The sequence below is a fragment of the Eubalaena glacialis genome, chromosome 15 (assembly GCF_028564815.1).
Source record: "Eubalaena glacialis isolate mEubGla1 chromosome 15, mEubGla1.1.hap2.+ XY, whole genome shotgun sequence".
NCBI classification, from domain to species: domain Eukaryota; kingdom Metazoa; phylum Chordata; class Mammalia; order Artiodactyla; family Balaenidae; genus Eubalaena; species Eubalaena glacialis.
Window position 1 is genome coordinate 64,381,542 of NC_083730.1, and position 243,793 is coordinate 64,625,334.

At 46.0% G+C, this 243,793-nt stretch overlaps 3 protein-coding genes across 11 annotated transcripts; 2 read left to right on the forward strand and 1 right to left on the reverse strand.

The window, feature by feature from the left end:
- Window positions 1-131,046: 131,046 nt before the first annotated feature.
- On the forward strand, window positions 131,047-221,966 carry GNAL (G protein subunit alpha L). Of its 2 annotated transcripts, XM_061170357.1 has the most exons (13): window positions 131,439-131,498; window positions 149,625-149,863; window positions 150,095-150,167; window positions 150,837-150,891; window positions 151,157-151,276; window positions 189,392-189,489; window positions 215,950-216,004; window positions 216,777-216,850; window positions 217,282-217,340; window positions 217,604-217,724; window positions 218,473-218,603; window positions 219,837-219,904; window positions 220,379-221,966. In XM_061170357.1, the coding sequence occupies exons 2-13, from the start codon at window positions 149,722-149,724 to the stop codon at window positions 220,523-220,525; spliced, it is 1,143 nt and encodes a 380-aa protein (XP_061026340.1). In that variant the 5' UTR covers window positions 131,439-131,498; window positions 149,625-149,721; the 3' UTR covers window positions 220,526-221,966. The 2 variants fall into 2 exon arrangements, with proteins under 2 accessions (XP_061026339.1, XP_061026340.1); XM_061170356.1 differs by lacking the exon at window positions 149,625-149,863 and having other exon boundaries at window positions 131,047-131,498.
- On the forward strand, window positions 206,765-208,407 carry CHMP1B (charged multivesicular body protein 1B). The gene has a single exon (XM_061169409.1). It carries the CDS (start codon window positions 206,899-206,901, stop codon window positions 207,496-207,498), a length of 600 nt encoding a protein of 199 aa, XP_061025392.1. The 5' UTR covers window positions 206,765-206,898; the 3' UTR covers window positions 207,499-208,407.
- On the reverse strand, window positions 220,972-240,122 carry MPPE1 (metallophosphoesterase 1). 8 transcript variants are annotated; one of them, XM_061170364.1, is made up of 11 exons: window positions 240,064-240,122; window positions 239,141-239,203; window positions 231,112-231,512; window positions 228,452-228,560; window positions 226,683-226,786; window positions 226,020-226,094; window positions 225,234-225,417; window positions 225,053-225,121; window positions 224,852-224,974; window positions 224,109-224,249; window positions 220,972-221,077 (listed from the first exon to the last, which is right to left on the reverse strand). In XM_061170364.1, exons 3-11 carry the CDS (start codon window positions 231,405-231,407, stop codon window positions 221,066-221,068), a joined length of 1,113 nt encoding a protein of 370 aa, XP_061026347.1. In that variant the 5' UTR covers window positions 231,408-231,512; window positions 239,141-239,203; window positions 240,064-240,122; the 3' UTR covers window positions 220,972-221,065. The 8 variants fall into 8 exon arrangements, with proteins under 8 accessions (XP_061026347.1, XP_061026346.1, XP_061026345.1 ...); XM_061170363.1 differs by lacking the exon at window positions 220,972-221,077 and adding an exon at window positions 222,289-223,194 and having other exon boundaries at window positions 225,053-225,118; window positions 225,234-225,342; XM_061170362.1 differs by lacking the exon at window positions 220,972-221,077 and adding an exon at window positions 222,289-223,194 and having other exon boundaries at window positions 225,234-225,342.
- Window positions 240,123-243,793: the final 3,671 nt, after the last annotated feature.

A 243,793-nucleotide genomic window follows, 5' to 3' on the forward strand; every position in this document is an offset into this window, starting at 1 on the left:
TATAAAAATCAATAAGCATACTAAACGCCTTAAAAAATACATGGATAAAGGCAATGGAGAACCACAGGTGAGTTTTTAACATTCAGGAAAATGTTCAATCATACCAGTTACATTTTTAAAAGTAAACTGAATGGGGAACTATACTCAATATCCTGTGATAAAAGGATATCCTGTGATATCCTGTGGAAAAGAATATTAAAAAAAGACTATATATATTTATAACTGAATCACTTGGCTTGTACAACAGAAATTAACACAACATTGTAAATCAACTATGCTTCAACTTAAAAAAAAAGTGAACTGAATGACACAATGTAACCTATAATGTGGTTAAGTGCCAGGTTGGAGGCAAGTTAAACCCCCTCCGACACAAGATCCATCATCATCTTGGCCCCCCTCCAATATTCCAATAGCAAAATACTTCAACATGATTTCACGACGTTTTACTAACTTGCCCAAGGATGCCTCTCTCTGTTTGTCTTCTAAAATTTAGATAAATATTACATCACCCTTTTTGCATGAAGGATTTTTTTCAACTAATCTTGTCCACTTGAATCAGATAAACAGCCTTCACTTCATCTACAGAGCACTTCACAATTTATGAAGCCTTTCACATGAAGCATTCCTCCCAACCCAATAAAATGGATATTATATTACCAACTTTATGGACTCTGAGAGAATAATTTATTTGCTCAGTTAGTAAATAAACAAGGGCTCAAATTCTGGTGAAATTTCTCTTGCTTATGCCAGCTCCCCCCGTTGTTGTAACTCGTTGTCACCCAATGCTTCCTCTGCTCTTTGACGATGCCAGATGAATTTTTTCTCCACATGGGATGTGCATAAAGTAAAACTGTACATAGTATCTTTAAAAACAAAACAGAAAGGCAACAAATATTGTGATCTGAAATCCATATCATTTTGGAAAGAAAAATCTAAAATTCTAGGTGTAATCAATTTTCAGTCTCATAGTTTTGAATTTATACATTGTTGACTATGTTTTATCATTTTTCTTTTACTAATTAAAATTTTTCTACTCAATAATCAATACTATGAAGAGAGAACTCTTTGAAAAGTGGATAAATTAATTAAGCATAAAAATGAAACCCAAAATCTTTCAAATGGAAATTCACCCATATTCACAACCAGGAATAAGGTGAATAAGAGATAAATAACTCCAAAGGATTCATTCCCAGCATATAATGAAATTTGTGTTAAAATAAAGTCTTCGTTCATAATAATTAACTTTTTAAATTAAACTGTTTATTTTGAGGTAATTCTAGATTCACAGGCAGCCCTAAGAAACAATAGAGAGCTGTCCCATGTATCCTTCACCCAATTTCCCTCAATGAAAATTTCTTTCAAAACTATAGTATCACAACCAAGATGCTGGCAATGATGCAGTCAAGATACAGAATACTTCCATTACCGAAATGATCTCTCTTGCTGCCCTTTATAGCCATGCCTACTTCCCTCTGGGCCTCCCTCCCACCCCACCTTTAATTCTTGGCAGTCTAAATCTGTCCTCCATTTTTATAATTTTACCATTTCAATAATGCTATATAAGTGGAATCAGATAATATGTAATCTTTTCGAATTGACTTTATCCACTCAGCATAATTCTCTGGAGTTTCATCCAAGGCACTGTGTGCATAAACAAGTTATTAATTTTTATTGCTGAGTAGTATTCCACGGTATGGATGGAGCACTGGTGGTTTAACCATTCACTGGACTTTTTACAGTTTAACATTATTATGAATAAAGCTGCTATGAACATTCCAGTACAAGTTTTTTTGTGAACATAAGCTTTCATTTCTCTGGCATAAATGATCGGGAATGCAACTGCTGGGTTACATGTTAGTTGCATGGTTAGTTGTTTTTTGTTTTTTAATGCCAAACTATTTTCCAGTGTAGCTGTACGATTTTATATTACCACCAGTTTCTCCACATCCTCCAGCATACGGTACTGTCACTGTTTTTATTTTAGTCGTTTTGGTAAGTGTGTAGTGATATCTCATTTTGATACTAACTTGCATTTCCCCAATGGCTAAAAATGTTGACCGTCTTTTCATGTGTTTATTTTCCATCTGTATATTCTCTTTGGTAAGATTCTGCTCATGTCTTTGCATATTTTCTAGTTGCATTATTTCTTTATGAGACTTCTGATGCATTCTAGATACTGGTACTTTGACAGATGTTGTTTTCAAATATTTTCTCCCAGTCTGTGGCTTGTATTTTCAGCCTCTTAACAGGAATCTTTGCAGAGTAACAGTTTTAAATTTTGATGAAATCTAGTTTATGACTTTTTTCTTTTATGGATTGTACTTTTAGAGTTAAGTCTAAGAATTCTTTGCCTGGCCTTCTATTTTTTTCTAGACGTTTTATAGTTTAATTTTTTACATTTAAGCCCATGATCAATTTTGAGCTAATTTTTATATAGAGTGTTAGGAGTAAGTTGAGGTTCATTTTTTGGCTTATGGATGTCCAATTACTCCAGCACCACTTGTTCAAAACGCTTTCATTCCTCCATTGAATTGTTTTTGAATGTTTGTCAAAACTAAGTGGGCATATTTATGCAGGTCAATTTTTCAGTTCTCAATTCTGTTCCATTTCAATACATACATGTCAGTTATTCCACCTATACCACACTGTCTTGATTACTGAAGCTATATAATAAGTCTTGAAATAAGGCAGACTGAATTTTCCAGTTTTATTATTCTTTTAAGAAATTATTTTACTTATTCTGGTTCCTTTGTATTTCTATACAAATTTTAGAATAATCTCATCTATATCTATTTTAAAAGTCTTGCTGTAATTTTAATAGGAATTGCATTAAACCTGTATATCATTTTGGGAAGAACTGACATTTTCACAATGTTAGGTCTTCCAATCCATGGACCCAGTATGCCTCTCCATTTCTTTATATCTCTTTTTACATTTCTTTTATCAGTGATTTGTGATTTTCAGCATACAACTCCTGCACATGTTTGTTAAATTTACACCTAAGTATTTCCATTTTTTGAAAAGTTGTAAATGGTACTGTATTTTTAATTTCAGTGTCTTCATGTTCAATACTAGTATATATAAATGTAATTGACTTTTGTATATTTACCTTGCATCCTGAAACCTTGCTCAGCTCATTTATTAGTTCTAGGAGCTTGGGGTACATTTGTTGAGATTTTCTACATAAAACAATCATATCATCTGCAGAAGGAGACAGTTTTATTTCTTCCTTTCCAATCTGTGTGCCTTTTATTTCCTTTTCTGGTCTTATTGCACTGGCTAGAACTTCCAGTACTGTACTGAATAACAATGGTGGGAGTGGACATCCTTGTCTCATTCCTGATCTCAGAGGAAAGTGTTCAGTTTTTTAGTATTAAGTATAATGTTATCTGTAGGTATTTTGTAGATGATTTTTAATCAAGTTGAGGGAGTTCCTATATTTCTATTTTTCTGAAAGTTTTTATCATGAACAGGTATTTTAAGTTTGTCAAATACTTTTTCTGTATCAATTGGTATGATCATATGATTTTTCTTCTTTAGCCTATTAATACAGTGTTTTACATTGACTAATTTTTATATAGAGAGCCAGCCTTGCAAACCTGGAAAAAACTTGCCCATGGTGTATAATTCTCTTCCTATATTGCTGAAGTCTATTTTTCAATAGATTGTTAATATTGGTGTGTAGATTTCTTTTTTTTTTTTTTTTTTCCTACTGTCTTTGTCTGATTTTATTTCCAGTATGGTACTAGCTTCCTAAAATGGATAGGGAAGTGTTTCTTCCTTTTCTATTTTCTGGAATATTTATAGAAGTTGTGTTGATTCTTCTTTCAATATTTAGTAGAATTATCCAATGAATCCCTCTGAACCTGGAGATTACTTTTGGGGGGAGTTTACTATAAATTAAATTTCCTTAATATTTATTGGTCTATACAAATTATCACTTTTATATTGTGTGAGTACTGTGGTAGTTCAAAATTGGTTTTAAAAGTGGCCCATTTAATTTATCAAAGGTGTGTGTAGAGTTTTTTGTAGTACTTATCCTTATTATCCTTTTGATATCTGAAGGATCTGCAGTGATATTTCCCTTTTCATTGCTGATATTGGAAAATTGTGCCTTCTCTCTTTTTTCCTTTGGCAGTCTTGCTAGAGGTTTGTCTGTTTTATTGATCTTTTAAAAGAACCACTTCTTTGTTTCATTGATTTCCTCTATTGTTTTCCTAATTCCAATTTTATTTATTTCTGCTCTTATGTTTAACATTTTCTTCCTTCTGTTTGCCTTGGGTTTCTGTTGCTTCTTTTTGTCCAGGTTCTTGAGTCAGGAGCTTAAATTAATTTGAGATTTTTGCTCTTTTCAAATGTAAGCATTTAGTGCTATAAATTTCCCTCTCAGCACTGCTTTAGCTGTTCCCCACAAAATTTGATGTGTTGTATTTTCATTTTCATGCAAGCAATGTATTTTTTATTTCACATGATACTTTCTCTTTGATATATGGATTATCTGCAAGTACATTGTTTAGTTTCTAAGTGGAGATTTTTCTGTTAGCTTTCTCAGTGATTTCTAGGATGATTCCACTGTGATCAGAAAACACACTCTGTGTGATTTCAGCTCTTTTAAAGTTGTTGAGGTTTGTTTAATGGCACAGGATATGATCTCTATTGGTGTATATTCCATGAATGTTTGTAAAGAATATGTATTCTTCTGTTTGGGGGGTATAGTGTTCTATAAATGTCAATCAGATCCTGCTGGTTGATGGCACCTTTGAGCTATTCTATAGCCTTGCTGGTTTTCTGTCTAGTTATTTTTTCAGTTGTTGGGAAAGGGGTGCTGAAGTCTCCAGCTGAGAATGTGGATTTTCCTATTTCTCCTTTCAGGTTAATCAGTTTTTATTGTACATGTTTTGAAACTCTGTTGCTCTGTGAAACACATTTAGGATTGTTACATCTTCATATTCATTCTGTTATTGAGTCCATCAACTGAGTTTTTAAATTTTGGTTATTATAGGTTTTTTTAGTTCTAAAATTTCCATTTAGTTCTTCTTTATATCATCTACTTCTCTGCTGAGACTTCCCTTTTTTATTTGTTTCAAGCACGTTTGTAATTGCTCATTGAAACATGTTTACGATAGCTGCTTTAAAATCTTTGTCAGATAACCCTAACATTTCTGTCATCTCTGTATTATCATCTATTGATTATATTTTTTCATTCAAGATGAGATTTTCCTGGTTCTTGGTATGATGAGTGAGTTTTTTTAAAACCTGGATATTTTGGGTGTTATTTTATGAAACTCTGAATCTTATTTAAACCTAGCTGGCTTCCTCTGACACCACTTCAACAGAAGGAAGAGGGGTGTCCTGTTTCATTACAGATGAAGGTAGACGTCCATGTTTCCACTCGGACTCTGTGGAAACCCTGGGGACAGGGGATCCTCAACCCACCTGCTTCATCACTCATGGACAGTGTCCACTGGGCTTCCTCTGACATCACCTCATCTATGCTAGGGAGGGAGGAAGTACAGTCTTCCCACGTGGCCTCCACGGGCACTGCAGAGCCCAGCGGGGCTCCTGGACACCACCCCTGTACAGGGACTGAACTCCTCACTGCAGCCTGACGAGGGCTGGAGTCTAGGCTCCCCTTTCACCCTGTGTTGGCAGGGGTGGCGGATGGAGAAGGGAACAGTTTTTTCTGTGGTGTTTGGCTGCAGTAGAGCAGTTACTATCCAAAAGTTTACTATCCTATGAGGCTGCTCCCTTCCTAAGCTTTGACCAGAGACAACAGACTTCTGTTGGGCTTTTGTTGTCTGTGCCAGTGGGGTCTCCAGGTTGCCGGTTTTTTCAGCTCCAAGTCTGGAATATATGAGGCAAAAGGAAAACCCAAGGAACCCACCACCATCTTCCTGATTAGGTCCCCACATCCCTAGCCCCATCCCTAGTCCGCTGTCTTCTTCACTTTTCAGAGGCTTCTTACATTTGTTTTATATGTTATGTTCAGGGGTTTTAGTTGTACTTATTGAGAGGAATAGGGAAAACTGCATCTACCCCATCTTCCCAGAAGTAGAATTCCCAACAATTAACTATTTAGAAAATTTACATGCCATTTATTTTTCTGAAATATTTAAGAACCTTTTAGATTTGCCAGTTCCTCTAATTGAAGCAAACGTTTCAGTGGGCAATCAGTAAAAAAGAAAATGAAGCATCCATCTAGCATCAGTCCATTGGGAGGAAAGAACAGACCGAAAGAAGGTAAACAACAACAAAAACATCTCTGAAGGAGCAAATCAAGATGGAGTTGACAGATAAAGAGGAATGTATCTACTCCTTCCATCTCAAAGTCAATCTGGATGAAAAACAAGCCTCCAAGACAGAGGATGGATTTAAAAAACAAACTACATCAAATAAACAGGGAAGGTTTCAGATACAGAATGCAAATTATTACTAATAAAAATTAATACATGGCAACTGTATTTTTAGCAACTGTATATGGACTCCATTAAGCCTTGAATTGTTGGAAGGAAGGCAGGGAAGGAAGGAATGTTTTTGCTCTTTGACGTTTGCAGTATGGAACCCAGTCATAGAAGGGGTTGTGCCTCAGCCAGTTACATGCCAAAAGTGACCTACCCATAAATAGGATGGTTTTTTCACCTCTGTCACACACTTTCCTACTGCTGAGGTCTTGAAGTACGGCTGCTTCTGGCATCCTTATCACTCTTTTTCTCTACTCACTGCAAGTAATGCTTAGGTTCAACAATGAGGGGCTTTTCTCCCTAAACTTCCCCACCCCAGGAACCTAGAAAGCAGGTAATCTCTGAGAGCAAAACTTTGCAACAAACATTTAATGGATCAGAGCAGAGTTATGTCAATTCACCATCAAGAGACAGAATGGCTCTCAGGACAGTAGTCCCTGACTAGGCCAGAAAGATGCTAGCCAATCTCAAGAAATATTGGCCAAGAAAAAGGGGATGATGATCGGTGATGCAGGCAGAGGAAAAGGCAGGCGAGGGGAAATCCTGACGCTGCATCTCCTGCCATGGGCAAGGGAGTAGATGCCCCAGGCCAGGTAGCAGGACCTGTTCGTGGGGCAGAATAGCCTGTTGACAGAAGTGAGAGCATGGGACTAACACCAGATACCTCCCCTTGCTAAGAGCCCAAGCTCCACAAGCAGCCTCTCATCATCTTTCGGCCCCCGAAAGATTATCTCCAAAGAGAACATAAGCTGGATGGTACACCTAATACCTACACTGCTTCGAGTTCTTAGTGTAAAGGAATAAATGGGTATTTTGGTTTTTAACCATCAGTCCCTGCGAGTCCTCCAGCCCAATTACTTCTGAGAATGCGAACACTCACATTCTGGGCCCAGGAAGCCCAGGACCAGGGGAGGCTCTCCCGCCTCCTGCCCCCTGGGGAGACCTGCCTGGTGGAAGGCCAGCCTCCCTCCCTCCCACCAGGATGCCTGCTGGTCTCATTGCTTGTTCCCTTCAAGCTGCAGCATACAAGCTCCACCTCCCTTTGGGTCAAATCCCCAGATGCTTTAACCTTACATCAGGGTCCAACCCCTGATGCACCATCCCTTTAAAATCCCACATCTGGATCACCAATGAGACTTTTGCTCAGCATCTAAGACTGGGTCTCAGTTCCCAACCTGCCCCATCCAAGTCAGCAACTTTGGTTCCAGGCCCTGGCCCTGCATCTGCCTCAACCCACTATGGTTACCTGGACCATCACCACAGTTACCTTGACCAACACCATGGTTACCTGGACCAGGTTTGGCCACATGTCAAGACACAGCACTGGCCAGGAAGCAGCAAGCACCATTATAATAGGTTGAATACTTTTAACTGCATTGACAGACTCTCCGAACATTACAAATCATTATTAATGCAGACTTTGGGTCTGAGGCCTATGAGAAAAACTTGAAAGTATTCAATACTGTCTCAATAGTTAAGTGCATAATGGAACTGCATAGGCAAGGGATATTTCTTTTATCAATGTAATTGCAAACACGATCTATGAATCATGTGACACAAGTCATAAATCATAGCCCGCCTGTGAGTCTTATCAAGGCATCAAAACACAACTCAAGATAAGACAGTTTTTCTCCTAAACCTAAATCAACAGATGCCGTTTCACCCATGAATTCAGCCTCCAAACAGGTAACTGTGGCCTGGGTGCACAGACCCAGGTGGCCTTGTGTAGCAGGAAGGTAGCTTTTGGTGGTCAGCAATGGAAACACAGCAAAAGATGACCGCGTCATCTTGCCTATTCTTTTTAGAAGGCAAGATTCTTGCCTTCTAAAAAAAAGTATCTGGAGAAGCTCTGTTGTCCACATCACCCCCAATACAAATGCACTGGAAACATCAGATGACAGAGGGGGCGTCCTGGGTAGGAAGCCTTCCTCCAGAATTCAGCATCACCCCTCTTCCTTCTTCCTTGTGAGGGAAGGGCCATCCCCTCGGGCCCTCAGCAACTGGCTGAGCACCCTCAGCCCTATCCGAACCCATCCAGATCCGGGGCCCAAGTGCTCAGCAAAGGCAAGGGTACAGGAGCCCCAACTTCTTCAGAGCTAGGACCACACAACGCTGGGCTGCATGAAGGGCTGAGGGCTTCCCTTCATCCTGCCTGTTTCCAAATAAGTTCTAAGGTAACTGTGGCGACAGCACATGTACACAGGTTATTAGACTAAGTGAAGAATGTTCTCCAGCTCTAAAATGTTATTACTTTTTCACGTTCATAGATACAGTAAACCAGAAGATATTTCCACTTTGATGGACAAAAACATTTTCCCTGTCTTTGGCCATAGTAGAAAAATTGAACAACTCTCCATGCTTTTGTTACTTTTCTGATAAACTCAAATGTAGTTTACTTAGACCAACATTTCCCCTTCTGTGTTTCAGATACTGTGAGGTACTGGAAAAAAGGTCTTGTAGTCCAAAAAGTTTGGAAACACTACCTATGATGTCTAATGCCTGGAGACTCACAGGAAATGTTTGTGTATTTAGAATCTTAAAGGTCCTGGCAATCTTGCAATTAAGGACCAACTGAATATTATTTAACCCAGATTGTATGATTGATGTGTGTGTACATAAATATGTATATACACATATATGAAATACCTCTTTCCAAGAGCTTCATTGAGGTATGATTTGCATACAATAAATAATGTTCTCATTTCGTACCATAGTTAATTTTGACCAGTGTATATACCCATGTAACCATCACTACAATAAAAATATAGAATATTTCCATCACTCCAAATACTTCCCTGATAACTCTTTCTATAAATCCATAACCCAAGTCTAATGATGAGAAAAACATCACACAAACCCAAATTGAGGGACACTGAACAAAATAGCAGAAGTCCTCACAACTGTCAAGACATGAAAAGCAAGGAAGGAACTGTCCAATATCCCAGGAAAATAAGGAAGAATCACAACTAAATGTGAGGTCGTCGGGTCCTGACTGGGTCCTGGAACAGTGAAAGGGCTTCACAGAAACTGGTGAGATCTGAGTAACAGCTGGAGTTTAGGTGATAGTAGGGTCTGGACGTTGATTTCTCAGTTTTGATGAGTAGACCACAGTACTGGAAAACAATAATGTAGGGGGAAATGAGACAGGGTGAGGGGTGTACAGGAACTGTCTGTATTATCCCATTTATTATCCCAAGGTTTCAATGGGCCTGGTGTCCCAGCAAGAAGAAGCTGATCCCCCTCAGGTTTCAGAGGCTGCATCAAGGAGCCAGTCAGGCTGTATTCCTTTCTGGACCTGGAGTCTTCTTCCAAGTTCACATGAATGTTGGAAGAACTCGATTCCTTGTGGTTGTAGGACTGAAGTTTTCTGCTGGTTTTCAGCTACTAGAGGCTGCCCATAGCCCCTTGTCACGGGGCCCTGGGGAAATTTAAGTTGTATTTTCCATTCATACGTGTGTTATTCTAAAATAACCTTTTATTTAACTATATTCTTATGCTAATTTCTATTTCTAAGATACATCTTGGATGTATAGTTCAGTGCTTTCCCAAATCTGCAATGGCCAAAGCCTTTACTTTAAGAAATGATCTAATATTGCTTGTGTATCTGAAATCAGACAGATGACTAGCAAGATAAAGAAATGTTACTCTAAAAGCATAAATCTTCTCTGCATCAAATTATTTGCAAGTGCTCCCTCAGGAAAGAAGAGAAACTGCTGACATCCTGGAGAGGAACAGGCTGAGTGCACATTACGGAGGACTGGCTGGCTTCTTCCCTTTGTGTGGACTCTCTTCACAAAACGTAAGGTAAGGAGAGCAAGTCAATTCTTTTCATCTCTTCCCGAAACGTATCAAGAAATAATAGAACCCCTAGCAAACCCCATGCATGCGCAAGCTCATGCATAACCCCATGCCTCATCTAAGCCATCCAAATCCAAAGGAATATTTAAAATAAGGCCCTTTTTAAGGCGTTACCGTTCTGGACATAACGGTAATGTTCAACATAATTCACGCTCCTCTGAAATACATCCCAAAGAAAGCAAACGTTCAGTGCCCTTTGTAGAAACGTGACCCTTCTGGGTCTTCCCAGAAGGAAACTTAATCAGTACCTATCACAAAGTGCAAATTGCCTTTTTGCCACAAATTGGTTTTGTAAGTATGTGTGGTTGGTTTCTCAGGTCCTGGCCACCCTTTAGATGAATGGACAAACCGATGGCCAGAGCCAGGACCAGTGAGCCATAAGGCCTCAACACCCCAATGGGCAATAAGACCCTCCTAAGACGGTTTCCATTGTGATGATAAATACTAGAATGAAGTGATCTAACTGATTATATCCTTTCCTTTCAATGTTAATTCTTAATCTGTGGTCTCCCCAGGGAAATGTAAACTAACTGCCAACATCCCTCAGACAGGATCCAGACACACCTGGGAGCTTGAGGCATTCCTGGTGCTGCGTCAGCACCAGGAGAGTTAGTGATGGGGACCCCCATACACGCGGTGCTACTGCGTTGTGTGTATAACTAATTCACCCCTTCAGCAACCCTAGAAGCAGATGTTCTGAAGGTGTGGTCCACAGGTCCCTGGGGGTTCCCCAGGGCCCTTTCCTATTTTTATTATCTTATTTGAATATTTTGCAGCATTTTATATTTTAATAATTTTACTTGTCTAATCTTTATGATAAGTTTTGTAATATCATCCAGACATTATTTGCCTTCCTCACTGTGTTGCCGTGTGCCGTGACGGCACAACAGCAACAGGGGTGAAATTCCTGGCATCAAACTGTGTGAGCGGCCACTATGTTCACCAAACACTCAACATTTTCTTACAAAGCCAGCATCACTTAAGAATATTTTTGATAAAGGAGTAAAAATTTTTTTAATTTTATTAAATCTCGACACTTGAGTCCACACCTTTTTACTGTTCTATGAGACAAGTGGGAAGTTCTCATCAATCACTTCTGCTCTACATGGAAGAGGACTGTAATCTCAAGGAAAAGGACTTGCCCAACTGCCTAAGTCATGAGCTGACCCATCGGCTGTTTTCTTGGGATGCCATTGTTGATGGTACTTGAAAGAAGGACTGACAGATCAACTGTGACTATTCAAATGGACAGCTGGCAGACATCATCTTGAAAATGAACCAAGTAAGCATGTAACTTCAAGGAAACAATTGAGTATTCATTACCAATGGGGAAAAAAAATAGAGCTTTCAAGAAAAAAATTAAAAAATTGGAAAACTGTGTCTATCATAGTGAACTTGACACCCTCCCAAAATATAGACTTTTTAGATGAAATCAGTAGTCATATTAACAAATGTGGGGCTTTTATGTTATCATGTAATAAAATGCGTCAGCATTTGGAAGATCTATGTACCTCAGTGAACACACTCATAACATTACAAAATCATCCAGGGTTAAAGATCCATTCAGAGCACAAGAGAGACCAATGGATTTTAATGTGATCAAGAATGAAAAGTTTACTGATAAGCTTTCAGGTTATACATTGCAACTAGCCTTTGAGAAACTACCACTTGTTGAGTTTTGGTGTAGTATCAAAGAAGAATACCCACAGCTACCTGAAAAGAATGTTAAAATACATCTTTGTACAGCAACAGATGTTAACTAGACATCGTGGTGATCATTTTGAAAGGTACAGAAATATTGAATCACTATGTGGTGCACCAGGAACTAATACAGTGTGGAAGGTCAATTCTACTTCAAAAACAAACAAACTCACAGAAAAAGAGATCATATTTGTGGTTACCAGAGGCAGGGACTGGGGGGAGGGAAAATTGGATGAAGGTAGCCAAAAGGTACAGATTTCCAGTTATAAGATAACAAGTACTAGGGATGTCATGTACAGCATGATTAATAGAATTAGCACTGCTGTATGATGTATAGGAAAGTTGTTAAGAAAGTAATCCTAAGAGTTCTCAAAGCAAGGAAAAAATTTTTCTTTTATTTTGTATCTCTATTAGATAATGGATGTTCAGTAACCTTATTTAGCTACTCAAGAGGCAGCCAGTCTTCTAAACATACAGACGAAAACAGCCAAATGAGTCTAGTTCCTTGGGAAATTAGCAACTTCTATGTGGCTCCTCTCCTCCAAAATAGGAAGCAAACGTCCTTTCCAGTTGAAGACGAATATCTGTTATCTGCCTTCTCTTGTTTCTAACCAAATGCCTAAAAGAGTTATATAAATTTGTGTTTCAGGGATGGAAAAAAGGGTAAAGTGCTTCCAGGAAGTTTCCCTATACCTATTTTTTTTAAGATTTCTAATTGGGTGGCTTCAATGGGTTAGCATATTTGAGTCTGCTCACATCATGGGATGGAATTACTACAAGGCCCACAGTCCCACAGCATCCCCACTGCCCAAAACAATAACCCTGGACCAGGAGAGGGAGAGGGAGAATGTCCAGGTTCTTTAGAAAAACAACACGGCTGCTTCGTGGTCGGCCTCGGCCTCCAGAAGATTCTTGCCTTCTAAAAAAAAGTATCTGGAGAAGCTCTGTTGTCCACGTCATCCCCAATACAAATGCACTGGAAACCATCCACGGCTGTGGAGGATTTTTTTCTAAAGTGGACCTTATGAGTAGACAGTAATATGAAGACTTCCGAGAACAGGTTCAGAAGGTAATCAAAATAAAAGACAAGCTCAGAGCTTTACTGGCTTTCCTTCTTATTACTTAAGTTGAGAATTGCCTCAGACTTGTGGAAGTCTTCCGCGAATGTGGTGCTTTACCTCTTGATTTGCTTTTCTTTCCAGGTTTAAATTTGTGATACACCTTTGTCAGGATTTAGGCAATTTGATGATGAGAGATGAAAGGCAATAACCAAAAAAGTTCAATTTTAAATTAAAATGTATTGTTTTTTAATTTACCTCTCACTTCTCTGTTATTTGTTTTATTATTTGGCACTTTGTAACTTCATAAACACTGGAGATAGTACTTCCAATTTCTCTTATGATGCATTTTTGGACTACATTTTGGGCAGTAATTTTTTTAAACCCTCAGCATCTTTGTCGGTGAACTAACACAGGTGACACTACTTTAAGTTGACCTTGAAGAACACATTTGATATGTCCATCCTATAGATTGGCCGGTTGGATGTCATCTCTTTGAGCCTTGCCCAGAGATCTACGGAAGAACTACAATTGCAACTCTTAGTAACATGTTCAAGAGGGAAGTCTTGATACTTGCATGTGCCCCTCACCAATCATAAACTATCACCAAAATCACAGAGTCACAGGACCATGGAGCAAGCCCATGGAGAAATCAGGGCCCAATTTTCTTCAGCTAAAAAGAAAGTTGACCTGCATCATGTACAGTTGTTCTAAAGAGAGCATAATAACATTTCTCCCTAAAACACATAGGAAATTGTTTTAAAATCAATGAAATAGAGTGTTTCCCACTTAGGTTTTTGCAGTATAATTGCTTAAATTGGATTTCCCAGTATGCTGTCGCCTAGAAATGATGTGAGGTCATAATAGCTTCCAGCCGTCCAACCTTCGGTCTTAGTGCAGCCTTAAAAGAAGTAGCCTTCCCAAAGCCACCAACAGGGATGATTACAACGATGTCCAGGCCCCCTCAGCTGGCTGGAAAGGCGGGTTTGGAGCTGGAGCAGGGAGAGGTGGGAAGGAAACTGTCCAGAGAACTAAAGGGGCAATTTTGTCTGATTTCTGCTCAGCGAGTTCACAGAAAGAAGCGTGTGTTTCTCCTCTCCTTTCCTGGTCCAGAATCATTCACTTTTTTTGTGCTACATCAGCAACTAAACACACGGCCTTTGGTGCCCCATCTGTGATCCATTATTTTAGGAGCTGATGCATAATCCATCCGGGCAGGCACCTTTCTGCCCACTTCCTACCACACATGCAAGCAGCACTGGACGAGGAATTCCAGTAAGAGACAGAAGAAAAAGTGATTCCTCTTCAACAGTGAGAAAGGACTTTGCGTATTGATTGGTCTGAGGGTGACCCTGGGCTGCAGAAAAGAGCATCACGTGAAGGGCACCAATTCGAGTCAACGTGTGTGTAGGCAGACGGACTGGGGCTGATTCGGCCTTTGTGAAAATGATTTCCCCTCCACGAACCTCAGTTTCCTCATTGGTAAAATAGATATTTCATACTCTCCTGGTCAGGATGGTGTAAGGATTCCAGAAAATCTACGTGAAGATCTGGCCCCGCACGGGATCCACAGGGACTCAGTAAATGCACAGCAACAGCAGCAGGGGCCGTAGGAAGAGCAACTCTCCTTGGACAGTCTTATACCACAAAAACAGGGATTCAGGACTCACTTTTGAAGTATACAAACAACGACTTCTCTAAGACAGAATTTCCCTAAAAGTGTTCTGAGTCTATCAGTTCCCCCAGAGAGTAATGGTTTCTTAGGAAAAAAAAAACGTGGTGGGGGAGTCCATCTGGTCACATAAGTTTTGGATGTTGTAGGTTAACAAAGAAAAATATTTCCTTACTAACAATTTCTTTGGGATTTAATATGCTAATGCACATGAATCTCCCCATGATATGAGGCGCACCCCAAAAGCTTATTCAATGGCAGAATTATTTTTAAGGGAGCATCATACATGACTGGTGATTTATGGAAAATTCTTGAAAATTGCTGCTCTAAAGATACAAGTAATGACAAAAAATCAATTTGACAATGTATATGAAAAATAATACAATAAGTGTTAGCATGAAACAACAGCAATAGCATTCTTCTTTGATAATTTTTTAATATCAGCAACTCTGCAAATCTCTTTCTGGCTTTTTATTTGTATAATCTAAGTGAATACCTAAAAAGTCAAACAACCACAGTCCTGAGAGAGCCATGGGTGTGTCAATCTGTGTCTCAGAAACCGTGGCTGAGGCAGCTCTGGAGCTCGGTGATGCCATGTCAGCACTTAAGCAATCCAGCCACGAAAGCAGGGATCTGACTCCCGGAGAGGCTATTGGGGTGGCCAAGTCAGTTCTGGGTCTGGGCAGAAATGAACAGAATTCTCCCCAGTTCTGTACAGAATTTTGGCACCTAAACCCAAACCCAATATTTTGTGTATTGGAAGCCTTACAAAGTCTTATGAAAGCATATTAGTTTCTGCTTCTAACTCCTATTTCCCTGGAGGAAAAAAAAGTCAAAGGGACCGAATGGGGAATGAACGCCAGGCCTCCCTGATTTCAGAAACTATCCCATCTCACAGTCCAGACAAAACCCCAGACAACCCCGTCGTGCAAGTGAGAACCCAGGTGCGTCACTGGTTCACAATCACACAAACTGCCAAACCCTGAATCCTACTTCCTCTTGCTGAATTTGAACAGGTAGTACCTGAGAATGTGAATGGGAAAGTGGGCGTGGTGCGTGCAGAGGTGGGGCGGGGGGGGGGGGGGCGGGGAAGGGGGTGGTGGTGAAAGTAGCTCCCTAACTACGATTGAAGGGATACTGATGCGGACATAGATCCAGCGAGATCTCTGCCTTAAAGTTTATGAATAGCAATCAGCTTCAGCATTCTTTAAAGTTTTTAAGCACTGAGCACAGAAGCGCCACTATTCCTTGGACACATTAAACCATCTGCATGTCCCACGTTGAGTGAATTCTCACTGAGGGTCCACACGCTGGGTGCTGCTCTGGATGCTGGCATTACAGCAATAAAGGAAACAAGCAGAAATCTTGCCCCACAGGGTCTGTATTCTATCGTGATTATGAACAACGAAAACGTCTCTGATATTAGTGTTGTCTTTACAGCCCACTTGGAACTAGGCTGGAATAAGAATTTGGAATTTGTTTGATTGCATCCAGAAGGTGATAAGAATTGCCCAGAGAGAGTCTTTATGACTGTTGGGAAAGCGTGGTGTCTGAAGATCCTAGACACTGAACCCCTGGTGTGTGTGTGTGTGTGTGTGTGTGTGTGTGTGTGTGTTGTGTGGTGTGTGCAACCATGCACTCGTCATATTTGAATGGACATTGAAAGCTCTCACACAAAGAAAATGGGGGCAGGTTTGCCAACCTCAAGATTCACCCTAGGTCAGGCTCAAATAAAGAGGGTATGAGAAACAAAAATAAATTGATGCCCACTAAGTGCTTTGCTAAGGCAGCATTGCCATCTCTATCCTAAGTCTGATGAGTTTCATTAACTATTTACATAGGCTTTGCTAATTGCACAGGGCCCTTGGGGAATTCTAAGAGGGTACACACTTTTAGTGGGTGAAGAGAAATTCTGAGCCTGACAATCCAATTTTATTTTTAAAATAAATTGGGGGAGGTAAAACGGTGCAATAAGTATATCAGGCCCCTTCAGAGTGTCTGCCTGGTTCACAGGACAGCCTTTGAGCTCTTGGTCAGGCCCATGACCCTGGCCCAGCCTGAACCAGGGACAACACCAGATCCAAGTTTGGAAAGTCAGATTGTCCTTCCTGGCAGTTTGCTCTTGGAGCTCTGCAGTCTGCTTTAGTCTGTGCTAGTCTCTTTATAAAGAGCATCTTGTTAATTATCAAGAAAATTATGAGGGACCATTGTCCCCACCTTAACGATATGATATCAAGGACCATGGGAGAGCATATCCTTCTTCTCCCCGTCCCACCTGTAGACTGAAAAGCAGAGTCACGACGCAAAAACAGAAGCATGAAATGGATATAAAGAAAGAAACCGCTCGGGTACCTGATGGTTTTGTAGGTACTGAGTTTAGTACCAGTGAGGCTGAAGACTGGGTTTTCCAAAGATGACCAAAACAGTGTCTCCCCTTCCACGTGCTCTGCTGAAGCCCTGACATTCACCTCTCCATCGAGACCTGGACACCAATTCCTCCTTCTTGGGTCATGTGGGGCTTGTGACTCACTTGGAACCAACAGAATGCAGCAGAAGTCGTGGCCTGGGATTCTGAGGCAGCACAGCTTCTGCCTTCTGAGCTGGGACACTCTGCTTGGGAGTCCTGAGCCAGTGCATATGGAGTCACACTGCCCAGAGGCCACCATGAGAGGCTCCAGCCACAGCCCCACTCGAGGCTCTGATGACAACCAGCCTCGGCCATGAGACGCGGGAGTGACAACACCGCCAGGACTCCAGGCTCCAGAGGCCAACGGTTCCCAGCCCATGAATCTTCCAGCTGACGCCTCAGGCATTGTGGAGCAGAGACAAGCCACCCCTGCTGTGTCCTGTGTGGATTCCTCACCCAAGGAACCCATGAGCATATAAAATGGTTGTGGTTTGCCAGCAATAGGATGTGGAACAGAGACCTGACTTTACTCCTACCTTGGAGTTCCAGGAGAGTCTACTGTATCCTGTTTTAGCCTTTCCTAGGTTTCAAGGATTTCCATCACTTGCTGACAAACCATTGAAATTTATAAGAAAACAGGTATTGGGAATGGAGTTGCAGAGGAAATGAACTGGCTGAATCACAGTGGATTGGGCACAGTCGGAGGTCTGTTGCCTTGGCATGGAGCTGGTGATATGGGTTCAATGTTGTCATATGCCTTGTTTCTTAGGATCCAGATTCCCTACTTCATCAGACAGTGAGGCTTTAGAGGAATTCATTTATTTTTATTTTTATTTTTTTAATTTTATTTATTTATTTTTGGCTGTGTTGGGTCTTCGTTGTTGTGCATGGGCTTTCTCTACTTGAGGCAAGCAGGGGCTGCTCTTCATTGCAGGTGCGCGGGCCTCTCATTGCAGTGGCTTCTCTTGTTGGGCTCTAGGCGAGCTGCCTTCAGCAGTTGTGACACGCAGGCTCAGTAGTTGTGGCTCACGGGTTCTACAGCGCAGGCTCAGTAGTTGTGGCGCACAGGCTTAGTTGCTCTGCGGCACGTGGGATTTCCCGGACCAGGGCTTGAACCCGTGTCCCCTGCATTGGCAGGCAGATTCTTAACCACTGCGCCACCAGGAAAGCCCAGGAATTCATCTTTTAATGCTAGAATAGCAGGTTGTAGTCACAATTTCTTATGGCCTTCAGTAGAGGCAAGAGGAAGTGTAAACTCCAGTCTAGAGCTGCTCCATGGAAACCAAAGGCAGAAAGAAAAGAGGGTGCCAAGGAGACTGCAGGAATCCAGATCACTCTTAGGTTGGCCAGATTCCTGTGTGTGTGTGTGTGTGTGTGTGTGATGATGATGCAGTGATTGAGAAACGGAAGGTTACTAGCAATTGGAATGGAGATACAGCAGAGGAGCCAGAAATGTTCCAAACCCTTCACCATGCACCTCCCCCATCACCACACACCTCCCCCTTCACCGTGCACCTTGCCCATCACAAGCAACAGGGACGATGCCTCCCTTTGTGATACTCATTTGGCTGTCATGAAACATTTTGGCAACACTCCAAGGCAGATTTGAGAATCAATGCTCCTGTAAGCCATGCCAAAACGTCGATCCATCCCACCCCACTCGTGCTCTAATGTCATTAAGAAAAAGCCTGAAAAGAGGCAGAGCCCCAGAACTTCCATTAAAAGTCAGAGGCCCCACAGGAATGACATCGCCCTGGGAGTGTAACTGGCCAGGAGATTCACAAAGCATGTCTCAGCAATAGTCCTGACATGAGTCTTTAGCAAACAGAGTTCTCACAAATGAAACCGGCAGACCAACTGACTAAGGTTTTACAGGAATGGTACAGCAAGAAAAGTTCTTCGAACTCACACCCACCTGAATCTTCACGCACAAGTGAAGATGCCATAACGGTTCAAATGGACTAAGTCCTCCTCCCCCACCCCTACAGAGAAGTCCTTCCCGATGTTCTGGGAGGATCAGAGCAAGTAAAATTCTCCCCGAGGACAGAATCCGTGGCAGTCGTTTGGCTGACCAAGAAATTTACCTTCTTGCCAAATAAATTACTCAACAAATTAATGTTTCCTAGAGCTTTGGTCCCTTCATTTACTAATCATCCCTACACAAGCCTCTAGTCTCATGCCCAACAAATGACATTGTCTTGGTGGCTGGCACACCTCTCTCGTTTCTGGAAACGTGGAACGTTGATCAAGACAAATAGAGGAAGGGCCATCGCCCGGAGGCAAGGGGCTCTGAGAACATCACCTTCAGATGAGTGGTGGGCTTGAGTTTGGTTGGTTTCCTCCTGGGGCGGGGAGTGGGTAAGTGTGTTTGCCGTTGTCCAAGTGTTGTGATGGGGGGATTCTTTTCAACGTGTGGGATGAAGGGTTTGGGGGTCGGGGGGGATTCAAGAAACAGGTTACACAGTGTCTAGGGCCAAGTTCTCTAGAAGCAGAACTTGAGATGGGATGTCTGTGCCTTCATTACAGAAGTGCTCTCATAGGAAACCTGTGAGGACAGGACACGTGGGAAGCTGTTTAAGGAGGGGAAGCAAGGGGAGGAAGGACGTGGCTTCGGGCTGCATCCAGACCCCTTGGGGCCTCAGGAGAAGGACTTGCCCCACGGAGCCTCTTCAGTCTGGAGGCCTTCGTGCCCATGTGGCAGAGTCACTTATAGGACAGAACAAGTTACCCCCCAGGTCCAGGGGAGGCTCTCTAACTGCCCAGGGCAACCTCCAGGCAGGGGCACTGGGGAGGGGCGAGGCGCACAGGGAGCCAGTAGAAGGGACCCTCCTTCACACAGACACGCATCCTTAGTCCTATTCAGATTTGTGCCACAAAACTCAGCAAACAATGAAGAGAGTCGCTGGCGTGTTCACCACCAGAGAGAAATGGTACGGAGGTCATCGGGAATATTTGGTTTTCCCCTCTCATTCAAATTGTTCTATGGTTTTTATGATCTCTTTTGAGCTTCTAGAAGAGCCATTCCCAAACTATACCGACATTGCAGGCTTCCACGCCTGTCTTCCCGGCCAACACGCCAGGCATGCACCGGGCACTGGGGAAGCCCACGGGGACCAAGGACCCTTCCCAGGAGGACCTCGTGGGCCGTGACCCCCGTCTGCACCCATTCCCTGAACCATATCCAATCCTGCTCATGGTTCTTCCAAACCCCCTGCTCCCTGCACCCATCTTCCTAGGTGAAGCCCGGGGGCATCTCGGGGACACTGGTTCCAGCCTGCAGCCACCTTACAGGACTTGCCCAAGGATGGCACCAGACTCAGATGACACAGACATGACAGTGTTGTGAAAGAAGTAAGGACCAAAGGGGCAACTTAGGGAGAAAGAGGATGTGTTTGGTGTTGACCATGGAAATATCAGGCCAATCAGTGTTTTTCCTCTTGGACCCTCTTGTATTTTTCTTCCTGACTTTTCTGGAAGTGAATGTCTGATACCTAATTTTGGCCAAAGGCAGGATCAGAGCGGAGCTGAGGTTACTGAGCATCATGTGCGACTGTAGAGTGACTGTACCTAGAAAAGAAACACTGTACGAGGGGCCCTGGAGAAAGAGAAGGGACACTTCTGGGTGCCTCCTGTGGACTAAGTACCAGCAGGGCACTGTGAAGTGATTCCTGTGGCCCGACTTTGACAGTGACACTTTGAGGTTACCTATTATTGTAGCCATTTCGTGCAGAGAAATCTAACGCTCAGAAAAGTGAAGTGACTCACTCAGGGTAACGTAACCTCAGGAACTCAAACTCGATTCTGCCCAATTCCAAATCACCCACTGCCCTGTGCCCTCGGCTGCACCCACGTCAGGACTGCAGGCGGGGCCGAGCCCAGCGAGAGGCCACTTTGGAGCAGCGAGCAGCCCGACCCCACTTTCGTTAACAAAAGCAGATATGAGATTAAGCTACATATCGAGCTTAATTTGGTATCTTAATGAGATATTTCATTTATTTATAATGAATTTCTTGACAATGCATGTTCAACCCTTTAAAATTATGTGAAGGATTACGAGCTTTGTAGGAAATAGTAATTTATCATACACCTGGAAAGGATTAAGTAAGCTTATTTAATCCGTGACCATACATGACTTTTTCCAGTAGTGCAGTAAGATAAGGACGAGATGGGAATCAGAAGACTTGGTTTCCACTCCTGCCCACATCCCTAACCAGCTCTGCGCCCTCTTCCAGCTCACTTTTTTCCCTGGCCTGTTTCCTTATTTGTAGGCTAAAGGAAGTGTCTAGGATGTACTTCCAAATCTAACACTCTATAATTGCAAGATCGCATCCCAGGCCTTTGATGTAATTGTTTCAAGCTCTCAGTAGTATTAAAGAATTATAGCAGAGAATGGGAAATTTCTAGAAACACTTCTTCTACAGAGGCACTGTGGAAACACTTCCTCAATAACATTTTAAAACAATCTGCAACGTACAGCATAGGAAAACACTGCTCTGTGCTATCCGTGTCCACAGCAACAAACAGCAAGTCTGGCACATAGTAGGAGCTCAATAAATTCTTGATAAATGAGTAAATGATCATTACGTTAATGGACATTTCCATTCCTGGTCATCATCCCACAAGAACTCTGCTTATCCAAAGGGAATACAATCAATTTTATCCAATGAATAAACCCAGGTATCAGATATTTTACTGTCACCTATCTACCAAGCTACTTGACAAAGACGGTATCTTTTCGGAAAATACTTCAACAGAGAAACAATATCTCAATACCTGGCTGTGATCTAAATATTTTAACTAAGCCAACATATAGTTTAAATCGTCGAGTTGCTGGTTAGTAATCTTTCTAAATGCTTCTGGGACTAATTGGGAGATTAGGTTTGACATAAATACACTACCATATGTGAAATAGATAGCTAGTGGGAACCTGCAGAATAGCACAGGGAGCTCAGCTCGGTGCTCTGTGACGACCTAGGTGGGTGGGATGGGGGGGAGGGAGGTCCATGAGGGAGGGGATACAGTTATACCTATAGCTGATTCACTTCATTGTACAGCAGAAACTAACACAACATTGTAAAGCAATTTTACTCCAATTAAAAAAAAAAAATTGGAGGGCTGCGACTCTAGGGGCTGTATGCTGAAATCCAGTTCTTATTCTTAGATTTAGTTCACAAGGGTTTTAAGGGATTTTGATGTTTGACATCTCAGTGGGTTCAGCATAGATGCCACCAGGCAAGGCTCGTCCCTCCTGAATCCAGGGTGGACACCTGTCGACGCGTCACCTCCAGGGTTACCTGCTCGCACTGGCCCTGGGAACAGGTGTGCAGCGTTGTCAACGCGGGCTTTGCCGTCACACAACCTTGGTTTTGAGTCCCAGCTCTGCTACTGCTTAGAGATGCTTCTCATTTGTAAACTGAGTCATATGCATAAAATGCTCAGCACAGTATCTCACATATATTAAGCACTTACATGTCAGCACATCTTTTTATGATCATGGCAAAGCAGGTCATTTCAAATCTCTGGAATTACTTTTTAATCTACAAAATACGTTAAGATGATGATTGAGGTCTTTGGTCTTGAAATTTATAATTCTGTATTCTCCATTTTCCAAGCTGATATAACATCGAGTGGATTTTTTAGTCTAAGACGTAATCATTTCCCTGCACTTTCAAATGTCCAGCTGGAAAGATCATGCAGAGGTTTCACCCAAGTAAGCTGGATACTCCAAGTGCTGTGAGTCAGAAAATACTATGGAGATGCATATCATGAGGTCAAGTACCGACTAAAGAGGCTGTGACACATCGGTAGAGAAGCCAAAAGGGATGGGTTTCAAATGTGAGTTCTACTTCTACTGATCCTTGGAAATGCAGCTAAGAAACATGACATGAAAAAGCAACTTGTGAGCCACTGGACAGAGGGTCGCGGGGTCAGGTTTAGTTACGCATCTCCCCACACCATCACCTTTGCCCTCTGTGCTAACGGGGGGACCCGACCGGCCCCTCCAGGCGCTTCCAAGCTCGTGACGGCCATAAACGGCGCCATCCACAACCACACGCCTGGAACAGCCAGGCAACTAGGAGGTCAGACCTCAGGGTCCAAGGCCTGCATTACCCCACTCCCAGTCAAGCCACCCAGACCAGCTGAAGCACTGGTTAATGGCAGGGAAACCTTGAATGAGCAGTAAAGAGGGGAGATGATGATATTAACTAGGACATTAACTCCACCGCGGCAGCTTGGCGTACAGACCCCCCTGCAACCTCCTGATAGATAGCTACCGACCATCTCCACTTTCTGGGAAAAAGTGAGGTCATCTTTTTCCTTGGCTATTTGGTTTGTAAAGAGCAGAGACGTGCCAGGAGGTTAGATCAATTCTCCAAATGTGGGGACAAACGGCAGCACATTTTTTTATTGGATCAGCTTTCTGGACGACAGTCTTATGGTACTAAAGTCAATATGTTACAGATTGAAATACGAAAAGCGGGTCCATTTTGAGATAACAAGGAACCTGAAGGACCCCCACTTGCCACCCACAGCATGTCCTAGGTCTCCAGACTCCTGGGGGTACCTTGACTGGAAATTTTGAGGAGCACGCCTTAGGGGCTTGGTGAGAAGTTTACGGTAACAATGAAAGGGACTCAGAACACATCTCAGAAGCTACGCAGCCAGACTGGTGGGGACATGGCCCCCGCCCCTCATGGTCTGAATGCTGCCTCAGGAAGTTGTCCCGAGCACCTTTCGGAGTGGACGACTCGCCCCCCTCACGGACCCCATCATTCCCATCTCGGCTCTTTTCTCCATCCAAGTCTTTCTCTTCTGCCTCTTGTTAACTTTACTTTTGTTTTTACTAGTCTTTCTCTCTGTTTCACATTGAAAAACACACAAGATTGTGTCAGCTAGTAGCTACCCAACTCAAGCATCAGTAACAGGCCATCCTTGTGCTGAAACACCTCGTAAGCGCTTGGTGGCTGCTGGTGGCGCCCGACCTGGCCCATCAGCTCTGGGGGCCATCCTGGCTTTCGGTGGCCCGCACCTTTGTCTTGAGAGAAGATGCTCAGCTTTGTCAGATCCTCAAAGGCGCCAGGACATGCAGGAAGGGGACCAGCATCACTCAGAAATGCATTAGACATATTCCCGTGGATTGGCTTTTAACTGCTCCCGTAGTATCCGAAGATTTCAATATGATTTCTGAAAAAAACTCAACTACCCTATTCAAGCTAAATTTAATGTTTCATCCATTACCTCCACAGTCAGCTTAAATCATCATGTTTTTAATTATTCCACTGGCACCACAGAATACTAAGTGACTAAAATTACCTTTCTAATTATTGCTCCCAGTGAAGCGTAAGTCTCAAGATTCCTATTCTTCCAGAATTCTGCGAGTTTCCAGTACTCAAGAGTGTCTGATATATAAGATAGATAACCAACAAGGACCTACTGCATAACACAGGGAACTCTACTCAATATTCTGGGATAGCCTGTATGAGAAAAGACTCTAAAAATGAATGAGTATATGTATATGTATAACTGAATCACTTTCCTGTATATGTGAAACTAATACAACACGGTAAATCAACTATACTTGAATAAAATTAAAATTTAAAAAAAGATATAAATAAACATATTATCTTAAAAAAAAAAAAAAAGAGTATCTTTCCCGTTGCTGCAAAGTTCCCTCCAATACATTTTTTTTCCTAATTGAGTCCAAAATGCAACAATGGTAAGACTAAGTGGTTTTGATAGACCCACCAAAAGTCATAAACAAACATTTAATGACCTCCCACTGAAGACAACTCCATCAATGCAATGTTTCCAAACATCTTTGAAATACCCAGTGATCCCTCCAGCAGAATCTCTTATGAGACATAAAAACTACTGGCACAGAGGATAAATGAGTTTTACTTCTATCATGAACATTATCTAATGCTCTTTAGAGGTTTTATGAAACCAGGGAATCGATCATCCAATCCCTACTGTGTTTATTCCTGAAAACTTGGGCCTTGGTGTTACAGAGAGACCATAATTACACAGAGAAGGCCCCACGAGAGTAAATATGATCTCACCCACCACAGAGGGATGGAGACAGCTCATTCCCACAGAGAAATAAAAGGCAAGGGGAAGACAAAATTGTATGATTTTAGAAAAGTGTACAAAGAATTTGCTCATCCAGTGATGAGGATATTAGAGCAAATTCCTGATTTGCTTAACTGAGCAGACAAAATTAGATGTTCTCTGTGATGAAGCTAATTATTACAACTTCAAAGCTACAAATGGCCTTGGGGTGGAGTGGGAGTGTTACCAAACCAAACTTGGGTCTGCTTGCCAATCATTAAAGCCAGTCTACTGACACCAGGTTGTGGTGAAGGAAAGGGCAGTGTTTATTACAGGCACCAAGCTAGTGCCTGTAAGGAGTCCAGATAGCTAGTGCTCAAAAGATCTGAACTCCCCAAAGGCTTTCAGGGAAAGGTTTTTAAAGACAGGGTGAGGAAGGGGGGTTGTGGGGTGTGTGATCAGCTCATGGACAGTCTTCTGATTGGTTGGTGGTGAGGTAATTGGGAGTCAGCATCACCAGCCTTCTGGTTCCAACTGGTCTGGGGGGTCTACATGCTGTGGGCAGCATGCAGATAGCTTCTTCCACCTGGTGGGGTTTAGTATCTGCAAAACAGCTCAAAGGACATGGCTCAGAATATTATATATAGCCATTGAGGAGGAACTAAAGGTCCTTGACTTTGCTTAATGGCTAAAATGTTATTATTTTGTCTTCCTTTCTTTCTGCATTTTCTCACTCCTCTGATTAAATTTTTTCTTCAGAACTTGGGGAAGGCCTAGGAGGCTAAAGTTTTCTACAGACACGAGGCAGGCGGAGGACACTGGGGAGGGGGCGATCTGTCCCGGGAAGGCCCTGCAAGGTCCCACTCGGATACAGGGGGACCTAGAGCAGCCTCATTTTCAAGTGAAAAAACTGAAACCCAAAGAAGTTGCGTCAATTCCCCCCACTTGGTGTAGAGCCGGTAGGGGAACGGAGCTCTTGATCATGCCCTTCAGTCCCCAGGTACTTAAGGGCTCCAGGAACTACTTCCTCACCTGCAGCCTCAGACACACAAGAGCTGCGACCCAGCCGGACGAGTGGACCCACTGCCTACAGTTCAGCTAAAGCCGGATCCACCGAGGATAAAGGGTCTGGTCTTCCCATTACATTTGTCTCTGCACTTGGACGTCTACCTTTCTCCCTACACCGCTGTTTGTCCAGAAAGGTACAAAACTTTCTTTCCAAAATCATCCTCTTTGTGAACTCAGCCAGGCCAGAGGTCAGTTTTTACTTGTGGTCTAAACTTACAGTTTGGCACTCTAAAGACAATGTTATATTTTGCATTGGGTAAAAAGCTTCCCTGCACTTGGATTTCCCTTTAGTTTCCGAAGTTCATCCTCCTGAGGTTACCAGGAATCTCCGTGCTGCTAAGTCCAGTGGAATCTGATCCATCCTCTCCCATTTGACCATCTGGAGTATTTGGCGCTGCTGAGTACGATCCCCTCCTTCTTGAAACAACACCTTCTGTTGGTTTCCAGGAAAACTCTATTCTCTTGGTTTCCCTCCTACATTTTCCTCTTCATCTTCACTGCTGGCTCATCCTCCTCCACCCTGTCATTAAACGCTGCAGTTTCTCCAAGTTCACTTGCAGTTCACTCATCTCACACTCTCTTCATGCCCATGGCCACACAGTGACTCCCAAATCCCTAAATCCAAGCTCCACTGCTTTTCTGAGATGCTTATCTAGACAGTCAATTGCCTTCAGAGTCTCCATTAGGATATCAGAAATATACACTCCAAATTCAACACTATACACATCAAAATTCATAATATTTCCCCCAAAACCTCATTCTCTTCCAGTGGTGCCTAAATGAGTGACTAAAACCACCATCCAACCGTTTGGAGAATCGAAACCTGGGAGTCAGTCTACCATCTGCCTTCCTCTCTCTCACTCCCCATGACGATCCATCTCCAAGTCAAGGAGGACTTTCCTTCCCGGGTCTCCGTCCATCTCCATCCTCACCCCCCTCACCCTGGAGACCCTGCCACTGCCTGCCTCTGCCCCCACCTCCCAACCGGATCCCGCAGACGTAGCTTGTCCCCTGCCTCTGCTCTCTACCTGGTGGATGTAAAGTTCTTGACTGAATGCAAATCTGATCATGTCACCCTCTGCCTAAAACCCATTGGGAGCTCACCTCGGCCCCTTCCAAAGCCCACAGGCTCTTCATGATCTGCCCCTACCTCGGCCATCAGTGTCATCCGCTGAGGCCTCAGGATCATGTGTTACCAGTTCTCCCCACCACCACCACTAGCACGGGCCCCAGGGCACCACCATCCACCTGGAAGGCATCCCTCATCCTCCGACAAGTTAAATCCTATTTCTCTGCCAGGTCTCGGCCAAAACATGACTCTCAAGAAAATCCTTCCTGAAGCCCTGTCCAGGTCAGGGCCACTCACTGTGGCTTCACAGCCCCTCCTGCCCTCCCTCTGCAGCCCCTGCCACCGTTGTCCTTTTCCACTTGTGTCTGTGGTTATTTGGTTGTAGGTCCCTAGACTCTGAGCTCCTGGGGAGTGAGAACCATACCTGGTTGTACTGTGTCCTGTACCGAATCCACAGTGCCCCAGCCCAGGGCCTGGCACTTAGTAGGTGCTTCATAAACATTTGTTGAATGAGTATCAGTGAGTGTTTTCCCCCTTTTCCTGCAGACTTCCGTGACGTGAACTGGATCACTCAGGAGTGGAGAGTTGGTCCTTGAGTTACCAGCCCAGCAGATTCTGCCCCCTTCAAGCAGCCCAGCATCACCAACTATTTCCAGCTCCTCCAGCAGAGACAACTTGCCCTCCACACACAAGAGGAGCCCCAGATTCCGCCTACTGACTGGTCAAGCTAGAAACATTTTTCTGGGGAAGTGATTGAAACCCCTGACACAAGTCAGTTTGTGGGTCTCATCAACTCACCTAATCGTGAGGCTTCAGGAGAATAGATCAGTGATATAGGTCACGGCTGTGCCCCGGGGCTCCCCATCTGCAAGCTCACATGAGTCACCCTGCAGTGCTGGAAAGAACAGTCTTGACACGGATTCAAATCCTTTAGCCAAGTAAGTAATAAAATGATAAAAGTTCACATTGTCATATTCAGCCTCAGCAACAGGCTATAAATTTGTAAGTGTATTTTGGAATTAAGTTCCTGCTCTTAAATTTAAAAAGATACTTAGTCACCTTAAAATTTTTTTTAGTTTTAAAAACAAATTATTCTCTTTATCCTCTGCAAAGGGAAAAGTTAGGACACCTGACTCCTGGAGAGTTATCTTTGCCGGGACAGCAAAGAAGGATCTGTGAGCAACACGTACATTCAGGGGGCGGGGGGAAGGGGGGGGGGGTGGCGTCACACTAGTGTTGCAGCAAAAATAGAAATGAGACTTTTCTGATAAACAAGGAAAATAAGGAAACAATGAACAGGTTGGGGAAACAGCATAAACAGGCCTGAAAGAGCTAAGCCATCTTGGTTATTCTTTAGCTGTTACTACTAACAAACACTTGTAGCTGGACTTGTCCTTCACAAAGCTGATTACTCTCTGACTCCATATGAATTACCCTTTGCACCTGGCATTTCTTCTCCCCCTGCACTCCCTTGTAGCACTCTTCATTTCAGAAGGAAGGTCATGGCCAATAACTTCAGGGACACCAGACCCGGTTGCTGAGCCAACTGACACAAGCTTTGGCCATGAATTTGCAGAAGAAAAGAAATGCAAGACCTTAATTACTTTGAGCCTTATCACCTACCCCAGACCATGAGCCCCGGGCTATATCACCTTTCCCTATTCCCCAGGGAAGGGGAGCACAGTTCTTGAGGCGCTAGCCTGCTGTGTTTTCTCCTTTGCCGGGCAAAGATTAAAGCCATTTTTCTCTTTCCTCCAAAACTCTGTCTCTGTATTTCTTTTCAGCATCGGTGCACAGAGAGCCAAGATTTTTGGCGTCACTAGTCAGAGTGCCTCACTCAGACAAAGAGATGGTTCCATTACTGTTGGTTATACAGACACTTGTGCTTCAACTGGGTGACCTCTAAATACTTGACCTCAGGAAGAGAACATTCCATCTCTATCAGGATAAAAACTTTAAAAAGAGGGAAAAAATTTTTAAGAAAAAAGAAAATTTCAGATTGGAAGGCATCCAGATCTTTCAGCCACAGTGAAATCACTCCATGGGCGCCGTCTCAGAAAGCAGGCCTACTGTATTTGCTTTCCTCTGTTTGACTTACTCCCTGACATATGCCCTCAATGTTCATCTGTGCTGCTACAAATGGCAGCAGTGCCTTATTTTTCATGGCTGAATAATATTCCATTGTGTGGATAGACCCCCATGTCCTTTATACATTCCTCTATCCATGGACACTTATGTAGTTTCCATGTCTTGGCTGTTGTGAATAACGCTGCAGTGAACAGGAAGTCTTGCCATTTGCAAGAACGTGGGTGAAACTTGAGGGCATCATGCTAAGTGAAATAGGTCAGACAGAGAAAAACAAATACTCTATGAATCTTAAAAAGTCAAATCCATAGAAACAGAGAGTAGAGTGGTGGCTGCCGGGGCTGGGGGTGGGGAAAATGGGGAGATGCTGGTCAAAGGGTACAAACTTTCAGTTATAAGATGAATAAGTTCTGGGGTCTAATATACAGCGTGGTGACTTTAGCTAAAAATTCTGTATTGTATACTTGAAATTTGCCAAGAGAGTAGATCTTAAATGTTCTCACTGCAAAAAAAAGAACATGGTAACTATGTGAGGTGATGGGTGGGTTGACTAACTTCATCGTGGTAATCATTCCACAAAATACATGTGTGTCAAATCAGCACATTGGACACCTCAAATGTATACAATTTTATTTGTCAATTATACCCCAATAAAGCTAGGAAAAAGAAAGCATCCTATACAAAAATATAAAATAATATTATCACAATCATTATCACAATCATTCCAATATTTGAAGTTTGTCTGTAAATGCAAACAACAAATTTGGAATATTGCAGGAACACAGACGTTCTTCATAGCCTAGGAAAGTGCAGAAGCTAAGCTTCTCTTCGTTATCAGGATTGAACGGCATAGATCTCACACTTTAGATGTGCTTATCCCCCTTTTACAGATGAGGAAATTGACACTCAGGGAGTTAGTTAAGTGGCTCTAAAGGTACAAAGGACATAAAAGGCTGAGTGATGCTGAGGAGCACGGATTCTAAAGTCAGCACAGGGCACCCCTGCTCCATCCCTCACTGCGGGGGGGGGGGGGCCGGGGGCGGGGCATGTCCAGGGGCTCTAAGCCTCGGCTTCTAGGCTACAAGATGAGATAATCATACAGAGCTTGCTGAGCTGTGTCACCTCCCACGTGACATAAAGCACTTTGCACAGGATCTAGTGCATGGTAAGTTTTTGAAAGATTTAACCATGTTTAAAAATCACCTGGACAACCTGCTAAAAATTAAGTTTTCCAGGCCCTTCGTCCTGAAATCCTGATTCACTAGGTCTGGGCGAGAACCCAGGAATCAATGTTTTGACACGCACTGCAGGTGGTTTGGAGAATCGCTGTTAGTGCAGCCGATGTACCTAATTCCGAAGTCCACTTGGCCTCCCCAGGAAGCAACATCTTCAGGGCATCCCTGTTTGTGATTGGTTTTCCCTGATGTTCCAAAGGTGCCGAGTGTTCCAGCCTAGCACCTTCCTGAGTGTTACTTTCATCCACATCAACTTAAAAGAACTTCACATTTGTGTCCTACCAGCTCTCCTGAGTCACAATATTTTTCACGACGCTGATCTTAACTTTCAGTGTCCCACGGACATGACTGGGCCACCGTGACCTTCATTCACCCTTCAAGAATTTGACCCTGACCTCTCTAGACTACACTCTGTCTCCCGCGTTCCTAGAGAGGGTCAGAGCACCTCAGGTAGCAGCTGTGTTTCCAATCTGTTTTTTTTCTTTCCACCCCAAACCAGAAGACCTTAAGCCCCACACATCAAACAGCCAGTTTGTGAAATCTGCTGACGTTATTACGAGATAACTGAGCCACCTTCAGAAATATGAAGACCTGAAACCAAAGACTCTATTTTATATAATATATACCCAGAGCCTTCTGGAAAAACAAACTGTACAACCTTATTTTCACCCTCTTGTGTTTGGAAAATGGGCCTCGGGAACTGAAGCAAACACTCGGCATTCCAATCCAGCACCATCTACCACAATCTGGGCAGTGAAATCTCTCTCAGTTGGGTTCGAGCTGTCCTCCAGGAATGATAAACTCAGCGTAATATGGACGTTCGTTCTGAGAAGCAAACAAAAGCCACCAGGCAAACCAATAGGTTTTTTCCTAGGGTTTGTTTATGCAGCTTTTCTTTAATGGCCAAGTGATCTGACAATAGAACAATAGAGCTGTTCATATTGTAAATCAGACATTCACTTTGAATGAGGCTCTTTGAAGCCTTCAGTGGGTCAATTTGTAAACAGAGAAACACCAGGAAGCTGTCGGAATAGGAAACATCTCTCTACTGTGCAGCAGACCTGAGAACTGGAAAACCAAAATTCATCACCCCTTCGATTTGTAGTAAATTCAGTTCTGTTTACATGTTGTAAGACAACACTCTTTTCTATCAATAAAACACACCCGGAATTGTCACAATCTCCTTCTCAGAGAAGGCAGAACGTGACTGAGTACTCAGGTTATCAAACTAGCACCAAACCCTGCCGCCTCCCGTCAGACAGGCAGGGAGAGACACAGCCCTGCCCCTGCGCCTGGTCCCCCAGCCAAGGCCAATAATCCCTTTTGTAGAAACGGCAGACCTTGTTTCTCTTGCCTTGGATCAACCAGTGGTCCAGGTGTAGGTGTCCCTTGGGGCTGGGACTCATTCATCTGTGTCCCCAGGGCCTGGCACAGAGCAGGACACACAGTTTTCGTTCAGTCGAAACAATAAAAGCACACAGGAAATGAGACTGAATTCTTTTACCCAACAAAGCTACTTCATATCTTCCTGGGACTAACATCCTTTAAATGGCAGAGCTCCTAAAAAATAAGATTTTTATTTTCTACAGAAAGTGCTTTTTAAATCTAACTTTAGATGTGTTTTTAAATATTGTTGCTAGAAATGGACACTTAAGTCTCAATATTTCCATCAGTAGTGGAATGGTTATATACAGCAATAAATTCATAGTATAGCATTATATGCAAAAGTTGAAGAGAATGTTAATCTCTATGTCCTAACATGGAAAGATCTTTAAATATAATGTTTTTTCTGAAGACAGAAAAATACAGAAATATAAGTGGGGTGTTATCTCATTTTTTTAGGTAAATGATTCATGTATTCAGTAGGTGAAAGTAAATTTGCGGGGGACTTGTATAATAGACATTAAAACAGCTCCTCCTCTCCCATCACACACGTGCATAAATCTGATCACATTAGTAAAAATGAAGAGGGAAGGAGAGGCGTCCTGGTCTTATCCAAAAGGGATGCTTGGAAGAGGGGCTGAGTCCAGCCCGGTCCACAGGGAAGGTCAGAATCTGTCTTACAGTGAAAAAAGGAAAAAGGGAGAAAAAGAAACTTCAAAGAGGGATGATTTGCAGTTATCCTGGAGGATGGGAAGGGAGGCAGGGGCGAGCCCTGAGCAGTGAGGATGTGGGAAGGAGGAAACAGGTCCTGGAAGCAGGTCCCTCTTGGAGGAGAGTCGGACGGTCTCCCGAGACAAGGACCCACCGCCCTCCGTTGACCTCCCCGCCGCCCTTCCTCCCAGGGTCCCTTGAACAGCTCAGCAAAGTCACTGGCGCGCAGTGACTCCACAGGTGCAGCGAGGGACGGGCCAGGCTGAAGGACCCACGGGGAGGGAGGTGGGTGGAGCTTCCAGTGGGCATGGCTCCCTGGAGGCACCTGGTGCAGGTGCAGCGGGAGAGGCAACGTGGGGACCGGATGACAGTGTGAAGGCCAGGACCCGAGCGTCCTTTATCATAAGCCAAGGGCAATTCACAAGCAAAGTGATTTCATGAGGCTAAGCCATTTTTAGTCGATTCCATCACTTGGCTAATCTAATTGCAACTTGCTTCTGAAGATGCTGGCCGGCTGGCCGGCAGACCCTGTCCAGAGGCAGCCTCGCTCTCACAGGCTGTGTCATTGCTGCAATGCCTTCCATCCCACCAGGTGACCCTGCCAGCCGCCGTGAACGTGGCCCATAGCCGGGCTTTCAAAGGAACGATGGCTGTAGGGACACTCCCGACCACAGGCTCTTCCAGGGCCACGACCAGTCATCCAGCTACCCACAGACAGCCTGAACTCAAATCGTCTTTCTGCAGAGGTGCCTTTAAAAAGTTTTACTGGCACTATTGCTTTTTTACTTCTGGTAATTGCTTTAGAAGAACAAAGCTCTTTGTTTAAGGGGGGCCCAGGGATCTCGTAATTGCCAGGAGGCACACGAGAGGTTCCTAGACTTTCTAAACAGTTTCTCTTTTAACATTAAATATTAAATTCCTAATGTTTGGCCAAAATGTAGATGCTCCCTTGGGAGGGGGAGGGGATGCTCTCAGGAAGATCGCAGAGGCTGGTAAGTGATACCTCCTGGTCACTCGCCTCAGAAACACAAAGCACAATCACACCCTGGGTGGGCGCGGGCTGACCTGTGCCCCGAACCCAGCAAGGCTGTGCTGGAAACCCAACAGGCTCCCACCTTCCAGCGGCATCTGGGGCTTCAGGCTCCCTGAGCCTGTTCCCACGCTGCAGCAATGACTCACCTATCCAGCCAGCGATTCCATGTGTGGAATCAATTCTTGCAGGAGTATTTCCAGGATCTGCAGGGGCTCCAGGCCACACCATGCAGGGGCCACCTCCTTAGCTCTTTTTTCTCCTTCAATAGTTGATATCTCTTTTTCCCAGAATTTTCCATCTGTAAGTAACAGTAATTTCAGGGACACTCAGTACCATAACTGGAACCTCAGGAATGCAGAGAAGACTCTAAAATGAAGCCCCTTAGCCCAAGGGGGCAGACACCCCTCCCACCACCTCCTCCAGGATTTGGGGAGCCATGATCCAGGCGCGCAAAAGAGGAGACGGGGCAAACTTCCACGTGCCCTTTCCAGACACAAGGCCAATTTTCAAAATAACGTCTTACTTGGACAGAAAGTCTATGCTGTGATAAAAGGTCATCTGCTCACAATTTTACGATAGAGACCTCAAATCTACAAACAGTAGGAATCTCTGCTCTGGGCTAACTGGTCACTCACTGCACGGGAGACAATGCACACAGTCCAGGAAGCTGGGCTTCTGGGACATTCAGGATAACAGAGAGGAAAATAACAGAAACCAAAAACCAGTAAAACCGAACTTCTCCACCTGGCTCTCACGCTGCGCTAACCAGTTCTGCACTAACTATTTCTGCACTAGTTAAGTAATTCTATCTTATATTTGCAGAATGGTCTACAAGGAGTATTTAATATTCACATATGAATTAGGCATTATTAGCACCATTAAAAGCCAAGCACACTGGGAGGAGACTGCACCAGGCCCCTCTAGTTCTCAGAACTACACAGGACCCCTTCTCCAAAGAACCTAAAGCGACAAAAACAGAAGTCCCCAAGGTGGCAGCAGTGACTGGACAGACACCTGCGTTTTCCATCTGCAAAAACAACCCTGACGTGTAACTCATGTGGCCGCATTTACAAGGGAGGGAACAATGCTCCGTTATCGTCTGGGGACAGGACGAAGGACTCTGTCACCTAGCTTCTTTCAACTGCTTACTCACGCCAGAAACAATTTGAAGAAAACCTTCCTCCACAGTCCGACGTAGAACTGGGGTCTACCAAAGTCATACTTTCCCAGAGACCCCTGCACACAAGCCCCTCTTGACCTGCTGGGCCTGAGGGTTGGAGGGGCATCTCTACCAAGGAAAGGGACAAAGAGAGGGATGTCGGGGTCCCCTCTCCAAGACAAAGGAGGCACATCACACTGAGATCCAGGCTGGCTGTGTCGACCTCCAGGTTTCCCGGACGATCACAAGCATCTGCGAGTTTAGGTTTCACGGGATGGAGAAGGCACCAGCTTAGAGGAAGCAGTGCCGAGACCCCATCCTGGGGTGCGACAGTGGGAGGACAGGACCAGGCCACCCCGGATTCCCAGGGGAAATTAAAGTCACTTGTAAGCATTTGCCTTTGCTGGGGCAGAAAAGGAGTGACAGGAAACCAACTCTGACATTTTATCTCCTTTTAAGAAAACACATTACATCTGGTATAAGTTAAGGCGTGTCATTTTTCAATCCAAGACATTTTTATAATAGAACTTGGACTCTACTAATAACCAGCTACAAGCTGCTACTCCTTGTGGTGACGGGCAGCTCACATCAGGACACACAGACACGCTGGCTGCAGGCGCCCAGACCGGCATCTGCACCAAGAAGCACTTGCCACCCTGTCGGTCTCTCATTGAGGTTAGAAGAGGTTCAAGACCACTTCAAAGTCCAGCTTTAGCCAGAACGGTGCTCAGCAGCTCCACGCTGGGGGCGGTCCATCCACAAAACAGGAGGAGGTTGGGACAAAGGAGATTTGGCCATCCCCCCTTCAGCGCCTTGTTTTAAAGATGACAAAACTCAGGCCCTGAAGGAGCCCAACTTAATCCAAAGGGGCTGCAACTGTACCCAGGGGGCTGCGTGATTAAGTGGGGCTCCCACCAGGGCCATCCCCTCCCCTCCTCCCTTCCCTTCCCCCCTCCTCCCTCCATCCCTCCCCTCCCCCACGCCAAAGACCCCCCTCCCCCCCCAGTTTACAAGGGGTGAATCCAGTTCCAAGAGGAAAGTGAGGACCCCAGGAACGGGAGGACCTCAGCAGTGTGGTTTTGCCGTGGTTTAGATATGTGTTTGCGGGAACAGAAGCGGTATGACTGGTGTGGCCCTGTGGCTTCGATGAAACAAAAATTATTAATAGGAAACCATTTATTTCCACTTCACCTCCTGATGTCATAAATGAGCTTTTGGCAGCTGGTTCTACTTTGCTTTGCTAATGCTAATTTTAAAATGAGTCTGCATGTCGCTGTGTGAGGCCGCGCCCCAGGCCCCATCGCTGACACCGTCCCCGCCCGGTGCCACGCGGCCCTACTTGTCCTTTCTCCAGGCTCCTCCATCTGGGGTTCTCTTTTAAAACACTCCTGTGAGGCTAAAGGCCTTAAGTAACTCGCACCAAGGTTATAGTTATTTTTTCAGACACTTTCCTCCTGACTTGAGGAGCCTGGTTGACGTGAGAATAGCAGGAGCTGGATAGGATGGATTTGTCAGAAAAGGGAAAGGCGGGCTGAGAAACCCCTTTACAGCTGGCCCTGGAGCTGGCCCTGGACCCCACCAGCAGGTTGAAATGGCCCCACTCATGCTGGATGAAGGCAAAAAGGACAATTGGGCCTACATGTTCACCGTGGAGAAGCCTCAGAAAGGAACCACCGCACACACACAGCAGAGGATTGGGAAAATGACACACTCTGGTGGAAGTTGTTAACGTCGCCACTCTCACACTCAGGGAAAGCTGAAGGGGGACATGGGCGAGAAACATGCTCAGTTCATGAAAAACACGATGTTTTCATTCCATGTCATCCCCAGCAAGACTGAGGATGAATTTGATAACTCACGTAAAGTGGCCAAATTTGTCGAGGAACAAAGCTACCAAAATTCTCTGAAGAAAAAAATAGATAACATGGAAAGCCCTCTATCTACTTGACAAAATTAATTGGCGTTCAAAACCTCCCCACAAAGACTGCTAAACATTTAAAGAAGAAGTAATTCCAATGAACACAAACCTTTCCAGAAAACTGCAAAGTCAGGGATACTTGTCAACTCATTCACTGAGGCCAGCATGACTCCAGTATCAAACCCAGACAACGATTTTATGATAAAACTACAGACCATATGCCTCATGGATAAAGATACAAAAATTAGAAACAAAATTTCAGCAAATCAAGTCCAATGATACATGAGAAGGATAATATATCATAACGAAGTGGGCTTTACCCCAGGAACGCCAGGTTGCTTTAACATTAAAAATATATATATATATATAATTCATCATATTAACAGACTAAAATAGAAAAACCATACGATTATGTCACTAGGTGCAGAAAAACATTTGAAAAAAATCCAAAATCTTATTAATTAAAAGTCTTGTCAAATAAGAAGTAGAAGGGAACTTTCTTAACCTGATGAAGAGTGTTTATAAAAAACCTGCAGCTTAGGGCAATGAAAACACTGTGATACACTAATGGCGGATACATGTCATTAGACATCTGTCCAAACCCATAGAATGTACACCACCGAGAGTGAACTATAATGTAAACTATGGACTTTGGGTGATGGTCATGTGTCAATGTAGGTTCATCAATTGTAACCAGCGCACCAGCGCACCATCTGGTGGGAGGCAGATGTGGACAGTGGGGGAGGCTGGGGGGGGGCGGGGCCGGGGGCGTATGGGAAATCTCTGTACCTTCCTCTTACTTTTGCCGTGAACCTAAAATGGCTCTTAAAAAATTAAGTCTTTTTAAAAAACCTACAGCTAACACAATGTTTAAACGTGATATTTAATGGTAGAAAACTGTACGCTTTCCCATTAAGATCAGGAAAAGGCAAGAATGTCCGTTGTTGTCACCGAGTCCAAGCTCGCTCTGCTCGCCGCACAACAGGCCAGTAAATTGGGAGACGAGGTGTTGAGGCAAGGAATACGGCTTTATTCGGACAGCCGGCAGACCGAGAAGATGACAGACTAGTGTGTCCAAAAAACCATCTTATCGGGGTTTGGATGCCAGTTTCTTTCATAGAACAGAGAGGGGGAGGAGATGAGGAAGTAAAGTAAAAAGGCCATTAAGTTTCACAAATATCCCCTGGAATGGCCAGCCTTGGGGAGGGGATGTGTTAATTTCTTCTTTCTTGCAGCCATCCACAGGTGGACAGGGTCAGGATGTACAAAGGCACTTTGGTTTAACATTCAGGCAGCAGGGGCAGGGTTCCCGGAGGCAGGCCGTTATGTATCGGACAGTATCCTTTTAGTGAACAAAAGCAGCAGGAAGCAAAGGTTAAAGTAAAAGAAACAGATCCAAGATGGACTCAGGATTGGCTCTTGCCAATGTAACTTACAATGTTTCCAATGTAAGTGGTGTTACATTGTCACCACTTCTATTCAACTTTGTACTGGAATTTCTAACCTGTGAAATAAGGCAAGGCAAAGAAGTAAAATTCATGTAGACTGAAAAGAAAAAGGAAAACATTCTTTTATTCACAGACAGTATGATTGTCTACATAGAAATCCTATGGAATCTCAAAACCTATAAGAACTTCAGGAGAGTTTAGCAGTGCTGCTGTAGACGAGCCACACATCCATCAAATGGTCAACAGGTAAACAATGAACTAGTTCTCAGCAATGAAAGGAGTGAACCATCTACACACAACAAGATAGATGACTCTCAAAATAATTAAGCTGAGTAAAAGAAGCCAACACCCCAAAAACAATACATGCCATATGATTCCATTTACATCAATATCTAGAAAATCCCAACTCATACACAATATATATATTAATCCCAACTAATGTCAATATAATATAGTGACAAGACGCATGGTAATGATTGCGGGGGGGCGGGGGGCGAGTGGGGCAGGAGGGAGGGATCACAGCAGGGTGTGCTGAAACTTGAGAGTGGATTTGTTCATTATCCTGGTTGTGGTAATGGCTTCCTGGGTGTAGACTATATATGTCAAAACTTAAAGTGCCCAAGTATGTGTGGTTAGTGTATGTCAATCACACCTCAATAAAGCTATTTTTCTTATAAAAGTCCACCTTATCAGCGAGGGCTTCTCTGCCTCTGACCCTCTCACTTAAAATTGCATTATGGCCCCCGGCACTCCACCCTGCTGTCCTCCTCAATCTCCTCCTAAATCCTTCTCCATAGATTTCTCACTTCCCAATCTAGCATAATTTATTTTTTTACATCGTATTTACTGTCTCTTCCCAGCCATCCCACTACACCGTGAGCTTCCTGAAGGCTCACCGTGACCTCTGTTTTCTTACTGACGAGTCCATAGCAACCGGAAGAGAACCTGAATGAGGAATGAATGAATGAATGAATGAAGGCTTCTTTGTCTCTCTGCCACCCATGTCTCTCTCCCACATCCTCTGTTAACACAGAATGAGTCCTCGTGCCTAAACTCTGAGCTGACAGGAAAAATACAGAAATAGGTATTCTATCCGTGTTTCTCTATTAATTATGCTAATCATTCAGCCTTTTCGGGGTTTCAACGTTCTCACTTACAAAAAGAGAAATTTTACCAGGCAATCTCCATGATCTAAATGTTGGTTATTTGTAATGTGCTTCTCTGAAAACTAACCTACAGATCCAACAAAATTGGAAAGATTTAGCAAATTATAGTATATTCATGTGCTATAGTTCTATGTAATAACTTTTTTAAATGAAGTAGATTTATATGAACTGATTTGAAAAAAATATCCATGTCAAATACTGTTAAGCAAAAAGAGATGCTGTCGAACGATGTGTACGGTGCGATCCAGTATAGTAAAAATACCACAAAACCATGTATGTCACATGCATGTGGTCAGAGGGGCACAAAAGACAGTGCAGTGTGATGGCCAAGCTGTCAGCCATGGTTACTCCAGGGGGCAGCCAGAGGGCAGAGGAGAGTGTCACTTAATTCATACACTTCAAAACCAGAAGAGTGAAGTACTGTAAAAAGCTACTTTTTGGGCTTCCCTGGTGGCGCAGTGGTTGAGAATCTGCCTGCTAATGCAGGGGACGCGGGTTCAAGCCCTGGTCTGGGAGGATCCCACATGCCGTGGAGCAACTAGGCCTGTGAGCCACAACTACTGAGCCTGCGCGTCTGGAGCCTGTGCTCCGCAACAAGAGAGGCCGCGACAGTGAGAGGCCCATGCACCGTGATGAAGAGTGGCCCCCGCTTGCCGCAACTAGAGAAAGCCCTAGCACAGAAACGAAGACCCAACATAGCAATCAATCAATCAATCAATCAATCTTTAAAAAAAAAAAAAGCTACTTTTTGCATTTTTGTTTTTTCTAAAATTTTCTATTTCCATAAAACTATTTTTTCTTTAACATTTTTAATGAAACCCTGGCTCCTGACCTCCCATCTCTACTTGTATTAGGAAGGCCTGCCTGACTCAGGCTGCAGAATAAAGGCTCTCAGCACTGTTTCTCTGGGCCTGCGTATCCCATTGAAACCACTAGAGGAGTGGACTGGGCCACGAATGACCAAGAGCCTGAGGCCATCACAACACGTCCCCAGCCAGGCGCCGGAAGCCCAGACAGTCCAAATGCACATGTGGCAAGTCCATGACAAATAGCTTTTCTTTATCGATTTTCCTTACAGAGAAAGGAACCAGGCTTGTAAAACCCAGGACACACCTTACAAGGGCTGGCCTAGAAACACTCTCTCCTAACACACTGTCAAGGGCAGAGCACCCTCCCAAACCTCATTCCGTTCCAGACAGCAGGGTGGGCTGACTTCATTCCACAGAAGGAAGAACAGGCTCTGGAAACAACCAAGTCCAAGTGTTCCTCGCCGTTGCATTTGATTTCACTTAGATAATTCCTGGAGTGGTGCATCCTCCCTTTCTCACTGACCATTTTGTCTAAAGTAAATGAGCAGGTAATATATCACACTCCTGACTCCAGGCAGGTTCCCCAGGAAAAGTGCAGTGCAACGAAGCCCCCTTTCATCACTGTACGGTTGCTCTAGCCTGAGGCACATGGCTAATCACACCAGCTTCTAAATTCTGAAGTCACCTACCACCTCCCTGTTGATAGATGTTGGGCTTTCACCTGTCCCCATGGCTACAGCCACCACTGGATGAGAACAGGGTGTGCGGTATGAGGGCACCAGTCCCAAAGGTTTGCTTCATGTTCCACATCTGTGCCAAGCTCCTTGCTGAACTGCATTTACCATGTTCCCTAAAGTGTGCTCACTCCGGAGGAGAAATAAGTTCCCTCATCCCACAGAATGGGAGGGGAGGGAGGGGACTTCCCTGGTGGCACAGTGGTTAAGAATCCGGTTGCCAACACAGGGGACACGGGTTCGAGCCCTGGTCCGGGAAGATCCCACATGCCGCAGAGCAACTAAGCCCGTGCGCCACAACTACTGAGCCTGTGCTCTAGAGCCCGTGAGCCACAACTACTGAGCCCATGTGCCACAACTACTGAAGTCCGCATGCCTAGAGCCCGTGCTCCACAACAAGAGAAGCCACCACAGTGAGAAGCCCACGCACCACAATGAAGAGTAGCCCCTGCTCGCCGCAACTAGAGGAAGCCTGTGCACAGCAACGAAGACCCAACGCAGCCAAAAATAAATAAGTAAATTTATTAAAAAAAAAAAGAATAAGAAGACGGGGTGGGATCACTGGAAAGAGAAGGAGGGAAGTGCAGGTCTGTGATCTAGAAGGCAAGGTTTCCCATTTTTTTATGATCAGCTGGTGGCTATCAGTGTTCATCTGAGATCTGCCTGGGCCTGGACGGCAACCATGTTATTATAGCAAGATAATCCAACTTTGGGGTGTTATATTTTCAACAGCAGCATTAACTCCAGCTGAATCCATCCTCTGAAAGCAATGAGAGCCAGGCCATTTAGAATATTAGACCTTTGTTATAAGCATATAGCGTGTTAAGAAGTCCAATTTCATCAAAGGACAAAAGCCAATGGCTTCATTGATGGAATCCATGTCCTCTTCGGTCACACAGCCTCCCAAAACTTGATCCCCCTTAGGTAGATTTGAGGCACCTTAAATATCAGTCTGCAATTTGGACACAAATTACCTGCAATCTCCATTTCTAAACAAGAGAATAAATTAGTTTTAGTATTCTTCCCCCAACCCTCTCTAGACACTATTTCCCTTAATATCTCAAGACTGGCTCCTTTGTTTTTTGTTTTGTTTTTTTTTTAGCATTTATCTCCTCCAATTGCTTTATTTACGGATGAAGCAAATTGAAGAACAGAGAGGTTTAATGATTGTCCCAGGTCATGGCAGAGTCTGATTTAAATTCAGGTCATTGGACTTCAAGTTCAGTGTCCCTGCCACCATGTCACAATAAGGCACATTGTAACAGGAACATCAAATAGATTCCATCTTTCATGCCAACTCTAATGAATTCGTAGTGGCTGCCTGGATGAATATGTTGAGAAGGAGATTTCAGATTAGAGCTTCAATAGAATAATCTCACTAAAGTCCTATTCTGGGTTTTATAACTTCCTTGGCCAGGAGACGGCTTATCTTCTAACAGGAATGCTGGGGAACCAGAGGTGCTTCAGCAGAATATTTCAAAGGCATCTTGGACTAGACCTTTGCCAGGTGGCTGTCTTTTCCTCAGCTTGGATGAAGGGAGATGAATGAGGGAAAAAAACTCAGTGGATGACTCTTTCTTGGATGCATTACCTGGTTTCAGGACTTAATGAAGTTCAGGTTCTTGAAGTCTCATCGCAGAAAGAATTCAATGAGAGACAAAGTGATAGGTAAGAAGTGGATTTACTTAGAGAGAAACACACGCCGCAGACAGCGTGTGGGCCATCTCAGAAGGTGAGAAAGGCCAAGACTTCCCATCTCAGAAGGTGAGAAAAAGATTCATTGGACCTTTTAAAGGAAAACTAGAATGACCTTTCAAGCTGTAATAAAACAACTCGTATTATGATGTTTATTATTTGTGTCTATGAGTTTATGCTTACATGTGAATTTTATAGTACATAAGAAGCCATATTATAAAAAGTAAAAGATGAGTGAAACCATAGGGACCCTGAAACATCTGATATTCTACATCTAGGAAAAGTTTGTTTCCCACTTCTAGAAGAGGGTGAGCACACCCTTACTGAACTCCGACCATGGACTTAGGGGGTGCAGATTAGTTGACATTGTCCTTTTGTCCTTTGAAACTGTCCGTGATGTTTGTTGCACTGTGCTTTGTTTCTCTAATCCACTTTGTGAGCTCACTGATGAGTATATAATAGGTGTGTTTATTACCTCTGCCTTTCCAGACACATTTCTCATTTTCTTTCATCTTTTCCCCATATCTCATCTGCCAGGCACTTTCTACCTGCGCTGATCACCTAATTTACATCCTTAATCTTTCCTTAGTCTTAACACTTGAATTTATACCTCAGTGGAGCCTTGTCTGCCAAAAAATATCATATCATTTTTTTCAGGTTTTTTTTTTTTTTGCCTTTAAAAGTTGGAAAATAAAGTGGCATGGAAAAACAACTCTTTTTTTAAAATTAATTAATTTATTTTGGCTGCGTTGGGTCTTTGTTGCTGTGCGCAGGCTTTCTCTAGTTGCGGCGAGAGGGGCCTACTCTTCGTTGTGGTGCACGGGCTCTAGGCGTGCAGGCTTCAGTAGTTGTGGCACACGGGCTTAGATGCTCCGTGGCATGTGGGATCTTCCCGGACCAGGGCTCGAACTCATGTCCCCTGCATTGGCAGGCGGATTCTTAACCACTGCGCCACCAGGGAACTCCCAAACAACTCTTTCTTAATATGAGAATGATTACAAATCCTCCAGCACCACTGAGGAGGTAAAGGAGACTGGAAAGGGCTTACCTTAAGTGCAGATGACACATTAATTTATTTTAAATGTGCCGGCTCTTTATCACTTGGGTAAGCTATAGCCTCCCAGCAATTGTTTCCCAGGGACTAAAAGACTCTCTATAGATACATGACATCAAGAAAATTGTCCCAAGAGACAGAACTTTCAGAGGACAACTGAAGGGGTCCCGAGGGATGTTTGGGGGTGATCTGCAGCAAGTTCCCGCACCACATGGCCCTGGTTATGGAGGAGCCACCTCCGTCTCACCCATGGATTCGCTCAGTGGGCTGCAGGTACGCAGCGCCTGTTCTCTTAAGACAAGGCTGCCGAGGCCTCCTCTTCCCCTAAAATCCTGTTAGTTGAATTACTTTAGATTTGCTCATGGTGTATCTTTCAACACATTTGGAAATGCCTATGTCTGATGCAGGGTTTGCTGATGCAAACGTTGGAGTTTCATAAGCAACCTGGGAAAATCACAACACAGAGAGTAACATAAAACCACAGCTTCCAGCTCCACCTTAACTTCAAATAAATAAACTTAGAGATCAGCGCAACTTAGGCCTGGCCTCTGCTGTTGGGGTCACCATCAGGGTTACTCACTGGAGTCTGAGCAACCTCCAAAGCAGGCCAGAGCCCCTACCCTAAGAGCGCTCACAGTGGAAAAGGGAAACAGGTGGGCACGGCCGTCGCTCTGAGGGAGAATCAGATGAGGTCAGTTCTCGGGTCTGTGCTGGGCGGTGAGGACCAGCAAGGGTGGGAGACGCTGCCAGAGGGGCTTTGGGCTCCGTCAGAGGGAAACAGAGGCCCATGTAAGCCCTAACTAGACGGGGCGCCTCAGCCCCGCAGGTCCCCCGAGAGCACGGCCTCTGGAGACTTTAGTAAGGGACGGGTGCGCGGGGCCCTGCAGGATGCGCTGGACTAAAGCATCGAGCGAGCGGGGAGGGAACACGTGACGTCAGAGCAGGGATGGACGCCGCCCCCGAGGACGAGCGACTAGCAGCCCGACCGTACGCCTAGGCGAGGAAGCGGAGGGCCGTGGGGACCAGGGGCCCCCGGGATGGGGTAGCTGGCTCTGAACGGTACGCAGCGAACGTCGGCTGTGGTTGCCCCAGAGGAGGGGGGCGGGGATGCTGGGAGCCTGGGGTGGGAGCAGATTTATGTTTTACCATCTGCATTTTTAAACTATTTGAACAGACGGTGGGGTAGGTAGGGAGAGAACCGGGGTCTAGACGTGAGGCCACAGGCTGCTGTCTCCTCCTCAACTTCATCGGAAATGGACTAAAGAAGTGGGACCAAAGGGGCAAAAGAAAGCAAAATTTGGGTGAAGCGAGTGGGGCGGGGGTGTTGGAAAGAAATAAGTCTATTATTTTAATATAAAAGAAATGACAGGGGACTTCCCTGGTGGCGCAGTGGTTAAGAATCCACCTGCCAATGCAGGGGACACGGGTTCGAGCCCTGGTCCGGGAAGATCTCACATGCCGCAGAGCAACTAAGCCCGTGCGCCACAACTACTGAGCCTGTGCTCTAGAGCCCGTGAGCCACAACTACTGAAGCCCGCGCACCTAGAGCCCATGCTCTGCAACAAGAGAAGCCACCACAATGAGAAGCCCACACACTGCAACGAAGAGTAGCCCCCGCTCGCCGCAACTAGAGAAAGTCCGCGCGCAGCAACAAAGACCCAACGCAGCCAAAAATAAATAAATAAATAAATAAATTTATAAATTTGTAAAAAAAAAAGACAGGTATATTACAGGTTGCTCATGAAAACTGTAATTTATCAAAAACAAACATTCTTCAAAAAAAAGAGAAACAATAATATCGAAATAATTTTCAAAATTTGTGCTGCTCTTCTAGGCCACATAATTCAGCATTCAAAAGGAGAGCGAAGATTATTGAAATCACATCTCCAAGGCAGATTCAACTTCTTGGAAGCAAACGTGTGCTCATACCAGGGATGGCCGGGATTCTCAGCAGGTGACTGTGGTCGTCAGACAACAGACGCCCTGGGACGTCCCGGGCTGACCCTGGGGCAGCACAGGAAGACCCCCAACCCACTTCTGAGCCCGGGACTCCCCGGCGCAGTGCCTCTGGTTACCTTCCAAGCGGGACGCCAGCTGGGAGGGAAAGTGGCCTGTTGGGCCACTTGATAAAGTGTGAGTTGGAGAATTTTCCACAGAGCATATTTTGCAGGGCCGTTAGGGAGGGAGGAAAAAACCCAGTGTCTCTCCTGCAGATATTCTGGGGGCAAAGGCCTGTTGTGTGAAGACGCACACGGCCCACAGGCCCCCGCTGTGGACAAGACGCGGGTCTACAGACGCGCAGGACCAAGAGACCAGGAGGCTCCGGCTTGTCCCAGATGCAGGCTTTCCTCACCCGCCGTGGGAGGCCTTCAGAGGCAACAACAGCCCGAGGGAGGATTCAGGAGAGTGAAGAAGAGTCTGCTCTCTCTTCCTCCCAGTCTCATTGTCAGATGGGGCTTCACTCACTGGCCGTTTCTCTGGGGCCATCTCTCAGGGATGCTTCAGCCCACTGTGTCCACCACCTATTTTTACAAATAGTTTTATTGGGAACATGAGCCCTCTCCTTCCCTTACCTACTGTCCAGGGTGGCTTTCACGTACAGGGACCGAGTTGGGTGGTGGCAGAAAACACACAGCCTGCCAAACTGAAGATGCTGACTCTCTGGCCAGCCGCTGGCTGAGAGGCTGGCACCAGGCCGCCTGGTCGGCTTCTACTTGATTAAAACCGCCCACCTGTCCCAGGCTTTACCTCTCCCTCTGCTTTTGGTGCTGCAGACGTGGGGGGTCCCTGCAAGGATGGCAGCCCGGGTGCCCTTCCCGCAGGAGACAGACAGAAAAGAAACGCGTCCTCTTTCATCTCATCTGACCGCCGTTGGCCTTGGCGGGGTCAGATTCATCCGTGGGCACCGGGGGTGTACCTGGGTGGGCGCTGAGGAGCCAGTCACTTTAAACAAGAAGTTTGGAGGAGAGCATCTCCTGGGCCATGAGCTGCCCGTTGGTCCTGGCATGGGCTCAGCGTGACCACTTCACTCACAGGAAGGGACACGGAGGCCTGGAGGAGGTTCCTTGGGGGCTGCTCCACCCTCTGCCTGTTTGTGCCACGACACCTCCCCATTTTCGGTGTTAAAGGGGGCGCCTGCATATATTCTAACTTTGGATGAAGGGTACGCTGAGATTTGGCAACTTAAGTTTTTTTTCTGGAGCAAGATTTAAATCCCCTGATTAATCATCCGTCAAATCATCCATGCCTAGCAGAGAGGTGGGTTCAACTCACATGCTCCTGAAAGGAGTTCGGCTGGTCCAAAAGCTCTGGAGTGAATTTTCAGATCAGTACCGTGGGCCTGGCAGTGTCCTTCTGTGCTAAAAACAGAGACTTGATTTCCTACCAAAATTAAAACTTTCATGGGAACAAAGGGTAACATAAGATTTACAAAGCTTTTAGTTTTCTTGTTAATGAAAGAGTGTATTTAATGTTAAAATTATCACGATTAATAGTGTTTTTCTTGAACTGGTGAAGCTGACCCACTGGACAGGAATGCAGAGTTTATAGCGTTGGATGTTAGAAACACTTTTCAATCATTATTGGCCCTAAAACCAAAGCTATAAACACCCTATGTCAGAAAATATATTCTGCTTTCTGTCTTACGTTTAATTCCAATGGAGATGGAATGTTGGATAAGAACGTCTTGGTTATTGATGAGCAGGAAATTTTAACTTTCCAGAAAGAGAAATTTCTTTCTGTTCATAAACTTTTATATAAATGATTTACTCAAGACATACATAACACAGAATGCTGAAAGATAGAGAAAAGCATTAAAATATTAAAGCATTTAATTCTGATTTAGTAAATTCTTCAGCAATTCTTATGGGCCAGATTCCTTCACAAACATCCTGACTTAAATCATCACAGAACCCTTGTGAAATGGGCAGATGAGTCCATTTTACAGATGGGAAAACAGAATCTCATTAAATTTGTCCAAGGTCATATACTACTAAGTAGACTTCCCATTAAATCACACTGATTCAAAACAGATTTTATAAAATCCAAACATGAGGAAAATCCAGAAATGTAATGTCCAAAAGCCAAAAGAATATTTAGGTGCCATTTGTTTTTATTCTCTTAATTAATCTTTCCGAATTCATATTGTAAGGATTGCAAAGCGTTAATGCAAAGCATCAAAGAAAAAGGGACTCTGCCACTGTTAACTGTTACTGTCACTACCTGAGAGCACAGTATGGGAAGGAACGCAGAAAGCCTTTTAACTGTGTCTGAACTATTTCAGGGTCTGTTTTGCAGGGTCAGGCAAAGAGGCTGGAGGAGATTCTGGCCCCACTGCTGGCTGGTGAGCGCCCTCTAGTGGCATTTTGTGAAAGTTCATTGGGGCCTTAACATTCTGGGGGGATTCCACCCCCATTAGGAATAGGAAAGCTATGGCTCATTCTCGCCCAGAACTGCACTGTTGAAAAACGCACACACAATACCACCGAAAATTCATCAATGAAGAGCTCTAGGAAAGGACAAATCAACAGGCAAGTACGTAAGCAAAGCACCACGTGGATACTCCCCTTCCCTGCCCCACTACCCCCGGTGCAGGGCAGTAATCTGGCCAGCAACCAGATTTGGAGACTATGAGGCTGTCACTGGTTGCGGAAATAATAAAACCAAATTTGAAACGGGCTAAAATCGCCTCAAATCTCAGTAGCAACAGAGCATGTCTTCAGCAACAAAAAAATGCCTTTCATTTAAACAAATACCTTATTTCCTTTCTGCCAGTTCTGAACTACTACTTTACCATTAAATAGTCCCTAAATTTCTTTTTCTTTTCACAAAGGTAAATTCAATTTTTTAACATGAAAATTATTTTAGACCTCCCATTTAGATTCCTATATTCACAGTTTGTTGTAATTTATTTATTTAAAGTTTAAACCTATGTTTAAATTCCTGTGTATTTTTTTATTAAACAAATAGTTTTTTAAAAACACCGGGCAGTGAAGTATTTTTTTCTCTTGAAAAAAAAAAAAAAAAAGATCGTTTTTAACCATTCTAAAATTCTAAAATGTCTTTTTAAAGCTACAGACAACATGTACCCTAAAATTCCACGAGAAAAGGGAGATAAAATAGGAGAATTTTTAGCAAACTATACAATTTTCAGGAAATAGAAACATGGTATATCAGGTAGAGGAGAAGCTAGCTTCATTTTCTAACATTTATCTACATACCTTTCCCATCAGAACTTGAGGTCGAAAACCATGTCCCACATCTCTGTTGCTTCTACAGTGACTGTGTGATGCCATTTGAAGCCCTCAGCAAAAAGATGCATAATTGGGAAAATCCTAATTTTAGTCGTTCTCTGCTGCTCTCTTACTGCTGTGAGCAATCCTTTCCTTTTCCTGTGGTCTGTAGTCTATATACGAGGTTTCCCACCTTTTTATACCATTTAACGTTAGTTCTTATACAATACTTTTTTAGCTACAAATACTGCAACACAGTATTTTTATATATGTACATTCCAATTAGTATGCCTATATTTATAGCTTATCAGAGATTATTTTCTTTTTTGGTTTTGGATCTTTTAAAGCAATTTTCTTTAAGAAAAAAAAATTAAAAGTCATCGCTTGAGGTGAGGTCAGGATGCACCCATGTCACGCCTGCTCCTTTTTGAACCAGCATTTCGAGGCTGCCAGCGTTTCCAGTAGTCATTACACACGTGACTCAGCAATTCCTGACTGAGAATCTTTTCTCTGTTTTTCTTAATTAAGTAAATGAGAGACTCATAAGCAAGCAGCTTGGCATCCTTCTATTTTCTGTCCCCAACAGAAAAATAATTAGAACCATTTTCCTTCATTTTCCTGAGCTACCTTTCAAAATGTGTAAACTAACGTGGGCATCCGTCTAGGTATCTGTGTGTGTGTGTGTGTGTGTGTGCGTGTGTAATTGCACGTGTCTGTTTGTAGTTTTCATCAAGAGGCCTTCTGAGGAAGAAACCAATGACACTTAAATCAATGCTTTTCCTTCACCCTGATTCCACACGCCACCACGACCGGGTGTAAACGTCTCTATGTGTGTGGACTGCAGGGCAGGCAACGAAGACAAAGAACATCAGAAATGCACTCACGTTAGTATTTTATTCTGACTCTCTCCTTCCATCCCAAAAGGCACAGAGCATCCCCCTCACCCCCACCTGCACCCCAAGAACCATGAGGGGAGAGTTCCCACCTCTGGGTCCCCTTCCACCTCTAGACAAGCAGCCATAAGTGGTGTCCAGTCACTTGGGAATTTCTTACCCTAAGAAACTCAGGAGATGGATTGTCCATGACACTCCTGACCAGGCGCCTGGGGTCTGAGCCCCAAAGACTCAAATGGGGGGTTCCCCGAGGTCCAGCCCCAGCCCCCCCTTCCCTCACATCGCATCCATACCCCCCTGGGGACCATTGCTCCCAAATCCCCATCTCCAGGCCAGGCCTTTACACGGAGTCCCCAACTCAAGGCCCAGCAGGTGGGGGTCTCAGAAGCACCTCCAACTCCACGTGGCCAAAGGGAACCAGGTCTTTGTGGGATCACGTGTCTCCTGCACCCAGGAAGAGCACAGCCATCCTTCCAGAGGGACAACCTAGAAACTGGGGTGTAATCATTAGAAACGCCCTCTTCCCCGCCTGACACAGTCAACTCATCACCAGATGCTGTCAATTTAAATCCCTAAACATCTCCAGACGCCCCTCATTTTCTCCACCTGCACAGCCCCCTCCCCAGTCCAAGCTACAACTGTCACCCACGTGGGCAACCCCCTACGTCCGCCCAGATCCACCCTTGCCCTCCAAACCCTGGTGCTGCTGACCCACGTGTTCTCCTGCTGGACCCCCTCATGTGACCTGCATGCCTAGTGTGGCCGCGTGTGACTCTCCCTTCCTGTTTCTGATGCACTGCCTGTCCGTGCCCCTCGATCCTGCCTTCTTCCCACTCGATTTCTCTTGTTAGCTGCTGCTCAACCGTCAGATCTCAGCTCCAGAATCATCCCCTATAAATGTCCTTCCCTCCACCCTCCTGGACCCTCCCAGCGACTTCTCTGCCTGGAGCTCGTCACAGTTGGTAAGTGCACACTGATGGGGGGGGGGATCCTAGGAGGAGAGGTTGAGCTTGTTTTGCTCAGCATTGTACGCCTACCATCCAACACAGGGTCTAGAATGTAACTGTTGCAGGATTAATATTGGTTGAAAATTATTTTTTATGAGTGAAGTGTAGAGTTCGTAAAAAAAAAAAAAAAAAAACCCGCTTTGCTAACAAGTGCAGAGTAAGGAGACAGCGTTATTGACTTTTCTGTTGTAAAAGCACCATACCACCCAACACACAGACCAGAGAGAAAACTTTGTTTTTCGAATTTTCAGGAGAAAAGTATTGATTCTTCAGTAAATGCCAAGCCTTAGGTGCATTATGCTAAGTGCTAAACATGCAGTATTTCATTGAATAAATTCAGACACACTAACATTTGGGGGCATCGATCAGGAGGCCCAGCAGGGATGCTGTGCTCTCTGACCTGTATCATCACAGGTGGTTACGACAACGCTTTGGGACAGGAATGTTCTCGGTCTGATGAGTAGTGGAAAGGAAGCTTGGGAAGTTCAAGAGCGGCTATGCTCACCAGCAAGGGAGGCGGCCCAGCCTGCGTGTAACCCTGATGATCAGACCATCTGACTTGACCTTCCAGCCTCACTCCAATGCGACAGTGGCCCAAATTGTGGCAAATTATATAGAAATGTGTATCTCATACTGCTACCCAGACTCCCCAGCAGACTGATCCCCGGCAGATGATCTAAAATATTTTACTCCCTAATTAGTGTTTTCAACAAGTATCTACATGAGAAGAGGACAAGAGTCCTCATGGGCCCCAGCTAAACAATTTAAGCAGACCCATTTCCTCCCCGCCGAACTCCCACAGTCCCACCCAGGGCCGCATAGGACCGGCCGCCATTGCCTTTGCAGGTTGCCGCTACCCTCGGCCATCCACCAGGAGTTATAAATTAAACCTGCACTTATATGTTTCTAGCAATTTGCTTCCCAGGCTCAAACACTGAGTTTTTAAAACTCTCTTCAACTTATCCAAAAATCTGCAGAAAAGTTAGTATTTTTCTTCTTGCTAGACTGCTAACTTGGCAATTTGTTCTCAATATTGGACCAGGTACAAAGAGACCAATTCAAAGCATATATTTATTCATGTCTGAAGCTGAAACACCTTTGGAATGCTCACTTTTTGGCATTCTGAATAGGGCTAAAAATTTTTTTTATATTAAAATGTCCCCATAAAAAACAATGTTTCTTTAAAATCCAGGACAGTTCATAAATGCCCTGTTTACTTTAGTGATATTTTTGACCAATTTTTAAACGAATAAGTTGAAATACATGAAAGGATTCAAAAAAAAAACAGCATTTCAAGAGGCTTCTTTTCAAAGCTAAGCTTGTCTTAGTGAAAACTTTAGGAAGAAGTGCTTGTCTGTGAAAGATATACAGCTGGACGCTCATCACACACGCTCTGCACCCAAGTTCAAAGCCCTAGTGCTAAATTGTGTATTTCACTGTATCAATATCCCTCAATTCACAGCCTAACTCTCCCGATTTTGGACATATGCCCAAATTTCTGTCATGGTTTTTACTACTTGCTCTATTAGGACCTTTTCCAAATATCATCTCTGACAAAGGAGAAAATAAACATGTTTTTCCAACATGCAACCTTAATTCTCTACCCCTTGCAATATTTGTTACAAATCTCAGGCCAAGCCAGCTGGCTGACCAGAAGCCTATGTTGTTTCTGCTGCTGGAAATCTTTCTGGAATTATTCTACTTTCCTGCCTCAAGTAGAGCAGTTTCTAATGTAATACAAACAAGAATATCCCAAAATTTCATTTTTCATGGGTTATTTAGGAACACAATCACATTACCCCATAGAAACCCAATTAGAAATGGTTGATTTTTCAAGCCAGTCTGTGAACGATGATTCACTCATAACACACCTGGGTGACATGCATTATAGTGGAGGCTGCCTGTCCCACGTCCCCTCACAGGAGGGACTTGTGATCACTCTCACCTATGCTTAGTTGAAAGGCTACAAAAGGGGTGAACCCAGTTCAGATGTGAAAGAATTTGACCACAGACAGCCAACCCAGACTGCTCCCTGAGTCCTGATTCCCTATTATTCTGGCCTTGGGGTCATTCAAAAATGTCCACTCAACAAATCCTTAGCCCTGACTGTGGCCATGATGCTGCAGGGGCCGGTCACCTGGTTGTGTCTTCCCCGTCCACGGTCTGTGCACCGTTCCAGCTCACTGCTGACTGACACACTGATCTACCACAGAACTTCACCAATGCCTGGTACCCAAACTAGAAATCCAACCTTTCATTCAAAAGACATGTACAGGGCTTCCCTGGTGGTGCAGTGGTTGAGAATATGCCTGCCAATGCAGGGGACACGGGTTCGAGCCCTGGTCTGGGAAGATCCCACATGCCACGGAGCAAATGGGCCCGTGAGCCACAATTACTGAGCCTGCGCGTCTGGAGCCTGTGCTCCGCAACAAGAGAGGCCGCGATAGTGAGAGGCCCGCGCACCGCGATGAAGAGTGGCCCCCGCCTGCTACAACTAGAGAAAGCCCTCGCACAGAAACGAAGATCCAACACAGCCATAAATAAATATATAAATAAATAAAATTAAAAAAAAAAAATACAAAAGACATGTACAGAGGTGCATTACCTGGGGATGGATATATCAATAGAAACACGAATATGACGTGGTTAGACCTGTGAAAACTGCCAGTGCCCCTGCTTCAAATAAATATTACCTCCTAACTTACCAGTGATTTGATGGAGAACGATCTGAAGCGGTTGTTATGAGTCAGACTCTGTATCCAGGCTGCCTGCAACCCTGGCTCTGTCACTTGCTGCCATCTGTGATTTGGAAAGTTCTAGAAACATCTCTGGGTCCCATTTTCTTATCTGCAACATGGTAATAGTAATACCATGCAATAGTAATAGTAATAGTGCAATAATAATAGTGTCTACCTGGTAGGATTGTTGTGAAGAGTAGATTATTAATTCACGTCATTGGTTAAATAGGGCCTGGTACATGGTATGCACTCAATAAATGTCAGCTATCAGAATTATTATTCATTAGCACTAAAATGGATTTCAAATACTTATGACATAATAATGATGGGTGAAAAAGAAGAGAATTAGAAAATAAATAATGCATACAATATCACCATATCAAAGAACAGAAAACCTTATGTATGGAAGAAATTTTATGTTGGAAAAATGCAGCCAAATATTTTCTTTTTTTTTTTTTTCTGGCTTGTGGGATCTTAGTTCTCCGACCAGGGATTGAACCTGGCCTCTTGGCAGTGAGAGCACGGGGTCCTAACCACTGGACTGCCAGGGAGATCCCCAGCTAAATATTTTCAGTGGTGTCTTGGAGTGGAAAGACGGTGGGAAGTTTTTTCTTCTTTTCTCTGCTGTTAAAAGATAAACTGAGGGGACTTCCCTGGTGATCCAGTGGGTAAGACTCCTCGCTCCCAATGCAGGGGGCCCGGGTTCGATCCCCGCTCGGAGAACTAGACACCACATGCATGCCGCAACTAAAGATCCCACATGCCACAACAAAGATCCCGCGTGCCGCAACTAAGACCCAGTGCAGCCAAAATAAATAAATAATTTTTTTTTAAAGATAAACTGAGGTGTATTAACATTTTTAAGAGTTTATTTGAGCAAAAATTGATTCGGACCAGACAGCATCCAATCCAGCTGATAGAAGGGAGGTCTGAGGAGCTAGCTGTACAAAGTGAAAGACTTTTCCAGGCAGAAGAGAGCAGGACAAAGAAGTTATCCCAGGCAGGAAAGCGGGTTGGTTACTTTCCCTTAGGGGATGGTGGGGGCCTATCCAGCAGGTGTCCGGTGAGGATTCCATTTCTGGTAAAGCCACAACCATAATTAAGTCTCGGTTTGCACGTGGGGTTTAGCATAAGCAACTCCATTTGGGACCTATTGTCTTCTTTTAACACTATATTCCAAAGATTTTCCCCACAAAATTAAATTGCTTGTATAATTTTTAACGTGTTTTAAGAAAATAGAAACCATGTCTGCTGACCTATACGTAAAATAATAAAGCTATTTCGCATTAAAAGAAAAATCCAATGTTTCAAGGTATACATCCTCTGCACTCCCAGTTCCCTTTAAAGCTGATCATATCGGTCACTTTCTGCTTTGTTTGTCAATACAGGGCACCCAGTGCTGCAGCATCTAGATACAGGAGAAAAACTTAATGACATGTAACAGTCTGAATTCCTAATGCAAACTTGGTCAATCTCCGATGCCCAGAAGACCATCTGTCTCCCTTTAATGTCTCGGATCACCATCTATATGTTTCAGATTTATCACTCCGGCCCTAATGCATCTGCCAAACACGTGAATATTTAAATATCTAAAAAGACCATATCAACAAAAAAAGTGACCCATTTACAGCTGGGGGGTTTTCCTTTGGTTACGCATTGCCCTGCACAGGGGCTGAGGGCTCAAATTCATTTCACCGGGAGGGACTGAAGTCCCCAAACGAAAGAACCTCCATCGTAACAAGAGTTAAGGCTTGTTGAGAGCTTGCATGATCCCAGGCCCTGGGCTATGTGTTTGACATATCTCATTTCACCCTCATAACAGCTCTGTGAGGTATGAAATATTATTCACCTGTGATATTGTGATTAAATATATATTTGGTCTCCCTCCTAGTTCCTGGCACAGAGCTCTTAAAACCCTTGGAATTTCCTAAGTGATAAGAGCCATAAAGGTGTCTTCTGTTATTCATCACGAGCTCTTTTCAACTACACTAGAGTTTAAGTTAATGGAGTGGTTTTTGGAAAGTCCCCTAAGGATGGAGGCTGGTTGCCAGGGTAACCAAGGGAGTGATTAGAGGGTTGGAACTTTCAGCCTCTATCCCCTGACCTCCAGGGGGAGAGGGGCTGGAGATTGAGATAATCACCAATGGCTAATGATTCCATCAGTCGTGCCTAAGTAGTGAAGCCTCCATAAAACCCAAAAAGACTGGATTGGAGAGCTTCCAGGTTGGTGAACATGTGGAGATTGGGCGGCACCTGGAGGGCATGGAAGCTCCACCCCCCTCCCACACACCTTGCCCTGGGCATCTCTTCTGGCTGTTCCCAAGTTTTATCCTTTAAAATAAACTGGTAATCTTTTTCGTTATATTCACTAGTTTGTTGTATTTTTTAGATTCCACATATAAGTGATATCATACAGTATTTGCCTTTCTCTGTCTGACTTATTTCACTGAGATAATACCCTCCAAGTCCATCCATGTTGCTGCAAATGGCAAAATTTCATTCTGGGGAGAGTGGGGATGTGGAGGGCTTATTTATGCCTAAATAAGCTAATACCTAAATAGCTTATTTAGGTATAAAATAAGCTACAAGGATATATTGTACAACATGGGGAATATAGCAAATATTTTATAATAACTATAAATAGTGTGAATCACTATATTGTACGCCTGAAACTTATTAATATATACATAACTATACTTCAATAAAAAACAAATAAAATTTTTAAAAACTGGTAATCTGGTGAGTAAACCGTTTGAGGTCTGTGAGCCGCTGTGGGAAATCAGTCAAGCCCGAGGAGGGAGTCGTGGGACCCTCTGATCTACAGCCAGTCAGTCAGAAGCACCTGAATTTGGGATTGGCTGGCGTCTGAAGTGGGGACAATCTTGTAGGACTGAGCCCTGAACCTGTGGGGTCTGACAGTGACAAGCAACCCCTGCCAAAAAAATGACACCTAATTCAACATAAACCACCTGAGGAAATTTCACCCAGGGTTTGAATCTCGGGCTCCTGGAACAGTGTATCAGAGCTCCCTGAGATACCCCAAGGACATTCACAAGACAGCTCTTCTCAAGGATGTATTTACCTCCAGCACGGGGCAAGACCCCCTTCCAGACATCAGTGGGTTACCTGAGCATCTGCTCTAATCTGCTGGAATTCTATAGGGATCCCTACATCAAGGCTTCAGAGCTCCTAAAGCATTGCATTCACCTGGGCACACCTTCCCCCTGACTTTAACCTGTACCAGACAGTCAGCTCTGACTTTGGTAGAAGGCTGAACATGCCCCCAAAAGATACCCACGCCCTGATCTCTAGAACCTCAAATGGCAAAAAGAACTTTGTGGGTGTGATTTAATTAAGAATCTTGAGAGGGGAGATTATTCTTGATCATTCAGGTGAGCTCTCAATGCAGTCACAGTGTCCTAACCGGGTGGCAGAGGTTTGATGCAGAAAACTTCCTCTGTGGGGAGGGAGGCAGGGTCGGGAGGGATGCGGCCCCAAGCCAAGGAGCACCAGCAGCCACCAGAGGCTGATGAAGCAGGAGGGTTCTCCCCCAGAACCTCCAGAGAAAGCATGGCCCTGCCAACCCCTTGATTTCTGCCCAGTAACGTTGATTTTGGACGTCTGGCCTCCAGAACTGTTAAAAATGTTTTTTAAGCCACCATGTTTGTGGTAATTTATTACAGCAGCCACAGGAACCTAATTCAGTTTTCACCTGGACTTTCCATTGTTTTGCACGACTTGACCTCAGAAACAAACTTTGGTATTAAAACCCCCCAAGAGATCTTCTGCAGACACAACTATGCTTGTACCAAGGACCGCTCTCAGAAAAGCCCTGCTTGGGAGAAACATCCATTTTCATTAACATGAAGGAGAAATTCAGCTTGTTAAATATATAGGAAAATGCAATTTTCAACTCCTGTTTTAGCAATTAGTGTTCCTTTATATGCAAATAGAATTGGTGTTTCCATGCTAACTAGGCAAAGCTAATACATAAGTTAGATTCTGTTTCCAATCTACTGTACAGGTATAATTATGCTATTTATTATTTTTCTGTTCAGACCAAATTCCAAGTCTGAGAGGAGAGTTTTCAGATAAAACACGTTATCTAAAATGGGATAGATTTCAGAGGGTTTAGTAAAAACAAACAACTCCTTAAAAGTGGCTCTTTTCCCTGATAGCATTTTGAACCCAGACAGCCTTTGCAATATAATAAAATTTCCAATAAATGGAGCGTCATATTATAATACGACAGGATTTTAATAACTGCGACTGATCTTGGGGAGACAGCAGTGAGCGGTAGCTTGAAGTGAGATCTTAGTCCCCTGCCCAGGAATTGGACCTGGGTAGCCTGGATGAAAACCAGGAATCCTAGCCGCAAGTCCATCAGGGGCTAGAGGCTAGAAACAAGGTTCTCCTGGCTCTTGCCCCACCCCCGTTCAAAAGCAAGAATGTTTCAAGGAGGTAAAATCTATAAAAACAGGTACAAAGCTTATTATTAGAGACATAGCACAACAACAGGTGGGAGAGCACACAGAGAAACAGTTTGTTAAGACAGAAGCAAGGCAGAGATGCACACCTGGAGAGAAAGGGTGTGGGCGCCCTCCCTAATGAGAAGGAGCCCAGGAAAGAGGCGGTTAAGTCATTTATACAGGGCAGTTCTTCCGGGTCTTGGTTTACCTTTGGCCAATTATCTGGTTTCTTTTTCCACACCTGACCTGCCCTAGGGCCCTCCCCAACATGCATGCGCAACGTTTTTCCAAGATGGATTACAGCCCAGAGGCCTATGAGGGGCCTTGGCATCACCTGTTATAGGGTGGCGCCCCCTCCTTTTTGACCCCTGAGGAGCCTTTCTGCGCATGTGCAGTGTCTCCCTTGCCCCAAGGATGGGAGATATGTGACCTCTTGATCCTTTATTCAAACAGGGTTTAGCCCCCTTCTGTCCCTGCCATGACTGTTATCCTAAAGTGTCCTCAGGAGACAAAAGTCCCGCTATTTACCGTTTCTGTTGTTTTTTTGTCTATCTCGAAGTGCAAATGGGAGGCTGGTTGTAAACGCCCAGCCTGGAGCCCACCTGCCTCCTGACTCACTACTGTCCTGAATTGAGACTGCTGTGCAGTGTGTTTTATTCAAGTAAAATCCCCATTTTAAACACTTCGGCGACCCAGTCACCTCTGACCAGCGCTGCTGTCTCGTTGCCACGCAACCACGGAATCTGCCAACCTGGAGATGCCGAGGGTCTCAGCGGCTGGTGGTCTCCCTGGTTTCACGGTGAGGCCACCCCCTATGCCGTCTGGAGTGTGATGAGAGCTCCGGGCCCACCCAGACCTGCCCCTGATGACATCTGGGGTGCAGCTTTCAGATGCCCGCATTCGTGGACAACCACCGTCATGTACCATGGCTGGGACCTGCCTACTGTAAAGTGACAGTCACAGTAACAAAGCCTTCTTCCTCCACATCGACAAATGTAACAGAAATGAGCCCATTTTGCTGTGAAGTGTGAGCAAAGAATAACTGCAGGGTGTCTGCGGGGAAAGCCTGGTGGGCGGGAGCAGGATGGAGTGGTAGGGTGGCGTGCGATGCTCCCCCCGCCACCCCCGTCTGCTGACGGAGGGGCCAGCGGGCTGGACCTCTCAGGAAGGGACCTGACTCCCGGACCGACATGGGGAAGGCCGCCCGCTCGCCAGAAACACAGCACAGGGCGCTTGGAGTGAGAAGAAACAAACTCGCACAGAACCAATTTCTCACTCTTTCCACCTCCCGGTGATTCTCCGGGACCCTTGCTCTGTACCCCAGCAGGATACTCTGTGGTCCAGCCCGGCTCCTCGGTCACAGCCGCAGAGGACAGAGCACATGGGGGACAGGCTCCCCAGTCTGATGATGCCTGGAGTGGATGCCGCGGACTCTCAGGTTTAGGGAGCGCCGGGAAGGCTGAAAAGATGCGAGCAAACCAAAACCTCCCCTTTTCTTAGCCCACAGCGCCCTCTTGTGCTATGAAACGGACATGGCATTTTTGTTGTTAACTGAGATTTGGGTTTTCTACTTCACGTCACATTCCCGTTTGCTTTGACCTTTAACAGACCCCCGCACAGCCTGCTGGACACAGAGCAGGAGCGCGCGGAGGCCCCAGGAAGAAGCCCCGATGGGAACGGGCTGAGGTGTGGTCATCACAGGTGACCGCGGGGACCGGCCGGGGGTGAGCCATGCAGCCACTGAAATCAGGGCAGGTTAACAAAAATGGGAGAACTCTGGCTACCCTGAGCAGGGACGTTATGAGGCAAAGATATTTAGGAAGATGTCTCAAATCAATGGTTTCATAGCTTTCCAACCTGCTAAAAGGATTGACCGGGATGTGTCCCCAGAGTATCAGCTGACCACTGTGTGACCTTGGGCACCTGCAGGCTTCCATTCCCACTTCTGTAAAATTCATGAAGGGGGGCTTCCTGGGGCCCACTGGGGAGTGAATGAGGTGGTCCATGTGGGCACGTCGGAGTCGGCTCCCAGGTTGCGTGGTGGGGGAGGGGGCCCCGGAGCTCCCGAGGGGAAGTACTGGAACCAAACCCATTATGGATCAGATTAGTCCCTCTCTCTCAAACACTCCCAGAAAACATTAAAACCAAAATCTACACAGAGACTGGAAAACACAGACATGGGCTGGAAGGGATTCATTCCATGCTCCTTCCTGGTGGGTGTGGCATCCAGCAGATAAGAAGTCACTCAGCCTGGACCCAGAGCTGTAAGTAAAATAGCCTGACCTCTGTCTCCTGTGGAGCTGAACTCCAACATCATCCCATCCTGGGTGCCACCCAAGTCCTCCCTTTTCACATCTGTGCTCTGCTTTCTCCAGATTCCGCTAAGTCAGGACAACACCTCTTCATTTTTTTCTGGAAAGGCCAACTTTACACCCGGACATGCATTGTGCCTCAGAATTTCATAGAAGACTTTTTTTTTTTTTAATATATACAGCAGGTTATTAGTTATCTCTTTTATACATATTAGTGTATATATGTCAATCCCAATCTCCCAATTCATCACACCACCACCACGCCCCCCCCCCACTTTCCCCCCTTGGTATCCATATGTTTGTTCTCTACATCTGTGTCTCTGTTTCTGCCCTGCAAACTGGTTCATCTGTACCATTTTTCTAGGTTCCACATATATGCGTTAATATACGATGTTTGTTTTTCTCTTTCTGACTTACTTCACTCTGTATGACAGTCTCTAGATCCATCCACGTCTCTACAAATGACCCAATTTCATTCCTTTTTATGGCTGAGTAATATTCTACTGTATATATGTACCACATCTTCTTTATCCATTCGTCTGTCAATGGGCATTTAGGTTGCTTCCATGACCTGGCTATTGTAAATAGTGCTGCAATGAACATTGGGGTGCATGTGTCTTTTTGAATTATGGTTTTCTCTGGGTATATGCCCAGTAGTGGGATTGCTGGATCATATGGTAACTCTATTTTTAGTTTTTTAGGGAACCTCCATACTGTTCTCCATAGTGGCTGTACCAATTTACATTCCCACCAACAGTGCAAGAGGGTTCCCTTTTCTCCACACCCTCTCCAGCATTTGTTGTTTGTAGATTTTCTGATGATGTCCATTCTAACTGGTGTGAGGTGATACCTCAATGTAGTTTTGATTTGCATTTCTCTAATATTTAGTGATGTTGAGCAGCTTTTCATGTGCTTCTTGGCCATCTGTATGTCTTCTTTGGAGAAATGTCTATTTAGGTCTTCTGCCCATTTTTTGATTGGGTTGTTTGTTTTTTTTAATATTGAGCTGCATGAGCTGTTTATATATTTTGGAGATTAATCCTTTGTCCGTTGATTCGTTTGCAAATATTTTCTCCCATTCTGAGGGTTTTTTCATCTTGTTTGTAGTTTCCTTTTCTTTGCAGAAGGTTTTAAGTTTCATTGGGTCCCATTTGTTTATTTTTGTTTTTATTTCCATTACTCTAGGAGGTGGATCAAAAAAGATCTTGCTGTGATTTATGTCAAAGAGTGTTCTTCCTATGTTTTCCTCTAAGAGTTTTATAGTGTCCAGTCTTACATTTAGGTCTCTCATCCATTTTGAGTTTATTTTTGTGTATGGTGTTAGGGAGTGTTCTAATTTCCATCTTTTACATGTAGCTGTCCAGTTTTCCCGGCACCACTTATTGAAGAGACTGTCTTTTCTCCATTGTATATCCTTGCCTCCTTTGGCATAGATTAGTTAACCACAGGTGCATGGGTTTATCTCTGGGCTTTCTATCCTGTTCCACTGATCTATATTTCTGTTTTTGTGCCAGTACCATATTGTCTTGATTACTGTGGCTTTGTAGTACAGTCTGAAGTCAGGGAGTCTGATTCCTCCAGCTCCGTTTTTTTCCCTCAAGACTGCTTTGGCTATTCAGGGTCTTTTGTGTCTCCATACAAATTTTAAGATTCTTTGAACTGTTCTAGTTCTGTAAAAAATGCCACTGGTAATTTGATAGGGATTGCACTGAATCTGTAGATTGCTTTGGGTAGTATAGTCATTTTCACAATATTGATTCTTCCAATCCAAGAACATGGTATATCTCTCCATCTGTTTGTGTCAACTTTGATTTCTTTCATCAGTGTCTTATAGTTTTCTGAGTACAGGTCTTTTACCTCCTTAGTAGGTTTATTCCTAGGTATTTTATTCTTTTTGTTGCAATGGTGAATGGGATTGTTTCCTTAATTTCTCTTTCTGATCTTTCGTTGTTAGTGTATAGGAATGCAAGAGATTTCTGTGCATTAATTTTGTATCCTGCAACTTTACCAAATTCATTGATTAGCTCTAGTAGTTTTCTGGTGGCCTCTTTAGGATTCTCCATGTATAGTATCATGTCATCTGCAAACAGTGACAGTTTTACTTCTTCTTTTCCAATTTGTATTTCTTTTTCTTCTCTGATTGCAGTGGCTAGGACTTCCAAAACTATGCTGAATAATAGTGGTGAGAGTGGACATCCTTGTCTTGTTCCTGATCTTAGAGGAAATGCTTTCAGTTTTTCACCACTGAGAATGATGTTTTCTGTGGGTTTGTTGTATATGGCCTTTATTATGTTGAGGTAGGTTCCCTCTATGCCCACTTTCTGGAGAGTTTTTATCATAAATCGGTGTTGAATTTTGTCAAAAGCTTTTTCTGCATCTATTGAGATGATCATATGGTTTTTATTCTTCAATTTGTTAATATGGTGTATCACATTGATTGATTTGCATATATTGAAGAATCCTTGTATCCCTGGAATAAATCCCACTTGATCATGGTGTATGATCCTTTTAATGTGTTGTTGGATTCTGTTTGCTAGTATTTTGTTGAGGATTTTTGCATCTATATTCATCAGTGATATTGGTCTGTAATTTTCTTTTTTTGTAGTATCTTTGTCTGGTTTTGGTATCAGGGTGATGGTGGCCTCGTAGAATGAGTTTGGGAGTGTTCCTTCCTCTGCAATTTTTTGGAAGAGTTTGAGAAGGATGGGTGTTAGCTCTTCTCTAAATGTTGATAGAATTCACCTGTGAAGCCATCTGGTCCTGAACTTTTGTTTGTTGGAAGATTTTTAATCACAGTTTCAATTTCATTACTTGTGATTGGTCTGTTCATATTTTGTATTTCTTCCTGGTTCAGTCTTGGAAGGTTATACCTTTCTAAGAATTTGTCCATTGCTTCCAGGTTGTCCATTTTATTAGCATAGCGTTGCTTGTAGTAGTCTCTTATGATGCTTTGTATTTCTGTGGTGTCCATTGTAACTTCTCCTTTTTCCTTTCTAATTTTATTGATTTGAGTCCTCTCCCTGTTTTTCTTAATGAGTCTGGCTAAAGGTTTATCAATTTTGTTTATCTTCTCAAAGAACCAGCTTTTAGTTTTACTGATCTTTGCTATTGTTTTCTTTGTTTCTATTTCATTTACTTCTGCTCTGATCTTTATGATTTCTTTCCTTCTACTAACTTTGGGTTTTGTTTGTTCTTTCACAGAAGGCTTTTATCCCTTTTCATAAATCCTTAACCAAGATCTGAAGGGCCTTTAAATCTCAAATCAGCTACTGCAGACAGTAGTGGTTTCTTAATTCTTCTGAGGTCACCACATTTCTACATGACTTAACTAAGCCCTTAGTATCCCATTGGAAAACTTACCAAGAGCAGGCATTGTGTGATTTCAAACTACCCCTCTAACAACCTCCCAGGCTGAAGCTACCTGATTATTATAACCCATCCACTTGTTGGGGCACAGACATTCTAGACAAGCCCTCTGAGCTCTGACTCAGCCTCCTGGAAGTACAGACAGCGATATCTTAGTACAGCTTTTCCCCAGCAGCAAAGGCAGGGCCGCCCTTCAGAGCAGCAGGGGAACCAGCTAAGCATGTGGAGGAGTCCACCTACTTGGACCAGGATCCCCTTGAGCATAAGTGTCCCTCATACTCTCCAGTCCCTGTCACTCACTGGAAGAACTCAGCGTTTCTCAGCAGCAGCATCACCTCCTGGGAGCGCCTGCTATGTTCAAAGTCCACACTTCTATCTGCCCTGGTGATGCCCAGAACCCCTCTACACGAGGAAGGAGAATCACAGTTGCTAACACCTTCATGCCTCAAACAAATTTGTTAGCGGTTCTCATAGAAAATCCCCACTTAGTATCAGTTGTTTATGGACCACATCTTAATGGGATTCTTGTTTGAAGAAACCAGTGAGGGCACCAGTTTGTTCAGGACCTCAGGGTTGGCCAGGCCATAACGCATCTCTAGGTCATGGCCTCTTACCGGAGGCAAAATCATTTCAAATGGCAGAGCTCAACTGCGCTCATTAAAGCTCGTCAGTGGGCTCGGGATAAGAGGATGGCTATTCACCCAGAGTGGGCACACCCGTTGGGAGGGGGTGCTTTGGGCGTGCTCTGGAGGAACTGACATCAGTGAGGAGCCCAGTCTGAAGTGGTCATCAGAGGAAAGAGCTCCTAACACCCTGATGTGCCCTAAAGAGGACGCTGTTATAGAAGCATATACGAAAGAGCATGATTTTGATGCTAAAAAAAGTGCTCTGGCTGACCACTCGGCCAAGTGAGCAGTCCTCCCTAAAATCAAGGCCTTCCGATGTCACGCAGAAGCAAATGCTTGGAGAAGTTCAAAGAGGCTGTCATGTGATGTCAAAAGTTGGCTCCAGAGTCAGACAAAAAGATTCCGGTAACCATCTGTCTGTTTGCTGCAGGAGGATAATCTCTCCCACCCTTACGTCAGCCTCGCGCTGGTGCCAGGGAACTTCAAAAATGGAGCTGCGCAAACCACTTCGCATAAGATCACCCACCAGACTAAGATGTACTTAACTCTGGTGGAGAAATTGCACTAAAATTGCTTAGCGAGTACCTGGTGCACTCCCATCTGTCACCAACACCATCCTGTAAACTGTAAAGGAAAGGCGTGGACAAGAGACCAGACGCCACCGCAGCCCTGCCCCAACATCTCCCAGTGGATGTCACAGTCACCGTCAGCCTATGTAGAGAATTCCACTCCACATCTCTCCAGTATTAAGGGACCCACGTTACAGAAACTGTCGTTATGAAACTCCAAGAAATCATTCCAATCACTCAAAAACTCCATTCTGTCCATGTTATCTTTGGCCTTCAGGAGATGTCTACAGGACCAATATTATTTTAAAAGGAAAATTATCAAAATTCTCAGAGACCCTTGAACTTCCACGACCAGAGCTGCTGCCATTGCCTCACTGACCGGGGATGAATTCCAACTGGAGGAAACTGACCCTCCCTCCCTTCCTGCGCTGATGACCAGAAACCCTAAAGTCTGGGAACGTCACCCAGATCTCATATTCCCTCCTGTTACAAACTCGTCTGGCTAAATATTTAAAGGGACTACGGCATACTTCGTCTGACCATCTTATTGGTGACTTTTCCTCACTATCTTCCTAACCACCCCGACACGACTGAAAACCCAGGGACCTCGTCTTCTAGGGGAGACGCCAGAGGGCGGCAGCTCTTAAATCCTGATGAAAAGTCCTGCAGACCCACAGCACCCTGGCTTAATTACAAGTTACTTATTGATCCTTGGGTTTGCATCTCCCAATTAAAGAGAAACCAACCTTCCTTAGACCACTGGAAAGTCACCCCACCCACCCAAAGCCTCCAGACCGGTAAGTATCCCCCAGACGCATATGATCTTCTGAAGGCCAGTGCTGACCCAAGACCCCTGGGTCAAGCAGACACGACAGTGCCAAGTAGACAGCTTCCATCTGAAACATCAGAACAAGACCTCAAATGCCTGCAACCTTTGGTTGCCATGCACTTCTTTACATGCTTTTGTTTCTTGGTGCTATTGTCCTTCCTCGCTGCAGGTTCAAGATCCTGGGTTTCTAATGGATGTGTGTTATCTCTTAACAATAGGACTTATAATGCCTCTACCCTTAACACTGTTATTTGCACCCCTGGTCACTCCTTCGCAAGTACAATACTTGCCATCACTCACTTGGAATATATCTAAAACATACCATTGAGTCACCTGTTGGGTTTGGACCCACTTTCATTTGGGCTGTAGCCACTTTCTTTTCACTGGTGCAAATTTGCCCTTGAGTACCGCACAGTACTTGCTAGTCATTCAAAGGTATCAGTTTCCTAGACAGATGCGACCACTCCGTGACATTTTGTACGGCAAATGCCACAAAAGACAAGACAGCCAAAAGTCTAAAACCCCTCATCACATCACAAGTAGTGAGACAGGTTTCCAGCTCTCGTAGGAGCTGCTTTTACAACCAAACTTTCACAGGAATAGAACTTAGCAAGGAACCAAGAGATGGGTGTACAAGCGGAAAGTAACTCATTTTTATAAACCCTCTAAGGAAGATGTATAACTTAGACACAAGTTCATCATCTTCTAGCATCACCACACCTGCCAATCTTTAAATGTCATATCTGGTGCCTTGTGATGTTCCAATTAGAATTGCCTGGCACCCCAGATGATCTCACAATCCTTCTTTTAGTATTTTCGTGCTTTGCATTGTTCAAATGTTTGATCCCCCACGTCTAAAGTGCTGTTAGCCACTGTCTCACCAAATGACCATTCAACAGAAACAAAACTGTATAAAGTTTGTTGAAACTCAAGTGACCTCCAGCATAGCCGCAGATGCTCTGACCAGTGCAGGTGTCAGATGGTCACCACCCTGGGAATGTCATCTACCCCGCAGTCCTGGCTTCAGGGTAACCAAAAGGCAGGAGCAAGGAATGGATTTTTTTTAAAAACCACAGCATGCCAAATAGACAAACTGTAAAGAAAGCATAACTGGCAAAACCAGATAAACTATAGAGAAACCACATTTTAAAACACAAACCATTAAAGCTCTGCCTGCATTAGCAATAGCTGCCCCCAACTGTGTTCTAGAAAAATAAACCTCGGTTCCAGCAATAGCCTTGCTTCACATACCAAACCAAGAAGCTATCCACTAGTTTCTAAATTCTGACCAATCGTTGCCAAGCCCTGCTTACCGCCCTCACCCCAAACCACCCTACGTCAAACTTTCCAAACACCCAAGTGATCCAGCTACAGAATTCATTCCTTGAAGCCTCTTCCCCGGGCAAGTTTCTAGGGAACTCATCTTGTTTCCAATCACAGCAGATTTCTCCAACCACCCGCTGTGGGACCTTTGACCGAAGCCACCTGGGTGAACTTGGATACAGACGCGTTTCCCCGTGTCCAGGGGGTAACGGGCGGGGACGCCGTGAAGTCCACCCGTATGTCCTTCTCACCCAAACGTGGGTGACTGGAGCCCGGTAGGTACATAAAATTGGATGAACGGATTTTAAAAAAAAGTCACCAGTATTAAGTAAATAAAGAGATTTTACTGAGGTTAACATGCTTGCTTGCAGTTGCCTGTTTAATCTCAGGAAAATTACTGAACAGCAAAAGCTTCCGGTGCGTGAAAATGGGCCCAAATTATACAGAATGAAACCACTCTTTTCAGGGCAAGAGCCAGAAGGTATGTTTGTGCCAGAAGTTCAATCAGCTGGATGTTTTTAAATTTTCTTTATTTCTCTCAAACTTCTCAAGTATATTCCTCAAAGATTTTTAAACAAAGGGCTAATATTACTTCTTCAACTGAACACCCTGCTGATCAAAGACCTCTATAGGGCAGGACGGGCACAGGCCAGGCTCTGGGAGGCCCTGCTTCAGCCTCCTGAAATTCAGGGCCCATCTCACCACCCCTGGAGGGAACCTGGCCGCCCAAGGACAAGCAGAGGCACAATGGAGTGATCTGAGCCCCGGGAAAGACACCAGCAGGCTGGAAGTGTGGAAAAAGCCAAAGACACAGCAAGGACAGGCACTCGGTGCGTGGACAGCAGAATCACGCAGGCTGACCGGCCAGCAGCAGGGGAGGCGTTACCCAGAGATGTCCCAGCTGGGCCCCTGCCCTCCCCTGGGTTGTTGCCAGAAGAATCCTGTCTGCACCAGAGAAACCGCCTATCTGCTGTCAGAAAGTTTAGAAGGAACCAAACAACGCAAAGAACGTGGGAAAGAACATTTCAGGCAGAAGAGACAGCCAGTCTGGGACCCTTCGTGGTGGAGGGGTGGTGTTGATGGAGGAACTTAAAAGACAGTGATGCACGAAGAAAAGGTGGCAGTTAAGTTACGACCCTGATGTGAGCACAGTTCTACATCAATCTTACACGTTCTTTCTGTTGCTGAGACACGGGCCAAGCAAATGTCTTTTCTTTCACCACTGAAACCCTGTCTTTCTGTTCTTTTCCGTTCTGTTCTGTCCTACCCTCTACTCAAGGGAATTCACACATACTTGCTTGATGATAAAGCTGTGGTTTGTATTTGCATTTTTCAAGGGGTCTTTCCTGGGTGCCCCCTAAATACACCTGGCCATACCTTGTTTCTTCCTGGCTTCCCTGCTTTTTGGGGTTCAGCCTTTTAACTGGAAGACCATTTTACTACATCAGTGAGAAGCTTCAAGGAAGGTAGGAGGCCTCCTTTCCTTTCCCCAAGTTCACTGGAAATTAAAGAGTCACAGAGCAACCGCTCAGGGATGCTCTGAAGCCCAAATGGCCGACAGGCATCCAGTAGGTGAAATTCACTAGGGGACCTACAGGTGTGTTACAGCCAGCTCACTCTCAAGCCACACCCCACCCAGCATCTAAGCAAGAACGTTCTCCCCTGATGAGCCCTCACTCATGAACTCTTAGAACCTAGTCATCCACCAGAAAAGAATACGAGAAGTTTAGCCAAAACATGGAAGAGTCGAGTTATTCAGGAAGGAAAGGCCGCACCTCCAGTGAATGGGGTCGTTGTCAATAGTCATAACATCTTTATATGACGATTCCACCACGTCATTTATCCTAAGTGTGTGTGAATTCTGTAAGTCGGGTTTGTTGAATGATGTAATGGAGGATGCTGTTCCCTTATCTCTTACTGGGTGGAGGAATACATGGAAGGCTTCGAAGCCCAGTAAAGGCATTTCATTTTCTTCACATCAGTCACACAGTTAAATAAGGGAAACTTGACAAAAGGATCTACTGAGTTATTCTCTTAGATCAAGGATCTTTTGGAATGACAGCTCTCCCTGCAGTGGTCCACCAGCAGCTGCATTCTCACTGATGTAACAAAACATTTGAACACACTGAAATTTAACCTTCAGGACAAAAAAGAGAGAAGTCTTGATTTCTGCAAGAAAGTGCATTTGTACAGACCAACTCTTCACTGGAACAGGAGCCGTGGCCCTGGAGTCACTGAGAAGAAGACAAAGATGCATCTGTCTTATAGGTCCTTGATGGAGTTTTCCATGCTCTGGGCTTCGGGAAGAGCCACAGCCCAGGCCTAATTCAGAGGGAGAAGTCTTCACAATTTAAGCCAAAACATGACACCAGCTTCTCAATATGGCTCTGTACCCACTTGCATCATCAGGCAACCACCTTCGCAAAAGGGTCAACAGCAGAGGCTTCCTTTGTGATTCTGAACCAAGAACTTTTTCTCATACTGCTATAATTCATCTGTGATTCACCAACTAATGTGCAGATGGAGACTCTTCAACAGCCAATGCCACGTGACAAAAATTATGTTCCAGAGCTTTCACATGACGGATAAGGGAGATAAACTTTCTTCTTCTTGTCTTTTCTTTGTTCTTCACAACAGAAAGCTGATACGTTCTCAAGATATTAGTTGTTCTCCAGTAAAGCAGCTAGAACATGGGCTCTGGAATCTAACAGTTCAGGCTGGTCTTGACCCCTTGATTTACTGTGTGAATTTGGGCTCATATTTTACTATCTAATAAATGCTCGGATTTCTTCAAGCAGAAATTTGATATGGTATTTTTAGTTTTCTTCATCGGTAGCATCGTTCCAAATATATAGTCTGCCATTATCAATACAGGAAGTTTGGTCCCTATACCTAAAAGACTTTGACAGGAGACCCATTGTGCAAACACAGAGTATTTTGACTTCTGGAAAAGAATGACATTTCCATGATAAAGATGAGAAGAGCATGAAATTCAAAGGTTTTCTACCTCACTTTCATTTTTATTTTATATTAAGTTTAATAATATTAACGTCAGCACTTTATAGCATTGGAGTTCTGTATCCCATGGGTATTGGGCTCTGGAGCTAAGTTGCCTGGTTCAAATCAAGGCTTTTCCACTTACCAGCTGTGTGACTCTGAGTGCAATGCTTGACCTCTCTGAACATCCTTTTCCTCATATGTGAAACCAGCATAATAACAGCTCTACTCCATAAGACTTTGATGGGTTTTAAATGGGATAATACACGTAAATGGTTTGGCCCAATGTCTAACACAGAGTAACTTTTCAATGAATTTAGCTACTGGCATTTAAAATAAGATTGAAAAAGTGGCATCATTTTGTGAGAAATTACCATCATCAGTGTTCTTTGAAAGAGGACTTGGATTAGTTGTAAATGTATATTGCAAACTCTAGGGCAATAAAGTTTAAAAGTGATAAAAAGGATAATTGATATGCTAGGAGAGAAAAGAAAATAAAATCACAGGAATTCTACAAAATATACCATTAAAACCATAGAAGGGAGTCAAAGAATGGGAGACCAAAAGAAACAAATAAACAAAGAACAAAGACAACAAATAGAAAACAATAACAAATATGGTAGATATTAATCCAGATATTTTATTAATCACTTTAAAGCGATGGTCTAAATACCATTCAAAAGAGGAAGATCGTCAGGTGGATTAAAAAAACCAAGACCCAACTATATGTTATCTACCAGAAACCCACTGCAATACAAGATAGACTAAAAGCACAGGGAGAGAGAAAGATACAGCATGCTAACACTTATCGAAAAAAAATTAGAGCAACTGTATTAATTTCAGACAAAGCCAACTTGAGAACACAGAAAATTACTGGAGATAAAGAGGTGCATCACATAAGGATAAAGGGGTCAATTCTCCAGGAAGACATAATAATCCCTAAAGAGTATGTGCCTAACAACAGAGCATCAAAATATAAGTCTCAAAAACTGATAGAACTGCAAGGAGAGATAGGTGAATCCACTATTTTAGTTGGAGACTTCAGCACCCCTCTAACAATAATGCACAGACCCAGCAGGCAGAATATCACTAGGGAAGCAATTGAACTGAACAACACCATTAATTAACTGCATCTGGTTGACATCTAGAGGCAACCCCATCCAACAACAAGAGAATACACATGCTTCTCAAGCTCACATGGAACATTCTCCAAGACAGACTACACATTATGGGACATAAAACACACTTTAACTTGAAAGAATAGATATCATACAATGTATGCTCTCAGGCCACAGTAGAATGAAACTAAAATCAATAATAGATATAAAGCTGGAAGACCCCCAAATACTTGGAGATAAAACAACACACTTCTAAATAACATGAGTGGAAGCAGTCTCAAGAGAAATGTTTAAATACTTAGAAATAAATGAAAATGAAAATACAGTTTATCAAAATTTGTGGGATGCAGCAAAAGCAGTGCTTAGAGGGCAATTTATAACATTGAATGCATATGTTAGGAAAGAAGAAAAATCTAAAATCAATAATCTAAGCATCCACCTTAGAAAACTAGAAACTAGAAAAATAAAAGCAGATGAAATCCAGTTAAGCAGAAAGAAATAATTGAAATTAATGCAGAAATAAATGAAATTAGAAACAATAAATCAACAAAAAAAAATCTGTGAAACAAAAAGCTAGGATCCTTGAAAAAAATCAGTAAAACTGATGAACTGCTAGCCAACTAAACTAAGAAAAGAGAGAGAAAACACAAATTTATAATATCAGAAATGAAAGAGAGGGCACCACTGCTGATTCTACGGACATTAAAAAGATAATAAAGATATAAAATAGATAACTAAGAAGGACCTACTGTATAGCAATATACTCTATACTGAGGGAACTATACTCAATATTTTTAATAACATATAAGGGAAAAATCAGAAAAAGAATATATATATATATTCTATTCATATATATATAAGACAGAATCACTTTGCTGTACACTTGAAACTAACACAACATTGTAAATCAATTATACTTCAATTAAAAAATAAAATAAAAAAATAATAAAGGAATATAATGAGCAACTCTGTGCCCATAAATCTGATAACCTAGATGAAATGGACCAATACCTTAAAAGACACGATCTAGCAAAACTCACACAAGAAAAAAGATAAAGTTAATAACCCTGTATCTATTAAAGAAATTGAATCAATAATTAATAACCTTCCAAAACAGAAAGCACCAGGCCCACTGGTCAGTTCTACCAAACACTTAAGGAAGAAATTATATGAATTCTTTACAATCTCTTCCAGACAATGGAAGCAGAGGGAATAAATACTTCCTAACTCATTCTATGAGGCTAGCATTACCTTAAAACAAATACCAGCTCAAGGAAGGTATTACATTACAAGGAAGGAAAACTTCAGACAAATATCTCTCATGAACATAGACGCAAAAATCCTCAACAAAATATTAACAGCAGAATAACCAACCACAAGTGTGGAACAACCAACTACAAGCACACAAGAAAGGAAGGAGAAAGGGACCCCCTGTCAATGCCAGACCAGGGACCATGACGAGGTACAGAATATAGCCATGAGAGTAAAAATATCCCTTTCAGCATAGGCAGGGGAAATCATCTGAAATATCTGCCACTCACTCAAGAAAGCATAAGAGAGAAATAGGCCAAGAATATTTGTTTGTTACCACATGCTGAATGGGAAACAATCAGAAACAAGAGACCCTGGAGAACTCTACTAATGCGAGTAACACCCTGTGCATAGTGAGTCCCGGGGACCTAGAAACGTCTCCTGCATCTCCAGAGGAGACTGAAAAGAGAGTCAACCTCACAGAGACCACATCTTACAGACACCAACAGTGATAATTAAGATAAAATCAACAAGTTGTGAAAAGAGAAAAAAATATATATTAGCATATCAAATCCAGCAATGTATAAAAAGAATTATATACCGTGACCAACTGGTATTTATTTATTTCACCATTCTCAGCACGGTAAATAAATAAATAAATAAATAAATAAATAAATAAAATATGTGCAAAAGCACACAGCCATAAAATTTCAGAATCTTGGCCAAAAAAAAGAAAAATCTAAAAATATTCTCAAGGGAAAAAGTGATCAACAATAATTTTTTCAACTTCTAAACAAACAAAAAATTTAGAAGACAATGCAATGGTGCAAAATTCTGAAGACAATGTATTCCCAAATTACAATTTTATAGCTCTCTCCAAACTATCAACCCTAATGAAGGAAGAATATATTTTCAGACATGTAAGTTTTCAAATATTTTACCTATCATGCACGCATTCTCATGAAACTACTGGAGAGGGTTTGCCTCACACAACTGAAGAAGGAAGCTTAGAGTAAGAAATGGGAATGAGTAAACAAGGAATCCAACATTGGAAAAATTTAATCACAGTTCTCAGGAAAATGATAAAAACTGTCTAGCTGGCCTAGAGAGAAATGGATTCATGTGGTAACAGAAAGATGAAGGGCTCCAGAAGAGAAGACATAAAGAGAGAAAAAATATATATCTGATAGATTAATAAATGTGTTTGGCCCTTATTGAGAGGAATTTTATAATTCTATATCAGTGTTTGAAGAAGAGCTCATGGTTAGTGAGTAAAAAAAAGCAAAGGAAAATTGAGACAATTAACGCTAGAAAAAAAATTATTACAATGAAATAACATTGTGTGAGAAGTACCAGTACCACTAATGGTTTAATAGGATGTATCCAACTAATACTAACTATAGACTCTATATTATTTTTTAAAAACAACAATTTGAAGGGAAAATAGAGTGACCAGCAACAGGCCAAAAAAAAAAAAAAAAAAAAAATGAAGTGATTTGGTCCCTGAAAGAAGTGAACCGCACAAGGTAAAATCTATCATAACATGGTTTATCACCTGAGAGCATCCTCCAATGTCTGCAGCACAAAGAAGCTAAAACTCAAGCAGAAAACCACAGTGCTGTGGCTTCAAGCACCAGTGGATGAAGATTAATATTGTTATCCTAGGAGGAAATTGAGGAAGTCCACACTAGGAAAAAGAGGAGCCAGCAATGGGAGAGACTCCAAATATCTGTGTAAACTCACCTAAATACTTGCTGAGCAAACGTGAACAGAGCATGTACAGAAGAGAACACTGGAGCCTTGTAAAAGCAATATCCAAGGAGTTGGGAAAAGCTGAGAACTTTTAACTTCTGCTCACCACAGAAGAATCAGTATTTGGAGACTGAATCTCACCAACTGAAATCCCACAAGGGCCATCCCTCAGGAAAAGAAACTACGTGCCCTGACTATGATTTGCCCCAATCTAAGAGAAAAACTGAAACAGATACACTCTAAGGGAATGTACAATCAAACATCCCCAAGTTTAAGGTGAATAGCCAATAACTGAAATGCCTGATAGAAAAATATAACATTCTCCAGATAACAAAATCCAGAATCTTTATCATATAATTCACAATGTCCAGCATACAATAAAAAATTACTAGATATTCAATGACAGAGAAAAATGTGACCCATAATCAATAGGAAAAGAAGTAAACAAAATCCTGAGATGATACAGATATTGGAATTAGCAGACAAAAACTTTAAAGCACTATAATAAAAATTTTCAAGGACAACTAGGAAAGATGGTCATAGTGGGTAAACAGATGGAAAATATAAATCGAGAAATGGAAATTTTTAGTGGTCATTCTAGAACTGAAAAATACAATATCTGACATGAAAAATTAACTAGATGAGCTTACCAGCAAACTATTGAAGGCAGAAAAAAAGGATTACTGAACTTGAACATAGAATAATAGAAAATACCCACTCTAAAGAGAAAACTAGAAAAAAATGTAGAAAAACAATGAACAGAGCCTAGGTAAACTGTGGAACAGCATCAAGAGGATTAATATATGTGTAATATGAGTCCCAAAAGGAAAGAATAGGATTTTAAAAAATATTTTGAAGAAATGGTGACCAGAAGTTTCCCAAATTTGATGAAAAACATTAATTAAAAGTACAATAAGTTCAATTAACACAACATTGTGAATCAACTATACTTCAGCTTAAAAAAAAAGTACAATACGTTCAATGAATCCCAAAAAAGATAAATATAAAGAAACCCACACCTATGCATGCTATGGTCAAATTGCAGATAATCAAAGATAAAGAGAAAATCTTACAAGAAGCCAGGGGGAAAAATGACATCTTATATACAGGAGGAAATTATATAAATGCCAACATCCTTCCAAAAACATGGAGGCCAGAATTCAACGGACCGAAAATGTAAGGTATGCTGGGGAAAATTAAAAATTAAAACTCTCAATTCAAAATTCTGTGTACAACAAAAATATCCCTCAAAAACCAAGATGAAGGATTTATTCTTCTGCCCAAGATGGAGGAACAAGAGCCAACTACTTTCTCTTCTGAAACAACTAAAAATCCAGCCAACATTTATGAAACAATGGTTGTCAGACACTGGAAATCAGGAAGTGCAGTACAGTGATCCTTGAGAGTGTGCAAATTTAAATGGCAAGGCCTCCAATTGCTGAGGTTTCTGCCTTGAGAGGGTTTCTAGGCAGCAGCTAAAATAAAGGGAGTCAAGGTGGTCCCCCTGAGCGAGGAGCTAGAGTGAGAGGCAACTAAAGCAGGGGAGGGTGTCAGGGATGAGGAGAGAGCCCCCGAGCTCTGCAGAGGGGTCCTGAGTCTTCCTCAAAGTCCTGACCAGGACACACGTGTGAGGAAACCACCCAAAGAGAACTGCCCTACGTAGCAGAGGGAAAGATCCCAGAATGTCACACGGGGCTTGGAAGTACACCTGTCCAAGTGGAAATATCACAATGGACAGGACACCAGCAGGACTGAGAGGACGCTCAGAATTCAACTTCAGTATCACTTCCTTCAGTCTAATAAAACTGAAACACAACAGTGAAATGATCAAACCGTTTCCAAGTAAGTATGTCCCAAAATAAAGCTTAAGAATATGTGCAGAAAAGAAATACAAAAGTATCCAGCACCCAACAAGGTAAAATTCACAATATCTGGCATCCAATGAAAATATATCAGGCATGGAAATAAGCAGGAAAATGACTCATAATGAGGAGAAAATCAATCAATGGAAACAGACCCAGAAATGACACAGATACCGGATCCGTAGACAAGAACATTAAAAGATTTATGATAAGCATATTCTATAAATTCAAGAAAATAGAGGGGAAACCGAGCATATTAAGTCACAGGAGACAGAAGAAAGACCCAAACCAAATATTAGAGATGAAAATTACAATGCCTGAGTTGAAATTTACACTGGGTAGAATTAAAAACAGATTAGACACTGCAAAGAAAAGATTTATGGACTTGAATATGTAGCAACAGAAATCACCCAAAGTGAAACACAGAGGAAAAAAACAGAAAAATTAGTAGAGCACCAGTGATCTTATTATTCCAAATATTGTGATAATTATAATCCCTCAATTCCAAGAATCTCAAAAAAATGCAAGCATAAGAAAAATGAAGAAAACTACACCAAGGCAGATAATAATGGAATTGCTTATAGCCAAAGGAAAAATCTAAAAACAGCCAGAAAGAAAAAACATATTATATGCAGAGAAACAAAAATCAGAATGACTGTAAACATCCCATGAGAAGTAATATAAGCAGAAGAGAGTGAAGCAATATTATTAAAATACTGGAAGAAAAAATGTCAACCTAGAATCTATACCAAGTGAAAATACCTTATAGGTGAACAAAATGATACCAGATATAAGTCTGGATCTACATGAAGAAATAAAGAGCACCAGGAATGGTGAGTATGAGAAAAATGTAAATAAATAAGGTCTTACATTTATAGTCGATTTTTGACAAAGACTTCTAGAAAATTCAATGGCAAAGAAATAAATTTTTCAATAAATTGTACTCAATTACATCCCCATACACAAGAAGATGATATGGACCCCTACTTCACACAATACACAAAAATCAACATAAAATGGACACCCAACCAAAAAATCTACTTAAATGTAATAGCTAAAAGTATAGAACTCTTAGAAGAAAACACGAGTAATCTTTGTGACCTTGGGTTAGGGAAAGCCTTGTTAGATACAACATCCAAAGCACAAGTGACAAAAGAAAAAAACATAAACTGGATCTCATCAAAATTAAAAATGTTTGTGCATCAAAGGACACCATCAAGAAAGTGAAAAGGCAACCCAGAAAATACGGGAGAAATCATATGTCTGATAAGGTACTTTTATCCAGAATATGTAAAGAATTCATACAGCATAACAATAAAAAGAAAAATAACTCAGTTTAAAAATGGGTAAAGGATCTGAATAGACATTCCTCCACAGAAGATGTACAAACGGTCAATAAGCACATGAAAAGATACTCAACATCATTAGCCATCAGGGAAAGACAAATCAAAACCACAATGTGACACCAGTGTCACCCCCACTGGGATGGCTATGATCAAAATAAAGGGGAAAACACACCAGTTCTAGAGAGGATGAAGAGAAGTTGGAACCTCATACACTGATGGTAGGAATGCAAAATGGTACGATTGCTGCAGAAAAGAGTTTGGCAATTCCTCAAAATGTGAAACTTAGAGTTACTCTAGGACCCAGCAATTCCATACTGAGGTATAGACTCAAGGGAAATGAAAACATTAATCCACATAAAACCTTGTACACAAATGTTCCAAGTAATTTGACGGCATCCCAGAACAAGGCTCAAAAACATTTAAAAGAATACAGAACAAGTAAATCCAGCACCCCACAATACAGAATTGGCAATCTCTACAGTGCAATCAAAAATTAACAAGGATGCAAGAATGCAGTTTTAAAAAATGACCCATTATGAAAATAAAAATCAAGCAATAGAAACATACACAGAAATGACACAGAATTACTAGACAAGGAATTTAAAAACAGCTGCTATAGATATGTACTAAAAGTTCAAGATCTTAAAACAGGTCATATAGAGAAAAGCATGTACAAAATAAGAAATATGAAAGATATAAAAAAGACTCAAACTTCTAGAGATGAAAAGTACAATGTTTACACTGAATGGCAAATAACTTGGATGAATCTCCAGGAAATTATGCTGAGTGAAAAAGCCAGTCCCAAAAGATGACCATATGATTCCACTGACATAACATTTTAAAATGACAGAATTTCAGAATTGGAGGACTAAGTAGTGTCTACCAAGGCTCGGGGGTAGGAGGGGTAGCAAGGGCTGGAGCATGGTGGGTGTGCTTATAAAAGGGCATGTGAAGGATCCTTGTAGTGTGGGAACTGTTCAGTATATTGACTGTGGTGGTGACTACATGAATCTACGAGTGATAAAAATGCATGGAATGTAAGACACACGGAGAGTACAAGTAGCACTGTGGCTATCTAAGTAATATCGGTGGATTGTATTTATGTCAATATCCTGGTTGTGATATGATACTATAATTTTGCAAAGTATTACTGTTGGTGGAAACTGGGAAAATTGTACAAATGATCTCTATTATTTCTTACAAGTGCATATGAACCTACAATTATCTCAATAAAATTTTCAACTGAAAAAATACAGTGGGGCTTCCCTGGTGGCACAGTGGTTGAGAATCCACCTGCCAATGCAGGGGACACGGGTTCAAGCCCTGGTCCGGGAAGATCCCACATGCCGCAGAGCAGCTAAGCCCGTGCACCACAACTACTGAAGCCCGCGCGGCTAGAGCCCATGCTCCGCAACAAGAGAAGCCACTGCAATGAGAAGCCTGCGCGCCACAACGAAGAGTAGTCTCCACTCACCACAACTAGAGAAAAGCCCGCGCGCAGCAACGAAGACCCAACGCAGCCAAAAATTAATTAATTAATTAATTAAAAAATACAGTGGATGGGATTGATAGCAGACTAGGCACTTCAGAAAGTAAGATTAATGAACTAGAATAGGTAACAATAAAAACTACCCAAAATGGAACACAGAAAGAAAAAAAGACTTTAAAAAACTAGACAAAGCACAGTACTTCAACTTCAAGTCACCTAATGGATGTAATTGGTATCCCAGAAAAGAGCAGAGGTTACTGGCTGACAGAAAAAAAATGCTAGGAAATAATGGCTAAAAATTTTTCAAGTTTGATGGAAACTATTAAGTCATCTTAGAAGCTCAATGAACTTTCACCTCCTACACCATAGTACATCACAATCAACTGTTTAAAATCAGTCATGAAGAGAAAATCTCAAAGGCAACCAGACCAAAAAGCGTTCAGTGGAATACGCACAGAGCTTGGCGATATTGCAGATTTGGTTCCAAACCACTGCAATAAAGCAAATACCGCAAAAAAGCAAGTCACACGCATTTTTTCGTTTCCCAGTGCATATAAAAGTTATATGGGACTTCCCTGGCAGTCCAGTGGTTAAGACTCTGCGCTTCCACCGCAGGGGGCACGGGTTTGATCCCTGGTCGGGGAATTAAGATCCCACATGCCACGTGGCACGGCCAAAAAAAAGCTACATTTACACTATGCTACTATACTATAGCGTATTTTGTGTGCAATAGCATTATGTTTAAGAAAACAATGTACATACTTTAAAAACACGTTATTGCTAAAAAAAATACTAATCATCATCTGAGCTTTCAGCTAGTCATAATCTTTTTGCAATAGTAACATCAAAGATCACTGCTCGGGGGAGGGGCAAGATGGCGGAAGAGTAAGACGTGGAGATCACCTTCCTCCCCACAGATACATGAGAAATACATCTACACGTGGAACTGCTCCTACAGAACACCCACTGAACGCTGGCAGAAGACGTCAGACCTCCCAAAAGCCGTGTGGATGAAAGGCTCTTGGTGCTCCAGCCAGGCATCAGGACTGTGCCTCTGAGGTGGGAGAGCCAACTTCAGGACACTGGTCCACGAGAGACCTCCCAGCTCCACGTAATACCAAACGGCGAAAGTCTCTCAGAGATCTCCATCTCAACATTAAGACCCAGCTTCACTCAACGACCAGCAAGCTACAGTGCTGGACACCCTATGCCAAACAACTAGCAAGACAGGAACACAGCCCCATCCATTAACAGAGAGGCTGCCTAAAACCATAATAAGGCCACAGACACCCCAAAACACACCACCAGACGTGGACGAGCCCACCAGAAAGACAACATCCAGCCTCATCCACCAGAACACAGGCACTAGTTCCCTCCACCAGGAAACCTACACAACCCACTGAACCAACCTTAGCCACTGGGGACAGATACCAAAAACAAGGGGAACTACGAACCTGCAGCCTGTGAAAAGGAGACCCCAAACACAGTAAGATAAGCAAAATGAGACGACAGAAAAACACACAGCAGATGAAGGAGCAGGGTCAAAACACACCAGACCTAACAAATGAAGAGGAAATAGGTAGTCTACCTGAAAAAGAATTCAGAATAATGATAGTAAGGATGATCCAAAATCTTGGAAATAGAATAGACAAAATGCAAGAAACATTTAACAAGGACGTAGAAGAACTAAAGAGGAACCAAGCAACGATGAAAAGCACAATAAATGAAATTAAAAATACTCTAGATGGGATCAATAGCAGAATAACTGAGGCAGAAGAACGGATAAGTGACTTGGAAGATAAAATGGTGGAAATAACTACTGCAGAGCAGAATAAAGAAAAAAGAATGAAAAGAACTGAGGACAGTCTCAGAGACCTCTGGGACAACATTAAACGCACCAACATTCGAATTATAGGGGTCCCAGAAGAAGAAGAGAAAAAGAAAGGGACTGAGAAAATATTTGAAGAGATTATAGTTGAAAACTTCCCTAATATGGGAAAGGAAATAGTTAATCAAGTCCCGGAAGCACAGAGAGTCCCATACAGGATAAATCCAAGGAGAAACACACCAAGACACATATTAATCAAACTATCAAAAATTAAATATAAAGAAAACATATTAAAAGCAGCAAGGGAAAAACAACAAATAACACACAAGGGCATCCCCATAAGGTTAACAGCTGATCTTTCAGCAGAAACTCTGCAAGCCAGAAGGGAGTGGCAGGATATACTTAAAGTGATGAAGGAGAAAAACCTACAACCAAGATTACTCTACCCAGCAAGGATCTCATTCAGATTTGATGGAGAAATTAAAACCTTTACAGACAAGCAAAAGCTGAGAGAGTTCAGCACCACCAAACCAGCTTTACAACAAATGCTAAAGGAACTTCTCTAGGCAAGAAACACAAGAGAAGGAAAACACCTACAATAACAAACCCAAAACATTTAAGAAAATGGGAATAGGAACATACACATCGATAATTACCTTAAATGTAAATGGATTAAATGCTCCCACCAAAAGACACAGACTGGCTGAATGGATACAAAAACAAGACCCATATATATGCTGTCTACAAGAGACCCACTTCAGACCTAGAGACACATACAGACTGAAAGTGAGGGGATGGAAAAAGATATTCCATGCAAATGGAAATCAAAAGAAAGCTGGAGTAGCAATTCTCATATCAGACAAAATAGACTTTAAAATAAAGACTATTACAAGAGACAAAGAAGGACACTATATAATGATCAAGGGATTGATCCAAGAGGAAGATATAACAATTGTAAATATTTATGCACCCAACATAGGAGCACCTCAATACATAAGGCAAATACTAACAGCCATAAAAGGGGAAATCGACAGTAACACAGTCATAGTAGGGGACTTTAACACCCCACTTTCACCAATGGACAGATCATCCAAAATGAAAATAAATAAGGAAACACAAGCTTTAAATGATACATTAAACAAGATGGACTTAATTGATATTTATAGGACATTCCACCCAAAAACAACAGAATACACATTTTTCTCAAGTGCTCATGGAACATTCTCCAGGATAGATCATATCTTGGGTCACAAATCAAGCCTTGGTAAATTTAAAAAAATTGAAATCGTATCAAGTATCTTTTCCGACCACAACGCTATGAGACTAGATATCAATTACAGGAAAAGATCTGTAAAAAATACAAACACATGGAGGCTACACAATACACTACTTAATAACGAAGTGATCACTGAAGAAATCAAAGGGGAAATCAAAAAATACCTAGAAACAAATGACAATGGAGACATGACGATCCAAAACCTATGGGATGCAGCAAAAGCAGTTCTAAGAGGGAAGTTTATAGCAATACAAGCCTACCTCAAGAAACAGGAAACATCTCGAATAAACAACCTAACCTTGCACCTAAAGCAATTAGAGAAAGAAGAACAAAAAAACCCCAAAGCTAGCAGAAGGAAAGAAATCATAAAGATCAGATCAGAAATCAATGAAAAAGAAATGAAGGAAACAATAGCAAAAATCAATGAAACTAAAAGCTGGTTCTTTGAGAAGATAAACAAAATTGATAAACCATTAGCCAGACTCATCAAGAGAAAAAGGGAGAAGACTCAAATTAATAGAATTAGAAATGAAAAAGGAGAAGTAACCACTGACACTGCAGAAATACAAACGATCATGAGAGATTACTACAAGCAACTCTATGCCAATAAAATGGACAACCTGGAAGAAATGGACAGATTCTTAGAAATGCACAACCTGCCGAGACTGAACCAGGAAGAAATAGAAAATATGAACAGACCAATCACAAGCACTGAAATTGAAACTGTGATTAAAAATCTTCCAACAAACAAAAGCCCAGGACCAGACCGCTTCACAGGCGAATTCTATCAAACATTTAGAGAAGAGCTAACACCTATCCTTCTCAAACTCTTCCAAAATATTGCAGAGGGAGGAACACTCCCCAACTCATTCTACGAGGACACCATCACCGTGATACCAAAACCAGACAAAGATGTCACAAAGAAAGAAAACTACAGGCCAATATCACTGATGAACATAGATGCAAAAATCCTCAACAAAATACTAGCAAACAGAATCCAACAGCACATTAAAAGGATTATACACCATGATCAAGTGGGGTTTATTCCAGGAATGCAAGGATTCTTCAATATACGCAAAGCAATCAACGTGATACATCATATTAACAAACTGAACGAGAAAAACCATATGATCATCTCAATAGATGCAGAGAAAGCTTTTGACAAAATTCAACACCCATTTATGATAAAAGTCCTGCAGAAAGTAGGCATAGAGGGAACTTTCCTCAACATAATAAAGGCCGTATATGACAAACCCACAGCCAACATTGTCCTCAATGGTGAAAAACTGAAACCATTTCCACTAAGATCAGGAACAAGACAAGGTTGCCCACTCTCACCACTATTATTCAACATAGTTTTGGAAGTGTTAGCCACAGCAATCAGAGAAGAAAAAGAAATAAAAGGAATCCAAATCGGAAAAGAAGAAGTAAAGCTGTCACTGTTTGCAGATGACATGATACTATACATAGAGAATCCAAAAGATGCTACCAGAAAACTACTAGAGCTAATCAATGAATTTGGTAAAGTAGCAGGATACAAAATTAATGCACAGAAATCTCTGGCATTCCTGTATACTAATGATGAAAAATCTGAAAGTGAAATTAAGAAAACACTCCCGTTTACCATTGCAACAAAAAGAATAAAATATCTAGGAATAAACCTACCTAAGGAGACAAAAGACCTGTATGCAGAAAATTATAGGACACTGATGAAAGAAATTAAAGATGATACAAATAGATGGAGAGATATACCATGTTCTTGGATTGGAAGAATCAACATTGTGAAAATGACTCTGCTACCCAAAGCAATCTACACATTCAATGCAATCCCTATCAAAGTACCACTGGCATTTTTCACAGAACTAGAACAAAAAATTTCACAATTTGTATGGAAACACAAAAGACCCCGAATAGCCAAAGCAATCTTGAGAACGAAAAATGGAGCTGGAGGAATCAGGCTCCCTGACTTCAGACTATATTACAAAGCTACAGTAATCAAGACAGTTTGGTACTGGCACAAAAACAGAAATATAGATCAATGGAACAGGATAGAAAGCCCAGAGATAAGCCCACACACATATGGTCACCTTATCTTTGATAAAGGAGGCAAGCATATACAGTGGAGAAAAGACAGCCTCTTCAATAAGTGGTGCTGGGAAAATTGGACAGGTACATGTAAAAGTATGAAATTAGAACACTCCCTGACGCCATACACAAAAATAAACTCAAAATGGATTAAAGACCTAAGTGTAAGGCCAGACACTATCAAACTCTTAGAGGAAAACATAGGCAGAACACTCTATGACATAAATCACAGCAAGATCCTTTTTGACCCAGGTCCTAGAGAAATGGAAATTGAAACACAAATAAACAAATGGGACCTAATGAAACTTAAAAGCTTTTGCACAGCAAAGGAAACCATAAACAAGACCAAAAGACAACCCTCAGAATGGGAGAAAATATTTGCAAATGAAGCAACGGACAAAGGATTAATCTCCAAGATTTACAAGCAGCTCATGCAGCTCAATAACAAAAAAACAAACAACCCAATCCAAAAATGGGCAGAAGACCTAAATAGACATTTCTCCAAAGAAGATATACAGATTGCCAACAGACACATGAAAGAATGCTCAACATCATTAATCATTAGAGAAATGCAAATCAAAACTACAATGAGGTATCATCTCACACCAGTCAGAATGGCCATCATCAAAAAATCTAGAAACAATAAATGCTGGAGAGGGTGTGGAGAAAAGGGAACCCTCTTGCACTGTTGGTGGGAATGTAAATTGATACAACCACTATGGAGAACAGTATGGAGGTTCCTTAAAAAACTAAAAATAGAACTACCATATGACCCAGCAATCCCACTACTGGGCATATACCCTGAGAAAACCATAATTCAGAAAGAGTCATGTACCAAAATATTCATTGCAGCTCTGTTTACAATAGCCAGGACATGGAAGCAACCTAGGTGTCCATCATCGGATGAATGGATAAAGAAGATGTGGCACATATATACAATGGAATATTACTCAGCCATAAAAAGAAATGAAATGGAGGTGTTTGTAATGAGGTGGATGGAGTTAGAGTCTGTCATACAGAGTGAAGTAAGTCAGAAAGAGAAAAAGAAATACAGTATGCTAACACATATATATGGAATCTAAGGAAAAAAAAAAAAAGGTCATGAAGAACCTATTGGCAAGATGGGAATAAAGACACAGACCTACTAGAGAATGGACTTGAGGATATGGGGAGGGGGAGGGGTGAGATGTGACAGGGTGAGAGAGTGTCATGGAGATATATACACTACCAAATGTAAAATAGATAGCTAGTGGGAAGCAGCCACATAGCACAGGGAGATCAGCTCAGTGCTTTGTGACCACCTAGAGGGGTGGGATGGGGAGGGTGGGAGGGAGGGAGATGCAAGAGGGAAGAGATATGGGAACATATGTATATGTATAACTGATTCACTTTGTTATAATGCAGAAGCTAACACACCATTGTAAAGCAACTATACTTCAATAAAGATGTTTTAAAAAAAAAAAAAAAAAAAAGATCACTGCTCACAGATCACCATAACAAATATCATAATAATGAAAAGTTTTGAAATACTGTGAAAATTACCAAAATATGACACAGAGACACAAAGTGAGCAAATGCTATTAGAAAAATGATGCCAATACACTTGCTGGATGCAGGGTTGCCACAAACTTTCAATTTGTGAAAAATGCAATATCTGTGAAGCACAATAAAGCAAAGTGCAATAAAACAAGGTCTGCCTGTAAAGATTTAAATGACAGCAGACACCTTGGCAGAAACTATGTAAGACAGAATACAGTACATCCTCAAAGCCTTGTGAGGACAAAAATTATCAACCCAGAATTTTACTCCAAGGAGAGTCTCTTTCAAAAGCAAAGGCAAGGCTTCCCTGGTGGTGCAGTGGTTAAGAATCCGCCTGCCAACACAGGGGACATGGGTTCGAGCCCTGGTCCGGGAAGATCCCACATGCCACGGAGCAACTAAGCCTGTGCGCCACAACTACTGAAGCCCGCGTGCCTAGAGCCCGTGCTCCGCAACAAGAGAAGCCACCGCAACGAGAAGCCCATGCACCGCAATAAAGAGTAGCCCCTGCTCACTGCAACTAGAGAAAGCCCACGCACAGCAACGAAGACCCAATGCAGCCAAAAAAAATAAATAAATTTATTAAAAAAAAAAAAAGCAAAGGCAAAATTAAGATCATTTTTTTCAGGCGAACAAAATCTGAAATAATTCATCACCAGAACAACATTATAGGAAAAAGTAAAGAAAGTCCTTCAGGCAGAAGGGAAATGATACCAGATGGAAATCTGAATTTACAGAGAGAATGAAGACCATACTAAACTGTAAACATGTGGGCAAATATGACAGTATTGCTTATGTTTTAAATTTTCCTTAAGAAATAACTGAATCTTTAAAGCAAAACATAATAATAGTGCATTGTGCAGTTTATAACCTATCTGGAAGTAAAATGTATAAAACAGCACAAAGACTAGGAGAGGGAAAATGAAGATGTGCAATCGTAAAGTTATTGTCTTAGTCAACTTCAGCTGCCATAACAAAGTACCACAGACTGGGGGACTTAAACAACAGAAACTTATGTGCTCACAGTTCTGGAGGCTGGAAATCCGAGATCAGGGTGCCGGCAAGGTCAGGTTCTGGTGAGAGCTCTCTTTCCTGCTTGCAGAAGGCTGCCCCCTCACTGTGTCCTCACATGACCTTTCCTCTGTGCACGAAGGTGGAGAGAGACAGCACAAGCTCCCTGGGGTCTCTTCTTCCAAGGGCACTAAAGCCGACATGAGGGTCCCACTCACATGACCTCATCTAACCTAATTACCTCTCATCACACTGGGGGTTAGAGCTTCAACATATGACTTTTGGGGGGACATGAGCTTCCAGTCTGTCACAGTTGTTACACTGTGCACAAAGTTTTTATACTATTTGAAGGTGGACTGTTATTAGGATGTATTCTGTAAACCCTAAGCAAACACTATACAGATTATCGTTAATAAAGCGATATTGGAGATGAAACAGAATCACAAAAATATTACTCAGTTAAACCAAAAGGAGACAAGAAATGGGGGTAAAATGAGACAATGAAGAGAAAACTGAAAACAAGATAACAGATTTAAACCCCACCAAGTCATTCATCACATTAAATGTAAATGGTCTAAACACCCCCACTTAAAAGTCAGTTATTGTCAGAACGAGGAAGGAAAAGCATTGTCTATGTGCTGCCTACAAGAAACAATTTACATATAAAAACAAATATAAGTTAAAAGTAAGAGGATAGGGACTCCCCTGGTGGCACAGAAGTTAAGAATCCGCCTGCCAATGCAGGGGACACAGGTTCGAGCCCTGGTCCGGGAAGATCCCACATGCTGCAGAGCAACTAAGCCCGTGCGCCACAACTACTGAGCCTGCGCTCTAGAGCCCGCGAGCTGCAACTACTGAGCCCGCGCGCCTAGAGCCCGTGCTCTGCAAGGAGAAGCCATCGCAATGAGAAGCCCGCGCACCGGGACGAAGAGTAGCCCCCGCTCGCCGCAACTAGAGAGAGCCCGCGCGCAGCAACAAAGACCCAACACAGCCAAAAATTAAAAAAAAAAAAAAAAGTAAGAGGATATAAAAATATATACTCTGATTACATTAATAAAAAGAAAGCAGAAATGGCTATATTACTATCAGAACAAGCAGGCTTCATATCAAAGAATCTTACCAAGGATAAAGAGGGTTGTTTCATAGTGATAAGTGTGTCACTTCCTCAAGAGGACAGAGGAGCTCTAAATACTAAAAACAGAGTCTCAAAATACATGAAGCAAGAACAGACAGAACTGAAAGGAGAATAGAAAAATCCACTATTGCAGCTGGAAACTCTGATACTCCACTCTCAATCACTGAAAGTCAGCAGCTTGGAAGGAAATAAGGGCAGAGAAGACTTGAGCAACACTGTCAATCAACTTGAACTAATCGGCATTTATAGAACAAGCCACCAACAACTGCAGAAACAAAAGCAATTAAATCTAAACATAATCAGAAGTAATAAAGAGCAAAAATGAATGAAAAGACAGTGTAGTATCAGCATGAAGATAAACATATAGATCAATGAAACAATGGAGACTTAGAAATACAAACATGGGGGCAAGCCAATTGGAAAAAGAATAATCTTCCCAACAATGGTGCTGGATTGATCACAAGGCCATATATATTTTTTAATTTTATTTATTTATTTATTTTTGGCTGCGTTGGGTCTTTGTTGCTATGCATGGGCTTTCTCTAGTTGCTGCAAGAGGGGGCTACTCTCCGTTGTGGTGCGCAGGCTTCTCATTGCGGTGGCTTCTCTTGTTGCGGAGCACGGGCTCTAGGAGCACGGGCTTCAGTAGTTGTCGCTCACGGGCTTAGCTGCTCTGCAGCATGTGGGATCTTCCTGGACCAGGGATTGAACCCATGTCCCTTGCATTGGCAGGCGGATTCTTAACCACTGCGCCACCAGGGAAGTCCCAAGGTCATATATATTGATACAAAAATAAGTAAGTGAAATTAATCTCCATCCTTACTTCACACCACACACAAAATTTAACTCAAAATGGATCAAAGACCTAAATATAAAAATATAAACCATAAAACTTCCAAAAGAAAACAGAAAGGAAAAACTTAGTAACCAGTAAAGAAAAACTTAGTAATGTTTAACATGGATTTCTTAAACAGAGCATCAAAAGCAGGAACCAGGAGAGAAAAAAATTACAAAATTGACTTAATCAGAGCTCAAACCTTTTGATCTTCAAAATATTAAGAAAATGAAAAGACAAGCCAATGACCAGGAGAAAACATTTCCCAAACAAATATCCAACAAAGGACTTGTATCTGGAATATGTAAAGAACTCTGACAGCTCAATGATAAGACAAATAACTTAATTTTTTTTTAATTGGCAAAATATTGTAACAGACATTTCCACAAATAAAATACATGAATAGCATTAAGGACACATGAAAAGACTCTGTCATCAGTCTTTAAGGAAACATAAACTATTGATAAATGAGATATCACTACACACTCAAGAAAATGGCCAAAATTAAAAGACTATACGTTGGCAAGAATGTGGAGCAGCTAGGACTTTCTTACCCTGCTGGTGGAAATGTAAAAAGGTATAACCAATTTGGAAAACAGTTTGGCAGTTTCTTAAAAGGTTGAACAACAACCAAAAAAAGTTGAACATACAACTACCCTATGCCCCAGCTATTCTACTCCTAAGTATTTAAGCAAGACAGTGAAATCATATGTCCAAACAAAGACTGGGACATGAGTGTTTATGGCAGCTTTATTTGTAGTTGCCAAAATCTGGAGAATAACCAAACGTCCGTTCCCAGGTGAATCAATAAATCATGGTACACCCATAAAATGGAATACTACTCAGCAATAAAAAAAGGAACGAACTATTGACATCCATTTATATAAAATTCAGGACAATGCAAAGTGGTCTATAGTGACAGAAAACAGATCAGTGGTTGCCTGAGAATGGATTACAAAGAGATATAAAGAAACATTGGGTGGTGATGAATATGCTCATTATTTTGGTTGTGGCAATGGTATCATGGATAAATACATATGTGAAAACTCACCAATTTATACTCTTAAAGCAGGTGCAGTTTATTTTATAAAATTACACCTCAATAAAACTAGGGAAATTGAGCAAAAAAAGATTTGGCCTGCCCTACCATATAGGACATCTAGGTGTGCAGTCGCCATAAATTATTTCCTTCATCACGTCAGATCACGTTTGGAAGACATGGGTGTTCCTTCCAGAAAACTGCTCCCTGTTCCAATCCATCCCCCATGTTTTTCAATACAATTGCTGTCGGTCCTCAAAGGTGACAAAAACCAAAAAGACAGACTCTCCTACAGGCACACCAAAGGGTCTCTTCTCTGTGAGAAAGGACCCTCCTCTGTGTTGGGTTTCAGATCCCTGGAGTGTCTGGGGAAGAACTGCTCCTGGAGACTCAGGACTTGCAAATCCTGACTGGTGCAAGGGGAGAGCCCTCAGACACTGAGGCAAGCTGTGGATCTGGTGAAAAGATGCGGGACTTCCGATGGCCACGGTCGTAGAGGGAGTGGGTCCTCGCAGAGAATAAAGAGCTGGTAGAAACTACTAGATGGAGCAGGAAAACATTCTGCTGAAGACGCTGGTCAGTGCAGAGAGCTGTGCCCGGTGCCCTGCCCTGCTGCCATTGGCCACACTCCGCATCAGCACCACCCACCATGCTCCCAGGGCACCAGACCCACCAGGACACCGAAGGGAACACGGGATGGGAGGGGTCACCCGGGGCAAGTTCTTGGCACATGGCCTGCTGTACAGGGAAAGCAAGGCTGCCTTGGGGACACTGTGGCTCCCTCTCTGGCTCGGATTCTGCATTGACCCTCTTCCATCTTTTACAGAACGTGGAGATGGAAAGTCCCAACAGCTCTGGGGCGAAGTGATATCCGCCCTGTTCATTGCCACCCTCCCTGGCCATGACTGCTGGGGAAGCAGCCCTGCGGCCAGGGAGGCAGCATCTCCCGGGAAAGCAATTCTCATCCCTACAACACACGCCCCCCGGGCACCCACAATGCACCACGGGTGTTAAGTTCAGGAAACACACCCTTGACCGGATAGGCAGTAACCCTTGGCCTCCAAGAGCTCACGCTCTGACACGGCCACATAAACCACATTCCACTGCTTCTGCAGGTGCAGAGCGGGCACGTGAGGCTCGGAACTGCAGCTTCTACTTGTGCACCCTGAGGAGGCCCCTTTGAGTGCAGTAGACACTGCGCAAAAGGCAGAAGGGACAGACAGACCAGGCACTGATGTCACTTGGTGACATCACTGAGTCACTGAATTTGAATGTCAATTATCTGAGGAACATGACGGTGTATGGCCTGGGGGTGGGGAGAGGGAGAGAGAAGCAACCCAATAGGAAAACAAGCAAAGGCCATAAACTGACATCAAAAAAGAAGAAACAGCAATAACCAAAACCCAAAATACAAAAAGATGATCTTTCTCATTATTAATCAAGAAACGGAAATTAAAGAAAACCTAAGTTACCATTTTACGTCCATCAGACCAAAACAAAAAAGTTAACAATACCAAGATGTTGAGCAAAGAAAACTGTCTTAAATGGTAGTGATGGCATAAATTCCTGTGTCCACTTTGAGAAAGAGTTCGGCATCCCCTTCTACAGCTGAACACACGTATTCTGAGATCCAGGAATTTCCCTGCTAGGCAGGTACCAGGGCAATTCCTGCACAATTATACCAGGAGACACACACAGATAGGTTCATACCAGCATTATTTTAACAGCAGGGGAAAAAAGTGAAAAGAACATAGTGGCCACAGGAGGGGAAAGTGCCAAAAAAATCAGGTATTTTCACACGATGGAACGCTATCCACCACGCGGTTCACATGAAAATGAACCGCACCCACGTGCTTCCGTATGAACAAAACTCGGAAATGTAACAGTAAATGAGAAAAGCAAAATAAAAACATCCAAAACTAGAACACATCTTGTTTACTGACACAAGCCCCCAGGGTGACACTGGCGGGACCTCCCGTGTAGCCGTGCTGGGCATCTACGGCCTCATCCCAAGGGTCAGTGCCCACATCATACTGGTTGTTAAATACTTTGAATATTACCCCTCAAAGAAACTATAAAGAAGGCCGAGGTAATATAACCACAAGATTCAGTAGCTTCCCATTTCAGGAAAGGAACAAGAGAGGGGGACAGAGGCTTCAGCATTAAAGTTATTGGTCATGTTCTATTTCTCATGCTTGGCGGAGAGCACACATTTTTCATTGTATTATTCTTTTACTCTACACAGGCGTGTGCGTGCACAGGTGCTCTTCTGTTTGGGGTGGGTTTTGCATGAATACGTGTGCGTGACTATATTCTTCTCTTTTTTTTTTAAAGATTTTTTTTTTTTGATGTGGACCATTTTATGAAGTCTTTATTGAATTTGTTACAACATTGCTTCTGTTTTACGTTTTGGTTTTTTGGCCACAAGGCATGTGGGATCTTAGCTCCCCGACCAGGGATCGAACCCGCACCCCCTGCACTGGAAGGTGAAGTCTTAACCACTGGACCGACAGGGAAGTTCCGTGACTGTATTCTCCTGATCCCACATTTCGTGTGGTTGCAGCCTCCAAGGAGGCCCCAACAGACTTGCTTTCCGGCGCTCGTGTCCCACCACACGGCCCCACTCGCAGTACGCAGGGCAGCCCGTCACTGCAGAAGGGACAAGTCTAGGTCCCAGAAGACAAGTCCTCACCCAGCCTGAGAGAAGCCAGTGGTCATGCTGGAGGACCCTCGTGCAGCCCTGTGGAGGGGTCCACGTGGCCAGGAACTGAGGCCTCCTGCCAACAGCCAGCAGCAACTTGCCAGCCCGTGGGGGGGGGGGAGGGATTTCTCGCCACTGGACCCAATGGACCCAGGAAAGCCTTCACATGACTGCAGCCCCCACTGACCCTGGGCAGGACCACCAGCTCAGCCCTCCCCCAGCCCCTACCCACAGAAAGTGAGTGAGAGAGCAAACAGGTGCCATGTCAAGCGCCCCAGTGTTGGTTCATCTGCCAGGCAGAGAATGAGAGCTCACGGGCATGGGCACGTGGAAGGGGCTCCTAGACAGAACCCTGAGACGTAGGGGAAGCTGCAAGGGCTCCGGGGAGTTCCTGAGAGCCTAGAGGGCTTTGAAGGAACTGCTGGCAAAGCTCGGAGACATCTGAGAAGGGCCCGGGGCGGGGGGGGGGCTGGAGGAAAAGGAGGAGGACGTTCCTGGAGACCAGAGGTTACCTGGTGGCAGATGCTCTGTCAGCCACAGAATATGGTGAGGATAGAATGGGCCTCAGGGACTAGGTCATCTGGCTGAACTTTGAAGGGACACTGGTTTTTTTTCCTTTCTGCTCACACTGAAATGCAACTGGCAGAGATAAGCTAAAGGAAGGACTCCTCAACAGGAAGAAGCCAGGAATTGTTGGGTCTGAAAATCCCCAGGCTCTCCAGATGCCCAAGAGGCTGAAATTGAGAAATCACTTCTGGACAATAATCAGATCCAGGGCCCTGTCTAGAAAACATGGTGTAAAGATGAGGCCTGGGGTTTAACTCAAAATCCTTTGTTCCGGCCTCACAGAACTGCTCAACCCTGAGCTGTCTGTCCGGGACGACTGCAGGCTTCAAAGGCATTGCCTCCCCGGGGTCTCAGCCACAGCCGGGGGTGGAGAAGGCCTGTCCTGAAGACGGGGGTGTGTGACTTGTGTCCAAGGGGATAAACCCGCTGAGGCCGAGACCCACAGAGACTCGAAGACAATTGCTCTGGCAGAACCACCACCTGCTGGACGGAAAGGGACAGAGGCGTCCAAACGACAAGTGGCCTTTGAACCTCAGTCACTGACAGACAGGAAGGTGGGAAACTACTCGGTTGCAAACGCGGGCTGCTTTCCCGAGAAAGAAGAAACAGGAGTCAGAGGCCACAGCCGCGAGGCCAGGAGACGCATCCCAGGCAGAAGCAGGGCCGAGTCCCGTTAAAGTAACCTTTTCAACGTGCCCCAGAGGATTTCGGGATTGCGGTGGGACGACATGGCCGTGTGTGGCCCGTCTCCCCGCTCTCTGGACAGGAACGACTGCGGGTCTTTCCTACTATCTCCCAGCATCGGGTGTTCCGTGCGGGGGAGGCACATGACTCATCTCTTTAAATCACAGATCTTCAGATTCGGGGGAGCCAACCTGAGTAGCCACAACTACACTCAGGCCTGATTTCGATAACGAGATCCTGGGTTTTCTGAGATGCTTTAATGGGACGACGCCTTTAGGGGCCTTGAGAAGAGATGGGCGCATCTTGCGTGTGGAGAGGACGTGCATCACGGGGCCCCAGCGCCCCTGTCCTCCCAACGCTGGCGCCCTGAGCACACCCACTCCACAGCAAGCAGGGCCTGCGTGGAACCAGCAAGACGCCGTACACATCACATCGAGTGGCCTCCAGGGTTAGGTCATGAGAGCCGCTCTGGCCTTCCCCCGAGCTCTCCTGGACCAGTCTTCTTGGGGAAGCCAGCGGCCAGGCCAGGGGGACATCACTGTGGCAGCCCTGTGGAGGGTCCACGCGGCCAACAGCTGCCCCAACTCACCCGTCATATGAGTGAGATGTCCTGAAATTGTCCCTTTCGGCGTCTAAAGGGGTGGGTGGCATTTGTTACCCAATGATGGAATGTGGAACCAGGCGCGACTGTAACAAAATTCAGGAGGAGCTGTGGGCTTGGCGGTGGGCACAGCTGGACCCCCGGCCCCGGGTACCTGCAGTGCAGGCCGAGGTCTTAACCACAACCTCAAGGATTTCAGGCCAAGCCGCTCCCAGGCTCAGTGCAAGACAACAGACGCCCACTGCTGTTTAGAGCCCCCAAGGGTCAGGGTGATCTTCACGCAGCAAAAGATAACTAATACCGTTCATAATAAAAATTTTACAAAAGAAGCAAGTCTACTGAAACACAGGGAGACAGGCAACGCACTGAGGAGTTCATGGCTGCGAGGTGGTGCCTGGGCTTGAGACCACCGATTGTTCTACGTAAATGAGATCACACTACACTTTCTGTTCTGTTGACTGCTTTACACTCCAAATGCGTATGTCATTTCAGAGTAAAAGGAAATCAGTTTTATGCTTTTTAAGAAAGACATTTTAAAAGCAATGGCTATTGAAAATCATATTCTGATTTTAAACAGAAACACTAGTTCCAGGGAGAGAAAAAAGAAGTGTGGGGCAGACTACCCCACTGGGAAGAAAATGAAAATATGATTTTCATTCATTATTTATTCTAAAGCTTATCATAATTAATAACATGAATGTTATTAGTAATTTCATTTTATTAATACTAAACAAAATGAAACCATTTTTAATCCACACACATTCCTGCCCCAGCGGTGCCTTCCTTTCCCTGGGCATTTTCCCAGGATTTCACTCAAATGCCTACAATCTTCCCTGGTCAAAATCAAACACACAAGCTGTATTCTTTTCTCACTTAATATTACATCTTATGAGGCTTTTCATGTTGACCCAGAGACTTTACTTTTACCATCAATACAGATGTATATTTTAAAGCATTTTAAAGGTCCCTTCAAGTTTCTTGCAAAATTTATAAATTTCTCGCTCTATACTGTACTCAAGTATGCAAAGAAAATGTGGGTTCTTTACCCACCCCACCCCCCGGGGGAACCACTTGGATATTCTCACTTGACAATTTATGTAACCACGTCCCCACCCAATTAAATGAGCTCTTTTGGATGACTTTTGGGGGTAGATAAGGTTCCTCATTTTCTCCCCACCCCCACCCCCCTCCAGGAGGGCCTCTGGGCTTGAACAGGTGCCGGGGCCCTCAAGGCATTGAGGCCTTGGTCTTCACCTTGGATCGGGTCCCGGGTGTGCACTGGCTGCTTCGTGTCGCAAGGTGGTCTGGTCCTGCCCCTGGAATCCAGCTGGAAAATGAGACCTTTCCTTCAGAAGGAGCTTGCGGACACACTTCCCCTTGCTGATCCAGCCCACCTCGGCCCCTGCTGGTGCTGTGGGCCTCCTGGGATCCCCTGGTCACAGTTACAGTATAACCCCCCCACCCCAATCCGCCTCTAGAGCAAACTCCCCAGCAAGGCTCTCAGGTTCTCCCTGCGCGTCTGGGTCGGTCCCACGCCCCCCAGGAGCTGACAGATGCTCTGTGCCTGTGCCCTGCATCCCCATCCGAGATCTCACAAAGCCTCCGCCCCACGCCCACCCCTTGCCCCGCGCCCACCCCTCCCACAGCTCCCAACGAGAAGAGGGGGCCAAACCCCCTCCAGTTTGGGCTTTTCAGACAACCCACCTAAGACACCTCCCTGCTCTGCCCTTGCCTCCCGCCTCTGTCCCCGTCCCCTTTAGAACAGGGGAAGTGCGGGAGCAACACGGAAAATTGTGGAGGATGGACAGAGCCCAAGGACAAGCAGAGGCAGCAGGACCCAAGGTCAAGGCTGGGAACCCGCACCCAGCCGGAGCGAGAACCCTGGAGCCTGGAGTGGAACCAAGCCCGGGAGGGAGGGAGGACCGGCCAGCTGGGCGAGGAGGACCAGAACCACTGGTGTTCGCTGGCCTTGGCTCCCAGGGAGGTGGATGGGACCTTGGGGGAGGGGGGCTGAGTGGGGTGGGGAGATGGGGGACAGTGAATGTACAGACTGCTTTCAAGAAATTTGGCTGTGAAAGGGGAGAGAAGATGCAGATGAGAGGGGGCACCAGGGACAGGCTTTTTCAGGGACGGGGCAGCGTGACCGGCAGGAACCAGCTGAGTGCGGGAGAGGCTCCCAAGTCTCCTGCCTTTCCCGTGAAGCACAAGGCGGGCAGAGGGTGTGATCTGAGCCGAGGGCATCAGGGGAACGTTTGGAAATGGGCTCCCGCTGGGTGGGAGGGAAGCTGAGGAGGGAGGGGCCCCAGGCGGCCCGAAGCAGGAACTTGGGGGCCTGGAAGTAGGTGTGTGCGTGTGTGTCTCCCAGCAGACCCACCTCCAGCTCCCGCTCTGGCCAGGTAGGGTCACCCACTCCCCCCACTGCCCGCAGGGCTCAGGGAAATGTGCCGCCGGGCTACAACAGACACAGAGCTGGACGGGTCCTTAGAAATCATCTAGTCAAGCTACCCTGTTTTTCACAAGGAAAAACCAAGCTTGGAGAAAGAGCCAGGAGCCAAGCCGACGTCCTGCAGGGCAGCACCCGGGGCCCGCTGTCCCCCCAGCGTGAGCCCGAGTCCCCAGAGGACAGCGTTGCCAAGCCCCTGGAGCAGACGTAGTAAAACCCTAGAGCAGGAACACCCCGCGTGACAATACTGAGCACTTAACTACCACAGATGGCACCGCTGCGGGGACTTAGCACGCTACACCTTCCCATTGCCAAGAGGCTAAGTTCCTAGATTTGCCAGAGCTCTGTCTTCTTCCCTGAAGGCGGCACGGGGGCAGGGGGGTGGCGGCGGGTCGGCCAGGGCTCGCGGGGCTTCTGGACGAGGCCAGCAGAGGACAGTCTACCCCCTCCTAGAAAAATTCACCCACCGTCAGTCGCATCATTTGCAAATATTTTCTCCTGTTCCCTAGGTTGTCTTTTCGTCTTGTTGATGGGTTTCCTTTGCTGTGCAGAAGTTTTTAAGTTTAATTAGGTCCCATTGGTTTATTCTCGCTTTGATTTCCTTTGGAGACAGACCCGAGAAAGCGAGCACTCCCCACCAGCATCCGGCTCGGCGGGTCGACTTCTGACGGGGGCGTTCACTGGGAATATTTGGGAGCTGGTTACGCTCCTGGTGCATCTCCAAATCACAAAACTTACCAGACGCCTCCACATGCGAGCTCCCACCCCATCCACAGGGACAGCCTCCCTGGGGCAGGGGCGGGGGCTCCCCAATCTCCTCTCAGCCTCTCCCGGAGGCACCCAGGCTCGCAGCTGCGCTTCCTCAGCGCCTCCCTGACCCCCTGCTCTTCTCTGTCCTGCAGGCCTGCAAACACTTGCTCGTGGATGAACCGGCGGCCGGTCCGTCTTGCCCCCTTTGGCCTCTCAGAAGCCGTGGGCACAGGGAACCATTTTGTTCCTTCTCGAAACACTCTCCCCTGGGGCTTCCTAAGAGACCCCTCCCTTTGTTCACCTTCTGAGGCTCCGGCCTCCTTTCCCTCGAGAGCTCCTCCTGCACGTGCTGGACCGAGATTCCGTCCTGCACCCCCTCCTCTTCTCTACGAGTCTCCCTCCGAGATCTCATCCACGCCCACCACCTCAAGCAGGTTCTATCTTAGGGCCAGATCTCTGCTCCAAGTTCCAGCCCCGCAGGTCACCCACCTGCTGCCCTCACATCACCCCAGGCTCTGCAGATCCCAAGCCGATGACATCACCCCACAAAAGGTCACACCTCTGCAGAGAAGCCTCTTCATGCCCTCAGCTGGAGCTCATCCTGACCCGCCCTGCCCCCCCACTGGCATCCGATGCTGCTGAACTCTGCCCATCCCGCCTCCTAAATATATTCCCAACCCACCACTTTCTCCATCTCGACTCCCTCCATCCAAACCAAAGCACCTAGAACCCCCACTGCATGGCGCTCCCAGGAGCACCCTGAAGGCTCCCCTGCCCGCCCTGCCGCATCCGAGCTACTACACGCAGCAGCAGGCACTGGGGACACTGCTCCAAATGCTGAAGTCACTGAAGCCTGGGACCCCTGGCCACCTGGCCCCAGCCTCCACCCAGTCCTCCCCTTGGACCCCGTGCCCCCGACACGTGGCCGCATTTCTTATCACCTTGGGCGCCCTCCGCCCCGAGGCCTGCCCTGCCTGTTCCCCTCCCCCTCGTGCCCCCTCCTCCACGCAGCCCGGCCTGACTAATTTTGCCCGTACTTTAGTATCACTTTTAGCGTAACCCAGTGGGGACATTTTCCTGATTGCCACCATTCAACGGGTTTCTCCATAGCACCGCGATTGAAATTGGGTTGTTCTTGAATTATCTGCTAAGTGGGTGTCTGCTGTCCTAAACTACGAGCTCCAGGAGAGCAGAGACCCGGGCCGGCTGGGCTCCCCATGGCCGCCCAGGGACTTGATAACTATCTTCTGGGAGAGTGGACGAACCCTCCGCCCAGCCCATCTTGTGGAGAGAGCTGTATCAGACTCTCTGGGGCACCTCTGCAGAGCTCGAGGCCTGAATCCTTGAGCCAGCCCTTCGTGGGCCCCGAGGACGGTGGCCACCTCCCCCAGCTCGCCCCTTTCCAGCTCCAAAGAACTATGGTCCCCTGTGACCTAACCAACCAGGTGCAGGCACAGCAGGACAGTGGTCCAGGCCCTGGAGAGGCCACCACCGACACCACCAGTGTCCACATGGCCGCAGCGGGTGGGGGCCTGGCTGGCACGGTCCCGTAGATTGGCAAGTCAGCGGCTCTGAGCAGCGAGCTCCCTGCCGTGGTCCGCCCCCTCACTCCTTGGTATCCCGTCCCTGTCTTCCTTCTGCCTCGGGCTTTGATTTCCAGAGAACCACAACTGAAACCAGGATTTACTTCCATGTGGCCTTGCAGGGGACAATGAAAACTAACAAGTAGGAGAGGGCCAGCTGGGGGGTGGGGAGACCCACGTTGGGCTCAAAGACAGACCTAAGAGCGAGCAAACGTGGAACGAGCCCCCATCAGCAGAGGCGGGAACGCTGTGAGGACAAGCTTGGCTCCAAACAGGGCTGGGCAACTCCTGGCCACCTTCCTACCGAGGATCCCACAGGTCTGCGTTAGGTAGACAGTTATTTCATGTCTGTCTGGTTAGAGAAAGCAACTAAAAGGAGGATGAACTAAACTCGCTTAGTTTGCAAATCCTACCCAAAGAGCTGTTTTCCATGAATATTCTGGCTCACCCTGGCCCCAAATAAAGGTGCAATGGCCAGAAGATCCAGACTTAAAAATGATGAAAGACCCACCCTCCCCCTCAAAATGTTCCCGACCGACGTAAACACACCCCCTCTGGCTACAACAGTATTTATGTCTCCAGACCCCACTGGCTGGTGGGTAGTAAGTTTCTCTAAAATCAGGTGATCTTCTTCCCTTTTTCATTGGATCATTTCTGAAGTCATCAGTTACTTTTATTTTTCACTTAATTTTTTTTAAAGCTCTGAACCCTCAGAGATAAAGTTCACGCCAGCCTCCCGCAACAGCAGGGCAGAGTTTCGGAAGCCTTTCCTGCGTGAGGGGCCTCCTTCCTGGGGGCAGTTTCACTGTTCAGCACAGCGTAGACCCAAAATGTCACGTCCCTTCGGTAACTCGAGCCTCCGGGAAGGGAAAGGAAGAAGCCGACCTGCCAGCCGGGCGAGCAGATGCATCAGCCCAGGTCCACAGAGAGGCCGAGGTCCTGGCACGTCAGTCTAGCTGCCGTGGTCGGGTTAAGAGCAGCTTTGGGGGGCTGGGTGGGCAGTGTGACGTTTACAGAAACCATCCACTCGTGCCGGGCTCTGGAGGAAGGGCCAGCACGTTCCTGCCAAGGCGACCGAGAAGTCAGGCCGGGGCTTAGTGTCCCCCACACACAAGCTGAAGGCTCAGGGCCTGCGAGGTCGGCGGGACTACATGGAGAAAACCAGGCAGAGACCAACTGCAAGAACTCGGCAGGAAAACAGAAAACAAAAACATGGCGCCTCGGTGCTTTCGGTGAGCACGGGGTACCCATCACACTGGATAGAAGGATCCCCAGAACTGGGCCTGGGTCAGGATCAGCCCAGGAACACAGGGAAGAGGACCGAGCAGGGAGGAACCAACAGAGACGCCATAGGAAGCGGCCGAGAGATGCGGGGGTGCTTCTCCTCCGGGGACAAGTGCCTGAATCTTACTTCTTATCTGTGTGCATTCTTGCCGTCCATGAGGGTGACATCCTAAATCTGCCTGGAGAGCCCCGCCCCTGAGCCCTTCTGAGGCACAGAATTTGCACTTCGGGGACGTCAGCAGGAGCCCTCATCGAAGCAAGCTCAGGAAGCAGCTTTTTCTCTTTCTCTATGGAGTTTATGTTGAACTTGTCGTATGGACAGGAGTCGTTGCAGAATTCAGAATTTAATTCCACCCGTCCATCGCCCTGTCACTCCCGTCACCACGCCTCCCTAAAGCCAGTCCTCACAGTGAACAATCTGCCACGTTTGGAGCTCCTCCGCCCCCACCCCACCCCATCCCCCAACTCAGTTCCCGTGGAATTCTCTAGGTCTCTTAGCCTTGGACCTTCCCTCCCTCGTGGAAGGAATGATGCTTCTAACAGCACGCGATTGACTTAGCGACAGCATCCATTTACATCTATCTAGAAAGCCCAGTGGGAGCAGCGTGGTGCTGGCGCTGGCCTCTGAGGACCCTGGTCCCGACCTGGAGCCAGGAGGGAACCTTACAAAGCCCCTTGTCTAATTCCAGAGTCAAAAGGGTGAGAATTGAGGCTGACAGGGGCCGAGTGACTGGTTCCTTTGGAGACACGTAAAAACACGCCTGAGGGCGCACAGCTAGTCAGTGGCAGCAACGAAACTAGAATCCAAATTACACTTCCTGGCCTCACGTGCTCCCAGCTTCCAGGTAGTGCGAAGGCCAACATTTCCCAGCAGCGTGGGAAGCCTGCGCTCCTTCCTCTCCAACCAACATCACTGAATGCTCACCAACCACATGCCACACCTGTGGATGAGCATCCCCGGCACTTCTTGGTGCCAGGAGTCCAAGCCCGTGGTCAAGAGCTTACAATCTGGCCAGAGAAACAAGACGCCCCTCCAGTGGGCTAACCGAGAGCCTGGGGCCCAGCACAGCCGTGATGCGATGGGGGGTGTCTGGACCACCCTCCAAGACGGAGCAGCCGGACACCACACCTTCCTGGGGTGCGATGTGGGGGTGGCTGCATCCCCATCACAAGAAGGGGACGGGCCTGCAACCAGCTTCTGGGGCAGAGGGGCGGGAGGTCCAGGCTTGCATGTCCCTCATACAGCACAAAGGCCAAAGGAGCAGGTGACCCAGGAGAAGAAGAGTCTGCACTGAGCTCAGAGTCAGGACCACCCGGAGCAGGGGCAGCTCTGACGGGGAATCAGCCTTTCACGCAGGGGGAGGGCATCCCTGAGCGTGGCCACAAAGCTGGTGGCCGAGAAACGCATGTGCGTGTGACAGATGCGTGTGTCGCGGGGGTTTGGGGGTGTGCCTGGGGGGGACAGGCTGGCTGGGAGGGGTCAACTTGGGTCTAGGGGTGGGGGAGGCAGCTTCTCGGCCCCCCCCCCCCCCCCCCCCCCGCTTAACTCTGTCTTTCCCCAGGACCAAATGTTCAGGCAGAAGAATTTTTTTAAGGTTCCTGGAAGAGGCTGCTGATTTGGGAAGAGGAGGAAGAGGCCTGGGCGGGCCCCCAAGATGGAGCAGGTTCTCACTTCATCCTGGGGAGGCAGCGGGTTCCAGCGAAACCCCCGCCTGAGTGTGCGGGGTTGGAGGGGCACATTCAAATGTCAGCCCTGCCATGTCAGGGAGAACGGGTGGAACCGCTGTGTCCATTGGGAGGCCAGAGCCGAGGTGGATCTCGGGGCTGGGAGCCCCCCCAGAGCTCTCACCCAGCCGCCCAGCTGGGTCGGCACATCCACTTGGGCAGCCCGCACCCCTTGTCCCATTCACTGTTCACAACCGTCCTGTGGGGTGGACAGGCCCTGGCCCGTCTGTCTGCAGACCTGGAAGGCGCCCTGGGGCAGTGACAGCTCAGAGCACCGTCAGGCAGCTGCCCTTCTAAACCCAGGGCGGGCGGGGGAGAAGCCTTAAAATGCTGGTGTTGCCACCGGGTTCCAGACATCAGCGGCGTGGCCCCTAGGACCCCGTTTAAGTCCCGTCTGGTCCAGCTTCCTCAAGCCCTGAAAGTCAAGGGCGGCTTAGAGAGGCCTTAATCAGAGGTGCTTTCTCAGGTCTGCAGAGACCTCCCTGGTCCCTGAAGTCCCCACCCCAACCCTTCTGCAGGCTCCAGACACGTCCTTCTTCATGGGGCCTCTGCCCTCTGTCCCTGTTCCCCCCATACCCAGGGTCACCCCCGGGCCCCGTGGACCCCCATCAACGCGTGTCATGAAATTTAACATTTCCTCCAAGTTTCCCCAGAAGGACCAACTCACACAAAAGCACTGGTGAGCAATGTGGACTTTACAAATTATTCCACGGGGAACAGGGAATACGGTCCCCATGTCTGCCCCAGCCTGCCCGGAGGCCTGGATGTCCGCCTGCGACGTGACCTTGGCGCTTGGCGGGGTGTGGGGGGGGAGTGGGGGCAGCATCCAGCCCAGTGTCTCCACAGCCACCCCAGCCCCCGAGGCACAGCCGCGGGCCCCGGTGTCGCCAGGGCCGCACCCGCACACCCCACCTGTCCCTCTCCACAGATAGCACCTGTAGTCAGACATTACAGGCAAGACTTTCTAACTCTACGTTTCAGTGTTTGATTTTTACTTCTGGCTCTACACAGAAATACTGGGTTTGGCTTTGTTTTTGTTCAAAAAGCAAGTCTCTCCCCTGGGGTCCGTGTCTCAAGGAGGACCCTTGAAAGCCAGCAGTCAAATCATCACCCAGCAAGTACTAGTTAACTAGTTAACTGAGGGCGTCTAACTAGCAGCAATTAACCCTTCCAAGCCCATAACCCGTGGGCCTGCTGGAGAGAACAGGTCACCACGGTGCAGCAACCTGTCCGAGTTTGAAGGCACATCAGAGAAAACATTCAGGGAGAAGAAGACATAGATGAAAGGGATGCGACAGGGACAGAAGGAAGAGCAAGAGTGGGGAGGGACCAGGAAAGCCGTGGAATCCCTTCATTTCTCCTCAGAACCTCAGTGAGAGCCGTATGCAGGGCTCGGTGTAGTGTTTGTTTTTCAGAAGCAGGACCCGTCGTCTGGCGAGGGTGGTGGGAAGGGGGTGAGAGCACCTGGCGGCTCACGGGGCGGGTGTCCATCACTCGGCTCACAGGACCCCCTGAGTGCCCCCCCAGGGCTAAGCCACACCGTCACCTATCAAACTATCTCAGGTTGCTCCTGAGCAGCAACCAAATCGTTATCCTCTGCAAGGGTGAGACGTGACCCCCGACGAGGTGACTCCCTCTCCTCCTCCAAGGATTTTATCAGCTGGGAGCACCGCCCCCCAAACCCAAAACACTCGGGATCTTCCCGAGAGTCAGGACAAAGACTCCTTGTCTCCATCTTTCTGAGTTTCCAGTCCCTCACTCAGCCCCAGCCTTCCTGGCCAACCATCTTTTGTCTCTGACAAACGTGAAGAAAGCCAGTCTTGAAGAAAAGAGACGCAGAGGGCCCTCGTGTCTCCAGGTGGGGCCACCTGGCTGCCCCTGGCTCTCATCCAAGCCCAGACGTCCACAGCGAAGGATGTAGTCCCTGCCCTCCGACACCCCGTTCCGTGACTTTGATGTTTGACCTCAGCCCGTCTGCAAAAGCTGATGTTTCTAACAATATGAGTGATGCGGGAAATCGACCAGTTTATGGGGCTCAGGTGCCAGGCCCCCTAACGGCGGCCGTGCTGTCTCTGGATTTGCTCCTCGTCACCCGCGGGCCCCTCTCCTGTCCTCTCTCCCGGGGCGGCTCTGAGGGGCTCAGGCCACAAGCTCCAGGACCCACAGGACCGTCAGGAGACATCAAGGTGGCAGCCCTCACCCAGCCCAGGCCACTTCCCTCCGGCTGGACACGCCTGCCTAAGGCTGCCTGGACTTCTGCGTTTTTCAAGAAAAGCCAGAAACACACGTTTTTGTATGGAATGCTGCAATGTTTAAATGTCTGTAACCAATTCCCACTTTCTTAGAACCACTGTGTGAACCAAATACCCATCCCAGCTGGTTGGACTGGACGAGGAGGCACCGAGCGTTTCCTGGGGTTTCCACAGATGTTTAGACACACACGCATCCTGCCCAAGGCAGCAAAAACAGGTGGCGATACAAACTGGAGAATGCAAGTTTCTCCTGAAGGCATTCAAATATTTTTTTAAACTCTGCACGCCCAACAAAACCTATGCGTGGGTTGACCTTCTGACTATAGTTTGCAATCCTTGTGTGCCCAAATTCTTCATACCTCAGTTTCTTTTTCTATAAATATAAATATATATATATATATATATCATTTATTCTATAAAATATATATATATATATTTCACGCCGGGTGGGGGGAGAAATGTTGATTTTAAATATCTCTAATTGCTCAATTATACTTCAATAAAGCTGAAAAAGAACCCTCTGATGATAAATGACTTGGCATCTGTCAAGTAGGTTCTTTGAAAAATGAAACTCAGGATTGGAAATAACCTAGTGACTGAAATACTAAGCCAGGTAAAATTAAAGAAAAAACAAATACATGGTTGTATCTTGACTGAACATAAACATAAGCTTTATAAAGTGGACAAAGTATTTAAAATACAGTCCATTCACTCAAACAAATATTTACAAGCATCCCATTTATGTATTAGTTTAAATTATTTAACACAAGGCCTTTACTGATGGGGCTATTTGCATCTTATGAAAGCACCATCCCATGCATAATCTCATTCGATCCCCACAAACCCTCTAAGGTAGAATAAACTGAGGGGATCACCCCATTTCACCCAAGAGAGATGACCAGGTCCCGGTTACCAAGCAATGAAAATGGAGACCTCAAGGTGAAGCCAGGGGCCCACCAGAGAACCGGGGCTTTTCCCACTTCACCCCAAACCTGCTCTTCAACATTTCTAACAAAATGCATCAACTTTGGGATCAGCAAACACCTGGGAGCCGAGAAGACAAATTCAGGCCTTGAGGGGACTAGTTAGAAGCTATGTGAGGGGTCCCGGGATGTGCCTTCCTCAGCAAACGCCAAAGAAACGACAACCTACATCAACACAGCTCCTCCGAGAGCACCACTCGTCCCAGGAACGCGGTGGCATCGGCTTTGCTCATCCCATAACCATGCACGTCCCCACTTTGCCCAACACCCACTTGGGAACCCACCCCTTCCCAACCGTGTCCTTGTGCTTCTGAGGGGTGACCCCTGTCCCCAGCTCTGGACGCAGTGGACGCAGACCCTGCCCAGCCTGTGCCTTCCAGACGGGGTCACAGTGACTGATGCAGGAGTGAGCGTGTGACCTTTTCCCAGGACCTCGCTGGAATTATCAGGAAAGGAACAGCTCTTCTGAGCATAGAAAACTAGCTGCAAGGAGGAGGTAAGCCTTAGTTGTCACCAGCTAGGGAGAACCCACTTGAAATGAGGCCAACACAGAGAGAATGTGAGGCTGAGAGATACAGCGAGTGTCTTGATGACATTTGAGCCCCTGGACAGAGTCCAGCTTGAAACCATTACGCCCCAACACTCCTGAATTATCTGATCTAAAAAATCCCTTTGTTTTTCCTTTTTTTGCTTTAACAAGTTTGAGTTGGGTTTCTGTCTCTTGCAACCAAGAGTCTTGACTTTTAAAGCCAGTAGTAATCACAAGTAAATGCCTGTGAATTGGTACATTATTATCCAGCATTTTCAATTTATTGTTAGACATTTTGTAGAGGAAAAATGTGTAATTATGTTATCATAGCATTTTGAAAATACTTTGCTATGGTTATTACGAACGGCATTAACCATTTTTATTAACAGAATTCCTACTAGACACAAGGTGTTGGGAAGCTGAGGGATCGTGGTTAACGGGATCGCGCCCCAGCTTGGCTGTGCCGACCAGGCAGAGAGGAGGCCCGCGGTGAGAGTGCTTCACAGCAGCACAGGAAGGAGGGAACTGAGCAGGATGTGGAGCCATTCGCTCGGTGGAAACGACACATGTCACACGAGGGAAAGTCTCAGTCGAGGATGCATGGGGGACTCGGGGGCCAAGCAAGCTGGGGCGCTTCTTGGGCATCACACCTGCCGATTTGTCCCACCAGGAACAATCCAGCAAGTTCTCTGGAGGCACCGTGTTTCTCTTTGAACCCATCAGCGCTGATAAAGGAAGCCCCAGGCTGAGAAGCCCTCTGCACAGTGGGCATCCTGCAGCCCTTGGGATTTGCAACAATCGTGGCCCTTCCTTCAACAGAGCTCCCAACTCACTGCACCAAAGAGGGAGGATGGGGTCAAAATGCACCTGCACCTGTGATTTCAGGGATGCAAAATTAAATCACAGGTCGGTAGAGCTGAAAGGGAGGCGGAGGAGTGCCTATTCCAACCCCTTATTCTAGAGAAAACGAGGTCTGGGAATGCTGTGTCCGAGTGTCTTGGGCAAGTAACCACTGCAACACCACACAGTGAATGATGAAATGCAGGTGCAGCCTGTCACAGGGTAAAGGATCGAATCTCAAATACCATCTTCCTCAGATTTCCTGCTGCCCTTGCTTTGTAGATTGTCTTCACTATCTGCCATTCTGCATGTGGATCACATCTCCCCAAAATCTTTGGGGGCCAGATCTTTACTTAGGTTGGACCTCAGGCCTCAGCTTCATCAGTTTGAAAGGGCGAGAAACTCAATTTTGAGGTTAGCCTGGGCCAACCTCCCCTCTTATCTGTGCATTAGGCACTTCCAAGTCCCTGAAATTAAACTTGAGGTCCTGGTACATCTTCCTGTCACCCCAAGGTCTCAAGGCTCCTGGAACCCAGTCCAGATCATTTTCTGCTCCGTCAGGGTGACCTTCAGAGGCAGCTGACATGGTCAGGAAATAACCCCCCAATGGTAAAACTAAAGGAACATTGTGTTTATGAGACAAGCAAGTGCCAGACAAGTTCTGATCCAAAGTCACACAGCTGGTTAATCACAAAAAGCCTGGGACTCATCCCTGACTCACAGCCCCAGCACCTCCTTGCAGGTCCCACTGCCTGCCCCGCCCCGACTGCATTAACTACACGCTGCTCTGCCCAGGGATTGTGTCCCGGAAATGTCTGACTGTAAACTGAATTTCCATAATCCAAATACTCCTGTTTCATTGACTTCTTCAATGAAATGTCAAATCAATCTTGTTAGCATATGATTTACTTGAATGCAACATAGTAAGAATCAGCTGATAAATTATAGTAACATTCAAAATCATGCTGGGACTTCCCTGGCGGTCCAGTGGTTAAGACTCCGAGCTCCCAATGCAAAGGGCCTGGGTTCGATCCCTGGTCAGGGAACTAGATCCCGCGTGCCACAACTAAAGATTCTGCATGCCACAGCTAAGACCCGGCGCAGCCAAATAAATAAATAAATATATTTTTTAAAAAAACAAAAAACCACAAAACTACTGACGGGGACAAGTCAGGAGCATTAGTTCCATGTTGCTTTTTTTTATTATCAGAAAATATGAAAGTTTCATGGACTAAGGATATTTTCCCCACCACGTTTTCAAAGATGAATTCATTCAGCTAATATTTATTAATATGCCAGGCTCCAAAGATACAAGAATGATCAAAACAGTTTAAAAAAATCTCTGCCCTCAAGCAATCACGTGCTCATACGTTCTAGTAGGAATCATGTATTCTCATTTTTTTTGTTTTTCATAAACCAATTCAAGTTAAGAGTTTATTGAAGTTTTTTTCATGTGCTTGCAAGGCACTGTGAGAAGTACAAAATCCAGTCTTTATCCTTTTCGAACTTAAAGTGGTTGGGGGAAAACAGACATGCAGAAACTCACAAAAATAACTATCAGTGAGAGATGTCCAATCAAGTGACAAAAGTTAACCATCTCAAAATGAATCCTGAAAATAATCCAGAGGAAGAGAAATCAAGTGTGGAAAAACAGGCTTGCCGAGGGGAGAGAGAGGGGCGTCCGGCGTGGGGAAAGCACGGCAGAGAACACGACACAGAAAGGGGGGGTTGTTGGGGGGACGGTGCCGGGGCCCTCACCCCCAGCCAGAGTGTGAGAAATGCCTGCACGCTCCAGAGCCGGACTGAGACCCTGATCATTCAGTCCATAAAATCAAGCTTCCACAGCTTCTAAGCAGGGACTAAAGGCAAGTGGGGCTTCCTGTCGGCCCAACACAGGGTGGTTGTAACAGAGAGACCAGAGGCCACGTGTTGAGTGCCGGCTGAGAAGCCCCCTCCCCTGGGGAGGCCCTGAGCAAACACTCGTCACACGTGGGGACAAGAACTGTGTGTGAATTACAGGATGTGGGGACAGAGCTCCCCGGGGAGGTGCCATCGGGCAGGAAAACCTCCAAGATGGAGGGTGAGGGTGAGGAGGACGGGCCGGAGGAGCTGTGAGGTCTGAGGCTGGGCCGGGGACCGGGGCCAGGCGACAGGGCTGCGGAGAGGCAGCACCAGTCAAGTCAGAGCTGTGATGGGGCTGCCAGGGCTGCTTCCTGCTGTTTCACTCTAACTGCTCTGTGCAGCGTAGATTAAATGCAGGAGCCCCAGCCCGGCGGAGCAGCGCGGGGAGCCCAGGGCAATCAGTGCGTGTGGACCCTCCCCTGCTCTTCCCTTGTGGTCCAGCCAGACGCGTGGGGGACAGAAGACGACATCGGTGTCAAGCCCACACCCTTGACAGATGCTGCTGTCCGGGCCCAGAATCTCTCCGGGAAGGAGGAAAGAAAGGCTCAGAGGTGCCCTCAGGGCAGGGCGGTCTGAAGGGAGAAGCGAGGGCAGAGAGCACCCCTCCTCCCAGGCCTTCCCCTCCCTGCCCCCTCAGCCCCCGTCTCAGGACTTGGCAGCACCAAACTCGGGAAATTTCAAAGCCCAAAGAGGGAAGGGGCATCGGTCGCCCTCGGCCTGACGTCCCCTCCGCCCAAGCCCAGCGCGTGGCCGGCAGCACCTGCGCACTTGGGCTGCTAGAACCTCTCCCTCTAACTGCCTCGGGTTCCAACCCCCCTCTCCTACCCTCCCCAACCCCTATCAACGGCTTCCAAGCAACTGTCACTGATTCAGGACTGCCTCCCATCCTGGCCCCAGGCTGGACCAGACCCTCACCTCCTCCAGCATCTTGGGTTTGCCTCCTGGGCTCCTCTGGGCTCCACCCCAGAACCTGCCCACTTTCCGGGAGTTTCTCGGCAGTGTCCAGCACTGGCGATGGTCTCCATCAGTGGCTTGGGCACTTTGAACACACTTAACTACTTTGTCAAAAGCTCAGGATCACACAAAACTATTTGTTAAAAAGAACATAATGCTACAGAACATTGTTCTGGCTGGGGGACCCTCCCCAACCCTAAGGCTGGTCTGGGGTCTAGTCCGGGACCTGCCGGCCTTTGTGCCTAAACACCAGCAGCTGTGACACCCTGACCCCGTGTCCAGGGATCTGTCATTTCAGATTCTGCACAGTCTCAGGACGGGGACGGCGACACAGCCAAGCTCTGCCCGGCCGGGCCCACCTGGGCCGAGGACCCCTGCCCTTCTCTGGTCACTCACCCTCCATGCTCACCCAGATGCTAGCTACACTCTCTTCCCCTCACAAGCAAACTACTTGGAAATTTTGCTCAGTTTGTTCTCCGGTTCCGCACATCCCTCCCGACCAGCGTCTAATCCACGCGATTGGGCTCCGCACCCACAATGTGGCCAACACCATCTTAGGTTCAGGACACCAGGGAACTTGTCATCGCCCAGAGCTATGAAGCTGTTCCGTCCTCATCTTGGGACATCCCTGGGACCACGTGTTCTGTCGGGCACTCTGTTTTAAAACTCTGTTTGAGCTCTTCGTGTGCCAGGCTCGACGACATACAATACGGGGACAGAGATGAATCAAGACGTGGCCCCTCCAGGAAGCCCCCAGCCTGGCGGGGGACGAGGGCTGTTTTGTGGGAACGCACAGAGGAACGCCCGGCCCAACTCTGGAAGGTCCAGGAGGCTTTCTGAAAGGCTGAGGAGGAAGTCCCAAAAGAAGGAAAATGGGAGAAGCAAACACGAGGGCTGCACTGCCCACAGGCCTGTCTCACAGGCCCCAGAGCCACGGTCACAGCTGGGCCTCAGAAAGGCCCCTGGTGCCACTGGGCCTGACCTGGGCTCCCCTCCCAGCCTCTGTCATGTTCTTTTCTCTCGCAGACGGGCTTCCTCCAACCCCCAGGCCCCTCGGCTGCCCCGCAGCTCCTGAGCCTACACATATCAAAACATATCATATCAAACAGAGACTGGAGACTTTCTTGATACTAAATCTTGACTTTGACATTGGTCACCCAAAGTCAAGGCTCCACCCCGACCCAGTCAGGCATGGCAGGGGAGGGCATCCCCTGGAGCCCACCCCTCATGGGGGGCAGTGGGGGGACCAGGGCCAGGAGGCAGGGAGCCGAGCCCCCGTCAGAGGTGGGGTGGGCCGGGCTTCCCCGGAGCAGGTGCTGAAGTGAGCTTGTCGCTCACATGACAAACTCCACCGCCTAATAAACTTGAGCTCCCCCCGCCCAGAGCCCACTCTCGCTCTTGAGTCTTCTTTGCCACCAGCACTCATGGGAACCTCTGCCAGGAGTGAGCTGAACTCGAGTGCGGCTCCAGGGTCTCGCCCTCCCCGGCCTCCTCTGGGAGCCTGACTCGAGTCCTGGGACCCTCCGTCACTTGGGGGGGGGCAGTGCTGCGGTGCACGGTACCGGGGTCGCCCCCCCAGCAAAGGGTGCTGCCACTCCAGCAGCGATTCTAATGCTGACGAGCCACACCTGGCTTCCCCAGAGAGCCCCCCACAGACCCCTCACCCTTCCCAGCGCTGTGGCTGCACTGCTGGTGGGAACTGCCAGCGTGTGCCGCCCTCCACCGCCGTCCCCGCAGCCCCCAGGGTGATGCACATGCCCGGCCACCACCTGAGCCCCGGGGCCCACGTGCAGGATGCAGCTCCTAAGTCCAAGGGAGGGGGCCTGGCCCTGCTCCTCCCCACCTCCGGGCCTGGGTGGGTGCCCTCGGAAAACTCAGCCTACCTGAATCACTGCAAACTCACACACACACACACACTCACACAGGTAAACCTGTAATCTTCCAAGGTGCCCACTTGCCCAGGTGCTGTCACTGGTATAGACCTCCATCCCGCACGTGAGCCTGGGTGCCTATGTGCACACGGAAGTGGGGGGTCGGGGATAAAGCAGGGACAGTAAAGTGAGGCAGGGGCCTTGCACAGACCAGTGAGGGTAGGGGGCCAAGAACCAAGGAGTAAATCAGTCTCACCCTCAGGCGCCACTTGGCACCACTCTGATCAGGTTCTCGGGACTTAAGTCTGTCCCCAGCTTCCTCAGACGACCACCTTTGGGCTGCCCGCTGAGAGCTGGAACTACCTGGGAGTTTCAGGCCCCGGGGTCAGGCAGGACCAGACTGCTCTGTGACTTGCATCCAGGGGCCCGTGATCAGACGTGGCTGAGATGTACCTTGAAAGCCCACTGGGCCTGGCTCCGTGCCACCCAGCTCCCCCATTCTCTCACCAGTCTCTTCTAGGAGAACTTCCTTAACAAATCACTTGCATCCAAATCTCTGTCTCAGGGTCTGGTTCTGGGGAACCCCACCCAAGACAATTTCCAGCATGAAAAAAAAAGGAAAACAGGGACTTCCCTGGCAGTCCAGTGGTTATGACTCTGTGCTCCCACTGCAAGGGGGCACGGGTTCAGTCCCTCTTCGGGGCACTAAGATCCTGCACGGCCAAAATAGAAAAAAGAAATTGCTATCCCAACCTTGTGCCTGCAAAGAACAACATGTATTTTCCTATAACCCAACCAAACTTCTATTGAGAGACCTTGTTTCCCTCAGATTGAATGAATTCCTCAGTCAATTATAGGTTTGTTCCCAGGGGTGTACTGGTAAACCAGGATCTCCAGGGAGAAGAAAGAAGTCCTGATTTCTAGCATTTGCTAATTTCCGTGATATAAACAATCCCACCACAGCCAGTCTCAAACCCCCGACACAATGTCGCTGACCAGGGGCTGGAAAGAGGTGCTGGGGGAGCCAGCTCCAGCCACCTTCCTTCCCAGCCTCACTCTGGGGGGTTTTCTACGTTACTGTGAACACCTGTGACTCGGTGACACTGGTGTGGTCACAGCCTCTCCTCGAGGACGGCCGCGCAGCCCCCGCCTGACCTGACCCCTGCTTTCCTGGCACACAGGCTGTGTTTTCTGGGGCCCTGTTTTCAAACTGCAGCCTGAACTACGAATTCTCTCCCTCTGGGTTGTGCCGAAACCCCAGGGTCCCACCCAGAAGACAGGACACAACTGCTTCCTCCTGTCTCTCCTTCCTGGGCTTGGAGAGCCCTCCCTGGGGATGGGAGGTGAGATGGGGTGGGGGCCAGGGCACCCCACTTGCTTTCTGAATGCTTCTCGGCACTCTGCCCCCTCTCTTCTTCCTTTGGGACACGATGATTAAAATCATTCACCGAGCTCAACACAGGGATACAGTGACCTAGAAAAACTAGCTTCCCACTCCCATGGAGCCCACATCCGGCTCCTGTTCCTGACTCCCAGCCACTCAGCAGCGGAGCTGCTAGCCTCCTGGGAAAGCTCTCAAGGCAAGGAAAGGGCAGTTGCAAAGGCCCTGAGGCACGAATGACCTTGGTTTGCCCTTGGTGTTTAAGGCACACAAGGACAGCGGGTGGGGGCGGACCAACGCCTGCTGTGGCGGGAGCAGCAGGATGAGCATCAGGCCACCAGAGAGCAGCTCAGGCAGGAGCACAGGACAGGGCAAGGGGGTGGGGTTACTCCAAATGCAAGGGAAACCACGGAAGGCTTATGAGGAACAGAGTGATGTCAGTGGATTTATGTTGGTAAAAGATCCCTGGGGCTTCCTTGGTGGCGCAGTGGTTAAAAATCCACCGGCTAACGCAGGGGACACAGGTTCGATCCCTGGGCCGGGAAGATCTCACATGCCGCGGAGCAACAAAGCCCGTGCACCGCTACTACTGAGCCTGCGAGCCACACCTACTGAGCCCGTGTGCCACAGCTACTGAAGCCCGTGCGCCTAGAGCCCGTGCTCCACAACAAGAGAAGCCACTGCAATGAGAAGCCCGCGCACCACAACAAAGAGTAGCCCCAGCTCGCCGAAACTAGAGAAAGCCCGCGCACAGCAACGAAGACCCAACGCAGCCAAAGATAGATAAATAAATAAATAAATAAATTTAAAAAGAAAAAAAGAAGATCCCTGCAGCCACTCTGTGGTAGAAGCAGACATTTAGATTAGGCTCCTGCAAAAACAAAAAACAAAAAAACAAAAAAACACAACAAGTGAAAGAAAGTCATCATTTGGACCAAGGTGGAGGTGGTGGAGACAGAGGGACAGAGGAGACTCCAAGTGTCTGTTGTGAGCAGTGGATGAGGCCCGGTCTCCTTACCTGAGTTGGGGAAGAGAGAACAAGGAATCAGTTTGGGGGGAGGAGTGTACGTTCCATTTGCACAGGTTAACATGGGGTGACCGTCAGACTTCTAAACAGAGAGGCCAAGTCGTTCATGAAATACAAGAAGCTGGAACTCAGGGGAAGAGGTAGAAGTCCGTGTCATCCACACACAGGCAGGATTTAAGCTGTGGTCTGGATTTTAACCAGGACCTGGGAAAGACTGAGCCTGCAGACCCACCACCATTTAGAGAGGAAGCAAAAGGAGTGGGGATGCAAAGGAGGCTGAGGAGAAGCAGCTAAAAAAGAAGGGACATCGGGAGAGTGTGGTCACAAGAAACAAGACAAATTCTAAGAACTGTGTTGAACATAGCTGAGTTCATTGGGGATACAGAAGTGCCCGGCAGGCGTGCAGCACAGAGCCCCCGCTGACCTGGACCAGGGCCGTGCTGGCGGCTGGCGGCAGAAGGAAGGGGCTGGAAGAGGGACTCGGGCCTGAGTTCCTGCTGGGAATATTTCAAGAGAAAGAGAAGAGATAACTGCAGGAAAACAAATGCTTGAGACAGTGGGAGGGTCTGACACCGGGGCAGAGGCAGGCGGGCAGCCTCTGATGGGAGCAGAGATGCCCCCTGGAAAAAAGACAGGAAACAGAGCTATGGATGAACATAGGTTTGCATATTTGGCCAAGGGAAGATGAAGCTCCTATTCACTTTTTTCTAGTTTCTTGGTTAGGTGTGGAGCAAGATCTTAGCTGAACAGGTTCTTCCTCAAAGAAGGATCCATAAGGACGATCTGGAGAGTACAAAACCATCCCTCCCCTCCCTGCATCCCCACCACCACTGGCACCTAATTCAAGAACCTACATGGACCAGTCGACAGTAAATGTTTACTGAAGGCTGCATCCGTGTTAACCTAGAGCACGTACAGCTGCTTTTGGGCCTAAGACCTTTGCTTCATAAGTCTGATTCACACGCAGGCTGTTGTACCATTTCTGCATGAACCAAACTAGCTCTCTAGCCATCATTTTGGTGTCAAGACAAAAACCAACCTCGACTAGGTTCTCCATTTCACAGGTCTTGGTGCCAAAAGGAGCTGGCCTGGTTTGACAGACATTGCCAGATGACAAAGTCCTTTTTTTACAAGGGGACCACAGTAGGGCTTCTTTTATATCAAAGTATTATTGGATTTTGTGATCCAAGAGGCACAGAGAATCTGTTGATACTTCTTCATCTTGGTGTCTATTTCAAAACTGATCAAGGGTGCTTAACAAACCCCACTACACTGAAAGAAACCTAAAAAGAAGAAGAGTGTAGCAGAGAAGCAAACAAACAAAATTTTGGAAGTCAGAAGGCAGATGGATCTACTGCCATCTACCCGTAATTGCCATCGCAGGTCCAGGAAAGCTAGGTCAAAAGAGAGTGGGGCGGGGGGTAGTCCCAGAGCACCTGACTACTAACGATGCAGGGACATAACAGATATGATAGAAAGACCCAGAAATGAGGGTAATCGCGGGGTTACAAAGTTTTTACAAAGCAGTCAGACCCCTTCCCTCCCCTCCCCCACTCAACACACTGAACAACTGTCCCTCAGCTGGACCACCAGGGGCCCCGAGCCTTGTTCTTTGGAGAAGATAAATCAGGATGTCTGGACTGGGATGGACAGCTGAAGGAGGGATTACGGTACTGAAAATAGAGGGACTAACTGAAAGTTTACACATTGAATGATGGGCCCCCCACTAAGCTGTTAGAATACGGGGACCCAAGCTCCAGCTTAGACCCTCTGGGCAAAAGCATGCAGGAAACGTCTCTGGAGAATCTGACCACAGATGCTCAACTGGTGGAACCCGCCGGTCACATCACCCTGCAGGGAAGACAGTGCAAAGCAGTAACGCCCACGGGCACGGGGCTTTCAACACGCTTCTAAGTTCAAAAGATGGCTGGATAATATGAAGGGAAAGATACAGAGTGAAAGACACTAAAACAAACATATAAATTCAAGAATAAGAAAACTTCACAACATTCTCATTAATATCCTCACAGAGGCAAGGAAATCTATGTCCCCATTAAACAAGGGCAGGATGATTTTATATATTTAGATAGATAAAGATACAGATATCTGAACAACCAAAGGGATAAAGCAATGGGAAATTAAGAGTTTGAGAGCAGATTTTTAAAATCAATGACTCAACATCATTAGTCACCAGGGAAATGCAAATCAAAACCACAATGAGATTCCACAGCACACCCACTAGGGTGGCTATAGTCCAAAAGACAAACAGCAGGTATGGGTGAGGATGTGGAGAAGGGGACTTTCATACATTACTGGTAAGAATGTAAAATGGAAAGCAGCATGGCAATTCCTCAAAGAGTTAAACACAGACCCAGCACTTCCCAAGAGAAATGAAAACATATGTCCACACAAGATTTTGTACACAATGTTCATAACAGTGTTATTCATAGTAGCCAAAAAGGAAAGATAACCCAAACGCCCATCAGCTGATGAATGGACAGATTAAGCGTGGTCTACAAGAGAATACTATTTGGTAACAACCCAGGAATAAAGCACTGACACAGTTACGACATGGATGAGCCTTGAAAACGCTATGCTGAGTGAACAAAGCCACACACAAAAGGCCACGTATTGTGTGATTCTACTCATAAGAAATGTCCAGAACAGGCAAATCCATAGAGACACAGAGGCTGGGAGGAGAGAAGGCAGGGAGTTACGTGTAATGGATACAAGGTGTCTTTTTGGGGATGATGAAAACGTCCCGGGATTAGAAAGTGGTGGTGGTAGTACACTTTTGTGATTATACTAAAAAAAATTTTTTTAAAAAACACTTAATTGTAAAAACACTTAATTTAAAAGGGTGACTTTTTATGACATGTGAGTTACATCTCAATAAATGTGTGTTATTTTAAGAGATCAATGAATGTTTAGAATTTAAAGTTGAGAAAAATCACCCAAAAAAGTAAAGCAAGAAGACAAATAACTGGAAAATTAGAAAGGGAAAATAAGAGAATTAGGATCAGGAAGTCTAACATCTGAATGATCAGATTTCTTAGAAATAACAGAGAAAAGAAAGGACAGGAAAATCATCAAGGAAATCAAATTTTCTCAAAACTGAAACACCAAGTGTCTAGATGGAAGGAAGCCTTAAAAAATGAGAAAACAGGAAGTACCTAGCAAAACTTATGTAGTTAGACCCACACTGTGAAGATCGGAACCCTGAAAACAAGAAAAGAGTCCATAAACTTCCAGAGGGAAAAGGTTCCATACAAAGGATCAAGAATAAGAAAGGCAGTGAGATTTTCAAAAGCAATATTGAAAACTAAAAGTCAACTGAATACCTTAAAAATTCTAAGGGGATTGAACCCGCGCCCCCTGCATTAGAAGGCGAAGTCTTAACCACTGGACCACTAGGGAAGTCCCTATTCTACCTTTCTGAGAGTTTTTTAAAATCGTGAATCAGTGTTGAGTTTTGTCAAATACTATTTCTGTATCAGTTGATATGGTCATGTGATCTTTCTTCTTCAGTCTGTTAATTTGGTGAATTGCAATTAATATTTTTCAAATATTGAACCTGCCTTGGACCCCTGAAATAAATCTCACTTGGTCATGGTGTTAAAAAAAAAAAAAAGAAAAGAAAACAAACAAATATAAAAAATGGGCAAAAGATTTGAACAGATCTTTTATCGCCAAATACAATAAACAGATGCCAAATGAAAAAAAAAAATTCTAAGAGGTAGTTGTATTTTTAGTTTTTTAAGGAACCTCCATACTGTTCTCCATAGTGGCTGTATCAATTTACATTCCCACCAACAGTGCAAGAGGGTTGCCTTTTCTCCACACCCTCTCCAGCATTTATTGTTTGTAGATTTTTTGATGATGGCCATTCTGACCAGTGTGAAGTGATACCTCATTGTAGTTTTGATTTGCATTTCTCTAATGATTAGTGATGTTGAGCATCCTTGCATGTGTTTGCTGGCAATCTGTGTATCTTCTTTGGAGAAATGTCTATTTAGGTCTTCTGCCCATTTTTGGATTGGGTTGTCTGTTTTTTTGATATTGAGCTGCATGAGCTGCTTGTATATTTTGGAGATTAATCCTTTGTCAGTTGCTTCATTTGCAAATATTTTCTCCCATTCTGAGGGTTGCCTTTTTGTCTTGTTTATGGCTTCCTTTGCTGTGCAAAAGCTTTTAAGTTTCATTAGGTCCCATTTGTTTATTTTTGGTTTTATTTCCATTTCTCTAGGAGGTGGGTCAAAAAAGGATGTTTCTGTGATTTATGTCATAGAGTGTTCTGCCTGTGTTTTCCATATGACCCAGCAATCCCACTGCTGAGCATATACCCTGAGAAAACCATAATTCAAAAAGAGTCATGTACCACAATGTTCGTTGCATCTCTATTTACAATAGCCAGGACATGGAAGCAACCTAAGTGTCCATCGACAGATGAATGAATAAAGAAGATGTGGCACATATATACAATGGAATATTACTCAACCATAAAAAGAAACGAAATTGAGTTATTTGTAGTGAAGTGGATGGACCTAGACTCTGTCGTACAGAGTGAAGTAAGTCAGAAAGAGAAAAACAAATACCATTTGCTAACACATATATGTGGAATCTAAAAAGAGAAAAAATGGTTCTGAAGAACCTAGGGGCAGGACAGGAATAAAGATGCAGACGTAGAGAATGGACTTGAGGACACGGGGAGGGGGAAGGGTAAACTAGGACGAAGTGAGAGAATGGCATGGACATATATACACTACCAAATGTAAAATAGATAGCTAGTGGGAAGCAGTCACATAGCACAGGGAGATCAGCTCGGTGCTTTGTGACCACCTAGAGGGGTGGGATAGGGAGGGTGGGAGGGAGACACAAGAGGGAGGAGATATGGGGATATATGTATACATATAGCCGATTCACTTTGTTGTACAGCAGAAACTAACCAACCCAACACTGTAAAGCAATTATACTCCAATAAAGATGTTTAAAAAAAAAAATTCTAGGAGGGACTTCCCTCACGGTCCAGTGGTTAAAACTGTGCTTCCACTGCAGGGAGTGCTGGTTCAATCCCTGGTTGGGGAACAAAGATTCCACATTCTGCGTGACACAGCCAAATAAATAAATGAAAGAGAAGAAATTTTTTAAAAATAAATTCTAAGAGAAAAATATTTCTAACATAGAATTCTATATCCAGGCAAGTAGCAATTAAGCATGGTGGCGGAGGCATTTTTAGATATGCAAGTTCTCAGAAAATTCACTTTCAACGTATTAGCTTCTTTTCTACAAAATAGAGGGAGTAAGTCAAGAAAGAAAAATCTGTAGCAACCAGAAAATAGGGAATTCTACATAAAAGAAAGGTGATACCATACTATCCAGCAACGGTGCTCCTTGGCATTTACCCAAAGGAGTTGAAAACTTACATCCACACAAAAACCTGCACATGGATGTTTACAGCAGCTTTGTTCAAAACTTGGAAGCTAAGATGTCCTTCAGTAGGTAAATGGATAAACTATGGTATATCCAGACAATGGAATATTATTCAGAGTTAAAAAGAGCTATCAAGTCATGAAAAGATATGGAGGAATCTTACATGCATATGACTAAGTGAAAGAAGCCAATCTGAAAAGGCTACATACTGTGTGATTCCAACTACATGACACTCTGGAAAAGGCAAAATATGGTGTCTGTAAAAAGATCAGTGGTTGTCAGGGATTGGGAAGAAAGAAAGATGAACAGTCAGAGGAAAGAGGAGTTTTAGGGCAGTGAAACTATTCTGCATGAAAATTAATGATGGATACATGTCATTATACGTCTGTTCAAACCCACAGAACGTACACAACCAAGAGTGAATCCTGATGGACTTTGGGTGATAGTGATGGGTCCATGTTCACAGACTGTAAGAAGCACATCACTCTGGTGGGGGATGCTGATAATGTAGGACGCCACACATGTGTGGGCGCAGGGGGTACAGGGAAAATCTCTGGGCTTTCTGCTCAATTTTGCTGTGAACCCAAAACTGCTCTTTAAAATAGTTTGGATTTTTTTCAAGTTAATTCATTTCAACCTTAATACTGCTTCTGGCAACATTTCCTAAGGAAACTATCATAATGATTAAGAAAAAAACCACGTATGTCTAAATAATGAAATGTTATGTCATAATTGAATTTTTTTCAAATCTTATGTAATAAAATGGGGGGGGGGAGGAAGACAGAAAGAAAAGCGGTGAAAATAACACCTGGGATGAGAAAATTTCTAGCGAAGGGACAGCCTCATCCTGTAACAGGCTGAGGGAGCAGCCCGTCCAGAGGGAAGCAGACAGTGGAAGTGCTGATGTGTCTGGGTGTGTTCAGAGGGGATTCTTACCAAGTAGAGTCCAGAATCCAGTGGCGGAAGGGGTGCAGAACGTGTTGTTGAATTAGTGATGAGAACGCAGAAAACCAGGGCAAAGAGGATTGCTCACCCAGATGTATGGAAAAGTAATTCTAAAATAGTAAGTAGCTCAACTGTAGAGAGAATTTACCTAGTCATAGTGACATAAATACTGATCCAAACTAAATTTCAATAAAACCCTGTGGGATTTTTGAGAGGACATGAAGAATGAATGTAAAAATATATATGCACCTCCACATTCACTGCAGCATTATTCACAGCAGATAGAAACAACCTAAGTGCCCACTGATGGGTGAATGGATAAAGAAGATGTGATACACACACACACACACACACACACACACACACACACACAATGGAATACTACTCAGCCATAAAAAAGAATGTAATCTTGCGATTTGTGACAACATGGATGGACCCTGAGGGCATTCTGCTAAGTGAAATAAGTCAGACAGAGAAAGACAACTACTTTGACAAGACAAATATATGTTATCACTTATTTGTGAATCAAAAAAAACAAACAAAAAAGCCCCCAAGCTCACAGATACAGAACAGATTGGTAGTTGCCAGAGGCAGGGAGTTCGGGGATGGGATGGGGAAAATGGGTGAACAGAGTCAAAAGGCACAGTTATAAAATAAATAAGTCCTGGGGATGTAATGCACAGCATGGTGACTATAGTTAATGATACTGTATTGTATATTTGAAAGCTGCTGAGAGAATAGATCTTAAAAGTTCTCAGCCCAAGAAAAATTTGTAACTATGTGTGGTGATGTATCTTAACTAGACTTATTTGTAGTGATCATTTCACAATAAATACAAATTTTGAATTACTACATTGTACACCTGAAACTAATATAATGTTGTATGTCAATTATATCTCAATTTTAAAAAGTGAATGTGAGAGGTGGGGGGGAGGAATAAATTAGGAGTTTGGAATTAGCAGATATGAAGTAGTATATATAAAACAGATAAACAGCAAGGTCCTACTATACAGCACAGGGAACTATATTCAATATCTTGTAATAACCTATAATGGAAAAGAATAGGAAAAAGAATATATGTATATATGTATAACTGAATCACTCTGCTGTACACCAGAAACTAACACAATATTGTAAATCAACTAGACTGCAATACAAAATAAATTTTAAAAAGTGAATGTGAGGGGTGAGGTTTGGGGGGCAGGGGGAAAGCAGGGGTGTTACAGAGCTGAAGTCCCATCATAGATTTTGCCTGAAATTGAACAACGTGAAGCTCATAGATTTTGCCTGAAATTGAACAAACAATCGAGAAGCAGGAATGGAAACATAAATTATAGGAATAAGATTTTTTTTTTTAATTTTAATAAGAGCTAAGAAAGCTGAAATTGGCTGCCTCCTGAGAGCAAGACATGAGTGAGAAGACTGGCAAAGAAAAGCTGCTTCTCATAAATTAGGGGCAAGTTACCTCCAAATATAAACATCAAGAATACAAGTCCATTTCTGTGTGTGTCCTTTGATGTTAGTGATTTCACTTCTTTATGCCTCACTTTACCCATTCATTCCCCAAATGCAGAAGATTGTTGAACCATGTGGGGTACTCTTTTTTTTTTAAAGGCTGTTTTGCATAAGAAATATTTATGGTTTTATAATTAGAAATTAAACTGGCTACATTCAAGTTTTTAAGGGGGCATCAAAACTACTTGCAAGATACAAGCTATTGAAAGTGCAGGTTTAGGCGAATTTAGGGTAAAAGATGCCCTAATGTCCATCCCACCTCCACCAGGTTGAATGGAGTCCTTATGAACTCAATTTGACCTTGGTTGTGAGAACTAGTCTGGCTCAGGCTGGCTGCTTAGTGACCAGTGAGAGGGTCAGAGACCCGCTCCCACAGCCCAGGAAGCCCAGCGCGCCTCGTGAGGGAGACCCCCAAATGAGAGAGCTGCCAAATACTCTCTAAATGAGGGTCTACCCCACCAGCGAAAAAATGTTTCAGTCTAAAACCTTAACGTGTGCATATTATCGATTGGACTAATACATTGCAATTATTATGAAACATACACGCAAAAACATATTAAAGGAATCTAGACATAAAATGCAATTTTTAGAGCAGTCTATTTCCTACTGGAATTCCAGCAAACCACTCTGCACATCTTGGGTGTATCCACCCACTGCCCCAAATCTCTCAGCTACCTGGAACAGGGGGGCTGGGCGGGGGAGAGAAGCAACTACACCCCTCCTGGGTCTTGGGTTCAGCTCGGGGTCTGCACTGATGGAGCTACAAGCCAAGCAAACCTAGACCCACCTTGGCTTGAACCACGTGTCAACTACATGCAAGGAGTCCAAGAAAGACACCAACAGAATGATGAGGCCATGCATGTTCACTGGGAAAAAAAAAAAAAACTGGAAAAGAGCACAAGAAAAAAGTTAAAATGACCTGTGACCCAACTCCTAAGAGACAACACTGCCTACACTTTAGAATGAAGTTTGTCAGTGACTTTTTATGCACTGAGATGTTTCTTTTCAAAATGTGCTGTTTTGGAAGTTCCTTTTTTGCATTTATCATGAATATTTTGTATGTCCTTAAATTTCTCAACATTTTTAATTACTGTAATGTCTCAGAGTGTATTTAATTTTTATAGTTCCTGATTTTTAAACATTCTATTATGGAAATTTTCAAACGTATGCAAAGTAAACAAAATAGTTTAATGAGCCCAAATGTATCCGTCACCCAGCTTCAACAATTATAAACATTCTGCCATTCTTGTATCATCTGTAACTCTAGTCTACATTGTTGGGTTTTTATTGGGTGGGGGTTACATACATTGTAATATAAAAGACTGATATTACTATCTTCCTTAAATGTTCTATAGAATTCGCCAGTACCTGGAGTTCTCTTTGTGAGGACACTTTCAGTAACAATTTCCATTTATTTGCTAAGATACACCACTATTCAGATTTTGTTTCTTCTGTTTTGGTAAATTGTGTTTTTAAGGAATTCATCCACCCCACCTAAGTTATCAAGTGTGTTGATATAAAGCTGTTCATAATATTCCCATTTATAATTTTGATGTTCGTAGTCACTGTAACAGTATTCCCTCTTTCATACCTGCTATTGGTCATTTGCATTTTCTCTATTTCTTGCTAGGAATTTATTAATTTTATTCAACTTTTCAAAGAACCATGGATTATTTAGAAATTTATTGCTTAATTTCTAAATATTTGGTGATTTTTAAAAATACCTTATTGTCTTTCTAACTTAATTCCAGAGTGGTCAGAAAGCATACTCTTAAGAGTTTTAATGTTTTACAATTTGTTGAGATTTTTTTGGCCCAGGATTTGGTCTATCTTGGTGAACATTCCACTTGAACTTAAGAAGAGCATTTTGCATTCGTGGGGTGTAATGCTCTATAAATGTCAATTAGTTAAAGGTAGTTTGTGGTGTCACCCAGACACTGTGGTGTCACAGTTTTTCTGTTTATGAGACAAGCATGTTAAATGATCCACCTAAGATCGTGGATTTGTTTACTTCTCCTTTAAGTTCTGTTAGATATTACTTCACGTATTTTCAATATAAATACACATTTATATTATGTTTTCCCGATGTACTGACCCTTTTTTTCATGATGAAACAGTACTTTTTATTTCCAATAAATCTCCTACCTTGAAGTCTATGTTGCTTGATATTAATACAGCCTGTCCAAGTTTCTCACAATTAATGTTTCCATGTGCCCTGGGTTAAATAGTGTTTCCCAAAAATTCATGTCCACCTGGAACCCCAGAATATGACCTATTTGGAAATAGAGTCTTTGCAGATTGTACTTAAGGTAAGGATAGAGGTGATATCATAGGATTAGGGTGGGCCCCAAATCCAGTGAGACCATGTTTATAAGAGACAGAAAAGGACACACAGAGGCCCAGGGAAGAAGGCAAGTGAAGACAGAGGCAGAGACTGTGGTGATGCGGCCACAAGCCAAGGAACAACACCAGGAGCCCCCAGAAGCTGGAAGAGGCAAGGCAGGGTTCTCCCCTGGAGCTTCCGGGGGGACTGTGGCCCCGCCAGCACCTTGATTTCAGCTCTGGCCTCCAGAACTGGGAGATAATTAATATCTGCTGATCTAAGCTTCCAAACTTGTGGTCACTTGTTACTGCAGCCACAGGAAACCGATACACCATCATACACATTTTTCCTTCTTTTTACTATCAACCCATTTGTGTCTGTATTTAAAGTGTTTCTTATAAACAGCATAAAGCTCAGTCTTTTTTTTTTTTTTTTTACTTTTTCCTTTTTTCCTTTTCCTTTTTTTTTTTTTTAATTTCTTGGCCATGCCTCGTGGCATGCGGGATCCTAGTTCCCTGACCAGGGATGGAACCCGTGCCCCCTGCAGTGGAAGCACAGAGTCTTAACCACTGGACCACCAGGGAAGTCCCAAAGCTGGGTCTTTTTTTTCCTCTCTGACATTCTTTGCCTTTTCATTGGAAGGGTTAGTCCATTTACATTTAATTATTAAAATGCTTGGATTTAAGGCAGCCATTTTGTTATTTGCTTTTTATTTGGCTCATTTGTTTGTCTCTATTCCTTCTTTCTTTGAGCTTACTTGAAGATTTTTTGCTATTTCGGTCTTATTCCCCTATTAGCTTTTTAGGTATCCCCCCGTTCATTATTTTTCAGTGGTTGCTCTAGGGCTGCATTGTACAAAATGGTAGCTACTAGCCACCTGTGGCTATTAAATTTAAACTTTAATTAAAATTAAGTGAAATTAAAATTTAGTTCTTCAGCACAATACCCACATTCCAAGTGTTCACCAAATACACGTGACTTGGGGGACACTGCAGATACAGAACATTTCTGTCACTGAAGAAAACCCTAGTGGTAACTTATCACAATTTATCTATAGTTACTATTACACTACTTTACATACAATATTGGAACTTTGAGAGAAGGTAGTTCCTTTACCCGACCCGTCCTTTGTAACATTTTCATATGTTTCATCTGCATACATTATAAACTCACAATACACTATTAATATTTTCCACATATTTGTAAAAGAAATTTTAAGAAAAATTACATGTAGTCTTTATATTTATCCACATATTTACCATTTCTGCTGCTCTTTATTTTTCCTCTGAATCTGAGTTACCATCTGGTGTCATAACCCTTCAGCCTGGATATCTATAACAGCACTGTTCATAGTGCAGGTCAGCTGACGTCAAATTCGCTCATAGTGTTTTTAATTTTTTTCACTGTTATTCTTGAAGTATATCTTTGCAAGATATAAAATTACGAGTTGGTGATTTTTTTCTGTGTTTCAGCACTTCCACTGTGCTATTCTGCTGTCTTCTAACCTCCATTATTTCTGATGAAAAGCCAACATTTTCAATGTGTTATTTTCTATACACAATGTCTCTTTTCTTTGGCTACTTTTATGATTTTCTCTTTATTTTTGGAGTTCAGCAGTTTCATCATATGTGCCCAGGTGAGTTTTCCTGTATATTAATCCTGAATGTGGTTCACTGGGTTTCTTGGATTTATAAGTTAATGTCTTTGATCAAATTTCAGAAATTTGAGGTCACTATTACTTCAAATATTGTTTCTATCCTGTTTTTTTTTTTTCATCTTTTTCCAGGACTCTAATTACACTTATTTTAGGCCAGATAATATTCATCAACAAGCTTCTGAGAATCTGCTCATTTCTCTTCAGTTGTTTTTTTATCCCCGCTCTGCAGATTGGATCATTTCTATAGACTTGTTTCCAAAGTCTTCAAGTTGTTGTTCTTTCATCTTCAACCTGCTGTTAAGCACATCCAATGAATTTTTTATTTCAGTTATTGCACTTTTCAGTTTTAGTATTTCCATTTGCTTCCCCTTTACAGTTTCAATTCCTCTGCTGAGATTCTCCATCAGTTAATTTATTATGTATACATCTTATTCTAAATCTCTGAGAGTATTTGTAACACCTGCTTTAAAGTCCTTGTCTGCTAATGGTTGCATCTGGTTCATCCAGGCATCCATTTATAGGATTGCTTTTTTTCTGAACTGTGGGTCACAATTTCCTGTCTCCGTGCCTTCTAATTATTTTTTACTGGACACTGGACGTTATGAATGATATGTTGTGAGGACTTCACCTTCCGTTACAGTTCTCTAATGAGTAATTTTGTTTTGTTTTGTTTTGTTTCATTTTGTTTTGTTTTGTTCTATACACCAGTTAACCTGGTTGGGCTCAAACTCTGTCTCTCCTGAAGGGAGAAGAAGCTGAAATCTTTGCTCTGTTCTTTTAGTTTTTTGGCGTTTCTTGTCGGGCCACCCTGTTGTTAAGTCATCAGCCAAGGATCTGAGTGGATTTTGCATTCAGATTTGTGGGGCTCACACTTCTCAAGTTCCCTTCCTTCTAGGATTTGGCTGCAAACTTTCTGGCTGTTGCCACACCTCCAAATTCTGTTCTCTGACATCGTGAGCCAGTGAGTAGGGCCAGCTTCCTGGGCATGTGACCTGTAAAGTCCCACAGGGCCCCAGGCCTGGTTTAATACTCTTCACTCACTGTCTTGAAATTCCTATTTTCAACAGAGACAGAGCATTTTCATTTTGCACCAGGCTCCACAAATTCTGTAATCCATCTTGCCAGTAACCCTGTGGCTTTCTGCTTCCCCCTGACTGCAGACTAGGGAGTGTCCTCAGGCAAAAGGGCATCAACTCACAAATCTTAGCCAGTGCACTCATCTTTCAAGGGTAGACTCGCTCTGAATTCACATAGGAGATATAAATGTCATATTTTTTTTTTTGTTATCTGAGGAGTGTCAGTCCAAGCAAGCTCCTCTGCCAATCTATTGCAGCCACAGTTCTCAACCGGGATCAGTTTTGCCTAAGGGGACATCTGGCATGCCTGGAGACATTTTTTTGTTGTCACCATTGAGGAAGGTGCTACAGGGCATCTACTGGGTAGAGGCCAAGGATGCTCCTAAACATCCCACAATGCACAAGACACTCCCTACTACAACAAATTATCCAGCCTCAAAGGTTGACAGTGCTGAGATTGAGAAATCCTGCATTACAGGAAGTCAGGCCTCCACTTTCATTTTTAATGGCTACATTATTATATACATTATCATCGCATTATTTAATGACTCCTCTAGGACTATATAGCATACTAATCAAACATAGCCCCAATTTAGGGGAAGAGGAAGCCAAATTGGCCTTAACTCTTTCCTATAATTTTACTTATGTTTCCAATGGAACAGTGTCAAAATGTGCAAAAATGGCAATAATAAAGTGCCGCTTTCATCAATTAAACACGATATCCACACAAAGACCATAGACATAACCTTTCACTACATCATAACTATTTGCTCTTCAAAAGGAAGTTCAGAAAAAGACGGATTGAGAATGGAAAAATCCTACCTGCAGCAGTGAAGATTATACATAAGATTACATATTATATCAACATGCTGTAATGTTACATTTACTTAGACTCCCCTCATGATTTCTATTTTCAGATTCATAATCATTCTTTGACATTAGAAATTGCCTACAGGGGCTTCCCTGGTGGCGCAGTGGTTGAGAATCTGCCTGCCAATGCAGGGGACACGGGTTCGATCCCTGGTCTGGGAAGATCCCACATGCCGCGGAGCAACTAGGCCTGTGAGCCACAACTACTGAGCCTGCACGTCTGGAGCCTGTGCTCCGCAACAAGAGAGGCCACGATAGTGAGAGGCCCGCGCACCGCGATGAAGAGTGGCCCCCACTTGCTGCAACTGGAGAAAGCCCTCGCGCAGAAACGAAGACCCAACACAGCCAAAAATAAAAAATGAATAAATAAATAAAACTTAAAAGAAATTGCCTACATCTACGACCCAGTGATTCTTAAATTTTAAAAAATTATCTAGATTAAAGAAAAAACATTAAATTTTACTAACAGTTATATACAAATGTTAAATATTTGATTCTAATTTATCCTACGCATAGACCACACAATCCAATTTTCTAATAATTAGTACTGATGGAAGAAATTTTCACATATTGAGGTGTGGGGAAGTCATTCTGGCTTACACATGACTTGGCTTGAACTTTATGCTCACGAGAATAGCCTGCCTCCTGGCCTGTCAACCACGCATTGTCCATCTGCATCTGCTTGAACCACTAAAGACAAGAATGCATTTAAAAATCAAAATGGAGTAACTGTGGTTCAGGCATCCAAAATGGAGCCGGGTGTCCATTGTGGACATGGTTTCAGACACATTCCTGCCTCACTGAGAACTTGAATTTTCTGAACTGTATCAAACTCAAGGACACCAGCAGCCTTTCTCAAAACAGAATCTGATAGCAGCTGCCAGCTGCAACCTTCTGGTCTCAAGGTCTCCCCTTGTAACTATGCCACCACTTCAGACCCCAACCAATCCTGGCTTAACAAGCACCTCACTTCTTACCAGATCCAATTATCATTCCTGACAAACAACTCATGTAATTGTGCGGTTTTTTCCTTTATTAGCCACCATCACATTGCAGTCTGGAGGAACACAACCCAAGTGCTGCTTGAATCTGTGTCTCCCGGGGTATAGTCTTCAGTTTGTCTCAGATAAAACTCTTTTCTATTCCTATTATAGACTGTTTATTGATTATTTCCATCAATAGGATGTAATTAGAGGTGTTTGAAAGAAACTGAAATGTGGGCACAAGGGGCAGAGCATTTTTTTCCTAGAGTTCTTTTAATAGGATAGTAAGGGTTTTTTTCAGTTTAGTATGTAAGGTACCAAGAGGAAATACTGTCTTCTATTTCTTTTTCTAAGTAAACTATTAAATTTGAGTGAATTCTCATTTAGATACATTTTATTTTATGTGCTTAAACTTTTAAAAATTGTACTATGTTTGCTTCTATTTTCAGCTGACTTTAATTTACAAACATTGTTATCCATCTCATGTGATACTACTTGATAAAGTGTGTATAGTAAACTAAGTTATAACAGAAAAGGAATTAATATGCACTTCTCAGATCTCGGTTCAAATATCCCTTCCTCTGAAAGGCCTTCTCTTGATCATACACAAACCCCCTTCCCTCCCCAATTTAAATTGGACTTTCCCTATTTCTCCTCACTTGTATAATTTGCATTATATAACAAACACATTGGCTTGTGTTTATATGACTGAACATACTTCCACCTCCTAGTGTACAAACTCCATGAGGACCCACGTCTTTTTTTTTGGAGTATAGTTGCTTTACAATGTTGTGTTAGTTTCTGCTGTACAACGAAGTGAATCAGCCATATGTATACATATATCCCCTCCCTCTTAGACCTCCCTCCCACTGCCCCCCCATCCCACCCTTCTAGGTCACCACAGAGCACAGAGCTGAGCTCCCTGTGCTATACAGCAGGTTACCACTAGCTACCTATTTTACACATGGTAGTGTATATATGTCAAACCTAATTTCCCAATTCATACTACCACCCCTTCCCCCCCGTGTCCACACATCCATTCTCTACATCTGCGTCTCTATTCCTGCCCTGAAAATAGGTTCATCTGTACCATTTTTCTAGATTCCACATATATGTGTTAATACACGATACTTGTTTTTGTCTTTATGACTTAACTTCACTCTATATGACAGACTCTAGGTCCATCCACCTCTCTACAAATGATCCATGTCTTTTGTTTCACCCAATACCAACCAGGAAGCCAAGCAAATTGTGTGTGCTTGATACATATTAATAAACAAGTGGATACATGGAGGTCAGTGAATGCACATGACAGTGATATTTAGAACCTTCTCCTGTCTTCTCAAGTTAGATTTTCTATAGTCATCCTTTGTTCTACTTAAAAGATCTAAAAGTATAGTATAATTTTGGCAAAAATTTTGGCATAATATTAGGTGAAAAGTATTACATGGCATTTGTTATTAACAGGGCCCTAAAATAAATGTGAATTGTAGATCTCTATTTTTTTATTTAAAAAATTAATCAAGTATAAAGTTTACTCCAAATGCCCACTGCTGTGTTGCATTAAACGGCCCAATTTGCTCTATTAACGGGATTTTTATTAGATATATTTACCTATCAGTTACAACATCCCATGTCATTTTGCTCGAAATCAAGGAACACGTGTTACAGCAGGTTTCTTAAAAGCTATGTCGAAATTTTCATGTGTTGCAAAAGACCTATAAGATGATGGACATTATGTGAGAATTAAGGAGAAAACCAAGGAATCTCTGGTGGACTGGAGGTGTGGATAGAGGGCACAGGGTCTGGAAGCGGCCCGCTCCTCCCTGGGCTATATTGCAGATTAAAAAATAGGACGCAGTGTGCAATTCCGTATTCTCCTTTTAGCAAATATAAACAGTATGTGACAATTGGCACTTGTTTTTAATTTTTTACTAAGTGTAGAAATTGCTGAAAATTATGTCTTGGACCTCCTGATTTGGAAACTTTGTCGAGATGGAAGGTATAATAGTTTAAAGTAGGGGTCAAGAGTGTGCGGAGGTGGGTGCACGTGTGTAAGATGAGCAGGAAACAGCGCCGCAAGGTGAAGAGAGCGCCGCAGGTGCTCCGGGAATTCAAGATCTCAAAGCTAGCATCCCACCCCTTTACCTGGCCCTCCGTTCCTATTGACCACTGTCCAAGATCACAGCCACGGAGGTGTTTTAAGAGCTGCAATGGCAGCGCCGGGCGGCGGCGGCACCGAAACGGCCTCAGCGGCACTGTCCGCAGCTGCGCACCGGGCTCGGGCAGCAGTCTTTACGGTAACGGGAACTGAGACGAGGGGCGGTACTTACGGTAACCGGAGGACGCGCCAGCCGGCGGTATGTACGGTAAGGGGGCCGGGCCGGGCTCGGGGCTGCCCATCCGGCCCGAGGTCCGCGTTGTCAGGTGATCTACTGCCGAGGCAGTCACCGCCCCCTGCACCGGCGGAAAACGCGGAATGGCCCTCGGGGGCGGTGAGGGGCCGGGGGCCCGCCTCATCCGTGCCCCCCAGCCTGCAGGCTGCAGCGCCGCGCCGGGTCCGCGTGCAGCCCCCTCCCGCCCCTCGGCTGGGGCCCCGGCGTGAGCCCCGCGCCCCGCGCCCACATGGGGCTGTGCCACAGCCTCCGGCCGCTGCTCTTCGGGGACCCGGAGCCGCCCTTGGAGGGGGCGCGGTCCGGCCCAGACCAGACCCCGGACCCGGACCTGACCCCGGTCCCGACCCCGGTCCGGACCCCGGCGGGGGCAGGCGCGGCGCGGACCCCCGCGCAGAAAGAAAGGCGGCGGCGCGCGGACCAGCAGCGCGCGGAGGAGCGCGAGGCCAGGCGGGTCAGCAAGAGCATCGACCGCCGGCTCCGCGAGCAGAAGCGCGACCTGCGGCGGACTCACCGGCTGCTGCTGCTCGGTGGGTGCGGGGGGCGCACGGGGGCCGCGGGAAACCGGGCGCGGGGCGGGACGCGCGGGACGGGAGGCGCGGGGGGCGGGGCGCGGGCGGCGTGGGGCGGGGCGCGGAGCTGGGCGCACCCTGGGCTGGGAACAGGCCTCTGGGCGTACGCGGGCCCCGCGGGTTCGGTCTCGGGTCTAGAATGGTTCTTACCCGACAGCGTCCACTTGAGTGACTGGGCCGCGAACGCTCTGCCCGGTGACTCTGCTCTTTTCCACACCGTGTCATCCGGGCCCGTGGCTCACTTGTTACCGGTTAAGGAGCCTGCCCGGGAATTTCGTCCCCACTCGGTTCATCCCCAGGGCTTGCAGCCGCGGAGTGGGCCTCGTGCCTCTCACCTCCTCAGCGGCGGCCTTTGTTCTAAGGGCGCGAGTGAAAGCAAGTGCACGAGGCCTTTACATCGGTGGGTGTGGCTTGTCCCCTTTGGAGAAATAACTTCCACAGCCAGGATACGGTCCTTCTGTCTCACTGAGTAGGTTCGAGCCTGGTGCCGTCGTAATGTTTGCTCCTTCTTCAGAAGCATTCGCTGTACCACCTGCACACAAGAAAATGGGCACACCACCACCGGTGCTTGAAGGTACAGACCGCGTCGTTTGCTGGCATTTCTCAGCAAGCGGAACAGTCTTTCCCGTGAACAACTCGGAGACGTTCTCTGTGCTCTCAAAGCCTGTGTTCCTCATGCTACTTGTGGCTTTTAAAGTTTAGGGGGGAAAAAAAGCAAGACGTGGGCTTCTGACCCCAATTTTGTGACCTATAAGGAAGAATAATTGTTGAGTTTTGTGCCCTCCTGGGCACAAAGAAAGAACCCGGCCCATGATGGAGGAAGATCCCTGCTTATAAATGAGTGAGACTTTTCTTTAAGATCTCGAAAACAACTAAGTCTTCGGTTTTGAAAGGGCTCACCATTGCAAGAATGAATAAAACAACACAAACCTAGCTGCTGTATCCGGTGAAATATCTGAATTCTAACATTAAGGGACTTTTTTTGGAGTAACAAAGAACAAAAAATATAGAAGTGATCAGATTACCTGAAAAGGGAAGAGGACACATCAGAAGCAGAGTTATCTACAGTGCTAACTTCTGGAACAGGGCAGAACAATGTTTCCAGGGATCTGAAAATACAGAATGGTGATCCTAGAACCTGGTACCTCGTTAAACCACTGTGTGTGTGTGTGTGTGTGGGTGTTTGTGTGAGTGTGAGGGGAAAACAAAGTTCCAGACATACAAGTGCTCAAAGTACATCCCCAACCACACATTTTTCTGGAAAGAAATCAGAAATTACTCCAGCCAAATTTCTTTTAATGCACCAAATTAAAATAACTAAAAGGAGAGAATTGTCGTCTCAAGAAATAAGAGAAAAATAAGGTCTACAGTTCTGGCAATGTAATGTTGTTTTAATGTGATTGTGCAGCCGGACAGAAGTGTTTAAAAGGATATGTGAAGCAGAAGATGCTCAATATATAGAAAAAATTTTAAACTTAACGATTCTGTGAAAGGGTCCTGGGTGGTGATCTTAAGACTTGAACGGTGAGCAGTTTCTTATAACATGTTGAGAGATTGTCCCTTTAAAGACACTGTCTCAGCCTTGTATGTCAGCATCATATCTGACGTGTTGCATAGTCAGGTGACTCACACTTTGGGGGGAAAGTGTCCTGGATCTTCCCACGAGTGACAGCAAGAGTGCAACACAAACTGTCCTGTCAAGGTGACATTTAGTCCAGACCAGGTGTCAGTCTAACAGGGACAGTGCATCCTAGCTTCATCCCACTGTCACCTGGTGAGAATGCAGGCCCAGTGTTGCCGGGTCTTGAATTTCCAGAATAAGAGGGAAATGCTCATTTTCATCTGAAACCTCCTTATTTTTAGCCATTGGCTCAAATTAATAAAACACAATTTGTGTGCCTGCTGTGGCCCACAGGCCACCAAGTCTCACCTCGGTCGGATCTCTCCCAAGCTAAAGGGACATTTCCGCAGGCCGAGCACTGGGCTGGAGGGGCAGTGGCCCCAGGTCAACACCAGCAAAACGCAGTTGACAAGACTGGATGTGGGATCAAAATATGTAATCTGTCTGAACACACGGCAAGCGAAGCCAGGTTCCCCATCCTTCAAGTGAATCTTTCTGCCGCTGAGCTCATAGGGTCATGACACAGTCATGACAGTAGATGCCATTGATTGTTTTTCCGCCTCTTTTGTTGACTATGACGTAAATTCTTGTTCACTACATTCTGATTGGAAAAGTATTCATTTGATATTATCCTTTTTTCCAGATAATTATTCAAATTAAAAATGGCCAACTGTGGTTAGGATTCATGTTTTTTGCTTCCTTCTATTATTTCCTGTTGTTTTCCTGTGTGTTTGGTCTTTCTCTGCCAGGAATACATCTTTCGAGATGGAAGCAGTCTCTGTGGGACACTTGCTGCCTTTCTGTTGTACTTGGCTGTTGGTAGAAACCAGAACACTGGCTTGACCTCTGTCTGTGTCTCTAAGAGGAAGTACTTGGTACAGTCACAGAAAAACAGAATGTTCTCCACTGGGAGATTTTGATCACTTTTTTTCAGATAAATGTCTCTTTTCTTGAGTCGTGCAGTGGACTTGAGCTGCATGGACCCCCAGGACACCTCCCTTTCAGTTTGCTGCCTTGTCCTGCCCCAGCCTCCTGTAGTCCCATGGCTTTTAAAGTCAGGAGAAATTCCAGATGCTCTGGCTGTGCCTTGGCTTTTCCAAACTCACATGCACAAAACGTCCTTACAGCCCGGGGAGAAGATGCAGCCACAGCTTCTATATCACTCTGTTGTATAAACTATCACCAGCATCCTGCAGACAAAAAGCTCCCCGTTTCAAATCAGTGGAGCAAGACTCAGGAAGCAGATGTGGCCCAAGGGATGGTGCAGTGAGAACGAGCAGGTGGGGCCGTGGACCTCCAAGGCCAGTGTGGACGGACCCTGAACCCACACCTCTCCTTAGAAGGAAGCACAGCCCAGGAGGGTGTAAGTTGGAGTTAATCCATCGTTTGATGTGGGGATGGCCTGTGTTCAGAAGGATGTTGGGCCGTGTTTCGGGCCACCCACCTGTGACTTCAGCAGCTCCTGCCCAGGGGGCTCAGCAGAGAGGCATCCCCGTGGCCTAGTGCAGAGACAAGGGCACCAGCGCCATCACGCCCAGTCCGCTGGCGGGACAGAGCAGGGCCTGGAGGAAGGGAGGCCGCGTGGAGGTCACCGAAAGATCAAAGTACACTCATAGAATAGATTTGTTTTTAAAGGGGACCAGGGATTCTTTTTTCCATTTTGAGGGGTTTGTCGGAAAGCGGTGTATTAAGGTTGCACTTGGAGCAAATGCACAGCAAAACGCCCAGCATATTTTCCACCATCGAAACCCGGCACCTGCCCCACGCCAGCTGCATCCACAGTCTAGTCGCGACGCCCCGTCAGCCTTTATGGGGTCCCCCTGGAAGGTGAGGTTGGGCCCTCTTATTTGGCTATTAGAGCTTTTCATGTACAAGGAAATTCCATGCGCTGGAAAGAAGCAGCAAAACCCAGGGGGAGATGGCCGTTTTCTGTCCGTCCTTCCCTCCTGGGCCAGGAAGGATGGTTATGTAATTCTCTCTCTCAGAAGCTCTAAAGTACGTGGTACTTTACTTTAGAATCATTTCTTAATTTAATGTAACAGCGTCCTGCACACCAGCTATCCATCGATCGGTGCTGTCTGGCCTGAAAGGCGGGCAGAGACGCAGCTGGTCTGATGCACTTCCCTGCACCCTAATGGAGGATGTTTATTTAATACTCAGACCCACTTCCCCCTCTGGCGGGTGGTGTTTTCTCAGAAGAAACAGCTCCCTTTTGGGCTTGGGCACAATAATGAGCTTGGATTGGCAGGGAAGGCCCGGAGAGTAATAACCAGGGTTTAGACAAAAACATTCCAGTTCAGCTGGGAAAGGAAAGTATTCATATTCCTCTTCAGAAAAAGAAAAAAAAAATCTAGTTACTTGCTTTCCTCATCTGTGAAATGGGATCATAAACCACCTCGTAGGATTTCTTGCCCCAGCGGGGCCCCACCCATACTGGGAGAAAACATCCCCAGAGCATGCACCTGCAGAGCACTTGTTTCCAGAACAAAGAAAGGAATCCTACAAACTGATGTAAAAAGATGCCCGATTAAAACAGGCAAACAGGGAATTCCCCAGTGGTCCAGTGGTTAGGACTCCGAGCTCTCACTGCCAGGGGCCCTGGTTCGATCCCTGGTCAGGGAACTAAGATCCCACAAGCTACAAGATGCGGCCAAAAAAAAAAAAAAAAAAACGGACAAGTGACTTGGAGCTGACAGTACACAAAAGAAAATACGTGAAAAACCAGTACACTGCCAGCATGATTGGTCATCAGGAAATGCAAATTAAAAACACAGACAGCAGTTCACTCCTACCAGGGTGGCCTACAGACCCACAGTTCCAGTGCTGCCAGGATATAAAACAGGGTCAGCAGACTTTCTCTATGAGGGGCAGGCCATGGGACCTAGTCAGCTCTGCTGCGCCATGCAGGCAGCCGTAGACCACACATAAGCACACGAGTGGGGCTGTGCTCCAATAAGACTGTATTTATAAATGCTTACATCTGAATTTCATGTAATTTTTAAATTTTTAAATCATGAAATACTATTCCTTTGATTTTTTTTCCCCAACCACTTATGGAGTCTTAGCTTACAGACTATGCAAAAACAGGCTGCAAACCGAAGTTTGCTGAGCCCTGATCTAGATGCCAAACCCTCACTCTCTGTTGGTGACACAAGGACAATTGTACAGTCACTTCCCAGAATTACTGAGTAGTTTCCTATGAAGTTAAACACACATCCTATGACCCAGCAATACCACTCCTAGGAATTTACAGCAGAAATATGAAAATATGCCTTTATTGTAAGAAGTTATACAAAATGCTTCTATCTGCTTTATTCAAGATAGCGGAAAACTGGGAACAACTCAAATTGTCACTAACAAGAGAATGAATAAGCATACTGTGTATATTCATACAATGAAATACTCAACAATAAAAAAAGTACTGATTGATAACATACCAACGTGGATGAGATTTTTGAGTGTTATGTATACGTACAAAAGAGTATCTACTTATGATTCTGTTTATACTGAATTCTAGAAGAGGTCAAGCCAGTCAGTGGTGATAGAAATCAGAACAGTAGTTTCAGGGGTCAGATTTCTGGAAAAAGTCGTGAAGCACCTTTCTGGGGTCATGGAAATGTTCTGTATCTTGAGTGGGACGGTGATTACACAGGTTTAAACATGTGAGAACTTATCAAACTGTATGCTTAAGATCTATGCATTTCAATGTATTTAAATTTTACTTTTTTTTTTTTTAAAGATAAAGCCCTTAAAAATAGTGCCTAGCATATAGTAGAGGCTTAATAAATGTTTGCTGTTTTTAAAAGGATAGATCAAAACTCAAAAGAGGGACAATTCTAATTATAGAATGAGATAATAAATTATGGCTTGCTACACCAGGGGTCCCCAACCCCGGGCCCGCAGACCCATACTGGTCCCAGCCTGTTACAAACCGAGCTGCACAGCAGGAGGTGAGTGGTGGGCTAGCAAGCGAAGCTTCATCTGCCACTCCCCATCGCTCTCACTACCGCCTGAACCATTCCCCGCCCCGACCATCCATTGAAAAATTGTCTTTCACGAAACCGGTCCCTGGTCCCAAAAAGGTTGGGGACCGCTGTGCTGCACCATACCTAAATCTAATATGTTTAATACAAAGATCCTTACTTACCATTTGTAGGATCTCTGTTCTAATGATCCCAAAGATTAAACACCAGACGCTGAAGTGGGACCGTGGTATGTGAGTGAGGGCAAGGGTGGTGAAGCTAATCTCTCTGCCATGTGGTCAGAGTGAAAGGGGGGTGTGTGGTCAGATTAACTGCTCCTCTAGCCATTTACTGAGCTCCTGGGTGATGCCAGGCGTCACGGGAACATCCACACTGGAAATCATTGAACTATAAACTGTTTTGTTAACAGCTCCCCTGCTGCCTTGCTACTTTTCTGTTCTGTTCTCCCCTATCTTCTCTCTAAAACGGGACCCCAAACTGAAGTTGTAAAGCTGAAACTCAAAGGCAGAAGGCTGATAGGAAGCCATTCACTGGGCCAACTGTGTAGGGAAATCAGAGTCACTTGTTTTCAACTGTGATAGAATTGCAGCTCAAACAGCCTAAGTTAGAGGCAGAGGAGGCATCAGCCAGGCTCTGTCTGTCCCGGGTCTTGGTTCTGTGTGTTCACCAGCGGCTCCAACTTCACAAGTCTCGGGAGCCCAGAGGAAAGAGACTCTGGTAACAGTTCTGGGTGGACAGCTCAAGTGAGAGCTTAACATTGTTTCTAACTGGTATCTGTTCTTGTCCCAAACCTCAAAGGTGCATTTTAAGATAAATGCATTTAATATTTTCTAAAATTATTTCTAAACTTAATTTCACCATTAATCTTTGATAAAAGACATTGATTTCTTCATAATTTCTTCAGTTTCCTTACAGTGATGAAATGGACAGAAACATAGATTTTTGCTATATCACTGTAAGAAAATGAAAATATTCCTGATTCCTGTCTTAGACAGTGAGTTTTATGATGTATAATCCCAAGCACTATTGCAAGCTAAAGACTCTTAGACATTTCGAAGGCAAATTGTTTCCTTGGGAGCCCACAGGTAAGGGACAGGGATTTCTCCTGTCTTGGGAGAAACCATAAGGCATCACTGAAAGTCCTGAGGTTTAAACACTGGTAGGGGTGGACCAGGGAGCAGATGAAATCGCAACAAGAAATGTCAGAACCACTAGTAGGGAAGAGATCTCAGGCATCAGAGTTTTGATTTGCTCTTTGGTCTTTGTACTGATATTTTGGTGTTTGGCAGCAAATACAATATTTAAGCCATATTTCTAAAATCTTGGAAACGACACCCAGGATGTGACGTTTGTGGGCTGGAAGGTTCATGTCCTCTAATGCGGAGAGATGGAGCGTTTTCTCCTGAGACGTGAGAGGGAACGAGATTCCCCGCCTAACGTCAGGCTGTTCCGAGGCCCTTCAGGACCCGACCACGTGTCTGCCATCGCGTGCGCATGTGTGTGTATGTCTCTGTGTGTATGTGTGTGTGTGGGGGGGGGGTGGGTGTGGGTGTGTCTGAGTGTGCATGTCTGTGCATGTGTGTGTGTGCGTCTCTGTGTGTGCGTGTGTGCGACTGTGTGTGTGTGTCTGTTTGTGTCTGCATGTCTGTGTGCGTGTGTCTTTGCGTGTGTACGTGTCTGTGTGTGTGTGTGTGTCTGTGTGTGCCTGTGTGTGTGTCTGTGTGTGTCTGTGTGTGTGAAATATCACTGAGAACCGCCCCTTCAGGGCACGTCACACCGTCTGTCTCTGTCCCTCTGTCCCTCTGTCCCTGCCATTTCTGCCCCCCCCCACCACTGCTCCCTCTGCCTGGAGAACGGGTCCCCTTTCTTGCACCTGCATGAACTCGTCTTAGCTTCACATCTTGCCTTTGTTGTTACTCTCTCTGTTGAGAAGCCTTATTTGATGCCCATTTTTTCTTTCCCTGGGCAACTCTTTCCTTCACAGAACTTAGCCCATTTTGAATTACATTTTCATTCATGTGTTTGCTTAGCGTTGACGCCAGTAACGTCCTGGGGCCAGAGAGCTCATCCTTCGAGTTTCCTGCTGGTCTCCAGTGTCCTGCACATGCCTGAAGGCATGTTTTTCAGTAAATGCGTGGATGTCAGGCTAAGGTCAGATGGTGACAGGCAAGTGTAAGCGCTGGCCCGGCAGGCGCCCTGTCCCCTCGCTCCCACCCCCGCTGCACCCCAGCAGGTGGGGACTGTAGGGTTGACCGAGGCTCTAGACCAAGACCACAGGGTCAAGTGGCAAACTTTTCTTTCTTTTTTTTTAGGAGGTTACTTTGTTTTAGTATTTCTTAATCGAGATACTGTTGACAGAAAACATTATATTAGTTTCAGTTGTACAACGAAATGATTCAGTATTTGTCTATATTGTGAAATGATCACAATAAATCTAGTTAACATCTGTCACCACACATAGTCACCCAAAAAATTGTGTGTGATGAGGACTTTTAAGATCTACTTTCTTAGCAACCTTCAAGTACACGATACAGTATTGTTAACTGTAGTCACCATGCTGTACCCTCCATCCCCAGGATGTATTTATTTTACAACTGGGAGTTTGTACCCTTTGTCCCCCTCCCCCCATTTCTCGTGGCCCACTCCCCTCTACACGCACGTGGACCCACCACACCAAAGCATCTGTGCTGCCTGCTCGCTGGCTCCTTGGCTTCCCCTGGTCCTCTGCCCCTGGAATCCCCTCCCCCATTTTCAAAGGTCATCTCGGGTGTTACCTCCTTTTCCAAGCCTTTTCTGATCCCCTCTGTCGGAAGTGTCCGCTCATTTTATATGTAACTCCCTTAGAATACCTTTCCTTCTGCTGTGGACATTCATAAGTTTACCTGAAATCCATGATCAGACTATACCCTATGAGAGTCACGTCCACTTTGATTTATCTATTAAACCTCCACGCCACCTGGCAGAACCTGGCATAAAATAAATGGGAAATTATCGTTGACAAAACAGAAATGAGAAGGTGGAAGTCCCGCCGTGCATTTTAATTCCAACCCAGAAAGATTGCCATCTGTTCTTAATTGAAATATAATTCACATACCATGAAATTCACCCTTTTAAAAACTGTACAACTCAGCAGGTTTTTAGCGTATTCACAAGGTTGTGGAACCATCACCATTACCTCATTCCAGAACATTTTCATCTTTCCAAAAAGAAGCCCCCTGCCGCTTAGCAGTCACCCCTCCCCCTGCCACCCCTGACCACCACTGATCCACTTTGTCTCTTTATGGAATTATCTGTTCTGGACGTTTTGCATAAAAAGTCACACAGTATGTAGTCTTCTGTGTCTGGCTTCTTTCACTTAACAGGATGTTTTCACCCATATAACATGGACCAGCACTTCATTCCTTTTTATGGCCAAATAAAGTCCACCGTATGGATCTGCCACCTGTTACTTATTATCTATCCATTCAGTTGGTAGATATAATAGCTAAAATGTGTGTTTCCACTTTTTAGCTATTATGACTAATGCTGCCGTGAATGTTCGTGTACAGGTTATTGTCTGGACATATGTTCTCATTTCCCTTGGGTGCATATCTGGGAGTGGAATGGCTTGGTCATATGGTAACTCTCTGTTTAACTTTTTGATGAACTACCAGACTGTTTTCCAAAGCAGCTGAATCACTTTACATTTTCACTGGCAACATGTGAGGGTTCCAATTTTTCCAATTTTTCCACATTCTCATCAACACCTGTTATTGTCCATCTTTTTTTATTACAGCCATCTTAGTGGGCGTGGAATGGTATACCCTGTGCTCTGGATTTGCATTTCCCTAATGACTAATGTTGCACATCTTTGGGTGTGCTGATTGGCCATTTGTACATATTCCTTGGAGAAATGTCTGTTCAAATACTTTGTTCCTTTCGTAATTGGGTTATTTGTCTTTCTGTTGTTGCGTTGTAGTAGTTTCTTAAATATTCTGTCTGCTGGAGCCTTTTGTTCCTAACCACATGTAACTCTGCACCTTATGCCCTAACCTGCAGAATATCTGTTCAATAGTGAATAACGTCAAGTTTTGCCTCTATTTTTATAATTTTAATTGCCTTGTACAATTGCCTTGCAATATCAAGAGTCTTAATTCCAAGTTTCTAGATATGGACCTTACCAACATTTACATATTTATGGAGGGGTGGGTATGTGGAATTTTCTAAGACGTCAATATACTTTGAAACACTGTTTTATCAACGTAAATGTGAAATCAACAGAACCCGATAGTTTATGATGAACAGGATAACCTAACAGCAGTATCACAGAAATACAGGGACATCGGGGGGATGGAAAACCGCGGCCTTAGGAAGAGGGGAGGGAGGGAAGGGATGGGTAGGGGAGGCTGTGTATTTTGAAATAGGCGCGTTGTGAGCTTTGACTGACACGTGAGAAATTGCAAACAGAAAAGGAGAAAAGAAGCCGGGAAGGAAGCGAAGGTGGGGCTGGGCTGTGGGGACCCAGGGCCTCTCGAGGCGAGGCAGGTGCGCGCGGCCGGTCGTTCCTGCGTCGGTCGCCAGGTGGCGCTGCGGCGCGGGAAGTCCGATGGATGGGCAGCAGCTGCTCCCGGACCGCGGTCCGCACTGCCCGCCGGGCGGGTAGCGGGGAAACCGGCTTGTACTGAGCTCCCAGGTGTGAGTGGTGGTGCTGGGCGGGAGGTGAAAGCGAAGGATGCCCTGCCAGTGGCAGAGCGGGCCCTGGGGGGGGGGGGGGACCCCACTGACAGGGCCCTTACCTGTGCACACCTGCATGCGGCAGCATCCCCCAGTGGCGGTTAAAGCGGCGCCTCCTTTGTGTGGTCCCTTTTATCTCCTGGGAATAATTGTTCTGTGTGCCCGTGTGATGCTGTACATCCCCAGACAGGTCATGCACCTGTCCATTCTGCACGACTGTTCCCGCCATCTCTGTCCCGGGGAGGGCACCCCGCCTCCTGAAGACCATCGGTTCTAGTTTTGTCCGGCCTGTAATCAATTCTCCACGTAAAACTTGCCCCATTCCTGCCCTGCTTCTGACAACTTTGACTTCCGGCCGTCCTGGGGATAAAGAAGCATCCCTAACAGAACCCACAGCCGGACAGCGTGAGTCGTGACTCCTTGGGGCAACACCGGCCATGCCATCAGCACTGCATAAATACTCGGGGAGACCGATGATAAACTCCACACAAACAAAATCCAGCTCGCCAGCAGGTAGGAAGGAAAGGAACCAAGAAATGAGTGAGAGGGGTTCTTGCTTCTCCATGACTGATGTTATGTTCCCTTCTCCCACCCCCCCTTTATTTATCTCTTTGTTGTTGGCATGGACACATGGTATTTCTATATTTTTCAGTGGCTTAGAGGTCACTCCTGTCCTTAAATACCTTGGTGCTGAAATCATCCCAGATTTGGCCAAACGGGAGCCCCTTCTGTCTGGTCTTGTGTTCTCAGGAGGTGCCCCCAGCATTTGAAAGCACTTTCCTACTTTCTGGCATAACAATGTTCCAGATTTATCTGTGGCTCCCCTGCCCCAACCCTGGAATCTGCCATTTCTCTGAGGAGGCCTGGCTCCTTTGGGTTGTGGGTGATACTGAAGACCAAGGCCTGGGCACTAGGTGCGCTCACCGCCACTGGCGTGTCTAATGCCTGGGTCTTTTCAGCAGACAGAACAAGGGAATAGATGCGTGTGGCACATGCACAGGCGTACAGTGTACACACACACGTATGTGCACATAATCACGGACACATACATACATACTCTAGACATCACGAGCTCATTCCGATTGCTACAATTCCAGTCCATCCCACGGGCGTGCCTTGCGTTTCCCCATTCCATGTTTGTCCGTCCTCTTTCTCTGAAAATCCTGGTTCTCAGTAACCACCTCAATGCATCTGTCCACCTGCCCCGTTCTGTCATTCACGCACCTAAGGGTTTGGGATTTGCACTCAGAGTCTCCCTTTTGAACCTCAGTCTTGAATTTATCTGTCGTCTAAATTCATCAAACAGTTCCTACTTAATGAGCAAATAAACCACGAACGGGAAATACAGACGATCCCTAGGCTCTGTCTCCCTTGTTCACAGCCCGCGAGCTTCAGAAGAGCCCGTGCAACCTTCCTGGGAAAGACCCATAGTTCCCACCTATGATGGAGCAAGTTCATGTTCTGTTTAATTTCATATACAGGTTGACATTCTATTACAAGGAAAACTGTTGCTTTAGACTCTGTAACTGAGCCAAATTCTAAAAGAAACCAGTTGCTAAGGCAACTGAGCGAAGAGTTAATTAATTCATCAGTCATTATATGCAGATTAATCTGCCTGTGTTAGCAAGGAGGTGGGCTTGTTTGATTTCTTGTTCTGGAAGAGAGAACGGTGCGATTTTTTTCCCACCAGTCAGAGTTCCTTCTGGAAAGGGCTCAGGTTTTGGGATCAGACAGAGCTCCACCCCCATCAGGCCCCTGTGGAACCTTCGGACCAACAGCCTTCTTTGCAAAGTGTGGATAATCTTGTAGCTGTTGGCGATGATCTGATCAGATGAGCCACTAGAAACAGAGCATCTTTCAGTGTCTTTTTAAAAATAAGACGAAGGGTGACTTACAAAGGTTAGCACACATCGCTCTAGGGAAGGAAGTGACATTTTTCTTCACTTGTATAATTGACCACACACCCCTATGTGCTCCCACTGTAATCTCTACAGAATCCCAAGGACTTGATTGCACGTCTGCCCCTCTCTCCTAGCCGTTTAAACTGCTTGCGATCAGGGACAAGGTCGAGTTCGTCCTTGTAATCTCAAGGCTGCGTGTGTGTAGGATTCAAAAAATGCTCTACGGTGAGTGAATGATGGAAACTCACCGCTTTACAGGCGCCCTTGGAGCCTCCTGACTCCAGGGTCTGCATCGCCACCTGCTGGTCAGAACTATAACTGCAGTAGATGTTTGTAAAGGAGGAATTGAAGTCACGTGGCTGTAATCGGAGGCCTCAAAACGAATAGCGGGAAGCCTCCAGAGAGAAGGATTTCTCTCTTCAACCACGGTCATGATGAAGACCCTAAATGTAAATTTTTTTCTTGTCTTTTTGTGGTTAAATATACATAACGTATAATTGACCATCTTAACCACTTTTAAGCACACAACTCAGTGCTGGTTAAGTACATTCTCGTTGTGCAACCATCACCTCCATCATCTCCAGAATTTTTCATCTTCCCAAACTAAAACTCCGCCCCCATCAAACATTGGCTCCCCTTCCCCCTCCACCACTCCCTGGTAACCACCATTCTACTTTCTAATGCATTCAGTGACCACCTCGCGTCTTCACACCAAAACTAAACCCCTGTCTTCGGCACTGAGTTGCGTCTTCCAATGAGGATATTTCAGTCCTGGGTTTTTGGACACAGGGTGAAGTCAAAGACAGTTAACCTACCTTTCCTACTCATTCGCTATTTGGGTTTTTTTAAGCCATCAGTTAATGCATCCCTACCCTTTATGGATGGCACTTCTGAAAGCTCCTTAACACTACTTTGCTGTAGGAGTAGGGGAAAAAAAAAGAGAAATTAACTCAGTAAATTCTAAAATATTTGATTACAGAGTGCTATGTACAGAAAGGGAATGTTGAAAACGTTTCCCTACTTTTCTATTTAAAAATGTAAAAAAAATTCACAAGATTTTTAAAGTGTGTTGTGATTAGGTCGTGGGGTGAGCTTGCTGCTGAGAATGAAAATAATCCACACAGACCATTTCCACCGAGACACTAAGAAAGGAAAGAGAGAAAACAACTAACTGCAAGGTGCTAAATGACAGGAAGCAGCACGAGGGCCGTGTGCGCACCGGCCACTCGGCCGCCCCCGGCTCCGGCTCCGCCAAGTTTGTTTACAAAACTAGGCGCAGCTTTTCGTTTCTTCGGCCCGGTCACTGCATTGAGTGAGGGTTCGCCTCTCCCACTCTGCTTTGTTCCTCCTCTTTAAAATCTTTCAATATACCTGCTCCAAATGCCTTAGAGTGCAGTTTTAATCTTTAGTAACCTTTACAGTATAAAATGCTAGACCAGTTATTAACGTTTTAAAACATTGATTTTTTTAAATTAAATTCAATATGTCCGCTATCTCATGCCATACAGCATTCTAGTCACTTTTCAAACTGGCTCAGCAGCTCCTGGATCCAGACCTGTAGTGATGTGAAAAAGTTCCTTTGAATTTTTCATCTTGTTAATTAAATTTCTGTGGAGGTCCTCCTTATAACGGGAAACAAATTTTGTTCTCGTTGTTATCAACGAGGACTTGCGTCCAGCTAACCAGAGAACAGCTGTGTTCTTTTCGACATTTGCCAACTTCAATCAGAGGGGCTCAAACAAAAACAAATTTCAAAATCGTTATTCAAAATTCACAAAACTAAGTACAAAAGAAATTCAAATAATTCAACTGTCAAATGCACTAAGACTTCTGAGACACCTTGTCTTAAACATCAACAAGAGCAGGAAAACACCACTTTGTTTTACGTTTGCCCTTTCGCCCCAAACTTTGTGCCTTCCCAACCCTCCTTGCTGCCCAGGGCGTCCCCCGCCCCAGCATCTCCCCGCCCGGCCGCCCCCTCTGCTGGCAGCGCGCTGCCGGCGGCCCTTCGCCTCCGCAGGTGGGTGTGCGCTGCGCGAGTGGTGCTGATGCTGCGCTGCCGTTGCCTAGCGACAGATGCTGGCACTGCCAGCTCCAGGCTGCTCCCCAACAGCGCCGCTCCCCCGCTCCAGGTGAGCCAGCAGGGATTCTGGATTCTGATCCTAGGGTTCAAAACTCAAATAAGGATCGGTTTCCCAGACCAGACTAGGAAAAGGCCAGGTGACTGGGGGTTTTTTTGAAAGTGTCTTTTTTTTTTTTTTAATTTATTTATTTTTGGCTGCGTTGGGTCTTCGTTTCTGTGCGAGGGCTTTCTCTAGTTGTGGCAAGCGGGGGCCACTCTTCGTCGCGGTGCGCGGGCCTCTCACTATCGTGGCCTCTCTTGTGGCGGAGCACAGGCTCCAGACGCGCAGGCTCAGTAGTTGTGGCTCACGGGCCTAGTTGCTCCACGGCATGTGGGATCCTCCCAGACCAGGGCTTGAACCCGTGTCCCCTGCACTAGCAGGCAGACTCTCAACCACTGCGCCACCAGGGAAACCCCTTAAAAAGTGTCTTGAGCTCCTACCTGATAATAGACTATGTAAAGATGGGCTTGGCATTTCTCAACAGAAAGGTTGCATCGCTGTGTAATCACGTTGCTTTTACGTTTTGGAGTGGTTAGCAGTGTTCTCTGCACTTACAGTGCAGACGCTGCAGCCAGGCTGCAAGGGTTTAGATCCCAGACACACCTCTTATGCACCCTCTAACGTTCTGTAAAATAACGGTCACAGTAGTTCCTTTTAGGGTTATTGCAAATACTAAATAAATTGCTCCATGGAAAGGATTTAGCCCAGGGCCAGTAATCACTGGATAAGTCGTAGAAACGAGTTATTTTAACCCTAATTCCTAGATATGAACAAGTGAAAACCTTTTGCTATGTTTTCAGGGTTCCAGGTTCTAACTTTTTTCTCCCTTTATAAGTTTGGTGGGATTTGTTTTGTCCCCTTCTCTTCCAGCTAACACTTTATAGAAACCTTGGCATTAAAAAAATAGACAAATCTTTTAAAACATCCCACTGCACTCTGCTATTTTTGTACACCTGTTCTCGCCTCCGACTGCCCTGTCAGCCACTGAACGGGCCACGTGGATGTTGCCGTAGGTGAATGCTTGTGTTAACACAAGGAGTGAGGCCTCACAACAGTGCTAAACAGTGTCCCTCCACAAGCTAAAACTCTTATCCAGCTCAGAATACGGCATGGCACTGCGTGTTTGCTTCTGCTGTGTCAAGAAGAGACACTACTGCTTTTGTTTTTTAAAGAGTATTGTTATTTGGATACAGTACTAAACTGGACAAGTATTTTATGAATTTAAAATCTGATCGTGAAATTCCTTTCGTGAGAACCCACACTTGGAGCGGGAGTTATCTTTGGCCTTCGTGAATTTGTTCATCCATCAAACAAAGACTCAAGGGGCATCTCCCCGGGCCAGGCACTGAACTGGGCACAGCCCAGCAGGTGTGAAGTGCAGGCTCCGCCCCGGCCCTCACTGGGTCCCAAGTCCAGTGGACATTTGAAAGAGCAGCAAACAAACCATTACAATGTAAGGTGCTGTGAGATGCTGGAGAACAGAGAAGGGGGCCTGGCCCTGACTGTGGAAGCAGTGGTGAGGCAGGAAGGGTGACTAAGAGTTGGTCAAGTGAAGAAGGGGCCACACATCTCCCAGAGAGTGAAGCAGCGCATGCACCCACGCCATGCACTCGGGTGTCCACGTGCAAGGGGTCAAAGAGGGGTTGGGGCAGCGCCAGGAAGGGGGGACATGAGAGCTGAAGCTGAGGAGTTTACACGGACCCAGTCTTGATGGACCGTGGCTGGGGGCTTGGCAGTGGTGGGGACAGTGATGTGAGATTTGCATTGTCACTGTGGCAGCCCTGTGCAGGTGGGCCGGAATATGTGAGCAGGAGGCCACTTGTGACATCCAGCCTGGACAGTGACCATGGCAACGGCAGATGGGGTGGAAAGAACAGGAACGATGTTTAGGAAACAGACCCAAAGGAACACGGTAACGGTTTGCAAGAAGGAAAAGGAGTCAGGAATGACTGCCATGTTCTGGTTGGGAAGATCAGGGGCCTTATTCACAAAGAGAGAGAGGAGCGCACTGGAGGTGTGTGTGGGCAGGGGGAGGAGATCCTGGAGGCACGGAGGTGGAGGTGTGCTTGCCGCCCTGGTGGTCAGGAGTGTGGGCTGGGCTGGAGGTCTGGTGTGGCCGTTGTCGGAGCTGCGTGCGCAGAGGATGGGGGAGGCAGTCAGCCCCCGAGGGCAGGGTATTAAGGGGACAAGGGCTGTGCTGGGTCTGAGCCGCCTCTCCACGTGGAGAGTGGGCGGCAAATCCAAAGGCCACGTCGGGGAAGCCGAAGGACGCGGGAGACTCCAGGAGGGTCAGAGAAGGTGAAGACCACAGTTCCTGGGTGAAGTCTGACCCCGGGGGTCTGCTGATGACCCCGTGAGAGTATTTCAGTGAAGCAGGTGGGCCGAAGCCAGGTGCCGGGAGCTGAGGCGTGAACGGGAGGTGGGGAAGGGAAAAAGGAGTCAGGTCCCGGTTTTAACTCGGAGCCGCTCGGTGGGCAGGAGGACACGGCAGGGCTGACGCAGGGCCTGAGGCTGTAGGATGGGCCGTCAAATGGGACAGAGTTGAACGTGTTTGTCCGCCCGACGGAACAATCCGTAGAGAAGGGAGGAGAAGAGAGCGGGGAGGCGGGTGAGGCCCGCGCGGCCCAGGGCGCAGGGGCAGGGGCGGCGGAAACCGCGGTCCGTGCAGGAGGCCAGGCGTGATGACCGCGAGGGAATACGGTGGAGCCGGAGGGGAGTGGGGACTTGACGGCGGTGCCAGGGCCCCTGGCCTGGAGACCCGAAACTCGTACCAGCGACGTACCGGGAGGCGACCTCCGCGGTCACGGCTCTGCGCCCCCCCGTGCCCAGCAGCGCGGATGGGGAGCGACGGGCACCCGCTCAACAGGTGGAAACCAGCAGCCGCCCTCACTGGTTCCGGCAGCGGTGCCTGGCTCGGGGCCACAGCGTCTTCCAGAAAAGTAGCAAAGCTGCTCAGAGCGCGCAGAGGAGAGCCGTGGGCGGGAGGTACACAGGAGGCTGCGGGAGGCGGCGTGGGTTTGCTGGAACCGTCTAGAACGGTAACGGGGGGAGGCGGGGTGCCAGAGCCCGGCACGGACCCTCCCCCTGATAGAATATGCATGATCATGCGCGAGGCCTCGCCCGCCGGGAGCCGGAGGCGGCGCGGGATCCGGGAGCGCACGCCCAGACCTAGTGCCGCTCGGGCTGCGAGGGAGCCGCGCGCCGCGTCCGGACCGCAAGCGGGTGAGCCTCCGCGGGGGCCCTTCGAGGGCGGCCGCCACCCCTCCAGACCCCGGGACCCGCGGCCTGGCCGCCCCCGAGCCGGCTCCCCCTCCCTGCCGCGGAGAGGCCCTAGGGGCTCGGACCCAGGATGGGGCGCGGGTGGCCGGCGGGTGTTCGCAGTTATTGGCGGGGACCCGGTGCGCTCCGTCCCTCCGCGCCGCGTTCGGCCGCCACCGGCGGGGCCCGGGCACCGGGCCGAGCGTGCCTGCTCGGGGTCCCCCCGGGCAGCGCATCGGGCGCGGGGCGAGGGGAGGGCCAGCGCCACCCCGCTGGCTCCGGCGGCCCCGGCGCTCTTGGCCCCGTCTCCGCTCACTGCTGTTTATCCAGCAGATAATTCTAAACAAGTGTCTTTAAAAAGTAGTTGGCTCCGCGCATCTTCCTTATGTCCTCTGAGTCGGGAGTTCGCGGCGGGGAGGGGGAGGGAGAAGAAACGCCTGTTTCGATCGGAAAACACCGAGAGACCTGAGCATCTCTTTCAGCAGCGAGGAAGAGGGGCCGCCGCAGGATCCACACACCCCTACAACTCTCTACTTTTGTGCAATTCCTAACTGCGCCTAACGTCCACGCAAGCGGGCAGGCATGGGGTGTTTGGGCAACAGCAAGACGCCAGAAGACCAGGGCGTCGATGAAAAGGAAAGACGCGAGGCCAACAAAAAGATCGAGAAGCAGTTGCAGAAGGAGCGCCTGGCTTACAAAGCGACTCACCGCCTGCTGCTACTGGGTAAGGCGGGGGGCGCGCGGCGGCGCCCGGCCCGAGCGGAGCGCACGGCCCGGGGCGCACGGCCTGGAGCGCGGAGAGGGCCGGGCGGGCAGGGCCCGCGCCCCCGCAGACAGCGAGAGCGCACCTGAAAACGCCCGCGTGGGGGCAGGACACTAGTTCAGTCTCGGTTGGCGTGAGAGATGGCTACGGTGCCCGGCCACAGATCACAGCATTCTCTCTGTTTGTTTGTAGGGGCTGGTGAGTCTGGGAAAAGCACTATCGTCAAACAAATGAGGATCCTGCACGTCAATGGATTTAATCCCGAGTAAGGAATGACCGATTTCGGGTTTGCTTCCCAACTGCATGCAAATTTTGTCACTGCTCTCCCGACCTCCCCAAAGTGTTTTCTCAAAACAGTTAATTTGATCTTTGAGTCGACCTTTGGGGTGGGGGGGAATATAGAAGTAAGTTGTTGAATTTGGCATATTTAGGCAAATCCTTCTTCTGGTAGTGTCTACATCAAAATAAAATAACTTAACAATATATGATTTATTAAATACTCTTGAGGTATTGATCTGCATTATTGGTATTGTGCTGAGCACGCTTAACCAATGTGTCTATATATACTTCCCTCTATCATTTGTCTGCATCTATTTCAATTCAACATATGGATAGATTCAAATAAAATATATTTACAGGTGTAGCCCTGTAGTTTTTATATGCAATAGTCATGATGATTTTGCCATGTTACGTAAAACCTGTGTGGTTGTCTAGAGCTAGAGATTGTGGTGTGTGCACGTTTGTTTAGAGTCCAAACCAGAAAAGGTGGATGTTTTCCTTTTCCACATAAAAAACTTTGTGCTGTTGTCCTGGGGCTGATGTTGACTTCTGCTAGTACCATTGTAGACCCCCTGCAGCTGGGAATATAAAATCCCACTCAACTGATTTGGGGCAATGTGTAAAGTTAATTAATAACCATTCTGTTTTCATACAGGGAGAAGAAACAGAAAATTCTGGACATCCGGAAAAACGTTAAGGATGCTATTGTGGTAAGGATTTTTTTTTTTTTTTGGCCCCACCATGCAGAATGCAGGATCTTAGTTCCCCGACCAGGGATTGAACCCGTGCGCCCTGCAGTGGAAGCCACTGGACTGCCAGGGAAATCCCAGGAATTTTTTTTAATATTTGTTCAGTAGTAAGGTTGCATCCTCTGCTCCCTCAAACTGCGTAGACAGAAATTATGCACTAGATTACCACACATGGAGCCTAAGTGGTTTATTTATCCATGTATCTTTTTCCTTCACTCCACTTTAGACAATTGTTTCGGCGATGAGTACTATAATTCCCCCAGTTCCACTGGCCAACCCAGAAAACCAGTTTCGATCAGACTATATCAAGAGCATAGCCCCCATCACTGACTTTGAATATTCCCAGGTAAGTAAATCCTTACTGAAATATTTTAAATGGTGCAAGGTGGAACAGTTTTTTAACGAGGTGGCTTACTGAGAACCAACGTTAATATTATTTCATCTTTGACTTTCTTCAAAATCTAGCTCTGTGCTTAGAAGTGCTTCCCTCCATACCCAAATATTAACATGTGTTAAAAATATTAAAGGCAATAAGATTGTAAGAAATGCTTTTATGAGTATATCGGTGGGGGTGATGATCAGGAAGACAGCATACCTCTAAGAAATATTGGTAGTACCTTTTCCTCTGTGTATTCCTAAATTAACAATTAAGCCGTTTCCCAGATAACAAAAGAGTAGAAATTACATGAGCAGAGAGAAAGGCTTTATGGTATGTGACTGCATCCTTGGGAGTAATAGAACAGAATTCAGTTCACTCTTGAGACGTGCATCCTTCAGCTCAAATGAGAAGCGCATGCCAGCTGTAGGTCGTACATGGATCACTTATGAATGTTGACTGTATCCTGGGAAAATGTGATTTACTTCAGCTCTGCAGGATTTAGGGCTACTTTTCTAATCACTTGGATGGCAATGTTGCTTATGCGAAAGGATGTTATGAATATTAGTTTTCTCTTGTTTGGTGGACATAACGTTTCTTTAAAATATCGTTATTTGGTAATTTGATTAAACATGTCTTGAAGGAGAAAATAGTTGTTCAATTTCTCAGAAAATCATTTTTGTTAACGGTTGTGCCCAAAGAGCATGTGTGTGTGTGTGTGTGTGTGCACGTGTACCCCTCCAAAACGGTATTTCAAAGTCTCCACTGCCTGGCATGGTGGTCTTGAGACGTTTTTCATTCTCAGAATCCTCTTTTCTGAGGGAAGCTGTTGCAGGACCCAGTGTGTAAGACAGATGGGCCCATGTGCCCCTCGCCTCCCCTTCAGTAGAACACACCTGCCCTGTAGGCTCTGTATCCAGATGGCGGATAAGAATTACGTTTTAAAACTTTTTTTTTTGCATCCTCTCATGTGATTTTTGTTTCTGATAAGCATTCCCATATAGCCAGTGAAACTCCTAGAATTTCTAAAAAGACAGAGGTAGCGATGGCGAACTACCTAGAAAAGGGGGCCATGCCAGCTGGCGTGGCAGGCACACTGTTTTTTATTTAACTGTGTCTTTAACTGAGTGGCGTGGAGGGGGCTCAAGGAGAAGATGGGGGGCCAAAGTCGTGCTTCAGCCAACTGGAGCTCTGGGTCCTCCCAGCTCACTGTGATGATTTACATATTGGAAAAGTCACCCAAGACTGCAAGGTCCTAGCTGAAATCAGGTTGTTCTTATTCAACTTCAGATTTACACATTTATAGACACGTATTTGAGTTCTAAATTTTGTCCTGCATGCTTGCCTAAAATTCATCATAAAACATTTCCTATGTGGTTCTGATGAAGGGAAAAGTTATTCTTAGCATATAAAGAGAAATTAGCTTCAAGATGTATCGATCTGTCACATCTTCTTTCTTCTGTTTATGACAAACTCACACGTGACAAGAGCTCCCAGATTCTATCTGAAATCCAGTAACTCCCACGTGGGTTACTAAGGAATCCAAAATACCTAATTTGCAAATGTGTTTTTGAGCTATAGCATGATTTTTAATAAAAAAAATAAAACTCAAGAAACCATTTGCATTGAAGGCATGCATTTTCGTATAGATATGTTGAGGCTACTTAGAAATGATTATCGGAAACCATAATTAACTATCAATAAAATAAAAGAGAATTGGGAACCAGCAGATGCAAATGCAATTATAATACTTTTTCAGAGGTAATACTTTTTTTGGTAGTTTTTAAACCTACATTCTGTTGTCATACGTGTCTCTGTCCGTGTCAAGTGAGATTATGTTTACAATTGAGCCTACACTTATATAAATGAGGAAATTAATATCTAATATATAACTTTCTTCCTGAAAATTGTGTTTTAATGTGCACACAGTTTTCAGTAACACTTATTCTATAGTACTCTGAAATATTCATCACTTATATCATTAGATTAAATAGTTCTTGAATTTATGTTTTGATGATCCCCTTAAGAGTGACATTAAGACAAATCTCTGACTTATATACTAATAACACTTGGTACCTTTGAAGACAATTAACTTTTGTTTAAAGAAAATGTCTATTGTAAAAATCATAAAAGTAGAGCTAACTCAAGTGTTTCAATAGTAAACATAACATGAATATACTAAGTCTAGTACTTTTTTTTGGATTAAATTCTTGAGAAAGTCTGTGTTGCAATCCAATTCCTTGAGGATCTTGTTTATTTTCCTATAGATCTAGAACAATTTTTGAACCAAATATGTCCTATCATTAAAAGTTAATTTCAGAGTTATTTCATTTTAGAAGGAAAACTTAGAAGAATGTTTAAGATTCTTCTTTATTATTAAGAATTTGAGATTCTACATGAGATTACTCTTTATAATGAAAAATCTACAGTATCTTAGTGGAATCCTAAGAATTTCCTCTAAGAATGTCACACTTGGGTTTACTCTTCACATTGCCCCCTACTTGAATTTCAGTTGAATTATAGAAAGAAGAGTGAGGCTGGCGGGTGGCCTGCCTAGGGGACGGTGCCAGGAGAAGTCAGGGCGAGCATCAGGGGCCAGATCTCGCTGGCCTCTTAGGCCTGGTCTGTCCTGACCTGGGAGGGCTCTGGAGCTTTCTCAGAGGGGATTTTCGTGACCTGAGTGTTTTATCAGGGTCTCTCTGGCCTTTGGTGGAGACGGGCTCTGGGGAGGAAGAGGTGACTCCTGTGACAATCCGGATGGGAGACACCGGGGCAGCCTGGGTGGGCTGGGGTGACTCACTGGCCGTTGCCTGTTCACAGCGTTTTGCTCATGAGCACACCAGCTCACCTCCGCTCTGGACAGGGCTCCACCTGGGACCCCTTCCTGGGACGGCGCCCTGTCTGTGCACCCAGCCCGTCTACACAGGAAGTGGTAGGAAATACACAGGCTCAGGTGGTGGTCCTGACAGAACGCACATCACCTGATCATTTACAAAGCGGGAAAATATTGTGGTTGCCCCCGCACTTCCCAAAACTCTTCGCACAATACCGGACAAAATCACTGACGGATTAAATTGGAGTATTAACTTGTTTGTTTGGTATTTTCTTCCCAAAATGTGGTTATGTTATTAGCTCCCTTAAAAGTGTGTTTTGCTGGCATTTTTAAGGGTCAGTGGATAAGTGAGGCTTAGTGAGAAATGTGAAAGCGGTCCGGTCAGTCAGTACTCTGTTATCACCACCCGTTTCCTACGTGGACGTTTATCAGAATCGCATGTGGTCACACACCCGGAGAGCAGGCGTTACTCTTCCCAGCAAACATTTGCTTGGGGTGCAGGCCGGCTCGCCAGAGCGGACCTGGCCTTCCCCGGGAGGCTGCCTGCCCACCGTGGGCCTTGGCTCCACTTCAGAGCAAGTTGTGACCTGGAGCAAGAGGCCTCCCGCTCAGCGGACAACAGGGTGGGAGCTGGGCTTCCTGGGGCAGCGCTGCGGAGGGTGATGGGCTGGGAGCCCTGCCAGGTGCCAGCGCCAGTGGCTCCCAGCTGCTCCTCCTCTGGGGAGTACATGCAGAATCCTGATTTCACACCATCCAGGCTAGTGGTTTTCCTTGTGATATTTTAACCAACTGAACCCTCTCTCTCCCCCACCCCAAAAAGCCTTTGAAGCCCACCGTATAAGTCAGGTAGGAGCGCCCAGGCCGCAGCCCCACGGGGACCCCCGGCATCTGCCCTGGACCCCACCAGGCACTGTTGGAAACCACAGGGGGGTGGGGTGGCGGGTGGCGCCGGAGCCAGACCACCTGGGCCCAGATCAGACCCGTGGCTGGGTCTGAGCAGTGTCCCCAATGCCTCCCAGCCTGCCTGGGGGTGTCTCAGCTGTCCCCAAGGGGCGATCCTTGCCTCTCAGAGCACAGAAGCCCAGGTGAGAGCCCGCCCAGGTAACCCCTGCCTGGTCTCCGCCACCAGCAGCCCCCAAACACTGAGACACTGTATGTGGCAGGCACTTTGCTAAGTGTTAGGAACATAGAAGAGCGATGAATCAGAAGGTCTTGCCATATGGTGAGAGACAGATCATAAACAGAAAATTCCAGTACACCATGGTAGTGCTGTGAGGCCACAGCAAACAAAGAGGAAAGAGGACTTACTGTCTAAGGAAGTACTCAGGTACCCTGCTTCCTTGTCAGAAGTACAAGCTACCCTGACTAACACATCTATATTAACACATCCAGGAGTCTAGTCTTCTCAACAAGTATGACCAAAGAGTCGACCAGAATTGCCAACACCTTATAGTTTGCAAAGTCCCACCCTGCCCTCTTCCTCTCCCTGCACCTTAGTTTCAGTCAGATTCTCCTAAACTGACCCTGGTCCTCCTGCTTTGCCACCTTCTCTGCCCGCCTCTGTCCTGCCCTCCAGGTGGCCTCACCGGCCACAGGTTCTCTGAGGCCCCTGGATGCACCTGTATTTGCGAGATCTCGGTCAGACCTTCCACCTTGCCCCTGGGGTTCCAGGTCCCGCCCAGTTTTGCCACAAGTTCCAACAAGCTTCTGGCTGTTCTTCCAACCAAGCACTCCCCCACACGCCTCTGCCTTGTGCTGCCTGGTGATGGGGGCCGAGCTGGTCCCCACCCACAGGGAGCTCACACCGAAATGTCCCATTTCCAGAGCCGGTGTCTTTTCAGGACACTTACCAGCATTTTGAATTTTCGTAAATAAAATATTTAAAATGTCCCAGGGCATGTTCTCTAGTTATAAAAAAAAAAAAAAAAAAACACCTCATCCAGGGGCCGCCCTCTGTCTGTGCCCCTGGAATGTCCTTGGGGTGCTGGTCTATGTTGGGAGGGGGCGCTTCCTCCATCAGAGACCTGCCTCCAGGCCTTCCGTGGCTTCTGTCCAAACACCGCCAGGAGGAGGGTGGCTCAGACAGTTAGCGCTCGGATCCGTTCTGCACGTCTCGTGTGCTGGGGAAAGGAAGGGCTGTCCTTTTAGTAAAATATCCCAGTTAGATCATTAGGCACACTAGGGCTTCACTGAAGATACTTTTTTAAAATTCCATCTTCTTCTTTGAAATATTATCATAAGGGGTATTCCTAATAAATAATAATTGTTTTTTTGAAGCAATTTTCAACTTACCCCCAAAATGCAAAAGTAGGACAAAGAACTCCCATACCCCGCACCCAGATTCATCAGGAGGTAACCTCTGGCCACATTTGCTCTCTGGCCCTGTCTATACTAAAACACACCTTTACAAGCCATTTGAGAGCTGGTTGCAGCCATCATGCTCCCCATAAATACTTCAGTGTGTATTTCCTACAAACAAGGCCCTCCGCTTATGTAACCAAAGCACAGTTATCAAAATTAGGGGATTTAGCATTAATACAATGTCTATTCAGATTTCACCAGTTGTCCCAATAATTATAGTGAAATTATGGTAATAATAATAATGCTGATGGTAACCCTGGTCAATAATCCAATGCAGGGTCTGGTGGCCTTCCCACTGGTTGGGGACATTAACTCTGGTCACTTAGTGAAAGTGGGGTCTGCCTCTTTCTCCTCTGTAAAGGTACCTTCCCACCTTGTAACTCATGAGTACGTTTGGGGAATGTCCTTTGAGACTGTGTAGACACCCTGTTCTTTTCAAAACTTCCACACTCTCATTTTAGCGCACTAATAAATTTCATCCACAATAAATATTTAAGAGGGAAAGCTGTTGGCAATTCTTTCAACTATTTCTAAATACTATAAAGAGAAGTAAATAGAGTGTGGAGCCTGGTGCTGCCTTGCGCATGATAAAAAGCTTGTCATTCATGCTGTTAACAATCAGAGTTTGTGAGGGTCACTCAGAGCAGCATCCTCTTATCTATACCCTCACGGCGAGAAATCTGGGCTGAAACCACGAGACACATTTTCCCTAAAGTATTTTTCCTTATAGAAAATACACTCTAAGGGTTACAAAGTAAGGCAACATTTTTAAAAAATTCCTTGGAGAAGATGTCACTGAAACTTTAGATCCTTTGAAAGTGTGAGATTTTTGTTGTCAAGGTTCCCCTCAAATTTGGATGCATTGGAAGTTTGTCACCGGGTTTCCCAAAGCAAAGTTCACTTCTGAGGACACTTGCACTTTTCAGAAGCATTTGACATTAAAAATACCTTAGTAATGGGGCATTTTGTCCTTACCATTGCAGTTTTTTTTTAAATTTTATTGAAGTATAGTTGACTTACAATGTTGTGTTAATTTCTGCTGTACAGCAAAGTGACGCAGTTATGCATATATATATATATATATATATATATATATATATATATATATATATACACTCTTTTTCATATTCTTTTCTATTATGGTTTATCCCGGGATATTGACTATAGCTCCCTGTGCTATACAGTAGGACCTGGTTGTTTGTCCATCCTATATATAATAGTTTGCATCTGCTAACCCCAAACTCCCAATCCTTCTCTCCCCCAGCCCACCTCCCCCTTGGCAACCACAAGTCTGTTCTCCATGTCTGTGAGTCTGTTTCTGTCTCGTAGATAAGTTCATGTCGTATTTTAGATTCCACATATAAGTGATATCATATGGTATTTGTCTTTCTCTGTCTGACTTACTTAGTATAATAATTTCTAGGTCTATCCATGTTGCTGCAAATGGCATTATTTCATTCCTTTTTATGGCTGAGTAATATTCCTTACCTTTGCAGCTTTATGTAACTCTGAGAGTAAACATTTTTACCTTTTCATCTATCTCTCCGGAAACGGAGGAAGGAGCAGAATGAGTTGATTTTCTTTTGTCAAATTAAGGCTTGAGTGAGTCAACACACATGGCTTATGACACAGGTACATGAGGTTTTCAGAAGCAGAAAACTGAAGTTGCTCCTGAGAAGATTCCTTTGAAACACTGACTTTTCAATTTTTTAGCTTTGCATGAGAATGTCATCCATGAATATGTGGGTTTTTTCTTCACCTCTTAAAATAATCCCACACAGTTTTTATCCTGTCCTTTATTATGGCATATAGATTGAATTAAATCAACTTCACACATAACATTCTCACTGCACATAGCAATTTCATGTTTTAACTTGTATTTGTATTTGTTTGAATAGGAAGTGTCTGTATGTGGCACAAAATCCAAAAGATAGGAAAGAATGACAAGTCTCTCCTCACTCCTGCCCCCAGGCACCCACGTGTCGTCCCCAGAGACAGCCAAGGTGATGTAAAATCGACTTAGGGTCCTCGAAGAGCAATCTTTTAAACATACTTTGATCTCATAGCAAATAGTTATAAAATGCCATTGCAGTTAATCTTATCAGTATGGAGAAAATATCCAGCCTGAATTGCCAAGTAAGCATTTTTTCAAATAACATTTAACATTAAAGTAAATTGTATTGAAACCGTTTTGATGCCGAGACAAAATGCCAGAGTGGATGGTGACGAAAATACAGAGAGGTTTATTAGGCATCCATAAAATATTGAGATTTTAAAGTACAGAAGCTGCAGGCGTCATCCTTTGAGGGAAACCACAAATGACACAGTTAAGCAGAGCAGGACACGGGAGGGCACTTGACCTCTGGGTTCTGCGTGGTGGGTGACCTCTTCGGTCTGACCCCATCCCGCCTTGGCTTTAGGACACACCGTCTCCGCCCACACCCAGCTTCCTTTCACAGACCTCGTTGGAAGTTTCTGCCCAAGAGAAAGCCCTAAAAATACGTAAAGGTATTTTCCATGTCCTATTCTTCTGAAAAGGGCAAGTGTCCCCAGGTGGGACGTGCTTTCCTCCAGCTGCAGGTCATTCCCCAGCCCTGGTTCTTTCCACCTTGAAAACCCACTTGCCAATTTTTCTTCCTCTGTCTGCAAAGCTCAGATTCCCGAGAGCACAGTGTTCACGCCATATGTTTGCCCTTATTTATTTATTTATTTAAATATTTATTTATTTATTTATTTATGGCTGTGTTGGATCTTCGTTTCTGTGCGAGGGCTTCCTCCAGTTGCGGCAAGCGGGGGCCACTCTTCATCTCGGTGCGCGGGCCTCTCACTATCGCGGCCTTTCCTATTGCGGAGCACAGGCTCCAGACACACAGGCTCAGTAGCTGTGGCTCACGGGCCCAGTTGCTCCGCGGCATATGGGATCTTCCCAGACCAGGGCTCGAACCCGTGTCCCCTGCATTGGCAGGCAGATTCTCAACTACTGCGCCACCAGGGAAGCCCCTGCCCTTATTTAAATAGTGATTTGCCAGGGTCCGTCCTGAGCACTCAGTAAGCACCCAGTTAATGCTGAGTGATCAGAATAACTAAAGAAACAAGTTATTGGCCGCTTTTAAGTCCCTCCAACTAACAAGGCTAGACTTACTTAGAAAGCAGATTATGTGTCATGATTCCAAATGCTTAACTTTTACGCCTGTCCTTTTCTCTGAAGCTCACATCATGACTAGTCATGTTGAGTTTTGCCAGTAAACATGCATTTATGGGGTGTGGGAGTCTCTTCCCCTTGCTTGGCATGGCATGTGGCATATAGTTTTGCTCCGAAAACATGCTCGAAAATCACGTGTTTGCCATGTGCTCAGTGCTACACTTAGGACCATGAGTTACACTAAGACACTCTGAGTTATGACTTCTCACCTCCAGAAACTTATGACTTAGTGAAGAAACAACATGTTTGTAATGTGTAACATCTGTAACATATAATACGTAACATAAAATTAATGAACAATAAACTATCCTGTAATGTCAGACTACCTTCTGTGGGGTAGACTGGAAACTCTGTACCCATTCAGGGAAGAAGACCCTTAAGAACTACAGGTGCTCAGACCACAGGCTTAATGACCACGCCCCGGGGGAGAGGGGCTTCCGGGGCTAGTAATAGTGTCACCAGCAGAGCAGTAAGAACTGAGGGTCATGGTGGGGAGGACCCAGCACAAGTCAGAGGTGTGTGTTGAAGGGAGACAGAGCATTACAGAGGTGGGACATCGACCCCCAAACTAACTGGCACGCTCAATCAGATGAGTGTTGGTAGAAGAATGACAGTTGGTATTTGAGCTTTCATTTTTATCAGCTACAATGTTAAAGGATTTATGGAGTTATCATCATTTATTGTCATCCACGGCAGTGTGTTCATTACCCAGAAGAACACCTTTTACTACAAGTTGGCTGATTTGAGAAATTACTAGGAGGTTCCTACACCACTTTCCCAAGCCTCTACTCCTTAGTTTCCCAAACTCTCTCCTGAATTTTAGACATTGTCTAAATGTCCCATTGCTTTACGTAGTAAATGATGATATATCATTTCAAAGTATTCAGCATTAAATTTTTAAGGGTATTTTTAATAGTTCTTAAACCATTGTATTTTTATTTGTTTCTTTGTTAAACTGTGTCATCACCTCCCAAAGAAACTAAAATGGCACCAACTGGCATCTTTAGCTGCTTGAAAGAATTTAGGTGATAAAGATTATCATCCATGTTTCTTATTTCTACGGTTAAAAAATTATAAGTAAGTAGTACATCATATCCATATCATCACATAAATTCCTCTAATTCACTAGAAGTTAAAATCTTTCAAATCAACCTTCATCCGTTTTATCTAAAGAGGCATCCTATTCGATTTTTCTTTCAATGATTGCCTGATATGTGTCAGGAACTGTGTTAGGCGTTGGAAGTACCAGCGTGAATGTCTGCATGCCCGTGAGGAATAACAGGGTGCAGAGTTCAGTAAATCATTAGGAAAGGTTGGCACATGGGTGCAGGGGAAGAGGGATTGCTGGTGAGGTTTGGGTGGCTCTGTCCCAGGGGAGCCTGGACTGGGTTGTGAGGAGTGGACAGGTCCACAGGTTGACCGGGGACAGAGGGCAGTGTGGCCAGAGTGTACAATGGGGGATACATCCAAGGGGTCCATCTCCCAAATCCCTACGTCATATGAAGAACTTAGAGAGTGTAGCCCTGCAGAAGTACCATGGCCGGATGGTCTTGGAGTCCCAGCCCTCATGAAGCTAATAATTTAGGTAATTCAGCTGGAGACTTTTACACTAACTGCAGTGTAACATTTCATAGTATGAATATTATGGTAGAAATAAAAACACCAGTGCAGGTAGTAGAAAAGAATTATGAGACATTTAAATGGTTGTGCCTCAATAAAAAGATTGCTTTACATTGTTCTGGTTGATTGTATGGAGAGTACATTTGAAACTACTTAGTATTTAAGCTAAATTACTAGTCATGCTTCTCTTTGGTTCTCTTTACCAAGAAGTCTGGGAGAGTGAGCGTGTGAGGCTTCTGCCTCCAGCCCTGTTCTGTGCCCCCTGGAGCCCCCAGCCCTGCTGCTGCGTCAGCGGGTCCTGGGTCGGGCACACCTGACAGCCCACCTGGTGTTGACCGTGCCCCTTGTCTACATTCTGGCGGCTGCTCCTTGAATCTCGGCCTTTCAGCTGGTCGTGACTTCAGGGCGTCTGGTCCAAGTCTCACTTTGTAGACTGGCACAGAGACTTGGTGGGGGGTCACCCAGGCGTGCTGCCCTGGAAGTCGGGCCAGGACGACAGTCTTCTGATCCCCATCGGTGGTCTGCTCACCATCCTCATCCATGTGTGGGTCGGACCCGCATTTGTACAGAGGAGTTTTATGATCTGTTCAACGGAAACATAAGAAATTGCCCACGTGTGGCCGTTTTTGACCTACAACATGGCCGTTTCATAAGGTTCAACCTTGTGGATTTCGTGCCACCCGTCAGCCTCAGTCCCTTCGGTTGCCTGGTCCCTTGCCCTGCATCTGTGTGACGGGTGCCCCCGAGGGGTCCGGCTCTGTCCTTTCAGTCCTGGGCTCCCTCCTCAGGGCTGCCTTTCACTCTGGTCACTTCCGTCACCCCCACCCCCAACCCCGAGGTGCTTCCCTCCCATCCCGGGTCTCTTCCTATGTTTGGTCAGAAACCTTCCAACCAGCCCCGTCTCCTGGGAGACCCCCCACCGTGAGATGAGAGGCAGCCCCAGTGTCCCCCCTGAAGCCAGTGTCCCCCCCCGAAGCCGTGTGCTCACATGTCCCACGCCCACTCCCCACCTGGTGCCTCTCATTCCTGCGCCTTCAGTGCTGGTTTAGCCAAAGCCACAAATTTTGGGTAACTAAGCATGTGATGTGTTTGCTTATCTACAGTTGTAACAACTACAGGTTCACGCAGTCTGTTTAAAGGATTTTGTGTGAAATCACCCCAAAAGAGCCTCAGTGTATGTTGGGGTGGGAGAGAAACAGGATGCTCTCTGCATAACAAGTCTCTGAAATAATTCCCTTAGTCGGCTTGGTGTCCTTTCTTGAGGCTCTTTTTTGAAAAGAAAGGAAGCAGAGTAGTACCAAAACTCTAATCATAAGAGCTTGACATATATAATTATATAAAAACCGTTGTATCTGAATCATTCTGGTGGATACAGTAAAAGTTCCTCAGCCTTGTGGCTGAGGATGCAGTCTCTGTGGTTCCTGTCCCGTCTCTGCCTCCTGCTTCAATCTTGGGAAAGTTGAGGAGCATCTCTGGGCTCAGTTCTCATCTGTAAAATGGGGTCAGTAATAATGATGCCTGTCTCATGAAGCTGTGACAGGAATTCAATACAGTCATGCATCTAAGTGCTCGGGACTGTGTCTGGATGCTGCAAACGTCCAACAAACGTCAGCCGTCATCCTGGTTGCCGTTTCATGTGATATTTGTAAATGTACGTACACTGCCTTCTGAGATGTTGCCACATGCTAAGCTTTGGAAACTTCACTCAGGGATTTTGCCATCAAGTCACGCAGAGAACCCTGTTGCTGATAAAGGGAGAGTTGAGACCTTACATCTCTCCTGAGGATGGCAGTGAGCTCTCAGTGTCCTTGCTGGATTCCTGAGACCAGCGGGCCCTGGGGAGCAGGGAGACAGGAGCCTCCACGAGGCTGGGATGGAGCCCGACCATCCCCGCTGTTGGATGCCCGAGCTGCACACAGGCTGCCCCGTCTGACGGCACCTCTGGGAGTGGTCCCAGAACAAGCCTGCCTCTGACTAATGGGTCTGGCTGTGGTGTTTGCAGGGGCCTCTCTTCTGTAGCTCTTCTAGGATTGGGTTGCATGGGCAGAGTCAAAAATACTATATTCTGCAGAAAATGTTTTGATCTGGGATAAATTAATAGTTTAGAATAAAAATGTAAAGAAAACAAAATTGGGATTTTAAAATACATAAAAGTCTATCAAAAATTTTTTTCTCCTCCTCGGTTTTCATCCTTTTTTGGCGATGTTGGTCAATCAGCTTGATACAAGTGAAAATAAGACCTCAGCTCCCAAAGCCCTCAGGCCACATCCTGTCCTGAATCCAGTGGTCACAGCATCTCTGTCATCCTCCCTGCACACCTCAGGAGGCAGGAGCTCGGAGAAGGCAGTTGACTGGTCCAGGGTCAGAGCTGGGATCTGGGAGCAGGTGGTCAGGGCTGGAGCCCGGTGGTCTGACTCTGGAGCCTGCTGTGGGGCCTTCCTGGGCTCGGGAACTGCTGGTCCATCCTGATCGCTGGGTCAGCCTCATTCCAGCTGAGGGGGTGGGGGGTGGGGGCTTGGTCAGGCCACGTGCAGCCCCACGGAGCAGCCTGGAAAGGGGAAATTTCCTGGAAGAGCAGGGTCCACCTCTGGAGTGACTCTCTGGAGTCACTCTGGTCCACCTCTAGTGGTACTGTCAACAGTCAGCTTTGGTGGCCACTCAGTTCTCTTAGGAGCAAAAATGCAAGTGAATGAAAATGAAAGTTGGGAATTATTGGATCATTCACTCATTCAGGTAGAATTTCCTGAAGGCCTCCTGGGTGAAGGCTAGGGTGGCCTGGAAAATGGAACATCCCAGTGACCAGGACACGGTCCTGCCCCGAAGGACAGTTCATTCACCAGACTTTCACTGCAAGTTGGCCATTTCCACGGGCACACTCTTGCAGCTCTGTTCATTCCCTTGCATCATACTGCAAACATTTAACTGTGCAGTCAATTAATTAATCAAGGTGGAAAATGTCAACCAGGGATTATTTTTCTACTCCCTTGAAGAAGCGTCGTGCAGCTTCCTGAGCTGGTGAAAGACGCCTCTAATAATTTGTTGTTGTTGTTTTTGAACTAAATAGGCCATTAGAATGTGGATCATCACCCCATTAGGGCCTCTTCCCAGCTTTTGGTTTATACTCTTCCTTGGGGTCTCAGATGGCTCGTGTTACATTGCTCGGACGTAGTATAAAAATATCTCTGTGATAGGGACCTCCCTGGCGGTCCAGTGGTTAAGACTTCTCTTCCAATGCAGGGGGTGCGGGTTCCATCCCTGGTCGGGGAGCTAAGATCCTATATGCCTTGTGACCAAAAAACCAAAACATAAAACAGAAGCAGTATTGTAACAAATTCAGTAAAGACTTTAAAAATGGTCCACATCAAAAAAATCTAAAATCTCTGTGATAAGTTTCTATTTTTAACTTTTTAAACTTCTTTTCATGCTCTGACACCCGAAATTATTCTATAGGGACTTGAGTCCAGTCCCTAAAGTAGAGGGATTTTTGCATAGTCACGTCCATGCCCTCCTGGCCAGGCATTTATCCTTGTGTGCTGTTGGTACATGTTTGAATTCTATTATGTAAGCCCATCTTTTAGAGAAAATATCTAAAAATTTTTATAATGTGCCTGATATTTTAGAAAGGATAAGGTTTTGTCAAATTTAAGATGTGCTAACTCTGGGACTTTAAATATTTTCAGGTCTTCAAAAAAGTCAGTGCTTATGGGAGCCTCTTTGGCTCTTTAAAATAAAATATTCCAGCTGTAAGTGGAAGGATGGGGCCTCTCTCCAAACAGTTTTCAGAATTATTCCAACCAGCCCCAGTGAAGCCAGGTGCGGCACAGTGAGCCCAAGATCTAAAGGACTTGAGTCAGTTCTTGGCCAGACACAGTCTCTTAGCCAACTTGCCTTTGAATTTTCCCGTCTGTAAAACGGGGACAGTAATACGTGCTTCATGTCTGAGAATGAACTAGATCTCATGAGAAAGCTCGGTAATTTAAAGAACAGAATAGCCGTGAATCGTTATGGTTATTACCGTTGGCCAAGTTGAAATACGAGAACCAGAAAGGGACTTGGAATTACAATAAAAATTAGCAGGAAATCCAGTTTGACGTACACACTGCTGCCAGCCCCACTCCTCGCCCGTAAGACCTGGGTCACCCCAAGGCCTAAGTGACTGATGACAGGTGTTATACCCCAGGTGTCTTTCATTTTAACTGACTCAGGGCCTGGGACCACAGGATTGATATTCTACAAGTTCAATTTTAAATATCAACCAGTGAATGACTAAAACTTCTCAGTGCTTTTTATGGCTGTTTCAAATTAGGATTTAAGTGTAGGGAAAATATGTTTTCTTTTTCCTTATAGACGTTTCCTCTTGTAGGCATCTTTTCAACATTCCACATCCATGGTCGCTGCAAATAAAGCATTCCCTGACCTATACATAAGAAAGTGGACTCAGAAAAGCCTAACCATTGATGTACAGCTCTGAACAACTCTGAAGGTTCCTTTGTGTCACCCAAGCCAGGGAGCCCAAGCCAGAATTGAGGGAGCCTAACCCAGGATTGAGGGAGCCTTATTACCATACACCTTTAAAAATGTGGAATCTCTGAAATTGCCATGTGTCTTATAATAGCTATGCACATTTACTGTGACAGCATTCTCCTCCCATACACCCCCTCACCCCCCAAAATCTATTATTAAAACTGTAGTACATCCAGAATGGAGAAAGTACAGCATTTTGTGGAAAATTAAATATCATATTGCTTCAATAAAAAGAAAAGAGCAATTGTAAACATTTCCTTGGCTAATTACATAATTCTTAAAAAAACATCATTTTACATAATGAACAAATTACTGAGTTCTTTGAAGATAAACCTTGTCCTTTGTGGTATATATATATATATATATATATATATATATATATATATATACACATAATTAAAGGGGCTGAAAAGCTGTATTTGATAAGCAGTATGGAAAGGAAATTCTGAGTTGCACATGATAGAATTATCAAAGTACTGGATGTTTCTTTATTCCGCCATTTTTGAGGAAAACCTAGGAGATTTCTGGCTACTGCAGGGATTACAATGGATTTCAGAATTAAGTTTGTTTTAATTAATAAAATAAGTGTTATCATGAGGAATGTATAACAGGAAACGTAGTGGCACTGTTCTTAGAACCAAAGGCTGGAACAGCCCAAATACCCATCCATAGGATAGCGGACACAGACCCTGCGGGGACCAAGAGGGGCGGGTGCAGCAGCAGTGGATCCCACCCCCATCATGACATGGGTGGGTCTCCGTGTCTTTATGGTGAATGAAGAACTGAAGTGATGAAAGGTTATATAGAACACGGTACTCTTCTATGAACTTCAAAAACAAGCAAAACTAAGTACCATATTGTTTCAGCGCACATTTCAGCGTTTGTGATAATTTTTGTAAGAGAGAAGAGAATGAGCATCACAGTACTCGGGGTGGGGGGGAGGAAGCAGGAGAGGGCTGCAGAAGGTGACCATCAGTTATCCATCACGCTGGGTGTGGGGGATGGGAGGGGCTCAGAGTGTTCTCTGTATTATAAACAAATACGTAACAAAACAAAGCCAAAGAGGGCCCTGTGTCATTCCCCAATTCTGCTCACCTGCAGTCCCCATTAAAAAGAGATTGGAGTTTTCTAATTTATTAGCGTAGATTCTTCTTTGTGCCCTGTTCCCACTTAGAGGGGAGTTTACATAGATGAACTCGAAGGGGCTGTGTGAGCACAACATCCAGTAAAGAAAATCCTAAATCTCAAGAATTTTACTGATGTTTGCATTTCTTGTGATAGAAGATGGTGCTTTAAGATTCGCTGGCACGGTGCTGCTGAGGGTATTTCCTCCATAAAGACAGATTCCAGGGACTTCCCTGGTGGCGCAGTGGTTAAGAATCCCTGCCTGCCAGTGCAGGGGACACGAGTTTGATCCCTGGTCCGGGAAGATCCCACATGCTGCGGAGCAACTAAGCCCGTGCGCCACAACCACTGAAGCCCGTGCGCTCTAGGGCCTGCGAGCCACAACTACTGAGCCCACGTGCCACAACTACTGAGCCACGCACCTAGAGCCCGTGCTCCACAACAAGAGAAGCCACTGCAATGAGAAGCCCGTGCACCACAACGAAGAGTAGCCCCCACTTGCCGCAACTAGAGAAAGCCCGCATGCAGCAATGAAGACCCAATGCGGCCAAATAAATAAAATTAAAAATAAATAAATAATTAAAAAAAAAAAAAAGATTCCGATTGTGCAGAAGACACGGTGGAAGATCGGTGTTTGTAGAAGTAACTGTCATTCTGGAAACTTCATATCACATCCTGGCAGTAATTCTTACAGTAATTCCAGAGGTGGGTGCTGTCCCATTTCTTTTTTATTATGAATGTAAGCCAGGTTATTTTGAAAGTATTCTAAACTTTCAACATTCAAAAGAAATGGGTGTGGGGGGAGGCTGCTGCCTGAGTCTGAGTCCGGCTTCGCCCTTCCTGGCGACCCCACCACCCTGAGCCTCAGTGTGTCCCTCTGTTGAATGGACGTGAGAGCAGAACCTCTGCCCCTAGCTCATGAGGATTGAGTTGATTGAGTTAATATATGGAAAAGGTTGGGCTCCACCTTTGCTGTTCTCGGTATTCCCGATTAGCTATTCAGAAGAAAAACATTTTTAAATCAAATGTTTATGTTGCCTGTTTGCAAAGCCAAGACACTCTGCTGATCTCAAAGCAACTGCATCACTACATGAGACCGTGGCCGGACCTTCTCAGTGACCGCGTCCTCCACGCCAGGACTGACCGGATACAGAAAATAGGGGTATAATGAGAGCCACAAATGCAAACCACGTGTGTAAATGTACGTTTTCTACTGGCACATTTTTTGAAAAATGAAAAGAAACAAGTGAAATTTAATAATATATTTTGCTTAATGTGATATATTCTACATATTACTTCAATGTGCAGTTTTTAGGAGTTATTCATGAGATAGTTCATCATCTTTTTTCTTAATCAATCTTTGAAATCCACTGTGTAGTGCACATGTCAGCACACCTCAAGATGAAGAAGCCACATGCCAGGTGCTCAAAAGCCACCTGACAATGGCGGCTGCCACATCAGACAGACAGGGCTGGACCCGAGGATGGGGCAGAGGACATAGTGATTTCTTCTTAACCAGTCTGAGCGTTGGTGCTAGTGACAGGTGCAAGCCAGTGGCTGTTTGTTGGGCCTCTCTGAGCCCCCACTGGGACCCTGGCGTCCACGCGGCCATCCGAGCCCCGGCTGGTGGGGAGGGACACCCTGAGGAGGGGCCTGGCCTGGGCCGGGTAGCGTGTGTCCTCCTCACGGGGCAGGCACCCTCGTCTGCCCTCCCAGTGCTGATGAAAACCTCCTCCTCCTACAGAACCTTCTCTGCAAGGCTTCTCTGTCTGCAGGTCAGTGGGTGAGGTGCCCGCCGTTTAGCATGACCCCAGTCCAGCTCCCTGCCTCTCAGCCTCCTGTGTCATTCGCCATGTCCTGACTCTGGGACAGTCAGCCACGTGGCCCTTGTCCGGATCTGTAGGTGGTGTTGCCAGCGGCCGGGCCTCTGTGTGTGCAGCAGGCGTACCTGCGAGACCTGCTTCACCACACTCCCCAGTGACGCCCCTGTCGTGATCGAAAGCTGCCATGAGCCTAGCGCTGTGTGTGTGACATGTACCCTTCTGGGTGCTTTTGCCCAAAAAGGGCCATGTGGCTCTGGATTGCTTGAGCAGAGACAGATTGTGTGATTTTGTTCTTTTCGTTTTCTTTTATGCGTGCACTTTTTTAGGGCATTGAGTAATTCACTGAAAACATACAAATTAGCATTTTACTTCTGAGCCAAGAAATTGGCTCTGGTCTATGTGTGTTTAAAAAGACTGTGTTATGAATCTAAATAGGATACATAGGGGGAGAAAAGATTACTTTTCAGCTCAGTGCGGGGGGGAAAAAGCCAGAACCCGATTTCTGAGCCTTAAAGGAACTCGCTGTGCGTGTTCTGTCGGATTCTGAGAGCTGGGCGGGCCTGGGTGTGCGTCTTTGAGGGAGTCAGAGAAGTGGGAGGAAATGTGTGATTCATGGTGAACAGAGAATCCGAGTTTGGAAACAGGGAATGAGCAAGAAGCATTACTCAGTTGCTGCTATTTAAAACTGGGGACCAGAAGACAAGGAGCACAATGGTGTTGGAAGAGAAAAAGTTCCAGATATTGTAACATTTTTAGTCTCTCCGAAGTCTGGAATTGCTGTGATTCATACTTTTTGTCTGTCCCATGCTTAGTGTTTGTCCCCTATCAGCCATTTGAAAGGAGCACCTTTCTTCCCCAGTCCCCTGAAGACTTCTAGATATTTCTTTTTGCAAGATTTTGCCCCAGTGGAATTTGAAAATCGAGTCTAGACAGGTGAGAGGGGAGAGGGGAGCTGAAAGTTGGGACAAAGCTTGGGTAGGTGGACCTGGATTCTGCCCACTCCCCAACATCATCCCTGGGGAAGCTCTGCAAAGGTGCGGTGGGCATCTGTAGGGCAGATGGGCAGTTGGGATGCTCCAGAGCAAGCTGTGTGCTTTGAGCCTCCCAACAAGTAGAACAAATGGACAAGGTAAATTTTAGAGCTCTGACAATTAGAGGAAACAAGGGTGCTGGGCCACACTCGGAGGTGCCAGCGCTGGTGCCCAGGTGCTGGGGGCTTCCGCCCAGCCCAGCCCAGCGACGCCAGCAAGGACCCGCTGAGAACCCTGGTCCCAGTGAGCTTCCCATCCAGCCTTTCCAAGGGTTTTCTTTCTGTCTCTCTCTCTAGCGTACAATTCATCACATTAGGTAAAAGAAGTCAGTGCTGGTGAGTTTAAAAACGAATTGCATTGTTTCTGGTTTGGTTTTGGTCTTCTGGCAATGTGTCTTTCCTAAATTGGGTTCAAGTCGTTGTATGTGAGGCCATAAAGGGTCATTCTGACCAGAGACCTGGGGTAAGTCCCCCTCCAGCGGAATATCTAAAGACAGTCTCGGCTCCGAACGGGTTACAGCACCCGCTCCTTCGGCTCAGCCCTGTGTCGAGCTGTTATTGAAGTCTTGAAAGATTTCCACCCACCTCCCGCCCACTCTCCTGGCAAGTGAAAGACATTTGAATTCCTCTCTCAAGGGAGAAAATTATTAAAGTGAAAGAAAATGACTGTTCCCTGTTCTGAAAAGGAGAGGGGAGAAAAGTGGGTTGTGGCCTTCCTTTGCTATTCTGTACCTGTGAGGATGCTGTCATGCCGGCTCCCAGAAATCAAGAGAAGGAAGCTGATCCCAGCTGCCTTGCGTGCCTATTTCAGCTTAGAGCCCAGGGTCCTGAAATACAGAGCAGGAGATGCCACGACTGGAAGACCCCAAGTAACTGAATGCAGAGAAGAATGTCAAAGGGGAAGGAAAGGAAACTCAGTTTATGTCTCCCACCCCTGGAGCCCTAGAACTGCCACTGAAAATGAATCCACTTGGGGGTCAGATCTGGATGAGAAGTAATGATTCTTTTACACTTGACTAAAGACTGTAGGGGGATGGATCCTCACACATCTCCATTTAAATCTTTTTGTATTTTATGAACATCATTTCATAATTTGTTAGTTGAGCTCACCTTTCTACATCCCAAGCTAATGAAACTGTTCAAGCTATGTTCACAGAGCCCCAACCATGCTGGAAGCATCAGGTTAGGGACTCAGACAGGGGTGAGGGGGTGGGGTAAAGATTTTTTAAATAATCCCTGTTCTAGGACTCGTGGTCTAAGTAGGAAGATAAGAACAACACGCATGAAAAGCTACAGATCAATAGATCCTAGGATTTCACTAAATCCTAGTCTAAAACTGTCTCTACTTTCCACAAATACAAAAGAAAATAAGAACCTGACAATGGCAAAAGTCTATTCCATACAAATTTCAAAACAATGCCTTCCCCATCCCCCTTCAGATGTAGAGGTATTAGAACTGAAGTCTCTGCCGATAACGCATCACTTTTCTGGCGACAGCTCTGGTGCCTGGAAGTGACAACACGCTATTCAGTGAGATGGGCGGAAGCCATTCTCAACCTCTGCAGCATCACCTAATTTTATCATTAGTGACTTTTTGCAACAATGACGTAAAGGATGAATATAGAGCATTTCAGACCTTGGCATCATTAGGTAGCGTCATTAACTAATAAACGTTAAACCCAATTGGGTGATTTCCTATATTTGAGATCACCTGCCTTGGTCAGTTCTACGTCATGAAGTTTTCACGCATATTTAGGGAGCTTACTGGGCTCGTGGGCCACCTGCGCTGGGCTGGCTCCACGATAAGAAAGGCACAGAGTGGACTTAGGCACCTGTTCCATTGCCAGTTTCCCACTGCCTTCTGTAGACTTTTCTTTTTACTTCCTGCTGCCCCAATAAATAATCCTGATCAAACCCGGAGCCAATCCCATAATCAGGCCTTCGAGATCTGAAGCAGCCTGAGAACTTGGCAGCCACGGGTTCAGTGCATTATTCCCAGATCAGGCCGCACCTCAGAATCGTCTGGGGAGCTTTTAAAGCAAGATCCCAACGCCTGCCCTTGGAGACTTTGATTAGGAATTCTGGGGGAAGGTTAGAGGGATCTGTGCATTTGAAAAGCTCCCTGAGGTTTCCACTGCACCCCCAGGTTGGGCAGTAATGACCAGACCCCTGGTGTGGTTCTCAGCGCCTGGTGGGGCCGGGTTGCGGCCGTGGACTTGCAGTGACTTCTGGTTATGGGGTGTGGGTTGCCGGACGTAAATGTAGCTTCACTTCACAATCACAGTGATAATTGCACTTTCCTGTAGCCATTTTTGTATTTACAATTCAGGATAAGTCTTGATTCATTCAAAGTCATCGACAGTATTTTTGCTTAAAAACAGAATGTGTGATACACTAAATGTGAAGGATCGATCGTAAGGAGGGCTTGACACCTGCGCCCCCTCCAGAGGGTCGTCCAGCCCCGGGCAGGGTGGCCTGAGCCTCCTTTGGCCTGTCCTTATGCTCCCACCCCCACCAGGCCTGCGGGGAAACCGGGGCGGCTGGGGCGGGCTTGCTGGGAAGCTCTCTGCGCAGCACAAGTGCTGGAGGGTCGCTTTGGAAGCCGAGAAGGTGGTGGGACAGCCCAGGTGGAACCGGAGTCCTGAGAATATGGGCACCTTGTGTTTCAGCGGGAAATGCTGAGGGATTAAAGAGGCTTCGATGGCGTTAGGAACGGTGCCCCCCGCGCCAGCACCCCCCACTCCGACTTGTACGCGAGGTCCTCCAGAGTTAGGGACTGCAGGATGGAGTCGCTCCTTGTCGGCTCAGCGTTTTCTCCCAGCCCCGCCCCCCCCCCCCGGCCTCAGCCCATGTACAGGGAGGGCAGGGCTGTGTACCCGGGAGCATGTTTGGGGGGAGACCACACAGAGACAGCCACATTCCCTCGGATCAAATCAGGTAGTTATGCATCTTACGGATGACAAACACAACCCACATCTCCATTGTAACGTGGATTTTTAAAATAAAGTTCTCCGTGTTTCTCCTTTTATCCTACTTACATTTTATGCCCACTTTTTTCTTGGCATTAGCTACCATAATTTGGAAACAATCTTAAACTGACAGAGTTTTACATGTCATTTACACAAATAATGCTCATCTGATTTTGAAGAGGTATAGGAAGAGTTTAGACCCAGAAGCTATAAAAACACCTTGTTGTGAAATGCGTTGTAACAAGATGCAGGCTGCCACCATCTGTGCTGCTGTGTTTCAGAGTAAAAGTCTCAACAAAAATGTTTTGTTTGAAGTAAAAGTAAATATTTTGTTGGGAGCACATCACAAACCTGATTACATGTATCTGAGATACACACTTGAAGAAGAAAAGACTCATTTGCGATTATTCAAATAGCTAGTTGGTATGTGTACACCTGAAACTAGTGTAATGTCCTATGTGGATTACACCTCAATAACATGAATAGTGAATAAGTAAATATAAGGAAGGAAAGACTCAGGTCATTGATGAGAACATGGGAAGAAAATTCTAGGAAACCAAGTTCAAGGCTTCAGTTTTCTGGAGATCCCCAAGGGTCCGGGAAAGGTGCTCTTTTCAAAAAATAATGAGATGCCAGATGTATTCAAAGTAAAGATTAAAGTGGGGAATGGCTTTTAATGGTGTGAATAGAATCGCTGAGCTGAGTGTGGGGTATCTGCGGGGTGGGGTGGGCTGAGGCTCAGCCCTGGGACCTCACCCCGCTCACCCACCTCTACTGGGATGGTTGTCACGGCCTCTGATCCCCACGCTGACATCACTGAGTCCTCGGAGGGGGATGTTTACGAGCTGGATCCACCTCACTGTGAGTGCAGATGTTCCAGGAGTTTCTGACACTGTTGTGAATTCTCAGCACCACAGCGGGTCGGGGTTCAAAGGGAGGGGGAGCCTGTTAACATGGTTGACCTTGATCTCTGAGACCCCTGGGCACTTAACATCATGTCAAATTCTGTGGTCTGTAGCCTGTTGATTTTTCTATCAGAGCTATTTCAGTACTTAGTAAAAGAAAGAAAAGGACTGCTTAGAATGTACAGAGCAAGGTGCCCTGACTTGGGAATGATGCTGTGTCCCTTTAGTGTTGGGAAGGGAAGCTGAGTGTTGAGAAGCTTGTTGGATTCGTGAGACATGCCTGGGATCCTAACGAAGGTTTCTAGGAAAGCGAGGCTGGGACTCCAAGAGGTTTGCTGGCCACAGTTATCTTCAAATTCCCTGTCCACAGTGTCCCCATTGCCAGCCACCTGAGCAGAGTCAGTGAGGTGTTTTTCTGTAGCCACAGCAGAGCCATAGACACCCAGGTAGGAGGAGAGACCAGAAGAGCCATAAGGGACCCTATTTGCCTTCTCAACAAAAGGCTCATTATCAAGAGATCACGCTTGTTTGTTTCAAATAAATGAGCTGATTTCTCTCCTGGGTGCTTTTCTTGGTAAAACATTTTAAAAGCTTTCAAAAAGGAAAAAGAAAACACAAACCGATAACCAACTCCACACAATCTAAATAAGATGCTACACCCGTATCGTATCCCCTCCCCCCACAAGAAAATCAGCGACTAGAGCATGTCTTACCCATTTAGGTAAGACATCGTCAGTAGAGCATAACCAGGTTAGCTTGTAGGTATGTCACCCAGATTTGGGTGGCTCCCTGGTATCATGTCTCCCACGCAGTAAGTTAAGCCAGTCTCTTCAAGGCTCCTGACTGTTACCACCTTCATCGCTCATGTCCTGCTGATTCTTTTTTTTTCTTTTTTTTTATACATTTTATTTTTGGCTGTGTTGGGTCTTCGTTGCTGTGTGCGGGCTTTCTCTAGCTGCGGAGAGCGGGGGCTACTCTTCATTGCGGTGCGCAGCCTTCTCATTGTGGTGGCTTCTCTTGTTGCAGAGCACGGGCTCTAGGCGCGTGGGCTTCAGTAGTTGTGGCTCGCGGGCTCTAGAGCGCAGGCTCAGTAGTTGTGGCGCACGAACTTAGTTGCTCCGCGGCATGTGGGATCTTCCCGGACCAGGGCTCGAACCCGTGTCCCCTGAATTGGCAGGCGGATTCTTCACCACTGTGCCACCAGGGAAGTCCCCCTGCTGACTCTTTGAGTTTAATTCTACCTCCTTTGGAGACCTTTCCAGTCTGTTCTGAAATGGGGCGATCTCGCCCTTTCCCGAATTCCCGCAGCTTTCACTTCCTGTGGCTCTCCTAGTTGGCACTCCAGCTTTGGTCATTATATTATATCCAGTACTTATTGCCCTTTATAGTTGCCTAATTATTCGGTATATCTGAGCTGCAATCTCCTTACTGAAAGTGTTAACTTCTTGAGACCAGGAGTCGTGGCTTATTCTGGGGGTCCCTCTCCCCAGCTCCTCGCCTCATGCTGGGCACATAATCTGCAAAATTTCAAGCTCCTTGAGGACAGGGACCACCACTCACTCACTCACCTCACTCTCCCCAGTCCCTAACACAACACCTGCCACAGAGCTGAAACTCAGTAAACATTTGGTGAATGATTGATTGTTGGCACTTAGGGGATACTTGGGCTTTGAGGACAAGTTTTGAGGGAGAAGGTCATCCTTGTTTTAAAATGTCTTTGACAAACTACCATCACGGTGACATGACGATGAAACTTCCGTATGAGATTCTTCATAGTCCATTTGTGGGAGAGAGAGCACTACAAAAATTTTTAATAAGATTAGGCATGTTTATGTAGTATGGACTTGTTATAGTATTGAAATGTGTCATTTTCCAGCAAAAATTCATGTGAATTTGAGAAATAATCTAGATTGAACTAACCCTGTAACAACATACATAATCTCACACCATACACAAAAGTTAACCCAAAATGGATCAATGGCCTAAATCTAAGAGTCAAAACCATAAAATGCTTAGAAGAAAATATAGGGATAAGTCTTCATGACCTTGGATTTGACAGTGATTTCTTGGATATGACACCAAAAGCTCAAGCAACAAAAGACAAAATAAATACATTGGACTTGATCAAAATTTAAAATGTTTGTGCATCAAAGGACATTATCAAGAAAGTGAAAAGAAACACACAGAATGGGAGAAATATTTGCAGATCATATATCTGATAAGGGTCTAGTATCCAGAATATACAAAGAACTCTTACAACCCAACAACAAAAAGACAAACAGCTCAATTTAAATATGAGCAAAGCACAGCAAAGGAAACCATAAACAAGACCAAAAGACAACCCTCAGAATGGGAGAAAATATTTGCAAATGAAGCAACTGACAAAGGATTAATCTCCAAGATTTACAAGCAGCTCATGCAGCTCAATAACAAAAAAACGAACAACCCAATCCAAAAATGGGCAGAAGACCTAAATAGACATTTCTCCAAAGAAGGTATTCAGATTGCCAACAGACACATGAAAGAATGCTCAACATCATTAATCATTAGAGAAATGCAAATCAAAACTACAATGAGGTATCATCTCACACCGGTCAGAATGGCCATCATCAAAAAATCTAGAAACAATAAATGCTGGAGAGGGTGTGGAGAAAAGGGAACACTCTTGCACTGTTGGTGGGAATGTAAATTGATACAGCCACTATGGAGAACTGTATGGAGGTTCCTTAAAAAACTAAAAATAGAACTACCATACGACCCAGCAATCCCACTACTGGGCATATACCCTGAGAAAACCATAATTCAGAAAGAGTCATGTACCAAAATATTCATTGCAGCTCTGTTTACAATAGCCAGGACATGGAAGCAACCTAGGTGTCCATCATCGGATGAATGGATAAAGAAGATGTGGCACATATATACAATGGAATATTACTCAGCCATAAAAAGAAATGAAATGGAGGTATTCGTAATGAGGTGGATGGAGTTAGAGTCTGTCATACAGAGTGAAGTAAGTCAGAAAGAGAAAAAGAAATACAGTATGCTAACACATATATATGGAATCTAAGAAAAAAAAAAAAAAAAGGCCATGAAGAACCTAGTGGCAAGACGGGAATAAAGACACAGACCTACTAGAGAATGGACTTGAGGATATGGGGAGGGGGAGGGGTGAGATGTGACAGGGTGAGAGAGTGTCATGGACATATATACACTACCAAATGTAAAATAGATAGCTAGTGGGAAGCAGCTGCATAGCACAGGGAGATCAGCTGGGTGCTTTGTGACCACCTAGAGGGGTGGGATAGGGAGGGTGGGAGGGAGGGAGATGCAAGAGGGAAGAGATATGGGAACATATGTATATGTATAACTGATTCACTTTGTTATAAAGCAGAAGCTAACACACCACTGTAAAGCAATTATACTTCAATAAAGATGTTTAAAAAAAAAAAAAAAAAAAAAAAAAAACCAAGTAAGGAAGAACATGAGAAAAAGAAAAAAAATAAAAAATAAAAAATAAATATGAGCAAAGGACTTGAATAGACATTTCTCCAAAGAAGATGTACAAATGGCCAATAAGCACAAGAAAAGATGCTCAACATCATTAGCCATGCAAATCAAAACCACAATGAGATACCATTTCAGACCTACTAGAATTGCTATAAGGTTTTTTAAAAACTTGAAAATAACAAGTGATGGTGAGGATGTGGAGAAATTAGAACCCTCATATACTGCGGGTGGGAATGTAAAATGGTGGAAGGCAGTTTCTTAAAAGGTTAAACGTAGAGCTATCATCATATGACCCAGCAATTCCAAAATAATTGAAAGCAGGGAATTGAGGAGATCTGTAAACTAGTGTTGATAGCAGCGTTATTCAGAATAGCCAAAAAGTGGAAACAAACCAAAAGTTCATCAACAGATGAATTGATAAACACAATGTGGTGGATCCATACAATGGAATATTACTCAGCTACAAAGGAATGAAGCTGTGACACATGCTGCAATGTGGATGAGCCTTGAAAACATGCTGAGTGAAGGAAGCCAGACACAGAAGGCCACGTGTTGTGTGATTCCAGTTGTATGAATTATCCACACTAGGTAACATCCATAGAGACAGAAAGCAGATCAGTGGTTGCCTCGTATTGCATGGAAGAAAGGATGGAGAGTTACTGCTCTGTGGGCAAGGGATTTTCTTTCGGACGATGGAAGTTTTGGGACCTACAAATAGAGGTGATGGTTACACAACATTGTGGTTCTACTAATGCACACTTTAAAATAGTTCACTTTCTATTCTGTGAATTTCACCTCAATTTTCTTAATCTTTTAAAAAGGCGTACATAAGCAGGCATCTAACAACGTCTGTGCCTACCGTCAGGAATAATTACCTTTCTTAAATTTCTGTTGAGTGAAAAATAGATTAAAGTAACTTATAAATATTGCATTTTGACCATGTATTATTCATGCTAAGCTACAGATTTGAGGATAGTGACCAAGAAGCAGATGTAACGAAAAGCCTTGTACTGAAAGTGAAATCAGTTTTGTTATGAGGAAAGTCCTGCTCAGGCCAAGAGAAGGGGACTTTCCAGAAAAGCTTATTCACCCAAGCACTCATGACACAAATATTTATTGAGCTCTTACTAGGTGTCAAGGACAAAAAACATGAAGATCCCTGCCTCGTGGGGCTGACAGTGTAGCAGGGGATACAGAGACTAAGTAGGACATAGTGAATGAGTTAATTGCAGGCTTTAGGAAGTGCTGAGTGCTGTGGACACAGGAACAGTCAGGGCAGCGGAGGGGCCTGGGCGTGGAAAACTGAGGATGGTTAGAGAGGGTCTTATCGGGAAGGGGGTTGAGGAGGCCCCGAAGGAGAGGAGGCAGCCGCACAGCGGGGCTAAGGCGCCGCCCGGGTGTGACTGGGAGGCCAGCATGGCCGGAACAGTAACCGAGAGGGAGGGCAGAATAGGGACAAGATGCTGGACAGGCCACGGAAAGGGGGCTCCAGAGAAACAGGGCTGGTGTCACACAGGGACCCTGAGCGGACAGGCCGTAGGCGGTGAGCACGGCGGTGACCCCAGCGGACTGCTCTGTGCAGCCCCAAAGATGTGGCGGGTGGGAGGCGCTTGCAGTCATCAGGTGAGAGAGGCCACTGGTCGGAACCCGGCAAGCGGTGGAAGTGGAGCCGTGGTGATGGATTTCATGTGCCTGTGAGACACAGGAGCGTCCAGGTGACTTCAGGGCTCAGTCTGAGCCACCGGAGAGACACAGCCTCCCTCCGCCAAGTTGCAGGGCAGGTATGGGGGGTCAGGAGCTCGGCTCCGGCCGTGTCGAGTGTCCGGTGTGCACTGGACATCCGGGGAGAGGCCAGAACTGCTCTTCACCTTCAGGTAACAGGTTCTTCTGAGGAAGGTGCTCATGGTCGCAGAGTGAGGAGATGGTGCTCAGATACGAGATCCCGGGCGGGTCTTCGGAACAGTCACCGCGGTGAGCCGAGCGGTGCAGAATCATCACATGGACCACTTATGTCATCAAAGCTTTTTCTAGCGTGGACCTGGTCACGCAGTTCCCTGGAAGGTTAGGAACATTTTTCTTGTCTAGGAAGAACGGTGGGTTTTGGATAAAGATTACAAGAAAAATGTTTCTTCTTCCTATAATTGTCAGATGCCTTCTTTGATTCCCTCTGGACAGTGCACTTGCCAAACAAATATCATTTTCTTGATATTTAGAGTCAAGTTAGCAAAAAATTAATAAAGATCATGCTTCTTATGGGTTTTCCCCCGAGATCCTGTCGTCACCACTGATGTAACTGGCCTAAAAGATTGAGAGAGTAAGAGCAGAAGCCATCCATTTACAGGGTTTCTTGTGTCACAGACAGCCCCTTGGGCTGCGCTGATCTCTCCTGTTCCAGACCATCGTGGCCAAAGTCAGCTCAGGAGGCAAATGAGTGGGCCCAGGAGGGAGGCTTCCTTGTTGTCGGGAGTTGTCGGGAGCTCCAGGAATGTCAGGTCCATCTGTGTTCAAGTTTAAATCAGAAACACATTCAAGGGCTGGATGAGAGTGACATCTTGTAACACTGGCTGCACTGTCTGCCTCCGTTGGGGTAAAACAACGTTTAATAAAACTGCTAAATGCTGAGATAAATTAAGCTTGATGAATCAGAAACTCCAACTAGTAACTCTTGTAAAATTGTTCCAGATGTTTCTCTTGGGAAAGGAGGCCCTCTCCTAGGTATATGCCCAAGATAATTAAAAACCCACATTTACTCAAATACCTGTACACGAATGTTCACAGCAGCACTATTCACAACAGCCAAAAAGGGCAACAACCCAAATGTCCATCGAAGGATGAATGGATGAACCCACGTGGTCCATCCACACAGTGGGATCTTATTTGGCCATAAAAAGAATGAAGCACTGACCCATGTTACAACCTTGAAAACATTATGCTAAATGAAAGAAGCCTGACACAAAAGGTGACATATCATATGAGTCCCTTTTTAATGAAACATCAGAACAGGCAGATCCGTAGAGACAGAAAGTGGACTGGTGTTTGCCAGGGGCAGAGGGAGGTGAGAATAAGGAGTGACTGCTCATAGGTGCAGGGTTTCTTTGGGGTGATGGACATGTTCTAAAGGTGACTGTGGTGATGGGTGCACAACTCCATGAATAAACTAAAAACTACTGACTTGTACACTTTAAATGGGTAAACTGTATGGTATATGCATTATAGGTCAATAAAACTGTTCCATTAAAAATAGACAGAGGGAAAATATAAAACTTAAAATCAGAGAGTCCCAGAACTGGAAGAAATCTTAAAGGTGATCTCATACAAACACATGAGTGTAGAATATCAAGGTCTTTGTGTTCTTTGGACAGTTTTCCTTCCATTTTGTGTCTGGTGCCAGATTCGCAGCTGCTGCAGGTTTGCACAGGAGATCTGCGGTGCCTTTGAAATCTTTTATTTCGTGGAAACGTGAATCCTCTAATCCCTCCAGGAATGCACCGCGGGTGTTGCGTTCCCATTTAGCCATTGGTTCCTCTCAGGGAGGCTGCATATTCCCACTGAGGACACCCTCAGCCTGTTGTAGGGTGTCGGGTACACGTGCAGCTTAGTTAATTACTAAGATCCCCCTTAGTAACTGGGGATCGTGGGCCTGCACCCTGGCCCAGCCCACTCCCCTTCCTCCTCCCCGCCCCCCAGCTGCCTACGGGCTGAGCTGGGGTTCTCCAGGGCCCCGGGGACCCCCTCCCGTGTGGGTACTTGGAGGCTTGGCTTCCAGGCGCCCTTCCATGGGGCTGCACACGTTCTCCTACAAGGGCTTGGCCCTTGTTTCTAGAAAGCAGCTGCAGTCCTGTTCAGCCAGCCCCACTCCCTCTCCAGCTGTAAGTGCAGGAATCTGGGGGCCTTGCGGCGGGGAGCGGGGGGTCTGGGAGCCGGGGCAGCCCAGGCACCAGAAGCTCAGGGTGCAGCTCAGTGCAACAGCAGTGCCCTCGGGGCTCCTGTCCCTGAGGCCCACTCTTGGCCACCATAACCTACCTCTTGCTGGTGATCTGGCCCTTCCCTTCTTGTGTTCAGAACCCGTGCCCCCTCCCCAGCACCTGGTGTGATACCTCATGCCCGTCGGTGTCCTGAAGCTGTTTCTGGAATTCAGTCCTCAAGCCTGCATGGCCTCCTGTTCCCTGCCACGTGCTTCTCTGTGAGCCTGTTGGCACCTGGCGGCCTTGTCATGATGCTGCCAGATCTGCAGCCCGTGTTCTGGCCCTGTCCTTGTGCCCAAAGCCAAGAACTCCCTGACCCTCCCCCCAGCAGCACTTCACAGGTCGGTCCTCACCTCTTGGCTGTCCTGAGGCCTGGTCCACCACCCCCCCTTCTAATTTTGTCTTCCTGCTACCCTCTCACCGCCTCCCTCCTGCCCTGGCCCCTCACGTGCACATCCTCACCCCCCTCCTCCACCTTTCGGCCGTGTGCTCATCACTCCAGCTGAAGCTCCAGCCTCTGACCAGAAGAACCCGTTCTGTCCCCAGGGAACAGGACATAGTGGTCAGAGTGAAGAAGCTCCCCCGGCTGGGACATGAACCCAAAATCTGTGCTCAAACAGAAATATCATTTTAGGATTCCTCATTAGGCACCTCTACTATGTTTTACACTAAAATTTTCCCAAAGAAATATGTATCTAATTCTACAGCCATTGTCAGTAGGAATATACCAAACCCACTTTTACAGACATTTGCTTTAAATCTAACCTGTTCCCAAAAAGAGGGCCTTCTCCCTCCATTTTGCCTCTCAGCACGTAAAACAGGACTCAGAGTGACTAAGAAGACCAAGAATAATACCTCCAGGTGTTACATAATCAAGCTTGATGCCACAGAGAACTTTTGTCAGACAACTTGACAGAGCCTGTCTGGAAGCAAAGACCAAAGTCGTGATTCTTTGAGTCTCTTATCCGTAATAAAAATACATAATTATTTTATTTCTGTTCCCACACAAATAAGTTTCTCCTGTGAGTCTCTTTGGCATGCTTCAAGTGCACAAGTTTCTCAGAGAATTAGGATTTTAGAGAGAGACTCTTAGGTATAAGAGTGGGAGTATTGTGAAGGAGAAAATCAAAAGCTAAAAAATTAATTTTGTGGGGAAAAAATACTTAAGGAAAATTATATGTTCCCATCACAATGGGGTAGATTTATTTAACTCTCTACTATGGGTCATGGATCTAATTACTAGAACTTTATACTTATCAGTTGTTTTGTGAAACTATAATTTGGAAATAAAAGGTAGAGTCCTTAGACAAATCTTACTATATCTTTAAAAAAAATTTTTTTAAACCAAGTGCAAGAGCAGCAAAACCCATGCAACCTGGCCATGGTGGGCAGCAAAGGCCCCTTTGGCTCAGTCCCCCTGAACCTTGGAACCACAGGGAATTCTGATTCTGCCCCAGCACTTGTGGGTCATGCTTCAGGGAGAAAAGAGACAGGCCAGAGCTTTGTGGGTAACTCTCTGTGCTCAGCTACACAGGAAGGAAGTGAAAGCCTCGGGAACTAATACATGAAATGAACAAGGTTGCTGGATATAGGATCGAATACAGATGTCAACTGTATTTCTTTGTACTAGCCATGAAAAATTCCAAAAATGAAATTTTAAAAAAAATGCACCTTCAAAATAACATCCAAAAAAATTACTTAGGAAAAAAAACCTAACAAACAATATGAAAGATGTATACACTGAAAACTAGGAAACATCACTGAGAGAAAATAAGACACAAACAGATATACCATGTTCATGGATAAAAAGCTCCTTGTTGTTAAGATGGCACTTCTCCCCAAAGCAACCTAGAGATGCAGTGCAATTCCAGCCAAAATACCAGCAGCTTTTCTACAGAAACTGACAGGCCAGTTCTCAGACATATGTGGAAATTCAGAAGACCAAGAATAGTCAGAATGATGTTGGAAAAGAACAAAGTTGCAGAACTTAACACCTAATTTTAAGACTGACTACAGAGCTACGGTAATCAAGATGGATGGAGTTGGCACAAGGATGGACATGTGGGTCGGTGGAACAGAATTAAGTCCAGGAACAGACCCACGTGTGTATGGTCAATTTCAGCAAAGGTACCAAGGTCAGTTTCAACAATTCAATGGAGAAAGGGTAGTCTTTTCAGTAAATATGCTGGGGGAAGCTGCATATCCACATGGAAAAAAGTGAAGCATGACCCTTTCCTCCCACCATAACCCCAGATTAACTCAGATCATAGACCTAAATCTAAGAGCTAAAAATATTAAACTTTTAGAAGAGATCTTGGAGAAAAAACTTTTTACTTTGGGTTAGGCAAAGGTTTCTCAGAACACAAAAACACGTAAAAGTGAAAAGCAAAAACTGATTAATTAGGGACTTCCCTGGTGGTCCGGTGGCTAAGACTCCACACTCCCAATGCAGGGGGCCCGGGTTCAATCCCTGGTCAGGGAACTAGATCCCACATGCATGCCGCAACTGAGGGTTCTCACACTGCAACTAAAGATCCCGCATGCCGCAACTAAGACCCGGCACAGCCAAATAAATAAATAAATATTTTTTTTAAAAAACTGATTAATTAGACATCATCAAAATTAAAAACTTTGCTCATCAAAAGATGCTTAGGAAAATTAAAATGCGAGCCACATTGGGTGAGAAATTGTTGGCGAAACCTGTAGCTAAGAAAGGATTTGAATCCAGGCAATTTTTTAGAATATTTTACTCTTATGAAAAATAAAACAATAATAAAAAGACATACAACCCAATTTTTTAATGGGAAAAATATTTGAACAGACAGCTCAAAATGAAGATATGCGAGCAGCCAACAGTCACGTGAAATGATGTCCACCGTCATTGGCCATTAGGGAGATGCAAACTCAAACCACAGCCAGATGCCACTACACACCCGTTAGAATAATTAAAATCAAAAAGACTAACAAAACCAAGTATCGGTGAGGTTTGGAGGAACTCGAACCCCTACCCATTGCTCTTGGCAGTGCAAATGGAATGGCCACTTTGGAAAACAATTTAGCCATTTTTTAAAGTTAAACATGCACCTGCCCTGTAACCCAGCAATTCCACTCCTGGGTATTAACCCAAAAGGGATGATAATAGAAGTCCATACAAAGCCTGGTACACAGATATTCCTAGCAGCATTACTCATAACAGTCAAAAACCATAAATAACCCCAATGACCATCCACTGGTGAGTGAGTAAACAAACAAAATGTGGTCTTATCCATACAATGGAATAGGACTCAGCAGGTTTTTTTTAAGCTGCTAAAATACATAACAAAATGGGTGAATCTCAGAAAAATCAGGCTAAGTGAAAGAAGCTAGACACAAAAGACTATATGACTTCCTTTATACAAAATTTCTAGAAAAGGCAAAACTATAGAGACCAAAATAGATTGGCAGTTGTCTGAGACCAGGGGAGGGGGGAGATGGTGGAGGGGTTCTAAGACTTGGCTGTGTTGGTTGGGTGCGTGACCGGATAAGTAAATAGGTGAATTTTAGGGCATATAAAGTATACCTCAAGAGGCTGTTAGAAATGATTCTAAGAATAGTTAAAGTTGTCTGTCACAGGGGGAAAAAGGCGAGTGTGGTGTATATTGTAAATGTGGGTTTGCTCTCACTGGTCTCCAGCCATGAGGAGCTGCTACAGAAGAGAAGGAGGAAGCTGGCCAGGCCCTGAGGCTGCTTCCAGATCCAGGCTGATCATGTCCTAGTCAGAAGGCTCGGGCAAGTACAAAGGATCCAAGATCATTCCCATTTCATCATGTGTAAAACGGGAGCTGCATCACCTGCATGGCAGGGTATTTGAGACTCAAGTGAGCCCTTGGCCAAAGACCCTGAGAAGCTTGCCTGGGACCCACGAGGCCCCAGGAAGAGCCAGGGTGACGCCACTTTACGTTTGGTTACTTGCTGTGGTTGTCACCCACGGAGGCCGTGCTTCATGCTGGGAAAGACTCGGGCTTGGGGACCCCTGATTACTGGCGACACTTTATTTGGTTTGTTTAGCCTGGTCTCTGAAAGCTGTTTCTAAATAGAATTTGAAGCATCCTGTATTAACTTAGACCTGAGGATGGACAGAGATTATAAATAACCAGGCGTGACGGATCCCACACAGACCTTCAACTTGACATCCACCAGATATCTGAAAAAAGAAATGACAGAAACCTATTAGATCGTTCTGCTCCCTGAGGGGTAAAACTGAGTGGGTGTATTTTAAATGAATCAGACCCAAACTTGAGCTTTAGAAAATTCTACTTAAATGGCTACTCTCCTGACTGAAACTGCCTGTTTCTGAGGCCCATTTGATGGTGGTGGTGGCTGTTGTTCACTGCATTACCGTGGAAAGTTCCGGTAATCATTTATTTTTGCTCCAGCGTGTTCCAGAAAGGATTTAGTGCCACTCACAAAGTTATAATACAAGTTAATTAAAAAAAACAAAGTATGGCAGAAGGAAGCTAGGAACAGGAGAGTGAGTGATGTGGTAGCAGAGGTGAAGTTGGTACCCAGAGCATAAAGGCAAGGTCTACACACAAGCTGGGACCAACCCCCAAACGGGATTTCTGAGCTTCTTGGCGGTCAATTCAGTGACATAAATGAAAGCAGCAGAAAAGTCACAGGATCCCAGAGGATTAAAAATTAAAAATGAAATTGGTAAAGCATTTTCTTGAGAGATGCAAAAAAGTATTACTGACACTAAAATTAAAGAGGAATATTTTCCGTAAGACATCCTAGGAATAACATTTTTCACTCAACCCAGTAAGGGTTTCCGCCACCCTCAGGACAGAGCACCACATGTCGGAGCAGCTCCACCTGAGACCTGGGTGCCCTCCAGGCCACTGGACGACATCTCTTTCACCAGATAAGAAATATTATGCTTTTGATTGTTATGTCCAAAACAAAAAGTGAATCTTAAGTGTCAGTGTAACCAAAAGTTGTTTTATTGTATTACATTAGCAGAGAAATCATGCAATAATTTTTTTTTTACATTTCTTATTGGCAGACATTTATTTCTGTTTTAAAGCAGTTATGAAGAATTTTAAAATTTTTTTAAAAATTGTTACTCACCTGAGAATTCCAGGCTAGCTTTGAGTACACTTTATACCTACAGGAAGGCGTAAACAGCAGGACGAGAAGGAAAGTGCTGTAATAGGAAATGGAGGAGTTGGGTATTTAATTTTAGTTTAAATTTTGATTTAAACATCAAAATTATGCTATGAAAATTTAAAGCCTTGCTTTTTAAAAGTAGGTTTAATTTGGTATCATTATCATGTTTATTTTCTATAACACAACTCAAACTCCTTTGAATAAGAATGACATAAATGACCATGTATTTCAGTTGCTAAATATATGAAGATCACAAGGTGATTCTCAAATTCAATAATACAGAAAAAATTAAAAAATGTCATTTAGTAATTTTCTTTTTATGCTCTCAGTGTCTCTCAACTCTCAGATGTCAAAAACAAGTGAGACTTCACTGTGAATCACCTTTTCTTTTCAGACACACACACACACACACACACACACACACACACACACACCCACTGAAATTATTTTTATTTAGTATTATTCATCTTAGTTGCTAACGGAGGCATACCAAAAGTATTCCTCATATTTATTTCCCAGTTGTTTTAACAAATGTATTAGAATTCTAGCCAGGCTCTGGACAAATGTTTGAGCACAGCTAAAGAAGCTGCAGTGGTTAATGATTTTACAGAATCATTTCTTTACTGGTTTATGTATTTTTATTTGAGATTGTGGTATTGTGGCTATGACTTCTAAAGCTTTATCTTTTAGAAATAATGTTGAAATAAAATAATATGGTGTAAGAGAACTGCTATTAAATAATAAAGGTGGGAGAAAAGGGCTGAGATACAGATAAAAGAGAATAGCCACTTGATGAGTGTGGAATCTGCCTGTGGGTAGTGAGTGCCCAGGGGGCATTCTCTCTCCTTGTGTAAGTTTGACATTTTCCCTGATAAAAAGGTGAAGGGGCCACAGCAGCAGCAGCCCTGGAATTTTCCACGAAGATCTGAGAACTCCTTAAAGAGTAAACGTAGGGAATCCTGGGGACCTGGCCGTGGTCTAGCCCCGGGTCTTGTTTCCCAACAAGGAAGACAAAGCAGCAGATCGAGCCTGTTCTGTCTCCTCCGTGTTGTCCACGGCGCCTGCTGTAAGATCCCAGTGCCCACGGTTCCTGTCTCAGTATGCTGTCGGCATGTCCCCAGGAACCGTGCATTTTGTTTCTTGGGTCAAGCACCCTTCTGTGACTCTGTCTCAAAGGCTTCTGCTCAGACTATTGAAGAAAAAATGATTCTGGCACTTGTTAAAGAGAGTAAGGAACTTTCTTCCAGGACCACTGCACAGGGGTTTGCAGTAGGGGGAAAGTGGGGCTCAAATCCCAATATCACCGTGACAGGGGCATGACTGCCCTCCTGGACCATCCGGATAATAGCACAATAGAGTATTTCTCTTTAGACGTGGGTGTGTGTGAGTGTGTGTGTGTCTGTGTGTGTCTCCTCATTTGGCTCTTTGAAGGAAATTTTTCAAGGAAGCCCACAGACTCCTTCACTGGAGTGATGGGAGCGGCCCTGGAAGATTCCGGAAGGAAGCATCAATCCAGGGACACAGGATAAAATCTGAGGGTCCAGCTCCTCTCCTTGGCGTGGAGACTGTCCCTTCCTGTCACCTGTGGGCAGTTTGGGTTTGTTGTTGTTGAGGACAGACAGGCAGACACGATAGATACAGAGACGTGCGGCACAAGCTTACAAGCTGTTCCCGACACTGGGAGTCAGGCTGGGACGCACGAGAACCGGGTGAAGCTGCACTCAGGGCCCCCTGCTCCCCCTCCCAGGTCTTATCCCTGATTTGTACTCATAATTCTGTGTTCCTTTTTTTCAAAGAGGGTCCACAAGTTGTATAAGCATCAGGCCCCTCAATACTTGGATCCACCCTTGTATGGAATCATGAACCAACTCAGGTTTTGTTTTTTCCTGCAAAGAATCTGCGCTGATTCTTAGGGAGAGCAGCCTCGACTGCTTCCTGGCGGGGTCACCCCAGGCCCTCTCCTGCAGAGCAGAGATGGAAATCGGTGCTTCCTGGTTTGAGAAGGGATATAAATATTCTAACAAAGAGTTTTGTGAAAATGTATGTAACTTATTTTATATTTAGCTGCTAATGTATAGTCATCTGCTTCCATAGCACTGTTCATTTAATTTGGATAATTTTGGAAATACGGATTCATAGAGCCACCTTTACTGAGGTAGACAGGCTCCTATTTCAGAGACTGCTGGTGCCGTAAGGGATAGGCCTGCGCACAGTGTGTGAACCAAAAATCCCAGTTCACGCTTAACTCAGAGTTTCTAAAAAGGTCAAAAACAGTAAATCACTATCCCCAAAGGGTGTAATTTTACAAGTTTCTTTCTTATGTACCTAATGCTTTGGGGCTGAATTTAACCCGTCTGCTCAACCATGTCTATTCATAATCGTGGCTCACCTAGAAAATTTAAAAGAAGCAGCTAAAACAAAACTTGCCATTGTAACAAGCATGTTTTTTTTAATTTATTTTATTTATTTATTTATGGCTGTGTTAGGTCTTCGTTTCTGTGCGAGGGCTTTCTCTAGTTGTGGCAAGCGGGGGCCACTCTTCATCACGGTGCGCGGGCCTCTCACTATCACGGCCTCTCTTGTTGGGGAGCACAGGCTCCAGACGCGCAAGCTCAGTAATTGTGGCTCACGGGCTTAGCTGCTCCGCGGCATGTGGGATCTTCCCAGACCAGGGCTCGAACCCGTGTGCCCTGCATTGGCAGGCAGATTCTCAACCACTGCGCCACCAGGGAAGCCCCTAACAAGCATGTTTTTTCACGGCTGAAATGGCCATTCTGCTAGTCGGGTCATTGAGTCCTAAGAACTTTAAATTCTTAGTTGTATTGATAGTTGGTGAATGTCATTAATTTTTGACTTGTCATTTCCACTTTGGGGAACTTTCTGGAACAATAAGAATGTTTGACTAGTAGATTGAGTGGTGAGATCTGGGCCTTCCACCCCATGTGTGGAGTCGACCTCCACGAAGAAAACAATTTATGCACTCCCTGCAAATGTTTTTGGCATTTTCTTTTTACTTTTAACTTTTGGAAGAAGGTAACACATGGGTTTTCTTATCTGTAACTTTTTCAAACTTCAGGAATTCTTCGATCACGTGAAGAAGCTCTGGGATGACGAAGGTGTGAAGGCCTGCTTCGAGAGGTCCAATGAGTACCAGCTCATAGACTGCGCCCAATAGTGAGTCTGTCCGCGAGGACCAATCCGTGCTGCCCTCCCAGAATCTCTGAACTTCCTTAAGTACAAGGAACGAATAATTAACGACTCATTACAGAAACCAGCTTTTAACATAAGCTGAGTTTAGTAGATGCAAAACTGAAAATCCAGCAGGAGGCAGTGTTTCAGGGAAGAACCAGAAGCAGTTGTATTCATTTTACCTCGATCTTTGTATTCAGTTCTAGTCATTTTTTGCCTTCTATAGAGTTATAGCCATGTTCATAAATTATAACATACTTAGATATTCATTACTATATTTTAATTTTGGAGCCAGGGCCCCCAAATTAAAATTTAAATAATCCACATCTGCAGTCAAGCTGAAACTCTTACTTAAAGTAATGAGATCATCCTACGCACATTTGAAGTAGACTAGAACCTCAAGAGTAGATGGTAATTAAAATAATAAGTAAATATTTGATGAAAAAAATGTATGAGGAGAAATAAGCAAAGGACTCTGGTGCCAAGGCTGGCTCATTGTTTTTCCCTGAGATTCTCATTTTCCTATTTCCTATCTTTCGCTATTTTAGATTCAGTCTATAACTATTAGAGCATAATGGTTCCCAGAAGAAGGTTAATCAACGAGTTTTAGCTGTGTTTGCTCGTAACAAAAACTGTATTTAAAGTTTGTCTTAGATAACTCTTTGGGCAGCAAGAAATAAGCTTTTTTACATTTTAAGTCTGTAAACTCTAAAAATCCATACTTGTGGAAAAGGTTCCAGAAGTGTAAAACCTGGGAATTCACAGTATTTGGGACCAAATCTACACTATTTAGAACTACACTGTGAATACTGACTAAGGACAGGGAGGTGGGGCTGCCCCCGGCCCCTCCTCACCCCTCGGAGCTTAGACTCCATCACCTGTCACGGGCGAGGGGTGCTGAGCGAGGTGGGCAGGGCCCAGGAGGGGACGCAGTCATGTCCCCAGCACTGACAGGAAGCGGTGTGGGCGCCCAGCGGTGATGGAGGTGGCCGTGGACAGGCGAGAGGGGTCGAGGGGCCACACCCTCCCAGGCCAGGGAACGTGGATTTTTGTCTGGACGCAGCGAGTGGCCATCGGCTGGAAGAGTGAGGCTGTCAGGTCACTCTGGTGCTGCGTGGAGGGTGAAACAGAGGCGGCAGAGACCCGTGGGTGCACCCGGGCAGGTGGTGGCCGTGGAGGTGAGCCTGGGTCCTCAGGGACAGAGCCAGGCACTGGATCAAACGAGGGAGGTGGAGGAAAGGAGAGGTCAATGAGGATGACCACGGGCGCGTCATGGGGCCATTATTGGGACAGGGACCCAGGAGATGTCGTTTATGGAGGACAGGATGCCATCAAGCTCTGGTTTGGGGAAGTCTAGCTGTGATGCCAGAGGGAATTTCTAGCACAGCTGGAGATAACATTAACATTCATATAGGTTTGCGTTTGAGGTTCTGGGGGAATGTGTCTGATCGTGGTTCCCAGTATTTCTTGAGCGAAGTCGCCTCTGGACCACAGTGCCCTTCAATGTCGCATTAGGAGTTTCTCTTTCTTATAAAAAGAGACAACGCATCACCATAGCGATAGAATTAATGGTTTACTTTAAAATAGAATATGCAAAGTAAATTTGACAAAAAGAAGCAGCATGAGCTTTGACAGCAGGCAGCCAGGATCCAGATCTTTGCTCTACTCCCAAGAGCAGAGAGTTTGGGCAGGTTACTTCCATGGGGATAAAATTATGAGCTGTATTCCTGTACAGTTGTTGTAGGATTAAATAGAGACCCGAAGACCCCAGAGTGGCACCTGGCACACGTGAGCCCTCCTGAGCTCTTGCTGCTGTGTCTCCAATGTGGGAACTGAGGTCCAGGGGGTAACCTGAGGCCACTGAGATCAGGGTTCCCACCCGGGGGGTGGCGGGGCGGGGAGCCCCCGCCAAGCTCTGCTATTTCTTTCAGTTCCGTACTTTCAAATTACAGAGAGTGAGACTCTGAGGCACGAGGTCAAGACCCCAGGCTCGTCAAAAATAAAACACCAAAGTTCCTGCGGTCTTCACTCTGGGCTCGGCAGAATCACAGAAAGCCATTCCCCCCTAAACCTCACTATCTGGGGCAATCATAACGTCCCAGCTTTGCTTTTTTAATCCATTTTAATATGCATGGGAATCAGATTAGGTCAGCAACCTTTGTCTCTTAATAACAATCTTGTTTTTCCTCTGCACTCAAAAACAAGTAATATTTCAGTAACTCTTGTTAGACCCACACATGGAGACAGAGTTTTTTTGTTGCCAAATAAGATGTTGAAGGAACGTAGCTGCTTCCACCTCCCATCACCTTTGCTCATGAAATAAAGGACAGAAAGGACATTTCAATGTCCATCCGGGGATGTCCTGGGACCAGGACGCTCATGTCGGCTTGCCCAGCGCCCCAGAGTTCCAGTTCCTTGGGGAATGTGTCTTATTCCTCCTCAAAGACCCGGCTCCTTAGTGGGAGTTCTTGCATGAAATCAGGGCTATTGGAAATAAGTGAATGGGCAGATTGGGAGCCTGGGGCTCAGCGCGGGGCCGATGGGGCACTGAGCTTTGCCCTGGCAGAGTCCAGGGTTCTGACAGGTCTTCTTTTCCTCTCTTTTCTGAATCCTCTGAGAAAAGATCTGCCGACATCTCGGTGTGACTCTAAGTCACTATGTTACCTGCTCAGCAGTCTTGTGTTTTGAGCCCAAGTGCTAATTAAGAAGGGATTCATTCTAAGCCCTGTTGAAGTCATTTCTTCCATGGCAGAAACCACGGGAATATTTGGGGGAAGAGGCGCTTCCCAGGGGGGCTGAGCTGCCAGTGAAGAATCCAAGGATGGTCTCGCCACAGTAACTCAAAAGCTTAAACCCAGAGGAACCCGGCAGTTTCTCCCCTGGGTATACACCCAAGAGAATTAAAAACATACATCCACATAAAAATGTGTACATGAATGTTCACAGCAGCATTATCCACAACAGCCAAAAAGTGCAAACAATGCAAATGTCCATGAAAGGATAACTGGATGAACAGACGTGGTCTGGCCACACAATGGGATCTTATTTAGCCATAAAAGGGAACGAAGCACCAACACATGGTACAACATGGATGAACCTTGAAAACGTGAGGCTCAGTGAAAGAAGCCAGACATAAAGGCCACATATCGAATGAGTCCAGTTGTATGAAATGCCCAGAACAGGCAAATTCATAGAGACAGAAAGTAGATTAGTGGTTGCCAGGGGCTGGGGGAGGGGGAAATTGAGAGTGACTGTTAAAGGGTACGGGGTTTCTTTTGGGGATAATGAGAATGTTCTGGAACTGAATCATAGTGATGGTTCTAAATATACTAAAACCCGCTGAATTGTGTACTTCAGAATGGTGAGATTTATGTTATGTGAATTATATCTCAATTTAAAAAGAGAAACATTACGGGGGAGGGAAGGGTCCAGGGCAGGACAAGCGATGGCACCACCAGTCAGTCTTGGTGAGGACGCGTGAGAGCAGAAATCCTGCCTCCTCTCGGTCCTCTTCCCAACAACAGATTCAAGTCTAAGCAAGCATTTTAAGGGCTGCTTCTTCGTACCCACCGCCCCCTCTCCAGGCCGCGACACACGGGCGCACGTGGAGCTCCCAAGTTATAAAGCACCTTTCATATAAAAATGAGAAACTCTGCTCAGGTCTGTGTGTGCCACCTGGCATGCAAGGCGCGGACACTTGCTAAGGCTCCTTCAGGAAAGGGGGGATTTGTTCTGAGTCTCTCAGAGCCACTGAAGCCCGAGGCATCACAACCTCTCCATCCCTGCCTGCTGACCCGTGGGGCCACCCCATAACCCTAAGGCCAGGGCCCAGAGGAAACAGGGCAGACGGGTTTGCTCCAGCCGGGCAGCCTTGTCCCTTTCACCCCGGCCAGCGGCCACCTCTGCGTCCCCAAACAGGGCTGCAGCAGGCGGGGTGGGCACTGCACCATCCAACACCAGGACCAGCCTGGCTGGAGGAGCGTGGGAACAATCATTATTATGAACTTCAAGGGTTGTACATTTGGTAAAAATGAGTGTCTTTGCAGCATCAAGCAAGCTGAGCAAATTAGCAGAGATTATATTTCATACAGAGGTCCCCAGTTCCCACTGTGAAAATTAAAAACAATCTCTACTGCATTATCCCCCGAAATGTGTTTCCTCTAAGTGCTAATAATAAGTGATTATGTAGCCATGGAAACAGCTATTTTGGGAGAAAGGAAATCAGGAATATCGGATTTTTATTTATTTATTTATTTATTTATTTATTTATTTTTGGCTGCGTTGGGTTCTTGGTTGCTGCACGCAGGCTTTCTCTAATTGGGGAGAGCGGGGGCTACTCTTTGTTGCGGTGCGCGGGCTTCTCATTGCGGTGGCTTCTCTTTGTTGTGGAGCACGGGCTCTAGGGCGCGTGGGCTTCAGTAGCTGTGGCACGTGGGCTCAGTAGTTGTGGCTTGCAGGCTCAGTAGTTGTGGCTCGTGGGCTTAGTTGCTCCACGGCATGTGATATTCCCGGACCAGGGCTCGAACCCATGTCCCCTGCATTAGCAGGCGGGGATTCTTAACCACTGAGCCACCAGGGAAGTCCCTGGAAAACTGGATCTTTAGAACAGGTTTATAAAATCATACTCTGCTTAATCTAACTTGAAACTCTACAGCTTGGAGTGTATGTAGGTTCTCACACTTTGCACACATGTGTTTACGTGATACCTTTCGTATACATCCATTTACATAATTGGTTTTAGAACACTCTGGAAAGGAGAGAATATCCCCCCAGAAGAAAAGAGCAGTGAGAAAGGTGTAGTGATTTCCCACGTGTGCCCTTTGCCACCCGGCAGGAGCCATGGGGGCCCCGTTTGTCCCCTCCACACCAGCCTGGATCTCAGGGCTTGCAAGTCGTTGAATGTGAGCTTTCAGGACAATCTGGAAATTACTCACAAAAATGAAGTTTCAACTTCAAAGTGGATTTTTAGGTCATTGTAAAATAAACTATAATTTTAAATATGCATGTTACTATAAAGTGTTAACTCACTAAATATCCAATCAATTACCTGAATGCTTCTGAGCCCTCGTTTTGACCTTCATTTCAGCCAAGTTTATTTTCAGATTCATTTTCTAGATCTGTAGCATTGGAAATGCTCCTGTTTATGGGCAGTAATGTTTTTAAGTATGAAGAATAAGTTACATGCAAATATCTCAGTATAAGTGGGTCAGCCTGGTTCTCCTCTGCCCTCTTTGGAAACTTCACCCCGAGAAGCAGCTTCTGAGAGGGTCCTGAGGGTGGGAACCTGCACTTCCCTCATGGGTCCTCTTTGCTCCCACTGTGACCACGCTCACCACACTCTGACACCAGATGTGTTACACCAGCCGGGTGTCCCACCGTTTAACTCAGTTGTGACACTCGCTTCCCAGAGAGCCTCAGGCCCCACAGGGTAAGGGCTCAGGCCACGAGACGCCCCACTTCAGGTGCCAATCACGATGAGGTCCCCAGGGGACCCCCCACGTCTGTCCCACCTGACTGCAGATCGGAGGTGCCCGTGTCCTCCTCCACCTCGGATTCAGTTTTCTGCTAGAACAGCTCACAGAATTCAGGGAAACGCCTACTTAACGTTTACCAGTTTATTAAAGGATATGATAAAGGACACAGGTGAACATCCAGGTGAAGAGGTCCCCAGGGCAAGGCCTGGGAGGGTCCTGAGGGTAGGAGCTTCTGTTCTGTGGAGTTGGGGGTCCCCCCTCCCAGCACGTGGCTGTGTCCACAGTAGGGGAGCTCTCCAGGCCCCATGCTGCTGGGTTTGCTGTGGAGGCTTCCCCATGGGGGCATGATACATCATTAACTCAGTCTGCAGCCCCTCCTCCCTTCCTGGAGGATGCAGGTGGGGCTGAAAATTCCCAGCTTCTAATCGCAGGTTGGTCTTTCTGGTGACCAGCCCTCAACCAGGAGCCCACCCAGAGTCACCCCATTAGAACAAAAGATGCTCGTCTCACTTGAAATTACACGGGTTTTGGGAGCCCTGTGTCAGGAACCAGGAACAGAGACTACCTTTTTTTTCCGTGATTTCACACTGTATACATGGATTTTTTAAAACCTCTCAGAAAAACTACTCCCCTGAGCGGAGAATCCTGGGGGATTCCCGTTCCTGGTCTCGTGGGTCCTCAGACTTCCTGTAAAGGCGGCAGGACCCCACGTCCTCGCCCCTTCCGGCAGGTGGAACGAGTTTCCTGTTCACTGTGTATTGTCAGATTCATTCTGAAGCCTGTGGACATTGGGCCATTGAACCAGATAGCGTTAAGCGCGCACACACACACACACACACACACATTTTTGCTGCCTTACAGCTATTTTTCCTCTTGTTCCTTAGAGATAGACCCTTTGTCAAACAGTATCCCACGTGGGGTGCCAGCGTGCTGAGGGCTCCGCAGGGGTGAGGAGCAGGAGGTGTCGCCCTTAGGGCCCCTCCAGAGCCTTTGTGGCCCCTCAGTTGATGCCAGGAAACCCCAGTCTCCACGGGGCCCAGGTTAAAAATTAGGGCCAGTGTCCAGAATTTGTAGCAGCAGAATGAAATGCATCAAATGCCAAACTAAAGTGGTACTTGAGTAGAGTGAAATTTTCAATGTTCACACTGGCAACACTTACTTACTATATGATCTGTGTAGTGTGGGTTTGGATGGCGGCTGGTCTCCTCTGGGCTCAGCGTCCAGTGTCTCCTGCGGGGGGAGGGGTGTGTGGAAATACTCTGGTTTATGCGGTTGAGTAGCTGCAAACTGTAGCAGAAATGGGTTTTTTCAAGTTGGCCTTATAATCAATCACAAGAAACATTTAATTATGCAGGAATGTGGACAGGAGAAATGCAAGAAGTTTCCCACCAACTGGAATTCCTAGCAGCCCCTAACAACTCCTCCCGTTCCTTAATGTAAATGTAAAGTCAGATAGATGCTTAAATGTTTTAATGTGTCACATTTCCAACTGTGATGACGGGACTCTGACCCTCACGTGAGCCGGACCTTCAGTGGCATCGGAAGAAGCAGGTGCCCTGTCCTCACCTCGAGGTCCTACAGCTGGACGGGGCTGGTCGTCTAAGCAGTAGATGCTACAGCCTTCCTCCCAAACAACTGCACATCTAAAAACATGCGCATGACGTCTTGATAAGAGTTAGCGTTACACAGGTGTACGCATTTGTCAAAACTCAGCAAACGTACACTCACAATTCGGGTTTCTATGGATCACAATTTACATCAGAAGAGTAAACTGTGAACAAACATTGATTTTAGCTAATGACCTGGGTGCTGAATCATGTAGGAGGAAGTATTCTGGTGTTTGCGATTTTGTTGAAATTATCAAAAATAAGATGGATAAATGGGGTAGATATGTGACTTTTTAAAGTACAGTAAAGGGCTTCCCTGGTGGCAGGAAAGTGGTTAAGAATCTGCCTACCAATGCAGGGGACACGGGTTCAAGCCCTGGTCCAGGAAGATCCCACATGCCACGGAACAACTAAGCCCCTGCGCCACAACTGCTGAGCCTGCGCTCTAGAGCCCACGAGCCTAGAGCCTGTGCTCCGCAACAAGAGAAGCTACCGCAAAGAGAAGCCCGCGCACCGCAACCCTGCTCGCCGCAGCTAGAGAAAGCCCGGGCACAGCAACGAAGACCCAACACAGCCAAAAATAAATAAAATAAATAAATTAAAAATAAAGTACAGTAAAAATGGTAATGGCAGAATCTAGGTGGTGGGTATTCAAGTATTCACTATAAAATTATTTCAAGTTTGTTGTGTGTTTGAAATTTTTCATAATAAAATATAGGGGGAAGAAAAATATACATAAGTATAGATGTGATCAGAAGTCTACAGAAAAATAAGTAACACAGCAGCACAGAGTAACGCATTGGTAGTACCCCATGAAGTATATAATATGGCACATAAGACATTTGATGTGGAAGGGTTTTACTACCATTCTTTTAAGTGTTTGCTGAATTATGTGAAACACTTGCAAAGAGCCCAGGGAACTCAGGTTGAAAACCACTCATACTACTAACTATTAATAAGATGTGCAGCTACAGAATAATGTAAGAGATGTGTCCTGTAATTCTCAGCTTCCAAGTGTAGCTGCAGAATAGCCCATTGTTATAGAAACTTAACATTCACATCATATGAGTTAACATATCCATCCTCACACAAATCCAGAGAGTTTATTATCTCCATTCTACAGAGGAGGAAACAAAACTGCCCACGACTACGTAGAACTACCAGGCTGTTACTTGATTTAGCCAGGATTTCACATTTTAAACCTAAAGATTGTGAGAGACTATTATGGTTTAAAAGTTTAACAAACATTATGTGAGCATGAAATGCATGCCAGGTGCTGCCACAGAATAAATTTTAAAGATGATGAGGGTGGGTCCAAGCTTATAAATAAGTGGATTTTCACAAGGACACCCATTTTCTCAGATTCTGAAGTCACTCTCCTTAACTGTTCATTTTTATCACATTCATGTCTCAAACATAGTTTGCAAATGAAAACCAGGATAGTTGGGGTTTTTTTATAGAGGTCCTCATAGTTCAAGAAATTTAAAGGATAATTCACCAAAAAGGGAAAATATTTGTAAACTATGTATCTGATAAGTTATTTGTATCCAGAATATATAAAGAACTCTTACAACTCAATAACAGAAAGATAAATAGGGCTTCCCTGGTGGCGCTGTGGTTAAGAATCCGCCTGCCAATGTAGGGGACACGGGTTCGAGCCCTGGTCCAGGAAGATCCTACATGCTGCGGAGCAACTAAGCCCGTGAGCCACAACTACTGAACCTGTGCTCTAGAGCCCACGAGCCACAACTACTGAGCCCATATGCCACAACTACTGAAGCCCGTGCGCCTAGAGGTCATGCTCTGCAACAAGAGAAGCCACCTCAATGAGAAGCCCGTGCACCACAATGACGAGTAGCCCCTGCTCACTGCAACTAGAGAAAGCCCACGCGCAGCAACGAAGACTCAATGCAGCCAAAAATAAATAAATAAATTTATTTTAAAAAAAGGATAAATAACCCAATTTTAAAATGAGCAAAGGATCAGAAGAAACATTTCCCCAATAAGATATATAAGTGGCCGGTAAGCTGTGAAAATGTGGTGAACATCATTGGCTCTCAGGGAAATGCAAATTGAAACCATAATGAGACACCACTGTACACCCACTAGGATGGCTAGAATCAAAGAGTCAGATGAAAACTAATGTGGCGAGGATGTGGGGAAATTGGAACCTTCATATTTTTGCTGGTAGAGATGTAAAATAGTGCAGCCGCTTTGGAAAACAGTCTGGCAGTTCCACAAAAAGTTAAACACAGAGTTACCGTATGATCCAGCAATTCCTAGGTATACACCCAAGAGAATTGAAAACATACATCTATACCAAAACTTTAAGACAGGAACTTCCCTGGTGGTCCAGTGGTTAAGACTCTGTGCTCCCAATGCAGGGGCCACGGGTTCGATCCCTGTTGGGGGAACTAAGATCCCGCATGTCACGCAGCGCAGCCAAAAAAATTAACAATCCAAATCAACTGATGAATGGATAAACAAATTGTGGTCTGTCTATGCAATGGAATATTATTTAGCTGTAAAAAGGAATGAAGCACTGACACACAGTACAACATGGATGAGCCCTGAAGATGTGATAAGTCAAAGAAGCCAAACACAAAAGGCCACATACTGTGTGATTCCATTTATATGAAATACCTAGAATAAGTATTTCTGTAGAGACAGGAAGTAGGTTAGGGTTGCATAAGGCTGAGGGGAGTTGAGGGGGCGGATGAGGAGAGGACCTGCTTGATGGGTACCGGGTGCCCTTTTGGAGCAATGCAAATTCTAAAAGTGATCATGGAGCTGGTTGCACAAGTCTGGAAGTACGAAGAAAACCACTGAATTGTGTGCTTTAAATGCACTTTGAGACCCCCTGTTGCAACTGGCTTGTTAGATTAATTTGGATACCACAGTAAAATTAATATGGAGACTGCTGATCATTTGAATCTGCCTAATTTCAGGGCGTTTCTATTTAATACCAAGGAAAAAGCAAAAAGAGAGACTCCGTTCAAAAGTGGTGAACGATTGCTCCACAGAAGTGGATGCTCCTGACCCTATAAAAGGATCTCTGTCTCACCTGTGTGCTTGAGCTGGCAGTACAGGTATGCTGATGAAAGAAAAGGGAAGAGGAGAAATGGAAAAACAAAAATACTGATTCAAAATACGATTCCCATACTGAAAAGATGTCTTGATATCTCTAAAAAATAATCTTTATGGAAACTGGCAGGTAATTTTATAAGAAGTTATTTCCATAGGATTTTGAGCTGTTCTTCTCCACACAGTGCCCGACACAGTAACATCTCATTAAATATTTCTTGAATGAATAAGTAAATCTAATCAGGTATTTTGAACTCTCCGTTATGGATGGGTCAGTGGGCCACTGCTGGCTGTTCCCCGCCATGCCTGGAACAAAGCCCAGCACATAGTAGGTGTTAGAAAGCAACAGTTACATGAATGGACTTTTACATTATAACTGTTCATTCTCGGTTGTACAGAATTCATCTTTCTCTAAAACTCAGATAAAGGCACAATATCTGTTCATAGCAGCGTTATTCAAAATAGCCAGAAAGTGGAAATAACGCAAATGTCCAACATACGATGAAAGGAGAAACAAATGTGGTCTAATCAGACAATGACTGTTGTTCAGCCTTGACAGGATGAAAGGCTGGTTCATGTTTTCACATGGCCTCCTTTCGAGCAGAAGCATTCACTTCTGCTCAGAGAAAACGGGCTGCTCTAGTAAATAGTACATTACACAAGGACTTCCCTCCTTCCAGTAAACAGTGAGCGTGTGTTCACACTGTCAAGAAATGTAATTAGAGCCTTTCAAGTACGATTCAGGGAGTGAGGAAGCTGCCCTTTGGTAATTTCACATCAAAGAAAGCTTTCAAAAAAGGAAGAAAGTAAAACCGTCCTTCTTCCTTACACCAAATTCCATTGATCACATAATAATTAGACTCCATGATACCAATAGAAAGCTACCTTTCAAATACAAGCTTCATTCTGTTCTTATATTAACTTACTAAGCACAGATGGAATTCCTGTGTGCTCGCTAACAGTTTTATCCATGTGATCACAGTTAAGTGCTTGGTACTCAGTGTTTCCCATCCTGTTCTCCATCGATGTGAACCTCGAGGGCCGGGCATTGTTTCTGAGGAGAAGGAAATACATTTCCTGCTCTGAAAATACATTTTCTTTCTCCCGCAGTATGCTAGAGTTTACTGTTAAGTATTGTTTTCCAGATGTTAACCCTGGCTGGGATTTATTATATTTAGGACACGGTTAAACATGCCTCAAGGAAGCCTAGTGGTTCCTGGAATAGAAATATCTGCTAGAACCTAGCCTCAATGGGCAGATTTATCAGGGAAGCTCCGCCAGCACCTCTGTGCCCCGATTGTGGCGACCCTTCCAAAAAAAGAAACGCGGGGGAAATGCACCCCTCTGCTTTGTGGAACAGTATAAATGCATCACGTGTGTGGATTACTTACCTGTCCCCACCTCCCACCCCCTCCGTACATCCCGAGCCTCGAGCCAGGCAGTACTTGTGGAAACAGGTGTGAGCTGGAAGAGTCCGGACCAAGTCCACCAAATAGTAGAATAAGAAAGCATAGCCACTATATTTTAGTTCAGATACCTCGTATCTGATGACTTCATTCAAAACCATTTTAAAGCTGACACTGCTTTTAAAAATACCTACCTTTGGCCTCCTTCAGACCACAAGTGTTCACTGTCTCAGAGAAACTGAAGGCTATCTTAGTAATTATAGCAATGTAGAAGTGGTAACAGGTATCCGGCTTTTTTAACAGGATTTTTCACGTTTTAAATAGAAGTTTTAAGTTATTTCTAGTAGGATTCATTGAGTTAAATTATAGTGGAGTTCTCATCCTGTTTTGCTTCCTTACTAAAGATATCAGCTTAAACTAACAAAACCTTTATGTTTTGGCTCAAAAGCTTAATTGCAGCTCCTCCTTGAACAAAAGAAATTGCGAGCTTGGGCGCTAATTGCCCGGGACTCCTTCCTTTATGTGGACAGTGTGGGTTAAACTAGACCTGAAGGGACTTTAAGTGGTTCTCAGAGTACATGGCTGTCAGCACTGTCCTCTGTTCTGTGGCCATGGGTATTTTAAATCACGTGACCCACTTAAGCTTAATTTAACTGTGACAGGATGCTACTTAAAAGCTGTGTCTCGGGATGGGTCAGATACAGCACCGATTAAGGATGTGGGTGTATCAGCTGCACACACTGGTCCCAGGAGCGGCAATGAGGGGCCCAGGGTTGGGTCCCGACACTCAACCCCACCAAGCCCTGAGGACACTCCGCTTCTAATGTTTCCATTATTCACAGAAGGAGCTGCCAGAGCAGGCCTAGACAGGGCTGTGATGTGCAGCAGATTTACTGCCCAGGGTGCACAGTAGCTGTTTTTAACGTACGGCTTGGAAGCTGAATGTTCAAGTTTAAGGGAAAAAAAACTTGTGTGAGAACCGTCAGCCTCCAGGTTCCTGGAGAGCGGTCCCCTCTGCAGCCCGGCTGGACCAGCGAGCAGTCCTGTCCGCCTGCCCCGGACCTGTGGTCCTGAAATCCCTTCCCACCCAGAGCAGTGGCCGCAAGATGACCTACTTCCCATCAGGCAGTCAGGCAGCTGTTAGGTACTGCCACATGTTTCTATGCAAGGAATAAGCTTTTCTTAAAAATAAAGAAAAAGTAGCAGAATAAAGATTCCCAGTGACGAATGGAAAGAGTGACTGGGAAGAGGCGTGCAGGCACATGTCCCAGACCGTGAAATATTTCAGGTCTTTGTTTTCCGACCACAGTTCCTTACTCTCTGCTTATGTTCATCTGTCCCTTTGAGGCAGGAGGAGGAGATTTTCTCACCAAAGGAGGAGATTTTCTTCCTACAAACTGTTTTGTATATGGAGGAGTAACATAAAAATAGACACAGTCCGCCTTCTCCCTTTTGCTGAATCTTCTCTGCGCGTTCCACACGAGATCTGGCAACATCCATCACAAATTGCCGGGAGAAAAGCAATTTAAACAGTACATGTTTTTCTCTAAGTAAATCTTAAAATGAATCTCTGCAGATTGTTTTAGGGATTTTTTTAATGGCATTATGCCGTGTATACCATTTTGGTCTGTTCCTTTTGCTCCAGTTAAGTTTTTAGGATGTATTCATGCTTTGAGTATGGGTGTAGCTATTTATTTTCATTGCTATGTAGTATTCGATTGTAAAAATCTGCCACAATTCGTATCTCTGTTGTGTTCACAGTTACATTGTTTCCAGGTTTAGGTCATGACGTCTTGTTTTGTACCCGGGGCACACGTGCAAGCATTTCTCTGGGGTGGATCATTGCAAGCAGAACTGGTGCTCATGGGGGTGCACTTTTTAACTTTATCAGATAAAAAAGAGAGGTTATATCTACTGACACTCCCACCAGTCGTGTATGAGAGTCTTCACTGCTTCACATCTTGGCCAAAACACACTATTTTGAGACTTTGCCTGAATTATTTGAATTCAGGGATTTTTTTTTAATTTAATAGTTTTGAGCAGCCTCCCCCGGTGCCAAGACCTGATGAAGGCACGACTGTTAGATCCTAGGTCCTCCCTTTCCAGTTTTACAAATGAGGAAACTGAGGCCCGTAGAAGTGAGCTGGTCTACGCCGGATCGCACGAGGAATCACCCAGCTTTACCAGAAGGGACCAGAGCCCGGTGCCCTGACTCCCAGTCAGGATCACACCCAGGCCTCCCCCTCTGGCTTTCACATTGCTTCTTTTGTTGGGAAACTCCAAAATCATCCTAAAATAAGACCAAACTGAAGAGAATCTGGAGTTATGTTTTAACAGAACTCAAGCGGGGAAATTAATATTTAGAGACTTAAAAAAAAAAAAAAAAGAATTACTGCCATTGCTGTTTTCTGAATCAGATTGTTCTTTATTGCAAAGAGGACCGGGAAGGGGTGTGGAGGCTCCTTCTGTGAACGGCTGGGCGCTGTAGGCATTGCTTTCCTCTGCACCAAGGGAAATCCCGGAAGTCTTTAGAGCCTAGAGTGTTGAGGTTTCATTTTCAGCCTGTCGTCAGATCAGTAAGGTGTTCAGCATAGAGCAGGAGAATCTCTGTGTCTGTGTGATTAGACCATCAGGACAGGGGGACTCGGGCTGTGCTGCCACCGTGAGGACCACTGACTGGGCGTTTCCCAGCTGCACCTGTGTGGAACATCGCGGCAGTCCACTCAGGGGCGACTTTTCTGTTTCCTTCTAATGCTTTCTTGTTTTCGTTTTTCAACCTGGACATCATGTTAATATAATTTGACGGACAATGGCTTTGCGATTTCCCAAGGTTTGAGGAGTCTCGGAGTCTCACATTATAGCTGTGTTCCTAAATGAATAGAGAGGAAAATTATATATATAATAGATGCAGTGGTGTATGTCATGCACTCCTGGAAATGGCCATCAAGGGGGTATGTGCCCAGTGCCGCATCCTTCGCCTGCAGTCATATGTTCAGCAGGAACACACTGAGCTTCGGTGTGTCCCCGAGGGTGACTGGCACCTGGTGCCAAGCAGTGAACTTTCAAAAGGGGGTGGTTCCAGATGATTCCTAAGAATCTGACCTGAACAGCTGGGTGCATGGAAGTGCCCTTTAGCAGGAGGAGCAGGTTTGGGGGGAAGGACCGAGCAGTCAGTGGGAGGACTTGCCAACGGCCTTGCACCCCCAGCTCTCCAGGGTCAGCAGGTCGTTGGGACATTGGGCTCAGAAGGAAGCTGGCTCTAGGAAAGTGACCATGAGAGCTTCAGCCTGGGTCATACTGAGCACAGTGGGGTGGCTGGGGTGTCAGAGAAGAAAGCAGAGGGCCGGGCCTGGGAAGGAGTGCCCACGGCGAGGTCAGCCTCCCCTCGGCATCCAGTCTGCCCGGGCCTCTGGAGTCCTCAGCTGGAGTCTGGAGTCCAGGCTGTCCAGCACCCAGAGGAGACCCGCCTTGGTGAGCAAGCATAGCCTCAGGGGCTGTCAACTTCTCTGAGCAGCCTTCCTTAGCTCCTGTTAACCTCGCGGTCAATCCAGTCCTCAGCTGTCTCAAAACAACTCCTGCTGCATCAACCTCTTCCTTTAAGTAAAAATGATAACTCCACTGGATCCCATGTTAATTTACTGGATCCCCCATTGTTTCTTACTTGTCCCACTGCAGCCCTGGAATCCCATTCCTCACACTCAGCAGCTGTGGCCCCAGCCAGTGGCTTAGCGTGCTGCGCTTCAGTTCCCTGGCCTGTAGGATGGAGGTGTTAACAGCGTCTACCTCCTAGGGTTTGTGAGGATGACATGGGTCAATTCATGCAAAGTGGCCAGAACAACCCAGCACATCAGGACTTAATATGTTAGTTGTCATTATCCTCATAATCTGTCAAGGTTTCTCATGCTTATATTCCAAACCCTGTCACCTAATGGAACAGGCCATGGGTAATGGTCAAGGAACTGGCTTGCTGACTGCAAGGGACTCAAAAGAAAGGGCTCGGGGGGGGACAGTGGGTGAGCAGTGGAGGGGGTGGGGCCCTCTAAGTCCCACTTTAAACAGATTTCTTCCCTTTATTGGTCTTCTATATTCTGTTTCTAGGAAATGTCTCATGTGAAGAAAGAGTTCTGCTTTAGGGAAAAAAGTAATCTTGGCTAAGCTGCTGACGAGGGTAACGTCCTAGCCCCTCTCAGCCACAGTTCAACTCAGCAAAACCTTACTGGGTTCAGTGCCTGCTGTGTGCAGAGCATGTGCTGGGTTCCATGGGGGGAAAAGGAATAAGACTGTTCTCTGCCTCCACGCAGTTCGTAATATAATAGGTACCCGGACCCCGTGCCAGGCAGTCTGACATGTGTGCTGTGCGGGCTAAGGGGACAGCACGGAGCGGGGGTCCTGGAGAAGCAGATTTGAGCAGGGGCAGGATCACAACAGGCAGAGATGCGACGGCTAGAAGCCCAGGCAGTGGGGAAAGTGTCCGGAGGACCATCCCTCCTCATCCACACTGACCAAGTGACACAAATGGTGTTCAGCCTCCAAGCTCAGCCTGGCTTGACTGGGTGGGGAGGGAAAGAAAAGGGAGGGTGGGGACCGTGTTCGCCGCGTGCCTTTCTGCTCAGGTTTTGGAGCAAGAGAGTGATATAACCAGAGCTGGGTTTTAGGAAAATGCATGTTCAACAGCACCACGGGCAAACTATCACACGAGGCCCAAAGGGATGGTGAGACTTTGGATTAAAACTATCTCAAACAGAATTACTCTCAGAGTTCATTTTCAGCCTAGCTCCTTAGGGCAGGTTGGGCCCTGCTATGTTGTTATTGCTGTATGGGAGGAATCTTCCTAAAAGAAAAAAGCCACAGCACAGTCTGCTGCCATCTGAAAGCCTGCACTTCTAAAGGGTATAATACATAGTGACAGTTTTGATCTATGCCAGTGGGTGTGGGTCCCAGTACTTCAGCATCCTCTGCCTGCATAATTTAAAATGACAGTTTCGTGTCAAAATGAAATGTGAGTGAAGTTCCTTGGATATTTATAAACTATCAAACAGAATCATGTCAGCAAAAGATGGGTCTTTTATTATTAAACCACACAAGGATTTTTGTATGTTTGGAGTTGCTGGCAACTCATCTACAAGCTGACCTTCAGCCACAGCATAGACGAGGTGGTCCGCGGACCAGAAGGTATTTTCACCCACTGCAGTAAAAGGATGTCACAGGCTGCAACCAGATTGTCCTCAAAGACCGAGGCGCAGGTCAGTGATAAAACTTTTTCTGTTTCGTACTTTTAATTATTAACGGTCCACGTTCCCCTGAGAAAGTGGAAGTTGCCAGAGCAGATGGAGAAGGCTGTGGTCTGCTAACCTCAGGACAGCTTCCTGGTTTCCAGCCTCTGGCCGGACACCTCAGGCCACCAAGTTTGGACAGTTTTTACGTGCAGCTCCAGACAATCCTGTCCGTGCCTACGAAAGTGTGTGGACACGCATTTCCGTGAATTTACTAATGCTTCAGTACTTTAACAACTGGTGCGGGTGGGGGGAACTCGGTGCAGACGGCGAGCGCCCAGGTCAGCGGAGCCGCGGTCAACGCTACAACATCTAGCCGCCTGCGCCCAGGTCCGCCTGCTCCAGGTCCGGGAGCCCCGCCCCCTACGCCGTGCGCCACGCCGGCCCCGCTCCCGGCGCCGAGCGATGACGTCACGGTCTGCGCCGCGTGCGGCAGAAACGGGAAGTGGGACCAAAACAAAGGAGCGGCGGCCGGGAGCGGTCTTTTTTTTCCTACCTCCTCCGGCGTCCACCTCAGCCCTGGCCGCCGACCCCCGGGAGCCGTACGATCATGTCCAACATGGAGAAACACCTGTTCAACCTAAAGTTCGCGGCCAAAGAACTGGGAAGGAGTGCCAAAAAATGCGACAAGGAGGAAAAGGCCGAAAAGGCCAAGATTAAAAAGGCCATTCAGAAGGGCAACATGGAAGTTGCGAGGATTCACGCCGAGAACGCGATTCGCCAGAAGAACCAGGCGGTGAATTTCCTGAGGATGAGCGCTCGGGTGGACGCGGTGGCCGCCAGGGTCCAGACGGCCGTGACGATGGGCAAGGTGACCAAGTCGATGGCCGGTGTGGTTAAGTCGATGGACGCGACGTTGAAGACCATGAATCTCGAGAAGATCTCTGCCCTGATGGACAAGTTCGAGCACCAGTTCGAGACGCTGGACGTGCAGACGCAGCAGATGGAGGACACGATGAGCAGTACGACGACGCTGACCACTCCCCAGGGCCAGGTGGATATGCTGCTGCAGGAAATGGCAGACGAGGCCGGCCTCGACCTCAACATGGAGCTGCCGCAGGGCCAGACCGGCTCCGTGGGCACGAGCGTGGCCTCGGCCGAGCAGGACGAACTGTCCCAGAGGCTGGCCCGCCTGCGAGACCAAGTGTGACCGCGGAACCCGCTCTCAGGCGTCCCGGCCGCAGCCACCTTCGAAGACGGATACTCTACGCTAGAAACTCGGAACCGGCCTGAATGCTGAACTGCTCTTACTCAAGATGCTTCTACCTTTGGGTTTTACAGTGCTCTCCAGATACACGAAGACGTCCCAGGCCTTCTCCACTCTTAAATGGATTTGAAAGTTCTGTATAACTTGTGATCATGTGTATTTTTATAGCTGCCTTTTAACAGATCTGGATAATTTGGCGTATATGAATCTTTCTCAAAAATTTGGTCAAAACTCTAGTTCCCGTGTATTCAGTATTCTGCCCGAATTACCAGAATTGAAGGTTTTCTTTTTAATTTTGTGTAATCGGTAATATCTAGAATTGACGGAGGTGATTACTTAGGTTGATTACAGCGCTATCAACACCTCATTAAGAGATTTATTTTATGGGCAGTGCTATTCTGTGTATCCTTTGTTTATTGTCATCAAATCCAGACTACAGGTGACTAGTCATCTGTTCTCATAACTTACACTAAAATTACTTTACGACTTTCCAGCATAATGTTCAGTTACTGTTTACGTCCTATAAATTTTTCTTATGGTAGTTGTCTTTTTATAACTGGAAAAAATGCCATGTAACTTGCATTTATCATGAGAAAAGTGTTCGTTTATGGTTTTAAGATTTACAAGGTTTAACGTTAGTATCACAGTTTTTTCCAAGTGAACTTCTCTCTCACGTTTCTAGTTATTTTCCTATTTAATTAGACTTCTTTTAAAGTATGGCAATTAGCATGACAGTCACATTACTCTGACGTTGCCAAAGAACCGTTGATTGGTTTGAGAAAGCCCTGGGACTGGGTGTGTGTAGGTTTTGTTTTGATTTTAATCAAAAATAGAAATAAAATTAGAACTGCATTTTAGGTTCTAATTATTTGCATTTATTATCTTGTCTTAAAAGCAACAGCTCTTTTAAAACCTCGGAAATACAAGTTGGAGTGTTTGGCTTAGCCATGCAAATCCCTTACACATACATGCAGCCGCCTGGAAGTCTGGGAAGGACAGATGCAGGGTCAGACGATAGGCTCGACCCTCTCAGGCCAGAGCCCAGATGTGCTGCCTTCCATCTTTCTGGAATGGTGGTGTGTAAAGTAAAAGTGAAAAAGCAGAGCCTGTAGCTACCACTTTCTCAGAGCCGCAAAACATGGAGAACAGCAACTTGCTTTTGCCTTGGCGAGCATATTAATCTAAGTTAAACACTTAAGGATATTTTAAATTTCCTCTTCCCTTCACTGGAGAGAATTCCAGTATTTCAGAAAATAATTAAAGGGACTCTTCCAAGCCTTTTGAAAGATTGAGAACCAAGTGTTCACTGTTACAACATGTCCTCCTGTATGAATGTGTGTGTATTAAGGGGGAAAAAAAAAATGAAGAGTTGTGTGCAGATAAGGACTGACCCTCGTATATAAGTGTCATTATGTCTGACTGGATGTTGTTCCAAAGTCTTCTGTAAAGGACACCTGCCAGTCGTCTGCCCCAAATCCTCTTTCTAGAACTAGTCCCTTTTGGTGTCTCCTCTCATCCACAAGGTTGCCCAGAGGCAGCTGTGTGTGAGCACAGCATGAGTCCTAACCCCTCTTTAGACTGAAAACATCATTACAACTTAAATAACAGCTTGGTGTTGATCCTTTGGTAAATTGAGGACCCTTTTATAGTGCAGATAATTCCCAACAAAACTAATATATTTTGTGAGATTAAACAATGCTTATATATGCTTGAACTTTCTTAAAATATGTTCATTTCAAACTACATGAATGTACATTTTTATGAAACAAATATTTTCAAAAGCATACCAGGCCCATGAATTATTTCCTCAGTTTTGCAGTTGATGAAATGCTGGAATATGAACCACAGAAGTTTGTCAAATAAATCACTTTAAACTGCATGTTATTGCATACTGAGTGTACATCCTGTTTACAAAGCTATTTAAGGAAAAAGAACTCAGAGGTTGATTTGGTTCAGAAAGCATAGTATTTTTCCAGACTCACCTTTAGCACCTGAATTTCTGTTTGCATGCATATTTCTAGAAGCCCAAGTTGCTATTTCTTTACTGTAATAGTTTCTTCATGGCAACAAGGTTCTTCCTCATACTGAAACTTGCCTAGGCTAAAGAGAGAATTTCCAAAAGGATCCAGCTCAAACATACCAAGGAAATGGTTCATCTTCTATGCAACTACTAGTATAATTTTTGCTCTTATTTCTCCTTTGTATTTTTCTGCCTTCAAATTCACAGTTTCCAAATGGATTTAGAATAAACTTTTAAGTTTACTTTAGGAACTATTTAGTTTATTTCAGTTCAGATGATAACTGCACTATTGGAGACCTTTCTTACTACAGTTGCTTCTTCCTGAAGGAGCCTTAATGTGTGTGTGCCTTTCAGATGAGGGTGCCGTGTGCCCACCCTGCTGTCTTCGATTTGGAAAGGTGCCACCTAAAGTAAGCACCCATCTGACAACCTTATTCACTGAACGTGGTCTCAGGGTCAGCCAGACAACCTCACCTCATTGAGCAGAAGTGAGGCACCTCATGTTCTAGATTTCCTCCTCTGCAACAGGCATGACACCCTCTTGGAGGCGTTTCCGTAGCCAAAATCCAAAGCTCAGGACCTCGGGTGCTGTTGGCAAAAAGCTGCAAGCCTGTGGTCATTGAACAAACTGATGAGCAGGCCCCCATCTCTTTTTTTTTTCTTTTAATCAACTGGTTGGAATGAGACGGTGCCTGCCTGGTGTACTGGGGTTTGTTTTCCTACAACCAGACACTAGGTTCCATGTGGGGCAGGACCAGTGCATCTCAGTCATGGTTCCTGGGCATCAGGTGGTATACCCAGCTCAGTAGGTGTGAATGCAGATCTCCCTTGGGTGCTGTCACTCGTGACCACGCCCAGAGCTCCCAGTGACAGCATCACAGTGGGTGCGGGGGGCTCAGCAGAGCCCGGATGTACCCTCAGGACCACCCTGTCCTCCTCCTCCATCGTGTTTCTCCAGATGGAGATATTTGCTCCTGCTCTTCAGGGTTTGTACATCCTCCGTCCCTCCTGAACGGTGTCAGGACAAACAGTTCAGCAGTGTTTGTTGAGAACTGAATACAGTAAAAGATTTAGACTGAGGTGTGTCAGACGCTGGCTGTCTGGGGCTTCTTTCTAGAAATAAAGACATGCTTCTGCCTTAAACAGTCCTCAGTGGAGTTAGGTAGATAAGGCACAAGCAAAAAGAGGAAAATACACCAGTGTACACAGGTGCAACAGAGTCATCAAGATGAGTAATGTCAGTGCTCTTTACGCACCGTGTGTTTTATACCTCAACTTACACAAGGGGGGAAATCACGATGTAAGGTGTGTTCCGAGCTAATCAAATCATGAAACAAACTACATGGAGGAGGATGGGATTATAGTGTCCTAAAACTGGTTTCTTTTTTCTTTTCTTTTTTTGTTTTTTGAAGCAGCACTGGCTTATGACACATAAGTTTCATGTTTACAACATTCTACTTCTGTACACACTACAGCAAGCTTGCCACCAAAAATTTCGTTTCCAGCCATCACCTCACAGTCGATCCCCTTCACCCATTTCCCCCTCCCCCTGCCTCTCCCCCTCTGGTAACCACTACTCTGTTCTCTGTATCTACGTGTTTGTTTTTATTTGGTTTGGCTTGTTCATTTATTTTGGGGTTTTGTTTATTGCTTTTTTATAGTCCACGCATGAGTGAAATCATACTGTATTTTCTTTCACCATCCGCCTTACTTCACTTAGCATAATACCCTCAAGGTCCATCTGTGTTGTCACAAATGGCAAGATTTCCTTTTTGTGGTTGAATAATATTCCTTTGTGTGTGTGTGTGTGTATATATATATATATATATATATATATATATCATATCTTCTTTATCCATTCATCTGTTGATGGACACTTAAGGTTGTTTCCATATCTCGGCTATCGTAAGTAATGCTGCTATGAACACTGGGGTGCAGATATTTTCTGGAATTAGTGTTTTTATTTTCTTTGGATAAATACCCAGGAGTGGAATTGCGGGTTCATAAGTGGTTGTTCTATTTTTAATTTTTTGAGGAGTATCCATACTGTTTTCCACAGTGGCTGCACCAATTTACATTCCCATCAACAGTGTACAAGGGCTCCTTTTTCTCCACATCCTCGCCAACACTTGTTATTTCTTGCCTTTGATAACAGCCATCCTAACAGGTGTGAGGTGATATGTCATTGTGGTTTTTGTTTGCATTTCTCTGATGATTAGCAGTGGTGAGCATCTTTTCATGTGCCTGTTGGCCACCTGTGCATCTTCTTTGGAAAAATGTCTCTTCAGCACTTCTGCCCATTTTTAAATCATGTTGTTTGTTTTTTTGTTATTGAGTCATGTGAGTTCTTTATATAGTGTGGATATTAACCCCTTATCAGATATATGATTTACAAATACCTTCTCCCATTTGGTAGGTTGTCTTCTTGTTTTGTTGCTGGTTTCCTTTGCTGTGCAGAGTCTTTTTAGCTTGATGCAGTCCCATTTGTTTATTTTTGCTTTTGTTTCCCTTGCCTGAGGAGACATATCTAGAAAGATACCGCTAGGACCAATGTCAAGGAGAATACTGCCTATGTTTTCTTCTAGGAATTCTATGGTTTCAGGTCTTGCATTCAAGTCTTTAATCCATTTTGAGTTTGATTTTTATGTAGGGTGTGAGGTAGTGGTCCAGTGTGATTATTTTCCATGTAGCTGTCCAGCTTTCCCAACACCAGTTATGGAAGAGACCATCCTTTCTCCACTGTATGTTCTTTGCTCCTTTGTCATAAATCAGTTGTCCATATGTGTGTGGGTTTGTTTCTGGGCTCTCAATTCTGTTCCATAGAATTGGCTTCTTAGAAGAGGTTGGGTTCAATCTGAGGCTTCAAAGAAAAAAAAGTGGGGATTACACAAAGGTCTGAAAAGCCAAAAACTATGTGGGGATTTGACTGGAGTGGAGGGTTTGACACCAAGAAGAACAAAGAAGAGATGGGACGCATTGCAAAGGGCTCGGAGGCCAGATTCAGGGTGGACTTCACTCTGAGGGCGGGAACAGCATGTGAGTCATCGGGTATGCCATCCAGGTGACGGGAGAGGACAGACCAGAGCAGGGGAGGAAAAGGCATGATGCTTCTCAGACATCCAAGGGCGCATGGGTCACTCATCCATCCCAGGCTCTGGCTCAGCCACAATCCCGATGCCCGGGCTCTGGTCCGAGGACCACCTCTGACGTGGCCTGGATCTCAGCCCTGCTGCATGTTAGATCAGGCTGGTGCTCTGTCACTACTGCTAACATTTTCCTCCAGTATTCTTTACATCAAGTAAATAAGCGTCATGAAGTGAATTTCGGTAAGACACTGAGAAAAGGGTTTTACTTGTGTCGATTTAAAAAAATGCACAACATGAGAGTTGCGAGTTGTTTTATTTGGGGCAAAATGAGGACTACAGCCCGGGAGACAGCATCCCAGATAGCTCTGAGAAACTGTTCCAAAGAGGCAGGGGGGGGAGGTCAGTATATATGTGGTTTTGGTGAAGGGGGAATACATGCAGCTGAGCACATACTATTTTGCAGAAGGTTTCTGCTAGTCACGAGGAGCAGTTGTCACCATGAAGGATTTTAGTGCTTTTCTAGATATGAACAGATACAAGAATTGGGCTCATAAAATTGGCTTCTGAAAACATCTAACTCTCTGAAGACCTGTTCTGCCAGTTTTTCCCAGAGCACAGAGTGCCTTATTTTAGCTCTCTACCTGAACTCCTTTCAGGGGGTGTTGAAAGTCAGCAGCTGCAGCAGCACAAGAGTTAATCCTTGTAGAGGTAGATGGCAAGTGCCAATGGAAAGTGCCAATTTGTAGTTGACACTTGGCTTGACACAGCTCCGACTTGCTGCATTTTTCATAGAAGAAATCATTTTAAGTACATTTTAATTAAAGGTCGTTGGTGCTTTTCCTGAGATCCAGTTGTTCAAAGGCATTTAACAGGATAGCTTCATCTTTTCACCATCCCCCCTCAACCCCCGCCCCCCGCCCACAAGAACCCTGCAGTTTCGAGTTACTGGGGTGGCAGACAGAGGAGAAATGAACAGCGAATTGCTGTTTCGTGCCAATGTCGAGCAGAGGGGGATCCCAGTGGCCAAAATAAAAACACTTCTGTAAACACAAATATCCTCAGCTGTAGCAGGAAACAGTGAAGAGAAATCAAAGTAAATTGCTTTTTAACTGCTTTTCTTAAAGTGACCATAAGGGTGGGGGCGGGGGTGACATTTCTTTTTAATATTTATTTATTTACTTATTTATTTGGCTGCACCGGGTCTTAGTTGCGGCATGTGGGCTCTAGTTCCCCAACCAGGGATCGAACCCAGGCCCCTGCATTGGGAGCATGGAGTCTTAACCACTGGACCACCGGGGAAGTCCGGGGGGCGACTTTCTATAATTGTATTTTGTTATTGTCCTGCGACTCTTTATCTAGTGGGAGTGAATGGTCTACAAGTGGAATTCTTAGATCTTGTTAATTTTTCGGCATAACAGGCAGTGGCGTATTTAGGGAGACAACCTTTTAAATTTTAGTCATACAAAATTCTGTGCATGATTTGGAAAATCCTTTTAAAACTCCTCTCTCTATATATTATCTTAAGAGCCCCGTTTTGAAGAAGTCCTACTACAACATGCGGGAAATACACCAATTGAATGAAAGATTAAGTCAAAAGTCTGGCAGAAATCAACTGCTAGTCTTTACTCCTTAGAGAGGCTCTCAAATGTCCGGGGAAACATTCACATCCGGGGAATTTTCACATTTTACTTCATTGCACAAACTTGAAATCCATGAACTCAGAGGACTATTCACCATCAGTAACAATTCAGAAGATGCTCTGGGAAATGTTCACTGATGCCGGTCAGGTCTCAGGTGGTTAAGTACCAGAGCTGGAAGGAACCCTGGACACCCACCCTGGGCTCAGGGGTGGGGACAGATGGTATATCTTTCCTTTGTCGCGGTCAGGAAGTGGTCAGGAAGGTACTCCCACCGCGTCCTTGGGAAGGCGGTCTCTGATCTTTCAACAACTTCTGATGTCTTTTTTGTTAACCACACTTCATTGTTTCTACTTATACCCGTTATTACCATCTGAATAGATTCACCCACCCCCTCCACCCTGTCTGCATCCTGTTTGAAATCGGGCGCCTCCTACCCTCTAACCAGAGCTGAAGGCTTCATATTTGGTTTGATTTTCAGTTCCTTCCAGCCCTTTCGATCGGAGATGATCAGTGTCTGTATCACCTTCTCATATTAGATGTCCCTGCCGAGAGGACAGACCACTTCTGCTTCAAATTATTACATCCATACACGGGGAAGGGGGGCGGCTCATCTCCCCACCGGAGCCCCCAGGTTTCTGGGCTATAGTCCAGAGCCCCTCCCCACCTCGGCAGACACCCCTCCCACTTCATCACAGACTCAAGTCTTCTTGCCCCTTTCCTTTCCTGCTAGACAGTCAGGGTGGACTTTGAGGTGCCCTCCACTCCACCAAATGCAAGGCCGGCAAGGACTGGGCCAGACGGCACTGTGGTTTTCAAACCAGACTCAGCTCTCAGGGGTCCCCTCCTGTGGCTCCTCCAGGGTCTTCTGCACTCCCCCCTCCTCCTGTGAGCAGCTCAAGGGCCTGCAGTGCTGGCTGGGGAGGGGGGCTGTGCGGAGGTGGGGAGGTGCTCCCCCCTCACTGTGCAGAAGCTCACGGGCACACAGGCTGGGAGGAAGGCCCACCATTACTTTACTCCAGATACGGAACAGTGGACCCCGAGCTGTCCAGGCAGGGACTCCAGCCGAGTCCCCCTGATCCAGGTCACATCCACTCTCCCCAGGGCCGGAGCCCCACCTCAGCCACAGGGACCCCCCCACCAGGAGAGCCCGGGGCACTCAGAGCCCCGCCCGCTCCTCACACGCTCTGCTGTCCCCACCCCTCGGGAAGTGGTCCTTTGCTCACTGGTTAACCAGCGCTGTGTCTTCCTGTGTCGGTTACAGGCTGGGCCTCACAGCCCCCTGCTCACTTCATCCCACAAATATGCAGGGGCTGGGCTGCCCCACAGGCGCTGGGGAAACCTGGCCAACAAGCCAGATCTGCCCTGTGGGTCCCACATTTGGAGGGAGAGACAGACGATAAACAGAAAGACAAATACATGTAAAACCTGTCAAGGGAGGGCAGAGGCCTGGACCCCCGCTCCCCCACCACGACGGATCAGGACCCTCAGGACACTGACCTGCCAGGGAGACACGTGTCCAGGAAGAACGCGGGAACCTGCTGGCCCGTGGCTGCCCCGTCCCCCTGGGCTCATGCGGGCCCCGCACACCTGCCCCTCAGCCCAGAGGCGGCCCCAGAGCGGCCCCAAGCACATCTGGCTTTCTTTTCAGCTTCCTGGAGAGAATTGACAGCGTCAGCCTGGTGGACTACACGCCCACGGACCAGGTAGGTGGGGTTGGGCTGCGACCACGGCCCGAACGGGGGGACACTGGAGGGTCTCTGTACCCTCGGGGCCCAGCCGTGCCCCTCCGGGAGGCTCCCTGCGCCCCCCACCCCCCGAGGTCTGAGCTCCTGGTCGTCCTCTGGAGTCCATCCCTCTACGAGGCCGACCCTGGGAGCTCAGTTACCCTGGCCTTGAGCCTGCCCCTTGAGTCTGTCCTCACACTTCTCATCGGGCTCAGAGGGGCCACCGCCCTCCACTTCCAGAGTCACTGCGGTGGCCGATTTACATCCTAATGGATCTGGTAACCAGGAAAGAAACCCTGACACCTGACAGGCCAGCAGAGGTGTCAGCCTTGTGAAACTGTACGGCTTTCTCATCCCCTTGGGAACACATCATCTTTTACCTTCGAGACTAGAACTGTGAGAGGAGAGAGAGTGAGTCTGACCCGGAGCGGCAGCTGGTGGGACGGGCGCCTCTCCCCAGACACTGGCGGGCTGTTGGGGACACGGTGTCAGTAGGGAACACTCAGGAGTGATTACAGGAAGCTCCTAAAGGAAAAAAAAGCAGAGCCATCAAGTCTCCAAGACCAAACCAGTACATTAACTGTGACTTTCTCTGGGGAGTGAGACCGAGAGCATTTGTCTCAGTTTTTAAGTCCTGTTTCTTTTCCGATGGAGGGAATTGCTGTTTGGGACACTCGCAGCCTATGACTGCCCCGGGCTCTCCTCCTGAGGACAGGGGTCACTTGTTTGCTTCTCTCTTCTCTGCCCCCAGGACCTCCTCAGGTGCAGAGTTCTGACGTCAGGGATTTTCGAGACACGATTCCAAGTGGACAAAGTCAACTTCCAGTAAGCATGTGGGCAGGACCCTCCCGCGGGGCCCCCAGGCCGGGGGTCGGGGAAGCGGCCTGGACATCGGGCGATCCCGGGCCTGCAGTGCTGCAAACCCGCGTGTGCGCCCGCAAGCGCAGGTGTCAGTGCAGGGAAGGGAGGCACTCGAGCCCGGTGGCCTCAGGCAGGTGCAGAGGAGGAGGACGCAGGCAACGGGCTGCCCAGGGGGAAAGAGAGCCAAGTGGCCACTGATCACAGGGCTAAGGGCCAGGCTCAGAGAAATACCAGGGTGTGGACACTCATCTGGGCCAGACTGGGGAGGCCCCGCTGGGCCCGTCTGCGAGGTCACCTGGGGAGCAGAGCCACGGGCCAGGTGGAGGGGGAGAGCAAAGGACGGATGTCCTCCCGCCCCTGGCTAACGGCACCCCCCAACCCGTGTTCTCCCCCAGCATGTTTGATGTCGGAGGCCAGAGGGACGAGAGAAGAAAATGGATCCAGTGCTTCAACGGTGATTTCTCCCTCTCTCAAGAAAATGGGGACAAACCCACACTCCCTCCTGCTGCTGTTTCAGTAGCTTTCAATCCACTCACCTATCAAGTGCCTTAACCATGAGTCCCGTGAATACAGAAGTTAAGCGTCCTGGGGTCACACTGTCTCTGCTAGTTTGGGGGCCCCGGGTCAATCCTGCGATCACAAGGGAGCTCTCCCCGGACATGGGTGGCCGTAACTGCTCTAAATAACCAAGGTGCCTCCCCCACTCCTCCCACCCAGACGTCACCGCCATCATCTACGTGGCCGCCTGCAGCAGCTACAACATGGTGATCCGGGAAGATAACAATACCAACCGCCTGCGGGAGTCCCTGGACCTTTTCGAGAGCATCTGGAACAACAGGTGACAAGACAGTAAACTCGGTCTCCCGCTGGGTTTAAAAATGCCTCTCAGCTTGCTTTCATCTTTGTTCTCCGATGCAGTCCTTCCTTGTGATAAATCTTCTAAAACCATAAGAAGCCTCTTTCAGTCCATTTACTGTAGAGACTTACTCAAGATGGGGGTGTGAAGCTGATGGGACTTTGTCAGGAAAATCCAGATCTCTGTTTTGGAAGCCTGTTATATACGGTTCAAATTTGGTTTTGTTTGGTTTTTAAAATGCAGAAAGTGCCCATTTAAAACATCCGCTCATGACTCGATGACCCCTGAGCCCCTCCCTCGACTTGTCAGCAAAATGACAGGTCCCCACCCAGACCCTCAACACCCAGCTCCTCGCCCAAGAGCCGCAGATGCCCTGCGTGACCATCTATTCTGTTTCTGTTGTTGTGAGAGCTTTAACTTCTCCTGCTTTTCTGACCCTTTACTAGTAAATTACACCACACAAATCCGAGCATATTTATTCCTGACGTGAACCTTGGCTTTGGTGCCAGTACAGCCCTGTGGAGCTGAATCCTCCTCCTGAGAGTTTATCCTCATGAGGGAGTCTTGTGTGCAGATGGAGTGGGGGCTGAGGTTCCGGGGCATCAAATAATCCCAAGCTCGGCACCTCGTCCGGAGGGCAGCACGTTGTCCTCTCCATGGATAACGCCTGCGACAGAGGTGCCTGCTCAGGCAGTGGACCCACACCTGTGTGTTTCCTGCTCCTTTCCAGGTGGTTACGGACAATTTCCATCATCTTGTTCTTGAACAAACAGGATATGCTGGCAGAAAAAGTCTTGGCAGGGAAATCAAAAATTGAAGACTATTTCCCAGAGTATGCAAATTATACTGTTCCTGAAGACGGTAAGATTCCAAAACAAGTATCTTGCGATTAAGGGAAAGAATTGTTCTTTCAATAGCCCTGTAACTGTAATTCCTACGGTTCTGATGAATCTAGGAAACAGTTAATTTAGATCAATCTTCTTGACTCCTGCCCCACCCTTAGCTTCTAGAGTATTAAAATGTCCTTAGGGTCCCATTTGTAAAATTTTCAGAGTTCAACTTGGTCCACGCTGAGCAGGAGGAGGAAGGGCAGCTTGACGTGAATGCGGGGTTTGTGGGGAAGCTCTGCCTCCCAGGGCCCTGTGTCGGTCGGTCCGCCTGGACCTGCCTGCTGACCCCGCACAGTGACTGACAGGGAAGTCGCTGTCTGAGCCACTCTGGCCAGGCCCGCAGGGACAGGGCAGCAGTGACCTCTGTCCCGAGCCGCCCGCCACCGACCACCGTGTTGAGGCCTCTGTCCCCAGCGATGACTTTGGTCACAGCATGGTGACTTCATCGGGTGACCAGCCATCCCGGGAGGCTGTGAGGCTCCTGGGACGTGGGAATTTCAGTGCTGAAGCCGGGAAGGTCCCGTCTGGCAAACCTGGAGGAGTCAGGACCCATTTCCAGTGGCTGCTCTTGGGTTTTGAGTTTCCTGGGCCACCAGAGTCTCCAAGGAGGGATTTGCTTATGGCAAAATAACCCCACTCCTCAAGGTTTAATCCCAAACTGGATAAAGCAGGATGAAGGGGGCTTTCCCAGAAACTTCAGTTAGAAGCTAAGAAACCTATCGCGGTCTTTGCACCAACCTCAGCCAGCCTGGCAGGGTGCTTCCTGGGCCCGGGTAGCAGCCGCCGTCTGGGAGCTCCCCAGCCCCCATGCCACCCACCCCGCAGCAGCCGGGCCTGCTCTGACCTTTCCTGGGAACCAGCCCCTCGCTCCCCTTACCCTGTGTGGTCAGCATTTTTCCTGGGAAAAGTCTCAGGATGAGCTGGCAGCCCTCCCTGCAGGACGGTTCACCAGGTGCAGGCGACTGGGGGCCGGCTCACCAGTCAGTGAGACGCTTCATCTGACTTGAGTAGAAGCTGTTCACCCGGCACCAAACACAAACCACTGTTGAAGTCAAAATGACCTGGGAGGACGAGAGAGACGAAGGTCACATTTCAGTCTTTGGCTGCATGGCCCGTGTGCTTCCGTGCTCTGTGTGCACAGCCTCCATCCAGCTGTATCTGTGTGTCATGTCACTTAAATAAAATTCCCTTTCATTTTCTACAGCGACACCAGATGCGGGAGAAGATCCCAAAGTCACAAGAGCTAAGTTCTTCATCCGGGATCTGTTCTTGGTGAGCATTTTCCTTGCCCTTTGCTGTCCTGCCACCTTAGGGTGACCCTGCTCTTTGCACTTAGTCTCTCATGAGCTCATTTAATCTCCCCCAAACAATGAGGGATGGGAAGGTGTTGTTCCCTCATCTCATAGCTGAGCACACGGAGGCTCAGAGAGGTCAGACTTGCGACCTCAGGTCACACAGCTTCCCAGCAGGAACGGGCAGGGTACAGGCCCCGGGGCGGCACTGAGATGGCCGACCCCGCTTGCGTGTTGCCTTTCAGTGGGATGCGGGGTGTGGCCTCTCCTCAGCTCAAGGGTCACGTGGAAACGGACTTGCTCAGGTTCAGACGTTCCCTTTTTGAAAACACTCTGTATTTTGAGATGATTTCAAACTCACATAAAAAGTGAGATCTGGGGGGCTCAGCCCTGACACACACACCCCCGCCCCCTGCCCTCGGTCCTCCGGAGCTGACGGGCTGCGTCTCCGCAGCGCATCAGCACGGCCACGGGCGACGGCAAGCACTACTGCTACCCGCACTTCACGTGTGCCGTGGACACGGAGAACATCCGCCGCGTCTTCAACGACTGCAGGGACATCATCCAGCGGATGCACCTCAAGCAGTATGAGCTCCTGTGAACCCCCAACCCCGCCCCGCGTCCCAGGGCCGCCCGGCACAGAGCAGCGAGTCCCCGTCCATTGTGCGGGCTCTCGTGACCGCTGGGCCCCCGGCCACCTCTGCCCCCACCTCCCCGCCCCGGTCTGTGTGGGGGTGGGGGGGCCCCGACTCGTGGAGAACTTGGCAGATGGGGAGACGCACTGGCCCAAGCGCGACCGGGCGTCGCCCTTCCGACCCCATGGGCCCACGACTCAGAGGAGCCCCCGACCCACAGTGGGGACAGAACCCCCTTCAGTCCTGTCTCCAGGGGCGGCTGGCCTCAGCCTCTGTGTCAGAGCCCCTCTGACCGTCCACACATCAGCAGAAACCCCCCCCCTTGCTCTGGCCACATGTGTCCCGTCCACGATGGTCCCCAGACTCACGCTGCTCAGGCAACGGCCTCCTTTCATAGGTTCTTTTTGTTGTTTTATTGCTGGTTTATTACACTGTACAGACCACGAAATGTAATATTATTTTGTATAACTACTCAAGGAAAATCCCTGTAGATCTCCGTGCCTTGACTATGGCTGTCCCTGTAAAAGAAACGTGTTTCTGTTGTGCTGAACAGCTATCATCATACTGCCGCTTGCTCTGAGAAAGGGAGTGAATGGTGTATAGAGAGTTTAGGGTATTTTATCAGGTTGGTACTTTTTAACAATACTCCTTGATAAATATATATATATATATATATATATAAATTTATATAAATATAAATGATACACGTTAATCATCCACATCTCACAAAATGCCACACCCACATCACAAGCTTCTTTCAGGGAACCAAGGATGTTTTTTCTCTCCAGAAAACATGTTTCTCAATTATCTGGCAATTTAAAGACTTTTCCAAGGTCACCCATTCCCTTAGTCAAAGTTTTTGAACCACTTACTTGACCACAGGTCTCATCGTAAACAAAGAGCGAGAAAAAGACAAGGGTTCCAGACTTGTCTGGCCTTGGAGAATCAAAGGATAGAACGTGATTTGCCTTTTGAAGAAGAAACATTACAAAACCTTTATCTGAAATACAAAGTCAAAATACATGGCTGTTTCTCAACCTTGAAAGACTTGCAAATGCAGCCTCATGAGTTACATCCAGCTCAAGACCTCGAAAGCCGGTTCTCTCTGTCTATCCATGGCCTTGAGGGCGGTTTTCTCAGGTCAAAGACAATCTTTTAAATTGTCCAAGGTTATATTTCAATGACACAAATGCAGAGATGGGGCAGCCTAGCCTGCGTTACTGCATTAACTTCCATTTCGTCTTTTAGTCTTTAATATTTTTAAGTTTACTCTTTAAAGCAGCATCTTATAATCCTTTGTAAACTCATCCACATTTAAATACTGCTCTTCCATGAAATAAAGGATGACAACTTTACAGACAATGCACCATCACATTTTTTTTATTTCATTATCATCGAATTCCTGTTCCTGTCATCCTTGATTATTTCATAAAATTCTCAGTTGAACTGAGACATATGAAGTGGAAATGATTTTCAGTTTCCATTGCATTTTCAAAGTAAAACATGAAAATCTGAAGAGCTACAGCCCCACACATACACCCAAAAAAATGAAGTTGTATATTTTTACATGCATTATTATTCAACAATTCCGCTGTAACTAAACTTCCTATTTAAAAGTCTGATTGAAGAGCCAGACTCCTAGGGGAAAAAAAACACAAAAAGATACATTTTATCCGGTTTAAAATTACCAAGGCATATTTATTTTTAAATACCAAAAGCCTCTTCCTTGTCCATTTTTCAAGTTTCTTTTGATCACTGACAGGCATTCAATTCAAATTTAACAACTTGGTCTGCTGGAGAGAAAATTACACTCATCTAAAAATCTGATTCCAGGGACTTCCCTGGCGGTACAGTGGTCAAGACTCTGTGCTTCCACTGCAGGGGGCACGGGTTTGATCCCTGGTCAGGGAACTAAGATCCTGCATGCCGCATGGCGCGGCCAAAAAAAATAAATTAATTAATAAAAATCTGATTCCATTAATTTAGCACAGAAATACAGAAGTCTTGAGAACAATGTATTCCTGCTTGTAGCATCTGTATTTTATTTTAAGTATACAGCTTTATAAAATATAAGAACTTGAGAACTACTCATAGGAGGACAGAAGCAAACCCAGCATTTGTGAACAGCTAACCCTCCGTCTTGGGGAAGGAAGGCTGTCTAGTGCATGCAAGTGATGACATTCATAGCTTTTACACACTGTACAGATACAATCTTTGATTACACATATATTTGATAAAACGAGAAGACAGACCTGCTGTAGAGACAAGTCCCATTTTTGCAGCGTAAGAACAGCACAATCAACTATTGATTCTGCAGGACTCTGCACCAGCGACCCAGATCCTACGAGCTGTGCCCATGGCCCACTTTGGTCTCGCCCTCCGTAAGCACTGCCCGAAGTTCAGTTTCGTTGGCTTCGGGACTTACTACTAAGTGCAGAACGTCTCCTGCTACTCACGTGGTCTTAAATTTTCTAAGCATGTTCCAACCGAAGTGAAAAGGTGAGGCTACAAGCCCAGCATGGACTAACATGAGGAGCACGAGGCCCCCAGCCGCCGTGCAGTACGTGGTCAGAACCGTGTCCTCGCAGGGCAGGTAGCACTTGGCAAGGGCGTACTCTGTGGGCGTGACGCTGCCCTGGAGAGTAAGCGAGACCGTTAGCTGCCGTGACAGCGCCAACCCGCAGACCCAACCGAGGAAAGGCAGCCGCTGGGCTTGAGGCACCTGAGACCTAGGGCACAGCCTTTAGCCGCCCCCCCCCCCCCGGCCCCAAGCACTGGGTCCCAGTGTGCTGAGTGCACACGACCTGGAGCTGACCTCCACTGAATCTAGCCCCTGGCACGGGGGGTTCCTCTAAAACCCAGGGGGGCACATGGCAGAGGGGTTCAGAGAGGCCTGGAGACTTATTAGCATCAGTGGTCATCCAGGAACAAGCAGGACACGGCTGTTTTTCATGCCACTTGATGCTGAAACAAGCAACTGTTACCAGAAATACATGTGCTGGGGGCATCTCAGTGGGCTTTTTTTTTTTTTTTTTTTTAGTAGATGTTTTTGCTATGTAGAATGACAGTGGGGAACGTTCATTTACTTTGAATTTGAAAACAGGAGGTTTTCCCCATCTTGTTATGAAGTAAAAGCCCCTGACGTGAAAGCACTGTGACCTAGATGCTGGACTCATGGGTCAAAGAAAGGAGCTGAAGCTTCAGGCCATCACTAATTAACATCTTTAATAAACGTGCAAGAGCTGTAGCATTTTTCTGTCAGAACAAATGGGCATGTTTGGAAAATAACACAAGATGACCCTGCTTCCTTAGAAAACGGAACAGGCAGAGCTGGTACCCGAGGGCACTGCAGGGACGCAGGATGAGACGCCTTGAGGTGTCCCCCCGCAGCCGCAACTGTCCCCTGAGAGGTGTTCCTGCTGGTGTGCCTGGGGGGGTGGTGTTTACAGCTTCTGTGTATTTTCACAGATTGCAGCAATTCAGTAGTTGATCACTGTGTTGATTTAAATACGTATGAAAGCTTTGAGACGAAAATAAAGGTTCACGTACCATGATGAAACTGGGGTTGTTTCTGTTCCTCCAACTGAAAGATGGCACGCTGACCTCCAGGACGCCGGCCCCATGCAGGACCTCACAGGCGCTGTGCGTGTGGCCACTGAGGACCAGGCGCGGCCGGAGCCACCACAGCAGCTGCAGTGACAGCGGAGGTGGGGAGAGTGCAGCCGGGGCCCAGGGCCACCGCCACAGACACCAACCCGCGGCCACCGCCCCGTGGCTACCATGAAGCCCCCGCAGGCGGGCAGGCCCGCTTCCCTCGGCCCTGAAAATCCTTTGGGCTGTTTAGACTCCACCAAAAGTTGAGCTCAGGCTCTTAGGGAGAATCTATTCTTCTCAATCCAGATTTCATATTTTTAATTATATTTTCTCTTTATAAGTATTTTTATAAATCTACTTCATAAATGTACTTATATTTTGCTTTGCATATTACATACACCATATAGTATATAAATATTCGTGTGAGTATATACATACAGACACACACACTTAAGAAAGCACATTCTAATTAAGTCCCTAAAAACTTAACTCTAAGTGTCATTCACCTTCCCAAATACGTGGTGATGGGAAAACAGAATAAAGAATAGCTGAGAACATTATTAACTAGATCTTAGGGAACAGAAGTGGGTTTCCTGGGGAGGGGGCGGGGGGAGGGAGGATGAAACAGGTGTGCAGGCACTGCCTGTCCCACCCCGCTCCCTGTGTCCCCACGTCCCTGCGTCCGGGAGGCAGCAAACCTTCCTCGAGGCCTCCTGGGAGAGCGCGTCGTAGCGCTCCTTGAAGGGGGTGTACTTCTCATCGGGGGGTGCCGCGTCCTCCCCGGAGCAGTTGGCGTCATTTCTCCGGTAAAGCGGGAAGTGCTGTCCAGGGTCAGAGAGGAGTCAGGGGACCATAAGACCCTGGAAGCTTCCTCCAAACATGGGCGGGGACCCTCTCACCTGCAGGAGGATGGGGGCCGAGGCCGGCAGCCGCTGCCCGTCTCCACACTCTTGGGGGCGATGCTCCTGCTGGTCAGAGGTCAGGCCCTTAACTCACACCCCCGCCTTCACTGGACGGTGGACGGTGGGGAGGGAAGGCAGGGAGGCCATGCCCTGGGGGTGGGAGGATGTGGGGTCCTACCTCCCGGGAGCAGTTCAGCCGGTGAGAGATTTCCAGGAGCTCAGCCTCTGCTCCAGAGCAGATGTCACAGCTGTCCCCTTCCAGTGCGACGCTGTTAACCATCACGAAACTGAGGCAAGGGCAGGAGATCAGCCATGGGCCACCTGTGCAGTCTGCTGGTGACTGTGTCCCTGGGACACAGAAGCTACACACCCACAGGGAAGAAACCCCAGCACAGCTGTAAGTCTCAGCCCGGCTGTGCTGTGTCTGCAGGTGCAGACGTTGCTAAGAGGACAAAACAGCATCTCTGGGCGACTCCAAGACACGGTAAAGGCTTTTCCACCCTGAACGTGTGAGAGGTCCCAGGTGACCGCCACGCTGAGCATCTGACCTCGTGTGCCTGGACCTCGGCTGTAAAATGGGGAGACAAAGACCCACCCACACACCCTGGCTCCCTTTGGAGATGACGTGAAATAAGACGACAGAGCAGAGCCTAAAACCCGGCGGGGGGTAGGGGTGCTGCAGAGCTAGCTGGGCCGAAGGAGCCCAAACTGGGATTGACAACAAGGCCAGCTGTGGTTCCCTGGGCCCTCTTCCCTCTAGTGCACCGTCAGAGACGCCCACTACATGTGCCTTCCTTTCCCACATGCACGTCCACCGGGCACGAAGAAGGTGCCTGACATTTAAAGAATTTAGAGATAAGAAGCCGATTAATCCAATGATCTGGGATATGACCATCGTGTTTAAACTTTCTTAAGGAAATTCAAGTTCTAGGGGTCTTCATAAGAATTCACAGATAATACTCACTTAATTCCTTTCCAAGAAAACAGCCTTTCAGGGTTGAAAACTTTCTCAAATCGTTTTATTTTGTATGTGTTCATCCTACGTTCAATTGTAAAAAGAAACAGTTTTCAGAACGAGCCATTTTAAAACGTCTTAAGAAGTATCATGAACACAGAAAGTAACTTTCGGGACCTGAGGGCCCGACCAGCACCCTTCGTTCTGAGCTCCCACGGGCCCCAGGTGGGCAAGGTGCCACCCCCACTGCCCCACCACTGACCAGCCCAGGGCCTGGAGCCTGGGGCTAGCAGCTTCGTCGCCAGGGCCCCAGCTTCCTCACTGGTACAGTGGGTAAAGTAATAAAAAATAATAGGTAAAATAAGAAATTAAATGTACAGAAGTACAGTGCTTCTAACAGGCTGGCACGTCAGAAGCACTGTGTGAACATTAGCTAGTAAAGCCCAAATCGTCTTGTTTTCTGATTCCCGAAGAAAACGGGCCACGAAATGTAAGTTTCAAGTTAGAATCACTCCAGGGCACATACAGATCAGCCGTGAGGCAGGCGTATGATGTGCAGGACAGCAGTCCCGCCCGCGTGGAGCCCCGCCACCTGACCGCACAGGTAAGGCCCCCCAGGCTGGGCAGGCAGGAAGGCACAGCCGTGCACAAGGGCCTCCTCTGACCACTCACTGGTAGTGGAAGCCGATGTCATGGTTGCCAGCCACGGCCCTCAACTGCACATGGGGCGGGTGTCGGAAGATCTTCCAGAAGCGCCCCACGTCGTCCGCCCAGGCCTGCGGGGAGAAGCACCACCGCTGTGGCCCGGGAGCCTTCCCTGCCCTGTTTTGAGGGTGAGGAGGTCACTCCCACCCAGATCAGACGTTCATAAAGCCAACATGCGGAATTTCTAACATTCTTTTCCCAAAACTAACTTAATATTTTAACTATTTAATTTGATGCCAAATTTTAATGAAATGGTGTTATCTCCCCAAACCACCTGCTTCATACACCCACTACTTCAAGGTCACCTGACGGCCACGCATGGACCCCAGGCTGAGTGAGGATGCCCGCAGATCTGGGCATGTCCTAAGAACGGGCTCTGCAGAAACGTCAAGTACACTGTGTGTCCCCCCAGGATGAGGACCAGCAGCTCCCGCGGGGTCACACTCCCTGAGGCTGGACGGGGCGGGTAGGGCCCAATGAGATGTGGGGGAAAGACAAAGTCCAACAAATCTCTCAAGACTTTTCTGACTTTAACTGTTAAAGCTTGAGAATGATGCTTGTTTAGTTCTTATTTTTATTAAGCCTAAAAACATAAACTGTACAAACACTCCAGGCTGGACGATACCTAGTTGAATAGTAGTCAACTTTATCCTAAGAGTTTTAAATTTGGCCCAACCTAGGGAAATAAGCTGGATAGAGATTCCTTCAATACATTTACAAAGACTTTAACAAATAATACTTAAGGTTAGAATAACATAAAATTAGAAAAAGATAAAATGTTCCCCTTGATTTGCAAAACCAACATCTATATCCAACCTCATTTTATAACTAGTTGCTTTTTACATACAGCATTTCCATTATTTCATAATTAGTTCTGCACTAGATCACAACAAACACTGCAACCCTATGAACACTGGGTTTCTATCATACTTGGACCAAGACTTTCTTTGTACAGCTTAGGACCGTCCTGGGAAATTTCAATGAATTTTTAAAAATATCTTCCAGGGGACTTGCCTGGTGGTCCAGTTGGTTAAGACTGCACTCCCAATGCAGGGGGCGCGGGTTCGATCTCTGGTTGGGGAACTGAGATCCCACATGCTGCACGGCGCAGCCAAAAAAAAAAATCTTCCAAAACCATTAGTAACAGAACATTTTTAACTAAGCAGCAAGAACAGCTTTTTTTTTTTTTCCCATTAATCCCAAGAATGTAGTAGGCAAAGCATTCTGACAGCCAAGGTGAGAAGGGCCTTTCTCTCTGGTTTGTGGAAAGGTTCACATCACCCGGTCTCGGGCCCGAGGGCAAAGGAACCTCCCACCAGGGCCCGGCTCCCCCCACCTTCCTCAGAGGAAGGAAAATGAGAGTAAAGCAAGTAACCTGTACATAGCACAATCTCATGATGTAGCCATTATATTTTAAGAGCCTAAAGTCAAGCTACGTTTCAGCATGTACTCTGTAACTCCGGGGACAACTGAAACGCTTCCCTCTTGCTTACTTTTCCCCTTCCGAGAGCTTCGTGGGAAGCGTCTGGCTAACCCAGGTGTCTCCTACACAGACAAACCTAACATGAGCCGACCTAACTCAGGACCGTCATTGACACAGAGCCCAAAGACCTCAGGACAGGCCACACACTGTTCATGCTGGAACCTCCGACCCACGGCCAGGGCTCCACGACCCCCTGGGCTTCCTGTGCTGGACCTCAGCACAGGACCAGGGCGCCAGGGTCGCAGGGTCCCACCTGGGAGGAGCTCCACTTCCCTTCGTCAAAGACATCTCCCAGGATGAAGACGACTTCGGGCTGCAGCAGCCACAGCGCCGTCTGGAAGGCTCGCTCCATCTGCCACTCCCTGGAGGCCAAGAGGAAAGGAAAGGTCAATCCGATTCTCGGGTGGAGCTACATCCAGCGGATGGTCTGATGGGCCATTTAAAATGTGAACTAAAAGGTCCCCGCTCCTTCTTCCATGGCCCCCCTTGCTTGGAAGAGCCAGGGTCCCCACCTGCTTCACTGAGGGGGCAAAGGCACCAGGGGACCGCCAGGCTGCCCCTCCCACCACTGCAAGGACTGCCTCCCTGGGTGGGACCCGCAGACCAGCCCCACCCTGCACGTGAAGCTGTCCCTCCTTCACCAGAGCCCAGGGGCCTGGGAGGCCTGGATGCGGCTTCCAAAGATGCCAATGACGACGGACACACGGAGGAGATGCAGCACAGGGCTTCTTGGGGGAGACGAGAGACACAGCTCAGCATCAGAACTAAGTCCTGTCGACTCCAGACGTACCAGCAACCACCCCAGAGGAAGACGACCGCTCAGAGCCTCGGGTCTGCAGCCCAACAGGCCACAGCCCAACACGGCGCCCCCCAGTAACCCGTGGTCGCCTCGCCAACGCTGCCTACTGCCTTTGATTCCTGGTTTCTCTGTGGTCAACGAGACAGTGAAACCTGCTTTCATGGATAGTCACGGGATGAAGCGAGCGGGCATGGCACCCACACAGGTAGGGCTTCAAATCGGCAGCGCCTGCCCCGCCTCCAGCTCCCTGGCCAACTCCGACTCCACCACTCTCCTGCGATCCCAGCTCCTCTCCCCTCCCAAAGCAGGCGTTAAGTCCGGTGCACAATAGAGGGGACAGTAACTGTCCATCAGGGGAGACTGAGGCCAAGAAACCTCTCTGCGTGGCCACCGCTTCACCCAGGACGCCTCACAAATACACATCTCGGTTTGCCCTGATTTACTGTTATTCACCCTGGCGAGGAAAGCGTGTAGTTAACAGCAGCAGGAGGACAGGGCAGGCTGCTCACGGGACTGCTCATAAACAAGGCTCCCTAGGTGAGGCCCAAACAGAGAACCTGGGCCTCGCCCTAGCCCTGGTCTAGCTCTTGCCTCCTGGGGTTTAAAACTCTGAGGAAGAAGGTACAGCAGCCCCGCCGTCCGTCCCGCCTCCTTCACCCACCCTGGGGACATCCCAAGAACTGGAGGACATTCCCGCCCACAGGAGTAAAGGCCTGTCCAGGGAGGCACAAATGAAGCCACGGTGACGAAAAGGTGCCAGGGACAGGGCCACCAGGGCAGGAAGCACCCCCATCAATCGCCTTCATGGCATCAAGCACAAAGGCCAAAGGGTGGAAGCAACCCAGTGTCCGGGAACAGATGACGGATAAACAGAATGTGGTCCATCTAGACAGCAGAATAAAACACAGCCTCAACAGGGAAGGAGATCCTGCTACCTGCCACCACACGGGTGGTGACGACGGACACAAATCTGAAACGTCCTGGAGGACGTTCCACTCAGTGAATCAAGTCAGACACAAAACGACAAACACTGTAGGACCCACTTACTGAGGGACACAGAGCAGGCAAGTTGCTGGAGACAGAAGTAGATGGTGGGGGACCAGGGGCTAGGGGAGGGGAGGGGAAGTCAGTGTTCAGTGGGGACAGAGTCTCAGCTGGGGAAGATGATGAGGTTCTGGGCATGGATGGGGTGACAGCTGGACAGTGCTGTGAATGTGCTTAATGCCACCAAGCTGTGCACTTAAAAATGGTTAAGATGGTAAGTTTTACATTATTTGCATTTTACCACAGTTAAAAATAACATTTTTAGGAACTTCCCTGGTGGCACAATGGTTAAGAATCCGCCTCCCAATGCAGGGGACGCGGGTTCGATCCCTGGTCAGGGAACTAGATCCCACATGCATGCCGCAACTAAGAGTTCGCATGCCACAACTAAGGAGCCAGTGAGCCACAACTAAGGAGGCCACGAGCCGCAACTAAGGAGCACACGTGTCGCAACTAAAGGAGCCAGCGAGCCGCAACTAAGGAGCCCACAAGCCGCAACTAAGGAGCCCGTCTGCCACAACTAAGACCCAGCACAACCAAAAATAAATAAATAATTTTAAACAATTTTTTATTTTAAATAACATTTTTAAAAGCCTTCCAATGAGAAAACAAACTAAGCCAAGCAGGTCTAAGCTGTCCCCAGGGAAACAACCACAAATCTGCTCCTCCTCCAGTCTCCCAGAGGGGCAAACCCAAGGGCTCAAAATTTCACACCAGAGAGGTGAGGGGGAGAGGGAGACCCCTCCGCGGACCTCGTCCACATGGCCCGTGAGGTTTCCCGTGTGAACCCACTTGCAGATGGGGAGAAAAAGGAGCTCAGAGGCCTGATAACTAGTCCAGAGCCACAGGACTCAGACCCACACCCGACTCACAATCCTGGGTCCTTGTACGTAACAGACACTCAGTAAATAGTAAGTTAAAGGAAAAGCCAAATGCCTCAAACGCCCTTCTTTGAGGAGAAAATAACGAACGCGTCCCCAAAGCCGTGAGGCCCAACCCGTGGGGAGAGGCCGACAAGCCTCCAGCCTACGGACCCGCAGAAAACCCTCCATAATTTGACCAGCCCCTACCTCCGTAATTTGTCCAGCCAGTGGCCTCTCACAGCCCCGAGCAGGTGGGTGTCAGCCAAGAACATGGCCCTGAGCACAGGCTCAGGGGTCCCGAGTCCACCGGCATCCGCAGGAGTTTCCACTGCAGGCCAACTGCACCGGAAGATCACTAGGTAATAGATTAGAAATTCACAAAAGAGAAACACAGCAAAGACGATGGCCGTGAGTCTCAGCAGCACCAAGCCCCTCCTCTTCAGTGGACGGAGGTGCTGCCTCCCGGCCCCCAGCCGGGTCGAGGCCATGTCCCCTGCAGCCATGTCCCTGCCTGGGGGTGCAGCAGCCAAGTCAAATCCACCAGACTTCCCACAAGGAAACTAGACTCCTGGCCAGGTGCAGCTGGTGCTGGTGTCTTAGCCGAGTACCTGCAGGGAAAGGAAGAGGACCGGGTGATGTGTGTCCCTTAACAAGCCACTGTCACTAGCCCTCCATTAAGAACTAGCAAGGTCCAGAACCCTATCACCTTCCCAGATAAACAGGACTGTCCTGTACTTTCACGAGGACGATCCACCACATGACTTACAGATAAAGCAAACAGTGGCTTCCTAGGCGGTCTCTACACCTCCACGTGACAGGATAGCGCTACTAGAATGATCGTCCCACCGAGATGACAAAGTTTTATTACTACTTTAGAAATCATGAGATGGAGGGAGTCTAGGGAAGGATGTTTAAGGTGCGAGACATAACAGGAAAAGTCAACAATTAGCAAGCAGGTGCCACTTGGCTACCAAAAGGATGCCCCACCCACCTCCTCAAAAATCAACAGGCCGTAGCCCCATGTAACGTGTTGCCTTTGGTGTGAATTCTCCACTTTTCTACACGGCTCTTCCACAAAAGAAGTAGACATTCACAGACAAGGTGCTTCCTCGCTGGCTCAGGGTTGGGGTCTGATGCAGCCACAGCCATGAACACTGCGTTAGGTTACACACATTCCCACAAACATGGGTTTTCACCTGCACATCAGCCTTAAACTTTAGATGGCCTTCCTTTATAAGACATTTACGTGCGGTTGTCTCTCTTCGGGAACCTTTCAAATGTTCACGGGTTCATCTGAATCGTAGATGAACTTTGCATCCATTTTTGACACATCTGACGAGAATGCTGATGAAAGGGTGGCCTGAGGTGGGTTTTGAGAGGTGGCCTTCCACTTTAGGTTCCTCCACTAGTGCTCAAGACCAGGATCCTACAACAGGTGGTGACCTGGAGGCCACAGAGAGCTCAGACTCGGGAGAAGCTCCAGAAGGCAGGGGGAGCTGTGGAGACACCCACCATGGATCCTAACTGAGCCAATAAATACAGAGAGTCCTTTCCAGGGAGGTGATTTTCTAGGATGGATCTAGGAACCTTCATATGGTTGACAACCAAAGGGACAAGGACACTCATTCTTTTAGGGCTTAAAACAATCGCCACAAAGTCCAGCTTCCAGAATGTTCACACCTGCACCTGTAAAAGCCCAGCCTACTCCACAGTGGGGTTTATAACACGCAACCCCTAAGACGCGGAAAAACAGCAAAACCTCACCTAAAAACAAACAGGGGCAAACGTGTATGTTGAGCCATTAAACAAAAGCTTAAAACACAACCCAGCATTGAAAATACCAGAAACTGATCAATGAGGAAGCCTGCTTGCAACGACTGAAATCATGCTGACGGCTGTGGGGCTGCACTGCTCAGGACTCACCTCCACAGGCGGCTTTTTAGAAACGAGGAAAAGACGGGCAGGTGCTTCCCACCTCCCCGTCCCGTCCCGTGTCTGCCCGCGAGCCACATTGTTTATAGTAAGTACCCGATGGGAGAGGGAGCAGGACTCAAAGGCTAGATTTTAAACACGTCCCTTGGGACACAGAGGTCACAGGCAGCCGCGCATGTGACCTGGGATCACGGAAGACGCACGACACACAACAGCTTTACCCACAGGTCTGGGCCGTCGGTGATGGGAGCCGGCCCTTCCCCTCTGACCTGGACTGTCCTCCCCACCCGTTTTCTCTAAGGAGAGTGCAGAGTGGCTCTGAGGGTGGTAGCGCCGCCTCGTGATGTGTGGTCACCCCACGCGAACCTCTGCCCACATGGCCAGCGCTTCCTCGGATGGCACGAGGAGGAAGAGCAAGTCCTTTTTGCTGCCATGCACTCATCACGGTCACACCTCAGACGTGGACAACCATCAGTGTGACTCGGGGCATGGACTCTCTGCTCGCTGATAAAAGAGGGAAAAGCGAAGGAACTCGAAGGAGTAACGAACTCTCTCAACACCATCAGCCTCCTCAGCCTGGACTCATTCAAATGTACCAAAACCACTTGCTCTCACTGTCCCATTTTCTTTCAAAGTCCTAGAATCTCCTAAAATCCTGAAAGCCAAGGCCAAAACAGCAGCTGAAACTTGCTAGACCCTAATGTCCCCGCCCACGAGGATGGGAGGGAGGGAGCCCCAGCCCTGGGGCTGGTCTGGAGCCTTCCGTCAGCAGCCTTTGCTCTGTGGGTCCCAGTTTCCCAACGAGAAAACCCTAAGGACAAGTTAAATGGCTCCTCCATGCCCACTGCTCCGTCGGCGTGGTGACAGAGACCTCGGAGCACAGGGAGGTCACGCCCCGGGGGAAGGACACAAGAGCACGAGGACAAGCAGAGACACCGTGGGTTTGCACCGTGGGCACAGGGACCCCTCCCAGCCCGCCCTATGCCCCACGGCTGTCAGCTTAGATAAGGGCCCAGGCAAACGGGTCAGAGGGCACGAGCCCTGGCCCTTCCTCAGGCTTCCGTGTTCTTTCTGCCCTAAACAAACAAACCAGAGGACTTAGAAGGAAGGAGGGAGGGAAGGGGAAGAAAGGAAAGAAGGGGGGCAGCAGGCCAGCCAGAGGCTGTTGAGACACATTTTCTGGAGAAAACCCCAATACCACGTGAACCTGGTATAATGTGATCATTAAAAAAATAGAACTCGCCATCAGAGTGAAAACCATATTTGACAGCTTCTGACACCAAATCTTTCAAACAGAATTCCTTTTGCTCAAAGCTTGGAAACTGCTTTTCTTCCTCTTTCCAGAACTCACCGTACCATCCATCAAAGTCGTGTTCCCAATGCTGTCTGCAACGTCATGGCCACAGCCCACCCCCTTGACCTTCTGAAGTGAAGGCAGTGTTCAGGGCTGATGCGGTGGGGGAACCAGGCCAGGCGTGGCTCTGAGCCCCACGCTAGGGGCCCAGATGTCACTTCCACCACGGCTGCTTCCTACGGCCCTCTGCTCGCTCCCAGCCTGCGGCCGGCCTCAGGAACCTGGCTGCTGCTCACTTCCTGGCCCAGCTCGAGGGAACCTGCAGCCATGGGCAACCAGTCACTACCCTGCAGCCGGCGGGGCAGGAAAGAGCAAGACGGAGCAGCCCGGGCTCTTCTTCCGGTGTTGCATCCTCCGTCAGATCTGTGAGAATCGACCGCAGCTCTGCTGGGGGACCTCGGCAAGTCCCAGACCCTCCCTGGGCCTCGCGGGGTCACAGCACCTGCCCCCACTGCACCCGCGGAGATTGACAGAAATGTTCACAGAAGTGTTTTGTTTTTTTTTAAAGTCTTTCTATTGTTGACAGTAAAATTAACCAACAGTCGATCTAAGGAAAAAATGGAAAATTTTATTCAAGCCAACCTGGGAGATGGTCTTTGGTTTCTGAGACAAAGGGTCACACATCAAATGTATCACTGACAGTTTACACAATCCAGACCTGCACGTACGAGCAGTGGGTGGTGGGCCGTCACGGTCCCTTACAAGTTGAAGAAGAAAGGTCACCCCGTAAGGAGCTGTGACCCTTGATGAGATGAAGAAGTAAGGCCCTCTCTAAGTAAGGAGGGCTGGTCAGTGCAGGTGCACAGCACACACTAAAGGGGGGAGGAGGCCCAAATGGGCAGAGAAAAATTTTGCATCTAAGGTTTTCTCGTCTTGCCATAAAATATGAATTTTATTTCATCCCTATGAGGCAGGCTTCTCAGGACAAGATTAGAGTCAAGCTCACACCCTGAGGGATTCCCGCAGGCTGGGTCAGTGGAACTCAGCAGGTCCAGGGAAGGAGGGTCAGTGACCGGAGGGTGTGGGAGCCATGGCCGCCGGGGGGACCCTGCTTCTCCATTCATTCACTACGTGGTGCTTCTAACGCTTCACACCTGAAGCCCCCAGACCCTTGCCTCACTAAAAGTAAACCTTATGTTTTATCTCAACCATAATAAAAACCAGTGACTTAAGATCCCCACAGCTGTTAGGGAACCACTGACTGAAACCGCCCGCCCTGCCCAGGGAGGATAATGACCGCTTGCATGATTTATCTTACAACAGGAGGTCCTGATAAGGAACACAGACTGACAGACAAGCTACCGACAGACAGAAGAATTAGGGAGAGCCCAAAAGAAGGCAGGAGACGCCAGCCTACAATATGTCCTGCCAACCTCTCAGAAACCCTCACGCTGGAATCCATCTTGACTGAGATGCCTGCACTGCCAGGAATCGGACCAAATACAGGCACAAGCAAAATGACTGGCCATAGATGACCTGGGGAGCTAAACCCATTACCATAAACCCTGAGACTACAAGCATGTGGCAGAGCAGGTCTCCTGGGTTCCCTTACCCTGCTGCTCTCCACCTGGGTGCCTCTTCCCACTAAAGTTTTCTGCTTCATCAGTACATGTGTCTCCTCGGACAATTCATTTCTGAGTGTTAAAGACCCCACCCTTGGGCCCTGGAAGGTGTTCCCCTTCCGGTAACACAGCCACAGCTTGAACCACCAAATGCTACTGTCCCTTCCACATCCAGGCTCTCACAGGCGAATGAAGAGAAAACGTGTCCTTTCCTAGACTAAGCGACAGGGGGTCTGGTCCCTCCCGGGCCCAGATGCCACCATCCCCTCCCGCCTGATCAATAAACACACGGAAAAGATGTGTTTATCCATCTGTATCACCAGACTGTAAGAGGAGGAAGTGGGAGGTTATGATAAAGACTATATTCTGTGTGTTGCCTTCTTGGGATTAATGATGAATAATTCTGTCCATATTAGAAGCTTTCCTCTGCGTTAGAAGGTTTGGGCTCAAAAGGCAAAATTAATAAAATGTTATTGTTTTCATTCCCCAAGATCAATTTGTCAGTTTTATTAAGCTCATCAAATTTAACCCAGCAGGAAAGCCATTCAGGCTCCCGACACAGCTCAGTCTGGCCTCGGATGAAGGGGCAGACTCACAGATCTAGGACTCCTCCTGGCTTGTCTACATGTAAGAGGCCCTGCTGACCCCTACAGGGCTGAATCTTGGTATTTTGATTTCTACTACACACACACTTCTTATTCCTGACAACACAGACGACAACAGTAAAAAAACAGCTCAGTAACATCTACTGAAATGGAGCAGGACCCTATGGGGCCCACTCTGGTACAAGGCCTTTCTGTGTGCCCCGTTTCTCGTTTGTAGAAAATAGGCTTCACTCAACCTCCTTGACCTTTCCCGAGTCCCAAAGGGCAGATTCAAACAGTTACTAATCAGGAAAGGAAAGGAAAGGAATGCAGAGACAAGGAAGTAACAGTCAAGAAACAATAGTGCAGCCTTGGGGCAGAGTCCTGGTTCCCCCTGAAGAGATACAAGTAATAATGACTTTGAGCTCTTCTGCAGAACTAAGGCTCCCACCAGGTGGAGGATGGCAACTTCAGGCTGAGCACAAGATTCCTGGAGCCCCGCCCTGCTACCTCACCACCAACCAAACAGAACAAAGCCACACACCCTGTACTCTCCCCCCCAAGTTTTGCCTATAAAAACTTTTCTCTGAAAAACCATCAGGGAGTTTGGGGTTTTAGAGCATGAGCCACTTGTCCTCCTTGTATTGGCGCCTTTCCAATAAACACCGCATTTTCCTTCACCACAATCTGGTGTCAGGAGATTAGACCCAAGTTTGGTTCGATAACACTACTATCCCAGAATTTTTCAAAAAGCTAGAAGAGACTCATCACTGGTTTATAAAATCAGTTTGGTGGTTTCTGACCCAAATTTTTAAAAATAAAATAGAATAAAACAAAACAGAAAAGACAAGCCCGTAGGGCACACTGTGGAGGAAAGGCAGAGTAAAGCTTTGAGCTCCGTTTTTCTGTACACATGCCTGTGTGCACTGGCCACGACATCAACAATACTTCCTACTACACTAGGCTCTCCGCTCCCTGCACAGGAACCCAGCCCATTTATCTTCATGTCCCCCCTCTCATGCCCACTTGGTGTCTGCAAACAGTAGGTGCTCAATAAATGTGTGTCGACTTAATGGCTTACGTTTAGTTTTATTTATTTTCCCAGGCATTTTAGAATTACAAACACACAGCGTGGCTGTTTCGGTCCATCATCTCTCTTTAAATGCACAACAGTCTACCCTCATCAGGGACACAAGAGGGAAAAGGACAGAGGCTCTTCCTGCTCCTCTGAGTGGGAGCCAGGTGGGAACGTAAAGGCTGGCAAACGTGCGCCCAGAACCGTCCTCTCACCAGCCCCAGTGTGGGACTCAAACAGAGGAAGAGCCCGGGCAGCTCTCTGGTTGGATGGAAGTGATGACAGTTTTCCCCAGCCTCTTTGGAGAAAACACTTTCTTCTAAAAGGGAAGGACACAGAAGCGCTTGGAGCTCCTGGGGTCTCCCCTAATGTCTGGGGCCCGGGTGATCCCAAGAGTCAGGGAAGCCCACACCCCAGTGTGTTATTTCCCAGTGTGTGACCTCACGCAAGTCACTCAAAACAAAACAAATAAAAAAGGGACAGGATGGTTATTATCAAAAACAAAACAGAACAAACAGAAAATAACAAGTGCTGACGAGGACGTGGAGCAATTGGAATCCTTGTGAACTATTGGTGGGAATGTAAAATGGTGCAGCCACTGTGGAAAACGGCATGGTGGTTCCCCCCCAAATTACAAATAGAACTACATGATCCAGCAATCCCACTTCTGGGTACATACCCAAACGTATTGGAAGAACAGACTCAGATATTTGTACACTAATTTCACTGCAATACGATTCACAATAGCCAAAAGGTGGAAGCAACCCAAGCGTCCACTGATGGATGAATCATGAATATACAAAATGTTGCATGAACATCTAATTACAATGGAATATTATTCAACCCTTGAAAAAGGAAAGAAATTCTGACACAGGCCACAACATGGATGAACCCTGAGGACAGTATGCTGAGTGAAATAAGCCAGACACACAACAACAAATACTGTACGATCTCAATTATATGAGGGCCCTTGGACTTCCCTGGTGGCTCAGTGCTTAAGAATCCGCCTGCCAATGCATAGGGCACGGGTTTGAGCCCTGGTCCGGGAAGATCCTACATGCCGCGGAGCAACTAAGCCCATGTGCCACAACTACTGAGCCTGGGCTCTAGAGCCCACAAGGCACAACTACTGAGCTCACGTGCCACAACTACTGAAGCCCGCGCGCCTAGAGCCCAGGCTCCGCAACAAGAGAAGCCACCTCAATAAGAAGCCCGCCTGCCGCAGCGAAAAGTAGCCCCAGTTCAACGCAATTAGAGAAAGCCTGTGCGCAGCAACAAAGACCCAACGCAGCCAAAAATAAACAAATAAATAAATTTATATATGAGGGCCCTACACAAGTCAATTCCACAGAGACAGAAGTGGGACGGTGAGTGCCAAGGCCCGAGGTGGGGGGAATGGAGAGTTATTATTTAATGGATGTTGAGTTCCATTTGGAAAGAGGAAAAAGCTCTGAAAATGGATGGTGGTGATGCTTGCAGAACAATGTGAATGTACTTAATGCCACTGAACTGTGCACTTAAAAACAGTAAAATTTATGTTATGTAGGTTTTGCCAAAATTTTTTTAAAAAAGAAGACAAACACATGCACACAGAAGACCCTATAAGTTAATAATGTCCTATAACAAGGGCTTCCTTTTAGATTTAAATTCACTACTTTTATATTTAAAAAAAGAAGAAAAATTGTTGGTAGCTTGGATTCAGGGGAATATCACTGGGTCATTTTCTCACCTTTTAAAGCCAGAGACCGGTATGAAGGTTGGCTTGTGCTCCCCAAAATCAGAGCGCCTCTACCTGAAATAAAACACAAACTGTGTGCTTTGTGGCAGAATAATCTTTCATTCATTAACTATCGTTAAAGCGGAAAAAGCATCAACTCCTAGAGGGCACAGTGGCTGCTGCCTCCTGCACACAAGGAGCCCGAGCCACGCTGAAAGTAAAAGACACCGAGAACCACACAGCTAACGACCTAACGACCGACATTAGTTACTGGCCAAGAACAGTTCTTTTAAGTTGTAGTATAAATATTTACACATAAAACACGTATACAACATTGTTCTTTATGGCCCAACACACAACAATAGTAGCTGCAGTCCATCACTGGGAGCAAAATATTTCATCCATTGACTGATTTTTAACTTCAAAGCTATCACTGAATAGTTAACCTCCCTCCCCCAAAAAATTAGCATTAAAACATGTTTAATACTTGTTCATTAATGTTAAATTCATTATTACCACAATGTCATCAGTGGCTGTTTGCATGTTAAATTTTCCATCTTAAATTACATTTTTAAATAAGACGGGTTTTTAAAAATCTACAGCAGCAAACTAGGAAGGGAGCAGCCCTACGATTTAATACATGGGCCTTAGGTAATGGTAATTTTCCAGCAAATAAATAATTTCCAGTATACCATTTTCTCAAGAGGTAAACCTGCGTTCCTAAAAGGGCAAGGGGGCTGCAGCTCGCAGGGCCGGGAACAGCAACGAACGGAAGCACAGACGCCGCAGCGCGGAGGTGACCCGGGGCCCGGCTGCCTGGCCCCCACCTGCCTGCGCAGCCGCCTGCTCCTGTCCCGGAGGCCCAGCCCCGCGCCGGCCTCGGGCCGCGGGCTCCCACCGCAGGTCCGCAGGGCTCGCCCCGTGCGTTCCCGCACCTGCCTCAGTGCGCCCGAGGTCTCGGAGCTGCCGGCGGCGCGACGCTTGCTCGGCTACGGACCCAGCGGGCTGCGGGCGACGGGCGCGCGGGGCGGAGCCCGAGCGCCGTTGGGGCGCGGGGGGCGGGGCGTAGAGGCTAGGGGGTGAAACGCAGGGGCGGAGGGGCGCGCGGGGCGGAGGGGCGCGCGGGGCGGAGGGGCGGGGCGCGGGCCGGGGCGCTGGGCGGGGTTACCTGTGGCTGGAGACGCTGGGGGCGCTGGGCAGGGGACGCACGGCGTGGCGCGCGGAGCTGGGCCGCCTGTGGGGCTTTCCCAGGGCTCCCGCGGAGGGTGGCTGTGCGGCCGCTCACCTGCGTCACCGCCTCTCCGGCTGCCACGCCGGCACCGGGCCGCTTTCATCCTCTTCTGCTCAGCGCCTTCAAGAAACGGGTGCGGAGTGAGACAGACATCAAAGTAACTGTTTATTTTGGATTTTCTTTTTAAAAATTTTTTTATAACATTATAGCAGGGCGTGTTCTACTTTTCAATATGCTTTCATATCATTACTTCAAATAATCCTCAGAATAACCCCGTAAATCAAGAGCAAGAATCACCATGTCAGAAAAACAAACTGAAGCTCAGAGCAGTGGTTCAGAGTCTTCCAAACAACCAAGTCCGGTCCGTTTTTCAAATCTATGAGTACAGTGAATGTACTGAGATGTAATATAAGAAGTCGCATAGAGAACAATTAGCAAAATGCCTGGTATATGTAAGTAAGCGGTAAGTGGTAATTATTATTATTAATTAAAATATTGGAATATTTTCAAATATGCCCAGATAAACAATTTTAACATCACCAAAACCGGCACAACTGGACTCTATATGAACAGTGATATGATGTAACAGGAGGTAAGCATCACCTCCAAAGTATTCTCACTAACCGGAAAAGAAAAGGAAAAAAAAATGGAATCGGGTTAAGCCTAGAACTACAAGCTTAAGGAAATACAGGGACCAAAGGAACATGTTATGTTACAACAGCAGGAAGCGGTCAGCCGAACCCAGAATGTGGGGAGTCTACAGACCAAATGACCCAATTTCTTTATTCAACAAGTAGCATCACGACAAAAGGGAGGAGGGCAGGAGGAGGATCTGTTGTTGTAAATCAGACGGGAAACAAGGCAGCCAAATGCAGTTCCTGGCCTGGGTTGGGTCATGATTGGGACAAACTAACTTCAAAAAAAAAACCAAAAACACTTTTTAAAAGATTGGGAAACTTGGACATGGAATGAATGTTAGGTGATACTAAAGAATTATTGGTAATTTTGCTATGATAATGCTCTTGGGGTTTTTTGTTTGGTTGGTTGGTTGGTTTGGGGTTTTTTGTTTTGTTTGGCAGCCCCACGCGGCATGTGGGATCTTAATTCCCCGACCAGGGATCAAACCCATGCTCCCTGCAGTGGAAGCCTGGAGTCCTAACCACTGGGCGGCCAGGGAATTCCCCTGTATTTTTTTAAGATTAGAGAATCATACTAAAATACTTACAGGTAAATTATATGATTTCTGGAATTTTCTTTAATACTCCAGAAAAAAATTTTACGGTAGGGAAATAGGAGAATAACTGCTATTGGCAAAATGTTGCTAATGCTGAAGCAAGGAGATGGGTGTATGGCACAGTGTTTGGCAGAATAATGGCCCCCAAAGATGTCCATTCCACGTCTCCCGACCTGTGAACAGGTTTCTTACATGGCAAAAGAGACTTTGCAGATGTGTTGAAGGTTAAAGGGCCGTTTATCCATTAGGTGCTGTGAACTGAGTGAGTAGGTACCAGATCCAAAACCCATAGACGATGCTTAGGGCAAAACAATCTGACGAGTTATTCCCACAAACCCCCCAAATGTCAGGGGAGTGAGGATGAACCACAGATCGCTGCAAGACCGGGTGACATCAGTGTAGATGCAGGTAGAAACAGGAACAGTAAAGAATCTGATGGACCTGATGACAGGGAACCCCAAATTGCGTCAGGTTCTGCAGGAAGCATGGAGAGGAGAGCAGCTGAAAACAGGAAGGATTTTTCTTCGTCCAGCGGCAAGGGGCCCATGGATGGGCCTGAGGGGCTGGAGCAATTCTTCTTCTGGAACAAGACCCCACATGGAGGGGGACTCCCAGGGTGGGATGAGAATTTGCAGGACATGGACAAGAGACATGGAGGAAAGAAGTGCAGATAAAACTGGGAAAGAGGGAATTGCAGAAGGCAAGCTCTCACACGTTAGCCTGCCGATGACAGCAACAGAAGGTGTTGTGAAAGCTCTCTGAATGCTGCTCCTTTTGGATGTTCAGAAGTAAATTCAGGAATGAGCATTAGGGAAGAAGTGAGGTCAAAAGTCAGCAAAGTTATCATCAGAAAAAAGAGAACAAAAAGTAGAATAACATTCCTGAAGACGATGAAAGCATGCCACAGAAACATACCCACAAAACAGACCAAAACCGTCACCTACTATTTCAGAACAAAGTAAAGACATTCAGAGAATGAGAGACAATGTAAATCAGAATCAGGAGAAATTAGAAATAAAAGAAAAAAATTAAGAAATAAAGATTAGGGGGCTTCCCTGGTGGCACAGTGGTTGAGAATCTGCCTGCCAATGCAGGGGACACGGGTTCGAGCCCTGGTCTGGGAAGATCCCACATGCCGCGGAGCAACTAAGCCCATGCACCACAACTACTGAGCCTGCGCGTCTGGAGCCTGTGCTCCGCAACAAGAGAGGCCGCGATAGTGAGAGGCCTGTGCACCGCGATGAAGAGTGGCCCCCGCTCGCCGCAACTAGAGAAAGCCCTCGCACAGAAACGAAGACCCAACACAGCTAAAAATAAATTAATTAATTAATTTTTTAAAAAAAAGAAAGAAAGATTAAACTAAAGGAATGAAAGGAACTTAACATAACAACACCTTAAGAGAAATGGAAAGTGAAAAGGAGAAAATCTTCATAAATTTTTAAAAAATGAAGAAAGACAAATGAGTGTAAGAGAGGCCGACAAATATTGAGGACAGCCAGGAGCAACCAACAGATAACAGGAGTCCCAGAAGATAAAAGCAACGTGAGAGAACAGTTCTAAAACCTGCAATTCAAGGAAACGTTCCTGAAATAAAAACTAGGCATACTTGAAACATATCGAAGGCAAACACTACATACCTGAGACTATGAATTCAGAATGTTCATCACCCAGACATATTCTAGTAAAATTATTGGGTTTTCAATAAAAACGAAAAGAAAGTATCTTTGGACATCCAGGCAAAAACAGCAAGTGACTTATGAGGGAATAGGATTTAGGTGATCATCAAACTCTGACAGTGTGCTTTATGCCACAAGAGAACAAAGTACATGTACTTAAGATTTTGTAAGGAAAGAAAATGTGAGCCATGGACTTTATATGTAGCAAAAGTGAATTTCAAGTATAAAGGTCATAGACCACTGTTATCAACATGCAGGAATTCAGAGAATTCAGTTCCCGTGATTTCTCCCAGAAAACAATCTTCAGACCATCAGAATGACTAGGGAGAGACATTGCTGTAAAGACCAGAGGTGAACATCAAAGTCACAGTGTCATTTGAACTAAGACCAAGTTAGGGTTAAAAGAGAGAGTGGTATGTAATAGCTATACGCTCTGACAAGATAGATGTACAGCTTTTTTTTTTAATGGCGGAAGAATGGAGAACACAAATGCAGAGACAAATTCTTGTTTTCAGTAAGCATTA

Excerpts from the sequence above, each read along its gene's own strand:
- GNAL (XM_061170356.1), top strand. The coding sequence starts at position 131,201 with ATGGGGCTGTGCCACAGCCTCCGGCCGCTGCTCTTCGGGGACCCGGAG. Across the intron at positions 150,892-151,156 it reads ACGTTAAGGATGCTATTGTG|ACAATTGTTTCGGCGATGAG; the intron begins GTAAGGATTTTT and ends ACTCCACTTTAG. Across the intron at positions 219,905-220,378 it reads TCATCCGGGATCTGTTCTTG|CGCATCAGCACGGCCACGGG; the intron begins GTGAGCATTTTC and ends GCGTCTCCGCAG.
- CHMP1B (XM_061169409.1), top strand. The coding sequence starts at position 206,899 with ATGTCCAACATGGAGAAACACCTGTTCAACCTAAAGTTCGCGGCCAAA.
- MPPE1 (XM_061170358.1), bottom strand. The coding sequence starts at position 231,407 with ATGGCTGCAGGGGACATGGCCTCGACCCGGCTGGGGGCCGGGAGGCAG. Across the intron at positions 224,250-224,851 it reads CCCAGGAGGCCTCGAGGAAG|CTGCTGTGGTGGCTCCGGCC; the intron begins GTTTGCTGCCTC and ends CTGTCACTGCAG. Across the intron at positions 223,195-224,108 it reads ACAACCCCAGTTTCATCATG|GGCAGCGTCACGCCCACAGA; the intron begins GTACGTGAACCT and ends CTTACTCTCCAG.